Genomic DNA, 288358 nt, shown 5'->3' with positions numbered 1-288358 from the left:
TATTCCTCTCAGACTGCAAGTGAACTGTTAACCGTATTTCAATTTTAGTTTTGGTTTTTTACGTTAATAAGAGTCAAATATGTTGCAGATACCATTTTAATACGCGTAATTTGATATTCAGAGCACATAGACCAACATGTTGTGTTTTTGTACTGATCCTATGAAAAGGTGGGTGGTGCTTGATTAATGTTTGTGTACACTCATGTGTATTTAACACCACGTGCTATACATGTTGAACGCATGCTTGCCGTAAGAGGTGACCTACAGTATCCGGTACCAGAACACCCAATCCCCTCTTAGGACAAGCATGGGTTGCTTAAGACCAAATTTCTTCAAGGAGTGAGTGAGTGAGTGAGTGAGTGCGGGAGCGAGCGAGTGAGTGGGTAAGTCCGTGAGGGAGGGAGGGAGCGAGTGAGTGGGTAAGTCCGTGAGTGAGTGAGTGAGTGGGAGGGAGGGAGGGAGCGAGTGAGTGGGCAAGTCCGTGAGTGAGTGAGGGGGCGGGTGAGTGGGTAAGTCTGTGAGGGAGGGAGGGAGAGAGCAAGCGGGTAAGTCCGCGAGTGTGTGTGTGTAGCTGAAAAATAATCAGTAAAGCCACAATTGCATCGCGACAATCATGCAAGACGTTCAGTTCTTAAATATATTTCTATGATTGCAATTCCAGTTATTTTTAAAATGAAAATACTGTTAAATGAGTCTCCCCCACTTTGTAACCCTCCACGTGTCAGTGCGATGGTGACAAATCCTGTTTCACCAGTACACACAGCGCTTTCTCACGGAGCGAGCTGGAAAAGTCAGGGTCTTAATGACCCAAGACTAAACACGAGCGAGCACGAACAGACATTATCCTTACTACATGCCATTATGTATTCATAACCTGTTTTTATAATGGACAGTTAGATGGCAAGATAAATATGAGTAATTTATCTGTGTAATTATTTTGATGTAGAGCGGGCCATGTCTCTGAGTAGACCTTTTGTAATCCTTTCGTTGACAATACGACATTTAGCAGCTGTGTCCCAGCGTGCCTGCCTGCATAGATTCATTTAGTTTATGCATCACGCTCTAATTCGCGTGCTTCTATAGTCAGCGGCTTTAATGCTGTGCGCACGCTAGAGGATTTTATTTAAATATTGTAAACATAAAGCATTGAAAGAGTTGATTTTTAAAGTCGCTCAACCATGTTTTAATTTCAACAGTTTATGGAACGGGCGAGGGACTGTCGTGATCGTAGGCAACAAATATAAGCCTTGTACCCTGAACTTTATATGGGCCTCGCTCTATATACAATCACAGGTACAGTTGTGAATACCTGGCTAACGCTAGTCTCTGTATATATATAATGTTGATAGAAACAATGTATTCTACATTGAAAGTATCCCTCATGAGATGCGAGATATTAGAACCTGAACCCGGGGAAATCTAGACTTGCTTCATTAAGGGCTTTAGCATCGTAGCAGGGAAAATAATGTTGTTCAGGCACCGTGAGACAGATTACTGTGAATACAACTGGATACTAAACCAGTTGACTAAACTGTTGATCGAATGGTCACAATGAATGACTGTTCTTATTGACGTCCTGTTTTCGTGACGTGGGACATTGCGAATTATTAGTCACTGGTTTGCCAGGCCTCCAGAGGTGATTATTTTCAGCGCCGTGTTAAACAAACAAACAAACAAACATAACCAGTCACCCGAAGCCTCGTGTATCTTATCCTTGTTACCCAAAGAGGATTGGGCAGCCTTTTAACACCAGCCTGCCATCCCACAGTAGAGCAATAGGTGTACCCTGATCAAACAACAGTCATATGCGGTCAGGATGGAAATAACCCATTGCCCGACGCCCGAGTCCAGTGTTTTTTCTGTCGGGCAAACAAATTTGTATATCACACTGTACCGGTGTCCAGTTGACTTTCCAATGTTAATTATGTTCTTTATGTAAAAAATTAGCAATAAAACAGCTGGTATAGTGGAAAGATGATCAGGGCAAGTGACTTTACATGTGCCACTGTACCGGAGTACACTATCAATTTTAAAGTTATCTTCACCCCCGACGGTATACGCATAGCTGATCAAACGTAATCTAATATACTAGATATGATGCTAAGATACACTGCAACAACGCTGACCCTGGATATCTTGCGACCTGCATCCAATCCCTGTTACTCAAAGCGACTTAAATTCTGAACCTCATGTCCAAAGTGCAGTGTTCGTTCGATGCATGAATGAAGTCACTGACATCAGGGCTTTAGAAGAGTAAGCTTGAAATACGAGCTTCTCTGAGTCATGAACTTCAGGTTTTAGAGGTGAAACCTCAACACTTAACTCAAGGTTACCGGTCTCTTGATAAGAAGGGAGACAACTGCTGTGAGATGTTCATCATCAATCATGCAAGGCCTTTCCGCTCCGCCAGGCTGATCATGAATAGTTTCCCCGTGCTATTAAAAAACCCTCCTGTTGTGTGACATCGTTTCAATGACACCTACACACCGAACCCTGTGACCCCCTACGTCTGTTACTAAATCTGAAAGTCTAAGGGTGCAGCCTGTCTGGCAGCAAGCCTGTACCCGCTGTTGGTTTGGATGTATAGCGCTGTTCACAGACAGACGTTAAGCTGTTTTCTACAGGGTGCCTTATCTACGATGACAGCGTTATTAGCTCAATGTCATCTTGTCGTGTGAATAAAATGGCAGGGTTCTGTGATTCACATTGTTAATGTTAACTCTTTACTCGACGTTGTGGAGAAGTCAGAAGTCCCCACGATATAAATCTGAAATAGACACCTAGACGCTTGTAAGACTCTTCTGGAGATTAGCGTCGGGTGATATTCGTTGACACTGTTTGTGTGAGTTACTGTGTGTGAGTTTAGTTGTACGCCGCACTCAGCAATATCACAGCTATATGGCGGCGGTCTGTAAATAATCGACTCTGGACCAGACAATATAGTGATCAACATCATGAGTATCGATCTGCGCAATTGGGAACCGATGACATGTGTCAACCAAGTCAGCAAGCCTGACCACCCGATCCCGTTAGTCTCCTCTTACGACAAGCATGGGTTGCTGAAGATCTAACCCGGATCTTCACGGGTCGACACTGTTTGATACTGGGTGGACACTTTTGTAATCTACCCGTCAATATAAGAGTCCCGTTGAATTCACGTGTAACGTTCAAGCCTATCACGCGTGATGTTGAGGGAAAAGTACATCCAGCTAAGCCAGTTGTCAAACATACAATTATTTAGTCCAATTGTCAACATAGCGGCAAAGCGCTATTGGATTTCCGCAACAGCATTTAACTGTTTCATTTCGGCTGGCTGATAAGATCAGTGTATATCGGGTGTTTCGTCATAGTGAAGGGGTACGGTGACATGATGGTATAGGCTGGTGACAGGTGTGTCTCGGTCTACAGGTACACAGTGCAGTTTATACGCAGGATAGCTCTTGTAGCATGACCCAATATGTTATTTCCGAAATCCTCACAGGGCCACTGTTTGGTTGTAGCCATAACACCCCTACTGTATTTACCATCCGTACTATCCTAGCACACCTAGCATACTGTGTGTAGTAATCTAACTGTGCGTTACTCCCGTACCGTCCGTATCATACGTGTATGTATCTCCCACGTTGTATTTAGTGACAATACCACGGGTAAGATCCTCACTATAGGGGCCACGCCTACTATCAAAGCCATAGGTAGCGCCATACCATCGGTGTCGTACGTGGTGTCCCACGTGTTATCACACATACAATTCACAGTACCATACCATAGTTATTATCATATATGTCATACCGTCCTTAAGTTACCATACCCTCATTATTATTATTTATGTCATACCGTTGTTAAGTTACCATACCATCATTATTAGCAAATATGTCATACCATCGTTAAGTTACCATACCATCATTATTATCAAATATGTCATACCGTTGTTAAGTTACCATACCATCGTTATAATCAAACATGTCATGGTGTCCTTAAGTTACCATGTCATCATTATTATCATATATGTCATACCATCGTGAAGTTACCATACCATCATTATTAGCAAATATGTCATACCATCGTTGAGTTACCATACCATCATTATTATCAAATATGTCATACCGTCGTAAAGTTACCATACCATCATTATTAGCAAATATGTCATACCATCGTTAAGTTACCATACCATCGTTATTAACAAATATGTCATACTGTCCTTAAGTTACCATGTCATCATTATTATCATATATTTCATACCGTCGTTAAAGTACCATACACTCATTATTATCAAATATGTCATACCGTCGTAAAGTTACCATACCATCGTTATTATCAAATATGTCATACCATCATTAAGTTACCATGCCATAGTTATTATCAAATATATCATACCGTCGTTAAGTTACCATACCCTCATTATTATGAAATATGTCATACCGTCGTAAAGTTACCATACCATCATTATTAGCAAATATGTCATACCATCGTTAAGTTACCATACCATCATTATTATGAAATATGTCATACTGTCCTTAAGATACCATACCATCATTATTATCATATATGTCATACCGTCGTTACGTTACCATACCCTCATTATTATTATTTATGTCATACCATCATTAAGTTACCGTACTATCGGTATTATCAAATATGCCATACCTTCGTTAAGTTACCATGCCATCGTTATTATCCAATGTCATACTGTCCTTAAGTTACCATGCCATCATTATTATCATATATATCACACCGTCGTTAAGTTACCATACCCTCATTATTATAAAATATGTCATACCGTCGTTAAGTCACCATACCATCATTATTATCAAATATGAGATACCATCATTAAGTAACCATACCATCATTATTATCAAATATGTCATACCGTCATTAATTTACCATACTATCGTTATTATCATATATGTCATACCATTGTTAAGTTACCATATTACCCTCATTATTATCAAATATGTCATACCATCATTAAGTTACCAAACCATCGTCATTATCAAATATGAGATACCGTCCTTAAGTTACCACACCATCGTTGTCATGATAACGACAGTATGATTGGTTGGTTGGTTTAACGCCGCACTCAGCAATGTTCCAGCTATATGACAGCTGTGTGTAAATAATCGAGTGACAAGCATGGGTTACTGAAGACCAATCATAATAACCAACAAACAAACCAACCAATCATACAGTCGTGATCATAGATCGCATGATGTTAATCACTGGACCGTCTGGTCCAGACTCGATTACTGACACACCATGAACCAATATAAACATATCAAAACCATATGTCATTTCAAACAGGTTTATTTCTAACGTGTTTGCATAGGAATGTAAATAGCATATGAAAGTACTTTCAATTTGAAAATAGATGGGAAATACTCTTTCTGTAAATAAACTGTTGGCATGATGAGATTAGTTAAATAACAAGCAACAACACATCTATATGTACAATATGCCCAAACAACACCAGTTGTCCCTAGGTGTAATCTATACTATCTGTTGTAACGCATATCATATCAGGAATGACAAACGAGCAACATGACCTGTGCGTGATGGATTGTAGTCCTAACAAAGCCAACTGTTTTACATTCATTTCTGTTCTCGGACATACAAATGTTATTTCACCATAACAAAAAGAATGTTTCTTTAGCTAATATGAAAATAATATATACTGAAAAGCAGAATAAACAATACCATATTTACACTTTACACAATACTAGTGATTTTCACAATACCAAGTATTCGCGACCACTTGTGTCATGTCGGAATCAAAACAACATGTCTCCGTCACCACTTGACGGTTCCGGGACATGCTCATGATACAGTCGTAATCATATAATGGACTCGCTATACAGCGGAGATGTCTTCTTACTATAGAACCAGTTTTACCGCTTTTTCAAATTGAAAACAAACTGTTGCTAAAAGTGTTATGTCATGAACATTTCAAAGAAACGGACGAGGACAGGGTAAAGCGACAGGGGCGTGTATCGCAAAAGCATGGCATCAAGCTATGTATATGTAGTTGTCACTGACGGGATCCTAGCACTTGTTGATGGACAAGGGCTTTTCTACAGTGCCAAGAGCCCCGTCAGTGGCAATCAAATACCTTGATGTGAGTGTTTGTGTTACAAATTCCTGTGTGTAAAACATCATGTTACATGTATTTGATTGAAATATAGGAGTTGGTTCCACTCAGGAAACCAAATTCAAACTACAAAGACGTTTCATGAAAATATACTGTCGAGCAAAGGGAAGTATATCCTGAATGATTAAATATGACCACAAATACAACCATATTACATACGTTAGTAGGCTCTGACACAGAAAATATTCTGCCAATAATGCAACTATAATACCCGTATCAAATATACACAAAGAACTTAGTTGAGCACCCCTTGACATATCTCACGATGGTATGAGCCAAGATCGTATATTTGGAGCATATCTGGGACATGATTGGTCGTCGTGTGCAACAAAGGGATTCTCCTGTACAGAACCTGGCCCAGTTGGAAGCTGCTTTACACGAGGCATGGCGTAGATTGCCCCTTCAGAGGATCAGGAGGCTGACAGGGGGTATGAGGAGGAGAGTGCTGGCTGTCATACAGTCACGTGGTGGTTACACTTGCTATTGACATTGAATCGTGTGAGAGACGCAAAAATGACATTTTCAATGTTCACATTCGCCAATAAATTCAACATTAAACATTCCAGGACCACCCATGTACAAATATCGTTTTGTATGAAAATCATTTTTGTCTTTTAAAATGAGCAATTGTCATCATAAAATCAACATTGATTCCAATCATTCTGTCGTGTTTTATGAGTCAAGGGATCATGCGGGTCAGAAAAACTCATGTTTTTCCATCGTGGTGACCACGAGTAGTTTTATGTACGTGTTGAAAACCTATCATTGCAAAAATACAGGGGTTGCTTAATTAAGTTCTTTGTGTACACATTACCTCAGAAGAATCAGTTTTGTTTTGCTTCAGTCATGAAACATGGGTGGAAACTTTCCTTTGCTCTTCAGTGTACAATATGTTTATATCATGTTACTAACACATACAACAATATGAGCATCGTAGTTTGGCGAATATTATAAAATGTTTAAAATATAGTAAGTATATAAACAATCATGCTGTCCACACATATTCAGTTCTGTCAAACACGCTGTTCATCCTCAACAACGATATGAAAATACTGATCGACTCCCGCGTGCTGCCAGTCCATACATGCAATACTAAACATCAATTGATAATGCTTAAAGGACATTTGATTTGGCCAGTTCATAGCACCATATGCCTGCTTTCATGAATAGTTATGCATTTACATGAACACGCAGTATAAAAGTCGAAACCTGGTGGAGGCCACACCAAGACGAAGATGTCAATAGGGCAGTTGATTTTACCCCAGTCTGTAACTTAGGTGCATTGTATAGCATTGGGTGCTTTGTACCCATTGGATTTCACGAATATGCGTAGCCTATTTCATAAGGTAAAGAACATGCAATATATTTACATTACACAAGCAAATATGTGAATATTAAAATAATAATGGTAGATGTATAGACGCGAGTTTCAATTAACATGTCAGCGTATTTGAAGGTCTCATGTGTTGTGTCATTCGGTGCGTCAATTTTTCAGAAGGTAGAGTTGGAGATGACAGAAATGCTCATCTGACAATCACTGTGATCACACGTAATGTTATTCACGTGGCGTCTCTCAGTCTCCAGCATATAAGTAGATTATACAAGCTGAAGGACAGACATAATGTTTTCGAGACATGCACATGTTTTATCAAGCATGACTGGACAGAATGAGACAGTTGTGGAAGATATATTAAGGTCACACCTTGGCCAAAATACATGGACAAAGTCTGACAATTTTGAAACATATATTAAAAGTCTCAACTTGGCCAATATACATTGACAAAATCTGACAAGTGTGAAAAATATATTAGGACACACAAGGGCCAGAATACATTGACAGAATCGGACAATTCTGAAAAATTTATTAAAGGTCTCACCTTGGCCAAAATACATGGACAAAGTCTGACAATTGTGGAAAATATATTTAAGATCTTACCAGGTCCAGAATACATTGACAAAGTCTGACTGTTGTGAAAAATATATTAAAAGTCACCTTGGCCAAAATACATGGACAATGTCTGACAATTGTGAAAAAATATATTAAATAATAATTATTTAAAATAATTTCTGGTATCACGGCAGGGATACCAGAAATTGGCTCCACACATTGTGTCCATGCGGGGAATCGAACCCGGGTCTTCGGAGTGACGAGCGAACCCTCTAACCACTAGGTCACCCCCGTAAATTTGAACCAAGGCAACAAAGGACTATTTTTACACGAAGACTTACTTTAACGGCAGAACATATACATGTACCTTCTGCCTCACGGTGATTCATCAATATTCATTTATGATGTCACTTCCATGGTTATGATAAGTGTCATTACATGATACAACGTGATTATTTCCAAGGTTATACACCAGCTGGTTATGTAATATACAACAATTTCACACTGAACAGTCCACATACTGATGGACAAGTGTGATACTGAGTATAGTATATCAGTGAAGGCCATATCGGACATGACACTCAATATAGTACTTCAGCTAGACAACGTCTACTCGCAAATACCAAACTGCTCTTGACATATATAGCTTTGATGTGAATATTTATGGATCGCAGTTCATGCCAATATTTCATTACAAATGCGTTTACCTGAGTTAACGTTCGAGCTATTGTGTGCAGTATGAATGATTGCCAATATGGTTTTATTGATCTGAAGAGACACATGCGCTGTATGCTTTACATAGTAATATAGCATGTTATATATGCAGTGACAGATACTATGGTATCGTGGTATTACAGCTGTTATTCTCCTGTATAGTAAAATCGAGTCAAATGTTCTATTTTTTATGATCAATCCAGAATTCAAAGTTGACTATGAACGACTTCATAACTAACATCTTGCTGCCACAGGTGGTTTACTTAATAAAAATGCCACACATTTCCGTGTTAGAATAATTCCAGATTTGAAAGTTGTTTATGGTCAGTTTCATAATTCCACCTGCTCAGAGCTGTTTTTCATTCTATATTGCAATTTCAAGCACACGTGAATTCAATGCATTTCTAAGTGGTTTGCACGCGCTAATAGTAACTAAACCTATACATGCGAATTCAATACCACCACGTGAACCTATCAGCACATATTATATACAATCAGTGTAAAAATAATGTAAGAATAAAGACGAATTTGATAAGTAGGGAATGTGCGTGTTAACGCACTATAGGCAGTGCTCAGATATAATAAAAGCCTGTACTAGTAAGATCTATATCTTCGCAGATCATGTTACAAGATACAAAAAGACCTATCGTGTTACTTGAGTTCTTGGTCATGTCAATGCAGTTAAACCTACATACTACATAAGAGCATTTGTTATTTACGTCGACAATGTTTTACATGCCATTCCTGACGCACTGGTGGAATTATATAAGGAAACGGATCTGAAGTCATACATGTGTTCGCTAGAAATTATTTGGCTATGTTATGAACATACTATAGTAATAACGTAATATTTTTCACATTAAAAACATATAACACAGGGACGTAGTTTTAGATCTGAATCAGTCTTAATGAGTATAACAACAACCACTTTTTTTTCAGTGGTATTGGTGTACATTTCCTTATTTAAGTCATCAGTACATAACAGATCATTAAATACAGAACGTCATTGAGTGAGTTTATAGTCACAGCGACAGTATTGCAGCCATATCGTGACTAAACTTGTGCAATTCATGATAAATCCTGTCGACGAAGGAAGTAAAGCCGGGTCCTGAAAATCAGTGTTGACACTAGGTGTTTAGAAGATTCTTTTAAATGGAAGACTACACAACAAGTGCATTTGTCTGTCGTGGAGATCTGTATATCGAAGCATTACCATCTGCCAACATTGACAAGGAGCCTACATTCACCAGTGACCCTTCCATGCCAATACGACGGTTTAATTTGTCAAACCTGGCTATATCAATGATTAAATCTACCTTAGTTTCATCCATCTCCGAGTCATCAGATTCAATCTCAAGTCTAATGTCATTTGCCTCATTGGTCACATTGGTCTCAACGAGGGGGATGGTGTCTTTATTTTCAGCGTTGTTGTTATCTGCATTCACTATTTCGCTCTCATCACCTCTTCCTTCCTTTTCCTCTGGCTTGACTTCATCTGCAGATTCAAGTGGCACTCCAGCTTCCGTGATGGATGCTGGTATGATGTCAGATACAAACCACTTCTGAGTAAAAGCGGCAATGGTTCTTTCAAATTCGGTCACGAATTGAATACTTCCGGTGTCAACTGTAAAGGAAGCACCTCCTTTCATGAAGAAATTCCTGAAAACAAAAGGCACAAATCCTCCGGCCAAAGTTGCCAACATTTGGTTGGTTGTGGAGAATTGGTTTCCAAAAGCAAGCACAACAATTACCACAAAGAACAGAAACACCATGATCTTCATGAAGTTGTAGAAAGCATTAACAGTGTTCTGCCATAACTTTCCAGGGCATCCACAATAGTTCATGTTTATGGTCTCAAAGAAGAACTTTTCTGGTGTAAAAGGCTGATCCATGCTGCTTAGGAACACCAACAGACCTTCAGTCTTCCATCTTAGGCTTCCATCTTTCACTTCGATTCCTATCCCTGAAGTATTGTCAGCAGCATTATATGAACTCTGGACACGGAAGACACTGTTTTCCTGGACGTCAGCTTCCTGTCTGGCTGTTTTCTTCATTTCATCTTGTTTCCTGCCGAGCAACTGGCCTCTGATGATCTTGTGGTAGGCCAGATACTTTGCATGAACTCCACCGAAGGCGTTTTTAGCATACATCCCTATTAGGAAGATGACGGTGACATACTGGAGGGTAGCTCCAGCATTGACAATGATGCCCATTAGAGTGTACACTCCAACTTCCACAAAGAAAGACAGGCACTCCATCAACAGGAATGTAAGGGACCAGAAGGATGTGAGACACATGATAATGATACAAAGTTGAATACAGACTTCTTTCTTGGACATATTTTCCTTTCCCTGGAACTCCTCTTCATCACCAATGTCCTTCAGGTTGAGATTATTTTTAACATTAGCCATGTTCTCTGACATCTTGTTGAAGCGATCCAAGACTTTGTTAGGACACATGAAGAGAAAGAGATGAATGATGAGCCTGATGCTGAGATTAAGAGCTGGAAAAGTGTAGAAGGCCAGGATGGGGATCATTATAGGCAGGAGAATGATCCAATAAAGGGGCACTAGGAAAAAACCAACCAATCCAAATCTCTTAAAAGGGAGGAGAGCAAGAGCAACTGCCCATCCATAAGCAGATAAACGAGATCTTTCCCGCATGTCCCGCAGACATTTTCTCAGAATAAACTTGAATCGATTTTTCATTGTTTTTCCAAGGAGTCCATACGCAAAAGAATCAATGGAAACTATGATGTAAATAGCAACAAACAGCCCATGGAGTGGGGTTAGGTACAGTGTGAAACTGCCATGGAAGTGCATACCCGTTTGAAAACGGTCCGCTGCTGCGTTTTTCTCCTCCACTATAACAGCTTCGTATGTGAAATACATAACAAGGCGAATAATCCAGGGGACGGCCAGGAGGCCAATGAGGATCATTTTGGCAAATATTCTCAAACATCTGAACCAGGTTAACACCTTGCAGCCCACGTCAATGACACCACAAATTCCAGTATCACAACAAGGTTTGAGGGATGGTAGGTTCCTCATCTTGCAGCGGAATATATTCTCATATATCATTTTCGTAACAGACACAGGGACGTAGGTTTCTGATAACAGTTTCCTTGCCTTCACTAAGAGTTGAATACGATGGAGCTTTAGGTCGTATATTTTGTCAACCTGTAGACTGTTGAGTGAAAGCTTCATGTATTCAAGCCCCTCGAGTTCCTCCAGCCTGATCGGTGGGTTTTCACTGGTGTACGAGCCTGGGTACATCGTCTTCACAATTTTAATTTTCTTTTTCTTCTTATCTTGAGGAATATTGTAAACATATTCTGTGGCTGTGAACTTTTTCCTGTAGAAGGTGTCTGGGACAAACAGCGGACTGTACAGAACGACCAAGACCTTGATCAGGATGATGCATATCAGAAGGACGTTAATCCATACATCGCGGTGAACATCTTCACATATTTCCTGACCGTCTGGATCTATATGGCAACAGTGGTACACAAAATTAGCCGTGTCGTCGATTGGGACTATTCTCATGTTGCATATTCGCTCCCCTTTGCTTAGACTTTCACTCTTCTCACCTGGGCCAGGTAACTTGAAGTCATTAAATACCATGTACCTCGTCATGTTCTCTCGTTCCACTGATGTCAGTTGATTCATACATCCAGATGGCTTCTCATCAAGCTCAACGTTCATCAACACAACTCCTATTCCGAGCAACGACAATGACAACATCTCAAAGTTGTCGTCCAACATCAACAAGCTTTGTCCTTGTCTTGAAGTAGATCGTATCCATAGGTTCGGTCGAAATAGATCACCTCCTTTAGCAAGTAAAATGTCAGCAGGATATCTTTTGAATCTCACGTTATACTTTATCATTCTGATTCCACTTTTCAAAGCCTCGCTCAGCTCATCGCGAGTTTTAGAATTCGTGAGGAAAAACTCACATGTTCCAGCATCAGCTGTCGTCGCTGTAGTCACAGTCGTGGAGTTTAAGGCTGTAGTCACAGTGGTCACATTGGTTGTGGTGTTCGACGATGCTGTTGTTGCCGCAATAACACTTCTAAACATCAACAAGGCACAAACAACATGTATGCAACGGCAGACCGCCATGTTGGTTTCCCGCTTGCACGACACGAATGTTTGTACTGCCACAAAAGCCGGTGGTCTATTTCATACGAGAAGCGATTGGGAGGCACACACTCACTATAAGCCTGTAATGAAGTGTTACTGCAAAGCTGTGTTAAAGAGCGTCTCCATCGCTAAGTCACCTGTGACGATCGACCTCAGGTAAACCCATGGATACACTTCTTCTTGCCTTACAATTCAAGCAGTCGTTCATACACCAGCACAGCGTTGAACAGAACGTAACTTTTATCTCAGTTCGGAGCCTTCACGTCAGCATCGATTGAGGTATACCTGGCCAGCGGTCGCGCTTCGCCGCAGAAGCAGATAGAGTACATTCGCACAATATAGGCAGCCCGAGGTGGTTGTGATCAAACAGGTGTTGTACGTTTCAGCCACAGGTTGTAATCTCTGGTCAATAGCCTCGTGAAACCGTTGACGGCTTGAACTATCTCGCCTAGATGCAGGAGATATAGTTGGGTTTTATAAGTCCTGGTTTCAGATCAATGTCAAGTTGACATGATTGTGTTTGCATTGAGTCAGTGGGTTGGATGACATTCTTCCGTATCATGTATATTATGTTTTTCTTAGCATATCTTCCTCCGAGTCAACAATAAAATATGTCCAAATCGTTTTAGATTGATCGGACTAAATCAAGATGAAAAAAACTCAATTGGATAAACATAATTGTCGAAATGATCTATTTGAACATGGATTTAAAGAAACTTGGGATTCAAAACTGCGCGTTACTTATGTGGTTGCCTGGACAACTGACACCAGTGTTTTGGGTATCCTTTAGGACCTGTCTCCTCAGGCGTGGTCTCTTTGGAAACACAAACTAAGATTTTTCACATGAATACGTGCAAAGGCGCATATATTTTATGAAAGGACAAGGCTTGATTGTTTACAAACAACAATGACATGTGTTGCTGAATGCGGCTTTACCCCGTGGCTGCCACATAGAAATAACCCGTGTTTTGTCGCTATGCCGAGTATATTTGAGCGAGACGTTGTGAAAACGTCATACATTCGTCTAAAATGTACGTGAAATAGAAACGCTCCAAAATGTAAAAGTTCAGTCATTTCGTTCACGGACTATGTAAATATTGTATATCATTACCTTGATTATGCATAAGAAATAGCTCGGCAAAAGTGTAGTATATGCGATTTTTACAAAAGGTCCCCGGCTGCTATTTTTTGTGCATTCTGCGTCGGGTCATTTGTGCGCTTCGTTAGATTGCACGTTTTCAGTAATAAACAAAACGAAAACATCATACGAAAGCTCGTTTGATTCACAATTGCTATTCGAAAATGAAATATCTAGTGGAAGTTAAGCCAGCGAAATAGTCGATTACAAATTCGTTAAAATTTGTGTGACGCCATTTTGCCCGTAAACTGGTTAAACTGTGACGTTGTCCTTTGAATGTCATGTCGGAAAATGCAAAAACCTGTTTGTGACATATAAATAAAATCTTATACGTGCAATCTGTAGTTTATTGTAGTTTATGTTCTCATATGCATGTTGACGGGAAACATTAACTGTAAGATCAGCATTGACGTGTTTTCAAGAAAGAGGAAAGCGAATCAACAACTCAAAATAAAAGCTAAAGACTTTGCTAAAAAACATTTTCGGAGTATTAAATCTATATTATTAGCGGTCATTATTCACTTTAATGTTAAAAAAGCTATTTAAAACAATGTGAAAACAATCATGCACCCATGAATAGTATTTCCTTTACTTCCCTGGCAACAAGGGCCTTTATTACGGCTCTTGTCAAGTAGTTCGCTCATAATACCCGCAATGGCGGACACATCGAAAGAGTTAGTTTCGTATCTATATGTAGACTGAATGACGTGTTTAGATTTTCATTTAAAATCATTGTGGTAAATAGTAATTTCAGAACAAAAAATACTTGGAGCAGAAATACTTGGAAAGAGCTGTTGTGTTGTCGAGAGGTTTGCATGTTTAAAAATGTCGCCTACAATGTTCAGTGGTGTGTCTGATTTCGGATTTACTTAATTTGGTCCATACATTCACTCATTCACACGCTACGAAACAAAGTGCTTAGTCTAGGGGAAGATTTGATATAATCAACTAACAAGTATTTTGATAATTCCTTTCACGAAACCATGAATGCGTCAAATCCGGTTAGTTGTGTTGAATGAATTACCTCTTGGAGATCCACGTAAACTTGGCTAAAACTTTAATCTACATTAAGGAACTTTGGTCCCATGAGATTCAAACAACAGCAATTTTGTATACATAAGCCGAAGTCAGTCAATGAGAAGCTGATTGGTGTAGCAAACTGATCCAATTAACAAACCAGCGCGGCTCACACCTTTCCGCCATTGACGGGTGAGTTCAAAAGGCAGATTAGTGATTTTACGGAAATCACTGTCTGTGCTAATCAGACTGGAACTGATAAGGTGCCCTATTATTGATATGGAAATCATTAGATAAACAAATGCTTAGGCGGAGGAATTAGGACTGGATCATCTTTTTTTCTACCCTCATAGACATACCTATGTCTCGAATACATCGATAAGTCGAATTTATTACTTGGTCCCCAGCGATTCGACTTATCGGAATTTGACTGTACTTACACAAGTGCGGAATGCTTTCTCTGGCTGTGTGAAATACGTGTGAACCCTTTAATGGCAGCTTGAGGCCAATTCCAGTTCCTTAGCTGGGGCGGTGGGGTAGCCTGGTGGTTAAAGCGTTCGCTCGTCACGCCCAAGACCCGTGTGCAATTCCCCGCATGAGTACAATGTGTGAAGCCCATTTCTGGTGTCAACCGCCGTGATATTGCTCGAATATTGCTTAAAACGGCGTAAAAAGTAACTCACTCACTCTCACACTCACACTCCTAATTGAGCTCATGTCTATAGGTGATATTTGTGCCTTCCGTGTGTGCACTTACTTTGTACATATATTTTAGGGGGGTCATTCACATTCTTCCCAGCCATAAATTATGAACGGTCCCTAAGTACGACTTCAATAACACGAGGATGAAAGTAGAACCGGCCAAACTCCCTTTTATATGGAGTTAATGAACCAGTCAAACGTGATAGTCCCCTAAAACAACAGGTGTTGGGTCAAAGTAGATACCCATAAACTAGAGACAAGACCAAATAGTTTGATACATGGAGTTTTAATGTATACAATTAATACAATTCACGTCGTTCGATAAAGTTAGGATATTTATCTTAAAATGATATACATAATGTACATATATAATTTCACATAATTACACATACACTACACGCCAAAAGAAACGTTACCCCCCTCTTTTATGAATTACTGAAAAACTATCAAAGATATGTTAGAAGGCATTAGTTTACAAGAAAGCTGAACAACACAGCTTTATGCTAATCACGAAAAACTTTTCTCAAATGCATTCATATTTAGGTGAAATGCATCTTTTTTAGAAGAATTAAATTGTCCTATATTCTTCCATGCCGAAATTGACCAACAACAGTGATTTAGATGTCCAAAAGAAAGGTTGAAATATAATTCTGCTTTGAGACAAAGATAAACCATTTAAAGTCACCCTTTTTCAACTATTAAAACAAGAAATAACTGTTGTAGAGTGTGTAAAATTGTAAAAGAATCATTCTTATGATTTCAGTCTTTTATAACATTTTCTGCTGATTTGCATAAGTGAAAACAAGTAAAACGTGTCTTTGATATTGTGGTAAAGTGTTTAGGAACATCTAAGATTATCTGTGTTAACCTTTTTGCTTGCAAAGTAACATTTTTCCATTTTCTGTTTACACAGAGCAATATCAATCGCAAAAACGTAGCAATACTCAAGCAGTATTTGCATCCATTTCACGTGTAGAATGATTCTATAGGGTATAAAGAGAAACTAGAATGCATGATATGATACACAAGTACGAGAAATATGCCACGATTAACAGCTGAAGAGAGAGAGAGAAAGAGCCATTGTGATGGCGCAGATGGGGTCGACGTACAATGCTGTTGCCAACGCCCTCGGATGCCACCGTATCACGGTTATCAGACTTATTCAGGGCTACAGACAGACTACGGTCACCGACAGACCATGAAGTGGACGTCCACGCATCACAACGCCAGCTAAAGATAGGTACCTCCGTCATTAAGGAAGGAGGGTAACGTTTCTTTTGGCGTTTAGTGTATGACATCAGAGACATTTTAATGGTATTTGTAAGTTGATTTTTAGTGTACTTCATTGTGTATGCAAGATGAAGACCTTGTGTTCACTTTTCAACATCCTCAAAGTAGGGGTTAAAATTTGATGTATATAAGTTCACAGGTAACTTACTACCCCTACACCGTGGCTGGCCAAGCTAATTCTAATCCTTAATAGATAGGATTAATTAACATAGGGCTGGGTGAGCCGGAATAACCCCCTTTCCATATCCATAAGAAATCTCAGAGTCGATTGTACAATTGTGACTATATCATGAGTATATATTTGTTTCAGCAGCATTACAGCTGTACGATGTTGTTTGTAAAAAGTCAAGTCTGGACGGTAAGACAATCCAGTGATTGTCACCATGCGATACGATGACAGAGCATGTGTTTATGAATCACTATGAAATAGTGATGATACCAGGTGTTTGAGATAAGGTGAGAGTATCCTGCTCCACCGGCGACAAAACCTTCCAGCCAAACCCCACTTGTGAGTAAAAGACCTTTTGTGCTGCTAGTGACACCAGAATTAGAGACAATGATGTCACTTCCGGAAGCTCTTATATTACTCCATACCTCAAGGCAGTCAGACGTTTGCCTGATAGTTCGCCATTACGGATATTGGCATCAGTTTGCTTCTTTTGCCAGCTGATGTAAATACTAGAATAGTGAGTGAGTGAGTTTGGTTTTATGCCGCACCCAGCAATATTCCAGCTATATTGCGGCTGTCTGTAAATAATCGAGTCTGAAACAGACAATGCAATTATCAACAGCATGAGCATCGAGTGAGTGAGTGAGTGAGTTAAAATGTAAGGTCACCCCGGCGATATTTCAGCTATATAGTGACGACAAATGTTGTACATACACAATATATACATGTAATTGAATAACCAGTCATCGACGGACTGTAAAATAACTAGAGTATCACAAAAAGAGTTAAAACTAGCTAGTATTATTTTTAAAAGTAGAAAACTATTTTAGACAATACAATGTAAAAATGGGGTAGTGATCGCCAACAACTGAAGGTGGATCACCATACTAGGGACCATGGCGTGAGCATCGATCTACGACATTGGGATACAATGGCATGTGTCAACAAAGTCAGCGAGCCTGACCACCCGATCCTGTTAGTCGACTCGTACGACAAGCATGGATTTCTGAAGACGAATTCTAACCCGCATCTTCGCGGGTCTAATAGAATAGGGTCAGTTGGCAAAATTATTTGAAAGTTGCCTATTTGACAGGTAGGTAATGCATAATCCGGATTTTGGAGATGATTTCCTCTTAAAATCATTAAAATACGCTCTTAGCCGTGGCTTATAGATTTGAGACATTTGAGGCGATTTGACATACCTGTGGAATGTTTTTCTCCACAACCATCAAAATTAATGAAATCATCAAAGCGCACGTAAAATATAATTTACATGATCTTCTAAAAATATTTCACCCATTAAATTTCTTCTGTTGGCAGTCGGTAAAGTTTCTCGCTGATGTTTGCCAACATCGTTAATGATGTTCAGTTACTGGCAACGAAGCAAAGGACTCGCGTATCTTAAACCACATAATATAATTATATTATATAAATACTGTTTTTCTTCCTCGTTTGAATTTGCTAGGGACTCGAGTTGACCTGGAAGCAGAGGCGTCACTTCACGCAATGCAGAGTTATGTCCCCTGATCGAGTTAGGTTTAGAATGTCCAGGATGAGCGGCTACCAGACAAGGAAACCTTCGAAAGACATTTTGAAAGTCATAGACAGGATAACCCCATCGCCCTGGACGAAGAAGCCAAGTATAATCTGGACACACATTTGCTCTGGAACAATTCAAATTCTAAGTTGAGAATAAACACACCCTTTCCCAGATATATAATGGCACGGACATTCGGAGCAACTACAAAACACAATTAAAAAATAAAATTAAACAAAATGAGATTAAACAGCAAACATGCACTCAATATGGTGCATGACATTCATCAATTTAATGAGGGGCGGTGGGGTAGCCTAGTGGTTGAAGCGTTCGCTCGTCACGCCGAATTCCGGCTCGATTCCCCACATGGGTGCAATGTGTGAAGCCCATTTCTGGTGTCCCCAATGATACTGCTAAAACGGCATAAAATTTCACTCACTCACTCACTCACTCACTCACTCTGTTTAAAGCAATAATAACACGTTTCTATTCTAAAGAATGTTTTATTTGCGCTATGGTCTCCAACTGTAATGGTGAGTACACAAGGACATCTGTCCTATGAAGAACATGAGTGTTCAGTCATGTGTATTATTAGACGTGAGGACATTTTTAAGTATAGGTTCTCCAGATCAAAAGTCAAAACGAAACTGTATGCAACATACTATAGCAGTAAGTCAGTTGAGTAAATACGGTATTCAATATACAAACTATAATTGCCTATTTAAAATCCAGATATATATGATTGCAACAAAGGCATGATACCTACATCACATCGTTATACATGTTCTACAGTTCTATAGAAAGGCATAATAAACGTATTGGTATTGAATTTTGAAAATAGCCCATACAGTTCTATAGAAACAATACAATAAGCTACTTAAAAAACTGCCCTAACATGTTCGGTCATGAGCGAAATGCTCACAGCGTAATTTGACTCTACACACTGCATTTTTAAGAGGCAAAACCAAAGCCATTGACATCTCCATAGCACAGCGTCGACGAAGAATATTTTAGTCAGTAGCATGTCTTGATAACGCTATTCAATAACAATAAATTATGTAAAAATATTACACCAATCTAACTTTAGATGGTTGTTTTACACTGTGAATATAACCTTGCATAACATTTTACTGAGCTGGTATATATAGCAAACAATATTTTACTGTCAGTGACTTGACATTGACTAAAATATCCTCCTTCAACATACTCTATAGTTAACGCTCTTTGACGCTTGAAAAGCTTTTGAGAGAAAATTATGCCAGGGTTGATCTGTTAATCTTGTGAAAATGATAATTTAAGACTACACAACTGTGGTATCTCCCGGACTTGCTGGCCTGAACATTAGAGTCCTGCCATCATCTAACATCGACATGGAGCCTTCATTCAGTGACGAAACCACGGCACTACGATGGGGGTCACTGTCTATGATTAAATCTACCTCAGTGTCCTCAAGGTTCGATTCTTCTGTATCTACTTCATTGTGAAAATCACTAGACTCAAGTGAACTGTTGGGTGTTGAAGTTGCATTGAAATCTGTATTGTTATCCTGCAGGACTATGGGGCTTTCATTTGATTCAACCCCTCTTCCTGTTACTTCAAGGAGATTGGCATTACCAGCATCGTTTGGTGGAATTAAGTCAGCTACAATCCATGTCTGAGTATATTCTGCAATTTTACTGTCAAATTCGGTCACGAATTGAATACTTCCAGTGTCAACTGTAAAGGAAGCACCTCCTTTCATGAAGAAATTCCTGAAAACAAAAGGCACAAATCCTCCGGCCAAAGTTGCCAACATTTGGTTGGTTGTGGAGAACTGGTTTCCAAAGGCAAGTACAACAATTACCACAAAGAACAGAAATACCATGATCTTCATGAAGTTGTAGAAGGCATATAGGGTATTCTGCCATAACTTTCCAGGGCATCCACAGTAGTTCATGTCAATTGTCTGAAAGAAGAACTTGGCTGGTGTAAAGGGCTGATCCATGCTGTTGAGGAACACCAACAGGCCTTCAGTCTTCCATCGTAAGTACCCGTCCCTTACATCAAGTCCCAACCCTGGTGTGTCATCAGCAGCATTATATGAACTCTGGACACGGAACACGGTGTTCTTCTGGACGTCAGCTTCCTGACTGGCTGTTTTCTTCATTTCCTCCTGTTTCCTGCCGAGCAACTGGCCTCTGATGATCTTGTGGTAGGCCAAATACTTTGCATGAACTCCACCGAAGGCGCTTTTAGCATACATCCCTATTAGGAAGATGACGGTGACATACTGGAGAGTAGCTCCAGCATTGACAATGATGCCCATTAGAGTGTACACTCCAACTTCCACAAAGAAAGACAGGCACTCCATCAACAGGAATGTAAGGGACCAGAAGGATGTGAGACACATGATAATGATACAAAGTTGAATACAGACTTCTTTCTTGGACATATTTTCCTTTCCCTGGAACTCCTCTTCATCACCAATGTCCTTCAGGTTGAGATTATTTTTAACATTAGCCATGTTCTCTGACATCTTGTTGAAGCGATCCAAGACTCTGTCAGGGCACATGAAGAGAAAGAGATGAATGATGAGCCTGATGCTGAGATTAAGAGCTGGAAAAGTGTAGAAGGCCAGGACGGGAACCACGATAGGCAGGAGAAGGATCCAGTAAAACGGGACCAGGAGAAAACCAACCAATCCACATTTCTTGAGAGGAAGGAGAGCAAGAGCAATTGCCCATCCATAAGCAGATAAACGAGATCTTTCCCGCATGTCACGCAGACATTTTCTCAGAATAAACTTAAATCGATTTTTCATTTCTGATCCAAGGAGTCCATACGCAAAAGAATCAACGGAAACTATGATGTAAATAGCAATAAACATAGCATGGAGTGGGGTAAGGAAGTGGGTAAAACTGCCATTAAAATGCATCTCAGTTTGCAAACGTTCAGCAGCTTGACGTTTTTCTTTTAATATGTCCGCTTCGTATTTGAAATATGCAACCAGTCGAACAATCCATGGAATGGCCAGGAGACCAATGAGGATTAGTTTGGTAATTATTCTTAAACATCTGTACCAAGTTAACACCCTGCAGCCTTTACCCACAGTACCACAGATACCAGCGTCACAACAAGGTTTCAGGGAAGGAATGCTTCTGATTTTGCAACGACATACATTGTCATAAATAAGCTTCATAACGGACACGGGAACATAATTCTCTGACAAAAGCTTCCTCGCCTTCACGGATATGTGAATGCGATCCAGTTCGTATATTTTGTCATTCTGCAGTTTCTTGAGAGACTTCATGAGTTTGTCATTTCCTGTAAGATCTCGAAATCTTATTTTAGGGATTTTGCTTTTGTAGAGATATGTATCCTTCGTCTTTACAACCTTAATCCTCCTTTTACCCTTTGGTATATGGTACACATACTCTGTGTCTGTGAACTGTTGCCTGTAAAAACTGTCTGGGATAAACATTGGGCTATACAGAACAAGCATCACTTTGATGATGATGATGCAGCCTAGGAGAACCTTGAACCATAAGCCTCGATAAACATCTTCACATATTTCCCGACCATCTGGATCAATATGACAACAGTGGTACACAAAATTAGCTCTTCCACTGACAGGAACCACTTTCATGTTGCATACCCGTTCATTCTTTCTCAGACGTCCATTCTTCTCACCTTGGCCAGGAAACTTGAAGTCATTGAATACCATGTACCTCGTCATGTTCTCTCGTTCCACTGATGTCAGATGATTCATACATCCATATGGCTTCTCATCAAGCTCAACCTCCATCAACACAACTCCTATTCCGAGCAACGACAACGACAACATCTCAAAGTTGTCGTCCAACATCAACAAACTTTGTCCTTGTCTCGAAGTAGATCGTATCCATAGGTTTGGACGAAATAGATCACCTCCTTTGTCAAGTAAAATGTCAGCAGGATATCCTTTGAATTTCACGTTAAATTTGATCATGTTTATATTGCTGTCCAATGCCTCACTTAGTCTGTCGTGAAGTTTAGAATCTCTTGGTGAGAATTCACACGTTTCATCTTTGACTGCCGTCGTTGTTTTCCAGGTTGAAGATACTCCTGCGCTGAAGCTTTCTTCAACAGTGCTTGTCTGGTTTGTCTCAACAAGCAGAACTTTCAGCAGCAGCACAGAACAAGTAACTTGCATGAACCTGTACATCGCCATGTTGACTGCGCGGCTTCTAGGGTCATCATGACACAAAATCTTATACGACTGGATCCGTAACGTTGTGAAAAAAGCATGTCAATCGCAAGCTTTTGAAAAGTAGCACTGACTGGCCCCATTTATCGCTTTAACACCAAACTCACCCACAATGGACTTTTCAAATTTTAACACACGCACAATCAACAGTCAACGCAGTTATGGTTGGCGTGTATTGGTAACACTCTACATAATGATATCATGTCACAGTAAAGGGAACCAATAGTGGTCTTCATACTGTGTATCGCTGTAGATCGTCATACCCTCACGTATTCTTCAAGATAATTACTGGCTACCCGTGATGGTCATGGGTCAGTAGAACGCCAGCGATTGACAATCGATCTGTTAATTCCCAAGCCAGTAGAATCACATATGTTAGAGTATTGCTGGATAAGGAAAGAGGAAAACGTTATTCTTGAAATAGATAAAAACGTTTTGTAACAAGTTCATGTGACACACAGAAGCACGGAAGGTGTGCAGTGTGTATCAGTGACCACAAAAGCTTTAAACGGATTAAGTATTTCGATGCTGAATATTTATATGCTGATCAAAATACTTACTTCTTACAGCAGAATCATTTATGCAGTCAAACAGTAAGGGGAATTCATCTTCAATTATACTGAAGTGGTATTATTTTACATATTTCAGAAACATAGTTTTGGCAGGAACTGATAAGAAACTTTTTGGAAAACTTTCCATTCCGACATATAAGTATAACGTCGTGGTGTTTGGGATTAGGCAAAATATGCTTCCCCTTTTCGCGAACATCGTGTGTCATCACTTAGTTTGAATGTGATCCTTTTCACCCGTGAAGATCTGAGTCACAATTGATCTTCAGCAACCCATGCCTGTCTAAAAAGGCGACTAACGGGATCGGGTTGTTGATGACGTGGTTGACCCACATGTCATCGTACCCCAATTACGTAGATCGATGCTCAGGATATTGATCATCGGATTGTCTGGTCCAGACTCTATTATTTACAGACCTCCGCCATGTAGCTGGGATATTGCTGAGTGCGTGTTATACAGCAAACAAAACAGTGATCAATGTATGCAATTTTCGTCGCTGTTTTGCTTTGATTCTCCATGGAATCAGTTTCGGTAGATAATTCCCAGCGTTCCCAGGTTTTAATATGTATACGTGATGTATCTTACTGAACGTTGGCAGACTGTACTGATTCAGTTGGGACCACAGTTTACTTAAACCATTGGCTTATGAATGAGTGAGTGAGTATGGCTTTACACCGCTTTTAGCAATATTCCAGCAATATGGCGGTGGGGGACAACGGAACGAAGCTTCACCCATTGTACCCATGTGAGGAATCGTACCCGGGTCTTCACTGTGACGGAATAAGTTATGATACAGTAAACTCTGTCTCGTTTATAGTGTGTGGGTGATTTGAGTTCTATTCCGCTATTAACGGCATCGTAGCTATACCAAGGAGTGTTAGGTTAATCTGGAAGGAAAGCCCGAAGTTATGTAGGTATTTGGCGTTTACAACTTAAATAAATATAGTTGCAAGCAACGATATAAGGCTCCTTGGCCAACAATCCAGCCAACTGTATCTGTCACATATATGTTGAAAGTAGTTATGGCTATAGTTAATATGGACCATTTCACTGCCAGTAATGGGAAATGCTTCATTCGTTAACTTTGAATTCTTATGGTCTAGGCTTATATACAAAGGATTGTGTGGTATTGTTTGGATAATGACACTTTTGGCTTTGGAAACAGATGCAACTGTGCACAGCGAATCGACTGGGCGCACCCGCGAAACATCTAGCTTACTTTAACATTGCACAGATTTTCTCTGTGCATTTCTCATCCATACAATATTCAACGTTTCAACTCACGCACAGACCAGGAAAATGTACTGTACCATATCCACCGTCGGCCTTATCACACCTTTCCATAGTCACACCATACATTATCATGTACAGCGGTGAGGTGAGGTGAAATTGGGTTTAACGTCGTGCTTGAGAATATTTCGCTCATATGACGACGTGCATGCGTGTGTATGTGTATGTGCGGCTACTTGTACTAGCCCAGACTAAAGCTGGTTTTATAGTGCTAGCCCACTGAGATACCACGCCGCAGTGAAGCATGACTACCCCACTCGGACACATTATACTGACTCCGAGCCGACCAGTCCTTGTTGTACCCATTAATGCCGAACGCCAGGCAGGGACCAACAAGTACCATATTTTAACGTCTTTTGGTATGACGCGGTCGGGGATCGAACCCGCGACCTTCCGCTCTCCGGGCGGACGCTCTAACCACTACACCACGGAGGCGGTCTCATGTACAGCGAGGAAATAATGCATGCAATACAATGTTTATGTGAACCTTTCCTTATTCGATTCATTATATAGAGGATACTACACGACCTTCCGTGTAATACCATATTTATTAAAGAAGTTAATGATTTGGAGTGTGAAACTAAATCTTTCACGAATTTAATAAAAAATGGTATTTCACGGAAGCGAGTTTAGTATTCTGTTTATTACTCTCCAACATAAATTGACAGAAGCTGCGGCGAAACTGCCTACAGTGTGACGACTCTCAGCTTTCCGCGAGTCAAGCAAGGTCTAGTACCATTGTGACAGAGGTGTTAGCATCGTGACGTCAAAACTGTAAGCCTTTATGATTTATTAAACAGTGATACCTTCAACGGGTGAGTAATAGACATCTGTTGCTTTCATTCAGCGTGCCGCATCTTCTGAAAAGGCACTCAGTGGCAAAACGTGCCATTAATACAGACAACTCTCGATTCTCCACAGTGGTACAAAGGTGAGTATTAAAGGTGGATAGTCCAGTCGTTTAAGTATTATCTCACACGAGAATGTTCAGTTCCCGACAAAGCGTACAATACAATAAGTCAGTTCTTGGTTTACCCCGCCATGACATAGGTGGAACACTGCGGCAACACTCACTCACTCAGAAATAACAATATCCACATCAATTAACTTTTAGATTTATTAAGATCGAAAGTGAAAAGTACGTTTTAGACATGTAAATACTTTTCTTAAAGATTATATAATGTGATAAAATACAATAAATGAACATTGAGTAAGTGTTTATCAAACATCACTGGGCCAATCACAGCACAGAAGTAAAGTCTGGTATTTACTGGACCTAAGAAAATAGGGCCGCTTCAGGAAATTGATCACTGGTCCACAATAAACGTAAAAGTGAGTGAGTTTAGTTTTAGTCAACACTGAACTCGGCTATATTCCAGCTATATGGCGGCGGTCTGTAAATAATCGAGTCTGGACCAGACAATCCAGTGATCAACAGCATGAGCATCGAACTTCACAATTGGGATACGATGACATGCGTCAACCCAGTCAGTGAGCCTGACCACCCGATCTCTTTGTGGCCTCTTACGACAAGCATGGGTTACTGAAGATCAATTCTAACCAAAATTCCAGAGTAATTAATGTAAAACAGTTCAAACCATCATATATACAAAAACATTAAAGCAATGAAGAATCAATGAAAACCTGAGTGACAGTAAGTAATTAAATAATTGCACCATTTCACGTTTAGTAGATGATATGAGGAATATACAATATACGAACATATTCATATCACAAATCACCGGGTCAAGTGTGACCCTAAAGACACAACATGTAATCAATAATACATATTACAGTTACATCATTATATTACATCATGTCATGACATATTTACACAATAATCGTAACACTGTACAATACGGCAATATATATACATTTAATGTACATTTGATTGTATCAGCAACCAGACAAAGCATGGCTATGGATCTGGTGCACGTCGTCACAAATGTGTGAATAACTAATGACTCATGACGTTATGACAAGCATGCACATGGTCACATGGTCAAAGTGTGTATGAATAGGATGGCGTTCCGCACAACTGGCAAACTGTTGTGTACTTCTATACTCGACAAGGAAATACAAACCAAGTGTGAGCATACAGCTCGATTGAGAGGAGTTGCATATCAACTTCCTTGTGTCGTTTAGCTTCAAATCATTGTTCAAATCATTTCAAGAGAACAAAATAGCTACTGGGGTGGGTAGGCTATGATATTATGATCTTTCACACGAATATCAAAGAGCATCGAACACATGGGGGAAATATACAGCATATTGGTTATTCACAACGAAACTACTTTTACACCCACAATATCATTCTGTCCACATTCCCTGTTGAAAACATAAAGGCCAGTTTCAGTTAACATCATATCTGCTGCTAACAAAATAATCATACAAGAGACACGATGGTTGCTTGCGCTAAAGGTGTAGACAGTGTGAACAATACAGTTCGTTACTCTGCGGAGAATTAAAAACGGAATTCATCACTTTTGGAATGAATATATCGTTGTTGTTTTTCTGCAAGTAACATTTAGTTCCCTATGGGCCCTAAACTATCCTGCACTGAATTCAATTATAATTCACCACAAACAGATCCTAATGTAAGAAATGTGTGTAAATCTAAGAAATATCCTTTGATGCAATAGATACAAACATCAGAATGCAAGTCCTGTTCATTCTTGAGACAGTACTAATCATCTGTGACGGATAGTTTAGTCAGTTCGATACTATACGAGATGGCCATTATGTATTTCTAGTCGTGATTGGATTGGGAAGAACATTTAACCTGATTCCTTGTCAAACTTTGACTCTCTCATCTCTATATCGACTTTAAAGTGTTCCAACTTCACGTCGTTGGAATCAATTATTACTATTATGTCGATGTGTCTGTCAGTTTGTGTTGAAGTGCCCTCAGTCTCCTCACTGTGTTCTATGTTCACGTTATCGCCACCTTCCTTGTATGGGGGATCCATATGATCAGTTGAAACCGTGAGGCTTCTATCAGCAACAGACCATTCCTGTGTATAGTTCGCGATGGTTTTGTTGAATTCTGCTAGAAACTGAATGCTCCCTGTATCAACGGTGGATGCGCCAGATCCACTCATAAAGAATTTCCTAAACACAAAAGGAATAAATCCTCCCGCCAAAGTAGCCAACATCTGGTTTGTCGTGGAGATCTGGGTTCCAAAGGCGAGTACCACAAGCACCACGAAAAATAGGAACACCATGATCTTCATGAAGCTGTGAAAGGCAGCTAAAGTATTTTTCCACAAATTCCCAGGGCAACCATCGTGGTTCATTTTTATTGTCTCGAAGAAGAACTTTTCCGGTGTGAAGGAGCGGTCCATGTTGTTTAGGAACACAAGAAGACCTTTTGTCTTCCATTTTAGATTTCCATCCTTTATGTCCAGTCCAATTCCTGAAGAGCTACCATCAGCACCATCGGAGCTCTGGACTCGGAACGCTGTTCTTTCTTGCACATCAGGGTCATATCTACCTATAGTTTTCATTTCATCGTGTTTCATGGTGAGCAACTGACCTCTGATGATCTTATGGTATGCCAGATACTTCTCGTATACTTCATTAAAGGACGTTTTAGCATACAACCCGATGAGGAACAGTACAGTAACATATTTCATAGTAGCTCGGGAATTGACAATGATGCCCATTAGAGTGTACACTCCAACTTCCACAAAGAATGACAGGCACTCCATCAACAGGAACGTAAGGGACCAGAAGGATGTGAGGCATATGATTATGATAAAGAGATGAATGAAAAGTTTGGTTGTTGACATTTCTGCTTTCCCCCGAAATTCCTCGTCATCTATATTTTTTAAATTTAATATTTGTTTCATGAAATTAAACAACTTCTTGAAGGAGTGGACAACGCTGTCGGGGCACACAAATATGAAGAGTCGGATGCTGAAATTAAGAGCTGGGAATGTGTAGAAAGCCAGAAGGGGAAGCACAATAGGCAGGGGGAGGATCCAGTATAGTGGAACCAGAAGAAATCCAAGTAATCCAAATCTCTTGAAGGGGAGAAGTGCAAGGCCAATCGTCCACCCATAAGCACTAAAGTTAGACCTTCCATGCATACCCTGCAAAGAGTTTCTCAGAATGAACTTAAATCTATTTTTCATAGATTGTTTGAGGACTCCATATACAAAGAAATCAATCAAGACAATGGTATATACTACAAGGAATATCCAATGGAGTGGGGTAAGATACAGTATAAAACTGCTGTTTAACGGTATTCCAGTTTTCAAGCGTTCGGCAGCTTGACGTTTCTCTTCTATTATATCAGACTCGTATGTGTAATACACAACCAGTCGGATAATCCATGGGACAGCTAGGAGGCACAGCAAGATCAGTTGAGCAAATACTCTCATACATCGGAACCAGGTGAAGACTTTACAAACATTTATAAACCCACATAGTCCGGCGTCACAGCAGGATTTGAGGAAAGGGATCCTTCTGATTTGGCAGCGAAACACATTGTCATATATCATTTTCACGACAGAAACAGGCACATAATTATCGGACAAAAGTTTCCCAGCTGCCACAGAGAGGTGAATCTTGGTGAGTTCATATATTTTGTCAACCTGAAGCTCGGTGAGAGACTTCTTTAGCGTATTTAATCCTTCAAGCTTACGAAGTCTGATTCGAGGGATTTCAGTTGGATAGACATCGTCTCGAGAGGTCGTCACGATCCTAATTCTCTCATTATGTCCAGGAATTGGATAAGCATAATCTGTAGCAGTGTACTTATCTCTGTATAGAGATTCGGGGATAAATGAAGGACTATATAGAACAACCAGTACCTTGATGATTAATATGCACGTCAGAAGAACATGGATCCATATATCTGGATGAATATCTTCACAGAAGGTGTCACCCTCTGAATCAATGTGACAACAATGATGGAGAAAGTTAGCCCTTCCACTCTCAGGAACTATTCGCATGTTACATATGAGTTCATCCTTGTTCAGACTCAGACTCTTCTCACCTGGCCCAGGTAACCTGAAATCATTAACTACCAAATACCTTGTCAAATTAACTCGTTGCTCGGTTGTCAAAAGAGTCACACATCCATGTGGCTTCTCGTTAAGTTCCACGTCTATGGTCGCAACTCCTATTCCAAGCAACGACAAAGACAGAGCTTCGAAGTTGTCATCCAGCATCAGTAAACTTCGTCCTTGAGTACTGGTAGTCTTTATCCACATATTCGGACGAAACAAATCACTGTCATTCGTGAACATATCTCCATGAGAACCTGTTATTTTCAGATTAAACTTGATCAGTTTCGTGCCGCTTTCCTTAGCTTCGCTAAGCTCGTCAGAAAGTTTGGAATCTGAAGGAATGAGTTGACATTGTCCGCCATTGTATATCCTTGTCAGTTTGGTCGTTGTAGAAAGGGACGCTGTTTTGCTTTCTCCAACGTTGCTAGTAATGTTTGGCGCTACTGTCGTTGCCTCAAGAACAGTTTCAAATAACAACACGGACCAGAGGACATGCATACACAAGAACGCTGCCATGTTTCCCCTCTGTGGATATTCACCAGTGACTCGGGGTATTATAAGGTAACACATGGAGCACATTAACAACAACACACCTTCGTCACTTATCTATTGAAAGTGTTGTTGAAGGCGAACATTTACGTATGGGCTAAATGCAAACCTGTTTACATCGAGGAAGTGTTATCGCTGTTGCAAACAATCAAGCATTGAATTGTATTACACAAGCAGAGAAACGATGAGGAAAACTGTAACCTGAATATATTATTCGTGAACAACTCGTATTATTACCGGAATAGCCGATGCACTAGCATAGTGTTTTACTGTTTAATCATGCCTCTTTGATACAACTAAAAGAAGGAGAAAAGATTTGTTATAAAAATAAATAACGTAATTATCACCAGCTGTTCACATAATATATATATTTATATTTCTAAAGAGGGTTTAAGAATCACAAATGGGATTTGTTTAATTGAAATGCACATAAAAATATATTTAAAAAATCAGCTACCTTGGATACCAAAGTAGATACTACAAAATGACCTTAAAGGTCACATGCAACCAAAAAATCAAACATAATTAAAACACAATTATCACTTATTCATGACACATTATATACATTGCTGATTATGAAAATTATGTGCACTCAAGTGTAACGGCTGGTTCATTTGCAGATTCCCTCACGGCTCATTGTGTGCGTATATATAGAGATGTTGGGTTTTGTAAATACATGCTCATTTTTGTGTATAACATTTTGCAATCAACAGACATCATAACATGTCATGTGTACAAGTATCACACCTGCCTGTCTGTGTAATTACTTAATGGGACCGAACTCGGGTCATAAATCAATGCATTTTGTTTATGGTGTATAACCTGATAGGTGTTAAGTTCAAATTGCATGTGGTCAGTGATCGACACATAGGTGTCAATAAAACAGACATTGAGTTTTGTCTGTGACAACGACATATCTATATCACAGTTAGAAATTCTGTCAACGCTAAATAATGACATTGCTTTTAAGTATCGAACTGAGAAAGTGACTTGGTAAGAAGAACGTGTGGTGAAATAGACAAATGAAATTATATAAACAGTTAAATCGGTAATCTACTATCATAACATATAAAAAGCTTGTGGGAAATTTCAACAAAACATTAGAAAAATAGCCCACACCAAAGCCTTCACCGAGTATTCACCGGACAACCCGCTTCCAAGCTGCGCGAACCCATTTCACTGTGCATGTGCTATGAGCGCAGCCCAGCTGTTGAAACCACTTTTCCCCCAAGCGCTAGGGGAAAATTAGTGAATCGTTTGAACTCCGATTTCGCGCGGTTTTTTTCATCGCGTTATTTTTCAACTTTATAAGTTGAATTTGCATTTTTTGATGATTTGTTTCGGTAAGTCCATACCGAAAGGTATCAGAATCTGCAAAGTTGTGTTTTACGTTGCATGTGACCTTTAAGAAATTCCTCAACTGAACATTTGTGTAACCTTGCTGCCATACCCCCTGGTGGAATTTCAAAATGAATACGCTAAAAAATATAGAAATGACCTCAGAAAAATCAGACTAAAATATACCCAGGGGTGTGAAATGTAAGCCCAATGTTAAAGATTAAAGTTGATTTGTTAGATATAGATATAATATTATTGTTTTGAAACTCGTAGCGATTTATAACTATATTTCCTAAAGATATTGGAAAGCGCACGTACAATCTCCAAAGAAGCCCGCAAGATCGTCAGAAATACACTCAAGACTTTTTAGTGGACCCGTGAGAGCCGTTATGTAAACAAACGCACATGCGTCTATTTGAATCTCTCACCGTCAACCGCATTTTCCTATTAAAAATGACATAATGATATAACCGATTTAAGTAGTCATGATATTTTTAATCAGAGCACCGCAATCATCACGCAAGTTCTGATTGGTTTGTCGTATTTTCGCACATAACAAGCATAGAGACGGGGACGAGTCTTCTTGGAGGTAACGTAAAGGGGCGATTGTTGAATATATACGCTGAGAGCGGCAAGGCTCTGGTGCAATGTATGTGTTTTTTATCAAACTATTGATGTTCAACACTGCACTCAGCTATATTTCAGCTATATGGCGGCGGCCTGTAAATAACCGAATCTGGACCAGACAACCCAGTGATCAACAACATGAACATCGGTCTACGCAATGGGGATACAATGACATTTATCTTACCTCACACATAAATGTCGCTTTCTGATTGGCTGAGCGCTCTTCTATTATTTTCAATGTACCCCGCTTACAAGCGAGTAACATTTCAATGTACCCCTGTCAATGGCAACTCATTTGGTACTTCGTGGTAGTAATTCTTTATCTCGAATTACATTGAATCGCGTATTATGTACGGAAATTACCGATGTTTTGCGAATGCAAATCGATGTAAGGGAGATAACTCTAAATCTGTTTTTCTTGTCAGCAAAATCTAGCGATGGCTACAAAAAGATTTTAACCCGTGCTTCAAAATTAAAAATTAAAATTAAGGTGTACGGTAAGAGAAATACGTTGTTCACTGGTCCCTCTGGGCCCATGGGTTGATGTACCCTCGATGTTTGTTTATGTTCCCTGAGCCCGAAATGCTCCCCTCGTGACCAGTGAACAACTTACAGTGTCAACCAAGTCAGCGTACCTGGCCACCCGATCACCTCTTCGACAAGCATGGGTTGCTGAAGATCAGATCCAAGCCAGACCTTCAGGTAGCAATGTGTAGTGTAATGTATATCCTGTGATCTATAGAACGCTGCTTAGAACATGATTTTTAGGGCGTATCATCTAGGAGTGGAAGGGAAACATGACGTCATGCAGGTCTGTGACGTGTCCTACTTTTATGAAGCCCATGAACATATGTATGGTCCTCGAAACATAATGAAGTCGCACCGGGATTCGAACCCAGGTTTCTGTCCACCTAAGAGATACGCATTGAAGACCTTTAAACGCACGGACCAGTCATAGGCTCTAAGGCAGAGGGAGTACATTATTCGGATGTAAAGGGAAAGCTACAGAAACAATAACGAGAAGCGAAGTCGGTTTCTTAGAAATGGAATAAAGTCTATCTATTACGTCACTACATCTGATCATGTAGTCTGGTGATTGAAAGGGGAGCGTATCCTACTCCATTTATGGCGCCCGTCAATTATGTCTGAAAAGTTGTGAAGTTTGAACCGAGTGTTGCAACGCTGGAGTCATCCCGCTTGTCTACGTCTTGTGCTACAAAAGATGGCGAAAATTCATCAGAACCAAAGACCCTTTCTCCGTTCGTCAGAAGTACAAATTTTGATTACTCATATCTTACAGCAAAATAGTTTGACAAATATATTCTTGTAATGTTTTTCTCATTTTCAAATCATAAAAACTAGATGTAGCGGACACGTATGCTGTTTTACTCCCTTCAACGTCACCCAATCATATGTTAGTAAATTCACGTGGTACTTGTAGGATATAGATATATGTATATTATGTATATTAAGCATTTCATGCATGAACTTCTAACATATGTTGGGGCGATGGGATAGCCTAGTGGTTAAGGCGTTCGCTCGTCACGCCGAAGAACTGGGTTCGATTCCCCACATAGGTACAATGTGAGAAGACCATTTCTGGTGTCCCCTTCCGTCACATTGCTGGAATACTGCTAAAGGTGGCGTAAAACTAAACTCTAACATCCGTTGTTGATTTAGAAAAAAACAGTTGCACGATTGTAACATACATGTTTATTATATTTGGGATTAGACTTTCTCAGTAAGGTACAGATTCTGGTACTTATGTTAGGTTTAGTTCCCATAGGTGGTACATTTGACCACTAAATGGCGTTGTGTATTCAGTGCCACGTCAGCGGTGGCAGTCAACGTTGATCAAATGCAATAACGCAGCCTCCACGGAGTGGTGCCCATTTCCTCTGATTCACATGCTGTAAAACTTTTTCATTGTCTCCAGGTAGATAGTGCCACAGGGGATCGAATCACTGTTTGTATAATAATTCTAAAACATATGAATCTAGACTTTTGCAATCGTATAATGTTTCTATATATTATGATTAACATATATTCCAAATTTGAACGAAATCGGTGAAGAAATGAATATTTTAGAAAATTCTACCGCTACACTCGTTATATAACATTCCAAGTGATTCGAACCCCTGTGGTTAGAGCTATCATTTATTGTTATATAAAAGAACTAAACTGAAGTCTTGTGTGCTGTAATTGGGTCTTCACTATCTGAGTACTTTGAGTGTACAAGTGGAACAAGCCAAGGGTGTATGATAAGTCCACTATTGTTCACTTTGTTGGTAGATAATCACAAGTCAAATAACTGCAAGGATATTTCTGTGAATGAGTATGCTGAACATATTACCTTGTGAATATTTGCAGGTGTTGGGGATTCTGTGAGAAGATTACAACATCAGACAGATTGTTTAGCACGATTTTGCAGTCAATATTGGATGAAGATTATTTAGACAAAACTAAAGTCATGGTAAAGTGGCATTATAATGGTATTCCACTTGAGGCAGTGTCAGCTTATAAGTATCTAGGTGTGTTCTTCACTCCTAAGCTCCCGGGGATCGGAAAGAAAGTCACAGGAAAAAAAGTCACGGATAAAAAGTCACAATTTAGGCTAGGAAAAAAAGTCACAGGAAAAAAAAGTCACAATAACTGTTTATTATATGTGTAATATGTTTAATTATGATCATAAATCACAGGATCAATCACAGTTACTCACACAGAATTAATCAAAATTCTTTGTTAAATCACAAAATCAATCATAAATCACATTAGTTGGAGAAGGATAATTATATACACTTCATCTTAATACTCCACCAGTAAAAACAGGTTAATCTTAACAGTAAGTACCCAACCTCAATGTTTTCACAGTAGACAACTCTCCTTACTCAATTAACAAAATGACCCCCGTCCACTGATCAGTGGCCTCTCCCACTCTTGGCTTCGGTCTGCTCCCATTTGTGAGACCCCCCAGTTGTGAGACTCCCAGTTGTGAGACAGTGGAGTAGGTAATTAGCAAAGAAAAACACACCTTACTCTCCTATCTGATAGAATGGATTAACCCTAGCTAATTATGGATTAGCTATTTAACTGAATCTTGTGGAGGTAACTTAATGAAACTCTAAAAGATTAAGTAATTAACCTACTCAGATAAATGACTTTAAAAAATAAACACTTTGTGTAGGTAACTTCGTGATCATTTGAAAGAGAAATTAATTTACCTACTCAGATTTACGTGTTTGAAAAATCTAGCAATAACTGTTGTAACTATAATTAATCCAAATGTATTTATTAACCTTTGACTACTCTTTTCGATGACCATTATGGCAGGCCTTCAACAAGTAGTATATATCACCAGTTCACGATAATCTTTTTCAGTATTTCAGTATCTAATGAAAACAATAAATGCTCTTCAGCGAACAATGTCTTCTGTGTTAATTAACTCATTAATGAACTATGCCTCCTGCGGGTACTCTTCAGCAACAGAGCTGTTCCCACTTTCATCGTATGGATGGGGAAGCACCACCTGTGTGCACTGAACCATTAATTAATGTGTCTCACAACTGGGACTTCTCACAAATGGGAGGACACCCTTGGTTTCACTTCCCAATTACATCGTTAATTATGTTATCATGTCAGAAACAGAAGCTGTTATAACAAGTGAGACATTTTACAACCCACTAGTATATATTATATTACTCGTATAATTTTTTTGTATTGTGACTTTTTTCCAGGGTCTTTTTATCCGTGACTATTTTCCTGTGATTTTCTTCCTACATTCAAGCTCCCATGGAGTGTGGCCATAAATACTATGGCACAACAAGGAGAAGAATTCCTGTACATTTTATTTGTTTTTTAAAAAAGTCTGTGCTTAACATCAAGGAGTCTGTGTTTCTATTTCACAGGGTGGTTCCTCCCATCTTATGTTATGCATCAGGAGTTTGGGGATTTCAAAGTGTTCAGGCTCTAGAAAATGTTCATTAAATTTCTCAGAAAGGTTCTTCGTGTAAATCCAAACACTCAGCAGCAGCTTTATATGACTGACTGACTGAGTTTGGTTTTTACGCCGCTTTTAGCAATATTCCAGCAATATCACGACGGGGGACACCAGAAATGGGCTTCACACATTGTGCCCATGTGGGGATTCGAACCCGGGTCTTCGGCGTGACGAGCCAACGCTTTAACCATTAGGCTACTCCCCTGCCCCTAGTTTTATATGGAGAAGGTATCCACTACATATAACACCCATGGTCAACTCAATAAAATACTAGTTGAAAGTTTTAGTCATGCCCACAACTAGATATCCAAAGGCTTGTTATCTGATGTTGTATCAGCTTGATGGAGTTGGTAGGTCCACATGGGTAACTAGAATCTGATGTTGTATCAGCTTGATGGAGTTGGTAGGTCCACATGGGTAACTAGAATCTGATGTTGTATCAGCTTGATGGAGTTGGTAGGTCCACATGGGTAACTAGAATCTGATGTTGTATCAGCTTGATGGAGTTGGTAGATCCACATGTTCAACTAGAATCAAATAAGAGCTGAATATCCACGGATTTGGTATAGGTTGGCTGGAACATGGTGTTGGTGATGTCTCCCATTTTCTTAGAGTTTGTACGGAACGATTGCAAGATTGCTGGAAACAAAACATGGGTATATATCATAGGCGAAACCTGTAAGCATAATATTATTTCACAGCTAAATCTCTGTTAGAACCTGAAAGGAAAGGTATATGTACAACTTGAAAAGTAAAACTTTATAGAATTCTTCTCAGCAGATTTAGATGTGGCTTCATAAGTTGGCTGTGGCTAGGGAGGACAGAATATGTAAATATTGTTTTGATAATTTGAATGTATCTGCAGTTGAGGACGAAGTGCACTTTATCACTTCCTGTCATTTGTATAACAAGTTGAGTAACAAGTTTTACCAAGCGTTTATACACGCATTTTATGTAATGTTGACAAATTTATGAAAGTTATGACAAATAAAACACTATGTCAGAATCTTTAGCACTGTATATTCTAAAGTGCACACAAATCAGACAGCTACATGTTAACAGCTATGAGCGAAAACTGACAATTTTACAATCGCTTCATTTATCTTTCGTGATGGGGAAACTTAATTGTTAATGATATGCATTGTGACTCGAATTTGAATGCATCTACAGTGGAAGAATTACAAGTTGAGAAACATGTTTTTACCAAATATTTGCATAAGTTATGTCAGATACACTATGTCAGAATCTTTAACACTGTATTCTAAAGTGCACACTACTTTTGTAAATCAGACAGCTGTATGTGGACAGCTAAGGGAGACAACTCACATTTTTTACCAACGCTTCATTTAATTCTGCATTCGTGACCAACTCGTGTTAATCCGGGACAAGCCAAATAGCGACTCGTGCCCCTCTGGAAGGATTTCATATTGGTGCCTGAACATCAGAACTACTTTAAACAAAAACGATAACTATCTCTGTTTGATTCCAATGTTTCTTAATATCACCAAAGCACTCGTACATTGCATTGCTGTTTTTGATTTCACCTATTCGTTTTAAAGAATCAAACCTCCTTGATACAACTAAAAGAAGGAGAAAAACATATCTAATACATATCTAATGTAATTATTACCAGCTGTTCACCTTATATTTCCAATTTAATCATCACAAATGTCAATTGTTTTATTGAATATGCAAAATATATTTAAAAATTCAGCTACATTAAATCCTAAAGCAGATACTCAAAAATGACTTTAAAATATTTCTCAAACTGAACATTCGTGTAACCTTGCTGTCATACCCCTGGTGGAATTTTAAGTGAATTGGCTGAAAAAATATGAATGACCAACAAAAGGTCAGACGAAAATATTCTCAGAGATATGAAATATATGCCCAATGTTAAAGATTATAGTTGATTAGTTACATACAGATATAATATTATTGTTTTGAAACTCGTAGCGATCTATAATTACATTTCTAAAAACTGTTGTTAGCGCACGTACAATCACCGCAATAAGCCCGCCAGATCGCCAGAAATACACTCAGTTGGACCAGTGAGAGCCGTTATGTCAAAAAACTCACGTGCGTGTATTTGAATCTCTCACCGTCAATCGCATGATTCTTATAAAGAAATATTCACATTACACAGCACAATTCTGTTAGGTACGTTCCTAGTACTTTCAATAAGACGATACATATTTTTCATGATTTTTTAAACAATAACATAATGCTATGAAAGTCCCAGACAAGTGGACACGCAGGAGAAAAACAGTTCTCGCGAGCCGAACACTCCCTTAATCAACAACGAAACAAGTATAAGTGCTTCAGCTGTGCGGTACACAGCCTTTTTATTGTCTCCATTCCCAACATGATACAATACTAAATTATCTACAAGCTTACTAGCTGTTTCCACTCACATAAAGAATACTTGTTGCTAAAAACCGTCGGCATTATACCTGTTACCACAAAATGTACGTCTGTATATTACCCGTACATATGAAAACGGAGGAAGGTAGCTGAAGCCCGACACGTAAAACCAGAGATAAAAACATGCTTGTAAAAAGCTCTGGAACCGTGTTCCCTCAACGTATGCAGCACTACCTCCTCTACTGGAGGGTTTACAGTAGCAGACATGGACAATGGACACATTGCCACAACATATATAAACATTTAAGCTCTCACATTTTCAATTGAAGCATACCAATTCCGGTATTGTACATAACGGATCTACAGTCAATGCAGTAAACATATGAATATTATATCGGCTATGCAGCCAATTAAAATACACATTATAAGTTGTTCACTGGCCTCGAGGTAGTTCAGCAAGCTAAACGTCGTGCCTTGGCAGGAACACGACGTTTAGCTTGCTGAACTAGCCTCGAGGGAGACATGGGTTGATGTACCCTCGATGTTTGTTTATGGAACATAAAGAAACATCGAGGGTACATCAACCCATGGGCCCTGAGGGACCAGTGAACAACGTATTTCTCTTACGGAACATCTCAATGGTAATTCTGAACTGTTTGAAGCACGGGTATCAGATCATAGGTCCAGAATACCAGACGACAAGAAAAACAATTTAGAGTTATCTCCCTTCCATCGATTTGCATTCGCAAAACATCGGTAATTTCCGTACATCATACGGGGTTCAATGTTATTCGAGATAAAGAATTACTACTACAAAGTATCAAATGAGTTCGGCATTCCCAGCGGGGTACATAGAAAATGTTACTCGCTTGTAAGCGGGATACATTGAAATTAATAGAAGAGCGCTCAGCCAATCAGAAAACGACATTTATGTGTGAGGCAAAATAAATGAATATGAATGAAGCCCATTAAAACCATAATAAAATACACATATGAATATTATAACGGTTCTGCAGCCCATTAAAACACTAACCCTAACTCATTAAAAATACACATATGAATATTATATCGGCTATATATGCAGCCCATAAAAATACACATATGGATATTATATCGGCTTTGCAGCCAATGAAAATACAGATATGAATATTACATCGGCTCTGCAGCCCACTAAAACCCTAACCCTAACACAATACACATATGAACGTTATATCGGGTCTGCAGTCTACTAAAATCTTAACCCGAACATAATACACATATGAATGTTATATCGGGTCTGCAGTCTACTAAAACCCTAACCCGAACATAATACACACATGAATGTTATATCGGATCTGCTACCATTAAAACCCTAACTATAGTTTTCCGATAAGAATGGATCACTTTTTTATATAACTAAGAAATGTGGTTGGGAACGAGACTTACTTGATCATATTACAGTATTATATCTGATCTGCAACCAATGTAAATATACACATGAATATTTTATCGGCTCTGAAGCCAATGAAAATACACATATGAATATTATACCGGCTCTGCAGCCTATTAAAACCCTAACCCTAACCCAATATCAATATTATATCGGGACTATTGTCCATTAAAAACCCCTTACTATAGTTTTGAGATAACGATGGATTCCGAATTTTCTCTATCCTATCCCCTAAAATCTACCAATCATATTGGTGCTGACTTTGGATGTGAAACTTTCAGCGACCCAAAACAACGTCAACTTCGTCAACCACATTGTCTTTCTCAACTTTTGTGGCTGCTCCACCGTCCTTATGCGACCATTGATTGCTAAGGACAGTGGCATTGTTCCAACCGGACTATCCGGGATGTGTACATTTTGTCAATTTGTGCAGAGGGTAGGTGCCAAAAACGGTCGATATCAGGGCATCTCGCAATCAGTTTGTTGGTTCCTGCATGTACTCGCCGGTCTGTTTGCTGAAGACCAACTCTAGCCCGTATCTTCACGGCTTAATGCGTGACGACTATTTCGGCGTTGCATCCCCCATCTACACTGACACACTGACGTCACCCAGTACACCGCCCCCAAGGTGATAAGGACAGGATTCGCTGTCTCGGAACTACCTACTGAGGGAACTAATTATGGTGGGTTAGCCCTAAGTTATGCCATGGGGAGTCCCCATCTATCCTATCCTACCAGTAATACCTCCGGCGGACGCTGAGCACGACTGTGGCAACCCTAACTAGCTCGGCTGTTTCTGCAACAGCCCACCCCGACAGGCTGGCCAGGTCCCTAGCACGTAAATCCCTAGTACAGTCGGCGGCTACCTAACTGGGAGCCGACTGTGGAACCACCATGGGACAAGAACGAATCCCTTCGATCACTCCGAAAAACTGTAAAATGAATGACGTCAGTGTCAGTGTGTCAGTGAAGATGGGGGACTAACGCCAACACAGTCGTCACACATTAAGCCGTGAAGATCCGGGCTAGAGTTGATCTCCAGCAACAGACCGACGAGTACATACAGGAAGCAACAAACTTACTGGGAGATGCCCTATTATAAACTGTCCTTGACACCCACCCTCAGCTCAAGACAAAATGTACACCCCCCGGATATTCCGGTAGGAAATATACCATAGTCCTCATCGGGCAGATAAGGACGGTGGAGAAGCCGCAGAAGATGAGAAAGACGATGAGGTTGACAAAGTTGACGTTGAAAGTCGTTGAAAGTGTCACACCCGATGTCAGCACCAAGGTTAACGTAGTAGGCGAAAGAACATGACTTGTAAATTGGCTTCACACATTGTACCCATGTGGGGAACCGAACCCGGGCTGTCGACATGACAAGCAAACACAAACCTCTAGACTTACCTCACAGTGGGAGAAATGTTCAGCACAAGTACAGTGAGTGAAGTATTATTTGGTATATTCGGTTTATCGATCACCCCGAAAAGCAGTGTACCGAATGACGTCAGTATGTTATAGGCTTCCTTTTATGTACTTCGCGACTTAGGGAGCAACCATTTGCTGTTCAGAGGGTAGGGTGGTTACGAAGTATGATCAAACCCATGATTCACTGCATATTCAGTATTTGCTTGCCTCGCATTGTCGGAAAGGCGATATGGGACATTTTTAGAAATGTCTGTTTTGAAACATGAAGTGAAATGTGAAATTTTAACAGCGTTTATTGAACTTTCGCCTGACGTAGTTTCACCTGATTTTCAGAAGACTGTTGCATTGAAATTACTCAAAATACGGATAGTTAGATGTATAACAATTGGGTTAATGTTAGACGAAAATAAGTTGAGTTTATAAATATGTTTTTATAAATGCTCAACTCAAACTTCACATCACCAACCCCGTCATCCCGTTTGAAAATGGTTGCTCCCAAATGTAAAACCTGGTTGAGAAAGGACGTACGTAAAGTTTGTAGGACTTGTGCACATACCCCAAGCCACAGGGGCGTGTCACGCTTAGAAACAGCGTTAGAAAGACATATAGGTATATAGACCCTACCCTAGTTATAAAAGGAAAGGGATGTAACGACGGAACCACCCCCTCCTCAATCTAAGTTAGATTTCACCACGTAAACTATTTTTAAGGCCCCGTCGAGGTCTTCGGATCAAAAGCGAGATGATTTCCCTACAAAATGAGCTATAAATGGTCACAATCGGATCATTATTTCAAAAGTTATACGCCACGACTCACCGAAAACAGCAACCTCCGCAATTCCAGGCCAAAATCATGGATCATCCAAGACAGCGAAAACTCACCGTTTAAATTCGTTTATTAATTCCAGCCTATGTAGGGCTAGATTCCATCGGCAGCGCCATTCCACGGGTCTAAAAACTTATTGCAACATTTACAAATCATTTCCTCGACAGTAAGCAGACATTTTCTCCAAAACCATCTGAACTTCTAAAAATGCCACTCAAAGAAATATTTCCTCATCGTTATAAATTAGTGCTGAAATATTGCTAAAAGCGGCGTGAAACTAAACTCGCAGTGTTGAAATAGCTCCGCAGAACATATTACATAATCAATCAAGCTTGCCCCAGTATGTCCAGTGAATGTAAAATCACCCACACCCTGATCACCCTCGCATCTTCCATTCATTATGTAAATGTATAAAACTGCCCAAACACCTCAATAGATTTTTATAAGTACAAGAATGCCTCCGGACAGTCTACCGGCTGCAGATATTTTCTCAGCATCCTTCGTATAAATGATATAGTCAGATCAAAACCGTTCATCGTTGTTCCAGTCAAGTCGATGATTTCATGTGATTTAATAAACCGACAACAGTCATAATCATCAAGCTTTGATAAATGTCCGGACACATTCCAGAATACAACGTGCATTTTCGAGCAAGTATTTACACAAATATTTACACAATGTGTTGAAGGAAGTGCCGTAGAATCACATAGACCCTGCCGTTAAAGGGTAGAGTGGGATTTTGATACATAGATCAACTGACACAATGTGTTGAAGGAAATGCCGTAGAATTACATAGGCCCTGACGTTAAAGGGTAGAGTGGGATTTTGATACATGAATCAACTAACACAATGTTTTGAAGGAAGTGCCGTAGAATTACATAGGCCCTGACGTTAAAGGGTAGAGTGGGATTTTGATACATGGATCAAATAAACCAGCCATTCATCTAGGTGTTTTGTTGTAAAGTTCATAAGTAATGCAGAAGATTTCCTTAAAGACTTAAACTGAGAATTCAATTTTACATGTTGTAAACTATAGCTAAAACGACAAGGGGGCGCTAATTATAATTCATTGTAACCGACGTCCATTTTCCGCATTTCGACTAAAATATTAATATACACTAAACGCCAAAAGAAACGTTACCCTCCTACCTTATGAATTACTGAAAACTATCAAAGATATGTTAGAAGGGATCAGTTTACAAGAAAGCTGAACAACACAGCTTTATGCAAATTACGAAAAGAAATTCTCAAATGCATTCAGATTTGCGTGAAATGCATCTTTTTTCAGAAGAGGTAAATTGTCCTATTTCCGTCCATGCCGAAATACACCAGTAACAGTGATTTAGATGTCCAAAGAAAGGTTGAAACAAAATTCTGCTTGAAGACAAAGATAAAACATTTAAAGTCACCATTTTTCAACTATTAAAACAAGAAACAACTGTTGTAGAGTGTGTAAAATTGTAAAATAATCATTCCTATGATTTCAGTCTTTTATAACATTTTCTGCTGATTTGCATTAGTGAAAACAAGTAAAACGTGTCTTTGATATTGTGAAAAAATGTTTAGGAACATCTAAGATTATCTGTGTTAACCTGTTTGCTTCCAAAGTAACATTTTTCCGTTTTCTGTTTGCACATAGCAAAATCAATCGCCAAAACGCAGTAATATTCAAGCAGTATTTGCATCAATTCCACATGTAGAATGATTCTATAGGGTATAAAGAGCCTAGAATACATGATATGATACACAAGTACGACAAAAATGCCACGATTAACAGCTGAAGAGAGGGACAGAGCCATTGGGATGGCGCAGATGGGGTCGACGCACAATACTGTTGCCAACGCCCTCGGATGCCACCGCATCATGGTTGTAAGACTTATTCAGGGCTACAGACAGTGGGGTCACCGTAGACAGACCAAGAAGTGGACGTCCACGCATCACAACTCCAGCTGAAGATAGGTACCTCCGTCATTAAGGAAGGAGGGTAACGTTCTTTTGGCGTTTAGTGTATATGTCCTTTCAAAAATGGACCAACTCGAGGAAGACGCAGTGATCAAGTACTTGCAGCTAAGCGGTTAACACCTCCATGGATAAAGCCGGTCGGGCTTTAATGCTAAACACGCACTGCAGAATGTTAAACCACACGTGTGTGTCAAATGTACATATCCAGCGTTCACAAATGCATTCCTATTTGAATCTCACTGCATGCATACACCCGAGAATTAAAAAAAAAACTAACAAGACTGCCACAAGAGAAGTGAGTGAGTGAGTGGGTTTAGTTTTACGCCGCACTCAGCAATATTCCTGCTATATGGCGGCGGTCTGTAAATAATCGAGTCTGGACCAGACAATCCAGAGATCAACATCATGAACATCGATCAGCGAAATTGGGAACCGATGACATGTGTCAACCAAGTCAGCGAGCCTGACCACCCGATCCCGTTAGTCGCCTCTTACCACAATCATAGTCGCCTTTTGTGGCAAGCATGGGTTGCTTGAAGACATATTCTGCCCCGGATCTTCACGGGTCTTGACTTTATAACAGTGAGCTGTTCCATGTGTGTCTGACATTTCAGCAAGTCGTCTAATGTCTACATGTCATTACTTTGGAGGTACAATTTTTCTGTGCACTATCTAAGGAGGTAATGCTACTCGTTGTCGAAAAGTGAGCGAGTTTAGTTTTACGCCGCACTCAGCAATATTCCAGCTATATGGCGACTGTCTCGTGTCCAAAAAGGTTTCATGTGTTAGTGAAGTACATTTCAAACATGACACTTCGGGAACAAACAAACATAGCCGATGTAATTTTAACTTGTACAATATATACCCGTGTTTGTATCCAGGGGACCAATTGCCATGCCTTTGCATGTGTGATTGGTGCAACCGGTGTGTCAGGATAACCTAAACGTTTCGCCACCACTGGTATCACTGTTTGATGGTGGTGTTGATGCTTTCGTTGCATATTTTGAAAATGCGTTCAAAAGGCCCCGAAGAAGGGAAAGTTATTTTCACTGAAAGAATTTGCTTTAAATAACACGATTTGTGACACTATGAAGTAGTATTTCTCATTCTTAACATGCAGATAGATTTCATGACATTAAACTTTACACATTGTAAAGGACGGCTGTTAGGATTTCACCACCGGCGCATGCATTCGTGACCAACTCGTGTTATTCCGGGACAAGCTGAATAGCGACACGTGCCCCTCTGGAAGGATTTCATATTGGCGTATAAACATCAGAACAACTTCAAACAAGAACGGTAACTCAATTCCAAAAGTGATAAACATTACAGAAGCACTCGAAAACTGCTGCTTTTTATAAAATGAAATAATTTAACCTGTTCAAAAAATATATTTAATAATAATGATGTTGATCTGTTGAATACACGTTCTCATGTAATTATTACCAGCTGATCACTTTGTATTCCCAAATACGGTTTACAAATCACACATGAGGTTTTTTTAACATTTTATTTCAGCTGAAATAAGAGAAAATACACACACAAAAATTACTTTAATATGTATCTCGAGGTGGAGAATTTGTGGCGAGTCCTATCATGCATTAGTGTACGCGGTGACTACCGGTTGTCTGAACTTGCATGTAACTTTGCTGCCATACCCCAGGTGGAATGTATGATGAATACGCTGACAAAATATGAAGGACCCAAGAAACGTCAGACTAAAGCATGTAAAGTGAAGTGAAATGTAAGCACAGTGAGTAAGTTTAAGGTTGTTTAGTTGCATAAAAAATATATAATGTTTTGCAACTCATGGCTATCAAACATTACACCCGTGAAGGTTCGGGTTAGAATGAACGTTCAGTAACCCATGCCATTCGTCACCACTCCCCCCTTTCTGTAACCTCGCTATTCGGCTTGTCCCGGAATAACACGAGTGGGTCACAAATGTAATCCATGCGTGTCGTAATAGGCGACTAACGGGATCGGGTGGTCAGGCTCGCTGACTTGGTTGACACATGTCATCGGTTCCCAATTGCGCAGATCGATGCTTATGCTGTTGATCACTGGATTGTTTGGTCCTGACTCGATTATTTACAGACCGCCGCCATATAGCTGGAATATTGATGAGTGCGGCTTAAAACTAAACTCACTCACTCACTATTAAAAATTACATTAACTAAAAATGTCGGAAGCGCACGTAGAATCTCCAGAACATGCCCGCAAATGGCCCGAGAAAATAGTAAATAGGAGAGCCGTTATGTAAACAAAAGCATGTGCGTGTATTTGAATGTCTCAGCGTCCATGGCATTATCTTTGTTAAAACATCACATGAGGCAACACAATTCTGTAAGCTAGGTTCTTTATTCTTTCAATATGACGATAGGTATTTTTGATGATTTTTCGAAACAATGGCATGATGTCATAAACGATTTAAGTACTTGGGATTATTTTTATCAATGCACCGTAATCATGACACACGTTCTGATTGGTTTGTCGTATTTTCGCACAAAACAAGCATCCAGAAGGGCACGGGCCTTCACGGGTGTAAGACCTCAGAAAAATATGCATCGGTCCTAGTTTTGATAGTAAATTGTTTAATACAAATACTGCAATTTGAAGGAGTGTATAATAATGCTTTATGTTTTGATAAAGAGAGTCTATGTATGCCTAACATTCCCTGTCAAACCAAACGAAAAAGAAACACTGCTTAAACAAACTGAGAATGTGGAGACTGAAAAGTCCTGAGTCAAATAAAGGAAAATCTAACGACATTCCAATAATGTATTATTGAAGCTTTTCTCCCTTTCATACTGATACATTTTTGACAGTTATGTTTTATTTAAGTGACGTAGAAGTCTCTTCAGATACGAAGAAGTAATCGTTCAAGTTAAAAGCCACACGTAGATTGTATTCATGGCCATTATTCAGTTTGTGATGTCCCAGCTTCCAACGTAGTCTTATTTGTATGCTGTATTCCTCGAAGGTGCTGGGGAAAAGCCTCCCAGAACATGGAGGGCGAACCTTTTCCATGATGAAACTTTGGTCTTTGATGGTGATGATGATGGTGGTGGTGGTGATGACAAATGCTTCCACAATATAGAACAAACGTTATGAATAACAGCTTCTTTATTTCGTGAGTGCGACGTTTCGATACAGATTCTTGTACCGTTGTCAAGCAGGAGCGTGACATCGGTACATGAATCTGTATCGAAACGTCGCACTCATGAAATATAGAAGTTGCTATCCATAAAACTCCTTCTATATTGTACGTCTCAATTTCTAAAATTGCGCTAAAACAAGAAATACTTCCACAGTTTTGATTGTTGCTGGAAGTGGTGACCCAAGAATTTTCAAAAACCTTTCTAGTTCAGCTTCAAACAGCTTGTGCCCTGGTCCGATTATGAACAGATGTCGAAAGCTTTGAACCCAAAGAGATGATACGTTCTTCATTACGAAGTTCATAATTTATGGCTAGGGTGTTCATTTTTATGGAGGAGCATGTACAATGTGAGTGACTGAGTGACAACCCCCACCCCCCAACCCCTGAAAAATTGCTGAGTGCGACGTTAAACAACAAACTGGCTAAACCAACCAGGCTCCTGAAATCGTCATTTTGAATGTGAAATTTGTTTTAAAAAAATTAAACAAAACCATGATTTATTGAAACTTAGAATCCATGCGCCATGAATGTGTCTAGCCTGTAGTACAATTCTTCCTAGTCGCCCCTCTACTTCAAGTAATTGTCAAACTCTTATTGCTAGTCAAGCTTAGTCTTCGCTCTTGTAACGAATCATTCTAACTAAAGAGTTCACTTAAAACACTCGACTTTCGCATCACAACATGGTCGGGACAGCTCTTTCTTATGAGAGGGGCGGTGGGGTAGCGTAGTGGTTAAAGCGTTCGCAAACCGAAACATGAGTTAGGCATTCAGGTAATGACCTACTTTTCAGTAGATCCGAATTTTCTCGTGTGAAAGTGAAAATAGACATCATAAACAACTATGGTTACACTGAATTCCAGTTTCTTGTTGCATAAGAAAATGGTATTTACCTATGAATTTTAATTTTAAACCTTAATAACATCGTATTTCTATATTTTATGGCGAGGTGTAGGCAGCATAACCTTATCTAAAAGGTCACAGACTGCCCCTATTTGATGAGGTCGTAAAATGATTCACAATGCATCTGATACGCTGGTTACACCTGTTATGTGTTTTTTGTGCTTATTCAGTGTAGTTCTGTAACGCACAATGTGATTGATATTATATGAAGTCCGTACCAGACCGCCAAACTTTTCTAGCGTTTCTGTGTATCCTCCAGCAACATGAGGCCAAGTGTCCATCCAGCTACCAAGTGTGTATCCTCTAGCAACAGGAGGCAATGTGTCCATCCACCTACCAAGTGTGTATCCTCTAGCAACAGGAGGCAATGTGTCCATCCACCTACCAAATGTGGCCCTATCAGCAACCAAGTGTGTATCCGCCAGCAACATGAGGCAAAGTGTCCATCCACCAACCAAGTGTGTATCCTCTAGCAACAGGAGGCAATGTGTCCATCCACCTACCAAGTGTGTATCCTCTAGCAACAGGAAGCAATGTGTCCATCCACCTACCAAGTGTGCCCCTATCAGCAACCAAGTGTGTATCCGCCAGCAACATGAGGCAAAGTGTCCATCCACCAACCAAGTGTGTATCCTCTAGCAACAGGAGGCAATGTGTCCATCCACCTACCAAGTGTGCCCCTATCAGCAACCAAGTGTGTATCCGCCAGCAACATGTGTCAAAGTGTCCATCCACCAACCAAGTGTGTATCCTCTAGCAACAGGAGGCAATGTGTCCATCCACCTACCAAGTGTGCCCCTATCAGCAACCAAGTGTGTATCCGCCAGCAACATGAGGCAAAGTGTCCATCCACCAACCAAGTGTGTATCCTCTAGCAACAGGAGGCAATGTGTCCATCCACCTACCAAGTGTGGCCCTATCAGCAACCAAGTGTGTATCCACCAGCAACATGAGGCAAAGTGTCCATCCACCAACCAAGTGTGTATCCTCTAGCAACAGGAGGCAATGTGTCCATCCACCTACCAAGTGTGTCCCTATCAGCAACCAAGTGTGTAACCGTCAGCAACATGAGGCAAAGTGTCCATCCACCTACCAAGTTTGTATCCTCTAGCAACAGGAGGCAATGTGTCCATCCACCTACCAAGTGTGGCCCTATCAGCAACCATGTGTGTATCCTCCAGCAACATGAGGCCAAGTGTCCATCCACCAACCAAGTGTGTATCCTCTAGGAACAGGAGGCAATGTGTCCATCCACCTACCAAGTGTGTATCCTCTAGCAACAGGAGGCAATGTGTCCATCCACCTACCAAGTGTGCCCCTATCAGCAACCAAGTGTGTATCCGCCAGCAACATGAGGCAAAGTGTCCATCCACCAACCAAGTTTGTATCCTCTAGCAACAGGAGGCAATGTGTCCATCCACCTACCAAGTGTGCCCCTATCAGCAACCAAGTGTGTATCCACCAGCAACATGAGGCAAAGTGTCCATCCACCAACCAAGTGTGTATCCTCTAGCAACAGGAGGCAATGTGTCCATCCACCAACCAAGTGTGGCCCTATCAGCAACCATGTGTGTATCCTCTAGCAACAGGAGGCAATGTGTCCATCCACTAACCAAGTGTGCCCCTATCAGCAACCAAGTGTGTATCCGCCAGCAACATGAGGCAAAGTGCCAATCCACCAACCAAGTGTGGCCCTATCAGCAACCATGTGTGTATCCTCTAGCAACATCAGGCCAAGTGTCCATCCACTAACCAAGTGTGCCCCTATCACCAAACAAGTGTGTATCCTCCAGCAACATGAGGCAAAGTGTCCATCCACCAACCAAGTGTGCCCCTATCAGCAACCAAGTGTGTATCCTCCAGCAACATCAGGCAGTGTCAATCCACCAACCAAGTGTGCCCATATCAGCAACCATGTTTGTATCCTCCAGCAACATGAGGCAAAGTGTGCCCCTATCAGCAACCATGTGTGCCCCTATCAGCAACCAAGTATGCTCCTATCAGCAACCATGTGTGTATCATCCACCAACCAAGTGTGCCCCTATCAGCAACCAAGTGTGCCCCTATCAGCAACCTTGTCTGTATCCTCCAGCAACATGAGGCAAAGTGTCCATCCACCAACGAAAAGAGTGTTTTTCAGTTACATGAAAGCGTGTGTTCTTCAGTAAATCTGAGAATATGGGTTTGACTATCCCACATTGTAACGGTACTTTTTACAATAGTCTTAGGAATTAAAGAAAACGATTAGATAGATGGCCAACAAAAGTGTCTGTAAGTTAATATGACAAACTGCAAAAATGACATGCTAATGTTTGTTGATAGTCAGACATATTGACTTCCCAGGTTTTCTCTATGTCAGGTCAATGTTGCTATGTAAGAAACAACTTGAAGAGTAAAGCTTCCAGACTTCATCATCGTGAGACAATTCATTTCAACAACACTTTTATTGCTATGAATACGAAGAATGGAAGTGTTGGAATGAAGAAAGTCAAACTTTGATGTGTTGTCTCGATGTGTTTCGTACTTAATATTCCTTACTATGTCAACATTTTGTGGTTGTGCAACTTGAAATCATATTGGTTTTGCCTTCCTTGTTGTGAACTTGACCCGTGAAGATCTGGGGGTAAACTTGGTCTTCAGCAACCCACGCTTATCGTAAGAGGCAACTAATGGGATGGGTTGATCAGGTTCGCCGACTTAGTTGGCACGTCATCGTATCCCAATTGTGTAGATTGATGCTGATGCTGTTGATCACTTGATTGTCTGGTCCTGATTCAAATATTTTTGTAGACCACCGCCATACAGCTGGAATATTGCTGAGTGTAGAGTTAAACAACAATCAATCAATGTTGTGAACTTGAAAGTAAAAAATACTGTATGAAATTCGGGTTAGAAGTGATCTTCAGCAACCCATGCTTGTTCTAAGAGATGAAATGGACTTGGGTGGTCAGGCTCGCTGATGTGTTAATGCATGGCTTTGTAACCCGATGTATGTCAATGTTTATGATAAAAATTATTATGAAACTATTATCATGACAACTATTAGTAATGTCATCACAATGTACATCAACCTCATTAATTTATAAAGTCTAATATCCTTCATGTATATATTCCCCTTGTCCACAAAGTTTTGTATCACTTGCTTGATAACAGTGTTAGCATCTACACTGAAACGTCCATCTATTCCATAAAAACTGTTCCTCTTCATCATACCGGCATCTAAGAAGTGAATGGAAAAGTGAGTAAAACAAATAAAACATCTTTAAGGAAAAACATGCTAATGAGCCTCTCTAAAAGAAACAAGTTGCAATGTAGACAGCTTCCATGGACGATTCTTCAAGTTACACATTTTCAACTAGGGTGTCTGTTTTTCTTTTGTTTGTTGTTTAATCCTGCAGTCAGCAATATTTCAGCTATATGGTGGCGGCCTCTTATGACAAGCGGGACAGTGGGGTAGCCTAATAGTTAAAACTTCTGCTCATCATGCTGAAGATCTGGGTTCGATTACAGACATGATGGGAGCAATGTGTGAAGCCCCCTGTACCGAAAGTTTATTAAACGACTATTGAAACACTTGTGGAAATGAACTCTCCGCACGCATACACACACACACCATCACACACACACGCAAGCACACACAAACACACCTTTCTCAAAAAGCTGCATCCGCCCCTGCATTGCATATCAAAATAATAAACGAGAAACCTGGGGCTTAAACTTGTCCACAATCATTAGATTCAAGCATTCAAGGGACACAACTCTGCACACCAACATGTGGCATGATAAACAATCAGAACATGCATGTTCAAGTAAAATACTCAAAGAAAACAAACATCTTCTGAAGACTATGATTTTCAGGTTTATTCATCATATTTCCTTATCCACTATACCCCGTGCAATAAGAATAGTTCTGATCAGCCCAAAGTATACTGAAATCATGATTTTTTAAATTCAAAATGCATATTCTTGACATGACAGTTCAAGGATGCTTGCTGAACACACCTGAATTCACAATGTGGACACTTTAACGGTTTCTCCCCTGTATGTAAACAGAAATGACACTTCAGATTGTAGTTATCTCGGAATGACTTTCCACATCCTTTCCAACTACATGCAAATAGAGTCCTCTTCTTGCAGCTACCATCTGTTTTGGATGCTGATACTTGTTCTTCTGATACATTGCTCAGATCACTTCCTTTACCTTTCTTGTGAACTTTAGAAATGTGAGACTTCAATATGTCCTTATATTTAAACGCCTGACAACAGTTTTCAAAGGGACAGTTATGCTGTCTTTCGGTTCCATGGATCAAAGCGTGTCGTTTCAGTGTTGTCATGGAAGAAAAAGACTTTTTGACAGAAATCACATATAAATGGCTTTTCTCCTCTATGCATTCTTTCATGGATGATAAATGTTCGCTTCTGTTTACATGAGAAGTCACAGACATCACAGTTAAAAATCTCTCGTGATCGGTCGTGAATATTTGCAAAGTGCATCTTCAAATGTTTTTGTGAAATACCCTTGTACGGACATTCAGGACACATGAAAACAGATCGATGCTCCTTCCTGTCCTCATCATCAGACGTTAACTTTGATACACTCAAACCAGTTCTTCTTTTCGGTTCGTTTAAAAGTCGTAAATTTGTATCACATGCAGACTTTTCATCAACTTCCGAACTCTCCGGTTGACATATTATATTTCCTGTGGGGTTGTCAGTTGAAACAGGAACATGCATTTTATCACTGCTTAACTGCTCCTGGGGTTTGAAGAATCTTGATTCAGGAAACTTCTCCCTATTTTTTTGCTTCATGCATCCTGACCAAATGGCGTCTCAATAATCTTGTGGACGTTGTTGCAAATGAACAAACTGTACACTGAAAATTCTTAACAATCTCATGGACTTGAAGTAAATGCTCAGCTAGCTTACTGTGTTTGCTGAAAATTTGGTCACATTGTGAACAACTGAAAACTAATGATGTTTTTTCTGTTTGTTTCGGCACTGGAAATGTCACACTGAGATTTACATTCTGACCAATGACTGAATGCGACGGGACATTGCTGCTATCGGCAACGGCCGGAAGACAGAAGTTGCCATCATCGTCACATTCAAGATGGAGGTCAATGTCGTGTATCATGGTTGACGGCAGGTCTGGTGAACCAAGCCCTGGAACAAAGGACTCCAGAAACTTGGGAGATGGAGACTCCTCCATGTTGGGACACACTGTTGTGATGTAGCTCACGCTCATGCTCTCACTTCCATCGTGTCACAAACACATGTTACCTGTGAAAAGAGAGAATCCAAAATAAACATCTAAAAAATGCAGTCTAAGTAAACTTAGGCTCAGTATTATTCGTTACACTGCTATGGTAAACTTAGGCTCAGTATTATTCGGTACACTGCTATGGTAAACTTATGGTCAGTATTATTCGTTAGCAGTGTAACGAATCCTACTGAGCCTAAGTTTACTTGGACTGCTGAAAAATGTTACTGAAAATTTTACAAAAATAATCACATATCTCCCCACCCTCACCCAACTTCCACCCTGGAAAGGAAACCAAAGTTTTGAGCCTCTAGTAACTCCTTGCCCGAACACGCCACTGACCGGCCTATTGTATTAGGCAGTCACAGAACTCCTTGCAAAACTTGGACAATTGTCCTGAGTGGCAATCGTCTTGGGCGGCAATGGTCTGGATGCCAATTGTCCTAGGTGGCAATTGTCCAGGTAGAAATTGTCCTAGACCCATTCCAGCTACATGATGGATGTGAAACATTGATCAACTCTGACAAGGCAATCCAGTGAATGACATCATCTACCTAATTTGGATATGACAACATGCATCAGCCGAGTCAGCGATTGGTGTTGGTGTATACAAAGATCACGGTATATAAGTTTTTACGTGACACAGAAATATGCCTCCAGTATACACAAATGTATTGTTGCAGAAAAAATATGTATTGCAGCCAAAAGGATGCACAATAATATTCATTGTATAAACTTACTGATACCAAACATAAAGTTCCTGTTATAAGAATCATTATTCAAACTTACAACAGAGGTACAGATAAGCTGCGTATCTGTGTAAACTACGCAAATATTTATGTGAAAACTCAATTCCTATAATGTCTATTGCGTACAATTTTTGTAAATACTCAATACATTTGATCTTACATGCGTACACACAAACATAGATAAAATACATGAGGTACATTGAGAGGTACATTAACTTGGCAACTTGCAGTCTTTCTTATCGTTTCTCATATTATAGATCAAATATAAATAGCAAACACATCAACCAACATTTAAACTTTATTATATTTTTACAATTAATGGAAAATGGCAAAATACCCAATTGAGTTTGAGTGAGGTGGGTACAATTTATTTGGTTACTTAAAGGAAAATTAGGATACCCAATTGAGATGAACACAAGCGAGGACATAACTCAGTGACCCAGTTATCTGTAGCTCTGTTACAATGCTGTACATTACTCAATATCACCCACGGCTGCAGATAATTTTTCACATCAGGAGTACGTACTCCTTATTTTTTCAATTTAGGAGTACTGGGTAACCTTAAGAGTACATTTAGAGTACTGAATGGAATTTAATGGAGTATTAGTAATCTTGCGTTTCGTTTCATATATGCACCACAACATTGCTATTTTTGTGTAAACATGTCAATAAACAATAAATCAATATTTTTTCAGATAAATGCGTCTGTAAATGATTCTAAGACCGTATACCATTGCTGTGGTGCATATCTGCTAGGTTTTCTAAATTATTTCCTACCGTTTCATGCATATTATTTATCCGTACATACGCCGATACAGCCCTTATCTGCAGCTCTGTCACCTCATATTCCCTGCAAGAACCCATTAAGTCAGTAAGTGCGAGTCTCTTTGACTTGTAGTTCTGTAGGTCAAGACAAAACAGTGTCAAACCACTGACAACCAAGTCAAGGTCAAGGTCAAAGGTACCTTGTTTTAATTCATAAATAGTGAAACTGTATCGTCATTATTTACAATATATTTTCTCCTACTAGCTACACTGAGCTCTTTCCGAGACACTTTGTAAATCAACACACAAAAACGTGATGCAAGTCTTAGACATTTACCGACCCATGAAGATCCGGGTTAGAATTGGTCTTCCGCAACCCATACTTGTCATGAGACACGACTAACGAGATCGGGTGGTCAGGCTTGCTGATTTGGTTGACACATGTCATCGTATCCCAGATTGATGAGATTGATGCTCATGCTGTTGATCACTGGATCTGGTCCAGACACGATTTACAGACTGCCAACATTTACCAATTTGGTGAAACTCAGAGCTCAGCTATGGTGCTGACAAACATACAGTCATTATTAGGGTGTACTTTGAACAGTCCCAAGACTCAGGCATGTCGATGGAGTGAAACCCTACACAGATTCTGTATCACCTTAGATGTATCAGCATCCCTCATATATGTTACAGACATTTTACAGGAATACAAAATTTCTTTTTACAAAAATACACGCCCGTGAAGATCTGGGTAAGAATTGGTCTTCAGGTGAGGTGAGGTGAAATTGGGTTTAACGTCGTACTTGAGAATATTTCACTCATATGACGACGTGCCTGCGTATGTATGTGTATGTACGGCTGCTTGTACTAGCCCAGACTGAAGCTGGTTTTATAGTGCTAGCCCACTGAGATACCATGCCGAAGTGAAGCATGAATACCCCACTCAGACACAGTATACTGACTCCGAGCTCTGTTAGAATGACACCATTGCCGGATATACATACAGTATGTACTCGTGTAAATTAACTCTGAACTTGAGGCTCGTACCCACACAAACATTATATACCAGGGCTGATACTTCGTGGGAATATTTCGAGTATCAGTAAAATATTTATCACCACTACAAAGGCATCGCTTTGGCTATTGATGAAATCTTAAACAGCATGAATTTGAAAATTTTAATTCCAGTTTCAAATTTCTACTGAGACTTGCTGTAGACATGAAACTTCAAATCGGTCTCAGAGCTAGTCAAGATACATTTATGCAGACATAAATTAGAAGTCACCTAAAACAGCGTGTGAAGCACAAGATCGGTCAACTCACCGGTTTAAAATAAAATTGGCCAAATGGATTAAAAATATATTGCCTCCCAAGACAACTACTAATACACAATTGGAATGAACAAATCCTCAGTGATTACAAATGACTGGCATTTATTGGAACAACTGTATTTCACACTTGGCGCTAACACATATATACAAGCTGTGTTAAATATGGAAATGTTTCTTTGGCAACGCCAAACTGTAAAAACTCTGTCACACTGAAACATGCATATAATTCATATCTCTACAGTGGATGCCATAGGATTTGCTTCTAGGAAGAGCTCCAGTTTGGAATTTTCCAAGATATTATTTGTTCCCAAGAATCACGTTATTTTGATTTTTTGAGTAAGGAAATGATTCTGAGCTTCTTGTCTCCATTATACAATTTTCATCTGGATACACCTGAACTAAACCATCACCATTTACAGGTAAACATGCTTATTGTCTTAAATAATGCTAGATTTTGTTTGTTTATTGTTTAACCCTGCACTCAGCAATATTCCATTGATATGGCAGATAACTGATTTATGTTGACTAGGTTTAAAAGAAGAGACACAAAATCAACTACAGCCTGCTTGATTTCATTTGAGACCTATGAATTGCTCGCTAACAGAAAATCTAATAAATGCAACAAAACCAAATTTTGCAGAGTCACATGAAATTGATAAACCAACTCTGATGATTTGTCTCATAATTTTGGACACCCGAATAACAAAGTTTATAAACAAACGATCATTATTTTGTTGTCACTTTTCACTATTTCTTACGAGGGGCGACCATTTGCTAGTAGAACAGCCAGGTGTGCGAGTTGCACGTGTGAAATTGAAATTTCACTACACATGCTTGTTGATTACCTGGCTGTTCTACCAGCAAGTGGTCACCCCTTGTAAAAAATTCCATGTGGGGAATTGAACCTGGGTCTTCGGCATGACGAGCGAATGCTTTAACAAGTAGGCTACCCCACTGGCCCTAAATACTAAAGACTTCCCCTCTGCCCACCTTAACTTCAAACAATACTAGCATACAAACAACTGTCTATTAATTGTTATTCATTGACACTAATAGCATGCATGGAAAATGTGGCATGCAAGATCAGATGGAACTGAATAGAAAATGTCAAATAGGGAGCACTTACGAAGGTTCCAGGTAGGCATGGTGTCTTGTGACTGTAGCCTATGCTCACTTATGGCGATCTTGATGCTATTAGGCACAATCGTCCATTCAATAATTTACAAATTAGAGGTGACTAAGGAGCTAATGTGGTGTGAAGTGCTCCAGGTGTCAGATGTTGAATTAATTAGTACCAGTATGCATGAATAACAGGGCTTTTTCCTTCATTGTTTTTGTCAAAGACTGACTGACTGAGTTTAGTTTTACGCCGCTTTTAGCAATATTCCAGCAATATCACGGCGGGGGACACCAGAAATGGGCTTAACACATTGTGCCCATGTGGGGAATCGAACCCGGGTCTTCGGCGTGACGAGACAACGCTTTAACCATTAGGCTACCCCACCGCCCCTTTTTGTCAAAGAAGATTGTAAGATGGAACACTGTGATGATCATAATGAGGAGCACACACACATAGGTATAACGCCAGTCCTTAGGCCCGAAGCCGACTGAAAACCACTCGGACTCACAGCTTTTGTTTTCTGTAGATCCTTATGGCCAATAGCTTTTTCATCCACAGTAACTAAGAGTATTATTTTTCAGAAAATATCATTCAGTAATTTCTAGTTTTTATCTCAATCAGCTTCTGTTGTCTGTAGGAAAACGACTATCATTTTCTAGGAACAAATTTAGCAATTTTTTGGTTTGCTGGGACTTACTTATCTTGTAGCTAAAATACAGGGCCTACACATGGCTGTAGGTGAATTTGTAGACCAGACTGGATCGTAGATGTGGAAATCTGGTGGATTCGTAGGCGGATTGAGCAGTGGATTCGTAGACGTTAGTAAAAACTTCAACTTCAACATCATTGATGATGAAAATCGATATTATGACTTTAGTGTAAACTAAAAGTGTTTGAGTTTTGTGAAATAAAAAAAATATACTAGGTAAGTATGATCAGTGATGAAAAAACCATCAATTATCAACATTCAACTACACAATACTATTATTCAATTATTTATACACGTCTACGAAATCACCATCTGGGCTATGAATCCACTGCGTCTACGAACTGGTTCAGCCTACGAAAACACCGTCTCCCCTACACATTCTGATCAGGACCCACAACGTTTTATGGTTCCGGGTCCTTAGGGCCTGCATTTTCAGGGTTAAGGGCAAACACTGATAGGTATTGATGCAGGTGTTTTGGCTTTCAAATTATTACTGAAGGAAGTGGCTTAGGTTGAAATTCCATGACAATCTCCTGCAGTCAAAACATTTGACATGAAACAACTTAACCATGCTCGTTTCTTTTAGACGAATACATGCCCTAGACAAACACTTAGTCTCTGCAAATATGTAATAAACAGTGCCATTTAAATATATTAGCCTTGGTGAGATGGGAGATTCAGAACCAGAGGAAATCTAGACTAGCTTCATTTAGAACAGATAACAACACGGCTAGAGTTCCGCCCGTAACCCCCGCTTGATATGCATTCTATTTATTAGGATTATTTCGAGGGTTTAGGGTTAGGTTTGGGGGTAGATTTTAGGGTTAGGTTTAGGGTTAGGGTTTATTGTTAGGTATAGGTTGTTTATAAAAAAAACATAGATATACCTATGTACCTAAGTACAATTTCAGATTTTTTTTAGCAATGGCGGACAGATTTCCGCCAGTAACCCCCGTATTTTTTTAATCATTATATGCCTAAAAATATACGCCTATGTTTTTTTTTATGAACAGCCTATACCTAAATATAAACCTAAACCTAAACCTAAACCCTAACCCTAACCCTAACCCCAAACCTAACCCTAAACCCTCGAAAAAATCCTAATAAATAGAATACATTTCAAGCGGGGCTTACGGGCGGAACTCTTACCGAGTAAACCAACTTCTCAGTCATTTAGGTTATTTCAAATGCATTGATCTACAAACTTACTGCGGTTCTGACAAATGTGCGAAAACTGAAACGATAGTTGATGATGTCATTTTTGGCGAGAAAAACCCTGGGTTGAAAATGAAATTGTAGAAGAAAATCTGTTACACTTACAACTAATCGAGTAAATATTGGTCCCAAAATATCGTTAACCAGGTGACATAATGCGACTCTTGCCAAGTCGTCCCTCTTAGGCCACTTATATCATTCTCAACAAAATTATTCATTTTGAGTTGATGTAAGCGACCTCCGCGAAATTTTCATCCGGGCAACTAACTACAAAACATGGCTGCCGTCTGACTGCAGGTTCGTAATAGAAACTACCAGATGTTCATCGGCCTCAAACCTTTTAACGCTAACGAATTCGCGATAACAGTTAGATCATTTGTTATCATATAATATATTTGCAACAATTTACACTGATTTGAGTCATTTTGTGTTTGACAAAAATGTCGCATTCGATGGCATTTTTCCGCCATAATTTTACGCTCAGTCACCGTTGATTTGGTTTTTCCTATCCATTATGACAACGAATTTATCGTGTCAAGTAGAATCTATGTGGGTCATTTTGATTTGTGCTTTTGTAGTTTATTACCTCTTTTACTTCCTACAACTTCCACGTGTGGCTATTTTTAGAAGATTTGCTTTGCGGATAGGCACTAGCCTAACGCTGAACTGACCACGTGCACCAATTTGCTATCTCATCTTTCACCCGCATTCATAGTTACTTGACACATATGAACATTTTTTTTGTTATTTATAAAAAAAAGTGTTCTGGATTAAATCGCATATCGCTAGCAAAAACGGAAGGTGGTAACTGTGATTGAAATTGGGCATTGCCATGATTCCATTGAAGTACAGCAACAGGAAACGTGTGTGACGATAAGATAAAAATGGCAACACAATATAAAAGATACTGTATTGTGCTTTGACAAGTAAAACTCTTCCTCTTAAAATCTTCATGTTAAAATTGCAGACCGAATGATACTTACAATGTCATATTCAATCTATTAAAACCAAAAGGTCCAAATTTCTAACACTACATGGTGTATGTCTTTTTCCAAGTTTTGAATGTTGTTGTCAGGTGTTGATTGTGGGCCTGTAATTTGTATATCATGAACAATGATCGGTTTGATATGTTGAGATGAATCATATTGAAAGAATCAGGGAGTAACCCTCGCTTAACCAGTATTCATGGAAACTGAACCAAAGTTTGTGGTTTAGATTCATATCATTTTGTTTACACACTGATCATTTACAAAGAAAGTGCTAAATATTCCACATAGTATACCCAGTTTGGTCACCTTGATTTATGGATTACATGGTAGGTTAATGTATTGCTATCTACAACAGCCCAGTACTGTTAGTGGGGCTGAAGGGGTCGTTGTTGGCACAGGTACTACAGATACGTACCCCAGGTACGTTTCTGTATACAGATATGTACCCTAAACAAAGTCAAAATTCAGAAACATACTCGGTACCCTAAAAGGCGGACGAGTCCATATTCCGCAATCCAAGCCTGAAACCGTATGTAGTTGTTCCTGTTCAACTGATTGCGAGTGGTATTCATATGCATCGCAAAATATCCGTTACTGTGTATTCTCATTACTTCCATAACACAATCAAATGTACCTGCGGTAGATATATCTGTAGTACCCGTGCCGACAACGACCCCTTCAGCATTAGTGGGCAATAGTTTCTTCGTGTATTAGAATCTGCACTTTCCAACAGACATTTCAGTGGTGGTAGATAACAGTTGTAAAGAATAGTTACTCATCACACTGTCTCTATAACTCTTGATTTCTAAACGTGACTTGTTAGTAAAGTCTGTACAGCTATAACTACTGGTAATTAAGAAAGCGATTGGACTGATTTGGTTGGTTGGTGTTTAATGCCACACTCAGCAATATTCCAGTGATATGGCAGTGGTCAATAAATAATCGAGTCGGGACCAGACAATCCAGTGATCAACAGCATAAGCATCGATCCATGCAATTGGGATACAGTGGCATGTGTCAACCAAGCCAGCATGCCTGACCACTTGATCCAGTTAGTCGCTTCATATGACAAGCATGGGTTGCTGAAAACCAATTCGAACCCGGATCTTCGTGGGTATGATTGGACTGAAAGTGATTACAAACGCAGCACTTCTTGTCATTACATATTGGCAAATCTTCGTCACTGTCACTACTGTATAACAGGTTGAAATCTCAAAATTAATAATTGTTTCTTTACCAACTAGCAATCATTAAGAAAAAAATTGGTTAGCATCCTTTTTCAGATTTTCCTGTTCAGATTGTTATTGCAGATAAGTATAACATGGATCTCTGTTGTATTTTGTTTTATTTAGAAACTGCACAAATTGCATTTGCAAATTTCACGTTCAATGTAAAATGATGCAAGTTGCTAAGTGATGACTAATATGACTAAAATGTCATGCACATAAACTTCCTGGAGTCTTCAAGAAATGAGTCATGACATTTCAGTAAGTGAAGTGAGTTTTCTATGAATTAGACACATTGTCAGGACCTGACAACTTCTGAGATATGTTCCATTGTCAAGTTTTTCAAACACTAAATCAGTATCGTTTGTGTTTGATTATGAGAAAATGTGATCGATTGCTTTGTTGATTGGTCACTACAACCAATCTTCGATTATTTCAGTTAATCGGAACACCACTACTGGCAAGGTGGTATGTTTAGCTATATTTTGAGAAGGTATAGCTAATGTATGACACTTTGGTCATCCTTTCTTGGTTGGTACTCATTTTGTTTTAGAAGTGTAACTGTTATCATGGCATTTAACTTGATCATCTGTTCAGTTATGGACTTCGTAGATTGATGTTCATTCAGTTGATCACTGGATTGTCTGGTCCAGATAATTATTAACAGACCGCCGGCACACATGCTGGAATATTGCAGAGTGCGGCGTTAAACGACACCAAAACTGGTTCAGTTATGGCTTTGCCATTCCCAATTTTGTTCATCAACTTGCATGGTTTTCTTCTATCATTTGGACGATGGGAAACTTGTCAGCAAAGAAACAGGGTTTCGTCAGTAGCATGGGCATGTCGTCAGTAGCTAGTATTTGTGACTTGTCTTTTTTGTATGATCTGTGGATGAAAGCAGCTGGTAGGAATGCATTTTTATCAATCATCTGGGGAAACGGGAGAGATTCCATATTTTCTGAATACCAACTTAAGGTGACCAGGCTTTAATACAGCAGAATATTCTCTGCAGCTATGGAGGCAATGAAATATAAGTTGACAGTGGTCTTTGACAGAAATGTGAATTTTGGGCAATTTGTGGCAATCGTTCAGAAGAGGCAGAGGATGGTCTGGTGTTGGTTGGTTGGTTGGTTTTACACTGCTCTCAGCAACATTCCAGCTATATGGCGGTGGCCTGTAAATGATCGTATCTGGACCAGACAGTCCAGTGATCAACAACATGAGCATATATCTAGGCAGTTGGGATAAGATGACATGTGTCAACCAAGTTGGCGAATCTGACCCACCAATTTTCGTTAGTCGCCTTTCACGACAAGAGTTGCATATCGAAGGAAATGACTATCCAAGTCATCTTTGAATATAACACCACTTACCACCCTGATTGAGAAACAATCCCTTCACTTCTTGCTGTACAGCCATCATGCAGTTCACTGAACATTCCAGCAGCAAAATAAGGTGGAATAAATGGGCATTTCCACAATGTTTGAACACTAATGAATGTTTCAATGAAATCTTGTAAACCACAGTTCTTTGAACAAATATTTTTTGGGTCAACATTTGTGGCTGGTTCCTTTTTCATCAATGTTATATATAGCTTCAGGTATTGATTTGAAATCATATTTGTCCTTAATCATGCAACTTTATCAAAATACTTGTTGATATATTCCTCTGAACTGGCTTTGGCATGAAGTGCAATGAGAGATATTGCACTACTAACTTCTACCCCATATAACCATTTCACAGGTAAAAGATGGGCTAGGTCCAGTTTTCTCAGTTTACAAGCAAAATCCAATTTTAATTGGATGATGTCTTTATCTGTCCATATCGGATGGATGCCTTGTGTATTCTATGATCTATGAACTATGAGTGTTGTTTCTTGCTTCATACCTTGAGTCACACCTGACATTCTTGCCTTTAATCCAGTTTCTAAGTGTTTGGTTAGTTACAATGAAATTCAGTGCTTCTTTATGAATTGAAGCTTGATTGTTTTTATGCTTCTAAGTAACCATTAGTCAAAGCTGTAAGCGAATATGTGTTGTATCTCTGTGCACACCCTGTGAAAATGAAAAATGTTTAAATAAATATTTGTTTTGGCGGAGGGCAACACCTTATATAACATGACTTATGTTTATTGACATCACACTGATAACTGTGATCCATGAATCAAGGCCATCCACAAATTTAGCCATCAGTTTTGTAATTGTACAGTTTGCACCATATCGGCTCATTACTCTGAATCTTGTAGATTACGGAATGGAACGAGTGTGCCAAATGGCAACATAACATTTATAACGTGTTTATAAATCAACAAGAACCTTATTTGCCGGTAACCGTTGTAATAGACCTATTTGACTCTTTATGTTCATTTCTATAATGTCTCAGGCATAACCAGAACAATTTACAGAACGTAACAGTGTGGATGTAGCTCAGTCTGTTAGCTGTTGGGCTGACAATTCTGAGGTAGCAGGTTTGTGCCTGACAGGTTTTCACAAAACTTGCTGCTTGTCTTTGTGACGTATGGCAGAGATCATCCTCATGAGAAGTTGTGGTGTATTCTGAAAGTGTTCCCTTGGTTGATTTGATTCTGTGAGGGCTTATTTCTGTTCAAAAGGTTGTTTTTAGGGGCTGATTGATCATGTAAAAATTAAAAATATTTCGTTCGTTTTTATGACAGTTTGATAACAGTGCACATGATCATAACAGTGGTGGTGGTAGTAGTAGTAGTAGTACAGCATTATGGTTGAAGTCGTTTTGTTTTGCACCAAGAGTCTGCCTTCGATTGCTGTCATACAGTCATAGACACTGTTTATGAAGCCCATTCTTGCTCCCTGACTTGAGTTGGAATGAGTGGTTTCAACCCAGCGGATTCACTCTTAGAAAGAATCTGACAGCATGTTTTTCACCGAAAATCAATTCCCAAATTTATTGAATATATACTAGGCACATAAAGAAACTGTGCATACAAAAATTTAAAATCTAAATTTATCAAACCTGTGTAGACACATAAGGATTTAAACTCAGAGATTAGTGATATGTATCCAACATGCATGCACGGGCCACGTCCCGTGACGTCAGTGGGTTCGTCCTTGAGACGTGCAATACGGTGTTGCACGTGCATTCCGGGAAAGAGAAACAGAGTAAATGAATGCCACACAATACTGTCACTTTGGAAAGCTCAACCCCTGCCCTTGCGATCGTTCAAAAAGTTAAACGGCTATTGAAACGCATAGCATGCCAAGGCTCACGTCTGCACAATGTCATGAGGCCATTGGGATGGTCCGTGGGGGAATGTCTCAACGACAAGTGGCTGCACATTTCCACTGCCACTGGAACACCATTTCTGCACTGGAGAGACGCTACCAGAACACAAATGACGTCATCGATCGGCCACGTTCTGGACGTCCAAGTGTAACAACGCCAAGACAGGACAGATGGATAAGGGTGACCCATCTTCGCCACAGGTTTCAGACTGCAGTGATGACTGCCCGAACCATCCCAGGACTTCGCCGTATCCACCCCAACACAGTTCGACAACGTTTAAGTCATCACGGGATCGGACCACGACATCCCGCCATATGGCCTATCCTATCGACAAGCTCACCGAATGTGGTGCCGAAATCATGTCCGCAGACCCTTGTTTTGGTGGAGAAATGTTGTTTTTACAGATGCATCTAGGTGTAACATTTCCCATAGTGATGAACGTCAACGTGCCTATAGACGCGTGGGAGAACGTTATGCACAGGCCTGTCTTGGAGAGGAATCGCTTTGGTGGTGGTTCCGTGCTGATTTGGGGTGGAATAACAGCACGCTAAAGAACTCCTTTGGTGATTGTTCAGGGTATCTTAACCGGTGTGGGCTACAGGGATCAGATTCTTCGACCTGTGGCAATTCCTTTTCTGCAACGTCCTGGCCCTGGGGTAACATTCCAACAGGACAATGCCCGCCCTCATACGGCAAGGGTTGCTATGGATTTCTTGCAACATCACAACATTGACTTACTGTCTTGGCCTGCAAATTCACCAGATCTCTCCCCGATAGAGCATGTTTGGGACGAGATGGATCGTCGTCTACGTCGTCTTCCTCATCCGCCAGATAACGTCCTTGACCTTGCAACAGAACTTGAGAGAATCTGGCGTGACATCCCACAAGCCTTCCTTGCACGTTTGATAGGCTCTATGCGCCGTCGATGCACTGCTGTTCTCAATGCCGATGGTGGACATACCCGTTATTGAGCTTGTGACATGGTCGTTTGACCCGTCCCGTTTGTGGACTCGTGACGTCATTGTGATTGACTTTTCAATTGAAATTCTTATGACTTGTTATGGTCTCATGATCCCTCCATTAAAGTTTATATGTACCTTTGACATTGTTATCGTACTTATCAACTGGGATAATATTTTGACAATGCACAGTTTCTTTATGTGGCTAGTATATGTTCATCCGATCAATAGGTAAGGTAAAGAATTTCTGATGATGGGTCATTTCCATTTTCATTCTAGATCAACCAGTAAGCCTGTATTGATGTAATGATTCAGCTCAGTATTGTTATAATCTGTTGTGAAGAAATGTTTTAATGAAACTGTTCAATCATTCTTTTGATCTGTAAAGAATTTCACTGAAAAGTCTATTCATTATCACTGATTATCATGCCACCAATGATGTATATTCATTAATGGAATGGAAGCAAAGGAAACTAAATGGTACCATTGTGGCAGTTGTTAAAAGAAAGTACATTATGTCCATATTAGTTCTGTTCCAATTCACTTGAATATTCGGTGAATCGAAATGTGCCCCTTCATGAATTCAATTCATCGTTCATGGTTACTAAGATCAATTATTTATGAATATTTTTAAGACAGTGTTTTTTCTTTGGACTAGTTTGTTTATCTACATGACATATGCATAATGGAATATTGGCAAAATATTGCCAAGACCCTTTACAACACTGTTGTTAGGCTTTGCTTGCCTCTTTTAGCTTTTAGAAATATCATTTAAATGGTTCAACTTAAACAATTAAATGGCATGTTTGTTAATTTTTTTTATATTTAACATGAATTATTCATCAATAAATATTTGTAATTGTTACCATACATTCTGAAAACACGTCAGATCTGCCTCATAGTGTATTCGTTGCAGTCCTAGTTCATATACTTGTCTGGGTACATAACAATTTTCAGATTTCAGTATCTTGTCAAAAACACAAGTAATTTTGCATGATTGGTTCTTTTATTTCCAAACCCAAGAGGAAAATTGTACACATGGTCAGACTGACTTGTGAATGAAACTGTATCGCAGTTGATTATAAATGTTTGTTTCTGAGCCAGGCAAACCTGTGACTTGTAATCATATGGTTAAAATATGGATGATGTTCTTGATCTCTGTGAATACAGTGACCATTGTTGATTGTGTGCCCTTAGAATCAAATTGAATTATTACTCATGTTATCAACCATTTGTTTGCCTGACTCTCAAAAACATTTAACCCAGAACTTTTTTAGTAGTCTCAGCTCTTTATAATTTCAAGAATTTGACTATGACGACAATGCTTTGCTGAGTTTCACATCGTCTCACTGTGGCCCAAATTCCATTTCGTAGCCGATTTACAAAGTATTAGTGTCATTAGTAACCAATTTGGCCTCATATTCATTCAACTCACTGTGGTCTTGTGTATAGATTAGAACATCTTCCCAGAGAGTGGAATGTTGCTGGTTTGAACCCATGGCAGTGTACAAAAAAATTTGAACTTTAACCCCAACTGACATTTAGCATTAATGTGATTAAGGCATTGAAACAGGGACTGGTCAGCTTAGATTTGGTATACTAGATAGAGAATACTACACGAGGTCTCATAACATATGAATTATACGAAACTCGTGACCTTCCTATGGTTTCTGACCTCGCGAATAACATACAAATTATACGAAACTCGTGTCCTTCCTATGGTATCTGACCGAAAAGCGAAAGCGCAGGTCAGAAACCATAGGAAGGTCAGTTTCGTGATAATTTGTATGTTATGAGACCTCGTGTAGTATTTTATTTATTACCCACGTCTTACATGCTTTAATTGACAAAATAGCGTATTTATGTTATTTTTATGGTTTCAAACCGAAACCGGTTTCATAAAGAGGTTGCAGAAGAATGTTGTTCTGTAGTACACTTTTTGCATGACGTCACACTGTAATGACTTCACTACGCCTTGCTCGTCTGCCCCCTTGGTAACCGACGTCACGATGCATGTCAGTTGTCATCGCCTCATACAGCCTCCTGCATTAAACTACTCCGTGGCACCCCGTTTCATAGTTTGCAGTTGCTTCACTTGGCTAATATCACTGGTGGAAACTCTGCGTTTATGTTTTTTGACGCATATAATGTCTCAGTTCGACTCCCAATTAAACAGCGATACGGTAACGTTCGCAATGTTTACATTCCCACAATGCATTTAAGTTGTAGTAGAATGAATGAACTCACGTGTTTGTTATGAATGAAAAAGTAGTTCCGTCACAACATGACCTAATTGAGAGGTCATCGGTTATCCAATCAAATCGTTAGAATCTCAGGTCAAGTCGTTACGACTCAGGTCAACGCGATACGACACTCGTGTGACGTACAAGATTAGTGTGCAACTACCCATACGTTGACCACGTGGGTAATAAAGTTGTGTATCCATGTTAAATTGCGTTATTGTATAGAAACAATGATAAACATGGAAACATAAAATTAGCTTTAGTCAAGACAGACAACTGTATGAGTGCAATAAATTTGAATGGTTTTAAATCATTTCATAGTCCTCTTGGAAAAACATGCTGGTATTGTATGATTCTTTTCTGCTAGATTGGTTCATTTTCTAGGTTAAGGCATTGACTGTCAGAATTATATCCAAAATGTCCTAAAGAAACTTCTCTAATTTTTAAACGTCAAAAAGGATGTGTTATCTAAAGGTTTTTAATATTATTTTAAAATGTCCTTTGACTTTTATCCTTAGCAAATTCCATGACCCATAGAGGTTCTGGGTCCATATAGAGGACTGAAATCACATGCTTGTCAAAAGAGGTTGAATAACATGAAGATGAAGTGGTCACATTGTGAGATGCTGATGGCATCTTGTCTTGCCCCAGCTACATAGGTCATTACCGATCAACCAATGGTGACCTAGAATTCTGCTATTTACAAGGCACTGATATTTCTCATATATCAGTGGATTATCATGGTATGGCTGAAATATTGCCAATGTGCCGTTATTAAATCACTCACTATTGCAGTAGAAGACAACTGATCCAGTTCGAACAACAATATCCACCATGGACAGGTGGTGGATAGCATAAGCAAATATTCTTACTTTTGCTGTGCAATAGGTAAAGTCACACTCACTGTAATACCTTATCCTCTTTAGACAGCCTTCAGGACATCCAGATTATCGTACAGAGACAACAGCAGTGATCAGACTTACATTGTACAGTATGATGAATATTGTTCCTCTCTTTGCAGTTATCCATGTTATTGATGTCAAGATGAAGATTGACAGGTCAAAGTTGAAGAAGTCTTCAACTGAAGTGGTAAGATACAATTTCATTTAATGAAATAAATGTTTGGAAATATTTTTGTATTAATGATTACATGAATTCCAGTGACATAAACTCAGTACGGACAATGTCCCATTGTGTTATGTGAACTACAGTTTGATTGTCATCTTAGAGGTAATTGTTGGGAAATTCATCTTTAATTACCATTTTGTAATGAAATATGTCACATTCAATTTCTCTATTAGCTCTAATAAGGATTCTTAACATGCTAAAGTTTGATCTTTTTATGTAACACTGAAGTAAGTAGGTGAACAAGGTTCATGGCATATGTTGCAAAACAGTAGGAAATTAAAAAAATATATGATGTCAGGCATTTTAGATATTTTGTGTAAATAACCATGATCAGGTACTGTTCAAAATAAATGGTGAGAGCTGTGTGGAGTGGGTGTTGGGTCAGTTGAATCAATCAACAACTCATTATATTACCTTTAATAATAGGCTTATGGCAAGGACCCCCTCCTGGCTTAAATTTTAACAGGTCCCCTGCCGTGATATTGCTGGAATATTGCTAAAATCTAATTTTTAACAGGTTTAGTCACCAAGGGACCATTCGTCTGATAGAAAAAAACGATTGTAATTTTTGAAAGTGATTTGCATCCCTGTAATAAATTCTCAGTATGTCATCCATTGATGTAAGCATGGTTGGAACCTACCTGTAACTTTGTATCTGTATACTGAGCTGCTTTACATAGCTCTCCACTGGAAATAACAACCTCAGGGTATACATCAAATACTGTTGTGGAAGTATTTATTCAACCTTTATACTTAAACCACATACATCAAGTACTGTAAATCAACAAACTAATGCGTGTATTAAATAATGCGAGTGCAAACCTCAAAACGAAAATGCTTGCATTTATTAATGCGAGGAGGCAAATCAGGAAATGGTTGACCAGAATGACTATACTCACTAATGACTACACTCACAACTTTGGGAAAAACTATACTAGTATTTAATCCGACTCTAGTGTAAACATCTTAATTTCCCGAACACATGGGCGTTTGGATCAAAGACGGCTTTCCTTTCAACTGTTAGTACTAGTAATTGACAGTAGACAGGATGATCTCAGTTTGTAATCTCAACACAAAAGACGATGACAAACCTGTTGATTTGAGGATTAGCGTCACGAAACCTGTTCATGCTCGCTGGATGCAATTAAAAAGGTAGGTAGAAATCGTGAGGTAATATTACGTGGATGGCAGTTGGCATGTCTGCTGGACGTGGTCCAGTGAGTTCAAACCATGTAAACTAGACTGTTTATTCAAAGACTGTAATACAACTTAAATGATTAGTGCTCAATTTTTCTACTCCAGAATGTCTTTTACTTGTTGATATAATATAATGTCTATGTTATTGTGTCAATAAAGGAATTTTTGTGAATCAATCATTCGTCTTTGTTCACTGGGTTATCGTGACCCAAATACTAGTAATAACGATATCGAGTGCAAAAGACAATATAATAATGCAAGATTTATTAATGCGCTTCAGATATAGTCGCATTTTTTTGCATTCATAAGTAGCTCGCATTATTTTATTGATTTACAGTACTCTAAATATTATTGAAAATATTATTTGTCAACAGTTGTGTACCAGAACTCACAAATGAGTTCGACAGGATGTTTTCTGGATACAACATTACACTTTTAGCAGGATTGTATTTTGGGGCGGGAGGAAGCTGAAATGATTATATGACATAGTTCTGTAAACAGTGAAATGCTTTGATTCCCTCATGTTCCCGTTACAGTGAATTTAGGCAGTAATATAAGAACTTAGAACTTGTATCGGCTAAGCTTACATGACCTGGGGTTCCTTCACACTGGTGATTACTAGTTGCACAATAGGTTATTATTTATGCAACTGCAAGAAATCAATTTGTAATCTAATCCAACTACATGTGACTGATTATGTTGACATGGAAGCACCCTTGTATGAATGTATTTGATATATGACTGACTTTTTAGATACCAAACAGATTTTCAAGTGTTGTGGACTCTGAAATATTGAAAAGTTGAGGAAAATAGAATCTGTAGAGTATGCTGTCCTAACGTCCATTATTAATGTCCATTAAGAACTCAGTTTAGCACAGAATACTGTGCACTCAAAATGTACTCTGTAAGACCAATGAATCCACATACACTAACACACTGGTCATATTTTAACATATTCAAGTTACTGTTTGAAGAACAAGCAGAAAATCAGATTTGTTTTGGTGGTTTTTTTCTTTTTTTGGTTTACTAATTTTCCTACTGATCAGGGTTCTTTTTCAGAAATAACTGTTGACCAAGAAATACAGGGATCCTGACTAATGATTTACGAGTTGTGTTTGGTATCCCCTGTTGTGAGTTTGTATTATACCCCATCTCATCAATTTCATCTAAAGGTTAAGCTCAACTTTCAATTTTGATTAACTGAAAATGAACTCCTTTATGAATTGTTAAACAGAAACAGCATGTTCATGACAAGAAAAACTGAAGTCTGTCCTTATTTAGAATATATTGCTTTTGATGTGTGTTGAGGTTATTTCCCTGCCTCCTGAATGAAATATGGCAGGGGAATGATGTGTTCGGTCAACTTGTTCTTGATAGTGATTGAACATTCAGACTGAAACAAGGTGACCCATGCTCTTTTCCTTGTATGACTGTTTATGTAAAATTAGATGATTTCCATGTAGGGAAGCCTGATTGTCACCCTTGAACAGACTTGGTTGACACATGTCATCGTATCCCAGTTGCGTAGATCGATGCTTGTGCTGATGATCACAGGATTGTCTGGTCCAGACTCAATTATGTACAGACTGCCTCCATATAGCTGGAATATTGCTGAGTGCAGCGTAAAACTTTACTCAATCGCTCACTCACTCACCTACTCACTCACTATTATCTCAATTTGTTTTCCTTTTTATCCCCCCAGCATGTAATGGGGGGGATATAGTCGACGCCTCGTCCGTCCGTCCGTAATCATTTTGTTTCCAGAGCATAACTCAAAAACTGTTCAATATTTTTCAACAAAAATTGGTAGATATGTCAAACAGAACCTAAGGTGGTGCCTTTTGCTATTTACAGATTTTTGTAATTTTTATTTTTCTCGGTTTCCATGGAAACGTTTTGGACTTAGTCTTAAAGGGGGGTGGGCTTCGTTTCCGGAGCATAACTCAAAAACCGTTAAATATTTGTCAACAAAACTTGGTATATATATCAAACAGATCCTTAGGTGGTGCCTTTTGCTATTTACAGATTTTTTGCATTTGAAACGATTCGGACTTAGTCCCAAAAGGGAGGGGTGGGTTTCGTTTCTGGAGCACATCTGGAAAACTTCTTAATATCTTTCTGCAAAACTTGGCAGATATGTGAGGCAGATCCCAAAATAGTGCCTTTTGCTATTTGCAGTTTTTTGTGATTTATTATTTTCTCGGTTTCCATGGAAACGATTCGGACTGAGTCTCAAAAGGGAGGGGTGGATTTCGTTCCGGAGCACAACTGGAAAACGTCTTAATATCTTTCAGCAAAACTTGGCATATATGTGAGGCAAATTTTGAAATGGTGAAGTGGTGCCTCTTGCTATTTGGCAGATGTTTGGCATATTTATTATTCCCGGTTTTCATGGAAACGATTCGGACTTAGTCCCAAAAGGAAGGGGTGGGCTTCATTTCCAGTGCACAACTCGAAAAGCATTCAGCATCTTTCAACAGAACTTGGCAGATATATTAGGCAAATTTTGAAATGGTGCCTTTTGCTATTTACAGATTTTTGGCATTTATATTTCTCATGATTTCCATGGAGACGATTTGCACTTAGTTTAAAAAAAAGTCAAGCTGGACTTAAGTAACTGTCAGATGATTTGTTCTTTCAAATATGTGTGTGTGTGTGGGGGGGGGAATATGTCATCTTCTGATGACTCTTGTTATCCCCAGCAACGCGTTTTGCGGGGGGTATTAAAATGGACTCTGTCTGTGCACATTTGTCTTTTCCGGAGCAGAACTCTAAAACCGTTCAATATTTCTTCACCAAACTTATCACATACATGGATCTGGTGGTGTACTGGTGCCTTTTGGTAGTTTTGGAATTCTGAATTAAATATTTTTGGCGTTTCCATGGCAACAAGTTTGACTTAGACTGAAATTGGTGGTAGTGCTCTTTTCCGGAGCTGAACTCTAAAACCGTTCAATATGTCTTCACCAAACTTGGCACATAGATAGATCTGGTGGTGTACTGGTGCCTTTTGGTAGTTTTGGAATTCTGAATAAAATATTTTTGGCATTTCCATGGCAACAAGTTTGACTTAGACTGAAATTGGTGATAGTGCTCCTTTCTGGAGCAGAACTTTTAAACCCTTTCAATACTCTCCTTCCACTTTTCTATGTACACACCTAAATATTTGACATAATCATAACTCGTAGACATAATCATGAAGAGTATTTTGCCATTGCGGGGGATATTGATGACTTTGTCTTCTTGTTTGAATATGTCTGTGGTTGTATATTTGCAGTGCAAATCAGACTGTTGTACATGATTAAATGTTGAACATAATATCTCTATCTAATGTAATATTGTTATCAGTCAGTCTATGGCCAATTTGAAGATATGCAACCAAAAATCACACACAATAGGTCACATCTTAGAAGACACAAAATTATGAATATATATCCCCAGAGAATTGGGGCGTGGGTTAGCCTAATGGTCAAAAGTTAAAGCGTTCGCTCGTCACGTCGAAGACCGGGTTCAATTCCCCGCAAGGGTACAATGTGTGCAGCCCATTTCTGGTGTCCCCTGCCGTGATATTGCTGGAATATTGCTAAAAGCGGTGTAAAACCCAACTCACTCACCCCAGAGAATTTGTTCCCAGTAGCCTCATCTGGTTGTGTTAATCTTTATAGCCCTATCAACAGAGCATTTGTCCCAGACCACCTTAAACTTACAGGTGAACAGTTCAGAAGCCAAAGTTTGCTGTCTTTTGATTGATTGATGCCAATTGTTTTGTGTGATTTGTTGTGAGTAAAATATGAAAATGGTCCCCAACAGCCAAGAAACAGACCTAGGTGCTGAACATGTTAGTATTTGCAGCACATGTACTTATAGCAGAACAGTATCTTTACATTGCTGTTTTACCACTTTTATCATAGCTTTCTATTAAAATCATTGTTTATATTTGAGTAGGATATAAACGAACCTTACTTCATGAAACCAGAAACTACTACTATTCACCGTATCTTAGTTTTTCTGTTTGAACTAGAATATTTTTGTTATCTTTGGGTGATGTTGGCAGATATTTGGCTTTCTTTAAGTTTTCACTTTGTTTATGTGTATCATGATAGACATCATGGTGAACAACCAATGAAAGAGTTACGTTCCCCTTCTATTTTGGACTCATTATTGAAACTTGATTAATACATCCTCACTAATTCTAGAAAGTACTGAACTCGAGCTGGGATACAAATGCTGTTTATTTCAAGTCATACCGTTGGGCAGTTGGGCAAGACACAGATAACTTAAGCGTGGCATTGTGAAAATAAGGGATGCCAGTACCTTTTGATGATCCATTTAAACTTATAACATCACAAAAACTATGTCATTTCAATTTATCGTTTAACAAATCTGTAAACGCCATGTAAACCTGTAAGATTGAGAGCTGGATTTCCTGAACACTATTATGACTTCAAGAATAGTGCAGCTTTATTTGCCCTGGACCCATAAACTAACCCACAAACTATGTTATCCAAAATGGGATTTCTGTTATGCACACTGGCATTGAAAATGGCCACACCCATGTTAACCCATTCAACACAATAGGCCGGAAAACCGGCCAAGACTTCACGAGTCCCCAGACACTGTAGGCCGGTAAACTGGCCAGGCAGTAGTCGCATCAAAATTATATATAATTTTAGGAACCTAACTAACATATGATTCTTTTATCAGATCTATCACTTTTCACAATGTCTGAAAACACTTATTAAATTTCTTTTTTATTATTGACAGGATTAGAATAATAAACTATTTTTTGCAATGTTATTGAAAAAAACAATTCTCGGACACATGCCTCGGCAGCAGGTCCACAATAACATTGTCAAAGAGCAAAGTAACGATGTTTCGAGGAAATCATTAAATAAATTGAATAAACTAATGAATAAAATCAACAACAGCATTCATAAAAGATGTCAAACGTACATATAAAATTACTATTTCCATCCTTTTGTGCGATCATGTAATGTAAGTCAAGGCACTGACAAGGGACATCTCAGCTCTCGCCGCCTCAATCTTCACACTCGGACACAATGTTAATACGAAAATATATGCATGAAGCATTTTTGTCACAGATCATAACCTAGCACGATACGTCCAATAAGTTCCATAATTTACGTATAGGTAGGGATTTCTTGCTTAATATGTTCAAAATAGCATTATTTTACCCAAAACTTTCGTCTAAATCTAAAAGTTTTCGTACGAGGACGGTATCCATTGCCGTAATATGATTGGCTGCCTTAGGTCACGTGTCTGATTTTGACCAATCACGACCCTTATAGCGGACTCTGGCGAAAAAGCGTCATTAGAAACCAATCTTTATCCAATAAAATCGCTTCTTACAACTGTGAAAATACTCTCGGCAAGGGTACAGTGATGTTGTTGATGTTCAGAGCTTTCAAACGATTCCCGACATCAAACGATTCGCCTCCCATGTTATTCATACGAAGCTTCGAAAAAGGAGGTATTTTCCGTTGTTGTGTCATGTTACCGAGCGGAAAGCCACAGATATCGGGAAATAAGCAACCATACATATTATTTAAGAAATCTTTTTATAATAATTTTCTGATTACGTAAAAAATGAAAATATAAACGAAAAAGGCACGGACATGTTATGACATGTCACAAATGGAAAAAAATCGCCATAGTTTTTGCTTCTTTCGTGGTTTATCTGGACATAATAAATGTAAGCTTGCATTTTCATTAAAAATAAATTTATTTAAGTTGTAGTTGTATTATTTGAATAACATTATAAAAATAAACTTCATATTTATCAACAGTGGGATTAGATCTTTTAAATGGTGTATGAGATGTAGTAGAAATAACATTTTACAAGCTTATAATTTCCTTCATAAACATAGGCTTCATCTGTGACCTTAGAGTCTCTGGGAACTCGGTGTCATGGCAGTAAATGCCTCTGGTTGACTGGTGTTGAAAGAGTTAAGCTGTGAGATTGAGACTGTCACTGACAAGCAGTTTAGTTGTGCTGCTAGGGCACATTGAAAATATTTCACCTTTTACATTTCTATATTTAACGTGCCATGGCAAGTACACTAAGTACTATTTCGATCCCTGTCAAGGAAAAAGGATATAACCTAGTATAATGTTCCTGGGTTGCTGTATGTACAGATTTCAAATACAATCTTTCTGTAGAGTGTATTGTTGCAAGTCTGAATCACCATTTAAGCTCATTCACAATGTATCCTTCACATTTTCTGTTAAACAAACAACTTTCCATACATCAGCTGCAATAATTCCATCATAGGAAGTTGTAGCATTTATAGACTTTGGGAATGACTATACAACAGAGCAGAGGATTTAGTTAATCCTCCCAATGCTGGTGTCGAACCCATTTGACAGGAGAGCAGCATAATGGCATCCTGAATATATATAACTTGCAATAACTATTTATCAAGTGGTATTTACATATCATTAGAATTATGTATGGTATTCATCGATTATTTACAGACCGTCGCCATATAGCTGGAATATTGCTGTGTGCGGCGTAAAGCTAAACTCACTCACTCGCAAAACTTTTGAAAGGAAGTATATTAACCAACTAGTACTAGAAATACAGATGCCTATGGTGAGGCAAAAACATTTTAGATGCACTTCATATATCATAGATGACTATGGTGTGGCATTTTAGAAGTTGTAGGTGATAGAAATGACAAAATCTTTATGGATGATCACCTTTATTGTACAATATCAGAATCGGAAATTAAATTCATACTATCAGAATGATCCAATGGCTAAATAATGCAGATCATGAACAATGATTACAATACTTGTAATTGTATCCTTCGCCCAAATCCAGGCAAAATGTGCAAGACCTGGCTGACTATCAGCGATAAATTTCCTGAATAGATTCAAATTCCTGCAGAATGCAAAATTAGTTCCTTGATTAACATTTTGATCACCTTCCCTGTTTAATACTAACTGACCTTGATATTGACTGCAGTAGCCTTCCTCCTTTATTTATTTTATTTTGCAATATTGCCGCTGGTGCAGATGGAGATGTATTTTTCATTAGTCTGAAGTTGTAACAGATTCCATCATTGATGTATTTCAAATAATTTTCTGTCAACAAGGAATTAAATAACAAATCAATATGTTATAACATTAAAATTATGTTTTTCTTTGACTACCATTACAAAAAGGACATGGAAACATTTTCTGTAAGATGGGCCTGTCACTGGTCAAGTGACCCAATTAAGCATTAAGAACATGCACTGGTGCCACCTGAAACTGCAAAATACAACCTCATATATATACCAACTTGTACCCAGTGCATGTGAATATTTTACTGTTCAAAGGACACAATCTGAATAATGAGGAACTGGCTTGTGACTCAGAGCAGTGACTCTGATAACTCCACAGACAAGGAATGAAATATTTTTTCTGGTGTAACAAGGTATTATCTAGTTGTACCAAGTGTAAATAATTTTCATTATCTAACTCAAACACTGAAATACATTAGCACGAAAGGTTTTTTCCTCTCTGTTTTGGGATAGAAAAACAAAGTAAATACTTGTAATCAGCTATAATTTTTATTGATATACTCGCACTAAACAATTCTGTCAAATGGTTTTCCACAAAACTGTTTTTCAAATGAAGGATATTTATTGAAGACTGGTCATTTACACTCTGCTAATGCATTATAGATTTTTAGGCTTTACCCATTACCGCTGGAGAAAAATGACTAATAGATCTATATACATTAATAATAATTAACATACAAAATACCTGTCAATGTTGAAAGCTGTAAACAGATTGAAAACATTAAGCATAAATTTATGTACTTTAAAATTTGATATGTGAATAATAATCTCATTATAATAGCTATGTTAACCCTTTATTTTCTCTCACCTTAAACTTCAGATCATTGTTTTCATTGAACTTTCTAATTACATGTAAATCGATCGAGCTACAAAAATAAATGACAGCTTTTTTCTATAAACTTCATATAAAAACCTCTGGAAGGAAACTCCAAGCATAGTGATTCCTCATTAGTAATAGTAGGCTTTGCTATTGGGAGCCGTAACTTTTTAACATTGCCTGCAATGTTTAACCAATTCAACACCACAGGCCAGTGTACCAACCAGGTCAAAATGAGAAATAATTTTAGGAACCTACCTATCATATGATTTGTTTATTAAATCTGTCACTTTTCATAATATTTGAAGTTATGTATTTCATTACATGTCAGTCCACCATTTTTTATCAACAACTATACAATTATTGACCGCATTGTTAATGGAAAAAAAATTCTTGGACATGTTTTGGCAACCAAACCACATCTAAAAGTATTGAGCAAATCTTTATATAAATCATTTAAAATAATGAATAAATTCAACAGCAGTTCTTAGATCATTTGTCAAACTTACATATATGTTACTATTTCTATCTGACTTTAATTAGAGATGCCACGATACATCGATACTTTTTCTAAGACGATGCAATTATCGATACATTCAAAACTGTATTGATATTTAGTTTTGAAAGTATCGGTTTAAATATGTTTATTATGTATTGTTTACATTTTGCAATTGTATCATGTTATTTTTATGTTATGAGAGTTATAAATGATTATATTTCATGCACAAAGATGGGAAATTAGAACTTAAAATTAAAAATGTTGAACCTTTCATGGACAATTATAAAATATGAAATATTAATGTTCAAAATGTAACTAAATTTACGCAATAATGCTGCGAAAATAGGTATCATGATACATATCGAATCGTGACATGGGTATTGTGATACGTATTGATTCCTGAAACTGGTGTATCGTGACATCCCTAACTTTAATGTTAATGGCATCTTGGCTTTCGTCGCTTTGATCAGTTTGCTTGGACACAATGTTTAATATGAAAATATATGGATGAGAACTTTTTGTCTCAAGTTGCAGCCAAATACAATATGTCCATGGCAGGACTGGACGGTATTGCTGGTATACTGGTATATCGCCAGTGTTCACGAAAAGCGTCGGACCCTCGGACAAATCCGGCAAATCATAAGAAATGTCAAGCCTGAAATGTGTGTTCGATTTTATGCCCTCGCCATATATGGCTGGGGGCATATAGGCTTACCCTCCGTGTCCGTCCGTCCGTCCATACGAAACAGGGAATGTGCTCTATCCACTTCTCCACAAAAAACGCTCTGTGGAATTCAATGAACTTATACATGGGGTTTCTTGGGACTCTAATGGTGTGCATCTCATATTTTGTTTTTGTATTTTATTGGGATTTTTTTAAGTTTAGAGACATTTGAACTTAGGTACATTTTGCTGAATTTCTCTATGATGATAGTGTAATAGGGGATGAAGTCTATCCACTTCTCCACAAAAACTGCTAAACAGAATTAAATGAACTTCTACATGTCTGTCGTAGGGACTCTAAAGGTGTGCATTTCATAATTTTTTATGCAATTTCTTAATTTTGTCACTTTTACACATGTTTGAACTTAGTTGAATTTTGTTGTATTCAGCCTGTTCGTTCCATCCAACTGGGTGTAACGTTATCCACTTCTCCTCAAAAACTACTTTGTGGAATTCATTTAGATTACACATGTGCTTTATAGGGACTCTAAAGGCATGCATCTCATATTTTGATTTTGTATTATTTATTTTTCCAATTTTAATGCCGTTTGAACTTAGATAAATTTTGTTGAATTTTTCTCTGAATATAGTGTTATAGGGGATGAAGTCTATCTACTTCTCCACAAAAGCTGCTCATCAGAATTGATTGAGCTTCTACGTGTGTTTCATTGGAACTCTAAAAGTGTGAATCTCATCCTGTTACTTTGAAACGTCATTCGTGAACACGCCTTTCAAACGATACGTATTGTAATATCTTTTCTGAGAAGCTGTTTGTTGGGCAAAGAACATATATGAAGTTTTTGTGATTATACTAATGGTTTAAATTAAAATCTACACAGACTTTCATTCACAACAGATGTTTTCCTTTGTTATTCAATGACAAATTGGCATACTGTCATAGATCTACTGAAAGTTGTATAAACAAAGAAAATAGAATCCCTGACTATGCAACCTAATTTTGAGATTGCTGTAATCAGAACCATAACATATATTTTTAGGGACTTATAATGTAGAAATTAAGACCAACATGTTCCCAATACAGCGCAATACGGGTTGATGAATCCCAATATATTGCAATACAACTTATTTGCCAATACATAGGCCTAGTCCACGATGGTCCATATTTTGTGTACATGTATCGATTTCCTGCTTTTGGCAAACACGATTAACCAATAATCACTGTCTAAATCTGAAACTTAGATACACGAGAACAGTATCCATTGCTGAAATGTGATTAGTAGCCTTAGGTCATGTGCTTGATTACGATCATTATAGCTGATTACAAGAAATTAATAACAAACAGCGTCATTAGAGACCAATTTCTATCCATTTTTCTATCTGTAAAGTCTCTTGTAAATGTAATATTATAGATGTTTGGAGCTATTGAACGATGCCAAACAAGTTATTCATTCATTCATTCAAAAACAGGTATTTCCGTATGTTGTCTCATGTTAATGAGTGGAAAGCCACTGTTATCAGACAATAGGTGACCATACTTATTATTTTAAAAAACCCATGGTTCTATTAATTTTTCGTTGAATATGAAAATGTAAAAGAAATATGTAAGAGGATATTATGTTATCTTACAACTGGCAAAAATCTCAGCAATTTTCATTTCTTGTATGCTTAATCTAGATGTAATGATTTTGTAGGCTTACATTTTTATTTAAACAAACTAACTTAGGTTTCAATTGTATTATTTGAATAATGTGATAATAAAAATCTTATTTATCAACAGTAGGATTAGACATTTGAAATGGTGTATGACATGTAGCAGCAATGATGTTTCACATGATATTTTCCTTGAAAATATAGCTGAGTGTGGCGTAAAACTGAACTCGCTCACTCACATGGTACATGTTGAGTTCATAATGTTGTATCGAGACCTGCTGTTGATCTGACAGCTTAATCCTTAATACATATTAGTCTGATGTTTAACATATATTTTTGCCTTACTGTCAGTCTTAATTATGTCAGTTACCTAAACTTTTTGCAAATGTATTCAAATTTGTGCATGGTGTCTTTTTGCTGTCAGAAAATACATTTTGTTTGCAAAGGACAAAAGTTTGTATTTGAAATGCCTCCTCCTCTGTGCGTGCGTGAGTGCGTATTGTTGGAATAAGAATATTTCCGTTATATATCCCAACACGAGCTGAATTCGACGTTCTGGTGATTTCGACGATTGCATTGCATACGCTATATCAGGGGAGTACGTGTACGATCGGAGTGCACAAACAGTTTCACTGGTAGGGCGGGTGCCCAGTCGCTGTTGTGAGAAGTTTTATTGACAATGGAAATCGGGAAGTAAAGTTATCTAAAAAGCAAACAAACATCAATATTATTTACCCGAGATCATTAATATCACCTCAGATGCAAAATCAGTTGCCTTTATAACAAAAAATAGAAAGCGAAAATTCAGTTAGATCAGTCGTCTGCTGGTGACAGGCAATATATAAATAGGAAGCCACGTGACCACAACACTCCCTTGCAGTGCGGAGCAAAAAGTATGGCTTATCGTTTTTAAATAATCAAGTCTTTATCTGCAATCTTATGTCACAGGTTGTCAGCAACAATCATGACAATCCTGTTAAGATGTCACACGATCAACCAGATCACTGAGCTTGACCACTAATGTACTAAGTCACTTCTTACGACTAGCGTAGGTTTCTGGACACTCCTAATATCACCAGGAAATTCAGCAGGGCTGTACGTAATGATACCACTCTGGAGTTGTCTGATAGAAGTCATTCATTGTGAACTAGGTATTAAAAAGCATGTGTACTTATGACTTAAGGGTTTATGTCTAGAATAACTGATTGCTAAGAACTTCTATATTACGAATATTGTTTTGTTAATGTTGCCAAATTTCAAAACTGTTAACATTGTGATATTACAAAGCAGTAATGTTTTTTACCAGACCATACCTAAATTAACTTATCAATTTAGGATTACTAACTAGTGGCTGTTATAGCATTTCTCAACAGTCATAAAATGATCAAATTTGTTAAAGGTAATTTTGTGACAACTTTGGCAGGATAACAAAGATGAAACGTGAATATAAAACTAAACATTGTTGAATTTGATGTGAATCTCTTTAAAAAGGTTGTACTGAGTTAAATTAAAAGTGAATCCTTTAAAAGTGAATTTGATCCTTTGAAAAAAAAATATTGAATTGGCAACATATGTAGAAATTCAGGACCTAAAGTCAGGATCCATTACCTCATAGTTGGTGGTGAATCATTCTTGTATGAAACCACCTGCATACTATTGAATATTCTACAGGGATTGGGAAAGGCAGGGGCCATAGGCCATTTTGCACTTTAGAATAAAAAAATGGCCCATTAAAATTTTGAAGTTTACTATTGATACAAGGGCAGTGGCCCATTCTAAATTCAGAAAATGGCTAATAATCCAGAAAATGGCCCATTGTCAAAGTTCTCTATCCCAATCCCTGATTCTAGAATAATTACTACTTATATATGTCGATCCTTCTCTGTAAATGTATACAATTAGTATTTTGTAATATATTCTATCTTCTACTGTCAACCATGTCAAGTGGCCTTATTAATTACTTTGAATAAATGAAGGTTGGTTGCTCTAAGCACTATATCCAACTTTGTCTTGGTAGAGCTATAGGCACATTAAGCACAATATCAATGACATAAGAAAATACTGATCAAAGACAACACAGAATCTTTTATATTAAATTGTTTTACTAACATGATAATTTTCAACAGGAATCACTTTTTGTTCTGTCCTGTTTCACATTGATATTCTCCTAAATCGCATATAATCTGGTGGACAATTATATCAAAATGTTTCTAGCTATCAGAACATCACCATTGCACTAGCTATATGCTAAATAAGTGTAAATAGCAAGAAATAGCAACATTTATAGTTTTCAGTCAATGTAAGATTATCCAGTGGGAATGTTGTGTATGCTGTTGTGGGGAAGGGCTGTCCTAATACACCACTACCTCATGACCATATGTTCAACATGTTTGATGATGGGAAAGTTGTGATATTACTAAAGATATTAGTGCATAACTACTTGACATTTCAACATACATCATTTATGGAATCTGTCCCTTTGAATTATTATGTGACATAGCTTTGTATGCAGTGTGTGAAATAAGACCAGATTTCTGACGGACGGTCTAAATTTACAGCTAGCCAGTCCAATAGTCTGGTAATTTTTTTAGATGTTCCATACATCTGAGTAAATATATTATATCTTGGTGTCTGGTCTGGTTAAATCCATTTCGGGCTGGTAACATTTTGAAGTTACCAGCCCTGATGTCTGGTTCTGTTTTTGGCTTATTTCATACACTGTTGTATGTGATTGTGTTAGGAATGTCTTCAAAAATACTTACTCCGAGGGAAACTAACAATGACATTAGTTTTTTTTAAAGGTCTTCTGTATGTTTCTATTTCTTATAGTTTATTTGGTAGATTTATATTATGACCAAATAGTGCAAACCTCAAAGTATCTTGTCCATAAGCAATTCTGATGAATTCCTTCACTTTATGGATCTAGTAACAGGTAGTAAGACAGACAGACAGACAGACAGGCTTATTCGGTAGTTAGGCCAAAGGCCCATAATACATAAATTTGGCAAAAGTTACTACTAACAGGTAGTGTATTAACTGTGTACTCAACTTGCTGAAAACACCATTAGTAGATAGTCAAAAGAAGGTCTGCTCAATTAACCCTTGATTCTACCTGAACAAAACGATAAGTTATCTTTGAATACATTTTTTTCCACAGCCTGCCGATTGCAGAACTTTGATAGAAAAGTTGAAATCCTCAGAGGATGATCTTCTTGCTGAACTCCGTACCGTGAAAACATGGACCTTTGGAAAGGTATGTGTCACTTGTTACGTCATATTGTGTCTGTCAGCTAATGTGCTGAGTTTAACTATTCTGACATTATTCGGTACTGACATAAGACATGGAGTAGTGATAGTTATGTGTGTTCACATTCCATGAATAATACATTATGTATTTGGTGACCTCAAAGTTTTTTATCATATTTGATAATGTTCAGAGTGTATGGGCAGAAGTGTTTGTTGTGTGATTTGAATTTTTGTGTTTGTAATAGAAAGATTTGAGTTATCCCCTGCCATGAATGATTTTGAAACGGAGTCAGTTCGTCTATCCTTTCATCCATCCTCTTCACAATGGGGAAAATCTTTCTCAAATACTTTACAAGTTGGAAAACTTAAATTTTACACACTGATGTAATTGGTCATGTTCCAGAATGCGTTAAAAAAATTGGGTCATAAATTTCTTTCTTTACCGGACCACCTCCGTGGTGTAGTGGTTAGAGCATCCGCCCAGAGAGCGGATGGTCGCGAGGTTCGATCCCGACCGAGTCATACCAAAAGACGTTAAATTATGGTACTTGTTGGTCCCAGCCTGGCGCTCGGCATTAATGGGTACAACAAGGACTGGTTGGCTCGGAGTCAGTAAAATGTGTCTGAGTGGAGTATTCATGCTTCACTGCGGCATGGTATCTCAGTGGGCTAGCACTATAAAGCCAGCTTAGTTCTGGGCTAGTACAAGCAGCCACACATACACATACACATACACATACACATACACATACACATACACATACACATACACATGCATGCACGTCGTCATATGAGCGAAATATTCTCAAGTACGACGTTAAACCGAATTTCACCTCACCTCACCTTTCTTTACCGAGTTATGTCCCTTTGCCCTATGCTTTTCAACTTCTTGCATACTGTGTCTCGACATTTTTCACAAAAACTTAAGTTAGAGAAAACAAATCTCCCCCACTGATGTTTTTGTGCAGAATTGAATATTAGTTTGAAAATTGTGGTCTCCATGCATTTTATCTTTGTAATGCATAATTGTGAAATGAGGTCAAGTTTTCCAGGGAGAGTGATTACGCTGTTTTCTTATATTATGAATAGATAACTAAAATAATGTTCTGTATGAGGCTTCATCTTTTTTTCAGTGTGAATTGTATCACTGGTCTGATATACTTGACCTGTTTGATGATGTATTGGAAAAGGCCTGTAAGAAGGAGACTGAGAAGAAATGGACTCTTGCTTGTGATGTCTCTGGAAATGAAAAGGTTTGTAGATGTTTACTTTCAATCTTTCTTAACAGTGTTACATGAGATTAAAAGGATTATGGTTTGTTTGTGGTGTCACTGACAGATGCAGTGTGTTAGGTGTTGATAGTGTCATATTATTCGAAGATGAGGCATTCAGAACAGTCCATCTGTATCTCTTCATGGTCAAATGATGCTCACTCATAAGAGGCGACTAATGGCATCGGGCAGTCAGGCCCGCTGACTTGGTTGACCAGGGATTTATCTTGAGTCCTATATCTGAGCGTCCCTGGGATTCATACTCTTAATTTTCAGGCGTCCTGGACTACAAAATCGGGGTCCCAGACACTTAAATATTATTATGAATACTGTTATTGTATTGTGTATCATGATCCTCACATTAATTGTTAAAGTAATTAAATTGCAAATGATACCATAACCCAGCTAGTAGCAAACTCAGTGATAACTTATTGTTACAGTCCGTTTGAGTCAGAAACGGACGGATGAATTGCAAATTTTATCATTGTACAAAATTGCCACATAAATATAAATAGTACACATGTTTATCATTTACTAATACCCAACAGCTTTCTTATATTTGCAAATTTTCCGGACTCCACCAAAAAAGTTCTTGAAGAAACTATCATTAAAATTTTGACACAGTTCACTATTTGTTACGAGGGAGGAGTGCAGAGAAAGGGACAGCCAGGTGTTAGAGAAGCACGTGCACAAGTGCCCACCAAGTTATTGATTCATTAGCCTGTGCTGTGCCGTCTCCATCCTTTCTCGCACACCTGCACTAATATATTTCGTTCCGTCCATTGTCAATTTTTATGCGCATAGGACGGCGGAATTCGTGTCCTGTAAATACCTGGTTGACACATGTCATTGTATCCCAGTTGTGTAGTTTGTGATGTTGATCACTGGATTGTCTGGTCCAGACACGATTATTTACAGACCGCCGCCATACAGCTGGAATATTGCTGAGTGCATCATAAAGCAACAAACAAATACACACTCATGACTGATGTTTAAACACAATATTGCCAAGTAAAGCAATCATGATCCTCAAGCCCCTCACTAGTTGACTCTTTTTACACCTGACGAGGAAAATTTACACCTCATTAACCTCGTGTAAAGAGTGAATCATATGTTTATTGATGGCTAAGGACTATTAGGCTTAACATGTTTTAAGTCTTTGATCTTTGTTTAAACTGAGTCAATGCTTTTCTTCTTCAGCTCAAAACCCTCCTGTTGGAGGTGTTGCGGTTCACAGCCCTACTCATTGAGCACAGCTTCTCCCGTCACTTGTACAACTCCATGGAGCATCTCACCACATTGTTGGCCTCCTGTGACATGACAGTTGTGCTTGGTGTTCTAAATCTACTCTATGTATTCAGGTAAATATCAAGTACTTAATGACCATTCAGTCTAGTAAGGAGTATAGCCTATATTGGGTCCTTATTACAAATGCATGTTGTATGCTTAACATCCAAACTAGGTTTTGTGTATATAGGAAATCTGTACTAAAGCCTGTTGCAGCCAATTATTGACCCAGTCAACCATCTGAATGCTTGAAGGAGAAGAAAATTGAATTTTGTTGTAACATGACACAGGGCTCGATTAAGTACTTTGTTACTTGCACTGGTGCAACCCAATATTACAACATGCAACCTAGTTATTAGTCAAACTTGCACCAGGTGCAAGTCAATTTTTGAGAAAATAAATCAATAAATCTAACATAAGCATAAGTATGTCAGCTCATTTTTCTTCTAAACTTTGAAAGCTGTGGCACTGAAACATTGCTATTTATAGACACGTTTCAGCTATGACAGCTCTTGTAAACAGGGATCAGATGCGTCTCTGTGTTGCTGTGGTTTCATGGGTACTAAATCACGGAAATATGTTATGTGCACCAAAACCTATGACGTTTTAACACACTACATTGCAACTGGAATTTGGCTGGTGCAACCAGGTTTTTATCTTAGGTTGCACCTGGTGCAAGTAGGTTAACATCTCTTAAATCGAGCCTGCATGACAAACATGATCGTACATCCATGGTACAGTTCCTGGTACCAATTAATTCCTGATGAAACATATGCTTTGCCTTTTTCTATCTCAATATATCTGTTAGTTTGTTAGAATAAATTATTATTTTCTACCATTGGTCAAATTATTTTCTGTGATTTATATAATATGTTTTTATTTATGTTTACAGCAAAAGGTCCAACTTCATTACACGTTTGAATCCAGATAAGAAACAAGCATTGGTTGTGAGACTGACACATCTAGCCGAGGTAATTATAGATTAATGTCATTTGTAGGATGGGTTGCAGATCCTTTTCTATGTTTTGATAGTTGATACAGGCTGTTTGTTGAATTACAATAACTACTTTAACATGCAATGGAGAGTATTTGATTTCTTCTTTCCCTTTACTCTCACTTGAACAAAACACATTCACTGTTAATACAGTACATGGTGTTTCTTCATTATTTTTCAAAGTAGTTTTATAGGATCAACAAAGCTAAATATATCCAGTGAAGTGCTCAGATGATAATAGAACTTAAAGCTGTTCATGTGTAAAGTAGTCAAGCTGCAAAACGGCGAAGTTGCTACCAATCAAGTTTGAAACTCTGAAATATTTAGAGCGAGTGAAAACGTTCTGTCATAACTAGTAAGACAAATGAATAGTTGATAATCATAATTTATGTGTCTTTATTTCAGAGTTGGGGAGGAAAGGAAAATGGATTTGGACTTGCAGAATGTTGCAAGAATTTGGCTTTGAGTGTAAGTATGACCTGTGACAAGTGTGCAAGATATTACTTTAAAGAATTCTTTGTCCATACACCCATCAGGTGGATTAATGTGTTGGTACTTGTCCTTAAATATGTGATCTGATGTACAACGTAATTAATGTGTGTGCAGTACTTTATGTAAGCACAAGCATTTCCATTTGAATCATATTCAGTTACTTGTCATAATTCTGGTTAGACGCTTCTTCTGGTTAGTGCATTTTTCTCAATGATTGGTTTATTTGCTTTATATGTACTTTGAACTTTTTCAGAACTTTCCTCCAAGTGCAACCACTTTACATTTTGAATTCTACACAGAAAATAAAGATGAAAAGTCTGGAAAAAAGGTAAATTTCGCTGCTTTTCAACTAAGTTTCATCAAAGCTGGATAGTTAAAGGAGAAGTAAATGTTGAATACAGCCCATTTGAGGAGAACAGCTGTCTGCTGTAATTTTGCTGTGATTCATTGTCCTGCCTGGAATGGTATGGATTAATAATATTCTGAACTGTTTTATCTGCTGCACATCCGATTAACCTGCATGCATGCTGCTTTCACGTAACAATGCATTGTGTATCTCCAGTCCAAGCCTCATGGTTTGGATCGGTCGTTCACCGATGCTAAAGGATTATGGCTATTGCGTAGTTGGAAGTAGCATTGACTGTACTTCTGATTTGTGTTAGCCATGACATTTGTTTTCTTGTAATCATTTTGTTTGTCCACACTCCCAGAAAAGGTGAATCTGGTGTTAGCTTTCAGCTCCCAGTGTGCCACAGACATGTCTGTAATTAACCCGTACTTTTGTGGCTTCATTTCTTATCTATGAAGCTGGAACATAAGGGACATTATCATAAATAGTATGACAAAATTAATGCTGATTGTTTTAACCAAATCTTTTTGTAGACATGTCATCAAATGTAGATGACATAATGCTCTATGATTAAGGTGAAAGGTAAAATTAAATTTAGGGAGCGTCAACAACAGGTTCCTGTTTGAATGGCTTGAAGTAAGTTTCAAGTTTTCTTGATTGCAGGGTTCCTCAAATTCAATTCAGAGTATTCACATGGACAATGTTGACAAGGCTGCTTCTCTCCCATCAACCATCATGGAACAACTGGAGAACTACAGTATACCTGCAGATAAACAGGTCAGTCATGGTGGAGAAATATATTTGACCACCCAGTCTAACAGGAAGCACACACGCCCTCCTAGATGCCACAGTTTGACATTCACTGTAGTGTCCCTGGTGGGGACAATATCCTTTGATAGTGGTTTGATTATGATCCTTGGTTTGTCTGCAACACTCCATTGCTCAGTGATAGGTTGATTTACTATCACATTAAAGTGACACCTTATAGATAATTAAGATATTCTCTCTCTTTTTCAACATAAGATATTATGTATTGGTTTTACCCTTCCAAGAACATTCCAACACGAGAGAGGTTGTGCAATTGTACATGCTGAGTTGCATCCCTTAGTCACACCAGTATCCCATCTTCACACAAATTATGATTCTTGAGAATTTCCCACATCCATTCTTACTGGTGCTCTGCTAATCATAACCATACATCTGTAATACATCTAAAAGATCCAAACCACATGTTCTGATGCAAATACACTACTCAGGTTAATATGCACTAAAGCAAAATCAATATCTCTGATTTTCCAGATACGTTTTCTTTACCCTATTCACATTTTAGGGATTAGTCTGATTAGTTCTGTAAATACATGATTGTGTTTGTTTTAGGTTCTGCTGTACACTCACATAACGCCTGGCCCATCTGTTCTCCAACTATGAGGCCCGAGTGCAGTGTGTTCAGGCCAGACTTCAAGCTATTGCTATACTGGGTGAGTATATGAATGAACCCTATCAAGATTCTGGGTTAGAGTGTTTGTTGTTTAATGCCACTCGGCAGTTTTCAGCTATGTGACGACGGTTCTTGGTTAGAGTAGATCTACAGCATTATTCAAGAGTCATCCAAAGAAATGAATTTTTGCTTGATTGCTTGTGTTAATGCCATAACGGCTTGGAATGATTCTCACAATATTGACCACTGGATTACTTGTTAAAGTTTTGTAATTTGCAAGTTGCCATCTTTTTGTTACATTGTTAAGTGTAGCCTTAAACTAACATGTATACATAGCATGTAAATTACATCTTGCTTTGCTCTTGGTAATAGTTTTCTTTCCTGATAAGTTTTCAATTTTATCCCAAAATAATTGGATATACGGGACATTTTCATTTAGCAGTTTGTAAGGTCCTTTGTTTAATGATCGTTTGAATCTCTTCTAAGATTCATTTAAACTGGTTGCTGTTGGCTTAATGGTTCTGATTTTTCATTTACAGTGTACTCAAATGCTATTCAAGAAAACATGAATGTGATCCTATATCCAGGCCTCATAGAGGAGCTTGTTGATATTGTGGAACTCAAAGAAACCAACCTGGTGGTAAGTTTAATTGACATTACTTTTTCGTATTATCTGCTTAGAAAGTGCCAATGAACATCAGATTCTGAAATACCTGGTTATGTAACCATTAACTATCTTGTGCTTCATGAGGCTGTTCACGTGGTTGTTCACTTCCCAAGGAGCTGAATATTAATGGGATAATAGTGTTGTACTTTATGGTTTCTTTAGTGTGTAACAGCACATGATATGGGCTAAGTATGTGTATAAGAGGGTGTCATCAAAGTGAGAAATGTATATGACCTGCTACGCAGTGTTCAAGGTTTGGATATAGTTGAAAATCTGTTGAACATAGTAAAATTTCTCTTCATGTATTGTAACATCCCAGCACCGCTAGGGTGGTGGGGTAACTTAAGGTAAAGCATTTGGTCCCAATGCCTCCTCAATCTCTCTTTCTCCTCCTTTCTTTCTTGGGGCAGTGGGGTAGCTTAGTGGATAAAGCGTTTGTTAGCAACTCCTTCGTTCAAATCCCCACATTGGCGCAATGTGTTAAGTCCATTTCTTGGGTCCCCTGCCTTGACATTGCTGGAATATTGCTAAAAGCGACATTAAACCATACTCACGCAGTCTGTCCTTTCTTTCTTTCTTTCTCATTCTTTCCTGCATTGCTGAATACTATTAAGTCCCTCTTCTTTTCAGGACATCAAAGCTGCTGCTTTGAGGACATTGACATCTATCATACACCTTGAGAGAAATCCAAAGTAAGAACCTTACCATTAACCTCAGATAATATTTCATAGGTTGTTTTATCATAGTTTTTTGTGCTGAAAAATATGTACAAAGATTTAGAAAGAACATAAATAAGTGAAGGTTGCATTGTACCTCTGGAACATCCCCGGAGACACGACATTGAAACAATTGGGCCATGGCCAAGGTGAAGGTCTGTTCTGACTGGAAAGGGAGCGGTGGGATAGCCTAGTGTTTAAAGCATTGGCTCATCACGCCCAAGACCCAGGTTTGATTCCCCACATAGGTACAATATCAGAAGCCCATTTCTTGTGTCCCCCAAACATGATATTGCTGGAATATTGCTAAAAGCGGTGTAAGACCGTACTCTACAGCCCATTTGAGGAGAACAGCTGTCTGCTGTAATTTTGCTGTGATTCATTGTCCTGCCTGGAATGGTATGGATTAATAATATTCTGAACTGTTTTATCTGCTGCACATCCGATTAACCTGCATGCATGCTGCTTTCACGTAACAATGCATTGTGTATCTCCAGTCCAAGCCTCATGGTTTGGATCGATTATTCACCGATGCTAAAGTTGTAAGCTGTGCGTAGTTGGAAGTAGTGACTGTACTGATTTGTGTTAGCCATGACATTTGTTTTCTTGTAATCATTTTGTTTGTCCACACTCCCAGAAAAGGTGAATCTGGTGTTAGCTTTCAGCTCCCAGTGTGCCACAGACATGTCTGTAATTAACCCGTACTTTTGTGGCTTCATTTCTTATCTATGAAGCTGGAACATAAGGGACATTATCATAAATAGTATGACAAAATTAATGCTGATTGTTTTAACCAAATCTTTTTGTAGACATGTCATCAAATGTAGATGACATAATGCTCTGATTAAAATTGAAAATGAAATTAAATTAGGGGCGTCAACAGGTTCCTGTTTGAATGGCTTGAAGTAAGTTTCAAGTTTTCTTGATTGCAGGGTTCCTCAAATTCAATTCAGAGTATTCACATGGACAATGTTGACAAGGCTGCTTCTCTCCCATCAACCATCATGGAACAACTGGAGAACTACAGTATACCTGCAGATAAACAGGTCAGTCATGGTGGAGAAATATATTTGACCACCCGTCTCAATTGCGGAAATAATAATTTCCCAGATGCCACAGTTTGACATTCACTGTGTCCCTAGGGACAATATCCTTTTCAGATAGTGGTTTGATTAGCGATCCTTGGTTTGTCTGCAACACTCCATTGCTCAGTGATAGGTTGATTTACTATCACATTAAAGTGACACCTTATAGATAATTAAGATATTCTCTCTCTTTTTCAACATAAGATATTATGTATTGGTTTTACTCCTTCCAAGAACATTCCTAACGACGAGAGATTGTGCACTAGGTTATGCTGAGTTGCATCCCTTTAAATACACCAGTATCCCATCTTCACACAAATTAATGATTCTTGAGAATTTCCCTCTAACATCCATTCTTTACGGGTGCTCTGCTAATCATAACCATACATCTGTAATACATCTAAAAGATCCAAACCACATGTTCTGATGCAAATACACTACTCAGGTTAATATGCACTAAAGCAAAATCAATATCTCCGATTTTTCCAGATAATGCTTTTACACCCTATTCACATTTTAGGGATTAGTCTGATTAGTTCTGTAAATACATGATTGTGTTTGTTTTAGGTTCTGCTGTACACTCACAACACTCTGGCTCCATCTGTTCTCCAACTATGAGGCCCGAAAAAGCAGTGTGTTCAGGCCAGACTTCAAGCCATTGCTATATTGGGTGAGTATATGAATGAACCCTATCAAGATTCTCCGTTAGAGTGTTTGTTGTTTTAATGCCACCGGCAGTTTTCAGCTATGTGACGACGTTCTTGTTAGAGTAGAGATCTACAGCATTGTTCAAGAGTCATCCAAGAATGAATTTTGCTTGATTGCTTGTGCGCACGCCATAACGCTTGAATGACTCGCCACAACACACCACCGATTACATTAGCAAAGTTTTGTAATCGTGTTGCCATCTTTTTGTTACAAGTTGTGTCATAGAAAATCTTTATGGTCATCAATCATATGCATATTTTACTACAACTAGTAAGTAGTTTTGATTCTTTAACTTCCGCGGAAGCTTATCTGAACACAAGTAAGATATCGCTTCAGGCTTCCACAACGCCGCCTCGCGACTCACAAACATAATCCATTTAGCAATTCTAACCGCGGGTCCTGTGGAAATCTGTGCATGGGGACACCATCATCCCCAATCTCCATGAGCAATTGACGCACAAAGCAACGACTCGCATGTCGCCGCTGATGTCGGTAAAATCATCAAAATGATGAGCGTTACTACATTTTTTAAGTTTTTGATTTAATACTTTTCAGACAATACAAATATACTTAATAAAAATACATTCAAGAATATCAAATTCACTGTTAAAAGTTAGTGTTTATATTGTGAAACCATGTTTTTAGCCATACATCAAGTTAACAAAGATCACTGTATTCAAAAACTAAATAATCCTCAGAAGATAGTTTGTTGAGAATTCATTGTATTATTCTTGATTCTGTGATATTTCTATTTTATGTGGACCACAAGCATTCAAGCTATACCTTAAGTTACTGTTAGACATGACTTTGAAGTAGGAGTGAAATGTAAATAAGGCAATCAGTATTTCAAGGACGTTTAACTTTTTTTACCATACACATACATATTACAGAATGATATCGTTTTCTCTACATATATCCTGCTTACCACTCCTTCAGAACCAAGTGTTCGAAAAGCTATTACTTTGTACTTTATAACATCTATGAGTTTGTATCTTTGTTAAACCATTCAAGCCAGTCGCAAGAAGGGAAAGTCAATAAACACTGTGAAAAACTATGAAAACCTAAACAATCCAACTTTTTATTCTTTTGTCAAAATAGGACTTTTTTCCAGGGGATTTATTTTCCGAGGCAACTTTAGGATTTATTTCCGGTACTTTTTTTCCCCAAGGACTTTTTTCCGCACACCCTTAGAACACTTGTCCATGTACATCCAGTATGCCTTTTTACACACAAAAAATTTACTTTTTCAAATGCCGACTGCATAAACTATATGTTTAATTGTATGATATGCCTGTGGCCTTGTCATTGCAGAAATAGAGACTGAATGTTATCAAGGTGTTTCTTTGTTTTCAGACCCTGAAATGGATGCTTTTCCCCAGCAGTATGCCACGGCCCTGTTTTCCTTCCTCTACCATCTAGCCAGCTACGAGAATGGTCAGTAGAACAATATTTCATGCAAATTTCCAGCTAGTTTATACAGTCCATAATATCTTCACTGTAAAAAAAATGTCCAATACTTGCCCTGAGTGTCTACTATCGTCTCCCTATACATGCATTGAGTGTCTGCGATCTGACATGTCTGTTGGTCAGATTGATCGTTTGCCAATGCTACAGAACTGAGGTCTTTACAGTCATAGAAGAGTACTGTGGTGTACATTTCTTTGTTAAGCCTCAACATTATCCTTACTTATGTACAAGAGGTTGAAAAAAAGTAGAAAGAAGCTGATGGGTTAGCACATTTTTCGCAATCCAGGGACAATTTTTGCTCTGGACTTGACAGAAAATTTAAGTTTGTTCTTTTTAAACATCGCTGTGGTGGGGATCAAGTAATGAGTTCCGTTGTGCACGATTGTAGTATTTGTCAGTAATTTCAGAATATATTCCTTCTATCAGGGACAACAGGTTGAAGAAGCTTGTTTTGAAAATGGTCAAAACCCAAGTCAGAGCTTAATGTTGATTTAATATATTGAAATTCAGGAAACAGTAACAGTGTGATATTAGATTATAGAAAGCACATAAAATTTGGGCTCTACTATTTTCCTAAATTTGAACCAAGATCTTGAAACAATATAAATCCTTTGCATTGTGTATCTCCAGTTCATGTCCCAGTGGCCTGGATCGGTCGTTTTAACAGTGCTAGAATAATATATGGTGATTGTCACTGACAAGGATTGGCCTGGTGACAGTTCTTGCTCACAATAACCATGACAAAAGATATTCACATTTGTGGTATGAAACATACTCTCAAATGTGAAATTTTTTCTTTCATTTCAAGCAACTTATTTAAAGCTCAATGTTTCAATTATTCACAGACAGAAAATACATATGGACTGTTTGTTGAAATTTTGAGGCACTGAAGAGTTCAACTATTGTTATTCATGAATAATATGGTTAACCAGATTACTCATGTTAATGATAATTCAAATGAAAAAAATAATTTACCTTATTTCAATTAACAAGAATAATTCTAAATGTTAGTCTATTTCTTGGGGAGGTGCAGAACCTCATTTCATTCTTGGTATGCGTTTCGGGGTTTCTGGATGTAGGTGAGTGTCTGTGTGTGTGTCTAGATGTATGTCTTGGTTTTAAACAGAAGGAAGCAGATCTTTATGTTATTGATTCTGTGTTACAGGTGTTGAAGCATTGGTGTCTTGTGGGATGATGGAAGCATTACTGAAAGTCATCAACTGGTATGGAGAGGGACAAGAGCACATAACAGTAAGTGTGGGTATTGTTTTCTGGCTTCCTTTTTCTTGCACTTTCTCTTACTTCTATCAGAATCAATTAATGATTATGATAATGATTCTATAATTCAGTAATTCAAGCAGTCTTTCACCCTTAACACTAGCACATGTTTTCATATTTAAAGTTAAGGTGGGGTAGCCCTATGACCCGGATGGGTACAATGTGTGAAGCCCATTTTGCGTGTCCCCCGCCATCATATTGCTGGAATATTGCTAAAAGCAGCAACAAATGATATTCACTCAGGCACTTTGATATCTGAAGGTAAAAGATTCACTATTTCCATGGAAAAGATTCTGCCATTATTATCCCAAGAGAGAGGTGCTGCACTTAATACGATTTGGGATTATTCTAAACATATATTGACATACTTTGCAGTCATGTTGGGAATGCAGGTTTGAATAAGTCCCTTGCAATCTATGGTGGTCATTAGAGGTGACCAAATAGGTCACGTGGCCAGGCTTGGTGACTTTGTTGATTGCATGTTGTCGTGGTACCGTTGTCGTACCCAGTGTAGTGTAGCATTGCCCACAATGTCCATCACTGTATCGTCTGGACCAACACGATTATTATACTGGTTGCCATTATACTGCTGAAATATTGCTAGATAAACAACAAACATACATGCATTTCAAGTGGATCTCCTGTCCTGTCAGATTGAACCACTTGTTTGCCTTGTGCTTTTGAAATCATGTGACCTGTTTTTGTGATGTTTGTGTAAATTGTCATGCATGGAGCAGGATCAGAATTTTTTCCCCATGACCCCATGTTTGCCATAAACAATTTAATGGAGACTGATTGAGTGGTCAGACTCTGTGACATGGCTGAATATGTGTCATCACCTTGAATGAAAGGGAGGTGGGGTAGCCTAGTGGTTAAAGCGTCCGCTCGTCACACCAAAGACCAGGGTTCGATTCCCCACATGGGTTCAATGTGTGAAGCCAATTTCTGGTGTCCCCCACTGTGATTTTGCTGGAATATTGCTGAAAGAGGCGTAGAACCATACTCACTCACCTTGAATGAAACGATGTTCATGTTGTCAACCTGTTGTTTGCCTGGCCCAAACTTGTTATGTACAGGCTGTCTTTATAATGCTAATGTCTCCAAATATTTCTAACAAAAATCTTCATTGTACAGATATGAGTACATCTTTTGAGCCGTCATATCACTTTGTGGACATTCTTCGAAAAAGTCATCTGTCCTGTGATTGTGTAAAAAAGAATGTTCAATCGGTACATTTGCTTTACAATCATGATTTGTCTTTGCAGTTTGTGACACGAGCTGTACGAGTGATTGATCTCATCACAAACCTGGACATGGCTGCTTTTCAGGCTCATGGAGGACTTCTTGCATTTATCAACAGACTAGAGGTATGGAAGCATATCATGTCATTTTGTTTGACAGTTAGGGTCAGGGTTGAATATTGAAACAATGTTGCTGTATTGTATGCTGAGCACAGGGATGGACATTTCTGAGTGTATGCCTGTCTCTAAGACTTGTGAACTTTTAAAAGAAACTTGTAGTTTTCTACCCTTGTAATATGTCAAACAACAAGTCCAAAAATTAATGATAGACTATCTACATTGAGTTAATTGTATGTCAAATTAGAAGTTCTACATTGTCCACATGTGTATGTAACTGAATTATTCTCCTTAACAGAATGAAGTAAGCATCTGCAGAAAGGAACAGCCATTTGTAATCCGACCAACCCGTCGTGAAGCCAGCATTGACTCTCAACCCGAATCCCCCCCTGCCCCGATGGAGACCGACATGACCCAGAGCAGTGACAGTATTAACGCTGGAGCGTCAACGTCACTCCCAGCACCTGTAGCCCAGCCAGCAGAACCAGCTGAGCCAGAAGTGCCAGAAGTGCCAAAGTCAGGTAAGTTTTGGTTGGCTTGGTGTCTGATGTGTACTGTCTTATCAGTATATTGCGTTGATCGATGTTCATGCTGTTGATCACTGGATTGTCTGGTCCAGACTCGATTACTTACAGACTGCGGCCATATAGCTGGAATATTGCTGGGTGCGTCATTGAACAATCAACCAACCAACCCATCCTCCCATATTCACTGACATGTTGTAATCTAACTGAAAAACTGTTTGAAGCAGCATTAAGCAGAACTCACACAATGTATCACTTTTACTGTTGTGTGTGACAACATGTAATTGTCGTTCATGCAGATAAGTTAATAGAATTAGGTATGTACATAGTCAGTGTTCAGTGGGGTTATCTGGTCTTTCAACATTTCAGATATTAAACATGTCAGATGTTTCTCTGTTCAGTACATGAATTGTATTCAGTACATAAACATATCCTCATACTTAGTCCTAATGTATGGACATGCATTGAGTGTCTGCGATCTGACATGTCTGTGGGTCAGATTGATCGTTTGCCAATGCTACAGAACTGAGGTCTTTACAGTCATAGAAGAGTACTGTGGTGTACATTTCTTTGTTAAGCCTCAACATTATCCTTGTAGTTCATGTAGCCTTACTTGAGGTTGAGTAGAAGTAGAAAGAAGCTGATGGGTTAGCACATTTTTCTTGTGTTACCCACCATGATATTGCAGGAATATTGCTAGAGGCAGCATAAACCCATTCTCTTCCCACAGAGGTTACTTGTCATATCTTCCAACGAACCTCTGTTTTAATATGGCCATATTTCTCGGTTCTCGTAAAATCCCCTAGCGGCAAAAAATCGCAACACGAATTGTCTCCCTTCTTTCTATCCAATCAGAACCCGTGTTACATAGACTTAGATCCAAATTGGCTAATACAAGCAAATGTGGGGCCTCAAATATCCCTCTTCTGCCGGGGACTTCGGTTGATGTGACACACAAGACATTTAATGGCTTGCTTGTTCGTTGTCAACGAGGGCGATGGGGACGCCATTGCTCTGCCATTACTTGACTGAGTTCTGTCTAGAAGAAATGTTTGCGCATCGCGCAGGGGAAGAGGTTCTAGTTTTTCCAAAACATTTGAAAATTACCAAGGCCTTGCGAATGATCACTTTTGAAACATTGTTGCTGATTGCACAACTAAATCTGATTGCAACCAATCACGAATCCTGAACACACGCACCATGAAAGGGCCATATTAGCACAGAGGTTCGCAGGAAGATATGACAAGTAACCTCTGTGGGAAGAGAATGGCATAAACCATGCTCTCTTCACTCAGGAATGGTTGAAATGATACAAGACAGAATTGTTCATCTTTCTTTTAGATAGCCCTGAGATACTGTAGCAGAAGGCCCTAAGGACCTTGGACTCTTTTTTTCATGATACAAAGTTGATTGCTGTAGATGAGATGTTTTTTTTCATTCAATGTGTTCTTGCTTCTCTGTGGAAAGCAGATTTTTAATAATGAATAAGAATACACATCAACACAGATTTTGTATGGAGGATCTTAACTTCAGCTTTCTGTATGCTTTATTGCAGGTGTGCAGTGTTTCCCACAGCGAGCTGCTCTACTCAAGTCCATGTTGAACTTCCTGAAGAAGGCCATTCCAGACACAGCTTTTGCAGAAAGCATTAGACATTGTAAGTATATAGACATAGTGTTTGTTGAAAGTGTTTTATTCTTATATTTATCCTTCATTCATGACTCGTGAAGATCTGGGTTAGAATTGGTCTTCGGTAACCCATGCTTGTAGTAAGAGGAGGCTGATGGGATTGGATAGTCAGGCTTGCTGACTTGGTTGACACATTGCAGTTGCGTAGATTGATGCTCATGCTGTTAATCACTGGATTGTGTGGTCCAGACTCGATTATTTATAGGTGCCGCCATATACCGTATATTACCATCTATAAGCAAACCCCCAAACTTGACCCTTAAAATCAGTGTCAAAATGGTATGTTTCGTACATAAGCTGATCCCCGCGATGGGGTCCTAATCCTGGCAAACAGACCACAGACAACTGGCAGTTACCAATAATTATAACTTTAGTCCACATTATTCAAAGAATTCACAATCATATTGCGTCTACTCACGCATCGATATGAAGTGTAGATGACAGAAAATGGATCATATATTTTGTTTCGCTAAATATCATACTTATTGTAGCTGGACGATCACATGTCAACAAACTGGTTTGCTTAGTTTACCCCATTCAACAATCACGAGCTGATTACCACCTCGTTTTCCATGGACTTCTAGTTTACAGTTACATCGGTAAAAATGTGTGAATTTAAATGGCTTGCGTATTTTACCCCATTCCATGTGCTTACAACTTCCGCTTACCACGTTCATGAGGGTCCGTATAACCTTAGCGTTGATTATATATATTTAACATTTATAGAACAAAAACTGTAATCAAAATACACAATGCTAGGTTATATTTCTTTGGGTTAAATAATAGTACTCAGTATTATATTTTACTGATGACTGCGTCAGAATTCATCCCGTTATATTATTGACAAATATTGTGCATTTTTGAACTTGATCGCCGGGAAACGTGTGCACAGCTGTTTGCTTTTTCCGGCTCAAATACACACAGTAATCTTAATCTTAATTAATTTATAGATCAAAAACTGTTATTAAAATTACACAATGCTAGGATATATTTCTTTGGGTTAAATAATAGTACTCTGTATTATATCTTACTGATGACTTCGTCAGAATTAATCCCGTCATATTATTGTGCATGTTTGAACTTGATCGCCGGGAAGTGTCTGCACAGCTGATTGCTATTTTCAGCTCAAATGCACACGGTAATCTTAATCCCTGCAAATAATACAATGCACAGCAAAAACAACTTGGAACTTAAAGGTAAATAATCTTGTCTAGTGATGTTTAATTGCAAATTTGACGTCTTTAAAGACAAAGTTGTCTTCTGTTGTATATTCATGCGAAGTGATACGATGTTTTGTTACCCCTGGAAAAAAGTTTGACGAAAGCATAACTCGTAGATAAGCCGCCCCCCTTCCATACACTGCTTTTTTTAATCCCCAACTTCGGCTTATAGACGGTAATATACGGTAGTTGAAATATTGCTTGGTGCGCCATAAAACAACAAACCAATCCTTCATTCATGACATGTGAAGGGGAAGTCTGGTGGTTAAAGTGTTCACTCGACCCAGGTACAATTCCCCACATGGTTTCAAAGTGCAGGGGTGGAAATAACTTTAAAATTGCTAATGTACTCATGTACAGTGACACAAGTAAAATCACTTGCCCTGATAATTTTTCCACTATACTGGCTGATTTTCTTGTTGATTTTTTAAATGAACAACATAATTAACATTGGAAAGTCAACTGGACACTGGTACAGCATGACATACAAATTTGCTAGCCCGACAGAAACCACCCCCACTGGACTGGGGCGTCGGGCAATGGGTTATTTCTACCCCTGAAGTGTGAAACCCATTTCTGGTGTCCCCACTGCAATATTGCTGGAATATTGCTAAAAGCGGCGTAAAACTAAACACTCACTCACTCCTCTGTGATGAACAATTTGACAAGCATATGTCTGATAATTGTGAAGGACATCTATATCTTCTGAGAGGTGGTTTGAATATCACTTAATACATTGTGGTCCATCACCATGCATATAAGTATAAGACCTTTCACTCACTCACTCACATGTGAAAGAAAATCTCTTCTTGATATCATGGAATATAACCCAAGGAATTTTCATTGCATTTAGTTGAAACTGTTGATGTTGTTTTTCAGTAATGGATGGATCTCTGCCTAAATCCTTGAAGCATATTATCAGCAATGCTGAATACTATGGACCCTCACTCTTTCTGCTGGGTAAGTTTACTTCCAACATGCTATTGTTCATAGTGTCATTTATGTTAGTATTTATTTAACAGATAAACTTTTATAACTTTGCATAACCTAGTTTGTCTTGGAAGAACCTTTTAGAAGGAATTGTAAACTGCTGTATTAGAATCAATGTGTCAGTGCATGCAAGTCTCAAAATGTTGTTGTTTGGATGACCTAGTAAGCACTAAAAGTTAGTCACCAGTTCATGTTTCACTGGCTTGAATATGTAACACTATATTTGTTATCCACTAGCTTAAATACATGACATTTTTTAACAAGATTTTGCTGGCAGGTAGCCATTAGAAGCAATTGATGTTTCATCAGTTTTTAGAATTGAAAACAGAATTTGCATCAACATTTTTACTGGCTTGAATATGTGACACTATATTTGTTATCCACTAGCTTAAATACATGACATTTTTTAACAAGATTTTGCTGGCAGGTAGCCATTAGAAGCAATTGATGTTTCATCAGTTTTTAGAATTGAAAACAGAATTTGCATCAACATTTTTTTCAAGTACTGAAAAATCCAGACATGGGTACAATGAGTGAAGCCCATTTCTGGTGTGTTCCCGCCCGTGATATTGCTGGAATATTGCTGGAAAGCGGCGTAAAACCAAACTCAGTCAGTCAGTTCAAATACTGAAAGCACTTCCATAACTGATGGACCATCCTGCATGTCTACCTCAGACTGATATCATTTATATATGTAGATACTAAAAGTATTAGAGTCTGTGGGATGAGTAGTGGTTAAAGTGTCTGCTTGTCAGGCCAAAAACCCAGGTTAGATTTCCCCACATGGGTGATATGCATGAAGCCCATTTTTGGAGTCCCAAGCTTTAATATTGATGGAGCATTGCGAAAGAGCAGCTTAAAATTAAATTCCATCTCTCACTAAAAGTATTAACATGTCTGACTGGTTTTCAGCAACTGATGTTGTGACAGTTTACGTCTTTCAAGAACCCTCTCTTCTATCATCACTACAAGACAATGGCCTCACTGATGTGGTGCTCAATGCCCTGCTTATCAAAGATGTAGTAGATTCTTGAAGACTCCCCAACTCTCAATTTCAATATTTTCTTTGTAGATTTTAGTCGTAGTTTTATCATGAATGCATTTAGAAAATATTAGCAGAATAAACACTTTCAAATCAGTTCCTATTTTATATGTTCTGATGGGTTTTTTTTAAAGTTTACATTTCTGTGGAAGCTATTTGAAGTATTTAAAATCTTTTTTGTTCTAGGTTCCAGCAACTCGGGAGGTATTAGCATCCTTGCCAAATGTATTCAGTGCTCTGTGTCTGAACACTCGAGGTCTGGAAGCTTTTGTGGAGTGTCGTCCATTTGACAGACTTTTCAAGGTGCTTTTATCCCCAGACTATCTACCAGCCATGAGACGGAGACGAAGCTCAGACCCTTTTGGTATGCTCTTTTTTACACTAAAATCTCGCTTTCTGAAGATGTTATTACCTTTGTTTATGGGGGTGCTGGCTAAGTCATCAAAGGCACATCAGTTTGTTGTGCTGAGTTGTGTCTCATAAGTGTGTCAGGAACCCATACACATCGACTGTTTGAGGCCTATTGACCCACAGTCACATCCTATAATTGATGATTCTCATCTGTTTACTCTCTCTCACTTTCCATCTTCCCCTTCCTCAGACCTTCATCACTTGGAGATTTCTTCTCTCTTCAGGCAGACACACTTTAGCATAACTGAAATACTGTTTGCTTATCTCCCTGTCCTATGCGAATGGTAGTGGAACACTTGAATCCTTTGAAGTTCCCAAAGTGGACGTAAAAGTACACTCACCCAAGAGTTACCTCCCTTTTGCCCTTTCCCGCACAAACAGTCATGTGACCAGCCTTACTTGTCACTCTCTCCCGTATATGGCATTATAACCTTTTTATTTACATTATTATCATTGCATTTTATAACATAAAAATCTGATGTTGGTCTTTGAATTTTAAGAAAATCAGGAATATTGTCTGCATTCTGCCAAGAAAATGGCCAAGGGAAAAGTAACTGACATTTTATGCTATATATTTTCTTGATTTTAGGGGATACTGCCAGTAATTTGGGCAATGCTATGGATGAGTTGATGAGGCATCAGCCATCTCTCAGGACAGATGCTACCAAAGCAATTATCAAGGTAAAAATGTGCACAATGTGGTTACTTTTTATTAAACTGAAAATTGCTCTCTGTTGGCTCTTTTTAGGTGAATATTTATCAATATATGTTCCTGAAAACCCAGAGTCATGAAAAATCACAGATTAGGCTGTGATAAATGATTGGTTCTCAGACAGTAATATTGGTGCCGTTGTTTTTAATACCTTATGATAGGCATCGCTTGTGTTTTTCCTCTGTTTTGTATCATGGGTTCAGGATCATGGAGTTTTTGTCTTCATAGTGTTCATTTGTTTAGTCTGAACTGTAAACTTGCAGTGCAGAAATACACCAGTTGTGGTGATAAATAGTATTTGCTGACCTGTCTGTGTAACACTACTACGAAAATGCTTCTTTTTACCCCTTCAAACAATGATAATCTATTCAAACTCAAATGTCAGCTGACTGATTGTAGTGACATTTGATATGATTTCATACTGAGTGTTATACTTTCAAATCTGAAGTTACTATGCTGTTTTCTAAAGCTTCGAATAACTCACTAATTTTGACATATGCCACTATCATGATTTTTAGTAATGTTATTTTATGACTATTTCTTCCACAGCTTTTGGAAGAAGTCTGTGCCATGGGAAGAGACACAAAGTACATCTGTCAAAAGCAGCAGCCCAAGGCAGAACAGAACATGGCGTTGTCAATCCGTTCTCCTCAGCCAGCAGACACAGGGTCATCTGACGAGGATGAAGAGGAGGAGGAACTGCCCAGCACAGCCAGTCAGAGTACATCAGCCAAACCAGCTCTCTCACCCACACAGGACTCTATGCAGTAAGTCCTATTTCACTGTCAGTACATTGCCTGAGAAATGATTTTGTTAATGATTTGTCATTGTTAAAGGGAACAGAATCTGGTTGCTTTTTTCAGGTCTTTTGTGTACATTGTGGTTGACTTTGAGAAATTTGTGTTTTCTTGTTTAACCTGTTTAGTCATTAGAAGAGCAGAGATGCATCTAGGCCCTAGGTTTGTGGGATATAGGTAGTTATGTCATTACTTCCTTATGTTGATAAGTCAAAGAGCTTTCTAACACTTACCTCCGTGGTGTAGTGGCTTTCTAATCCGCCTGGAGAAGCGGAAGGTCATGAGGTTCGATCCCCGACCGCGTCATACTAAAAGACATTAAAATATGGTACTTGTTGGTCCCTGCCTGGCGCTCGGTATTAATGGGTACAACAAGGACTGGTCGGCTCGGAGTCAGTATAATATGTCTGAGTGGGGTATTCATGCTTCACTGCGGCATGGTATCTCAGTGGGCTAGCACTATAAAGCCAGCTTAAGTCTTGGCTAGTAAAAGCAGCCGCACATACACATACACACGCATGCACACGTCGTCATATGAGCGAAATATTCTCAAGCACGACGATAAACCCAATTTCACCTCACCTCAAAGCGCTTTCTAATGCGAGAATGAATTAAACGAAAACAGCAAATTGAATAGCATTTCAGTAATTAGTAATTACCAGTTAATCATATACTGTGAGGGTTTGATTCTCCACTTGGGTACAATACGTGAAGCCCATTTCTGGTGTCCCCTCATATACTGCGACATATCTTAAACAATAATCAGCGCTAATCGTCATGTCCCAAGATATCTATGGTGAAAGTCAAATGTTCCAATTGGAATTCGTGAGTGAGCATGATCACATGACAACCTTTACCTGGTGAGCTCAAATTTGAGGTCATAAAATTGTTAAAATTTATAAACACATGTTGGCCCTTGTTCAGAAAGGCGTTGGCCCACTTTCTGACATCAGTGGGCTACTTGGTCTTGTGAAAACTTGGATGCATCTCAGGAAGAGTGTTTCTGGTAGAGATGAATAAAATTAGGCTGTACTTTTTTCAATTGTTGGCTAATTCAATAGGATCATTTGCTATTTCTGAAAAACCTTTGTTTTTGTTGCAGAAGCTTGTCTGCTTCACCTGACAGGCAGGCCATTCCTCTTATGGATTATGTTCTTAATGTGGTAAGTGTTCGTCTTCTGTCACTAATATAAAAATACATTCATTTGTAATTGAAATTATGCAGAAAATGACGTGTCATTTGAAACTTTTCATTCACTTCTTATTAGTGCTAACATTTCCATTTTGCAGATGAAATTTGTTGAGGCCATTTTAAGTAACAACTCGACAGATGACCACTGTCGTGAGTTTGTCTCACAGAAGGGTCTCCTCCCACTCATGGGCATCTTGGGACTGCCAAATCTTCCCATTGACTTCCCTGCTTCACCTGCATGCCAGGCTGTTGCAAGTGTCTGCAAGGCTATTCTTGTAAGTGATTGACTTAGACTGCTTGCATGGCCAGATCATTGGTGTGCCAGGTTATTGAGATAATGAATTATGATATGCTTAATGCTTTTACTGCCCAGTCAGAATTTGTGGGAAACATATCTTTGTATTATTATTGATAATAATATTCTGTTATTAGTAGTGTTCATATTATTTTAGTGTTTGTATTATTTGTGATATTCTTATACCATAGTTAAACACTGTAACAGTGATTTTTTTTTATATAGGACTGACTTCTACTTTGCGACTGTTCATTGGTTTGTTCACACTATCAGTGACTGGTTTCTCTGCTCAAGACTGTATTATGTAGCCAAACTGTAGTCTTTGACTTCATTTTTGTTCTCTGCAATGCTGAATCTAGCTTGTCTTTTTCTCTGAATTTATGTTGAACAATGTAAACCAACACTACCATATCTTCACTTTTCTTTTACAACTTTCAGAGCTTGTCAAGAGAACCCCAAGTGTTGAAGCAAGGATTGCTTCATCTAAATGAAGTGCTACAAAAATTGGAGCCTCTACACAAGCCCTTGGACCCTCCAGGAGGCTCTGTGTTGCTACGGGAACTGGCCAGCGTTGCTAACATCCCTGATGCCACCCTGTCCCCCCAGGCCACGCCCCTCCTCCATGCCCTGTCGGCAGCGCATGCTTACATCATGATGTTTGTACATGTGTGCAGGATGGGGCAGGTCAGAAGAAATGTGGTATCTACTAGCTTGCAGTGCTCTCATGTTCTCCGTTCTGTTCCATGTTGTGGTTGTGGGTGTATTGATGCAGCTTTTAGTGTTGTTGCTGGGGTGGGATTGGTTTAAACACACTTGATTATATCATCTAAAAAAACTAGTATCAGTGCATGTTTCTCACCTTCACACTGCTTGCACCTGCTTAAGAATACAATGTTAAGGACTCTGCTCTGAGCTGCATGAATACATCAATGTCTGAACTTCAGAAACTATTTGGCCGTGTTCTATAACGTCAACAGAATCATCATTGTGTAAATCAAATGGATTACGACTATAACCATTAACATGCATTTATCGTATTTAACAGCCTAATGTTGATAACTGAAGTTTAGACCCTTATATTTTTGTTGTATTTGTTCCAAGGAGCATGAACAGGCTAAATGCTGGCTACTCTTATGTGTATCTTTTCCTCATGTTATGTTTGCAGGGGGTGGCAATTTTCTGCCGATTTTATTTCAAAATCATCGCCGCCACCCCCTGCCCTAAAGCCCCCATTCGATGACACAATATTTAGTTTTCCGCTGAAAATAGATTTTCCTGTTGCCATCCGTGTCAGGATTTGATGACATTATTTAGAACTTTACCCGTACATACCTTTAGTTCGTAGTATCAATTTAAGGCCAATAGTACCTATTAGAGTTATACACTTCCTTGTCTCTGATTTCGGGCGGTGGGGTAGCCTACTGATAATAGCGTTCACTCTTCATACCGAAGACCCCGGGTTCAATTCCTCACATGGCTACAATGTGTGAAGCCCATTTCTGGTGTCCCCTCGTGATATTGCAGGAATATTGCTAAAAGCGACATTAACCTAAACTCTCACACGCATGTCACTGATTTCAAAGATACCTGATTTCAGTTGGAAAAATGTCCTTAAACTTACAAGTAGATTTGGACTGTGTATTTCTCTATATGACAAATGAACATTGTTTTCGACTTCCTAACCCCATCTTTTTTTACATAGTCAAATCAAAAAGTCAGATTACCATTAAAGCTCTGATGCAAAGAAATCAAATGCGTGTTAGTTGGGTTGTTATCCTCAATTATTCCTACATGTATTCTCAAATATGCCCTTTTCCAATTTGCGCGTTGTTGTAGATCTGCTCCTTGGAACATGTGTCTTTGTTGAAACTGTTACTACTAATATTGCTTTGGCTCATTTTTAAAAGTATTAAATCCTTTGCTCTGAACTGGTGTATGACAAGGCTTTGCATAGACTAGTACCTCAGCCACCATCATATTAATATGTGTGGGTTTATGCTTCTTGCCTTTTAATTTAATGTCTTTTACCTTTGCTTGTGCTTGGCTAAAGCAGTGTATCACTTACACACATTCTTATTTGAAGAAGTTACTTATTAAAATCCAAATTCCATCAACTTAAATTGTAAGTGTTGACTATCGTAGCACCTGTTTGTTTGCATGTTGTTTGCAGACCAGGACTCGGAGAGGCAAGTATTACTGTATATTTTCATTGCTTCAGATTGACATCAGAACCATATCCGTGAACCACTGGGGATCAGAGCTGGGACAGCAGGTCTTGAAGGGTCTGAGTCGGCTACACCTCGCTGGTGTGGGAGAGCACTGTGCTTCTGGCTCTCTGCAGTGAGGACATTTTGCCTCCAGGATGTGAGTTCGGTAAGGAGGATATGGACAAGATTCTTCCAAAGGATCAGAAAGGTGATAAGGATGGTAAAGAAGGAGAGGAGGGTTTGACGAGGAGTGTTGGAGAAATGGGCAGTAATGGGGTCAGTGCTGCTATGGAATCTCTTACCACATCGGAAACCCCTGAAACTCCCATGGAAGTTGTGTCTGATTCTGCTTCTTCATCAGACAAGGACCAGAAAAAGTCCAAACTGTCACCTACACTTCAGGCTCAGATCAAACAGCTGAAGCCATTGTTATCTGTGTCCTCCAGACTTGGACGAGCTCTTGCTGAGCTGTTTGGACTCCTGGTCAAGTTGTGCGTTGGAACACCAGTACGACAGAGACGGAGTCATCAGACTCCACCTACTCCAACCACTCCCACACCAGCTGCTCAGGTTGTTGCAAAGGCGCTAACCAAACTTTTGGCAAATGGCCTGTCATGGAATCCGCCCCCACATGCACCAGTACCAAAGCTAAGGTATGGCAATGTTGTGATAATCTGATTCAACTCATCCAGTTATGATGCAAGGGTTCTGTAGCTGTGCGTGAAATATGTACCGTATATTAAAGTAGATAACCCAAAGTTTGAGGACAAAAAATGCAATCAGACTGTCTGTCGAAGGGGGCCGGCTTTTTTTCAGGGGGTTAGAAAACGACATCGTATCCCTTCGCATGAACGTAGAAGAGAGATTGACTTTGTCAGTAAAGATATAAAATTTGCAATTAAACATCACTTGACAAGATTATTTGCCTTTTCAGTTCTAATTTGGTTTTGCTAGGCATTATCTTATATTCAGGAATTAAGATTACCATGTGTATTTGTCTCATATACAGAACCGGAAATAGAAGAAATCAGCTGTGCACATGTATCCTCGATCTACTGGTGATTTAGTTAAAACTTACGCAGCAATATAACAAGATGAATTCTGATACAGGGATCGGAAAAATATAGTATCTGAAACTATTACTTTACCAAGAGAAACATGTTCTAGCATTGTGTCATTTTAATTGCAGGTTTTGCTTTATAAATGTAAAATATTTATAATCATAACTAAGGTTATATGCGACAGCACTATGTTGTATTGTCGGATATTTTTTATGCATGGAACAATTTTACCTGTCATCGATGAGGTTTTGCGTGATGTCACTATTTCCACATCGAAAACAGTGGTGGCATGTGAGCACCAGCACCAACAAATATGACTTTTTGCGAAACTTCATTACTTAGGCGTGAGTAGACGCAATATGATATTGATTGCTGTGAATAATGTGGACCTAAGTTATAAATATCGGAAGATAAACTTGCATAATTCAGTATGGATTTTTTGACACTATTCCCAATAACTGATCACGACGAAAAGATGAGCAAAGATTGGGCTTCATTGCGCTGACAGATCATCAAGACATGAAATTCATCTTCTACACGAAATAAATTTTTACTATGACAATATAAGCAAAATCTTTCACTAGCAGTTAAGTGCAGTGCCTTCCTGTTTCAAAAATAATCCTTAAATTATTACACCTGAATTTACAGATAACAGTTCTTAAATGTTGTGGAATGTCAATTGAAAGATAAGCCTCAACATGTAACATTGTTTTAAATTGACAATAAGTTTGATACTTGCTCAACTATGAAGTAATACAGTGCCTGATTTGAAAGGTCAAGGTTAGGGGTCAGCTTATCTATGAGATCGGCTTACCTATGTAATATACGATGCTGTAACATTTGTATAATGAACACACTTAAACCAAAAAATGACAGATTTAACAAACTGTATTTTGAGTCACTTGCCGTATATTTTCGTCCAAATCTAGGAATAAACTATGGTTATAATGAACTAAAGTTTATGCTGTAATGGTCCAGTATAGCCCAGTTTGTACATCATATCCATGATACCAAATAGCTGAGTTAGAAATCAACTGGCTTCATGATAAGTGCAAGTCACTAATTGAGGATTACATACATTTCCTTTCCTAAGTTTTCATATCACAAAAAGCATATCTGTTGTTTTCTGTTGCAGGCTAACATTCCTTGTATGTTCTGTTGGATTTACGTCACCAATGTTGTTTGATGAGAAGAAACAACCATACCATCTTATGCTACAGAAGTTTGTCTCTTCAGGGGGACAAGATGCTCTATTTCAGTAAGAAATTATGAACTCTTGTCATCTTATATACTTCATGTAAACCTTCCGTTTGGACAGGTTGATCACATTTCCATTTTCTCTCTGTTTTTTTTTTCATGGTTCTTTTAAATTATATGTTTATGGGTTCACAAGGAGATGTTACATATGACAGTCTGCCCCAAACCTTAGAAACTGCTTGCCAGAGCCTGTCACATGCCATTATTAGCAATAGATCTTTGATTTTCTCATTAGCGAAGCTTAAAAGACATGAAGAAACCTAACGTTACTCTAATTTTGGACTCATGGTTAAATTTACAAACTTTCTTTGAAAGTATATTTCCTGCTTTTGGGATACAGCATTTCTAGGGTATATCAAATAGGTATGCTTCATGTTGCTGAATAAGTAGTTCATGTTTTGATTTTTACAGGGCCTTCTCATGGGCATTGTCTATGAATGGAAAAGTTCCATTGGTGGATGGTTTAGAACATCCTGATCTCCCAGGTAAGGATATGTTAAATGTAGACATACATGTTTGAGGAATCCAGGTTCAGTAATGCTTACACACATTGTCTGTCAAACACATGAACTCACCAGGCAGAACTGCAGACTAGGGATGATACTGGTTAATTGATCACATGGTGACCTTTGCATGATTTTTTACTTCTCTGTGATGAACAATTTGACAAGCATATGTCTGATTATTGTGGAAGACATCTACATGTTCTGAGAGGTGGTTTGAATATTAACTTGTATTTTATGGTTCATCACCATGTATATATGACAGATAACTGAAGCCCGTAAGTACTCTCACTGGCTATAGTGGATGGGGGGGTAGCCTAATTGTTAAAGCATCCGCTCGTCACTCTGAAGACCTGGGTTCGATTCCCCACATGGGTACAGTGTGTGAAGCCCATTTCTGGTGTCCCCTGCAGTGATATTGTTGGAATATTGCTAAAAGCAGCGTTAAACCAAACTCACTCACTGGCTGTTAGGGATGTTATGATCCACAATGCATCAATGCATTAATAATATTCACTGGTAAACTGTAATACACACTTGTGTTGGTTGACACATGTCATCAAATCCCAGTTGCTCATGATGTTGATCATTGGGTTGTGCGGTCCAGACTCAAATAATTTACAGACCGCTGCCATACAGCTGGAATATTGTTGAGTGCAGAGATAAAACAACAAATAAAACCATCTTCAGTACTGTCATTTGTTTCCAATATGTATTTGTTGATGTTACAGATGGATCTGGAGAGTTCATAGATGCATGGCTGATGCTGGTGGAGAAGATGGTCAACCCAAAGACAGTGCTAGAATCTCCACACACTCTTCCAACAAAGTCAACACAACCAGGGTTCGCTCCCTTTAGTCCTGTACAGTATCTCATCAGCACACAGAAGGTATGTTTCTTAACTCATACCGAATCAACCGCTAATCTATACGCATCTATACGCAAGTCAATTTATTGAATCTTGACAAACTGTTCTATAACATGAGTCGATTTGGTCAATCTCAACATTGCTGTTTAGACAATATTCAGAAGTTTAGTTAATGATAAGGAAAGAAGAGTGATTGAATCATGTAATTGTGCTTTATGCTGAGGGCATCACTTTAGGGGTACAGTGTATTGCTCATTGTCATGTTAATAATGTCTTTGCAAATGTATCAATGAAGAGGGTTTGAGTTGTGTTTGTGTGAAATCTTGTAGGCTGCTTTCAATGCTGTGATGAACCTTTGGAACAAGAAGCCAATTAAAGTATATGGCAGTCGGATGTCGGAATCCATTCTGGCAATTCTGTGTCACATCATCAAGGGAGAAGGAATCATCAAGGTATTTGTGGGAACGTTGCATGCTCTTACTGTGGTGGAATTTGTTTGGGGCATTCCTCAGACATATCCATACATTGTTATGCTATTGCAGTGTTTAAATAAATATTTGAACTGGCAGTGTCAATAATTGTGTCATTTATTCTTGTCTGCATCTTAATGGATTTTGTGGTGAGGTTCAGTGACATGGTGATTGTACCAGACAACATGATCTCAGGATTGTCCAGTCCATTACATGGTGGCAGGTGTCATATAGCTTGAATACCGCTGAGTGACATCAAACATCCTTCATTGCATCGTCATAGCATATAGATTAATGTTCATGTCATGATGTACAATGATTTTCTCTCAGGAGTACCTTGCTAAGGAAAAGGATGAGAGTGCAGCTGCCACCCCAGGTGCACAGACACCCTCCCCTGCTAGTTCTATAGCTAACAACATGGCTGCTGCCGGGCCATCTGTCCCAGTCCCAGTCAGGCAGGAACCAGAAGTCAACCAGGCACATCTCCAGCAGGTAGGTCATGTTCATCAAGGATTATACTCATTAACAAGTGTAATGAAACTTCTACAAACTTTGTAAATACCTGTGGACTTTTGTTAGCGCTATGTGTGAATGAGTATGGTTTTATGCCGCTTTTAGCAATATTCCAGCAATATCACGGCAGGGGACACCAGAAATGGGCTTCACACATTGTACCCATGTGGGGAATCGAACCCGGGTCTTCAGCTTAATGAGCCAACTCTTTAACCACTAGGCTACCCCACTGCCCCAGTTAGCGCTATGAGCATTCACCTAGTGAATGGAGTTTAGTGCATTGTAAATGCACTTATTATCATTATTATTAATTTTTGAAACAGCACAATCTGCTACTTTCATTCTCCTTGATTCCTATCCATGTGATTATGGATTGTTTTCTTTATGTGTTGGTTAACCAGTAATGTTAACAGTTTTTGTCTAAGATCTGGTGGATCTTGGGTGGGGGTTGGTTTGGGGTGTCCAGGGTGTTTGAATAGACACATCTTTTCACATTGTGACTCCTCTTGAGAATCCTTGATCCATGTCATGTGGTAGCATTAACTGGGTGATGCTGATGTTACCTAGATAAGTAACAGATTAGTCAAGAAGTTAGTGCCATTTTGAGAAGGATGCTTTATTTAGTAAATGAGTATCTGCAAAATCTGCTTTTCCCTGTCAGTTGATGGACATGGGCTTCACACGAGAGCACTGTATGGATGCACTGCTACACACGACCAGCCTGGAACAAGCTACCGACTACCTCCTGAATCACCCTCCTCCTGCACTGCAGGTTCCGGTAAGGACACTTGTTAAAGACATGCTGGACCGAAGGACAGTATGTTGTAATATCTGACCATTGTTTAAGTGGAAAAGGTGTCACCTGACTGAAGAAACACTGACCACACATGAAAAGAATAAAATGTGCTTGGTAGAAGGACATTATGTTTTATAAACCTTGACTTCTTGTTTAAAATTAGAATTCTTCTTTTATTCCAAGTTGGTTTTCCAGGTAGACTTGTAGACGTTAGTGAGGCTGAAATAATATATGGGTGTTTTTAGCGTTACAATCTAACTTGATGAGACTGCTGAGACAAAAGAAAATTAGGCCTGGATTCTTTCTCAGCATTCCCTCTCTGGAATGTGGACACAATTCAATTAATAATCTTGAGTTAGAAAACACTTTCACAAGAATTTAGCTGGAGACAAATGGCAGAAGGGCATTCCTCTATATCTCTAGTAAATTTGATACACATCAACAGTGAGTTTGCATGACAGTCATTGTTCAAGAAAACATAACATACCCAGCATGTAATGTTGTAGGGTTTGCCACAATTATTCGGTCAGATCATCAAGTGTTAATGTATATCTGCCATATAGCTGGAATATTGCTGAGTGTGGCGTTAAGTAACAAAATCAAGTGTATGTTCCATTGGTATGAGTGTACAAGTGAAGCTGCTGACACAACTGTAATGTTTCTAAATGGCAGGGTCTTGGTATGGACATGGACATGTCTGAAGAGGACCAGATGATGCGTGCAATAGCAATGTCTCTAGGGGAAAATGTAGTCATGTCCACTGACCAGGTTAGTGTCTTCCAGTAACTGAAACATTCAAACAAATCTACAAACCGTGCTCTGTGCAGAAAGTGTTTCCATAGTTTACTTGTATTCCATAATCAACAAACTGGCTGCTCAGTTATAAATTGCATGTTTGGGATTTCTAACAACATTGATTTTGAAGCAATGGTATATTTTAAGGGAATTCATTGCATCATAAAATCTTTTTTCAGGAAGAGCCAAAGAAAGAGGAAAAGAAAGAGGAAGAAGATGAAGAGCAAGAAAAACAGGAGTTGGAGGAACCTTTGGATAAATCTGTATTAGACAGTTTCACACAAAGTGTTGTAACAGGTACTTGTCATTGTCATTCTAAGAAGGGACATTTTTAATACTGTGGATGCTGGTGTAACTGACCATGCACCCTCGGGACTTCAGCTGTCTGTGGTAGTATCTCCTACCCACTCTTTGAATGTTTCTAGGTTGGCCCAGTGTATCTAAACCAGATCCATTTCTGGTGTTCCCTGCCGTGATATTGCTGGAATATTGCTGAAAGTGGCGTAAAACAAACTAAACTCACTCACTCTAAACCAGATCTGTTTGCTGTCCCAAGATTTGATGGATTCAGTTTGGCAGTTTGCCGTGGTACAATGGCTCTGATTGTCCTAGAATTAAGATTCCAGGTCTGTACTACCTGCATATTTTCGGCTCACCTGACTGAATATCATCTGAAAGCTTGAACTTCATATACTTGTTTCCACCAATGGTTACACCTCAATTTGATCAAGAGTTCAAATCAGATTTTCAAATGGCCATCATAGCAGCCATATTGAAATTTATGGTTAGGGGGGTGTCTCCCATTTTGTTCTGGGGAGGTAGGGGAGGTCATCAATTTTGTACACATGTACTAGGGAGGGTCAGCAATTTTGTACATTTAAATACTAAAAGGTTATGCTTAGAAGTTAGTGTGTGTGTTTCGTAGTGTGTGTGTTTCGGTGGTGGTGGGGTGTCCGTTTGATTTGGTACATAACATGTGGGGTAGTGGTCATTTACTTTGTGCATAAATTTGGGGGTGGGTTGTCATTCCCATTGTACATGCATCTCCATAAAAATCACACACACACACACACACACACACACACACACACACACACACACACACACACACACACACATAAATTATGAATGGTGGATTACCACTATTCCTTAAGAGGCAAGGCTGATGAGAACGTCATTTGCAGAAACTAAATAGATAGACTACAGTGCTGGGACACCATGATGATTGTTTCTGATCCACATCACTATTATGTGTTTGAAAAGAATTGTTAACTATGTTCCTGCACATAGTTTGGTAACATTTTGATTTAATAGTAAATAGAAACGTTCATCTGTGATGACAAGTCATAGACAAGCATATTTCTGAACACACTATGTTGTCTCATCAACGTCTGAGATGGAGTAAGAAATGTGCTTGCTTACTGTTACTTATGTTGAATATTCAAACGGATTAAGTTCAAAATGTAGTGATTTTGATGAGGCTTTTGTCAGTGTGTGAAGATTTTATGAAGTATACTTCTTTTGCAGGGTGTTTGCAGTTACTAGACACATTACCAGAAACAGTGTACCGTGTGTGTGATCTGATGATTGTGATAACACAGAGAAATGGCCATGCATGGCGGGATGAATCGCTAGCTACGCTTGTACAACAGGTGTGATTTCTATACTTTTTTTGTGTCTTCCCTAGAGATATATCTATTTAAGGGATTCCAGACTGTGCTACTGTACTGATTTTAATACAATTTTTTATGACCCAAGTCACTTTACAATATTTGAAACATGTTTTGTTAATAGGAGCTGACCCGTGACGATCCGGGTCAGAATTGACCTTAACAGGGTATGAAACTCCCAAAAATTTCAGCCAGACCACAGGGCTGGTTAGATGTAAAACTTGCCAGCCCTGACCAAAAGTTACCTGCCCACAGAATGTCTTATATACATGTCTAAATTTTAACCCGACCGTCGTGCAGGTGAATATGAGAATCTGGCAGTCCGTGTTGAAAATATCCTGTCCAAGGCGGTCAGGCAGGCAGGTATTTCGTATGCTGATCTTCAGTAACTAATGCTTGTCGTAAGAGGCGACTAACGGGATCGGGTGGTCAGGCTCACTGACTTGGTCAACACGTGTCATTGTATCCCAGTTGCGTAGATCAGTCCTCATGATGTTGATCACTGGATTATCTGGTCCAGACTCAATTATTTACAGACCGCCTCCATGTAGCTGGAATATTGCTGAGTGAGGCGTAAAACTGAACTCACTCACTGTATTAGGAGCGTCCCAGTTATGGATGAGGTTTCATCAGTTGTAAAGTCTCATTTCTTGTTTTCAGGTGTTCTGTCTGGCCCATCAACTCCTGGCTCAACTCTCTGAGGGAATCTGTGTGAAGGACTCAGTGGATAAAGTCTCTAGTGAATCCAGTGCATCCCAGCTGGCAAACAGACTTCATCTTCTCAGTTTGTTGTTTGAGGTAGGGTGGTGACAAATCTGTATCATATAAATTCATAAAAAAGAATGCCATTCAGTTTTGAATTTGTATTTTTACATCAAGTTTCCTACATGCTTTTCTTAGTGTATTACTTTGATGTCATTTGCAGGAGATGATGATGCCTTGTGCGGAAGCTGTTGAAAATGGCAAATTCCTTGACTTGCTGATCCAAGTGTTGAATGAAGGACAGGAGTACCTCAGTAATCTTAAAGATCCTTCAACTCCAAAGTAAGTTTAGATGGAAAACGGTGACTATGTAAGCTTGGTTAACGTTTTTACAGTATAAACTCAATTTCTCTTTTTCTGTGGAATTTATTTCAACCTACCAGGAAGTTCTGTGAATATGTATGCAGTGTATGAAATAAGCCAAAAAACCCAGCCAGATATCAGGGCTGGTAACTTCAAAATGTTACCAGCCCCAAATGGATTTAACCAGACCAGACAATCCAAAGAAAATAACTCAACTTTTAGTTTAAAAGAATTATTTAATGAATCTGAGACATGTATTTACTGTATAACAGTCTCTTCACAACAATGATTTTCAGAGAATAGAATTTAAACTATGGTGAATTCACTCAGATGTATGGAACATGTTATCTAAATGTTTTACCAGACCCATCAGTCTGGCAAATTGTAAATTTACACCGTCTGTCAGAAATCTAGCCTAGGCGGTCGGAGAGGCCTTATTTCATACACTGGTATATGTGAATATTTGGTTTCAGATTGTTATAAAAAAGTCTCTCTATGATGACTTCAAATTTGACAAGCATATATCTTACTGTTTGTGATGTCAAATAATCGTCTGAGAGAAGTTAGTCATTGACAATTGCATGTTCAGTTCCTGCAGTCTCTCACTCATCACGTTCTTACTTCAAGTCTATAATAGACAGGGTATGAAACTGTCGAATACTTATTTTCCACCTGTTCTGAAGGGGTTGCTTGGGGTACCCTCGTGGATAAAGCAGAACTCCACAATGAATACTTCCATGTGAATCTACCAATGGAGAACCATGTTAGACTGGTTTAGAACGATTAAACTCATGAATATTTGGTGTTTGAAACTTGCTGTACAGATCAGTCTAGTGGTGAGCTGATGGACTTTTGATGGCTCGACATTTAAAAACAATACTTTACACCATCATGTTTTTTCTTCTGTGAACTGAAAGTATCCAATGGCAATGAGCCAAACATGGGGAAAAGCAACCAAACCCAGTTACCAAACTGCACCAGTTCAGGGGATATGTCATCGCCCGATGACTCTGTTCAGCCATCATTGTTACACATTATACAATCAACACCAACATTGGCAGGTGTCTTAGTTAATGATAAAGGTTAGAGAAATCCATCAGCAGGTGTTATTTTGTCAGCCAAGTCACAATGTTTGGGAGTTCAGTAAGCGTGAACAAGGTATACTATGTCCATCCAACTTACAGTGCTTTTTTGTATTCCAGGTGGATGGCTCCGCTGCTGCTTCTTCTTGACCTGTTTGAAAAAGTGTCTGTGATATCTAAGAGGAAGTCAGAAGCTATGAGCCTCATTGTGAGTTGGTGCTTAACAGTCACTGTGTAATCATTTGTAACATTTCTGTTCTGCCCGACCCGTGAAGATCCGGGTTAGAGTTAGTCTTCAGCCCATGTTTGTCGTAAGAGGCGATGAAAGGGACTTGGTTGATATGTGTCATCGTATCCCAATTACATAGATCGATGCTTCTCTGTTGATCATTGGATTGTCTGGTCCAGACTCGATTATTTCAATATAGCTGGAATATGGCTGAGTGCAGCGTTAAACAACAGACAAACTGATCTGCCCCTTTCACTTATTACTGAAAATCCCAGTATACTTTTCATGTGAGAAATTGAGCAGCAGCCTTTACAGGTTGTCTCTTGCAGCAATATTGCTAGTTTTCTGTGATATTCCATTGCACACCAAAAGCCATTAACAGAAGTGTCGCAATGTTAGGCACAAAAACTTTCTACAAGGTTTAAGTATGAAAATATATTTTCTTTTTCTTCTGCAGGCTAATAGTCACACCTGGAAATGGTTTGACGACAGCAGTGGGAGATGGTGTAAATATAGTGTAGGCAACAACAAAACTATTGATGATGCATACAGAAATGGAGACAGCAATGTCAGGTAAATAGCATTCTGTCTCAGCTTGACAATATGGAGTTGAACCTGGAGAAGCCTTTGTGTTAGTGGCTATGAAAGAGATCCCTCAGTTACAAACGATTTATTGACAGTACTCCTATATGCAGTTTGTGACTAACTTTTGATTGAACCAGACCAGCTTGTCCTTAGGAATTGTATTTCTGTAGAGTTTACTCAGGATATATCTGTGCTGACACAAGTGTGACTAAAAGGGGCAAAAGAAACTTTTGAAGACTGTCTGTTCTTTTAACAGGCTAATGTCACTGTAGTCATCTAGAAGAACATTTTGTGTATAGTTTTGCTGGTTTCCTGGAAATAGCGATGATTTAGCTGATTATTTGGAGTAAAACTCCTGTTTAAACTTCAACTCTTGTTTGAAGTTGATCTTTTCTAAATTATGATACTCAGAGCATGATCACCTGTTTCAGCCACATCAGCATCACTATGATATTAATGGTTTTCTTACTGTTGATTTATGTGGCCTACTTCTTTGAATAGATTCCAAGCTGGGAGGCGGAGATACACTGTACAGTTCAGCTCTCTTGTCCAGGTAAGTAATCATTCAGGGACTTGATGCATGACAACATAAACTTGCCTCAGTGATGACAAATACAGACAAGCATATAACTGAATTGCTGTGTGGTCAAATTCTGTCTGAGAGCACTTTTCCCGAAGTGGAAGAAGACAAGAAGTTTTGTATCATTTTCTCCTTTGCTTTCATTTACAAATGATGTCAGTGAATACCTGATATAGTTCCTGTAACCATGTCAACTTTGCTGTAGGTAAATGAAGAGACTGGCAACAGGAGACCGATAATGCTGTCCTTCCCAACAGCAGAAGAAAAACCTTCCACAAAAGATGAACCAAAAGACAACAAAAACAATGCAGAAACATCTGGAGAGACAACAAAGGGTAAAGAATCTTCCTTACATGTTCCTTTTTGGTTTGCCCTTTTGAGACATCAATGAGCATTTGCTTGAATAACATCGTGTAGACATAAAACAATACTGTAAATTATGTCAACTAGTCTGGATTTAAAGAGACAGGAAACAAATCTTGGCAATTATTGACTGGTTTTAAATTTGTGTGTCAGTATCTGGTTGACTAATGTCATGTTCAATACATATTTATCTGTCTTGCTGAATAGCTAGATCATTTGTATATGAATCACTCAGTGATCACTTGGATTTGAAGAATATGTGTCGTAATGTTTGTGATGCCAAAACCCAGCTCATAGTTCTACTTGTGTGCTTGTCATAGTGTTGGGAATTGGTTGAAATCTCACAATTGATGATTGGTTCATTACAACTGATCAATCATCAAAAATAAATTGGTTAGCGTCATCAAATTCTCTTGGCTATGTTTGTTAATGCACAAAAAATATAGAAAAAAATATGTAGTTCTTTCAGGTTTTTGGTGTTTTATTGCAAATTGCACAAAATGCATTTACAAATTTCACATTTTTAAAGGATGACTAGTATGTTAGGAACATCCTGGAGTCTTTAAGATAAATTCAATCATGACAAGGAACGAACTTATGGTGCTTATGAAATGTAACTGACAAAACCAACCTTGTGAATCGGACCACCACTAGCTTGTCAGTGATAAATCAGGAAGTGATTCGGTGGGTGTATTTCAGCTCCTGAGGATACAAAGATGGAGACAGAAACTGTAGATGAAAAGGAGAAGCAACAGAAGATAGTAGTCCAAGGTTTTACAGATGAACAAATCACCAGCATAATAAAGTAAGTGTATTGGGTGAAATATGAATATAGTCTACAGTGGCTGCAGATAGCTGTTTGATTAAAACATCTTTGCTTGAGAACCAGCCCTTTTCTTTATTGTCACAATGTAAGTCATGTGATGTTTTTCATTGCTTGAATATTAAAATCATAAATCTTTTGATTGATCAGTGGATTGGTGTAGGAACTGCTTCACTGTGTCTTCACTCATAACCAGACAGCTACCAGTGAAGATGAGGGTTATAATTGGTCTTCAGCAACCCATGCTTGTCATAAGAGGCAACTAATAGAATCAGATTGTCAGGCTCACTGACTTGGTTGACATATGCCATTGTATCCCCATATCCCCATTGCATAGATTGATGCTCATGCTGTTGATCACTTGATTATGTGGTCCAGACTTAATTACTTGAACCGCCACCATATAGTGGGAATATTGCTGAGTGCAGAGTTGAACAACTTTGGCAACTTGTACAAACTTAACCATTCAGCTGATATTGGTGATTTTTTTGGTTTTTAGCTCTACATTTAGCAATATTCCACTTATATGATAGCAGTCTGTAAATAATCAAATCTGGACCAGTAGGGCTGTAATGATGTATTGAACTATGGATGGATTGCAATTGTTGAGTCTCCGATAGCAATTAATCGATAGTAGAAACGAAAAACTATTGATGCATCGATAGTATGTGTGACTATCGATAGTATAGTAATTGACTTCCGTTGATAAATATGCAGCGCAAAATAGAGGAAGTACCAGATTTGTTCACTTTGATATAGAGTTATCCGCCCCTTTTACCTATTAAAGGTCACATAAACCCTAAGGGGTAAAAATACATAAATCACTATCTCGCATCGTTATAAATGAAACCCCGTCATTAAAACTACTCATTTCAACCTTTAATTGACTTAAATCGACCTTTTTGACAACAGTGCACAATTCTCACCCGCGAACGAAATTTCAACCAATCAGAGCGGCGCGACTCTGTGACGTCATATGAGGAATAGCTTGGAGGGCCTGTGCAGAATTCATCTACATTTTAGGGGTTAAATTATCTTGTTTACAGGCTTGTATAAACCTGAAATCGTGACAATTGTTGTGGAAAATGAAAGCTATATGTTCTCACAATCTACTGTCATTTAATTTTGTCTCATGCTTTGCCTAGTTCCGAAGTTACAACTTGTTTTCATAGACGATTCTGTCAAAATCGATTGGTGTCGTTAGGCCCTATTTGTATAATGACTGATCCAAATTGATCCCATTTCTGTGCTTTTTTACCTCGATATTTAATCATGTCATGTAAAAATCTGTTTGTATTCTCAAAACAGTGTCGGCCCATAAGTTTTCACATGCAATACAGCAATTAATACTCCCTTGTTGTAACCCGTGTTAGGTGGTATAAACCTACACATGTTATTTGTCATCATTCACTTGATGGTCAGTTAATGAATTTATAACAGGTATAATTAGTGGTAACACACTTAAATTACCCGACAAAGGTTCCCATTTGGCATTTCTTGTGTCTGGAGTAAATATTCAACATTATAAACATCGATCAAAGGATTAACCGATAACATGCTGATTGATTAATTACTTTTATCTTACACAGCCGGAATTGTCAAAAGGTAGTGTTTATGTATGTAGATTTACTAATCTATACTGAATACACTCTGTCGTGGTCGGTGTTCGTGTAAAACAACGCCCTTCTTTCAAAGGATTAACCGGCAATACATTGATTGATTGCCCATTATTGGCTAACTAAATTACTGTTTTAAAGAAAGGCGGACATTATGCAATTAGTTGCCAGGTGTGCTATCTTGGGTGACCAATGAGATTATACACCAATACCTGAAAAGATTTATCACTTTTTCAGATATTAAACTGTTAAAAGACACATCATCTGGAACAGTTTTGTGGATATTGATGGATACATTCCTCGAACAAGGTAATGGCCTGATATTGTTCCTATAACTTTAATCTGTTTTAATTTTAATATTTGCATTTTGTTTTTATTCATTTGTCGTAGCATTCAACAGAATCATTGTTTTCACCGTGAAGTGTAATGAGACAGACAACATGCACTAGGGTGTGTGTGCTAATTATGATTCACATTGGCAAACTATAAAATGTCTAGATATTACAGTTCTGTTATAAATTCACTATAAGTATCAGCAGATCGCCTGCTTTTTATTTAGTTTCAAAATGCATACAAGTATGATAATAAACTAATTAGGATTATAAGACCAAATATAAAGACGACATTGACTAGTATCTACATACTGGTGAGTGGACATTAACCATGGGAATGTAGCAAGAAATTTATCGCGAGTATTGTGACTTCCCCCCCACCTCGGCTCGTGGAAGAAATCGCTATGTTATAAGTTGTGTCATGCAAAATCCGTTTGGTTAAGATTCAATACATATTTAACTACTTAGTAGAAAGTAGTCTTGATTTTCTAACTTGATGAAAACAAACTATAATCTCCTTAATTCTAACAGATTTTTTATTTTTAAAAATGGCAGCTTCTGTCGGGAACATCCGCCAGTCTGAGGATAAATGGTATTTAGGTTTGTTTCCACCGAAAGTTAGCAAAATCAAAACTACTTTCTACTGGTAGTAAAATATGTATTTTAATGATGGCCAATAGATTTTGCATGACAAAGCCGTATAACATAAAAATTTCTCTCGTGGCAGCGTAGGTGGGTGTCAATATAGTACTACTTTACAATATTATTGTTACTGACCACAACCTCACTTCCGAGGAAGAAATCGCTATGTTACAAGTTGTGTCATAGAAAATCTTTATGGTCATCAATCATATGCATATTTTACTACAACTAGTAAGTAGTTTTGATTCTTTAACTTCGTGAAGCCATCTGAACACAAGTAAGATATCGTTTCAGGCTTCCACAACGCCGCCAAGACTCACAAACATAACCCATTTAGCACCTAACTGCGGGTCCTGTGGAAATCTGTGCATGGGGACACCATCGCCCGACCCCCTAGGAGCAATTGATCACAAAGCAACGATTCGGCATGTCGCCGTTGATGTCGAGAAATCATCAAAATGATGAGCGTGCTACACATTTTCTATACAACTAACTGAAAATCGCTCCTCATATGACGCCACTGCAGTGCTCTGGCGACAGAGTTACTGTTAACCTGTCTGTGGTTTCGCGTTGGCTTAGAGGAAGCAGGCTTAACTTTTGGCAACTTTTAATCGCTCGGTATTAAATAACCTCAAGTTTTTAAAGAATAAATTTGGTGTTCCGCATAAGACTAACCACAAATCTTTCATATGTAATGGTTAAAAGAGTGACAAAAAACAAAGTTTAGTGGTTCTTTAAACATTGTTTGGGTGCAGACTTGCAGCTTCATTGAGTTTGTTTTAACTGTTTACTTGATCTAGGTTTCAAGTTTCTGGTCAGTTATTAAAAGAGACTGAACCTACTTTAGCTTGTTTTTATTTCATATAAACTATACATTCATTTGGGAAATGACTTCATGTGAGACAATTCAAGGAGAAAAAAAGCCCTATTGCAATAGTTGCTCACAATAGTATGTTGCAATAGACTATTGCTATCACAATAATTGTTTCCCCCTAAATAGTCACCCATATGGACCAGTCAATCGAGTGATGAGCACTAATCATCTACACTAAAGGGATACAATGATGTGCATTCAGAAAGTCACAGTGGCTGACTGCCATTAGGTGACATTATCCCTGATTTGATAGGATTCTGTGATATGTGTGAGATATTATTGTTCACTTGTAACAGAATCTAATTTTAAATTTGTTTTGTCCTTCAGATCAGTTGTCTCTTTACTAAGTGTCCCTGTTGATCCAGACACTCTACATGCGTCGTTGAGACTCATGCTTCGATTGACCAGAGAACACAAGCATGCTGTGCATTTTGCTGAACTTGGTGGACCTAAAATCCTTCTGAATTTGACACAGGCCTCAGCTTTTCAAGGATTTGTCTCTCTGGCAACTCTTCTCTTCAGGCATATATTGGAGGAACCGTCCTCTCTCAAGTACTGTATGGAAAAGGTATGGTTTCATTATGAAATGATCTTTTGTTTTGATAACACTTTTGATTCTTTCTGATGCTTCTTGATGACAAGTTCTAACAACCATAAAACTGAAACAGTATGAGGGTTTAAAGGCTCATTCTATTAGGGCAGTGGCGACATCAAAAGCATACGCCGCGGCACTGCCCATTGAAGAGATCTGCTCAGCGGCTATCTGGAGCCGACCGAGTACGTTCATCCGCCACTATCAGCTTGACAAACACTCACGGGAGCGTGCTCGGTTTGGCCAGACAGTTCTCACCAGTGGGCAGTGTCGTGATTCTCTAGCCGAATGAGCCTTAGAAATCACGTTTGCTTTTCTCATGGTGTAGGTGTTAATAAATTCCTCAATTTTTATCGGTGGTGGTATCACATTGGTGGTGGTTTTTACTGTATGTAGCGATTATCACCGCTACAGTCACTGTGTTCATCCCTGCACCACGCTGGTTTGGGTTGCTGAGGGATATATATTGGACTCGCCCATACTTTCCCCTCCCATTTTGATGGTTGGGGGTGGGACTTGCGTCCGCCTTTATCAATTCCACCAATAGCCTATCGGCTAGGCTCCTTTTCCCCGCCTTGCCACCCGCCTGATTGACATCAGCGGTCAGGTGACTAGGTGAGTGTACTTTTCTCTCTGTCGCTGCTTCGCTGTGCCTTCGACTGAACTAGGGGTATGTTAGGCAGACAGAATACCACTCCCACTCAACATCGCTGGGAGTCTGTCTTATGTTTATATGTACCCCAAGGAGGACTTCTTCTGAAAAGAATTTTACAAACCTGGAGAGGTTATGAATTCTTTGAAGAAAAGTCCTCCTTGGGGTACGGCCGACCACCTCCCCTCATTCTGTCTGACACGTTCAGCATGAAAAGTGAGGTACGAGGTACACAGCCAGAGTTACCTGCTCTTGGCTGTAGGGGGCCCTCTACGGGGCCCTGTAGGGGTGGTCTCACCACACATAACGAGTTTTTTGTTTGGTAAAATATTTTATTGAAATATTGTTACAACTGTCGTAGGCTTTTAAAATGGACATGTCCAGGTTAGAACTGATCTTCTGTGACCCATGCTTGCCATAAGAGGTGACTAACAGGAAGGAGAGGTCAGGCTTGCTGACTTGGTTGACAAATTATCATATCCTAATTGTATGGATCGATGCTCATTCTGTTGATCACTGGATTGTCTGGTCCAGACCTTATCATTTACAGACCACTTCCACATACTTGGAATATTGCTGAGTGCGGAGTTAAACAACAAAACAAAAAGAATTAAAAGTTCAAAATGATTAAAGTAAGACGCCAATTATACCAATGCTGAATGAGTCATTTTCCTAATGTTTCTGACTTATACTTACTTCCAGGTGATGCGAAATGCTTGCAGTGGAATAGGATCAAGTGCTTGTGGAGTTGCCAATGGAAGTATCGGGTCCAAGGAGATGCATTATGTGATGAGAGTGTTGGGCCCCGCTGGATGTAGGAACCCAAGTCTGTTTGCGAAGTAGCAAGGAATACACTACAGATAGCATTGCCTCCACCTGGCAAGATTATCAGAGGTAGGTAAAAGGCAGTAAGTTGCCATTTGTCTGTTGTTGTTCGAAGCTATTGATTTGACTTGATTGTTCCCTGAAGTATATTGGTTTGATTTACCTGTGGTTCACTCGGAATGTATGCCTTGAACCACAATGTCATGGCTATATTTCTGAATGACAAGATATCTGGTCAGTTTCAATTCATGAGCATACTCTTAAAGTTGATAAGGCCAAACAATATTTTGTGCATGCCCATTTCTGGTGTCCTCAGCCGTAATATTTGCTGGAATATTGCTAAGAGCGGTGTAAAAAAACCAACTCACTCACTCATGTTGTACGAGTATTATAGAAAGAACCTGGGCAACAAATGAATTTGTCAGACAATATAGAAACGTTCCAGGCACTGAATTAAAGACGTTGCTCTTTTAATTGTTCCAGATGAGGATGAGAATCGGTACACAGCCCCAAATGCACCACAGATCCTGAAATGCTCCCCTACCAAACAGCTTTCGTTTGCCATCAACCAGACAGTTAAGGAGGTGGTACATGATCTCTTGAATGCCCTTATCGTGAAGTACACATGGAAAGTAGATGAAAGTAAGTACTTTTTTATTCATGGTATTTTCCTGGTATATACACAAAATGTTCGAAAAGTGTGTGGGGGGAGGTCTACAGCATCCTGAACAAGGAAATAATAAAAGATTGCAAGGATGTTAAGTGAAGGACCTATCTTTAAGGATAGAAAATGTGTTTTCTGTGTACAAATACAATCCGTTCAACACTACTTTTAAATGATCTTTTGTCTTAATCTGCTTTAGATACGTCCAGTTCTGAAGTTCGACCAGCTCAGACCTTAGCAGAAGCTATCCAGGAGGTTGTGAATGAAGTTGCCAGGGAGTTGAATGAAAGGCAGCAGCAGGCCATGGTCCGACAAAACAGCTCCGCAGAAGTGCCTCAAAGCACTGATGAAGGAGAATCGGTAAGTATTGTCATCATTGTATGCCTATCATGGTCAGGACACATGAGAATAAAATATGGGACATTGTTATAGTATAATATAATATTAGGCTCTGTCTGTCAGTCTGTATGTACTCGTACGTACGAATTGAAAATATCTTAAGAGCCGTTGACTGGATTCTTTTCATATTTGGTACGTAGGTTCGCCACAGTAAAAGAAAGGTCCTAGTCAGGTTTGGTGACCTTGACCTTCATTTCAAGGTCACAAGGGGACTTGAACATTTTACTCTTGTCTGCAAGATATCTCAAGAACCGTTCGTATTCAACACCAAGCTTTATCTAGGGAAGGTGCAGGGCCCAGTCATTCTTCTTCATAGAGATCGTCCTTGGGGTACATATAATGCATTTTCCACGCTGAAAATGTCCTGTGACAGTTGTATCAATGTTTTTTGAATAAAAAGATTGTACAATAAATAAACTTTTTTATTTATTATACGGCCCCCACCTACGGAGTTACCTCCCGTTGCGCATGCGCACCAACTGGGTAAGCTCCTAGGCCCGTATCATCATTCCTTCTGCTGTCACTGCTGTGAACAGACACGAATGTGCCGTGCAGAGCTGACTTTATCCGAGATAAAGAACATGTCTGAGACACCACCTGTATGTATGGTCTTTATTTGCCTAATGAAAGGAACTGTAAAGCTTTGCAGTTGGTTGTTTCATAATTGTGACTTTGTATTAATTATATTACGCTTAACTTTCCCCGTGGTTTACGCGACACGCTGCTCTGCCATGGCGGAAGTTTAGCGTGCCATGTGGTCGCAATATTGGCGCATTGTACCAACTATTACTTCCCCGCGGGTAGCCTTCACGATTTTCAATGTTTCTACGCGGTATATATGTTGCTGGTACCGCTAGCTACATGCTTTGTTTGCTTTCAGGCTTTTACCTCCTGTTCGGTCTGTGGACAAAGCATTCCACGGCCGACAGGCATGACCAATGTGTGGCCTGCCTGGAGAAAACCGCCATGACGCCAAAGTGTGTACTATCTGTCTTGGGTTTTCCCCGCGCTCCAAAAGAGGAGGGGCAGCTGACACTCTTTATAGAGAGATGCGAGAGGCGGTGGGGAACTCACCCAGGTCCCCCGCCTAAGACCCAAAAGCGGTCTCGTAAGGGAAAAATCCCACAGCCAATCCCTCTCCCGCTACTACTGGTGGGTTTGACATGTCATTAATGACTCAATTATTTCAGCAACATATGGACTCCGTGGAAGTCCCTCGCCCATGAGTCTGTTGGAGGGCTCCGCAGGAGTTCCTCGCCACTCTGGACGGGGCGGAGAGTCAGGGTGGGATCGCCGGCTCGCTCGATCCCTCAGCCTTGAGGCGCCTGTAGACCCGCTGCCTCTGGCTTCGGGTCCCGAGGCTGCCCCGGGAGGGGAGGTGCTCCCAGTCCCCTCCTCGGAGCTGGCGCAGGGACCGCTGAGCATTCCTGGGGTTCCGGATCCCGCGCCTCCCGCCTCCCATGAGAGCGGGAGGCACCAGTTCTGCCTGGTATGCCTCCAGCGCCTCGGGACCGGGGTCCGTGCACGCTTGCAGGCGCTGACGCTGGGCACTCTGTCTGCTCCTCCCTCTCTGTGGTTCCTAGTGCTAGGCAGCCCACCGGTCGGGTTAGGGTCCCTTCAGCGAGGAGACTCGCCTCTGACTCGCCTCGGGCCGAGTCGATGGATACTCGGGGAGGTAGAGGAGCCTGACGGTGCCTTCCGCTTCGCTCGCTCTGCGGGAGGTCCGCAAAGGATTGCCGAAAGTACCTACCCCAGGCCGCTGTGCCTGTTAGCAGCTCGACTCGGCTGAGTTCCGCTTTGCCAGGCGAGGGCGTTTGCCCCTAGGCAGCCTACGCAGACGCAGCTCCGCGATTCTGCCCTCGCTAGTACAGGACGCGGGTGGATCCCTCTTGTCTGGTTCTCGCCTCCGATTTGACTTGCCGGAGCTTGTCAGGAGATACCAGCTTGGGGAGGATTCCTGTTCGTGGTACCTATCGTGGACGAAAGTGTGTTTTTACTTCCGCCGCCTCTTGGGGAGGCTCGGCTTCCTCCGAGCAGCTCGGGCTGCTCGGCAAGGGCGTGTTACTCCACCGCTTGCCCTCGCTGGTGCCTTCGCGCATGCATCGCACTCTACGCAGGAGGTTTACCGGAACGCCATGCAGCAGGTCAGGGTGCAGGTCCATGAGGCCTACCTCTCCTCGATACAGAGGTCGGCCCTGGAGGCGGAGGGCATGCTGGTGATGTTTCGCCGCATGTCGCGGCTGTCTGGCCAGCTATCGGAAGTACAGGCTCACCTCGCCGCGACTCTTTGCGGTCTGCTGCGCCGACGGTGATGTGCGCAGTCATGGGGATGCGCCAAGCTGTGGCTGTCGACGCCTCGGTACTCGGCAGCGGCGACACAGCAGACCTTGCTGGCCCTCCCATTCCGCCTGGGAGCCGCCCTCTTCCAGGGTCACAGCAGGTCATTCGGGAGGCTGCCGCTGCAGCTACCTCCTTCAAGGACTCTAAGGCCTTGCTGGTGTCTTCGCCTCGGTGCCCCGCTCCACCTTCCTCCACCGGGTGCAGCCTACATCCGAAGTCCGCCGGGCTGGCTTCGCCGCTAGTAGGGTAGGCGGAGGAACAGGTCCGCCAAGGGTAGGGGCAAGGAGGAGTCCTCGCCGACTAGCTCCCAGCCTTTTCGCGGGCGCTGAGGTCTGCCCCACCTCCCGCGGAACCCATCAGGCTGTTGCTCAAACCGTGTCACGCCCAGTCAGTTCCGCTTACTAGGGGACAACGACGCGTTCCTACCCATATCCCAGTGGGAGGCTGCTCTCTATTCCTGCCGGAATGGGAGAAGGCTACCAACAATGCTGGGTGCTGTCCACCGTCAGCATAGGCCATTTACCACTGTGGAAGCGTAGGTCCGCCCGACTTCACCGGGCATACGCCCGCACGTGCCGCCATGTCAGGCAAGGGCGACATATTGCGCGACGACGGTTCAGGCTCTGCTGGACAAGTCCGCAATCGAAACGCATTCCACCGAGAGGAACAGGCGGGATTTTACTCCACGCATTTCCTCGTCTCCGAAGAAAGACGGCGGGTTCCGGCCCCATTCTCAACCTCAAGGGGTTGAACCGCATGCTAGAAGTACCATCCTTCAAGATGGAGACACTGGCGCTTTGGTGATCTCATCTGTGCCCAGCCCCGGCGACATTGGCTCACGCCAATCGACCTAAAGGATGCGTGATTCAGATGCGCCCATACATCCATCGCTCAAGCAGTACCTTCGGGCTCTCTCTTGACAGGATGTGTTACCAATTCAGGGTGCTCCCCTTCGCATATCGACTGCCCCAAGGGTGTTCACCAAGCTCATGTTAGTCCCGCTACCCTCGCCGCCGCAAGGAAGGCGTTGTTACCCTTACCTCGACGACTGGTTGCTCGAGCACTAACACAGCCAGCGAAGTCTAAGATGCTACTCACACAGTGATAGACATTCTAATTCGACTGGGGTGGATCATCAACCTCAAGAACCGACCTGGTACCCACCCAGGACTTGGTTTTTCTTGGGCGCGATTCCAAACAAACAAGGATCTCGCTTCCTTGTCGCCCGACCGGATCGCCAGAGTTCGAGATGGTATCTTCGCTCCTCTCCCAGCCCCAGGCACCAGCACGGACTTGGCTCCGCCTACTGGGCCATATGGCGCTGACGACGATCTCTGTAGTGTGGCGGGCGCTGTTGAGGATGCTTCCTGTACAGCAAGCTTTGGCAAGGCTGTGGGCTCACACGGAGGACCTGGAGCTCAGTCTCACAGTCCCCCGGTGGTTGACACCTCACCTTCAGTGGTGGACCAATGTCGGAATCTCACCAGGGGATCCCTTTGGAAATCCCGACGCCAGCTCTCACAGTTCAGACCGGCGCGCCCTCACGGGCTGGGGGTGTTCTGGGCAGTCTGTCGGGTGTCGGACTCTGGTCCGGTCGAAGCCCACCTTCACATCAACGTGTTGGAACTGAGAGCTGTGCGGTTGGTTTCGAAGCTTCAGAGAGCATGTCCCGGCCAGGTAGTCCGCCTTTAGTTGGACAACCAGATCGCCATGTCGCATATCCTGAAGCAGGGTGGCACGGTGTCCCCAGCTCCCGGAGGCGTGGGACTTTCTCCTCTGAAGCTTACTCCAGTGCGATTGTCAGGTACTCCTGTTTATCTCCCGGGCTGGAGAACGTAAGCGCAGCAGACGCCAGCTCTCGCCGGATCCTGGCCGCCGCGAGTGGATGCTTTCGACAGGCAGATTTTCAGAGTAATCTCCCAGTTGTAACGGGTCGCTCCAGGTGGATCTGTTTGCGTCCGGGCGGGACGATCAGACACCCGCGGTTCTGCCTCTCGAATACCGGACCCAGGGGCATTGGCTGCCGACGCAAAGTGTTCCTACTGGATTGGGATCACGGCTGTCCACCCAGCCAGTTCTCGGGGCAAAGTGCTCTTTCGGTAATTCTCGGGTTTCTGGCTCAGCCTCCTGCTCCTCGCCGCTACCACTCATCCGCAGTTTCCCGTGCGGCTTGGCCTTCTGTCGGTCCTTTCACAGCTGTCCACCCAGCCAGCTCGGCTGCTTGTGCTACTGGACAGCTCGTTTTGGAAGAAGGCCTTTCCGCTGGCTATTTCCACGAACGGGTTCGACCTGCTCTCAGGCTGAACCAGTCCACCTTGGGATTTGTCAATTGTGCTAGATTGGCTGTCTGGTCCAACTTTCTCACACCTATCGGCTATTTCCATTCAGTTGTTAACTTGGAAGGCTGTTTTTCTGGTGGCGGTAACATCTGGACGAAGGGTCGGCGATTTACATGCTATGTCGTCCGACCCGGCGCTGACTGTGTTTCACACTGATCGTGGTCAGCATTCGCCTCCGAAACTTACCGCCCGAAGGTCGATCACGCTTCCATGTGACAGCTCCTATCAACTTCCCACTCTTACCCAGCCTTCCACATCGGGACCTCTCCTACGAAAGCACTCACCCGTTGGATGTCCGTGAAGACAGCTCAAAGTCTATATCAAACTTAACGCAGGGAATCCCCACGGGTACCCAGCTGTTCTGTTGTTACGGTGGTATGGAAGGCTGGTGCCAGCCAGCAAGCAGACTTTGTCTCGCTGGCTCGCTTCGTATTTGTGCCGCTTATCAGGCTAAGGGCAAGCCTCCCCTGAGGGGTTGAAGGCTCACTCGGTCAGGGGCAGTAGCCGCATCAAAAGCTTTTGCATCGGCACTCCCATTGAAGAGATCTGCTCTGCCGCTATTTGGAGCCGGCCAAGCACGCGCTTATACGGCACTATCAGCTCGATACACATTCCCGTAATCGTATGCAAGCTTTGGCCGCTCTGTTCTCTCCAGTGGACAGTGTCCTGCCACCCTGACCAAGTGAGTCTTGGTTTATTGGTTTGTTTATTGACGCTGCTGTACAATAATGTGTATTATTGATCTATCCGCTACTAGAGCTCACTCAGAGAACTACCCCTTCGATTCTCTCAGGAGTTATTCAGTCGATTGTGAGCGTATTTTGACATTCCCCCACGGTGCTCACTCAATCGACACTGGTGGGTGGGGTTTTGTTGACATTCGGTACCATGTCGCATTGCCTATGCTAAACGTATGGAGGTCGTCTTTGTGCACAATTCCTCCTGTCAGTTCCCTCCCATAATGCCTCTCGGAAGCGAAAACTGGGACAAGTGACAGGTGAGTGTTATGGCGCCTGTTCAATTTTTGTCCATGATACGATCGCTATTTGTGTGTGCTGGGACAGAATTCCCTCCTCCCTGGCCTCCGGTCTTTGGGAGTCTGTGTTTATGCATTATATGTACCCCAAGGACGATCTCTATGAAGAAGAATTAACCAAACCTGAAGAGGTTTTCAATTCTTTGAAGAGAGTCGATCCTTGGGGTAGGGCCTCCCGCCTCCCCGCAATTCTGTTCACTGATATATTCAGCAGAAGGAATGATGATACGGGCCTAGGAGCTTACCCAGTTGGTGCGCATGCGTAACGGGAGGTAACTCCGTAGGTGGGGGCCGTATAATAAATAAAAAAGTTTATTTATTGTACAATCTTTTTATTCAAAAAACATTGATACAACTGTCACAGGACATTTTCAGCGTGGAAAATGCATTATATGTACCCCAAGGACGACTCTCTTCGAAGAATTGAAAACCTCTTCAGGTTTGGTTAAATTTTGGTGACCTTCACATAATTTTCAAGGTCATGGCGGCACTTTGAAGACTTCAGCATGTTAACCTGCATGTAAAGATTGTCAGCAAGATATCTCAAGAACCATTCAATGGACTTTCTTCATATTTGACACCAAGCTTCATCCACGGAAGGTGCAAGTTCCAGTCGATTTTGGTGACCTTCACATAATTTTCAAGGTCACTGCGACACTTTGAAGATTTCAGCATGTTAAGGTTGTCAGCGAGATATCTCAAGAACAGTTCACTGGATTTTCTTCATAGACTTTCAAGACTTCCCTTGAATGTTTTTCAATAAGCAATTTCTTTATTACTATTTTTGCATACACGAAGACATTCATGTCAAGGTCAAAGTGAGTCTTGAAAATATTTGTGTGTTTGAACAACTACAGAGCAAGATATAAAGAGAGGTTGACTGGTCATGTTTTTGCTGACATTTAACTTTATCTTAAATCAGACCTTCACTTTCATTACTTTTTAAGTTTGATTTGATAATTTGCGTGGGAGGATTATGTCACCTTAGTGACAATGCTTGTTTCTAACACAATTACATTCCAAATTTCATTTTGTTTTTTGACAGAGTCAGGCTGATGCAAATGCAGAAAGTTCCACATCCAAAGAACAGAAAGATACAAAAACAGCAGAAGATATACGAAAACAACGTCCTCTGCTGCCAAAGTCGGCGATCTTGCGTCTTTTGTCAGAGATCATTAAGTCTTATGGCAACTGCACACAGCTGATCACCCAGTATACATATCATTCAGGGCAGACAGAAATGGTGTCAGAGGTACGTATTACTCTAAAGTGGCCCTCACACGGCAAACTAAAGTTTGACAACACATGTTGTTAAAATTTTAAAAGTTGTCAAACTCGTGTTTTCACTTGTTGAACACATGTTGTCAAACTTTCGTGTCATGTGAGCGCCATGTCTCTATCGGTGCGGTCACGTGACAATTTTTTGACGTGTTGTCAAACTTTAGTTTGCCGTGTGAAGGCCGCTTAATTGTGTTATCAAGGCTGTTGTGTAGGACACAGCTTTGTCTAGCCTCAGTTATTTACAGGCTTCTATGATATAAATGGAACACTGCTGTAGCATCTTGAAACAAAAAAAAAAGTTAAAGTGGTATATTCTATGCTGATGGATTTTCTTTTTGAAGTTCCTATAGAAAGTTGATAAAGAGATGCCTCAATCTGGTATTATTCCCTGCTATATATATAATTTATGGATGACTTAGTGGGTTGTTTCTGTATAAAACAAATAATTATATTTTCATCTGAACATTAAAGATTTTCACTTACCCCTCTTTTTCAGGAATGCAGTGTGTTAGCTTTTGTTCTGGACAACTTGTTACCCCAATGCCAAGCATCTGGTGATAGAGACTGTCCAAGTTTGTCGCGAGTGTTTATTGCCAGCATCGCTTCCTGCAATCACAGCCCAGAAGCTCAGAACTCCCTCGTGGTAGAAATCAAGGGAGCTCTACAGAGAGCTCTTGCAATACCAGAGAGTTTCGGAAAAACATTCCCGCCTTCAGGCCCTCACTGGAATAATAAGTACTATCATAGAGGCTTGTCCGAGCCCTGGGCAAGTACCTAATCAAGTGTTCAAGGGCCAGCAAACTGTGATGAACAATATGGTGAAAATACTTATTAAAAAGGGGACTAGTAACAGATTTGGCTCGGATACCCCATAATTTGGATCTGTCTAGTCCGTACATGGCCCAGACTATTAATTCTGCACTGAAGCCACTTGAGACCCTATCAAGAAGTGTCAATCAGCCCTTGCAGAGCGTCACAGCCAAGCCCAAAACACCTGATGATGGCTCAGGACCACCTAATATGGGCGGGACAACCATTGCGGCTAATAACAATCAGCCAGGTAAGGTGTTAATATTTCTCGAAAAATGTGTTGAAACTATAAATCTTTGCTCATTATGATACGATATTGATGTGATAAGTATTAGTGTTTCATTTCAACCTGAGTGGTTTGTGGCCTGTTTTGGACAAGAAATCTTGAGATACCATTGGTGTGTTTTTTATTGTAGATGCCCAAAGTGTAGAAGATAATCTTGCGGGTGAAGCTGAGAACAATGTGACAATAGAAGATGTGACTGACCATCCTCTTGACCTGGATGATCTGGAAGAAACATGCACCCATGATGCTGTGGAGCCAGATCTTGATAGTCAAAGTCGGGTAAGACATTGCCAGCAAGATTTAGGTACCAGCACAGCACTAATTGAATGAGGCAGTGTGTGGGAGCATTAGAACAAATACTATGGTGTGAAGTTGGAATTTGGAGTTTTTAAGGAGTGAACACACTTTCTTTGAAGTCATAGTTTTGAAATCTGTTCAAAGAGAAGTGAGAAATCAGATGAATTTCAGGATGTGTTTGATTTTATACTAGTTTATAGATGGCAACTTCTATATTATTTATTATTGACATCCGTAAATTCTCACCTTTTATCTGTATCAATTATAAATGCTGTTCAATGACAACATACAACTTGTTTCATATTTGTGGTTTATCAGCGACAGAATTTTCGGAACCAGGCATGATAATGATTTGAAAAGTTTGATGAATGCGTTCTAGCTTCCCGGACACAGATGTCTTCAATGACTGTTATTTTATGTTTGCAGGGTGGCAACCTTCTGGATCAAGTGTTGGACCAGTTCCTAAACAGAGGCCCAGGACAACCTGAGAATGAAATTCTAGGAGATATCACAATGGGCACAGGTAAGGAGTATTCCCACAAGCTATTCAAATATGGACTGATATTGCTGTGCAAACGAATGAGAAATTATCTGAAACTTCTAGATTGAATCAGAACATACAGGAAACTATGGTTGTGGCAAACTTTAAGGGAACACTAGGTTCTTCATAACTGCAGTTTGTTATGCTCATGTTGATTCAAATATAGGGCAAGTGGCCAGGACAAAGTAAACAAGTTTATTGTATCCTATAGTTTCTAAGATGTGTTTGATAACAAAATTAGGTATGTGTACTTAGAATGTATTATGAGGCTTGATTCAAAAGGTTTGCTTTTTGCTAATTTGGATATTTATTCATTTCTTCAGGTTTTTAGTGAAATGTTTAATTTAGACATTATTGTTTGCCATGTATGTGTTCATGAGTAATCAGTTTGTTTTCTATGAGAACACCTGATCAAACATGCTGTTTTAACAATCACTGAGTACTTGTTCTGAGACCTATCTGATGAAGTACCATTGATGATGGACGTCCCTGAAGATTGAATGAAAAGATGGGATAGCAGATGTGTGAAACTTAGGAAAACACTTTTTGTACTTCTGGCAATTAAATATATTTCTGAGTGTTCATTTTGTGTGGAATTTTATAGAGATGTTTGATTTAATGAATGAATGAATTAATTAATCAATTAATAATTCTTGTGGCTGCAGTGGAGGAGCCAAGTCAGGCATCACACAATGAGGATGAATCTCCACGAGTGATAATCAATGTAGAGGTTGAGACCGACGACATTGATCAGCATGATTCTCAGATGGTCACCCAGGAGATATCTGATGTTGAGGATGATGCAGATGACCATGTTCAAGGTGAGCGAGGTCTAGTATTGTTGAAAGCATAGAAAACATTAATCTCATCTAAAGCTTCGAGTTGACTGTGCTTCCTGCCTGTCTTCAATGAGTTTGTTTGTTGTTTAATGACACACTCAGAAATGTTGCAGCTGTATGGCAGCGGTCTGTTAATAGTCGAGCCTGGACCAGACAATCCAGTGATTGACATCATGAGCATTGATCTATGCAATGATGTGTCAACCAAGTCAACCATTTGATCCTGTTAATTTGACTCTTACGACATGGGTTGCTGAAAACCAATTCTATCCGGGATATTTTGGGTTGTCTTTAGTGAGTGAATGGAGATTGATTGTACCCTGTTCTTTCAGATGACGGTCCAGAGGAAGGATCTCCTGACAGTGCTTCGGAAGGTGATGATGATGACAACGATGATGCTGATAATGATGATCATGACGATGAAGATGATGACGAGGATGATGAAGATGATGATGAGGTTTGTTTCTTATGGTTATTTTGATGAAATTGAAGTCATTATGACGTATCCTCATGGATTTTGACTGGGTTTTTTGGTGGTAGTATGTGTCAAGTTTATTGTGTCATTGTACCCAAATGTATTGGTATTTGTCGGCCAGCATCCGTAACCTTAATGTCACAAGTACTTCCGGGCCATATGTGATCATTTCAGGTATTCTTCCTGGAATTGTATAACTCACAATTAACCTTTACAACATTATGATAAGTAATAGGTAAACATACTTTACCTTGTGAGGCTTGATTCATTTTCTATAGGGGTGTTCACTTTCTGTTGGATAATGAAAGACATTTACGCAAGTAAAGTATAATTATGGGAAGAAGAGAGAGGGAAATGGTGTAGATATCCAATTTGGTGTCTTCATTGAATTCCTTTCATTGAAATATTTGAATAATGTAACTTATTATTAAAGTATCTGATCTATGAAGAGGTGTTTGCTAATCACTATGATAAACCATTATCATCACATGTTTCGGTCTGGCGATGCATTTCATTGCTTACATGGAAACTATTCAGTATTATCATCCAAGATTTCCCTTTAAAATCAGAACTTCTTGTAATTACTAAATCTGTGGCATTTGGGTTCATGTCCGAACTACCGTTCATCTGACCTATCAGAGCATTGATTACCAGATTAGGAAAGTGAGTTTGAATGTGTTTTTCTTTTCATGTATTCTCAAAAATGTTACCAACTCGGTATACTGAACGTTAGTTACAGGCTGTATGATAGAGACCGCCTCCGTGGTGTAGTGGTTAGAGCGTCCGCCCGGAGAGCGGAAGGTCACGGGTTCGATCCCCGACCGCGTCATACCAAAAGACGTTAAAATATGGTACTTGTTGGTCCCTGCCTGGCGCTCGGCATTACTGGGTACAACAAGGACTGGTCGGCTCCGAGTCAGTATAATGTGTCTGAGTGGGGTATTCATGCTTCACTGCCTCATGGTATCTCAGTGGGCTAGCACTATAGTATAAAACCAGCTTCAGTCTAGGCTAGTACCATTCGTGACCAACTCGTGTTATTCCGGGACAAGCCGAATAGCGACTCGTGCCCCTCTGGAAGGATTTCATATTGGCGTAGGATCATCAGAACTACTTCAAACAGGAACGATAATTCTATTCCTGTTTGATTCCAATGGTACTTAATATCACTGAAGTACTCATACATTGTATTGCTGTTTTTGTTTTTGCTATTTATTCTAAAGAATTAAACCTCCTTGGTACAACTAAAAGAAAGAAAAAAACATATTTGTTAAAGACATATTCTGCCGTAATTATTACCAGATATTCACTTTATATTTCCAATTATATTTCTGAAAAGGGTTTAATAATCACAAATGGGATTTGTTTTATTGAATACTCAAATAAAATTTGTAAAAAAACCCCGTAACAATAAATCCCAAAGCAGAAACGCAAAAAATGACTTTTATAATATTTCTCAAACTGAACATACATGTAACCTTGCTGTCATACCACAAGTGGACTTTTAACTGAATTCGCTGAAAAATATATGAATGACCACAAGGTCAGACTAAAATATTCCCAGAAAAATTTAAATATATGCCCAATGTTAAAGATTAAAGTTGATTAGTTACATACAGATATAATATTATTGTTTTGAAACTCGTAGCGATTTATAATTACATTTCCTAAAATTGTTGGAAGCGCACGTACAATCTCCATAGCAAGACCGCAAGATCGTCAGAAACACCCTCAGTTGGACCCACGAGAGCCGTCATGTCAACAAACGCACCATAATAGGCAGCAAAATCATCCTGTTAGCTAAGTTCTTTGTACTTGCAATATGACGATATATATTTTTCCGGATTTTTTAAACAATGACATAATGCCATAAACGATTTAAGTACTCGGGATTATTTTTACCAAAGCACCGCAGTCATTTACGCGCGTTCTGATTGGTTTGTCGTATTTTCGCACATAACGAGCGTCGAGAGGGGGACGAGTCTTCTTGCAGGTTACGGAAAGGGGCGAGTGGTGACGAATGGGCTAGTACAAGCAGCCGCACACACATACACACGCATGCACGTCGTCATATGAGCGAAATATTCTCAAGCACGACGTTAAACCCAATTTCACCTCACCTCACCTGTATGATGGATTTCATAAAAATCATCGTCCATCTCTTGCTTCAATCGGACAAACCTTTGAAACAGAATAGACTTTTCATAGCCCATCGCTAGAACTGCCTTACAATCTCAGCCATTTGTTCAGTTTTCAAATGTTCAAGGGGAGGTGGGGTATCCTGATTGTTAAAGGGTTCACTCATCACGCCGAAGACCCGGGTTCGATTCCCCACGTGGTTTCAGTGTGTGAAGCCCATTTGTGGTGTCCCCGTGCCATGATATTGCTGGCATATTGCTAAAAGCGGTGTAAAACTAAACTCACTCACTCACTCACACACTCGCTCGAATATTGAATCAAGGACTTTGTCAAAGTATTTTGAAAGCATTGTCAGGAATAGTCACCAGCTGGTGTCAGCTATTGTTGGCCACTTCATTAGTCACTTCATCAGTCAGTCCACCCGTGAAGGTCCATGTTAGAATATTGGCCTTCAGTAACCCATGCTTGTCGTAATGTGACTATCGAGATCCGGTGGTCAGGCTCGCTGACTTGGTTGTCACATGTCATCGGTTCCCATTTGCGCAGATCAATGCTCATGCTGTTGATCACTGGATTGTCTGGTCCAGACTCGATTATTTTCAGACTGCCGCCATTTAGCTGGAATATTACTGAGTGTGTCGTATAACTAAACTCACTCACTCACTCACTCATCAGTCAGTCCAAGTTGGCTATGGCCATTCTGATGCAACCATCAATGAAATATCCTCAGATCTTTGTATAGTGGTAACAAGCATGAAGATCCGATTTCAGGGAGCTTTTCCAAGGATCAATGCTTATGATACAGAACAGGGACATTCTTACTAAGGCATTCATACACATGGACTACATGTATGTGTAAACAGGTAAGAAGCCAGTGACTGCAGGCTCTGTGTGACAAAGAATGTGTGTTTCAGGGTTCTGACATGGATGCTGATGAAGATGACTATCATGACATGGACACCACCATCACTCCTGGCTACGAGGATGACTTCCTCTTCCACATGGATGATATGTTTCCAGCCGGAAACTCGACATACCCCATGGGTGAGAGTAAGATCAGTTCCAATCTTGGCTAGAGTGTGTGTGTGTCTTTGTGTTGCATGCTCATTCAAACAAACTTTATTGTTAGATGTTTGATTGTCATGTTAGAAGATGCTATTTGATGAACATAAAGAATTGTTCTGGGATTCATCTTCTTTTTATTGTTTTGTACGTTTCAGGGCTTGTTCTGGACCTATCATCAGGGTCAGAACAAGCCCTGTTCCAAACGAATTCCCATGTACCAAAACACCAGGAAATTGGCCAACACATGATGTTTTAACATTGTAAAAAGAAGATGAAACCCAATGTCAAAATTCTTTATGTTCAACTTTATTTAGACGAGATAAACATCATGTGTTGGCCAATGTAATAATACGGTGTTATTGAGTATTTGAAGCTTTTTGGAATTCATTTAAGGGAACTGATTTTTCATGTTGGAAGATTGAAGGATTCCAGATCTGTGAAGATCTGGGTTAGAACTGGCAACCCATGCTTGTCATAAGAAGTGACGTGCAGGATTGGGTAGTCATGCTCACTGATTTGGTTGACACATGTCATTGTATCCCACTTGCGTTCATTGATGCTCATGCTATTGATCACTGGATTGTCTGTTCCAGGCTTGATTACTTCCAGACCGCCGCCATATAGCTGGAATATCGCTGGGTTCGGCTTTAAAAAACAAACAAACCTCCATAGAGTTGTTCATAGAATTTAATTACCAATCGGAAGCTTTAGAAACATTTTTGATTTTTGTGAACTGCTGCTTCTAGAAACTCCATAAAAGCATTTTGATCTACTTTGAGACAGGTTTCAGTAAAATATTGACAGCTGGGTATTACACTTCTGTTTTGACAACAACAAAAAAAGGCCCTTTCCTTGGGACCTATTTCTTAAAGAAACCTTTTTTAGGGGTCAGTCTGAAAATGCTACTTGAAATTGGTAATAGAGCCATTGTCTTTCACTCAATTAGGTGGCGTCCAGCACATCTTTTTCAATGATAACTCCCAGATACGAACCTACCAACTGCCTATTTCTGTTCATGATAACGATAATGGAAATGAAGCAAGTAAGTGGAAACATTTCTGTTGAAAGTTAAAATTTGTATTTTACCAGATCGCTCTTTCAAATCTTTCAAAAATCGTACATGCATTCTGCATGAATGTAATGACTATCACCAACTCTGCCCAGATTCTCGTGAACAACGTAAAAGACAATTTGCAAGTAAGATCTCGTAAAAGCAGATTTATTAACTTTCCGAACCAGAATGTTACTTCTTACTTGATCTGTATAAAACAGGAGATCACTTTTCAACTTCTATTTTAGTGCCGTCCCTTCCCCCTGCTCCTAGCAACGTGACAACAGCTCATCCTTTGTTGATGCGACAGTCTGACCCCCACACAGTGATGGGCGTGGCTCGAGTTCATCGAGGGAACCGGCAACGAGGCTCCTACAGGTTCAATCCCAACACTCAGACTCTCCATGTCAACTTGCAGGGCAGTGGTCGACAGCCAAATCCTCCAGTTATCTTACAAAGGTTAAAAACATTTATAAGACAAACTGGAACTAGGACAGGTGTTAACTAAACTGTTAGTGTATACAGGGATGGGAATTAGCCAATAAACTACTAACTAGCTATAAAGTAGCGATGTAGAACAACATTTAGTATAGTATGGGAGACATTAGAAGTAAGGTTATGTGAATAAATTATTCTTGTTCATTGTATCAGATCTTTCCTATTTTATCTGAAGTTGTCTGTAAGAATTCTCTGATATTTTTATTGAATTGGGATTACTTATAATAGATGGAAGTTGTCCTAATAAATACCTAATAACTTGGCAAAAATAAATGTAACGTTCATTGACACTTAATGGTGAGTATGAGAGAGGATGTAAAAGGGTATGCATTGTAAAAATGACATTAGGTTGAAAAATTAAAGATCAATGTAAAAACATTTCTGTAGTTATTACACAGAAATGTAACACAAAAATAAATGTCAAATGTCTGCAATTGATGTTAAAGGCATATGGTATTGAATGCTGAAGTGCAATTATGATGCTGAAATTAGTTTTAGAATAATAACAGATGTTTTTGAATGCTGATGTACTAAGTATGGTTCCATGGAACTTGCATTAAATTGTAATGAAAATAATGCAATTAAAAATTGGTGTATTAATTACAAAACAACTTTTAATTATCATTGAATATGGACCTTTATGAATGACATTCAGTGCACTTTTTCAGAAGTAATCTACCATTGAGGTAACTTGATATGTTGAGATGTTGTTGTTCCTACTTGGTTACTTTAATAGTCTTTTGTTTAGCAATATCCTCTTATTAATGAGTTGACACAAGTTAACATTAGTTCTTATTTAAAAACTAAACACCAAATTGAAACAAAAACTGGCATCACCTCTGACCACTGACTGCATGCACATTGTGTTTCTATCCTATCAGATATTTGTAACAGTAAATCTTTGTCTAAGCAATAATCCATTTTGAAAAGTAAATGTAATGTTAACGATGGTTTCTTATATTTCTTATGACATATATATGTGATCATGTGGGTTTCTGTTACTTTGGAAACCAGTGACATTTACTATTGTAATAAGTAAAGAAAATCAGTACAACAGTTCACATGTGGACAATCCTGGAGTATATAAAGCGATTCCAGAGCAAGTGGGTCTGAAGGTTTTGAATGTTGAGAACGTTTGTTGCAGACTCCTTGGCCCAACTACAGCAGCGGACATCCTACAGCTAACCAACACCCTCACAACACAAGCTGGGGGACCTACACACACCAGGGTTGTCCTGGCCAATGATGACTTGAGGATTATCTCCAGGCCTGAGGAAGATCTCTTTGAAGAGCTATTCCAGGTAAGAGTTATCGACCTGATGAAATGGTAATTCCTTAAGAGTCTGTAGCAGATGATTGATAGCACATTCAACAGGTGTCAACCTAGAAACTTCAGTTTCATGTGTTGTAAGAAAATGCAGTTGGTTGTTTTTATATATTGTTATCCCCCACAACGCGTTTTGCAGGGGGGTATTAAAATGGACTCCGTCCGTGCGTCCGTCCGTGCACATTTGTCTTTTCCGGAGCAGAACTCTAAAACCGTTCAATATTTCTTCACCAAACTTGGCACATACATTGATCTGGTGGTGTACTGGTGCCTTTTGGCAGTTTTGGAATTCTGAATAAAATATTTTTTGCATTTCCTTGGCAACAAGTTCGACTTGGAATGAAATTGGTGGTAGTGCTCTTTTCCGGAGCAGAACTCTAAAACCATTCAATATTTCTTCACCAAACTTGGCACACAGATTGGTCTGGTGGTGTACTGGTGCCTTTTGGTAGTTTTGGAATTCTGAATAAAATATTTTTGGCGTTTCCATGGCAACAAGTTCGACTTTGACTGAAATTGGTGATAGTGCTCCTTTCAATGCTCTCCTTCCACTTTTCTATATACACACCTAAATATTTGACATAGTCATAACTCGTAGACATAATCATGAAGAGTATTTTGCCATTGCTGGGGATATTGATGACTTTGTCTTCTTGTTTTCTTTGCTTTATCATATGTACAGTAAAAGTAATTTCTATATCTCTTGGTCATAGGGTGGTGGGGGTAGCCTAGTGGTTAAAGCGTCCACTCATTGTGCTGAAGATTTGTGTTTGATTCCACACATAGGCACAATGTGTGAAGCCCATTTGTGGTGTTCCCCACTGTGATATTGCAGGAATATTGCTAAAAGCTGCATAAAACCATACTCACTCACTCACTCTCTTGTTCATATAAACCATTTCACATTGATTCATTAGATTGGGGTACTCGGAAAAGTGGATGCCTCATAAACCATACTTGCGCAAGCAAGCACGCACTCACTCTCTTGTTCCTATAAACCTTTCCATGGTGATTCATTAGATTGGGGTGCTTGGAAAAGTGGATGCCTCATAAGTCTAATTGCACTGTATCTGGTGAAAATGGAAGGACCAAAATTTCTTTAGTGTCTTGTTTGACAGTAGTTTTGCAATGCATTTGACTGAATGTTTCAAAGGAGAATGATGTGTTATAGGACCCGTTTCCCGAGAGTGGCTCTGCAGGCTCCGGTGTCCTGTCTTGTGTGCCGTCTACACTGACTCGCTGGACAGAAGAGACCAAGGTCTTGGATGGAGACAGTGTCCACAACTGTCTCATGAGTAAGTGGATCTTCACACTAACAGATGAACCCGTGAAGATCCGGGTTGAATTGATCTTCAGTAACCCATGCTTGTCGGAAGAGGCAACTAACAGTATCAAGTGGTCAGACTCGCTGACTTGATTGATACATGTCATAGTATCCCAGTTGTGTAGATCGATGCTCATGCTGTTGGTCACTGGATTGTCTGGTCCAGAATCAGTTATTTACAAACCACTGAAATATTGCCCAGTGCAGCATTAAACAACAAAGAAACAAACCCAAACAGATGATGATAGGGAAACTGCTTTCAAGATTAAACTGGTCCATCGTTACCCCAGGGGGCAATCCTCATCAGCTTGCCTGTCCTATCTGCCCATCTGTAGTCAGTTTTTGCCCTGATCATATCTCTGGGACCAGTGGGTATTTTTTAAATAACTTTTCACACACAAAGACCAGGTTGTCAATTGGTGCCTTCACCATTAAGCTTAATGACTACTCTGTAAAGGGAGAGAATGATTACACAGGATTATTCTAATCAAATAAGACAGATCCCTGTTGTAGGACTTACTGTGGAAAAATCATGTGTTGTGAAACATTTCAAATATTATATGTGGTATGTACATTTACAGCGGTGAAACCTAGCATCATTGAGAGTTTGATTAAGGCCAGAGATGATGAGTTGACTGAGAGGAGAGAGAAGAGGAAGAAAGCAGCAGAGGAAGATGCAGCCAAGAAGGAGAAGGAAAAACAGAACAAGCCCGACGAGGCTGGCCAGATTGACAGTTCGGTGAGGATTTCTCAGAGTTGCTGTAACTATGGGGATAGGAGGGATGACCTAGCTGTGAGATCATTTACTCAATTCTTAAACTCTGTTACCTTCTGCCGAGTTTATGCCGAGATAGTATCAATAAATGTGTCCTTTCTTTCAGTCTGGGACATCCTCCAGTGTGACAACATCGGGAGCAGTTAGTGCCGCCAACACTCTGTGCATCACCCCAGTTGTCCCCAGCCACACGTCCACTCCAAACCCACCACCGCCACCACCAGTCACTACAACTACTGAGAATCTCTCACGGCAAATTAGTAAGTTCAATGGTGTTTTTTGTACCCCACTGATTACATACAAGCTTTGATTGACCAAGATAAGGAAGAAGAATTTGTGCATATTTCCTACCTTAGCTGACATCCCTGTCATGAAGTTGTGCCCATCCACATTTTGATGCTAACATATTTAAGAGAGTTTTTACTTGGAATTTTGTTGTTGATCTAAGTTAGATACTCAAAATGGAATATATCCAAGCCATACAGTAGCATAACTCATGTTATTTTAAGGTGGGGACCCCTCACAGCACTGCCATTAGGCTATAAGTGGCATTGTTCGCAATGTATTGCATTTTTACTTTAATAGGAAGTATCATTTAAATGTTTCAACGTGACGTTTGTTCTTTTAATTCCCAGATAGTAACCATAAATTATTCATGAATACATATTCGTATTTGGAAAACATATTGTATTCGCCTCATACTGTATTCGCTGCAGCCTTAATATTGACATGACTTGACAAATTGAGACATATTTGTATTGCTTTATAAACTTTTGAGATGGTAATGTATTTATTTTAGTGTTTCTTAGATTAAACGGGTCGGTTAAAGCTTTCCACAGGCCCAGGTTTGATTTCCCACATGGGTACAATGTGTGAAGCCCATTAGTGGTGTCTCCCACCGTGATATTGCTGGAATATTGCTAAAAGCGGCGGCGTAAAACCCAAGTCACTCACTCACTCACTCACTCTTTCACAGATTAAACAGTTTGTACTTTAAAGGTATGTAGTTTGCAATCACGGGTCCTGTATAATCCAGGTGTCAGTGAGGCAGTGGCAGCAGCAGAGAGACTTGCTTCAGCAATGGTGGAGGAGGTTCTTGCCCCAGCCATCACCACCACCGCGGCATCTTTACCAAGTGGACAGACCGCAGTTACTCCCAGTGTCACCCAGGCTGCAGTGTCCACCACAGCTCATGCTGAGCTCACTGACCACCTTCTAGCTGGACAGGGCTTAGCTGCAGATACCATCATGCCGGCCAGTCAGCCTGTCCCCCCTCACAACACCCTCAGCACCACGCAGGTAGGCCTGGGCACTTTGTTCATTCAATGTAATTTTCTCATTTATCTCTACAATTTATGTAGTTGATATGTGCAAATGTGAAATATCTGTTACACTAAGTTCGGCCTAACTACAGTCTCAGTGGTAGGGACATAGGAAACGTAGAAAAAGGACTTTACTGAGGAGAGATTAGTGCAGAAATGAGCAATGCAGTTTTTTCTAAGTCCAAAACGATTTATTTGGAACAGACCATGGCTTTATGCGAATTAGTGTCCGACGATATTGTATTACAAAGGACACTTTTTAAATGCCCAATTTGAAATTAGACGTAGCTTCATTATAAACGATAACTGGCGTAAAAAATAATAACTTTCATGCTGAAACTATTAAGGATGTAGCTTCCATGGAGTCTCACTGTCACTATAACAGGAGGGTTTGTCTCAAAAGCAAAACCTGGACGGGTGTCGCAGACGATCGTTGGGGTCGGGTTCGGGGATAGAGATATCAGCTAAGATAAGATAATCCTTTAGGGCAATTATACTGGGGAAGTACACGGCATGTCGTAACAATTTACAAATAATATCCAGTCCTGTCAATCTTTGCAATCGGGTGATCATGCCACCTATATATTTTGAGACATTTAATACGATGCGTTTCCATGGTTATCAGGTATCATACTCTTTTACATATCTCAACATAAACCTCATGAAAGAAAGACAAGTAAGATGTTAATCAACAGATGAGGCATAATCAACACACATGAAAAAGCACAAAATATCTTTGAGATGACCCCTTGTGCCTTTAGGCATCACATGCATTTCATGCTAGGTGAGTCGACGGTCTGTTGTCATACCTGGCTGAGCGACCTAATTGCCATCTATAGTCTGATCTATTGTTTTCAGCAGCTATTCGTATTTATTTTCTAAGTTTTGCCCGATTTTACGAGTAACATGCTTTTCTGGATATCCTATTACGCATCCCACTGAATACCAAGTTAGGCCGAAGTGGGTTGTTTTGACATATGTTATTTGCAGTTGTGTAAATTTTAGGGATACAGAGTAACAGCCTAAAAACGTTGTTTTTGTATTGCCGACAGTACTTTAGTATCAACATAGTACATGTCGTGTTGCTGTACCCAGACATCACAAATTGATTCTCATATGCATCACTGGTTCATTACCCAGACAAATAGTTTTCCGACTAATGTGCCATAGTTTGGCTATCGCTGACTGTAAGGTTATGTAGAATTCGCTGTCACAAGCTGTTGATCATGCACACATTCATCACAGATTACTAATGTTGAACTAAGAGCACATGCCTGATATAGTTGTGGCCAAATATTGCTATATCCAACCCTTCACATGTAATCTCTTCATTCCAGGGCTGGAGATCTGCCAACTTCTAATCTGGCTTCCCTGTTGCTATTTGACGATTCTGTCATGGAGGCTACCAGCTCTTCCGCCCTGCCCTTGTTTGGGTTGGGCACCACCCAGGGAGATGAGGTGGGTCCTACTGCCACCCCCACATCCAGCTCCGACTCCACAACAGGGGCCCAACCCCAGAGTGACACAGCTGTTACCCCCGAGGAAGTCTCTAACATTACAAGCTCAGATGCTGTTACAGTGCATTCTTCTGCATCAGGCAAGTTTCATTACATTATTGATCTGTTTTCATCATCAGACATCAACATGTCATGTGAAAGTTCATTGGGTTTCAGCTCTGTAGAATATGTATTTGTACATTAGTATTATAACTTGTTCACCGGTCATGAGGGAGACAAGGGTTGATGTACCTCCATGTTTGTTTATGTTCCCTGAGCCTGAGGGTCCAGTAAACAATGTATTTATCTTACCAAACACCTCAATGTTATTTTTGAACTGTTTGAAGCACAGGTATTGGATCATAATAAGGAGTACCAGATTTAGGCAATTAGCCAATACTGACGATAGACGACAAGAAAAACAAATTTAAAGTTATCTCCCTTCCATCGATTTGCATTCATAAAACATTGGTAATTTCCGTACATCATATTTGACTCAGTTATTCAAGATAAAGAATTACTAACACGAAGTACCAAATGAATTCTCGTAAGTTCGGCATTCCCAGTGGGTAACATAGAAAATGTTACTCGCTTTTAAGCGGGGTACATTGAAAATAATAGAAGAGCACTCAGCCACTCAGAGAACGACATTTATGTGTGAGGTAAGATAAGATATGTTATATACAATAGGAAAGCATAGTTATAGTTTCAAATATCAGGACCTTGCCAGAAATTAGAAATTGACATATGCTTCGTGGAACAGTTTTTATTCCCAACAATATACAGTTTTTTTGGCTTATTCTTCTGCCTAATGGGGTTCGAATCCCCACATGGGTACAATGTGTGAAGCCCGTGATGTTGCTGGAATGTTGCTAAAAGCGGCGTAAAACCAAACTCAGTCAGTCTTCTGCCTAATGTCAATGATGTAGCTGCCACACTTTACCTATCTGGGTGCTGTTGTACAAAGCAATCTCAATGCTTCCATACCTTAACATAGACTTACGACTTAGTACTGAGGTTGCTTTGTACAACACAGATTTCGAACCCTGCAACAGTACCCTGGGCCTTTACTTATTGGTAAGGCCATACCCTGACAGTAGTCTTAGGACCACTTTGTGTAACAGAGACCAGTTTGAAAGTGATCTCACTCACTCACTCACTCACTCTGGTTTTCGTTTTCTTAAACAGGCAGGGCATGTCAATTGGTATTCCCCACAATATTTCTGTCGGTGGTGGATGTGTTCTCTACTCACTCCTCTCTCTGTCCTTTCAGGTAGCACAGAAGAACTTGCAACAGCATCTGGTATCAACCCTCCGACCACATCAGGTAGCACTACTTCGCAGACTAGCGTCTCTAGTTCCATCTTATCATCCTTGGCAGAAGCTGCTAACCTAACTAGTACTTCTAGTGCCACTCCAACGACCATTGCAGCTGCAGCAGACTCTGGTGCGCAGAATATGTTCGGGGGTATGTTGAGTGTCAGAGCTCAATATGATCAGTAAATTCCAGTATGTAAATTAATTTCTGTAAGACAAGTAATGACTTGAAATTTTTGTCTAAAATAAGAGGGAATTACAAAGCATATTCGTGGGTTATTGTGTCAGGTTAAAATAAGTACCATGGTGACGTGTAGTATTTTCTTCTTCAGAGGGTGTAGACCCTTCATTCTTGGCTGCATTGCCAGACAACATCAGACAAGAGGTGATAGCAGAACAGCTACGTCTTCAACGGATACAACAGCGAGCACAACAGCAGGCGCAGAACACAGACAGTATGGGAGCTATGGAGGTTAACCCAGAGTTCCTGGCAGCTTTGCCGCCTGCCATCCAGGAAGAGGTAAGTTATCATATAAAGTGTTAAGCTGGATTGATATGATGTTAAAGTACCTTTTTTGTGTAGAAGCTAACAATATTTCTTTTCAATATTGACAAACTTTATGGATAACAACTTCTTTTATTTCTTGAGTGAGACATTTTGATATAGATTCTTGTATCATTGCCAAGCAGGGACATGAATCTGTATCGAAAAGTTGCACACACGAAATAACAAAAGTTGTTATCCATAAAGTTTGTCAATATTCTACTTCCCAATTTCTAAAATGCCACACAAAGAAAATATTTTTGTTATTGGACCCATGGTCTGAGAGCTCTTTAGTTTTCTGTGATGACAAGTGAGTATGAAATTGTGACAGTTTTGTATGTTTTTCATATCATCTTCCTGTAAGTGACATGGAATTATGCTATCAACTTCTGATCCCCCTTATTATCCCCCGTCGCGCGTTTAGCATTAGTATTAGGCTCCGTCCGTCCGTCCGGAATTGGAATATCTTAAGAACCGTTGACAGGATTCTTTTCATATTTGGTACCTAGGTTCATCACAGTAAAAGGAAGGTGCCAGTTGGTTTCCTTGACCTTCATTTCAAGGTCACAAGGGGACTTTAACGTTTTACCTGCACGTTAAGCTATCTCAAGAACCATTCACTGGATTTTCTTCATATTCAGTACCAAGCTTTATCTAGGGAAGGCGCAGGGCCCAGTCGATTTTGGTGACCTTCACTTAATTTTCAAGGTCACAGAGACACTTTGAAGATTTCAGCATGTTAAATCGCATGTAAGGTAGTCATCAAGATATCGCAAAAAGTATTCAGTGGATTTTCTTTTTATTCAGTACCAAGCTTCATCTAGGGAAGGCCCAGGGCCCAGTCAATTTTGGTGACCTTCACATAATTTTTAGGGTCACGACGACACTTTGAAGATTTCAGCATGTTAACCTGAATTGTCAGCAAGATATTTTAAGAACGGTTCACTGGACTTTCTTCATAGACTTTCAAGACCTCCCTTGAATGTTTTTCAATAAGCAATTTCTTTAGTACTAGTTTTACATATTGCATACACTATGACATTCATGTCAAGGTCAAAGTCAGGGTTGAAAATATGTGTGTGTTTGAAGAACTAAACAGCAAGATATCAAGAGAGGTTGACTGGTCATGTTTTTGTTGACATTTAACTTCATCTTAAACTTTCATTACTTTATAAGTTTGATTTGATAATTTGCGGCGGGGGATTATGTCACTTTAGTGACAATGCTTGTTTTAATTATTTATGGGACACTGTAACATAACTAGCATTTTTTCAAAATAGAATGATCGTTTCCACCTCCCACCCTGGGCCCAGATTTTCGAAGCTCTCTTAGCGCTAAGATTGTCGTAAGTGCCATATAGTAACATTATCTTATGACTATCTTAGCGCTAAGAGAGCTTCGAAAATCTAGGTCCCGGTTATTATAGATCCACAGTAACCTATGCTGACTATCTGCATTGATCGTTGCTTTTAGTATCAGTCACTGGATTGTCTGGTCCACACTAGACTATTTTCAGTGCTATGTATTACAGATGGACTGGTTAGAGTGAACGACATTCAGGCATTCACAGTCATTGAACCTTTAGTATATGATCATGTTGATTGAATGTTGAACTTGTTTGATATATTTCCAAATGGCCTATCATCCAATTACTTCAGGAACTCTTGTTTTTCAATTGAAGGTGTTGGCTCAGCAGAGGGCAGAACAGGCCCGTCTTGCAGCTCAACAGCAGACGCAAACCAACCCGGAGACACCGGTTGACCCTGCAAGCTTCTTTGCCACTCTGCCCACGTCACTACGACAGCAGGTGTTGGCCGACATGGACGACAGCATGTTGGCTGTCCTGCCACCTGACCTGGCAGCTGAGGCTCAGGAGCTGAGGAGGGAGTTCGAGGAGAGGCACCGCAGAATTGTCCAAGAGAGAATCTTTGCACAAGCTGGTGCTGCTTCTCTATCCGCTATTTTACGACATTCAGGTGCTCAAGATAGAGCAGGGTTGAGCAGAGGGAGAACCTTGGTGGACGAGTACAGGGGTGGGCAATTAAGTCTTGATACAGCTACGGCATTGTCATGTCTTGTCATATGTTGTCTTGAAAGTAGTATCACTGATGTTGTAGTCCTCAACAAGTTTTTTCTGCACAGAAAAGTTGAAGCTTGAAGTTCTATTTAGTTAACTGTTCCAAACATTCCATGCCTTAGATGTTAAGGTCATCACTTGTTGACAGAAGATAACATTTACATCAAGGTTTGCTATGAGATTTCCTTATGTGCAGTATCGTTTGATCGTAGCATTCAGTAATGCTGCCGAACTCCAGAATGTCAATAAGTATGGTCCAGGATGCTTTAAGGTGTTTTCTTTGCTTACTGTAGCACAAGCTCCCACTTACACAATCTCTCTACTCAGCTCTGCTCCATTTTAGTTTTCTTTCATTTGCTTATTTTCTGTTTATACCAGCTAGTGTGACTTTTGATAAGAAAGACAGCTGTACATGTCTTTAACAACTGTTAGTGTTATACAAGCTCTAGATAACAGTGATGTTTGTATTGTTTGGATACTGGACAACTTAATTTACTATCAAGTACTGCATGTTTCGATCTTGTTCTGTGGAAGGAATAAGGAAGTGTGATGATTCTAAAGTTCTTAGGATATGTTTGGAGTGGGAAGCAAAAGTTATTGATTCAAGTCTTAGATGTGTCGGTCAGTGTAAGGCTTTAATTTAACAAGGGTCTTATTTCTTGAGGACTGAAAATGGAAGGCTGCAGTGAAATGATAATACCAGGGCAGTTATTTATTGTTGATCAAATTCCTAGGCTTTATTGTATCTGCAGTACCTGAATATTGTTAGGAATAAAAAATCTGTGATTGGTTAAAAAGATTCCTTCAGCATTCTCACTTTGTGCTACCTCTGTGTAACTCGATACCCGGAATAAAAAAACCATGAACTCATTACTCTGCATGAATAAACTGCTCCAAACCTATCAGAAGTTTCACCTGGAAGATGCATTTGAAGATGATTGTGGAGTCAATTGTGTGCTCCCTTATTCTTGTAGCAACATGGCTGATATAAAACTGATGTGGAGTGTACACTTTACTTACTCCCTTGTTTTTGTTTTGGAGACCAGTATTTGGGTCAATTTTAGCAGTAAAATGAAGAGAGTAAACTTATTATTGAGGGCACACACTTTTTTTAAATCTTGATTTTAGGATTATTTTTAAAGGAAATATTTATGTCTGTCAGTAGGTTGGGAAAATGTGAAAAGAAAAGCAATTCAAATTTTCTTTAAAGTCCTCTACTTGACTGTAGGTGAACATGTTGATAGTTTGTCGTTTGACAGGTAGATGTCAGGTGTTAGTGAAACCGAGGATTATTGTATATTGGATAGCTAGTTTCAATAATCATTGCAGTCACTCAGATTTTTTTCCTTTTCAACTGAAGTCTTGTTTGTTTTGATGCAAAATTGTCATCATTAGGTCCTTGTTTAGGAATTATTTTATTGCATGTAATATGCTGACAACTTCTCGTCAAATGAAAAACAAAAAAGGAGCTAATTCAGATTATTTTTGTTCTATTTCAACAAATTTTACCGCCAGCTCTGTAAAGCTTGTAAAAATGTATTTCTGACCTACGTTTGACTTGTTTATTGTTTAGTTCTTTCTTTGTTCTAACAAAAATAACCTTTCTGTTCAGGCCTAGCTGGACGTCTTGGATCACGCTATGCAATCAGGGCAGCCCCTCGAGGAAGCAGATGGGCTTGGGGGAACAGATACGGAGGCAGGTATGCTGCTAGGTATGGAGCACAGCCTCCTGCCAACAGTGCTGCCATCAAGCTAAGGGGTCGCCATCTACTGGACAATGAAGCACTGACCTGTTTACTTGTCTTACTGTTCTTGGATGAACCAAAGCTCAACACATCAAGACTTCATAGAGTGTTAAGGAATTTGTGTTATGATGGACCAACAAGGACTTGGGTGATTAGAGCATTGTTGTCTATCATGCAGAAAACGGGTGAGTGCAAGGTCCATGAAATTGAGGACAAGAGTGGGCCATCCAAGACCCCAGAAAAGGGCAAGGCCAAAAAGGTTCAACCAATGCAAACAGATTCCCCGGTGGCTTTGAAAAGTGATGTGCGCAGTCAAGCATCCTGGTTGTCAATGAGTCTCGAGGCTGCCTTAGGTTGTCGAGCCAATGTCTTTCAAATTCAGCGGAGTGCAGGTAAGAAACACACCAGTCCTCCCAGCTGTAGTGTCAGTATTCATAATCAGGCGGCACCTGTGGTGTGTAGACATGTGTTAGACACTCTCATTTCCCTAGCCAAAGTATTTCCAAGCCATTTTCTGCCTGCGCCAAAGGCAAAAGAGGTCCAAAAATGTGAAGATGATGGCAAGGAAACGGACAATAACAAACAGAAACAAATTGCAAGTGGTGCCTCAAGTCCCAGAGTTGCGAACAAGACTGAGAAGGGGGAGAAATCTGACGCTAAGCAAGAGAGTAGATGTGACACCAACTTCTGGGATTTACTGGTGAGATTGGACAATACAAGCGGTAGCAGGAAAGGCAAGGGAATGCAGAAAGCCCATAATTCAAGTGCATTTGACAGTGAGGACAGTACAGTGTATAACAGCTCTCCAATAGGACATCTCATGAACATGCTGTCTCACCCTGTTATACGGAGGAGTCAGCTGCTCACGGACAGACTCCTCAGACTTCTAGGTCTTGTGTCGATAGGATTGCCGGATTTGTCCCGTGCTAGGGATGTCCGGACAAGTGCTGTCACCACTACAACAACCAATTCAATTGCAACTACAGCTGCAGCATCTAGTCTGTTGACAGCAACCACGATAACTACAGCCTCAAGCTCTGCACCTACACCAACATCAGTAGTTCAACCTTCAGCCCCACCTGCAACAAGTGCAGAAGGTGAGTGTCTGACTTGGGTAAGGTCTGTGTCTCGCATTTTTTGATTGGTGGCACAGAATCCATATGGTAGGTTTAGAGACTGTGTGGAACTTAAAAGCACGGTGTTCACATTTCGAAAAGCTCAGATATCTGGGGCAGAATGTGTGCCCGGTGTCTTATGCTTGTCATAAGAGCCCACAAATAAGTTCTGGGTGGTTACAGGATATGCTTTCTTTGCAAGACTCACTATGTTACAGACTTTTGTGAGGAAGCAAGTAAATTGATGATTGAAAGGCTGTCCTCACTTATTATAAGTAGGTGTGTTATGGTATGTTGTCTGATTTATCTAGCTCCTGGCAAGACTTGTCATCCTGCATGAAAGTTTTTGACTTCATATTATGAAGTATATAAAGACCATGGTGCAAAGCAACCTTAGCACTATGACAGGCGTATGTCTTAATGTTAAGTTCTTGGAGTTAGGATCACCTTAGTGCTTATATTGCTTTGTACAACAGTACCCATATCATAGTCACTGGCAGTTTAAGTTTTATAAAGCTGTTCCAGTCTGATCTCATATCATGAAGTACTTAACTCTTGTAAAAGGTCAATTACATGTTAAGGATCATGTAGAGTAGAAATCATCACTTGTTTGTCCGACTTAGGGATATATTATGTCATGAGTAAACTGTAAATGTGGCTAATGGTTTGTCCTGTACAGCTAAGTCAATAAAGAGCCCTGAAGAAGTGGAAGAAGAATCTGAGGATGAGTCACCTATACTGAAGAATGAACTGAATCTAGCTGTACAGGTGAGAGATGGGGTTATGTTTGTAGCATTGAAACCTTTTAAAATACTGGTGATAGGGTGGATAAACATTTGTACCCTCACACTAGATTTTCTCTCTCTATACTGAACAAACTTGATTTTTTCAAAGGCAAAGGGGGTACAGAGAGACAATCATGCAGTAAAAGTGTTTTTCTTAATCCTTTCACTGAACAATGATCATGCAATTATTGGCATGGTATTGTATACTAATTTGAACTAATCTCTGTGTTATGTCCCCTTATTTTGATGACATGAGCATTTAGCAGAAACAGGTGAATCTTGGGTTTTCTCTTACAGGTGCTGACAACCAAGTCATGTTCTGAGGAAGGTTTAGAAGATGCTACAAACCTGTTACTACAGTTGTCTTGGGCAAACAATGCCACACGCAATGCAGTACTTGAACTCTTGCTGGTTGGTGCAAGGAAACTGGGTCTCACAGTCTGTGCCAATATAAGGTAAAACATTCTAACAGGAACAATGTGATTGTGCATTCAGTTTAGACAGTTTGTGACAGTGAGGTGAGGTGAAATTGGGTTTAACGTCGTGCTTGAGAATATTTCGCTCATATGACGACATGCATGTGTGTGTATGTGTATGTGTGGCTGCTTGTACTAGCCCAGACTTAGGCTGGTTTTATAGTGCTAGCCCACTGAGATACCATGCCGCAGTGAAGCATGAATACCCCACTCAGACACATTATACTGACTCCGAGCTGACCAGTCCTTGTTGTACCCATTAATGCCGAGTGCCAGGCAGGAACCAACAAGTACCATATTTTAACGTCTTTTGGTATGACGCGGTCGGGGATCGAACCCGCGACCTTCCACTCTCCGGGCGGACGCTCTAACCACTACACCATGGAGGCGGTCTTGTGACAGTGAAGTTAAATTGAAAGTTATATACAATGACGCTTCAAAGAAGCATTTCCTCGTCTTTGTACAGAATATGGTTATGGAAATACATCTTGTTGCATAGAAACAGAGTGCATGTTATTTGTTTTACTGTTTTTCAGAGGGTTGCTGGTAGAACTTCAGAACCTAAACTCTCACATAACTGATGAAGTGTTTGACTCTGATGACAGTAGAGATGTTGACGCAAATGTTGAGAATAGAGGCAAAGGAATGCTTCCTGACAGGTATGTAACACACAAGCTGCTGTTATCTTGTCTTGATAGTTGATCTGTGTTTGTGAGGAGATTGAAACCACAGATTCTTCTTCATAGAGATCGTCCTTGGGGTACATATTATGCATTTTCCAAGCTGAAAATGTCCTGTGACAGTTGTATCAATGTTTTTTGAATAAAAAGATTGTACAATAAATAAACTTTTTTATTCATTATACGGCCCCCACCTCGTGGAGTTACCTCCCGTTGCGCATGCGCACCAACTGGGTAAGCACCTAGGCCCGTATTATCATTCCTTCTGCTGTCACTGCCTCTAACAGACGTATGTGTCGAGCGGAGCTGACCTTTTCTGAGAGAAAGAGTATAATGTCTGAGACACCACCTGTATGTATGGTCTTTATTTTGTCCTTGTAAGGAACAGTAAAGCTTTGTGGTCGGTTGTTTCATAATTGTGACTTTGCATTAATTATTTTACGCTAACTTTCCCGTGGATTTACGCACATATTGCTCTGCCATGGCGGGAAGTTTAGCGTGCCACGTGGTTGTAACATTGCGTATTGAACCAACTATTTCTTCCCGTGGTAGCCTTCACGTATTTTTCAATGTTTTCTACGTGTATCTTAGCTGCTGGTCCGCCGTTAGCTACATGCTTGCATGTTTGCTTTCAGGCGTTTTCCTCCTGTTCGGTCTGTGGGCAGAGTATTCCACGGGCCGACAGACACGACAAGTGTATCGTGTGCTTGGAAAAGACCGGCCATGAGGCCAAAACTTGTGAAATTTGTCTGGGGTTTTCCCCCCGGGCCCAGAAGAGGAGGGCGGCCGACTTCCTCTTTTACAGAGAAATGCGTGAGGCGGGAGGGGAACTTACCCAGGTCCCCCCGTCTAAGGCTAAAAAGCCGCGCTCTAAGGAAAAAAAATCCCGTAGCCAGTCCCCTTCTCCCGCTCCTGGTAGCGGTTTTGATATGACTATAATCACACAGATGTTTCAGCAGCACGCAGACTTGATGAGGTCCCTCGTTCATGAGACAGTTGGAGGACTCCGGCAGGAGTTCCTCGCCCACTCTGAGCGTCGGGCGGAGAGTCTGGGGAATCGCCGAGCCCGGCTCGATCCCTAGGCCTTGAGGCGTCTGTCGACCCGTTGCCTCTGGCTTCGGGTCCGGACGCCTCGGCTGCCCCGGAGGGGGAGGTGCTCCCAGTCCCCCTCTCGGAGTTGGCGCAGGGACCGTTGATGATTCCTGGGGTTCCGATCCCTGCGCCCTCCAGCCCCATGAGAGCGGAGGCACCAGTTCTGCCTGGTATGCCTCCAGCGTCTCGGGACCGGGGTCCGTGCATGCCTGCAGGCACTGACGCAGGGCGCTCTGTCTGCTCCTCCCTCTCTGTTGTTCCTAGTGCTAGGCAGCCCACCGGGTCGGGGTTCGGGTCCTCTTCGCGAGGAGACCCAGCCTCAGACTCGGGCTCGGGCGCCGAGTCGATGGATACTGGGGAGGTCGAGGAGCAGGAGGGTGCCTTCAGTTTCTCTTCGGCTCTGCGGGAGGTCCGGCAACGGATTGCCGAGTACCTACCCCAGGCCGCGGTGCCTGTTGGCAGCTCGGACTCGGCTGAGTTCCGCTTGCCAGGCGAGGCGTTTGCCCCTAGGCAGCCTACGCAGACGCTGCTCCGCATTCTTCCATCGTTAGTCCAGGACGGGTCGATCCCTCTTGTCTGGTTCTCGCCCGCTTTTGACTTGCCGGAGCTTGTCGGAGATACCAGCTTGGGAGGATTCCCTGTTCAAGCGTACCTATCGTGGATGAGTGTGTATTCACTTCAGTCGCCTTTGGGGAGGCTCGCTTCCTCCGGAGCAGCTCCAGCTGCTCGGCAAGGGCGTGTGACTCCACCGTTTGCCCTCGCGGGCGCCCCCCTGCAGCATGCGTACCGTACCTACGAGGAGGTTTACAGGAACGCTTATGCAGCAGGTCAGGGTGGTGGTCCATGAGGCCTACCTCTCCTCGATTCAGAGGTCGGCCCTGAGGCGGAGGGGCATGCTGGTGATGTTTCACCGCGATGTCGCGGTTACTCCGCAGTTGTCTGAAGTGCAGGCCCACCTCGCGCTGACCCTTTGCGGTCCGCTCGCGCCGACGGTGATGTGCGAAGTTATGGGGATGCGCAAGCTGTGGCTGTCGACGCCTCGCTACTCGGCAGCGACTACACAGCAGACCTTGCTGGCCCTCCCTTCCCGCCTGGGGAGCGACCCTCTTCCAGGGGCACAGCAGGTCATACGGGAGGCTGCCGCTGCAGCTACCTCCTTCAAGGACTCTAAGGCCTTGTTGGAGCACACCTGGGTGGTGTCTCAGCCCAGCCCTCGCTCCACCTTCCTCCGCCAGGGTGCAGCCTACACCCGAAGCCCGCTGGCTGGCTTCGCCGCTTGGCAGGGGTAGGCGGAGGAACAGGTCCGCCAAGGGTAAGGGCAAAGAGCAGTCCTCTTCGACTAGCTCCCAGCCTTTTCGCGGGCGCAGGAGGTCTGCCCCGACCCCGCTAACCCATCAGGCTGTCGATCAAGCCGTGTGTCACGCCCAGTCAGCTCGCTTACGGGACAACGACGCAGCTCTTACCCGGACGTCCCAGTGGGAGGCCGCCTCTCTCTATTCCTGCCGGAGTGGGAGAAGGCTACACAAAACACTTGGGTGCTGTCCACCATCAGTGTCGGCCATTTACCACTGTGGAAGCGAGGTCCACCCGACTTCACCGGCATACGCCGCACTCCGGTGCCGTCATGTCAGGCAAGGGCGACATATTGCGCGACGAAGTTCAGGCTCTGCTGGACAAGTCCGCTAATCGAAAGCGCATTCCACGGGAGAGGAACAGGCGGATTTTACTCCACGCACTTCCTCTCCCGAAGAAAGACGGGCGGTTCCGCCCCATTCTCAACCTCAAGGGGTTGAACCGCGATGCTAGAAGTACCATCCTTCAAGATAGAGACACTGCGCCGGTGATCTCATCTGTTCAGCCCGGGCGATTAGCTCACGCCAATCGACCTCAAGGATGCGTGATTCATGTGCCCATACATCCATCGCTCAAGCAGTACCTTCGGTTCTCTTTACGACGGATGTGTTACCAATTCAGGGTGCTCCCCTTCGCATATCGACTGCCCCAAGGGTGTTCACCAAGCTCATGTTAGTCCCGCTACCCTCGCCGCTTCGCAAGGAAGGCGTTGTTACCCTTACCTCGACGACTGGTTGCTCGGAGCACTAACACAGCCAGTGAGCCTAGATGCTACTCACACAGTGATAGACCTTCTAGTTCGACTGGGGTGGATCATCAACCTCAAGAAATCCGACCTGGTACCCACCCAGGACTTGGTTTTTCTCGGGGCGAGGTTCCAAACACACAAGGATCTAGTTTCCTTTGTCGCCCGACCGGATCACCAGAGTACGGAGATGGTGTCTTCGCTCCTCTCCCAGCCCCAGGCACCAGCACGGACTTGATCCGCCTACTGGGCCATATGGCGGCGACGATCTCTGTAGTGTGGCGGGCGCGGTTGAGGATGCTCTATACAGCAAGCTTTGGCGAAGTCTGTGGGCTCACTCGAGGACCTGGAGCGCAGTCTCTCAGTCCCCCGGGTGGTTGACACCTCACCTTCAGTGGTGGACCAATGTCGGAATCTCACCAGGGGGTCCCCTTGAAATCCCGACGCCAGCTCTCACAGTTCAGACCGATGCGCCCCTCACGGGCTGGGGTGTTCTGGGCAGTCTGTCGGTGTCCGGACTCTGGTCCGAAGTCGGAAGCCCACCTTCACATCAACGTGTTGGAACTGAGAGCTGTGCGGTTGGTTTTCGAGCGCTTCAGAGAGCATGTCCAGGGCCAGGTAGTCCGTCTTCAGTTGGACAACCAGACGGCCATGTCGTACATCCTGAAGCAAGGCGGCACGGTGTCCCGAGCGCTCCTCCAGGAGACGTGGGACTTTCTCCTCTGGTGCGACCAGTGCGATTGTCAGGTACTCCCTGTTTATCTCTCGGGGCTGGAGAACGTGCGAGCAGACGCGCTCTCTCGCCGGATCCTGGCCCCGCACGAGTGGATGCTCGACAGGCAGATTTTCAGAGTTATCTCCCAGTTGTACTGGCCGTTCCAGGTGGACCTGTTTGCGTCAGACACCCGATGAATCAGACACCCGATGAATCAGACACCCGTGTTCTGCTCTCGAATACCGGACCCAGGGGCGTTGGCTGCCGACGCCTTCCTGCTGGATTGGACGGGCAGAGTGCTCTGGGCGTTCCCGCCGTTACCACTCATTCCCCGTGTCCTTTCTCAGCTGTCCACCCAGCCAGCTCGGCTGCTTGTGCTACTGGCACCGCTTTGGCCGTCACAGAGCTGGTTTCCGGTAATTCTCAGGTTTCTGGCTCAGCCTCCTGTTCTATTACCTTTACGACCGGACATTCTCACTCAGAACGGAGCACCCCACCCCAATCCAAGGATTCAGTGGGTGGCTTGGCCTCTGTCAGGTCTAGCCTCGAGGCACCCGGAATTCCTGCAGCAGTTGCAGACACAATTCTGGCTTCGAGGCGGGATTCGACAAACGTTCAGTATGAGGATAGGTGGTCCCTCTATGCGCGCTGGTGTTCAGATAGGGGGATTGCAGATCCCTTTTCTGCGGATTTAGTCCAGTAGTTGGAGTTTTGCAAGCCCGCTTGGAAGAAGGCCTGGCGGCTTCGACCATTCGCTGGCTACTCCACCGCTATTTCCACTTTTCACACCCCTGTCGATGGTGCTCTTCTGGGGCAGCACCCTCTCGCATAGCGCCGCTGGCGCTGAACGGGTTCGACCTGCTGTCAGGCTTAACCAGCCCACCTTGGGATTTGTCAATTGTGCTGGATTGGCTGTCCGGTCCAACTTTCTCACACCTATCGGCTATTTCCATTCAGTTGTTAACTTGGAAGGCTGTTTTCTGGTGGCGGTAACGTCTGGGCGTAGGGTCGGCGATTTACATGCTATGTCGTCCGACCCGGCGCTGACTGTGTTTCACACTGATCGTGTCAGTATTCGCCTCCCGGATACGTACCGCCCGAAGGTCGATCACGCTTTCCATGTGACAGCTCCTATCGAACTTCCCACTCTTACCCAGCCTTCCACATCGGGACCTCTGCAACAAGCACTCACCCGCTGGATGTCCGTGAAGACCCTCAAAGTCTATATCAAACTTAACGCAGGGAATCTGCACGGGTACCCAGCTGTTCTGTTGTTACGGTATGGAAGGCTGGTGTGCCAGCCGCAGCAAGCAGACTTTGTCTCGCTGGCTAGTTTCGTGTATTTGTGCCGCTTATCAGGCTAAGGGCAAACCTCCCCCTGAGGGGTTGAAGGCTCACTCGGTCAGGGCAGTAGCCGCATCGAAAGCTTTTGCATCGGCACTCCCCATTGAAGAGATCTGCTCTGCCGCTATTTGGAGCTGGCCTAGCACGTTTATACGGCATTATCAGCTCGATACGCATTCCCGTAATTGTGCGAGCTTTGGCCGTTCTGTTCTCTCCAGTGGACAGTGTCCTGCGACCCTGACCAAGTGAGTCTTGGTTCATTGGTTTTGTTTGACGCTGCTGTTCAATACTGAGTTTTATTGACATATCCGCTACTGGGAGCTAACTACCCACATTTCGATTCTCTACGGAGTATTAAAGTCGATTCTGAGTGTTTGACATTCCCCCCTACGGTGCTCACTAATCGACACGTGGTGGGTGGGGATTTGTTTACATTTCGCACCATGTGCGATTTACTATGCTAACATTTGGAGGTCGTCTTTGAGCACAAATCCTCCCTGTCGGTTCCCCTCCCATAATGCCTCTCGCGGACGCTAAAACTGGGACATACGACAGGTGAGTGTCGTGGCGTCTGTTACATTTTTTTCCATTAACGATAGCTATTTGTGTGTGCTTGGACAGAATTCCCTCCTCCCTGGCCTCCAGTCTTTGGGAGTCTGTGTTTATGCATAATATGTACCCCAAGGACGATCTCTATGAAGAAGAATTAACCAAACCTGAAGAGGTTTAAAATTCTTCGAAGAGAGTCGTCCTTGGGGTAGGGCCTCCCGCCTCCCCGCAATTCTGTTCACTGATATATTCAGCAGAAGGAATGATGATACGGGCCTAGGTGCTTACCCAGTTGGTGCGCATGCGCAACGGGAGGTAACTCCACGAGGTGGGGGCCGTATAATGAATAAAAAAGTTTATTTATTGTACAATCTTTTTATTAAAAAAACATTGATACAACTGTCACAGGACATTTTCAGCTTGGAAAATGCATAATATGTACCCCAAGGACGACTCTCTTCGAAGAATTTAAAACCTCTTCAGGTTTGGTTAATCTTGTAATGCAAAAAACTTGCGTCAAGGAATACTGTCACTGACAGGGTCGTAACACTATAGAAAAGGAGTGATTTGAGTTTTACGCCACACTCAGCATTATTCCAGCTATATGGCGGTGGTCTGTAAATAATCGAGTATGGACCAGACAATCCAGTGAACAACAGCATGAGCATTGATCTGCGCAAGTGGGAACTGATGACATGTGTCAACCAAATCAAGTCAGCAAGCCTGACCACCCTATCCCATTGGTCGCCTCTTACGACAAGCTTGGGTTACTGAAGATCAATATTCTAACCTGGACCTTCACGGCTATTATAGGAAAGGAAAGGGGTGTAATGAATTCAACACAAGTTCATTTCAGGGCAAATTTAAAAATGCTCACTGTATATACCGGGATTATACCCCATTAAACTTATGCATGCATTTCAAGCCAATAGATTTACCTACAAAATGAGAGCTGGAATCCTGCTTGGAGTGGCGTTAAACAACACCCAACCTCAAAAATGAGATGTACTGCTCAAAAATTGAAGCAGTACTTAGGGAACTGGCTACTTCAGAAGCTCTAAAACTCGTGATTTCTCAATTCCAATATTGCTGAGTGCGGCGTAAAACTAAACTCACTCACTCACTCGCTCACCATGCTAATCACCATTCCTTCAGAGAAACTTGCACCTAACTGTCATAATGAGTTTATGTACATTTATTCAACTCAAAGATGCCTGTGTCGTGCCCGTTTGCCATTGACATCCTTGGATTTGACCTGGCCCGCACTGAGAAGCGTCAGAGATCTGATTGGACATGTCTTATTTATAGCCTATCAGATTGCTTGCTCATGTCAGTGCAGGGCAGGTTTTTTGCAATACAAGCCCCAATATTTTAAAGATTCAAAAAAGACTTAACAAGCTCTGGACTTTTGAACTTGCTTTGTGTCACTATGCTATTAACAGTGGGGAATTTTCTCACGAGGTACCAGTTTAAGTGCCATCTCTCATACAGGCGTCAAAGGATTGGTTTTCTCTATTACAGGTTTATGCCAGGAGTGCATGTAGTGGTATCTGCACCCACGAAGATGAAGAGTGGGAGAGAGCTACAGCTACCCTCAATGTCTCAGCTCACTTGCAAAACATCCAGTCAGCAGTTCTTCCTCAGGATCCTCAAGGTCATCATCCAGCTGAGGGAGGCAGCAAGGGTTGCAGCCAAGAAGCAGAAGCGTACAGGTACAGTGAACACTGCTGCCTCACTGCTTTGAAGCAAAATTGCACTTACACAAGAAACAAAATGGTGATTTCCAAAAATTTCCAATTTGGAAATATCATGTTTCCAAAAATTTCCAAAATTGGAACATCATATTTCCAAGGCTTGGAAATTTTTTGAAATTTATGAAGGATTTTACTACCACTTCTTTCATTTTCTCTTCAACCCAAGGATCCCCATGAGTGTATAGACTATTTCACGCATCTTTTGTTCTGTTCGAGTTCTTATTGTTGATATACATAAAGCATCTTGCATGTGACATATTTATTCATGAGAACTGCAAGATATCTTTGTGTGTCCTGTCAAAAGGTCACCCTTTTCCCTCTTGTTATCTTATGACTTAGACTAATTAAGCAGAATTCTGAAATGCAAAGAGGACCCTTTTCACTCCTACTGTGTTTTGACATCAACTGATTGGTAATCAAAATTCTGAAATGTGAAGACATGTCATTTTGATGGGTAATTTAACCATGCTACATTATGCTGTCTTGTAATACAGGATTATTATTTTTACCCCCAATTTTGAACACAATTTGTCTGCCAAAGGCACGAAGTTTGGAAAACCTGTAATTGCAACTGGCTGCAAAGATAGTAACACACAATCTTTCATCTGACAATCACACTGGCATCATTTTATTCTAAATTATGGTTTATTTCTATGTTTGGTCTTCTCAAGATTACAACATTCAGGCTGGTGAGAAAACTGATAAATGTATGACAGTTATACAAACTTTATTGTTGTTTCCCCAAGCAGGCAGGGAACTGGGTAACATCGCTGAGGCAATGGCAGCACTAGAAGCAGAGGCTGAGGCTTTCATGGAAGTAGTCAGTCACAGGAGTAGCACCCCTCTCACGCAGCAGGCTCAGCCACAACAGGCTGCCCCCTCTCAAGTAGACATGTTGCAAGGGGCAGCCCAGACTGGGGCCAGCGATGCCCAGCCACCGACCCCCGGGGCAGAGACTCCCATGGAGGTGGATCAGCCAGGTAGAAATCTTGCATTCATTACATTAATGTCAATATTACCCAAGGTAGAACAATCAACTGTAATAATGGTCTGATATATGCACGAGGTTGATCGGCCAGGTAGTGTTGTATTCATTACAATGTCAGTATTACACTTGGTAGAACAATCAGCCGTAAGTATGTTCTAATATTTTCATGTACATTTTGGCAACTCTCAAAGCAGTTCTTTTGAAGTGATATGACACCACATTGTCATTGTTGAAAAGAATGCCAGATCATCCATTGTGCTTGATGTCACAAAAGGGTTTCATTACACTGAAGAACAATAAGCTGACTTTGTGAAAAATTCCTATTTTTCCTTATCCTGACTCATGCTCTTTTTGCTTGTCTTCTTCTTCTTGCGAACATAGTGGAACACTTGTATCTCCCTAATTGAAGCTCCCTTCAATTTAAAATCACTAATTAGTATTCACCACGAGTTACCTCCTTTTCACAACTCTCCTTCTTCGCGCGGGAACGAGGGCGCCACCTCTACCCATGTGCCTCACTCTCTCCTTCTTCGCCCAGTGAGCTGGACGTGAGAGCGCCTGTGTCTCCCGACACACTATATCCTTTGAAATATATTTAGTTAGTTACCTCGTATAGACATCTATAGAGGTTTAGCTAGTATCCTTCAACGATTATATATTGATATTTAGTCGTTTTTCTACAGTTTATTCACGGGACGCTGTGTTTGTTTCAGTGGATTACGTTGATGAAAATTCTGTACTGTTGCAGATTACGTTTTTATCCCACCGGCATATAATGCGGTGGGATATAGTCATCGCCTCGTCCGTCTGTCCGTCCGGTCCGTCCGTCCGTCCGTCCGTCCGTCCGTCCGTCATTCGTCCGTCCGTCCAGAATCATTTTGTTTCCGACCATAACTCAAAGACCGCTTTGATATTTTTAACCAAAATTGGTAGATATGTCAAACATAACCTAAGGTGGTGCCTTTTGCTATTTACAGATAATTGTCATTTTTATTTTTCTCGGTTTCCATGGAAACGCTTTTGGACTTAGTCTTAAAGAAGGGTGGGCTTCGCTTCCCGAGCATAACTCAAGAACCATTCAATATTTTTCAACAAAACTTGGTAGATATATCAAACAGATCCTAAAGTGGTGCCTTTTGCTATTTACAGATTTTGGCATTTTTATTTTTCCGGTTTCCATGGAAACAATTCGGACTTAGTCCCAAAAGTGAGGGGTGGGCTTCGCTTTCCGAGCATAACTCAAGAACCGCTCAATATTTTTCAACAAAAGTTGGTAGATATATCAAACAGAACCATGAGGGGTGCCTTTTGGTATTTGCAGATTTTTGTCATTTTTATTTTTCCCGGTTTCCATGGAAACATTTTGGACTTAGTCTCAAAAAGTAAGGATTGCTTTCGTTTCCGGAGCATAACTCAAGAACCATTCAATATTTTTCAACAAAACTGGATAGATATATCAAACAGATCCTAAAGTTGTGCCTTTTGCTATTTGCAGATTTTTGGCATTTTTATTTTTCTTGGTTTCCATGGAAACATTTTGGACTTAGTCTCAAAAAGTAAGGATTGCTTTCGTTTCCGGAGCACAACTCAAAAACCGTATAATATTTTTCAACAAAACTTGGTAGATATATCAAACAGATCCTAAAGTTGTGCCTTTTGCTATTTACAGATTTTGGCATTTTTATTTTTCCCGGTTTCCATGGAAATGATTCGACTTAATCCCAAAAGTGAGGGGTGGGCTTCGCTTCTCGAGCATAACTCAAGAACCGTTCAATATTTTTCAACAAGACTTGGTAGATATATCAAACAGAACCTTAAGTGGTGCCTTTTGCTATTTGCAGATTTTTGGTATTTTTATTTTTCCCGGTTTCCATGGAAACGATTCGACTTAATCCCAAAAGTGAGGGGTGGGCTTCGCTTCCGAGCATAACTCAAGAACCGCTCAATATTTTTCAACAAAACTTGGTAGATGTATGAAACAGAACCTTAAGTGGTGCCTTTTGCTATTTGCAGATTTTGGCATTTTATTTTTCTTGGTTTCCATGGAAACATTTTGGACTTAGTCTCAAAAGTAAGGATTGCTTTCGCTTCGAGCACAACTCAAAACCGTGATAATATTTTTCAACAAAACTTGGTAGATATATCAAACAGATCCTAAAGTTGTGCCTTTTGCTATTTACAGATTTTGGCATTTTTATTTTTCCCGGTTTCCATGGAAATGATTCGACTTAATCCCAAAAGTGAGGGGTGGGCTTCGCTTCCGAGCATAACTCAAGAACCGCTCAATATTTTTCAACAAGACTTGGTAGATATATCAAACAGAACCTTAAGTGGTGCCTTTTGCTATTTGCAGATTTTGGTATTTTTATTTTTCCGGTTTCCATGGAAACGATTCGACTTAATCCCAAAAGTGAGGGGTGGGCTTCGCTTTCCGAGCATAACTCAAGAACCGCTCAATATTTTTCAACAAAACTTGGTAGATGTATGAAACAGAACCTTAAGTGGTGCCTTTTGCTATTTGCAGATTTTGTCATTTTATTTTTCCCGGTTTCCATGGAAACATTTTGGACTTAGTCTCAAAAAGTAAGGATTGCTTTCGCTTCCGAGCACAACTCAAAACCGTGATAATATTTTTCAACAAAACTTGGTAGATATATCAAACAGATCCTAAAGTTGTGCCTTTTGCTATTTACAGATTTTGGCATTTTAATTTTTCCGGTTTCCATGGAAACGATTCGACTTAATCCCAAAAGTGAGGGGTGGGCTTCGCTTTCTCGAGCACAACTCAAAACCTCTCTATATCTTTCAGCAAAACTTGGCAGATATGTGAGGCAGATCTTGAAGTGGTGCCTTTGCTATTTGCAGATATTTGTGATTTATTACTTTCTCGGTTTCCATGGAAATGATTCGACTTAGTCTCAAAAAGGAAGGGATGGGTTTCGCTTCCGAACACAACTGAAAACTTCTTAATATCTTTCAGCAAAACTTGGCAGATATGTCAGGCAGATGCCAAAGTGGTGCCTTTGCTATTTGCAGATATTTGTGATTTATTATTTTCTCAGTTTCCATGAAAACAATTTGGACTTAGTCTCAAAAGGGAGGGTAGGTTTTGTTTCGAGCACAACCCGAAAACTTCTTAATATCTTTCAGCAAAACTTGGCAGATATGTGAGGCAGATCCCAAAGTGGTGCCTTTGCTATTTGCAGATTTTTGTCATTTATTTTTTTCATGATTTCCATGGAAACGATTTGCACTTAGTCTAAAATCAAGCTGGACTTTAAGTAACTGTCAGATGATTTGTTCTTTCAAAGATATGGGGCCGGGGATATGTCATCTTCTGATGACTCTTGTTGAAGATGCAGACTCTAGTATGACTGATACACCGGAACCCCTCGCCAGTCTACTGCTGTTGGTCGACTCCTCTCCGTGGTGGTGTTCCGCTAGAGTGGTGGAGAGGTGTGGGACGTGAGTCCGCCATCTCCAAGAAGCATCCTGCTTCCCAGACATCCCATCGCCGCAGCAGAAGACTAGAGGGTTTTTCTACCACATCTCAACAGCCGGAGACCGTTCCTATCGCAGTTTGGGCCTGTTTGATGATCAGCCGGTCATCATACCAGATGTACATCAAAGATTGACCGATGTCGGCTCAGATCAGCATGCAGCCTGATGTACCAACGCAGATATGCGATGATCGTCCTGAGGGTCCCATCATTACCAACACTCAACGCAGACGTCGCGACACCCAGGGCAGCGCCGACCTCTGAGGGAAAATCAACGAAGTCTACTAGGACTTTCTCAACCGATATTGTTCCAGCCGATGACCTGGACCTCTACGATGATCAGCTGATCATCATCCCCGACGTACGCCACAAGAAACGACCGGTGACAGCTACAACGACATCAGCAGAGATCACCATGCAGCCTGATGCCTCTACACTGATGTCGGACGATTTTTCCGTGGACCCTCCATTAACACCGCAGATAAAGCACCGACGACTTCGCCGCAGACCATCCCAGAAGACATGATGCGACAAATTATGAACATCATGGAGGACCACTATATCTGCGGTAGCAGGGTCCGAAAGCCGCGAAGGCTCCAACGTGAACAGCACCCCAGAGGCACCCCCGTCCAACGAGCAGCCAGGACGATGTCACCTTCGCGAAGGAAGTCACGGACCACCTTTGACGAAGGACCTAGATGTACAGCTTCGCTGGAAGGCCTTCGGCTAAGGCGGAAAGGACCTAGATGTACAGCCTTCGCGAAGGCGCGAAAGAACCTAGATGTACAGCCTTCGCGAAGGACTTCGCGAAGGCAGGATAGATCATCACCTTATGCGGTTTCATCCCTAGATGTGGACTCGACCATCAGACATCACGGAAGCCTTCGAAGGTCATATCGCCGTTCCTCGGACGGACGCAGAGGAAGCTTCGCGAAGGCATGCGCCAAGGACACCTGAATCCAGATCATCATCATCTAGAAGGACATCGAGGGACTATACAAGAGCTTCAGCGAAACTATCAACGTTCCCCTCACAAGTCTCCGAAGATCAACCCATAGACAAGTTGATCATCGATATCAAGTATAAGAACTACAATCGTATATTGGTTCTGTTGAATCCATGACCGAGGCGTATGTTCGCTGGCCTAAATAGATCTAGAACGATCAATTAGACACTTATCACCAGACTTCGTGAATACCGACTTCTGAATATGATAAGATGATCCATGCGCCCTACTTTAGGCAAGCCGCCGATCCCACATCCTGTTAAACACAGAGGCTGTTCACGGAAGCAAGCTCATATATATATTATATATATATATATACTAATCGGGCTTTGATTCGACACCTTCTCGCGATGGTCGCGAAGGCTAAGTGGCTCCAAGTCTACTTCACCCAGAAGATCTAGAAGGATACTTCGAGAACTTCGCGAAGTCTCCGGCGCTCACCGAGGAAGTCTCCTCCAAGGTTTCCATATACTAGCAGCTTTCGTCATATATAGCTACTGTCGTCAGTCCGTTCAAGACGCCGTGCATAAGTTGATTATCAACTGTATGCCAGATGCCGTCTATAAGCCTCCACGCGAAGATAAATGCTCAGGCTATTTACAACACAGAACGCCGCTGTATTATTAGTCAACGACATTTCATAGATCTTCACAGAAATCAACTATTCCGTATAAATTGCTAATATACAATCCCGGACGACGATACGATTATCTACATGCGCGACCATTACGCATATCTGCAGACAATTCAATATCGAAATTGAACAGCAGCCTTGTTACAGCGAAGTATAACTCTTAATCGCCAAAGTTTCTGAGAAGAAATATGTACAACAAGTTCAACGTTAATTCTACAATTATGACGATACATTCATGTATACAGTCTACAAGCTCACAACTTGCAAGTTGTTTATACCCTTATATATAAGGAAGTCGGAATTATATTCAAAACTGAAATTACTTTTCACGACAACCAGGAAAATAACCTACCCAGCATAAAATTACAGAGCGAGATATTTCGGCGCGGAGGTTTTCGCGATTACCATTAACCCTCGAAACACGTGGTCACTCGGATAACTTCGAAGCTACGGTGAAGACCGACGTTTATGCTAATATCAACGAATTTACAAGAATTTATTCAAGGTGGGTTTTTCCGCTACACCGTGACATCACAGCGCGGGTATTATACAGAATCAAAATGCCTTGTTCTGATTGGACCATGAGGGACAACGACCTACACAGAGGTTCGATCTCAATTCACAGTTCAAGACTTACGCCACAAGTGACAACTATATATCAGTGAACGAAAGCAAGCCTCATTACAGTCCAGTTAACCTGAACATTCATGATTAGACTGCCTTTCTTCAAGTTAGAGACCTCCCTGTCAAGTTAAGACGAGGGATCGGCAGTCAGGCGATTTTACATAAAGTTCAACGAGGACAGACACACCTGGTTGTTGCACCTACATCGTCAAGGACTTCGCAGTTTAATTACCTAGACGAAGATACAAGTGGATCTAAATCCACAGCGTTTCAGACTACAGCTGAATTTCATCAAGCGACTAACACAACTAGATGGTTAGTAAACCTACTAAACTTCTGTTTGGAGAATAAAACGGAAATTTCACGCCCAACCTGGGGATATGAATATAGTGCTCCAACACCTCACAAGTGAGGTTTATGAACACGCCTGGATGACATACTTGGACCCCATGATACGATGATTCTATCAAGTTGGCCAGCAAGAGCACTGTAAATTTATCTCCACCAAACCAAACAGGAGGAAAAAATGCAACAGATTATTTCCTCTATCATCAACTTACGCAGAGTGAAGTCTCATGTACTATATCTCCATTTGGATCAGAACTGTCATACTACGTGCATATCGCGGATGGACCTATTCCGACCCTCCATGAGCTTAATACTCATGATATTATAGCTTAACTTCTACAATTGTTCTACACAAATGTGATTGAAATAATGGAGGGTTATTTCTGAAACTGATATGGTGGTTGCAAACCATTATCTGAGAGATATCACCACCGAGGACGCCTCAGGTATACACCAATTGATCCCATGGTCCTCGCAGACAACAGCTGACAGTTCTCGGAGAAGATAAGTCAATCTAACAGATTTTTACTTATCTTATAACAATACTAAATAGCTTCATGCTATGTATAATTTACTTAAGTTCCTTTTATCATCACAGTACTATGATTATTACATCATACAATATATAAGTTAACAACTCTACAGAGTTTGTTATTATATATATTTACCTTAAGTTATTCATATCTTAAGAGTAATACTATGGTTACATGATAAATGCATTAGCTAACAAACTCTACAGAGTTTTTATTATTTTATACATAGCTTAAGTTAATTAAGCTAACAAACTCTAACGGAGTTTTACTATTATATAGGTAACTTAAGCTAATTATACCTTAAGCATAGTACTATACTCATATTATTAAAATATATTGGCTAACAAACTCTAAGGAGTTTTGCTATTATATAGGTAGCTTAAGCTTATTCATATCTTAAGCTTAGTACTATGTTTATATCATATAAGTAGATTAGCTAACAAACTCTAAAGAGTTTTTGCTATAAGTATCATCATATTTCTAAGCAATATGGTTATATTATAACATGTATTAGCTAACAAACTCTACAGAGTTTTAGCTATTATATATGTAACTTAAGCTTATTCATATCTTAAGCAGTACTATGTTTATATCATATAGGTATATTAGCTATCAAAACTCTAAAAGAGGGTTTTGCTATTATATATTTCAGCTTAAGTTTCATCATATTTTAAGCTTTATGGTTACATTATAACATGTATTAGCTAACAAACTCTCACGGAGTTCTTGCTATTATATATGTAGCTTAAGTTTTCCTTCATAAGCTCAATACTAGGTTTATATCATAGCTAACAAACTCTAAAGGGTTGTTTTTCGCATTATTATACAATTAGCTTAAGTTTCATCATATCTTAAGCAGTATGTTTACATTATAAAGCAGATAGCTAACAAAAACTCGATTTGAGTTTTGTTATTATATATATATAGCTTAAGTTTCATCATAACTTAAGCTCAGTACTATGTTTTTAACATAAAAGTATATTAGTTAATAAACTCTAAGGAGTTTATTTTGCTATATACTTTTAGCTTAAGTCTAATCTTATCTTAAGCTTAGTACTATGGTTACACTATAAACATATTAGCTAATAAACTCTACAGAGTTTTTGGCTATTATATATGTAGCTTAAGTTAATAATATCTTAAGCACAATACTATACTCATATTGTAAAATATATTAGCTAACAAACTCTACGGAGTTTTGCTATTATATATGTAGCTTAAGTTCATTATATCTTAAGCACACTACTATACTCATATTGTAAAATATATTAGCTAACAAACTCTACGGAGTTTTGCTATTATATATGTAGCTTAAGTTAATTATATCTTAAGCACACTACTATACTCATATTGTAAAATATATTAGCTAACAAAACCCTACAGAGTTTTGTTATATATATGTAGCTTAAGTTAATTATATCTTAAGCTCAGTACTATACTAATATTATAAATATATATTAGCTAACAAACTCTACAGAGTTTGGCTATTATATATGTAGCTTAAGTTAATTATAGCTTAAGCACAGTACTATACTCATATTATAAAAATATATTAGCTAACAAACTCTACAGAGTTTGGCTATTATATATGTAGCTTAAGTTAATTATAGCTTAAGCACAGTACTATACTCATATTATAAAAATATATTAGCTAACAAACTCTACAGAGTTTTTGCTATTATATATGTAGCTAAAGCTTATTCATATCTTAAGCTCAGCATTATATCTATATCATATAAGTATATTAACTAACAAACTCTAAAGAGTTTGCTATTATATAATTAGCTTAAGTTTAATCATATCTTAAGCTTAGTACTATGTTATATCTTAAAGTATTTTAGCTAACAAACTCTAAGGAGTTTATACTAGCATATTAACAAGCTTAAGTCTATTAGTCTTAAGCATTGTATTAATGTTATATATACTTTATCATAATAAGTACATGATAATAACCTTTTATATGGCAGCTGATAAGTTAGCAGCAGGAATTCATCAGTTCAGTGCCTTTATGAAGTTCCCATAGGGTTATTACAATCATCACAGTTCAAATCACTAATTATTAAAAATCCAAAGTATTAGATATTCCCACCTCCGCTCCTGTGAGGATGCTACAAGCAAAAAGAGCATGAGTCAGGATAAGGAAAAATATGTAATTTTTGGAGTAAAATTGATATTTTATACTTATCCTGACTCATGAGGTCAGCCCTCCCATCCTCCCCAAATAACACTTTGGATTTCCCTGTAAATTCAAATGTTGGGCTCAGTATATGAGGAGAGAGTGAGGCACATGGGTAGAGGTGGCGCCCTCGTTCCCGCGCTTGTGAAAAGGAGGTAACTCGTGGTGAATACTAATTAGTGATTTTAAATTGAAGGGAGCTTCAATTAGGGAGATACAAGTGTTCCACTATGTTCGCAAGAAGAAGAAGACAAGCAAAAAGAGCATGAGTCAGGATAAGTATAAAATATCAATTTTACTCCAAAAATTACATTTTAGTCTTAAAACTATATGTTCTTTTCTTCTATTTGTGTCAAAAAGTGTCAAGTATCATATAAAATAACCTATTGGGCTGACAGATTGTTTGTTCATTTTGAAAAAAATGCTGTATAAGTAAGCTTTTGACTTCCACCATTTATAAGAGCTAAAATATTAAATCACTCTTTCTTGGGCGAAAGATTCTGTGTTAGAATGTTCATCAAAGAAATTTTTTCTATAACTTTTGTGAACAAAATTTGACTGAGTTATTCCATAACATGGCTGGGTAGCATTGAGGTCATGTGATGGTAATCGTCATCCATCCTTGATTGCTGCAGGTTCCTCAAAGGAGGAGAAGGACAAGAAGAATGAGGAGACAGCAGCTCCACTACCTCGCTTGAGTGAACAACTGTCACTGGAAGAGTTGTGGCAGACTCTTGGGGATTGCTTGTCTGAGCTGGCTAAAACACCAGACCAGCATGCTGTGCTTATACTGCAGCCAGCTGTGGAGGCCTTCTTCATTGTACATGCAGGTCAGTTCTACTGAAAATGTATGCACAGTCTATAGCCATATTCATTGTAATTTGCAATCCAGGGCCATATAGAAGGAAAATTCAATTTCTTAAGATTGTCTTAGCACTAAGCGAATAAGTGGGTTAAGGTTTACTCTTTTATAAATACTCCAGCAGTGTGATGATGAGGGACACAGAAATGGGCTTTGCACACTGTAGACATGTGGGGAATCAAACAGAGGTATTCAGAGTGACAAGCAAACACTTGAACCGTTAGGCTACCCCACCGCCCCCTCAGCACTAAGAATACCAGGGGCTGAGTGTTAATTCATCCTGTCTGAGCTGTGGTTCTATTAAAAAACTATATGCATGAGTAAACATGTTTTTAGTTCCAATTAATTTCCTACCTCTATTACATCACTGCCATTAATCCTCTAGTTTGGCTTTCATTTAGCTTTAAAATCTTCAGGATTTCAAGAAAAGTCCTCTTCACTGGCTATTGCCCATAAACAGTTGTACATGTGTGAGAAAACAAACTTGTTTCATTTGAAAATTCTTTGAAAAACCTGTTTCATGTTCTAATGTACTTCTGGGAACTGTTTGAACGTAGGTGAGAAGGAAGTGAAACCTGTGGAGACGCATCCTCGTCGTGAGGATCAGCTGGCACATCTGAATGCAGAGATGGCACCTCCTTCCCCATCGGCCAGCAATAACCCAGCAGCCAGTGCTGAGGCAAGCATGCCTCTCACCAGGGAGAACTCCGTCGCATCTGTCTCTTCCCTGGCACATCTACCACCTGATGCTCAGAAGTTCCTCAGGTTTGCTGGTGAGTACAACTCATTAAAATCAACTTGCTTGGAGACCAGGGTAGTATTTATACCCGTCCTTGGAGCCCTGGTGGGTAGTATTGATGCCAGTGCTTGGAGACCAGGGTAGTATTGATTCCAGTGCTTGGAGACCAGGGTAGTATTGATTCCAGTGCTTGGAGATCAGGGTAGTATTGATCCCAGTGCTTGGAGACCAGGGTAGTATTGATTCCAGTGCTTGGAGACCAGGGTAGTATTGATTCCAGTGCTTGGAGACCAGGGCAGTATTGATCCCAGTGCTTGGAGATCGGGGTAGTATTGATTCCAGTGCTTGGAGACCAGGACAGTATTGATTCCAGTGCTTGGAGATCAGGGTAGTATTGATCCCAGTGCTTGGAGACCAGGGTAGTATTGATTCCAGTGCTTGGAGATCGGGGTAGTATTGATTCAAGTGCTTGGAGATAGGGGTAGTATTGATTCCAGTGCTTGGAGACCAGAGTAGTATTGATGCCAGTGCTTGGAGACCAGGGTAGTATTGATCCCAGTGCTTGGAGACCAGGGCCCCGTTCCTCAAAGCGATCGTAGTGCTACGACAGTTGTAAGTCTATGTTAAAGTATGGGAGTTACGATCATCTTAGCGCTACGATCGTTTTGTGGAACGGGGCCCAGGGTTGTATTGATGCCAGTACTTGGAGCCCAGGGCTGTATTGATCTTCAGTGCTTGGAGACCAGGGTTCTATTGATGCCAGTGCTTGGAGACCAGGGTAGTATTGATCCCAGTGCTTGGAGCCCAGGGTTGTATTGATCTTCAGTGCTTGGAATCCAGGCTAGTATTGATGGCAGTGCTTGGAGTCTTGGACGGTAGTATTGATCCTTTATGCTGATGGTAAAGGGTGTCTGAAGTGTGAAGATGACAGTGGATTTGAGAAGAGACCCATTTTCAGTTGTTTATTATAATTTGGTATCTGTCTTTGACATACGTTTGACCTGCTGCATGTTTGATATGTATGTAAAGTGCTTCTGGTATAAGTAATGGGTTCACAAATACTGAATTTTCTTTTTTCATTTTGTTTTGTTGAACATGATCTTTGATTTGATTGAGAATATGTTATTTGCTTTTGCTGGCATTTTCTCATGGTCCGGATTGAGGACAAAGGATCAGACAACAACTGTTTTAAGTAATTTCTGTTTTTGTGTCACTTGCAGAAACTCACAGAACTGTTCTGAATCAAATCTTGCGACAGTCAACGACCCCATTGGCTGATGGTCCATTCAGTGTCCTTGTGGACCACACACGAATCTTAGACTTTGATGTGAAGAGAAGATACTTCCGCCAGGAGCTTGAGAGGTTGGATGAGGGCTTGAGGCGTGAAGATCTTCCAGTTCATGTCCGCAGGGAAAATGTCTTCGAGGACTCTTTCAGAGAGCTTTTCCGCAGGTCACCAGAAGAGTGGAAACAGAGATTCTACATTGTGTTTGAAGGTAAGAATAACAGATCTGCAAGATGTTTAAAGACTGCAATTGTCATTCTAAATCTAAAGCATCTATTTCACAGTTACAGGCTGATGTCTGGATTAGTGATGACTTTGGCACTATGTAGCATTCATTCACAAACTCCCACAACCATTGACGTTATATAACCTGTGAAGATCCAGGTTAGAATTGGTCTTCAACAACCCATGCTTGTCATTGGAGGCGATGGGATCGGGTGGTCAGGTTCACTGACATGGTTGACACATGTCATCGTATCCCAATTGCATAGATGGATGCTAATGCTGGTGATCACTGGATTGCCTTGTCGAGACTCAATTACTTGCAGACAGCTGCCGTATAGCTAGAATATTGCTGAGTGCGGTGTTAAACAACAAACCAACCAACATTGAAGTTAAAGTAAACTATGTTCTAATTCCAGGGGAGGAAGGCCAGGATGCTGGAGGCCTGTTGAGAGAATGGTACCTGATCATCTCCAGAGAAATCTTCAATCCTAACTATGCATTATTCAAGACCTCTCCAGGGGACAGAGTCACCTACACTATCAATCCGTCTTCTCACTGCAATTCTAACCATCTCAGCTACTTCAAATTTGTTGGCCGCATCATTGCGAAGGCTGTGTATGACAACAAGCTTCTAGAGTGCTACTTCACTAGGTCCTTCTACAAACATCTACTTGGACAGCCAGTCAAGTAAGTGAATCTTTGTTATTCGTGTTCAAGGGTTAAATTACATTATTGGCATACCAGGTTAAGACTATCTAGTTATACAGTTGTACGTAGTAGTGTGTACTTGTAAACCCTCAATGGAGACGACGTATGTTGAGTGTGCCTTTGGTATGGTTTCAGATACACAGACATGGAGAGTGAAGATTATGCCTTTTACCAGGGTCTGGTCTTCTTGTTAGAGCATGGTGTTGCCGATCTTGGCTATGATCTCACATTTGCCACAGAGGTAAGACTTCTCAACTGTCAAAATGAATAGATAGAGAAAGTTCTTTATTTGTTTGATTTGGATCTTGGGACTGCTTCTTTTATTGAGTTGGTCCACTGATACACAAATATAATTTCGTTGTGAATAACATCTTGCAGCCTGCTGTCCACCTTGTAAACATTTTTGAATTAATCTTCTTGAGTGCTGTTTGTGAAGTCTGTGGTTTTGTTACTTCAGATAATGGAGTTTGGTGTGATGGAGACAAGGGATATTATCCCAAATGGACGAAATGTGCCTGTGTCTGAGGAAAACAAACGAGAGTATGTGAAGCTTGTGTGTCAGATGAAGATGACGGGAGCCATTCGGAAACAGCTCAACGCCTTCCTGGAAGGCTTCTATGACATCATTCCCAAGAAATTGGTTTCAATCTTCAACGAGCAGGAACTGGAGCTGCTCATCTCAGGGCTGCCAACTGTTGACATAGATGACCTTAAGGCCAATTCAGAATACCATAAATATCAACCGAACTCCCTACAGGTATGCAAACTTTGTCTTATGTTTCACTTTTGTGAAGGGCAGGATAACACTTTGAAGTGACATTGTTGATTTGGATCAATTATGACAAGGGAGTTTTGTCATAGTGCAATTTAACCACGTAAGCGTCTGTAATAGATAGATAGCCCTCAGTGTCACAGAATGGAACAGGTATGGAGGGCCTATGGGAATCCAGTTTTATGAATGAGTGACCTGGCTGATATTGTGTCATCATATCCAGATTATGTGGATTTTTTTTACCCCTCAGGCATGTAATGCGGGGGGATATAGTTGACACCTTGTCCGTCCATAATCATTTTGCTTCCTGAGCATAACTCAAAAACCGTTCAATATTTTTTAACAAATATTTGTAGATATATTAAACAGAAACTAAGGTGGTGCCTTTTCCTATTTACAGATTTTTGTCATTTTTATTTTTCTCGGTTTCCATGGAAACGATTTGGACTTAGTCTCAAAAGGGAGGGGTTGGCTTCGTTTCCAGAGCACAATTTGAAACCCTTTCAATATCTTTCTACAAGGCCTGGCAGACATATCAAACAGATCTTGAAGTGGTGCCTATTGTTATTTACAGAATTTTGGCATTTATACTTTTCATGATTTGCATGGAAACGACTTAGTCTAAAAAAAATTCAAGTTGGACTTTAAGTAACTGTCAGATGATTTGTTCTTTCAAATATGTGGGGGCCGGGGGGATTTGTCATCTTCTGATGACTCTTGTTTTATACTGTCGAGTTACTGGTTTGGGTAACATTTGCTTATATACCAATTGGGGTGGATATTGCTATTCTGCTACTAAATATGAAATGATTTTAGAACCAGATCGACAACTCTTGATAAGTTAGAAAATTATAAAAACATGTAAAATTATTTTCAGATTCAGTGGTTCTGGCGAGCTCTGCGTTCATTTGATCAAGCAGAAAGGGCCAACTTCCTGCAGTTTGTGACTGGCACTTCTAAGGTCCCACTTCAAGGTTTTGCCTTCCTGGAGGGAATGAACGGCATACAGAAATTTCAGATCCACCGAGATGACCGATCCACAGACAGACTTCCAACTGCACACACTTGGTAAGATGTGGCACCTTGCTGTTAGGAAGGCTTCAACATATTTTGAATTAAGTCAGTATAAAGAACACTGAGTTGTATGGTACAGTTGTTGTTTATGATGTCAACACATGTCCTTCATTTATCCAGAACTTGTTAAGCAGGTTAAGTAAAGCTCAAACAGTACAATTCAGGTTAACAGGTCAGAAAACATTCACTGAAGGATATTGTCTGTTATCTTATCTGTAATCTAATCCCTGATAGTGTAGTATCACTAGAGGTATGTCATATTCTGTCTTCGGGCGGTGGGGTAGCCTAGTGGTTCAAGCGTTCACTCGTCACGATATAGATCTGGGTTTGATTCTCCACATGGTACAATGTGTAATATTGGAATATTGCTAAAAGCAGTGTAAAACTAAAGGCACTCACTCACTCAAATTCTGTCTTAATTTCAGCTTCAACCAGTTGGATCTTCCAGCCTATGAGACATACGACAAACTGAGACATATGTTGCTGTTGGCTGTTAGCGAGTGTTCAGAAGGATTCGGCCTTGCTTGATTGAGTACCTAGGTTAAGTTGTACTGGTTCAGCATCTGAAGGGTCAACATGGATGAAAGCAGTAAGACTGTCAATTGTTACCCCTTCAGAATGGAACGCTGAGACAAGATACCTTCTACTTAATCCCACATTTGCTATTTATTATGATCGTGGTTCATATTGTTGAAAGACAAATTGACATAGTTTATTGTATTTAAATATTTTGCAACAGCAAAGAAATGATTGTATAAAATATGGTACAAAAGTACATAGAGCCTTTGAAAAAGTGTATTGCCTTTTGTGATTTTATACTGTGTATATAGAGAGAATGGACATGGATGTGATATGAAAATAGTAGAATTTATGCACAGTTTATTTGGGAGATATTATTTTGTTCTGCCCACTTGAGAAAACACAAAGTCCTTCCTTTGTTTTGATGTGATTTCCATCCACAGGTTCTTGGCATTGTTTGTATTTATGAGTTTAATTTTCTTTTGCTTGTACACGCCGACGTGAATTGTGTGAAATATGTTGTTTAAAGTTCTGAACAGAGGTTACTGCTCAAACTGTCAGTATCAGTTAGATGTGAATTACCTTTCCCTGAAATGACATATTTTAGACATATCTATCAAAGCATTATTTACTTTGTAACATGTACAGTACATGTAAGTCCCACTAATGTCATATTCAAAACATTTTGCACCTTCAAGATTTCAAAGACATTACATTATTTACTGTTGTGGCACACACTTATCACCAATATAATTCACTGCCAGAGGGAATTACAGATATTGCTTAAGTTACTATATCGGTTTCTGTAAAATGTACCAATAGACAAGGTGGTTTCAACATAATGTAAGGGGGGTGGTTCCTCATGTAATTCTTTAATACCACCTTAAGACTATGAAAAACAGTGTAATCTTTGGAAGATCATGTATAATGTTATTCACCCAATACTGACTGCAAAGCATCAAAGTGCGTTCTGCAGTTCTGCAGCGCTCTGCACCCATCTGAGAATTCCACTTTCTAGTACTGTTCAGAGACAACTTATGATGGTGTCATTTTGGACACACTATGAAGGAAGATAATATGTTACTTTGTTGACATGTTAAGTTGTTTGCGCACCTCTTATGGAGACGCGTAGAGTACGGTGAGAGTGACTTGATGGCACAGACTTGAATGTGACTTTATTCAATGGATGTAAATGGCATCACTATTTATGGCTGAAGAGGAGCCGTGAGGAGAAAGATTTTTATTGTATGCTTGAACAAATGATGTCGAGAGTTCCATATGGTGTATAATTTATTGATGTTTTAATCTGAAAAATCCCCGCAATTGTTTGAAAACAGGAATGTGAAATACTTCCGAAGGGGGCTGCGCTACAAACTGTAATTTGTAGACAGAATGTTTCAGATTTCTTCAGTTTCAATGTACTAATTGTCCACATGTATGTAAGTCAATAATGATTAGAATATTATGACTTCATGTTACTGGTTGTAATCTTTACCAGCTGTGTACAGCCTTGATAATGAACCTGTTATGTATATTTCTCAGTCATGTCCGTAGCACAAAATGACAAATGCAAGCATTTGAAATAAATAATTAATTTGCATTCTGAAATTGTAAAGTCAAATAACAAGGCATAAACTGAGAAATAAAACTACAGTTCCAAATATTTTGTGTCAGTACTATGTTCTTGAGAAGTCAGAAGAAAAATTATCTTCTGTGCAGAGGAAATTATATGAATGTTAGTGAGGTGAGGTGAAATTGGGTTTTATGTCGTGCTTGAGAATATTTAGCTCATATGAAGACATGTATGTGCGGCTGCTTGTACTAGCCCTGACTTCAGCTGGTTTTATAGTGCTAGCCCACAGAGATACCATGTCGCAGTGAAGCATGAATACCCCACTCAGACACATTATACTGACTCCGAGCCGACCAGTCCTTGTACCCATTAATGCCGAGCGCCAAGCAGGGACCAACAAGTACCATATTTGAACGTCTTTTGGTATGACGCGGTCGGGGATTGAACCCGCGACCTTCTGCTCTCCGGGGTGGATATGAATGTTAGTATTAAGCCCCGGTCAACAATGAGGCAGACCACTGGGCCACAATAACTACCTATATGGCTGACTGGATGCAGCATCTGCCTTCAGGGTTGGTGAATGGTTTGATCCCGTGATGCATCATAACTAAATTCCTTTCCTGTTTGAGTTCATTATAAGCATAGTTTATTGAATTTATAATGCACCCAAACCAAACGCTAATAGAATGCTCCAAGCTCTGCATTTTTACAGGGTCAATAGAATTGTGTAATCTCAACATTCATTTTCAGCTGCTTGGGGAGTATACATTCTTAGCTGCCTGAAAACTACCATAAGGTTAAGTCATATTTCTACCAATGTCACTTGTCAGAGGGCACTCCACATACACCATGTGCTTCAGTGAAGGGTGGTAAGCCCCAGAAGCTACACACTGACATTAGAAGTGAACACACTGACATTACCTTACTTCACTTTATGTGTGATCAATGTGGTACACTCAGGAAAACATGCCACCAGATAGGATCTGACCTAATATTGTACAAACACCTACTCCACGAATGTAAGATGACATGCTAGGTAATGAAATCGTGGAAAGTAGGGCTCGTCTCAAAAGTAAGGTAAGATATGAACGTGAAACTAAATGCAGGCAGTTTGGACATACGTAAAAAATATGTGGACAGCCATCGCCCCGTTACGGAAAGGCATCACGGATCGTTACCAGCCAAAAGTAAACCATGGTTTACGGTCTTTGTTCCTTACTTCAAGAACTGGGTGCTGTTGCACAAAACGATCATAGCGCTAAGGTGACCGTAACTTAACACAGATTTTCGCTAAGATTCTTTTGTACAACGGCACCAATGAGCATAATCCAATAATATGAGGAGACACAGTAGTCTTTGGTGAGACAGTTCGCTCCACAGTTATCTACCAAAGGGTTAACTTGACGCCTTCCTATTTACGTGAGACCCCAGAAATGACCTTACATAATACCCATGTGTGGAATCGAACCCGGTTTTCAGCGTGACGAGCAGACGCTTTTGCCTATAGGCGGGGCACACTAGAAACCAGAATCTTCGTGGGTTTAAATCCCGGTACACCACGATTGTGTTTCCGGGTTTGTCGGCACCATACCCGTGTCCGTGGGTTTTACCAACGCGGTAAACATCTAAGACATTGCCTAACTTCCTACATGTGTTTCAGCAACTCATGCTTGTCATAAGAGGCGGCTAACGGGATGAGACTCGCTGACTTGGTTGACATATGTAACCGTATCACAGTTGCATAGATTGATGATCATGCTGTTGATCACTGGATTGTCTGGTCCAGACTGACTTATCTACAGGTGAGGTGAGGTGATATGGGGTTTAACGTCGTGCTTGAGAATATTTCGCTCATATGACGACGTGCATGCGTGTGTATGTGTATGTGCGGCTGATTGTACTTGCCCAGACTGAAGCTGGTTTTATAGTGCTAGCCCACTGAGATACCATGCCGCAGTAAGCATGAATACCCCACTCAGACACATTATACTGACTCCGAGCCGACCAGTCCTTGTACCCATTAATGCCGAGCGCCAGGCAGGGACCAACAAGTACCATATTTTAACGTCTTTTGGTATGACGCGGTCGGGGATCGAACCCGCGACCTTCCGCTCTCCGGGCGGATGCTCTAACCACTACACCACGGAGGCGGTCGACTTATCTACAGACCGCCGTCATATAGGTGGAATATTGCCGAGTGCGGCGTTAAACAACCATCAATCAACCAATCATTCCTACGTTTGTCCCACACCAAGCTGTCATGCTGTCATAACTGAAATTTCTTTCAAAGTGGTTTTAAACCCAATTACCTCGCTCATAAAATATATGTATCACTTACATCAAACCGCAAGCAAAGCATTGATGTAAGCGATGCATGTTTTTATGAGCGAAGAAGTTGGGTTTAAAACCATTTTAAAAGGAATTTCATTTGTAGTAGGTCCTTTCATCCAGTCAGATAAGACCACGCTTTTCATATCTATCGATGTATTCTGAAACAATGGATTGATGATCGAAGGAAAGCTCTCTTAACCTTCGTTATTATGCACTCAGGAAATCCCTTGATTATTGAGCTTGTTTGGGATGTTTATCTGTCGCATAGACCTGAGCAAGCATGCACTGTCACGTGACATTTCAACGCACTTTGTATTGTCTCGTGACTTTGATATCGGGTTCGTCGATTATAGTGTAAACACTCGAACTGATCTAAGCATCTAGATACTGATGCAGTCACCACCGAGCGGACATGACCTCCTTGAAGTATATTCATGGTGTTGTTTACCTGGTAACTGCATTTTGTACAGCACCCAGCCATGAAACTACAACCCCCTTCATTAACAGTGTTCAAGTGGACATTGAACGTCTCAACACGGAGATGCCTCTCCTGGAAGAAAGAATCATGTCTAAAATAGAATTGGTGAAAACGTCGATGAGGTCTGAACTTCGCGGAACAATTCAGCTTCTTGTCACCCAAGCGGTGGACGAAATTCTCAAAGGAACGTCTCCCAATCCTACAGATCAGGTCAAAGCTACGGATGCGACTAATGATTTCAACTCACCCAGTGATTCCGTGTCTATCCACCCGACGAAGCAAGAGGAGAGTCCACTTCCAGCCCAACGTGAGAAAGTGGAAACAGAACCGTTCCTGGAACAAGGGGAGTCTTCTTCGGAAACAGACAACGCTACCTGTTTCAGATTTCAAGAAGAAGACGCACAGAAGGTCGTGAAGGAGTTGCAGGAGTGTAGAATGAGATCTTGTCGTGTTGAGGAGAAACTGAGACGAATGTTGTCTGAGATGAATGAAACGTGTTTGCAGAGTGAAAGGTTGGTGGAACATAATTCTGAAAATAGGCCAGCAACAGAAACTGACGCCACTTCGGGATTTTCTTCAAGTACGCCATCTTCAGGACTTCTGACAACGACTGGTAGGATGCCTCCTAAAGTTAATACCAGTGTTTTCATCGCTAAAACTCCTCGCTCAGGGAGACAGTTTGGTCAGCTCATAATTGAGAACAATTCTTATGTGTCCTACCCTTACATCAGTTGGCAAATCGTCACAGCTGTCGCCTACGTGAAAAAGTTGAAAAGACTTTTGATCGGTACATACAACCCCAACAGTATAATAACATCTAAACTACATACACATAAGGTAAGAACTTTAAGAGAAGTTGAATCTTACGGCATTGCGGTGGATGAAGAACGAGACGCCATCTTCATGACAACCAGGAGTCCTTTAGCCGCAATCAGCCGTATGACCACCCGAGGTAGACGGTACAAGGTCATCGTTGACCTGTCAACCTACGACCGACATCCACTTCGTATTGCCGTACATCCGAGGGATAAACGAATATTTGCAAATACGAAAGACAAGATTTTCACTGTGGGGTATGACGGTCGGAATTTTGAGACACTAATAAGGGGAAGGTCTATGCACAGCTTGACCCTGGACTCCACGGGGAACATATTGTTCTTTAACGACGACACCAGAGTTATGAAGATGTCGGTGTCCCGAAAGTTGACAAAGGAGGTAACAACATTTGGATCTTCACCGTGGGATTTGATATATTATAAAAACACCTTGTATTACTCTGTAGCACAATACAGTGACAGTGGAACTATTGGCTTGGTGAGCTTAATGGGTTATGGCAAAACACTCGAACTGCACAATGTAACCTACAACAATTTTGGATATGGTTTGAACATCTGTTTGATTCCATAACGTTGTTTTCTAATGGGAAGAACCATTACAATTGTTAGCTTCGATACCTTATAAGAATGGAGTGGCCTAGTGGGTAAAGCGTTCGTTCGTCACGCCGAAGACCCGGGTTCAATTCCCACATGGATACAATGTGTGAAGCCCATTTCTGGTGTCCCCCGACGTGATATTGCTGGATAATTGCTAAAAGCGGCGTAAAACTAAACTCTCTCACTATATCTTTTTGGACACAGCACCTAATGTCTTTCCTGATGGTGGACCATATAGATTCCTGTAGGTTCTTATGTGCACTGAGTGGTCACCGACAGTGACTTTCACGTGACATATGGCTAAATATCACATTTATCACATACTTTGTGTAACCTTTGTAACTGATGGCTGACACCTTGCATGTTCGACGACTTTCGTAAATGCTTTGTGTATTCACCGCTACTGGCTATGGGAGCCGTACCATTGTACACTTATAAGAGGGGTGAGTGCACGTGAAGCATATTGTGCTGACAGAAGTTGGACATCGTAAGGACGTAAAATCTCATGTCAACACACTACACTGTCAAATTACCCAATAGCTTCAATGTTGTGGTTCTGGTATATTTTTGTTTTGTTTTTTCTATACAGGCAATAGTAAAGGCACTACAAGTAAAGAACTTATTGAAAGGGTCAAAAACGGCTTTTACCCTTCCCACAAAATTGCATTGAGAATTCCTTTGTATGGATCACTGCAGTGATGTAAAATGTCACCCCGATTTCATGACAAATGCATCATTTCACACACTTAGCCAAATCTATGCCTATCATAGCTTTAAGCTATGGTGTACATATTCGGAGTTGATCAAACAATGCAGCATACACTGGAAAGATAGATATACGACGTCAGTAATAAAATGTGCAATACACCTTAAAACCAAGAATAAAGAGACTAAGTTACAACGTCACGCCCACTCTCTCCCCTCTCCCTGACCAAGTCTCACAGCTGAAGATTCCTCCCTGAAGGCCAGTTTCACTGCCTTGGTGGCGTGACGTCATATCTGGCGGTGTTGACGTCATGGGCTCTGTCCCTCGAACTTCTGTGTACTTGCACCCTGTTGTTGTTGACACAAGGAAAGTGACTTCAGCTGGGAAAAGCTTGAGGGGCTAAAAGACGATGTCAGTCCAATTTGACAGTTTCCACATGCAAATGCAGTCTCTAGATAGCTCTGTAATTGTGATAATCATGTTTCTGTGTTTATATTTCCACAAAAAATATTTTACGCTTAGAACTACAGCTGAACGTTTACCAAAGCATTTTGCCATCATGGGATAAAGTGAAGACTTGCCATAACATGACACCTAATATACCTTGCATTGTTAATTATTGCTGTTCTACATACATGGAGATGTATAAAGAACTGCAATGTAATAACTGACCTCTTACTCATAATCATCTAACTCCTTAAGTAACAACTTGCCCGACTGGCAAAAGAGGATACCACCAGCACATGGTTACATTAGGCACACATAATGATAAGTATAGGACCTATGATGTCACGTGACCTTCGCCATGTCGCTCTGTGGCAGGCTGGGATTCATTAAAGCAACAACAAAGCAATTATTCGTCAGTTGTATCTGTATTTCAAAGTTATGGCTTGTTAGTGTGTTTAATTTGTTGTTGACTCCATACACAGCAATGTTTTAAATATGTAGGAAGTCCATCACTATAAACACGTGAAGGTCCGCCGTTAGAATGAACCTATTCCAGCTATATGGCGGCGGTCTGTAAATAATGAAGTCTGGACCAGACAATCCAGTGATCATCAGCACGAGCACCGATCTGCGCAGTTGGGAACCGATGACATGTGTCAACCAAGTCAGCGAGCCTGACCACCCGACCCCGTTAGTCGCCTCTTACGAGAAGCATGGGTTACTGAAGGTTCATTCTAACCCGGATCTTTACAGGTAAGCGTAAAGTTTAGATTCAAAAGTCATGAACAATGTAGATTATACTGGAAAGTAAATAGCTCTCCTTTAAAAGATAAAGTTTATTTGTCGACATTTAAAGATCCTGTTATAGATGTAAAAGGGTAAAAATGCTCTTGTAAACACCATGGATCATATACTGTATATTAGTGAAATGCCTCGGTCAGAAATAATGTTTCGAATAAATGATAAATGATCTTGAAACATTACTGATGGAAATATGCTTCATTTGTTAAGAAAGCAAATTGTAAAAATGAAACAGATATATCAGAAAAAATTGAACATTTAGAGAAAAAGCTTCGTATTGATTATGAATATCTTGATTCAAAGAAAACAGAACTGCAATATAAGCATAAAAATGCAACAATGATTCTTAATTACGCAGACGCAGTCATACAGGAACAAGTTAATTACAAATTCTTGACCTGGCATGAAAATGGTCACAATATCTATGTTAAAGTACACCCCGAGTTCGCCTATTTACACAAACAAACGTCAAATCAGTTTTGACGCGTTGTATATTTCACAAAGGTATTCGACAGCACTGGCACGTGATGTCATGGTTACGAATTCAACCAATCAGAGCTCACTTCCGTTGCACGAGTTCTTCATGCGCGTTAACTCAAGACAACTTGGAAGCAGAAGTGACGTTTTTCTCGGTCCTTGTCACGTAAATTTCGACAAGCAGGTAAGAATATTCTTTTAAACCGGCGGTGAAAATATGCTAAGGCAATTGCCGATATTGATAATTCCACAATTTAGACGCTTAATGAATTCTTTAGGGAATATTTGGTGTGATAGGTGTATTGTAATTTCTGAAGACCATCTTTCTTTTTCAAGGCAATGACTCGTCTTGTTTTGACTTTTGCGGAAGGTTGAAAATGAGCATGTGCATGTAAGAAGCTCAGGTAGGCGTCTATATATAGCTCGGGGTGGAAGAGTGAAGGGGTTGTCACGAGTGGACGGTTGCGTTCTCCATATTGTTCATAAACAATAAACATAGCCAACCTTTAAATCACTCCCTGCTTTGGATAATGTTGGCAGGCGCGTAGCAAGCCATTTGTTTCGTGAAAGCCCGATAGGTTGCAAAGCTTTATTTAGATAGCATTGAGGGCTTGCCCAACCTTTTAAGCAACAATAATGTGTAAGCCCGGGCTTTTTTCATAATGGTAGCTACGCCCCTGGCTTGAACTCGTTTCACATGTGTATGTGTGAAGAGCATGACTGCAACGTGTCCCGCCATGTACAAGAGTGGGGCATTGCTATTTCAGCAGTCGTCTGATGACGAAGTACGACATCTACGCGTGTTCAGCACATGCATACATGTATCGTAGGTTTTCACCTGTTTCATGGCATGATCAATAACTTTAGACTATAGTAACATGAAAGAATAGTGGTGGTAGGGTGGTCCTGAACGCATTGTTTGCTGTCGTTTGAATCGTTGTTCCGTCAAGGGTATTTACTGGATGGAAACATGAAGCCTTCTGAAGTAATGAAAAGACCTACATTGTATGTAGCGTACTGGTTTTGTTTGAACATATTTTATTCAGTGTTGAAATGGATTGGGCACAAGTTATGTAACTTATTACCGCCCGCTCCCATCAGAAACATGAACAATAATGAACGGACGTAATGGATGGACATAATAATATTGAGACAAATTATTGATTAATTGAAGCGCTTACTTCGTACAATGTATTTATGCACATGTCTAAAGATATTTTCATTGATAGTATTTGGCAGAGCAGGGTTGCCGTAAAGAATGGTATCAATGTCTAACTGAACTTTTGATAGTTCAAAGTCTTTCTTCTGGTCTGTAGGCGTTTTTGGAGTTAATAATGACTTTGAGTACAAGACATTTATTTTTGTTGTCAAGAATTTGGCATAGTGAATATAATCCCGCGAAACAGACCTGTATTTCTATTAGTGTTGGGAATTGGTTAAAATCTCATAATTGATGATTGGTTCATTACAACCGATGAATCATCGAAAATAATTGGTTAGCGTCATTTATCAAATTTTCCTGGTTATGTTTCTTAATGCACAAAAAATAAAGAAAAAACATGTAGTTCTTTCGGAATTTTGTTTTCAAATTGCACACAATACTTTTGCAAATTTCACATCTTTACAGGATGACTAGTATGTTAGGAAGATAACTTCAACCATGACTTGGAACGAGCTAGTAGTGCGTATGAAATGTAACAGACAAAACCAACCTTGTGAAAAAACATGTGTTCCAAAATTGTTTGTGTTCGATTATGAGAAAACATGATCGATTGCTTGGTCGTTTAGTCATTGCGACCAATCTTTGATTATTTCAATTAATCAGAACACCACTAATTTCTATTGTATATATATTTGCGCGTGCTGGAGTGACATTTCTGCTTCGCGTAAACCGCGTCTTCAACAGACACTTACGTAGTTTGTTGTATGTTGTTAAATAAGTAATTATTCATTTGAAGAAAGTGGAACAGCTTTTGTTCTTTTTCCGAAATGTAATTATGGCTATAGTAAATAAGAGTGCTGGTTATCGCTCTTAATATGCATATCGATAATCGAAGCTTAGTAATCGAACAACGATATTTCCTGTTGGGACAGGCTGGCGAGTATGTTGTGTACTTTTCAGAACGTTTCAGAGTCAGGAAACTGTATCTGTTGGTTGTCTTGATTTAACAAATATAACAAGAAACATACTTTGTTACGTTTAATTTGATATTTCATTATTTATGAATATCCAGTAGTCTCCCAAACTCATCGATAATCGCTGACGCTTAGTAAATGTACGTTTGTAAACTTTGTATACGTATGCCAAACAAAATAATATCAAGACTAGCAGGTTAATGTTACAATTTGTAAAGTGCCTTCAGCTGGATACAGCTAGTTTTTTTACATCAATGAAATGTTGGGAAAAGTATAATTTTCATTACTATAAGTATCAATATCTACCGCTGGCATATACCAGTTCCCCATGTCAATGTGAGTGTATATTTACCATAATTATAAAACGTTTGAGCAATCCATCCACTGAGGTGTGTATCCCTCTCTCACTGCAGCACACATATGGTGAGAAACATCACCGGCGATGTTCAAGGAACACACGATGTATTTAAACAGTTAAAAGTATACGATATTTTAAACAGTAAAGGTAATCAGCAGACCCCGTTAGTAGCCTTATCATTGCTTTTCGGGTATAGTGTATGTTGATTTGGTAAATTCGTCAGCCAAAACATGGAATAACCACAATGGTCCCAAGGGAAGCGGCTGTAAAATCACAAAGCTAGCCCACCACCTTTTGCTCACACATTCTTTATCAAGTCAACGACGGGAATCGATGCTTATTACATGCTTTGTTCACAGATGCTACATACCTTGTCAGATTCTAAACATAAGTCCAAAATGAAACTTGTGTGATAATTTTGGTATGCAATATATAATAATCTATTCATATTGCTCATTCACAATAAAGTGATATACCAATCAGTAAATACAGGTCGCTGGCCATAAATAACTTTGATGAAAAAGGGTCCCCGATCAAATAGAGGAAACAAGCATACCAGTCTTAATTGTAGGGTGCAAACGTATGTGATAACACGTGTACTATACCGCGTAAACACAAATAAAGAATAAATAAATGAATTAAAACAAACATTCTTTTATTTTTTATCTTCCAAACATGAATTCCATTTATTCTCACTGATTTTTTTCCTTTTGTTTTTAGTTAGTGACAGTACATGCCTTGATGGCAGTTTTTAGCGTTACAAGCCCCTGTGGTGTAACAATGAGTTGCAGCTGCTGTCCACACCCATTGATACCCAAGTTGCCGTAGAAAGACAGCTGTAGTGTCAGCTGAGGTCGTCTGAAAGCTTTTTTGTTTTGTACAATTCACGATGTGTAGAACCTTATTTTTTAACATAACATTTCGGTTAGTAAGGACAGCGGAACTTCGGTATCCCCATCCCTGTTAACTCGATGTATCGTTCAGAACGTAATTATTCCTGTTGTCCGGACATAGTCCCTTTGACACACACATATTATATGCTTAGCAGCTTTATACACCGAATATGTGGTGTCCACACCCAAAATACCGAGCTGCGTTTACCAGGTTAAAGGGTTAAATGATTTGAAAATATCGGCGTTAATGTAACCTAATTGAGCACGATTTCATTTCTTTCACAGACAGGTAGGTGCCGTCTTGAAGAATCATGGTTATCCAACACGTACTTTCTTTGAGGTCTTCGGCCTTCAAAGTCTGGGACCCGTGAAGGTCCCGGTTAGAATGAGTCTTCAGTAACCCATGCTTGTCGTAAGAGGCGACTAACGGGATCGGGTGGTCAGACTCGCTGGCTTGGTTGACACATGTCATTTGACACATTCATTGATTTTGTACACGACATGCAGGGCGGGGTCACTTACTTTGTACATAAATTTGAGGAGGGGGGAGGTCATTCACATTGTACATGCTTCTCCATAAATATCATCACACACAGAGAGAGAGAGAGAGAGAGAGAGAGAGAGAGAGAGAGAGAGAGAGAGAGAGAGAGAGAGAGAGAGAGAGAGAGAGAGAGAGAGAGAGAGAGAGAGAGAGAGAGAGAGAGAGAGAGAGAGAGAGAGAGAGATTATGAATGGTCCCTAAAGTCTAGTAACGGAATGGTTGGTATAGAAACAACTGAATCCTGCAACTTTGCAAAGACGGCTGATGGTTTGTGTAAGAGTATGCACGCCAATCGGGACGTCAGCACACCAGACATCTGTTGTAGGGTACTGGTGTGGTCGGTGGTAAAACGCCAAAAGTTTGATATATCAAATTATGAGTGAGTTATTCAAAGCTTTTAGCAATATTTCGGCAATATCACGACTGGGGACACCATAAATGGGCTTCACACATTGTGCATATTGTACACAAGGCTACCCCACCGCCCCATATCAAATTATGACCCAGTCACAGTGGTGAATAGTCAAGGTCGAGACTGATTCTGTTGCACATGAGGCAGTGCAAATATGAAAGCTGCATGCATGGATAACTCAGAAAGTCATATCTTAGTATCTATAAACAACGTTCAATGTTAAATATCCAGTCTCCCACTTCCATTAAGATTCAGCAATAAGTCTTTTTCAAAGTTTATTTGCAATAGACATGGATATTTAACATTAAACACTTAAGTCAACCCTGTTTGTCTTGGACAAACAGGTTTCAGATAACCCTTTCTACCTTGTGGATATCAGGCAGGGCTCCAGATAACTTTTGAGGATGTGGGTGTACTTTTTTGTGTGAGCGAACCGGTGATGTGGTTTGTTATTTCTAATATTAAACAACTTTTCAGCTATCAAACTATATATATGTTAGATGTACAAAGGTATTTATGTGTGTACATGATACGCTTAAAATCTTATATTATGTCGTACGTCATTGATGTTTAGGCGTACATTACGCATAAAATAGTGGATCAGGTGGTCGGGTTCGTTGCCTAGATTGCCTGGGAGCCGATCAACAAAGCGTTCGCAGCATTACGTCATTCGCAAGCTAATGATGTAGTATAGAGCTTGTGGAGATACTAATTTGAAAATAGCATGACGAGGCATTCTATATCGAGACAGCAGTTCATCATCGTCCAACTTGTCTAACTTACTCGAACGGTCATGGAAAATCCGGGTTTTTTTTGTTGACTTCATTAAAATTGTCTTCACAATCAAACTCGAGACCAATGTAGCTGCCATCTTGAAAAAGGTGTATGTGCGCGCAACCTTAGTTACGACAGGAACATACCTATCTTAGATTATGATCTTAGTTCACCACTCGCCCCTTTCCGTTACCTCCAAGAAGGTAACGCGCGTAATGTTTGCGGTGCTTTGATAAAAAAATCCCGAGTACTTAAATCCTTTATGGCATTATGGCATTGTTTAAAAAAATCATGAAAAATATATATATCGTTATGTTGAAAGGTCAAAGAACCCAGCTAACCTAATTGTGCTGCCTAATGGGTTTTTTAAATAAGAATGGTGCGGTTGACGGCGAGAGATTCAAATACACGCACGTGCGTTTGTTTACATAACGTCTCTCATGAAATACACTTGAGTGTATTTGGGAAATAGAGTTATAGGAAATACAGTTATAAATCGCTACGCGTTTCAACACAATAATATCATATCTATACTCAGCAGCCAAAAAAACGTCAGTACAAATTCAAAATTAGATAGGCACTGTAAACAAATCATTACAGAAATGGACATAATATAATAAGCGGATCAAAAACATTTTTTGTGTACAATATCTTGACACATAAATAACTCAGCAGAATTTCAAGACATTACGTAAACGCTGCAGTCCATTCAGACTCTTGACTTCAGTATCTAGTGTGAGCACCACGAGCGGCAATAACTGCAGCACAGCGTCTATGCATGGAGTGCACCAATCGAATGATGAAGGCCAGTGACACCTGGAACCACACTCTGAGAAAGGCCTGGCGCAATCAATCGGCTGTGTTCGGCCTTGGTATGGCATTATTCAGTCTCCTCTGAATTTCATCCCAAAGATGTTCAATTGGGTTTAAATCAGGACTAAGGGCTGGCCACTGCATAATGTTGACACCGTTCTGCTGTAGGAAGTCCCGTGTAGCTTTGGAAGTATGGGTCCGGACGTTATCATGCTGGAAAATGTTGTTCCGGTGACGTGCGAAATGTGGTATGATGTGGGGTCTGAGAGCTTGGTCGATGTAGCGCACCGCCGTGATGCCGCCGCCTCTCCCTGGACCAAGGTTCTGGACCACCACAGGACCCACTCTCCAGTTCAGGCATATTCCACCCCATACAATGATGCTTGCACCTCCCCATGAGTCTGAGTAACGCTGGCCACGTAGTCGCCATATTCTTGTTCTGCCATCTGCAGTTGATACGCAGTACCGACTCTCATCTGTGAACAGAACAGTTTTCCATTGCCTGTATCGCCAGTTTTGGTGTAGGGCAAACTGTAGACGTTCACGCCGATGACGAGGATAGGTCCGCGGTAAGGTCTACGGCAATGGAGGTTCCTGCTAGCTGTTAAGACCTCGGCGTACTGTATCAGTACTGATTGGTTTTCCGTGTGTTCCCACTGTCTGGCGTGCTTTTTCGGATGCCTGCATGAAGGGATTCTGTACATGCTGTCGCACAACACGGTCTTGTCGTCTTGAGATCAACCTTGGTCTGCCAGTACGGGGCGATCATTTGTGGTGTTGGTGACCCGGAAACGTTGCTGCAGCCTGTAGATGGTCCGAACGTTGACCTGGAAGTGATTGGCAACGGCTTGTGCAGTGTGGCCAGCTTCAAGTCTTCCTAGCGCTTGGTGGAGTTGTCGTGAGTCGCGGCATCCTGCTGACGTTGTAATGTGAATGTATCAACCAGGTTTGGGGGTGCATTTTATACAATATACAAGTGCATCGGGGATATTAAGTACCATTGAAATCACACAGGAATAGAGTTATCGTTCTTGTTTAAAGTAGTTCAGATGTTCATGCGCCAATATGAAATCCTTCCAGAGGGGCACGAGTCGCTATTCGGCTTGTCCCGGAATAACACGAGTTGGACACGAATGCATACCAATAGGGCATGTAAGGCACTACCTCCGGTACTAAGCTGGTTCCCGGCGACAAGCATATATTTAAGAACCGGTTCTGGTTCCAAATTGCGCGACCGCCAAATATGACTTAAATGGACCGGACCAAGTACTAACCATGGTTGGCTGTTGACAGTCGTAATAGTTGGCTAACCTGGGGATGGTTAGATCGAAAATTTGTTATTATCGGTTCCTTGCTGTCAACTGACAACGATGAGACCATTCGAAAAGGTATGAAACGTTGCTCGTCACCGGAAGTACTAAGGCCTCGCGAAGCGCCGTGACCTACTTACGGGCCCTATGCTCTTTGGGATAGGGCCAGTTGCATAACGCCTTTTTATAACACTAAGACGATTGTGTGTACAAGTCTGCGGGCTACGATCGCTTTGTGCAAGTGGACCACTGAACCGGTAGTCGATCCGTGGCCTAGAATAGCTGCCGACAGTTGAAAAGAAGCAATTAGGTATGCATATTCTCCTCGGATAGGTTGCTAGGTTGCTAGGTTGCTAGGTTGCACTGTCTGATTCGTTCCAACTGTTAAACCTGACTTTGAAATAATAATTCTTTTCTCCCTCGTTATTAACACAAATTATAAGACCACGATTGGTACATATCAATCTACAGATATGCCACGTGGTCAGGGATCCACGGTGGTTTTCACACACTGCTTCATTCAACATAACCAATAGATATACACTGACTACAAGGTTATCGATTATTTACTGTAAGATAGATTTAAAAGTGGATAACATTATGATTTTATGTTGACAAGAACTACGGTTGATATAGAAAATATTCAATATCACCCCAACCTACGCACGCACTCACGGGTGCAACACGGTACTTCAGCTTATCTATGGCACTTTTTTACCGGCGTCGGACCACACTAGTCCAGGCAGCGCCACACGGGTCTTTGTAAGCGGAATAACCTTGAACGTGCATTAAATTTCACTTCATTTCACGTCACAGTTTTAAGTCCCGAAGTGACTGCCTGTCCCTGTGCTTGATGTGATATGTCGCCCTCGCCAGGCTAGTAATACAAGTAAAAGTAAATAATCTTATCAGCGTTTTATGGGTTCTGTTGTCAAGTGGCTGTAATGCACTTCAACCTGTCTGAGCTGAATAAATACAGTTTGCTGCAGCCTTGTGTACGGAATCCAAGAAGGGACATTGTGGCTATATCAAGTTGTCGCCCTTACAAAAACAAGCAAAAAGTATCAAAATTAACAATACTGCGACTACTGTACACTTAAGCCATTTGTCGCATTGTCACACATTTAAGATGTGTGAAGAAAGGGTTAAAATGCGCGATATGATGAGTATGCATTCGTCACCACTCGCCCCTTTCCGTAACCTCGGAATAACACGCGTTGGTCACTAATGGATGAGTATGGTGAAAAGTCGCGTTTGTAGTAAATGCGTCATAATATATAATATAAACAATATTTTAACAAAGCGTGTCACCAACGCAACATTTTGGTGAAATGTCGCGATTTTATTAGGCTAGTTAATGCTGAATTTTAAAATGTCAAAAAACATGATAAATTATTTTGACTTTTGCCCATGACAGAGATACCAGGTATCGAACTCAGAACTATAATCAATGCGCTTACATATATGGCCAAGGAGCTAAGTTATTGGGTTACGGGTCGTTGGTTATTTGAAGTTTGATATATTCAGCAGAGGTGTCGTATTACGGCTCCCATACCATACCTATACTGTGACTTAATTACTTGCAGTGTTGATGAAAATTAATCTGAATGATTAGGTCTGTGTTTGAAACGAGACGGGACTAAAATATCAGTCGATACAAGTAAATGTATAGCGTATCGTATCGTTTGAGAAAATAATCTATGTATTGTGAATCATGACGTATCAAATATTAATTGTATAGGATACACGTCAAAAACAGACTTCACGGTACACTATTGTGAAATACCTTGCTGATTTACCAAGCTCCCTAAGCCACCTTTCATTGAAAAGGATATCAAGAAATTGAGTGAGTTACTGGCATTTCCATCATATATATAGGAAGCTTTGCACAGCGAATTTATCATAGTGATAACAGTCCATTTGTATGTTTTTCCCAGGCAGAATATCACGTTCAAGCCCTAAATTTAACTCAGCCCATCTGGGAGTGAACGACCCAAGCGGTCTTTGAGGAGTGAGTGAGTGTGATTTTACGCCGCTTTTAGCAATATTCCAGCAATATCACGGCGGGGGACAACAGAATTGGGCTTCACACATTGTACCCATGTGGGGAATCGAACCCGGGTCTTCGGCGTGAGGACCGAACGCTTTAACCATTAGGCTACCCCACCGCCCGCAGTCTTTGAGGAGCTGGAAGGTTAAGTCATATTACCATCTTATTCTATCTGGTATCCATTGACTGCTGGTTGAAGAGAGGCAAATTTCGACCTAATTCACCTGCCCAGAGAGACATCACATGTATTGTGGGACAGTACCACAGTGTGGGACAGGACTAAGCTGGGCCTCGTCTCACATATCGCAATGTACGCAAGGTTACGTGCGCAAAGGGAGCCTGGAACAAGCTTAGGGACAGGACCGCCCCTAGAAACTATCCTAGGAGCCGAACTGCCAAGGACTCTCTGTGACTAACGTTGCCTAACTTCACCTGATGTGTATGCTGAAGTGGCCTCACTTTTAACGCCGCCTTGAACAATATTGCCGTTTTTCACAGACTTTCAGCTTGATATTGGAGCAATGCCCTAAGTGATGAATGTGTATTGTGCTGGGATTCGAGCGAATTGCCCCGCCTAACATGCCACTATGTGTGCCGTCATCGATAGCTTCCTCAAAACCCAGTTTGATGAAAAAATTGACAATTTTGTATTCCATAAATCTGTAATATAGCTCACAAATCTGCCCATCTATTACAGAAGACCATTCAGTGCCACAATTATCACCTTTAACCTTAATCTTCAGCTCTACCATGCATATTACTTACCTTTTACATTAACAGAAAAACACTTGGAGGATATTTCAACACCAAATGACAAATATGTATAATCAATTCACAAAGTTGGAAAAAGGCTTTGTTTTTTTTTAACCACGCTGGCGACTTTCTCTGGCTTGTCAATGTTGTGTATTTACAAACAAAACTCTCTCCGTAAGCATGTGACAGGTGTAGTGGCTTGTCACCTATGGCTACTGGTTTGCCGCCGGTGGCCCTCCGGTGGGGCACCAGTACAGCTTATGGTGGGCCATGTCGGAGGCCGGAACTGAAAAGAAAGGCAAAGAATTTGTCTTGAAAGATTTGTGTTAAGTTCTAGAAAGCAGCAATGTGTGAGGCCCATTCCTGGTGTACCCCCGCCTTGATATTTAGCTGGAATATTGCTAACTGCGGCATAAAACCAAACTCACTTACTCACAATTCAGTGATTGACATCATGAGCATCGATCAACTCAGTTGGCTTAAGATGAAATGTTTCAACCAAGCCTGGCCTCCAGATCCCGTTAGCCGTCATGGTTTGCTGAAGACCAGGGTGCCGTTGTACAAAGCAATCTTAGCGCTAAGGTGACCGTAACTCCGAGACCTTAACATAGACTTAAGGTAGTCTTAGCACTAAGGTGACCGTAACTCTCATACCTTAACATAGACATAAGGTAGTCTTAGCGCTAAGGTGACCGTAACTCCCATACCTTAAGATAGACTTAAGGTAGTCTTAGCGCTAAGGTGACCGTAACTCCCATACCTTAACATAGACTTAAGGTAGTCTTAGCTCTAAAGTGACCGTAACTCCCAGACCTTAACATAGACTTAAGGTAGTCTTAGCTCTAAAGTGACCGTAACTCCCAGACCTTAACATAGACTTAAGGTAGTCTTAGCTCTAAAGTGACCGTAACTCCCAGACCTTAACATAGACTTAAGGTAGTCTTAGCACTAAGGTGACCGTAACTCCCAGACCTTAACATAGACTTAAGGTAGTCTTAGCACTAAGGTGACCGTAACTCCCATACCTTAACATAGACTTAAGGTAGTCTTAGCACTAAGGTGGCCGTAACTCCCATACCTTAACATAGACTTAAGGTAGTCTTAGCACTAAGGTGACCGTAACTCCCATACCTTAACATAGACTTAAGGTAGTCTTAGCGCTAAGGTGACCGTAACTCCCATACCTTAACATAGACTTAAGGTAGTCTTAGCGCTAAGGTTGTTTTGTACAACAGCAACCTGGGCCTAGATTTTAGTGTCTTAACACTAAGAGAGCTTCGGAAATATAGGTCCTGTTCGTAGCGCTAAGGTGATCGTAACTCTAATACTTTAACAAAGACTTGCGACAGTCGTGGCGCTACGATATTTTGTGACACGGGACCCAGATCTTCAGGAATGACAGATCCTCTAAAAGGGGCCATTGGTATAAACTGACAGCGAGCCTGATATCGCTATGTCGGACATCTCCTTTCGTCTTGGGTTAGCATAGTTGTTAAAGTGTTCGCTCGTAACGCCGAAGACCAGGGTTTTTGCCCAATATTAGTACAGTGTGTGACCCGCGTTTATGGTTCTTTCCTACCGTGATATTGCTGGAATGTCGCTGATAGGGTTGTAGAACCGAACTCAATCACTGAAATTACATTCTATTTCGATTTACACACACTCACTTAATATCCTGGGCCTAGATTTTCGAAGCTCTCTTAACGCTAAGATAGTCGTAAGTGCCATACATTAACATTAACTTACGACTGTCCTAGCGCTAAGAGAGCTTCGAAAATCTAGACCCTGTTTTTGCAAATATCTCATGACGCACCCTTCTTCCTGCCATTTACTCAATTGTTTGTTAGCATATACAAGCCGCCATGGTATGACCTGAATATTGAATATTGCGGCGTTCAACAACGAAACAAACAACAAAACAATCGTTTCACTGTTCTAGTGATTTGTATCGTTGACAGTCGTGACGGGTGACATATTCATGGATTGTGGTTGCCGAGGGGGTTATACGACATGGGCTCCATTTGGAAAATAAAATGTCCCTACTTCAAAGTTCTTTAACTTGACAGGTATACTCGGTGTGGCTGATAGCCTTCTCGCTGTTCACGTGTCAGAGGGCAGGGGAAACGGGTGGATCATCGGAAACTACGAGAGGGTCATAAAAAAGTATACACATTTCAGGAGGGATCATGAATGAGTGCAGTTTATACACAATATATAGAGCTTTTGAATATTGTCTTTTCAGGGAGGGTCACCTAAAATGTTACAAGCATTAAGGGAGGGTATTATTTTTTGTGCATTGGTACATAGAATAAACCTCTAGAATCCCAAACCCCCGGCCTAACCCCAACCCAAGGATAGCCTCACTCCACGCCACTTAAATACATGGCAGATCTATGATTTGTTATTTCTAGTAATTTTGCATTCTAATCCTCAACACGACCTCAACGGAAAATGCAGTTTTTCTGTTATTGATTGATGTGTTTGTGTATCAGCTATAATCTGATTTCATTTCAACTTGTATCATGGTGATTAGCCATCGCACATCCGTAGTCCGTTTTACACGCGTTGCACATTTTTCTAACCATTACTGAATATACATAATAATTTGGGATCCAAACATTATTTCATTTCATCCCTAAGATTACATTACTACATGCCTCGTCATATTGCCGATGTAACGCTAAATGTTAACTCACTCACTCACTATATGCTTCTGCGCGCGTTTTGTGTCAGTATAAACATTTTAAGGATTCTCAGGAATCGTGTGACTTTATTTATATAATGTCCTTTCAATCTGTTATTCAAAGTACAATATGTCCTACTATATCTTTACATTAAACTATAATAACTTCAATGTGTGAAGCCCATTTCCGATGACAGCTGTAATTATATTACAGAAACAGTACAAAAAGCGGAATAAATTTGAATTCGCTCTGAAACGAAAATTTCATTTTATTTCGAATTACCCACGCCACATTCATGAATAGGTGAGGAAACCAACGTTTATGCGAACCGTGGATTCAGATTACAGTAAAGTTCGTTAAAACGAACTGACGGATATTACGAACTTGCTTTGCGTTTTTATTCCTGCCACTTGCTGTATACTTATGTCGAAATACGTATAACGAACTAAGGTTATAACAACTAAAAGTAGTGGTCCCTTTGAGTTCGTTGCCGTAGCCTACCGTACTTCTTTGTGTGTGGTGAAAGGCGACTAATGGGATCGGGTGGTCAGACTGGCTGACTTGGTTGACGCATGTCAATGTATCCCACTTGCGTAGATTGATGCTCATGATGTTGATCACTTGATTGTCTGGTCCAGACTCGATGATTTACAGACCGCCTCTACATAGCCGAGTGCGGCGTTAAACAACCAACCAATCATTGTGTGCGAGTGTCCCAGTTCCATGTATACCTATATACATTTACTGTTCCAAGCAACTTTTTCTGCCACGAGGGCGGTGGGGTAGCCTAGTGGTTAAAGCGTTGGCTCGTAACGCCGATGACCCGGGTTCGATCGACTCACTCACTGTGCTGACTAACAAGGCTGCCCTGAGTTCAGTTTCGATGTTCTTGTCATTCTTTGCCAGGCGACAGTAGCAAAACAACACCAGCTATGACACCAGGCCTGACATGACCTCCACCACAGTCCCCAAAAATATTATTAGCTGATGGAAAGTGAGAATTCTTCTAAAACAATTCCAACACCGCTGACAAGATTGTTGAAAAGACGAGAAATAGGTGTCAAAATAATGTGGTCTAATATAAACTTTAAACATTATCGGATGATGTTCTTACAGCTAAAGGGGTGATTTATTCCGCCCAAATCAATGAACAACGAAGGCCAGCGTGTTGGACGACAATTTTAAAGTGCAGTAGTTGTCGTTGCTTCTGATAAGAGTTGAGACCCTGAACGTTGAGCTGGGGGGAGAAACCATACATGAATCACCTACCAATCCAGCAACAGGTGAGTAGGATAAAATACATGGCTTCAAGTTACCTGGTCCAGGTGAGAAGAGAAAGAGTATGCGAGCATACGAGAACAACTTTGGCAAACTTTGAATGGTCTGTGGCGATAATGATTTATGGATTAAGGAGAGATTGGGTTAAAATGTAACTCCAGCTACATAACGATGATACCAAGTTCACACATATACACAGGTCCATTATAAACACAACGTCAAAACTATGACCCCCACACACCTCAGAAGGCTAAAGGCGGGAAGCCCAAAAATCAACAAGAATTCAGTTGTGAATGAGGCGAGGCGCCCAATAAATATCGAAAAAAAAGAACACAACATGTACCACCTAACCAGAAACAAATAAGCCATCTCAGACCACATCATCAACTGCCGTAACCACATCATCTGGTGGGACAATGTAGAAATATTGTCAAACGACCTCCATGACTTCACCAAAAAAAAAAAGTCACAGAAGTAGTTATCCGCAGTTATCCGCAGACACAAGTCCTCAACCAACAGAGACCCATGAAGGTCTGGGTTAGAATATTGATCTTCAGTAACCCATGCTTGTCGCAAGAGGCGACTAAGGGGATCGGGTGGTCAGGTCATCGGTTCCCAACTGCGCAGATCGATGATCATGCTGTTGATCACTGTATTGTCTGGTCCAGACTCGATTATTTACTTACCGCCGCCATATAGCTGGAATATTGCTGAGTGCGGCGTAAAACTGAACTCACTCAACCAACAGAGACCAAGGATACCTCATCCCATCTTCCTACAATTGATAAAAACAACGCAGCACTCCAGCCATCATCTCTGGTAACCTTATCAACACTGTATATATTGTACCACCTCCCGTACAGTTCGCGTCCTCCAGTTGTGACTGTATTATTTATCAATACCCCTTTTCTTGCGATCCGTGAAGATCCGGATTAGAATTGATCTTCAGTAACCCATGCTTGTCGCAAGAGGCGACTAACGGCATCGGGTGGTCAGACTCGCAGACTTGGTTGACACGTGTCATCGTATCTCAACTGCGTAGATTGATGCTCATGCTGCTGGTCACTGGATTGTGTGGTCTAGACTCGATTATTTCCAGACCACCGCCGCCATATAGCTAGAATATTGCTGAGTGCTGCGTAAAACTAAACTCACTCACTTTTCATGCATACCATCGTAGTGTTTTGTTAACACCAATTTTAGTCTGCACTGTGCTGTACTACTTCGCTCTTACTTGACAACGGTATAAGAATCTGCACCGATATCGTTGCATTATAATATAAGGAAATTTATCATCCATCCTGACTTCAATGTTATGAAGGAACAGGGTCACTTTGAAATAAACCTTTTTGCCAGCTTATCACTTTTAACGCAGTATTCAAAATTCGTACTGATATCGAAAATCTACTACAAAAGTATATATCTGAAAGCATACTTAACTAAAAAAAAGGCGACTGGAAGTCAACTTAGCTCATGTTATACACAGACCTGACAGCTGACCTTGGATGTTGACAGATTAAACTCAATAAAAGTAGGAGTAGTAGGGGAAAATGGGGAGGCTGTTTACACAACCTGCAAACAGCCTTGCCATATCACCTTCACATTCATGCCGTAGTTTTCCTCTACCAGAAAGTAGACATCCACATAGAAAAGAATTTGTCCGTTCGAAAAATTCAGTTTTATGTATTATTCACGCCATTTACCGCATAAGATTGTAAATATGGTTGTTCCATGCTGGAATTGAGTGTCACTCAATTACTGCAACACTTTTCTAGGCAGATGATCATGACATTTCACATTGCATCGGTATTATATCGGAAGATACATCGTTATTACATTGGTAGTTACATAGTATTACATCGGTAGTTACATAGTATTACATTAATAGTTACATCAGTAACCCACTACGTAGAACGACTGCCACACAGCCATTGCTCCACAGCAATCCAAGCTTCGTTATTTACCCACATAAATCTCTGATCTAATATACTCATGCCAATAATGGTTGTCAACCCCTTCAATTTTTTTAATTGGAGAGGGGGTTGGGGTGGGGAGGGGGGTGACAACCATTATTGGCATGAGTATATGATACATAACCAGTCATCTAACATATACAACAAAAATACAATCACTGTGTATTTTTGTTTTTGTTTGTGAGGTGTTGAGGGTATGGGAAAGGGGGTTGGAAACCCTTAAAGTCAAGATGGTTGATATTCACATTATTGCGATTTGTAAAATGATGCATGAGCATTTAAGTCTCGTGAATTAAACTTGTATCAGAAATATATTCTTCACCAAACTTTTCAAAATTGGTAATTGTATTTATAGAAATCGAAGATATACGTGATCCTCATTTACTAAGAATGCTGACCAGTTTTGAGGAGGTATCTTTAAGGAAAGCAGCTCTCAACAACATGCTGTCTTGTTTGAATTGTGATATGAACTGACTAAGGGCAAAGTTGATTAGGTAAGTGTTTACCCAAGTCAATATCTCAAACACCAAATCATTAACTACACATTTAAACAGCGAGGCTATTTTTTACCGAGCCGAATGTACACGTGACCTCGAGTGTACGGGGAGATTGCTGTTTCATATTGCATTGCCAACACTCTTATCTGTACGAGATGACTCATAGCGATTGAGCAATATGGCGGGGTTTTGTTGCAGTGAGATTGTCTTGCCTGTGCTGCTGCTGACAACTGCTTTTGCTGACCCGACTACTATGGGGAGTCGTAATGTAGTCCCAACACCGAACCCCAGTTTCCACCACAGAAGATGTGAATTTTTCCTTACGGATTCCAATATTCCGGATGATCTTATCGAGGTATTTGAAAACGGTGTCAAAGTGATCAAGTTTAATGTGAAATTCAAAGATTACCACGATGACATTTTAGCTGCGAAAGGAGGCGATATTTTTCGCCCTAATCTGTGGATACGATCCCCCAACAGTCAAGGACTACGGTTGTTGATGTTGGACGACAACTTTGAAATACTGTCGTTGACGTTGCTGGGAATAGGCGTTGTGGAGATTGACGTGCAACTCGACGAGAAGCCATATGGATGCATGAATCATCTGACTTCAGAGGAACGAGTGAACAAGACAAGGACTATACTACTTAATGACTTTCAGTTACCTGGTCCAGGTGAGAAGAAGGGGAGTTCCAGTAAAAATGAATACATATGCAACATGAAAATAGTCCCCGTCGGCCATGTTGCTAACTTCGTGTATCACTGTTGCCATGTTGATCCAGATGGTAATGAACTTTGTGAAGATATCCATTATGATGTTTGGGTCAATGTTCTTTTGACTTGCATCCTGGTCATAAAGATATTGGTGGTTCTGTACAGCCCGTCATTTATTCCTGAAACTCTTTACAGAAGAAGGTTCATAGCCGCAGATTATACTTACTCTATCCCCAGCGGTAACCAGAGGATTAGGATTGTGAAGAGTACTGGTGGCAATTATCCTCAAGAAATACCTCGAATTCGAATCGAGAAACTTAAACGACTAGAAAAACTGAAGAAGTCCATTGACCAGATGCAAGTTGACAGAATATATGAACTGAACCGTATTCACCTGTCTGTGGAATCAAGAAAACTTTTGGCAGAGAACTGTGTCCCAGTATCTATTACGAAAATGGTATATGACAATCTCTTTCGCTGCAAAATAAGATCCCTCGATTCTTTGAAACCTTGCTGCAATGCTGGAGTGTGTAACATCACTGCGAGCTGTTCTAAAGTTTTTACCTGGTACAAATGTCTGAAATATTTTGCGAAAATGATATTTCTGTGCCTCTTGATCATCCCATGGATTATTCGATTGGTAGTGTATTACTCATACGAGGCAGATGTCATAGAAGAGAAGCACCAAGCAGCTGGACGTCTCCAAGCTGGACTACAGTTTGAAGGGAGTTTCACCCACTACCTAACACCTCTGCACGGAATGTTTGTAGTGATGTACATCATAGCTTCCATAGACTACCTAACATACGGATGCCTTGCAAAAACAATGAAAAATAGATTCAAATTGATCCTCAGAAAATGTCTTCAGGGCATGCGTGAACAGTCTTCTTCTAATGTTTATGGAATGGCAGTTGCCCTTGCACTCGTCCCTTTTGAAAAATTTGGAATACTTGGGTTTCTCCTGGTTCCACTATACTGGCTCATTCTCCTGCCAGTGATGGTCCCCATCTTGGCAGTCTACACATTTCCAGCTCTTAACCTGTCCATTCGTCTGTTTGTGTTTGTATGTCCCGATGTGGTGAAAAACTGCTTAAAGAAGGTTTTTGACTTTATGAAGACTAAACTTGACTGGAAGGACACAGTGATGTTTAAGGGAAAGGAACGCTGGTCAAAAAGGGTAATCTGTATTCATATTTGCATCATTATTTTGTGTCTGTCTTCCTTCTGGTCCCTTACCTTTCTGCTGATGGAGTGCATATCGTTCTTCGTAGAAGTAGCAGCTTACACTCTGATTGGTATCATTGTCAATTCTGATGCTGCTCTTCAGTACATCACTGTCGTATTCCTCATTGGCGTCTACGCCAAAACATCCTTCGGACGAGTTCATTCAAAGTATTTGGAATACCACAACATCATCAGAGATCAGCTGCTTAGTAGGAAAGAGGATGAAATGAAGAAGACAGCCAGGCAAGATTCTGACGTCCAAGAAAACACAGTATTCCGCATCCACAATGTGAACAATGTTATAGAGTCCACCCCAGGGATCAAGGTTGAAGTGAAGGAGGGGCGTATATACTGGAAAACAAGAGGCATGCTGGTGTTCCTCAACAGCTTAGATCAACCGTTTACACCACATAAGTTCTTTTTTGAAACAATTGATATGAACTATTTTGGCTGCCCTGGAAAGTTATGGCAGAACACCCTCACTGCCTTTTATGACTTCATGAAGATCATGGTCTTCATATTTTTTGTGCTGGTTGTTGTGCTTGCTTTTGGAACACAGTTTTCCACGACTAATCAGATGCTGGCAACTCTCGCTGGTGGTTTTGTGCCCTTTGTTTTCCAGAACTTTTTCATGAAAGGATCAGGTTCATTTACCATTGATACAGAAAGCATCCAGTTTGTCGCGGAGTTTAACAACACTATTGAAAGATACAGACAAAAATGGCCCGTTGCTGATAAAAGTCTCTTTGAATCACTTTCTGAATCAGATGATGTGGTCAATACCAGAGAGGGAGGACTTGTTTGTGAAGAACAGGCGAATCGGGATAGCAATGGGGAAAACAAGGACACTTCCTCACTCACCCATAGATCTGTTGATATCATAATTCAAATGGAACATCCTAAACACGTTGAAGTTCTGATTGGTGGTGTAAACAAGCACAGTGCATCTTCTGAACTGGCAGAAACCGTCAACAATCAAACGCCACTGGCTGTACAATTTGGCATGGTGTAGTCTTCAATGGCTATAAGTGAAAATGGATGAGTGAGTTTAATTTTACGCCGCAATATCCACGACGGGGGACACCAGAAATGGCCTTAACACATTGTACCCATGTGGGGAATCAACCCGGGGTCACCCATTGATTTTTACCTGACTCGCATGCTCTCCATAAAATCATCATCACCCCTTCAAGCCATAAATCATGAACGGTTCCTATGTGATAGGGTTATCACAGTTGTGCTTTAGACCTTTAGTTTGCAGTGTCTCAGCAGTTTTGACCCCAGTCTCGTTTGTATTTTTAAAAACACCTCAATTACACTTTTTAATGTGTATACTTTCTTTTGCCTGTGAGTATTATTGTGTGTCATAATAGGTTGACATGTTGTGTTAGCCTAAGCTTCTATAGACATACGCTGCCTTCAGTTTGTTGAATATGGTGAGATGTATAGTTGTAGTGTAGTGTAGGTTGTACGATTATTCTTTGTGGTTAATAGTGACAGCAATTGGCTGAAACACCCATAAAATCTAGAGTTCAACTGGAAGTGCGATGAAGAATTACAAGGACCTGTTATGCTCTGATATGCGTCTTATCTCCTTGACGTGTGTTGTACCCTTAAACCTACAATGGTCTTAAGTGCACAAAAATTTATCAACAGACGTGTCCTCCATCTGAATATTCTTATATATCATGGATTCAAGACATGCAACAGAGACAAATCCTGGACATTCGTGAGTTTGGAGGCAACATATTTCGTAGATTTCTTGTATTTACATGTTACGTATAATCCATGTACATAATGAATTGTCTTTTTCATTACTGTCTTATTCATCGTATTTTATTACTTTACGATATTTTACATTGCTCATTATCTGTGACAGCTTTTTATACTAAGAGTGCTCACTTCATGGCTTATTCGCACAATTCACACTTGTCGAACATATACTAGACAAAATAAATTAGGGATATTGGTGTTTTTATGATTGATATTTTATCAGTGTGTCAATTAATAAATAGATCATTATTCATAATTTCAAAATTTACATATATCCCTAACTATATTTGCCCAGTATACATGACAACCCACTCCTTTCCCCACTAAAGCCGTGTGCTAAACACGAATCACGTCGGAAAGCAATCGTAAAATCTCCAAATCACCATTAGCATTACCGCTGTATCCCTTTGGCAAGCTTGTATTTAGCTTGCCTTTATACATTATGAGCATACCCCTGAAGGTCCGGGTTAGAATATTGATCTTCAGTAATCCATGCTTGTCGTAAGAGGCCACTAACGGGATCGGTTGGTCAGGCTCGCTGACTTGGTTGACACATGTCATCGGTTCCCAATTGTGCAGATCGATGCTCATGCTGTTGATCACTGGGTTGTCTGGTCCAGACTCGATTATTTACAGACTGCCGCCATATAGCTGGAATATTGCTGAGTGCGGCGTAAAACTAAAGTCACCTTTGTCATTCCGAACAAATGAATCACCACAGAAGACAATAACACTGAGTTTCACCGGAGTGGTGGCGTAGCCGAGTAGTTAAAGTGTTCACCCGTCACACCGAAAATGCGAGTTTGATTCCCCACATGGGTTCAATGTGTGAAACCCATTTCTGGGCCCATTTGCACAAAGCGATCTTAGCGCTACGACTATCATAAGCCTATGTTGGAGAATGGGAGTTACAATAATTGTAGCGATCGCTTTGTGTACGTGGGCCCTGGTGTCCCCGCCGTGATATTGCTGGGATATTGCTAAAAGCGGCGTAAAAGTAAACTCACTCACTCACTGAGTTTCACCATGTTAGAATCTTGCACATAGGATTGTACAACAGATATGTTGCTTATTGGAGATCTCTTCAACATAAAAGATATACTTACACAGATCATGTTATCAACACACATCACATATATGTACACTACAAAGAAGATTAAATTCGTTATACAGGCAATAACACAGTAACAGCTTTAGGAACGGGAATGTACAAAACGTTTAGTTAACATGAAATGGACAGAGTTAAATATTTTTATATATTCTTTTCTTTTAAGCATATTTTATTGTCCAAAAGACAAAGGGATTGGTCAAAAGAACATTTATAGACGCCTTCTCCCCAAATACAGTTAAATATGATATTACATAATGGGAATGTACACTGGAAGCTTGACATTGTGGAAACATATACAATGTATATATGATACAGTGTATATTAATCTCAATCAACAAATCTGAATTACGAATAATACGCTTTTGCTTGAAAGAATTTTTTTTGATATTATAAGATTATAATTTGAACATTGAAATAGAAAATGTAGACTGCTTTTGTAGTGGAATCTGTGACTGCATGAGTCGTTATAGGAGATATCAAACTTGTGACCGTTACGGTCACTGCATTCCGAGAGAGATGGAGAAAGTCTCCCTGACGTTGAGACTGGACGTACGTACATGTGCACCTTATCTATAGAACTGATAGATTATTTACCACAAATTTGGTTATCTATAGAACTGCTAGATTATTTACTACAAGTTTGGTTAACTATAGAACTGATGGATTATTTACTACAGGTTTGGTTAACTATAGAGCTGATGGATTATTTACTACAGGTTTGGTTAACTATAGAGCTGATCGATTATTTACTACACGTTTGGTTAACTATAGAACTGATAGATTATTTACTACAGGTTTGGTTAACTATAGAGCTGATCGATTATTTACTACAGGTTTGGTTAACTATAGAGCTGATCGGTTATTTACTACAAGTTTGGTTATTTATAGAACTGATAGATTATTTACTACAAGTTTGGTTAACTATAGAGCTGATCGATTATTTACAACAGGTTTGGTTAACTATAGAACTGATAGATTATTTACTACAGGTTTGGTTAACTATAGAGCTGATCGATTATTTACTACAAGTTTGGTTATTTATAGAACTGATAGATTATTTACTACAAGTTTGGTTAACTATAGAGCTGATCGATTATTTACTACAGGTTTGGTTAACTAAAGAACTGATAGATTATTTACTACAAGTTTGGTTATTTATAGAACTGATAGATTATTTACTACAAGTTTGGTTAACTATAGAGCTGATCGATTATTTACTACAAGTTTGGTTAACTGTAGAACTGATAGATTATTTACTACAAGTTTGGTTAACTATAGAGCTGATCGATTATTTACTACAGGTTTGGTTAACTATAGAACTGATAGATTATTTACTACAAGTTTGGTTAACTATAGAGCTGATCGATTATTTACAACAGGTTTGGTTAACTATAGAACTGATGGATTATTTACTACAAGTTTGGTTGATACACATAACATTCTACCATGACTACAATAAATACTGGATTGTGATTGGTTAATAAAGGCATTCAGATGTATATATTCACGTTATATACCTCTGATTTTCCAACACAGTATGTATTTTTTTTTTAAATCTTGATAAAGCGGTTATGGTAGACTGGAGATAAACGTACTGTGCTGGAACATCCGAGGTATATAACGAAATTATAATAGCTCTAATTATTTTATTTAAAAGCTTACGCTACGCGTTCGGTTTTAAATCAAATTTTCGTTATGTACCTCTGATTTTCCAACACAGTATGTTTATCTCCTAAATAGATAACAGTATACGAGGACCATACAGGCATTGAACTACAAACACTGTTAAATAATATCTTGATACAAGACCAGTCATCGTTCCGATTTTATGACAGATTTCTTGTTTTTCAACAATTAGATTCCAAGCTTCACACTTACAAGTTACACAGTTTTTATGTTTGTGTGCAAAGACCAATACAATGAGTCGACCGCCACGTGTCACGTGATCACTAGAAACAAAACAAAACAATGTGATCACTCAAGGCGCCGTCGCTTTTTTCAAAGGATCGGCTAGTTGTTTGATCTGTCCACATTCCCAATATCGTACGTGTTGGAATGTAAGTTCGATATGACAATTCCCTATCTTCGTTAAAAGACGTCATTTGCCTACTGGTTTCCGTACATGTGGATATTGTCCTATTTTCATTGCTCATTGTTTTGTTTTGTGTTTGCTTATTGTTCAACGCTGAACTCCAATATTCCAGCTATATGGCGGCAGTCTGTACATAATCGAGTCTGGATCAGACAATCCAGTGATCAACGTCGTGAGTCTCGATCTACGCATCTGTGATACGATGACATGTGGGTCAACCAAGTCAGCGAGCCTGACCACCCGATCCCGTTAGTCGCTTCTTACTGCTCTCTGGTATTTGGTGGGGATTCGACACCAGAGAATAGCTACATACACCCATCTACAAGCTGATCCGTACCCCAACATATATAACATTTGGATGAAAGGAAGTACAGTACAACCAGAAATTATTGAGAATTTAAAGATTGTAATTTTAAAAAAATAATTCACTCATTACTCACGTTTTAAATGTGAATATTAGCAGAACATAACTCCAGATTCAAAGACAGGTGAACAGTTAGTATTTTGTCAATAAAATTTTGTCCTTGTTATAATACTCTAAAATCAACTTCCTCTTCTCTAAATCATCCATACTGAGGATCACTGAAAATGTCATCTGCTAGCAAGTAAACAAAGGGGGATAACTCTTCACAAACTAATGAAAAAGGATTAACGGAGTTGTCTCTCTTGAATGAAACCAAGCACTTGCTAGCTGGTCAAGGTTGTTTATACTAGAAATCCAATTAAACATATTCCTAAAATTCTAAATAATTTCTGGTCATACTATAAGTATCGACTAGAAATCTCTTTGCATCTCTTTCCCAACCTGAAAGTAAGTGATGTTTGAATTGATTTTTTTTAAATACGCATTATATGCATTTTTATATTTCGTGTAATTTCATGATCAATGATAATTAAATACCATTCGTTGCTAAAATAAGGTAATATATCATTATATGGGTATTTATAGCGCTATGGTCCACCCCAACTACATGCATGCCCAAAGCGCTTTATATACTGAAAAAAACAAGAACAAAGTAAGTTAATAATTGTTCAACAAGGTTGTGTCATTACATTGTAAGTTAGATGTTATTAGTATGTTGATACCGCTCGAAATACAGGAAATCTGTCATAAAACCGGAACAGAACAATGACCGGTCTTGTATCAAGATTAAGCAGAGGTTATAGTTCAACACCTGTAAGACCCTCGTATACTGTGTTATTCATTGTTATATGTATTAACCATACACGTAGACTTTGCACGAATTGTACATAAGCTATGCATGAGGTGTATGTACGTTCGGCCTTAGCGTCAGCGGGACTCTCACTCCCCCAACCCCTCTCCATATCTCTCTCTCTCTCTCTCTCAGGCACCCACGTGACGTGTGAATACACGGACGAAGGTCAGTACTGTCAAAAATGTGCCTAGCCTCTGACGTCATAAGAAACGTAATATCGACCAAAGGTATGTACGTAATATGAAAACGTTTAGAGACTGTCACGTCATAGAGAACGTGAGGTGAACACAGTACATTTACCCTGGACAGACTGCGGGATACTTATTAATTTCTTTCTACTTTTAAGCATCTCTTATGTGAGTCCCGATTTGATTTCATTTTGTTTCGAGGTTAATCAGCACAATGCAGATGCTCATAGGTTTTTAAAGAGTAGGACACGTCTCAGACATACACCACCTCATGCTTTCCTTCCACTCCAATAGGGGAGGTGGGGTAGCCTAGTGGTTAAGCGTTCGTCGTCACGCCGAAGATCAGGGTTTCGATTCCACATATGGGTACTATGTGTGAAGCCCATTTCTGGTGTCCCCTGCAGTGATATTGCTGAACCATGACGTAGCTTAAACACACTCCACTCCACTCCACTCCGCTGCACTCCACTCCACTTTACTCCACTCCAAGATGACATGCCCAGAAATCACGTCCTAAGGGGTGTTCTACTTAAAAACAAGATATAATTGTATTAAACAACCCAACCCAAAGATCTTGGTTAGTTCTGATCTCCAGCAACCATGCATGTCAAGAGGCGATAACCAGAAATAGGTGGTCAGGTACGGGACTTGGTTGAAGCATGTCCATGTATCCCTACTGCGTAGACCGATGTTCTTGATGTCAGTCACCGGATCGTCAGGTCCAAATTCAGTTACTTACAGACAGCCGTCATACAGCCACATAGAACACCTTGTTAAACAATAATCAAAACAAACAATACACATCAGTCGTATGAAAAACACGAGCCCCAGCTGTTCTCTACCTATACGTCACATGAGTAATACAAAGTGTGAGGGTCAATGCAAATGCGTGAGAGTTGGCAGTTGTGCGTATATACAACAACACTTTCAATAGATAAGTGACGCAGGTTTTTGTGGGTGTCAATGTGCTAAATGTGTTACCTTATATAACCCCGAGTCACTGACAGATTTTCTGTACGATGTATGTAAATAGATCCCTGTCATACTGTCGCTTGCTATCTACATAAGAGAAATAGATTTATTTTCTTTCTTCCTGTGCAATGAATTCCCTAGAAGTGGCGTGAGAGTTCTAACACTTCAAATATGAAGAGGAATTTCACTTCTCGACCTAAGGGATGCATCGTACTGATCACACGCTTCGGGTAGGCGGTCCGTCTACCTCTCGCAAAACAGGTAACCTGTCATGATCTCGGAAGATAACACTTCCTCAGTGTGAATAGTGTATATAACTCACACGTAAATGTTCGCCTACAGCAACACTTTCAATAGCTAAGTGACGAAGGTTTGTTGCTGTTAATGTGCTCCGTGTGTTACCTTATGATACCCCGAGTCACTGGTGAATATCAACAGAGGGGCAATATGGCGGCGTTTTTGTGTATGCATGTCCTCGGGTCCGTGTTGTTATTTGAAACTGTTCTTGCGGCAACGACAGTAGCGCCAAACATTACTAGCAACGTTGGAGGAAGCGAAACAGCGTCCCTTTCTACAACCCCCAAACCAACAAGGATATACAATGGTGTACAATGTGAGCTCATTCCTTCAGATTCCAAACTTTCCGACGCGCTTAGCGAAGCTAAGGAAAGCGGCACGAAACTGATTAAGTTTAATCTGAAAATAACAGGTTCTCATGGAGATATATTCACGAATGACAGTGATTTGTTTCGTCCGAATATGTGGATAAAGACTACCAGTACTCAAGGACGAAGTTTACTGATGCTGGATGACAACTTCGAAGTTCTGTCTTTGTCGTTGCTTGGAATAGGAGTTGCGACCATAGACGTGGAACTTGACGAGAAGCCACTTGGATGTGTGACTCTTTTGACAACCGAGCAACGAGTTAATTTGACAAGGTATTTGGTAGTTAATGATTTCAGGTTACCTGGGCCAGGTGAGAAGAGTCTGAGTCTTAACAAGGATGAACTCATATGTAACATGCGAATAGTTCCTGAGAGTGGAAGAGCTAACTTTCTCCATCATTGTTGTCACATTGATTCACAGGGTGACACCTTCTGTGAAGATGTTCATCCAGATATATGGATCAATGTGCTTCTGACGTGCATATTAATCATCAAGGTATTGGTTGTTCTATATAGTCCTTCATTTATCCCTGAAACTCTTTACAGAGATAAGTACACTGCTACAGATTATGCTTATCCATTTCCTGGACATAATGAGAGAATTAGGATCGTGACGACCTCTCGAGACGATGTCTATCCAACTGAAATCCCTCGAATCAGACTTAGTAAGTTTGAAGGATTAAATACGCTAAAGAAGTCTCTCACCGAGCTTCAGGTTGACAAAATATATGAACTCACCAAGATTCACCTCTCCGTGGAAGCTGGGAAACTTTTGTCCGATAATTATGTGCCTGTTTCTGTCGTGAAAATGATATATGACAATGTGTTTCGCTGCCAAATCAGAAGGATCCCTTTCCTCAAATCCTGCTGTGACGCTGCACTATGTGGGTTTATAAATGTTTGTAAAGTCTTCACCTGGTTCCGATGTATGAGAGTATTTGCTCAACTGATCTTGCTGTGCCTCCTAGCTGTGCCATGGATTATCCGACTGGTTGTGTATTACGCATACGAGTCTGATATAATAGAAGAGAAACGTCAAGCTGCCGAACGCTTGAAAACTGGAATACCGTTAAACAGCAGTTTTATACTGTATCTTACCCCACTCCATTGGATATTCTTTGTAGTATATACCATTGTCTTGATTGATTTCTTTGTATATGGAGTCCTCAAAAAATCTATGAAAAAAAAGTTAAAGTTCATTCTGAGAACCTCTTTGCAGGGTATGAATGGAAGGTCTAATTTTAGTGCTTATGGGTGGACGATTGGCCTTGCACTTCTCCCCTTCAAGAGATTTGGATTACTTGGTTTTCTTCTGGTTCCACTATACTGGATCCTCCCCCTGCCTATTGTGCTTCCCCTTCTGGCTTTCTACACATTCCCAGCTCTTAATTTCAGCATCCGACTCTTCATATTTGTGTGCCCCGACAGCGTTGTCCACTCCTTCAAGAAGTTGTTTAATTTCATGAAACAAATATTAAATTTAAATAATATAGATGATGAGGAGTTTCGGGGGAAAGCAGAAATGACAACAACCAAACTTTTCATTCATCTCTTTATCATCATCATATGCCTCACATCATTCTGGTCCCTTACGTTCCTGTTGATGGAGTGCCTGTCATTCTTTGTGGAAGTTGGAGTGTACACTCTAATGGGCATCATTGTGAATTCTCTAGCTACTATGAAATATGTTACTGTACTGTTCCTCATCGGGTGGTATGCTAAAACATCCCTTAATGAAGTATACGAGAAGTATCTGGCATACCATAAGATCATCAGAGGTCAGTTGCTCACCATGAAACACGATGAGATGAAAACTATAGGTAGATATGACCCTGATGTGCAAGAAAGCACAACGTTCCGTGTCCAGAGCTCCAATGGTGCTGATGGCAGCTCTTCGGGAATTGGACTGGGCATGGTGGATGGAAGTCTAAAATGGAAGACAAAGGGTCTTCTTGTGTTCCTCAACAACATGGACCGTTCCTTCACACCAGAAAAGTTCTTCTTTGAGACAATAAAAATGAATCACGATGGCTGCCCTGGTAAATTGTGGAAAAATACCTTAGCTGCCTTTTACAGCTTCGTGAAGATCATGGTGTTCCTATTTTTCGTGGTGCTTGTGGTGCTCGCCTTTGGAACCCAGATCTCCACAACAAACCAGATGCTTGCTACATTGGCGGGAGGATTTATTCCTTTTGTGTTTAGGAAATTCTTTATGAGTGGATCTGGGTCATTGACCGTTCATACAGAGAGCATTCAGTTTCTAGCAGAATTCAACAAAACTATCGCGAACTATACACAGAAATGGTCTGTTGCTGATAGAAGCCTCACGGTTTCAACTGATCAGATGAATCCCCCCAAACAAGGGTGGAAGCGAAGACGATGACGTGAGTAACGATAACTTGGACATAGAACACACGAAGGAGACCGATGGCACTTCCACTCAAACTGACAGACACATCGACACAATAGTCATATTGGATTCCAACGACGACGTTCAGATGGAGCATGTTAATGTCAATATAGAGATGCAAGAGTTAAATTTGAACATGGACTCTGGTTAAGTTATTCTTCCTAATCCAAATGTATTGTTATCTGTTATAACTCAAGATATTTCTAAGATTTTCATAAACTTACAACATTAAGATTTTATTGTACTGAATTTTAATTGAACTCATTGTAGGATATTTTATGACCCACAATGGAATAAATGTTACTTGCAGAAAAAAGGAATGAATAATACATTCTGTTCAAAAGCGACGTATTCGGTTTGAATTTAGCTATCCAGAGTTACACACAGTATTGTTGATGCAGAATATTTGTATGTATTGAAACTCAATATATTCCTTTGATTTACCTCAAATTCAAACATTAGGATCTGATTGGGGTGAATTCAAATTGAATGTTTTGACCAATTGTAGACTAAATGCTACTTGCAGAAAAAAAACGCGGTAAAACATACGTTCATTTCAAAAGCGACGAATTCCGTTTTTAGTTCTCCGCGGTGTAGGGCGGTGGGGTTGCCTAATGGTTAAGCGTTCGCTGGGCACGCCAAAGAGCCGGGTTCGATTCCCTATGTATGTACAATGTGTGAAGCCCTGTTCTGGTGTCCCCCGCCGTGATATTGCTGGAACATTACTAAAAGCGGTGTAAAACTAAACTCACTCACTCACATGTCTCATTAGTTATTCACACATTTGTGACGACGTGCATCGAATCCACAGCCATGCTCTGTCTGTTTACTGATTAAATCAAATGTACATTAAATGTATATGTATTACCGTACTGTATGAACTTCATAATGGGTTTTGTCATTGACAGTGACAATATTTTATTAGTTTGACGCAAAACACATTTGGGTTTTGTTTTTCAAATACATGGTGGTAAGCAGATTTTGAATTTTATTTGGCAATATCTGTATTTCCAAACTGACTGCCCGATCTTATCTATTCACTTCCTACAGCCTGCAGCGAAATGTAGGTCACTTATTCTAAACATTCTGAGGTAGCAGTATCAATATGACAAAACTTTGATTTTTAAATAATCATAGTTTCATACAAATCTCTAGCAAAATGCAATATCTGAACGAAAGAAGGAAGTAAGCCGGGTTCACATCAGTTGTCCTGATAGGATTCTTCCTCTTCAGGGGGCGGAGGGGTAGCCTACTGGATAAAGTGTTGGCTCATCTCCCCGAAGTACCGAGTTCGATTCTCAACATGAGTACAATGTGTGAAGCCCATTTCTGGTGTCCCTCGTCGTGATATTGCTGTAATATTGCTAAAAGCGGCGTAACACCATACTCACTCACTTGAAATGATTTGAAACTGATCAACACAAGGAAGTTGATATGCAACTCCTCTAAATCGAGCTGTATGCTCACAGTTGGTTTGTATTTCCTTGTCGAGTATAGAAGTACACAACAGTTTGCCAGTTGTGCGAAACTTTATTTTATTCATGCACACTTTGATCATGTGCATTCTTGTCATGACGTCATGAGTCATTCACACATGTGTGACGACGTGCACCGAATCCACAGCCATGCTCTGTCTGTTTACTAATCAAATCAAATGTACATTAAATGTATATGTATTACCGTACTGTACAGTGTTAGGATTAATCTGTAAATATGTCATGAAATGATGTATCACATTATCATGTATGATGTTTCTTTTCATGTTCCAATTGTAACGCTGTGACGTATGTTTTACTTTCATTTTCAATAAATCTTCACTGACCGTTAACTGATGTTTATATCTTTATTTCTGAATGTGTGCGAGCTTGCGTGTGTGAGTAAGTGCATGGGTTAACGGCACTATTAGGTGCAATGCTCCATCTACAAATGTCGGGGAAAATAAAAGATTAACGTGTTGTATTTACTTTATGTTGGGAATCGAACACTCGCGTGTGAGCAAGCTCCAAGTTAGAAAAACTGGACTATCCACTTCTATTTTACACCTGAGTACAACTATGGAGAATGGACTTACTAACGAACGCATTCAGTAACCATTAGGCTACCCCACCAAAGCGCATTCACAGCTTGAACAAAACGGAAAGACTTCCGCCCGTATCCCCCTTAAATCTCATTCTTGTAAAATCATATCACCTGAATATATATTCCTCATCTGATAAGGATGGGTTTTAACATGTTTCTTTAATTGTATCTGAACATACTGAAAAACATATCCGAATTCTAAAAATGTCACTGAAAGAAATATTTCCTCGTCGTTATAATTTAGGGGGGGGAGGTGCGGGCGGAAGTCTTACCCTTCAGTTATCCATTCGCATAACACATACCAAATTTATACATTAAACCAGGCATTGTACCGTATTTCCTCAAATAATCGGCGTGTCTCTAATAAGCGCCAGGACTCTAATAAGCGCCGGGTCTCTAATAAGCGCCAGGACTCTAATAAGCGCCAGGAATCTAATAAGCGCCGGGTCTCTAATAAGCGCCAGGGTGCCGTTCCACTAACCGATCTTAGCCCTACGCCAATCGTAAACCCCTAAAATCCCAATCTTAGCGTGACGTTACGATCGGCATACCGTTCCACTAACCAATCTTACCTAAGTCAATCGTAAAGTTAAGATTCAAAGTCTAAGTTGCTCATGACCAACTTAGGATAGCTAAAATCAATCGTAGAGAAACCAAAATGGTGGCTTTCCTATTCTATGTGAAAAATAAGAGCGAGCATTTCACCGTGAGCGTCCCCTAAAATCCCCCATGAAATGAATTTGTATATTTCTGTGATGTAAACAAACACTGCACTGAAGCCTTACAAATGTCAGGCCAGTCTGACCACTGTCGTCATGGGAACACAACCGAGCGAGTCGGTGTGACACATTTGTACAACAATATTGCAACGTCATGGTTAAGAATAACGACAGCCGTGAAGTGAACAATGTTCTGAAGCAAAAAGATACAAATATGTTTGATTTCACTGCGCATATTTGGTGGGGGATTCTAAAGGCAAGCCGCGTGTGATTCAAGATTAAATTACATTTGTGACGTCATTCCATTGTCCGCTCGCTCCATTACTTTTCAGGAATGGAGCGATGTGTACCAGCTTCAAATTAAAGACTTCATTTTGTCATTTTGACATATAACTTTGATAACAGAAATATTCCCAATACTTTGAATGTAATTTAAGTAGGGTAATATCCTCGTAACTCTCCATTCCTTAAAAACAATGTGCCTCTCGCACGAAAGAGTCTCGATCTAAGCTTGGATCGGATCGTAAGATCGGGACCGGCTACGATCGGCCTAAGATCGGTTAGTGGAACGGGTGTAACTTTTAGCTAAGACAATTGTAAAATTGGCGTAACTTGCTAAGATTGATCTTAGATAAGATCGGTTAGTGGAACGGCACCCAGGACTCTTATAAGCGCCAGGACTCTAATAAGCGCCAGGAATCTAATAAGCGCCAGGACTCTAATAAGCGCCAGGACTCTAATAAGCGCCGGGTCTCTAATAAGCGCCAGGACTCTAATAAGCGCCAGGAATCTAATAAGCGCCGGGTCTCTAATAAGCGCCAGGACTCTAATAAGCGCCAGGAATCTAATAAGCGCCGGGTCTCTAATAAGCGCCAGGACTCTAATAAGCGCCAGGAATCTAATAAGCGCCAGGACTCTAATAAGCGCCAGGAATCTAATAAGCGCCGGGTCTCTAATAAGCGCCAGGACTCTAATAAGCGCCAGGAATCTAATAAGCGCCGGGTCTCTAATAAGCGCCAGGACTCTAATAAGCGCCAGGAATCTAATAAGCGCCGGGTCTCTAATAAGCGCCAGGACTCTTATAAGCGCCAGGACTCTAATAAGCGCCAGGAATCTAATAAGCGCCAGGACTCTAATAAGCGCCAGGAATCTAATAAGCGCCGGGTCTCTAATCTCTAATAAGCGCCAGGTCTCTAATAAGCGCCAGGAATCTAATAAGCGCCGGGTCTCTAATAAGCGCCAGGACTCTAATAAGCGCCAGGAATCTAATAAGCGCCGGGTCTCTAATAAGCGCCAGGACTCTAATAAGCGCCAGGACTCTAATAAGCGCCAGGAATCTAATAAGCGCCAGGACTCTAATAAGCGCCAGGACTCTAATAAGCGCCAGGACTCTAATAAGCGCCAGGACTCTAATAAGCGCCGGGTCTCTAATAAGCGCCAGGACTCTAATAAGTGCCAGGACTCTAATAAGTGCCAGGACTCTAATAAGCGCCAGGACTCTAATAAGTGCCAGGACTCTAATAAGCGCCGGGTCTCTAATAAGTGCCAGGACTCTAATAAGTGCCAGGACTCTAATAAGCGCCGGGTCTCTAATAAGCGCCGGGTCTCTAATAAGTGCCAGGACTCTAATAAGCGCCGGGTCTCTAATAAGCTGGGGGAAGCAGCGTTTTAAGAAATAAGCGCCCGGCCTCTAATAAGCGCCGGGAACGTGTTTTATAAATGCATTCCCCTTGATCCAAAAATAGATGTATTAAGGAATGGCCCCTTTAGTCATAGCTTCCTGTCCTCCACATGGCACGGGTTGATGGATATTATGGATATTATGTAGTCGTCGAAGCTGCAGTCAGGGTGTTTCATGTATATAATTATGTATGGGGTCCGGTGCTAGATGAATAAGCGCCGGGTCTGCAAGTCCGTTGAAAAGAATAAGCGCCTGGGCGCTTCTTAGAAGAAATACGGTACATTCTGAGGATGATTCTCGTGTCAGAAGAACTTTAAAGACACAACCTTTTTCAATGAAAAAATAATTGTATGTACCGTATTACCTGTCATAAGCGCCGGTACTCCAATAAACGTCGGGACTCTAATAAACGTCGGGCGTAAAGCAGCTCACTAACAATTACGGTAATTAGACCCAGTAAGCGCAAAGGACGGGCGCTTTTTTGAGAAAATACGGTATTAATACCACTGAATGCCTTTTCAGGAGACATGTAACGCTGAATGGAAGTAACTAACTCATCATAAATGGAATAAGGAATTACAATTACATATAAACTTTGTATTACAAACATTACTTCCTCGTTCATTGTAATGCATGGTGTGATCTGGATATGGTACAGTACATTTTCCTGCTCAGATACCTGTAAACTAGAGGGACGATGGGGTAGCCTAGTGGTTTAAGCGTTCGCTCGTCACGCCGAAGACCCGGGTTCGATTCCCCACATGGATACATAGTGTGAAGCTCATTTCTGGTGTCCCCCGCCGTCATATTGTTGGAAAGGAGTCACCATATTGCTCAACATCAGATCATTCTTTCAAAGTGGATAAGGAATTGCAGGCCTAGGCCACCGTGTGTCACACGGAGTCAAGTAATCTTCTATTGGCATCCCATTGCTTCTCTGGCTCCTTCATTGGATTCCAGTCCTTTAGAAAAAGCTGAAGCGCGTTTTGGTGAATATGCAAAGTTAAAGACTATTCCTATATATTGAACAGTTGACAAATTCAGTGCGACTGAGTTGATAGAGCTTTGAACAAGGGCCAAATTCAAGCAATGGAACTTACAATGAACACTGTCGTCTAATGATGGCCATTCTGATACCATATTCAAGTGACCGCTCATATTTGAGGCAACATAACGCTGACCCCTCATGTAGTCTTTGTTTATTCTGTATCTGTCTCCCTGGATAGAATCGACTCAGGTAGATTACACTCTGCTTCAGTGAAACCTGAAAATGATACCTCCGTTGCTGTTTACCCTTTCTCACTGGTTGTCTTGTGTCTAACATGTTGAAGACAAATTTGCTCTTTAGTTGACGAGTCAGTAGCTTCGTCTGCAATAGGGACGGTGGGGTAGCCTAGTGGTTAAAGTGTCCGCTCGTCACGCCGAAGACCCGGGTTCGATTCTCCACACGGGTACATTGTGTGAAGCCCATTTTGGTGTCCCCGCCGTGATATTACTGGAACATGGCTAAAATCGGCGTAAAAAACATTCTCACTCATTCACACGTCTGCAATAATCGAAACACATTTCTGTGAGCTACGCTCTACAGCCAACTTCTTTCTGATTTGAGATGAACAGACATCGAGTATTAACCTCATTTGGAATCTTTTGTGATGAATATACTTTTCGAGCAGTGTTGTTTTATAAAATGCTTTCTCTGTAACTGAGTAATGCAAGAGTGAAACAAAATTGCTTTTTTTTCCGCAGGACATGACCTCAGTACTTTGCTTCCCATACAGCACAAATGTCTCAACTAATGTTTTGATAATTGAATATTTATGGGAACTAGATAGCAAAAAAACTTTCTATAATGACATGTCTTTTCTAACATATGTTATATTTGGGATTACGCTTTCTTAGTAAAGTACAGATTCTAGTACTTTTGAAGGTTGAGTCCCATCCGGGGTTCGAACCCACACCCTCATGCAGCGTCGCGCCAGCTTCAAAAGTCAGACGCCTAACCCGCTTAGCCACCGCGGCTTCCGTCTGACTCTAAGGGTGTAGGTTCGAATCCCGGATGAGACTCAACGTTCAAAAGTACTAGAATCTGTACTTTGCTAATAAAGTGTAATCTCAAATATAACATATGTTTGTTTCAACTGACACTTTCTAAATGGCATTGTGTATTCATGTCTTTTCTACACACAAGTGACGTGATTCAAGCGTGACATGCCTCTTGATAAATGTTCCAATATTTGCCCAATCATGAGATATTATAAACTAACCCTTCTGGTTGCTCACTGACTTGGTTGACACTTCATCCTATCCCCATTGCGTAGATCGATGCTCATGATGTTGATCACTGGATTGTCTGGTCCAGACTTGATTATTCACAGGCCCCCGCATTGAGCTGGAATATTCTGAATGCGGCGTTAAACCAAAAACAATCACATATGTTGTATATTTTCATTGATATTATTTTACATCTAGCATGGTCATTTTTTACCACTATTACATTTTCATTTTTTTGTGCGTGGTAAACGTTTTTATTACTGGGCCGATTAACTAGACCGGTTCTCTCTTTTGCGAGTGTTCCTGATCATATATATTATTCATCATTTCACATTCGCTGGCTCCCGCCCTCACTAGCGGGCTAAAGGAAGAAACATAATTGGGAGTTACCGTTCTTGAATATTCTTCAACAGAAAGATATGTTTTTCTTTGATATTCTGGAATGAGTTTTGTCATGTTTCAGTATTGGATTCTAAAACCGGTTTCTCGTCCATTGCACGTGGTATTGCAACATGGCTGTCGAACCTCAGAAGTCACATAGGCCTGGGCCTTTAAAACAACAAAACAAAGCACACAAACATGGAAAACATAAAAGCAAAGGGCAACTGGAGAGAGAGACTAAAGGTTTTGTTCTACGTTATAGTTAATAACATTTTAAAACAAAGATTCATAGAAAGAACACTATTCTTGAGACCCCGAGATGTCACAATATTGTATTTCTTTTAACAGGTTTATCGTTACATAAATAAATCCTTTTGTTATTTAAACAGTATTGATGGTTTTGAAACAAGTAATGATAGTAGAAATTACTCCTGATAATATTGACACATATTCCTCGTTTCAGGTCGAGTAAATGTAAAAGTCCTTTCTAAAAAGAACCGCCAGTCTATGAAGAAAGCAGAAAGAAGAAATCAGGTAAATGATTTGTCAGTTTCGGGTTTACTTTCTGACAACATCGTTTGCAAGAGTGCAGTGTATTGAGCGCAGCTTACTGTTGTACTAATCATATTAACTGACTCTTGTGTGCTCTTTGATCACTAGGGTTTGGACATGCTATCCCATCTTTATCCTTAGGTAAAATAGATAGCGTTCACTAACATGAACGCTATGCAGCACCTCCATTAGGTAAAATACATAGCGTTCACTAACATGTTAGTGAATACTATGTATCTTTGCTACTTTATCCTTCACGTCTTTTCATGGCATTTAGAAGTGGTACAGATAGGGAGAAAATCTATGAATGTCATAATAAAGATGTTGACATCTCCACAAGGGCTTGTAATGCTAAAAACTGCCATCAAGGTAAGTACTGTCACTAACGGGGTCTTATCACTATATAAAAGCAAAGGGATGTAACGAGGTCAACACACCAAGTTCGATTCAGGGCGAATTCAACAATGCTCACTGTATTTATCCCATTTAAAGTTGCACACATTTCAAGCCAATAGATTTACCTACAAAATAAGACATACAGCATGAAAATCGAAGCAGTACTTTGGGAGATAGGGTCTTCGGAAGCTCGAAAAATCGTGATTTCTCGATTCCGAGGCAAAATCCCAGCTCAGAATTTGTAGCGGTAACTCACCCATTTTCTTGTTTATTTCACAGTATACACAAACGACATGCACCAAAACATGTTGAACTGATGGCACCTGACAGCGCGCTAGTCGCCATTCTTTCGGAGACACTTACACCTCACTATCATAATGAGTTTAAGTACATTTATTCATCGCAAACAGAATTGTGTCGTGCCCGTTCGCCATTGACGACCTTGGCCTTAACCTGCCCACGTATGTTTGTTTGAAGGCACTGCAAATGAGAAAACAGAAGAGGGATGAAGTTCTGGAAAAGAAGAGAAACAGAGGTGGAACAAATACACCGCCACACTTCGTGGTAAGTCTAAACTGATGATCAGTTCAGCATTGAGAGTATGTGTGGATGTAACGTCAGGATGTTTTGCCTGTAATGTGTTTCATCAGTTGTTTCTTTCTGGACCTGAGGACCTTCTGATGGCCACACAACAGGGGAAAAAGAAATGGAAAGGGTATGAGGTTGTAAAGAGATTTTCTTCCTGAGCTGGTAGCTCGTCCGTTGAAGACCCACGTGGGAACAAAGTGTGAATCCATTTCTGGTGTCCCCCCGCTGTGGTATTGCTTGAATATATCTAAAAGTGGCGTAAAATTCAACTCTCTCACTCTACCTGAGCTGTGGCATGACAAACTTACCAGTATTATGTCAAATGTTCCCAAGGATATGGATCAAAGTTGACTTCGTGAACACTGTTTTACATACCAAAGAGCAATAGCAAGATGGGCTGTTCATGCAACAGTGAAGTGAAATGATTCACCCTGGCTAACCCCTACAACCCCTTATGCTGCATTCAGCAATATTCTAGCTATGTGGCTGCGATCTGTAAGTAATCATGTCTAAACCAGACAATCCCCCAGTAATTAAAAGCATGAGCATCAATGGAGATATGATGACATGTGTCATCAAAATGAGCAAGCCCGACCACCCGATCCCTTTAGTCGCCTCTTACGACAAGCATAGATGCTACACCTGTGACACAACAGCATCTGAAAAGTTATGACTGGTACTTATCGAAAAACAAGGACAGTAGGGTAGCAAACTTTATAAAGCATTTGCTCATCATGCTAAAGTTCTGTGTTTGATTCCACACATGGATACATGTCAAGCCCATTCTTGGTGTGTTTTTTATGTTTGTAAAACCACACTGGGCTGACTTGATCAGAAGTTTGATAAAAAAATAATTGCCACAGAAAAATCTTATGACTTAGCTTGATTCTTTAAACATGATTAAAATCTGTTGACATTGCATCCCCATACTGTAAGTAGCCATGGTATGTGTGTGGATGGTCAACCTGTAGCAGGTAATTAACAGGTTTGTGAGGTCTTGGTTGGCTTGCTGGCTTGGTTGATGCCATCATATTCCAGTTCAGTGTGGGAAGTAGTTTCCAAATTTTGCTAGCCAATCTGGCTAGCTATGCCTGACAGTTATTAGTTCACACTGATAAGTCACTAGTCCGAAATTTGAATGTACAGGCTTCATTATTAAGCTGCTAATATGATGAATATTTTTATCAGGCTATAATCAAGCATGATTTAAAAGTGTGTTATAACTAAACAAGTCGGAGGGAGTGATTTATTTCCAGTATGACCCCATTATAGTTCACTAGCCAGTCAGGCCAGTGAATGTAGAGATTTACTAGCCCGACCTGATTTTAACTGGACACGGGCCAGCGGGCCAGTGGCTATTTCACGCACTGTTCCAATTTTGTAGATCAATGCTCGCGATGTTAATCACGGTATTTTATGGCCCAGACTTGATTATTTACAGACTTGTCATTTTGCTGGAATATTGCTGAGTTTGGTTTTAAAATACAAACAAGCACACAACAATCCTATTGATTTTACTCAACATACAGTAATAGTATCCATTTTCCACATTAGGTAGTGGTGTCTCTGGATCGGAATATAGACACCAAGGTACTCCTGGATCTACTGAAGGTCGCTGATGATTCTGCTGTCGTCAAGCAGAATGAACAAGGCATATTGCATCTGAGGTAAGTGCCCTTTTGGTGATTCCGGAGGTAAACAAACACTTATAGTGGCAGATTACACTGACTTGAAATGACTTATTCAGCCATCGTTAATGATGAAACTGTACATCATATCAATATTTGTGCATTCATTCAGCTACTTTAGATTCAACACCTGTAACAAAGACGTATAATCCAAATGTATGAGATGTTGACTTTCTTTAGGCTACTCTCTTAGGTTTCACCTCAAGCAAAGTCTATTTCTTCACTATTGTGACCAAATTTTCTGTTTGGCACCCTGAAATATTTTGTAGTTGTAACAACATGTCAAATACCTTCGATGGCTGCAATAATTTCAGCTCAAAGTTTCTACAGTTTTGTGATGATGATATTACTTCACTCGTATGTATATGAAAGACACAGCAATCAGAAACTTGATTTTGACTCCTTGATAATTTATTTTGGCTCTGAAGCTATTGCTCTACAAGGAAAATATCTCACCTGGATAAAAGACTTTCGGGTCGATACAACTTCTTACAAACCGAAATTGTATATGAAGTCATGTAAGGTGTTACAATTTGCTGTACAGAGTTGTCTGTTTGGCCTGCCAGAAAGCTTTGACTGTGGTCTAAAACTCCAGATTCCCCTTGAACATGTACAGTCCTCAGCAAACCCGTGCCCATATGTGTTATTGTGATGGTAAACACTAACGACCTGCATCCCTTTGGTCTTTGCTTCCTTGTCAAGCTGACATTGCAGTTCAACGTAGCGTTGAACCCAAATAACTGAAACGAGATAGTCAGCTGTGTTGTTTAGTGTGGAGTATTTCTGTTCAAGTATCCCTCGCTTCAAGCAGAGAGTGTCAATCTTCACACCCGAGTATGGAAACTTGTATGCTCTGTTGGATGCAGCCAAGGTGGCTGATACATTATTATGTGCAGTGTCCACTGATAACGTCATCGACAAATATGGAGAACACTGCCTCAGCTGTCTGTATGGTCAGGGCATGCCAGCAGCTGTCTTCGTCTGTAATGTGAGTATACAATACAGAGCTCTAGTGTGCATCAGTCCTCAGTTATGCCCAGGATTATAAATACCATGGATCCATCTGTAGCTTGATATTGAATCTAATTCCAAAGGAGTGGTGGGGTAGCCCAGTGGTTAAAGCTTTCGCTCATCAAGCCCAAAGCCTGGGTTTGATTGCCAACATGGTTACAATGTGTGAAGCCCATTGTGGTGTCATGATATTGCTTGAATATTGCTAAATGCTGTGTAAAACCCAACTTACTGACTCACTCCATGGTCAAAATACCTGTTCAATCCCAGGCAAGATTCTGTGTAATTGTACTGACGCGATGAAGTTTATAACTGATATGAGGTGAGGTGAAATTGGGTTTAACGTCGTGCTTGAGAATATTTCGCTCATATGACGACGTTTATATGCGTGTTTATGTGTATGTGCGGCTGCATGTACTAGCCCAGACTTAAGCTGGTCTTATAGTGCTACTGAGATACCATGCCGCAGTGAAGCATGAATACCCCACTCAGACACATTATACTGACTCCCGAGCCGACCAGTCCTTGGTGTACCCATTATTGCCGAGCGCCAGGCAGGGACCAACAAATACCATATTTTAACGTCTTTTGGCATGATGCGGTCGGGGATCGAACCCGCTACCTTCCACTCTCCGGGCAGACGCTATAACCACTACACCATGGGGGCGGTCATAACTGATATGATGGTATTATTATCTTACTATTACCAAGTTATATAATACATGTACTTAACATTTGGTGATGGATTGTTTTGAAAATGCAGCATATATTTGTATTTAAATGCAGAATATCGTTGGATTAAAAGTGGACTTGGCTCAGCTAATTGGCAGCCCTAGGAAAAAAATGCTTCAGTCCCTCAGATAAGGGTCTCTTGGACTACTTGACCAAATTTTGTAATGTCTCCCATGAGAATAGTAATCCCAATTGCACAGATACAATGTCTAATTTTCAGGCCTATCTATATGATATAGGGTGGTCAGGCTCAGTGATTTGGTTGATGCATGTCATATTACACCAAACTGCTTAGATTTATGCTTATGATGTCAATCACTGGATAATTTTGTTGAGACTCGGTTATTTACAGACGGCCATCATATAACTAGAATACTTCTGACTGTAACTAGTGCTGGTATTGGCATACAAACTGTGATACGATACATCACGATACTAAAGTTTTAGTCACGACGATATATTGCCAAGCTATTGTGCACTGAAGCTGGGATACGATACGAATCCCGATACAAAACGTATCACGATAATAAAATCTTTAATTCTAACACCAACTATAAAACACCTTAAGATCAAAACAAAACCATTTTAAAGTATTTCGTCAAATTCCACCAGAATTTTTCAATGTTCATTCAGAAATGAGATAATTAAGTTTATACACGGACTTTGTGAATGTTAATAAAATGCAAGCGCTATGTTTGAGCCCGTTCCTGACACAAGAATTTCCAAGAAACTTATGAAGGCAAAATAAGTATGAATATATTTTAATCATCAAACAAAAGTAAGTCTTTCTTGACAGATATCGCGATTCGGCAATATTCAAAGTAAACCATTGATGTATCGTGGCCCATTTGAAGTATCGTATCGGGATATATGACAATGTAAAACTTTGTATCGATTCACCGTATCGGCGGCCCATGGATCGATGCATCGAGGCGTATCGATGAATCGTCACACCACTAACTGTAACATCATGAACAAACAGGCCAGTTGGACTATCATTATCTTTCACTGTTGTTTTGTGTGACAGGGTTTTAAAAGTCTGCCCATGAAGAAACAAGCTGAAACAAGAAAACTAATGCAAAGGAAAATTGAGAAAAGGTGAGTTAAAATAGACATGTGCAAAATAATGGCATGATATACAACATTGTGTGACTATTTGCTTATGGCTAGCAAAGATTAATAAACAATTTTACTGTTTATTGTGAACAGAGTGTTTTTGTGTTAAAAGATGTCATATTAAATTTGTCATGTAACAACTTGTTTCATCCCTTCAGAATATTGTAACCTATGTCTGTGAAATATTTTATAAAATTAAGGTGTCCTAGTGATTAAAGCGATTGCTTATAGTGCCAAAGATTTAAATTCAAGTCCCCACATTGGCATGACATTTGAAGTCCATTTCTGTTGATCCCTGCTTTATTGCTGACATATTGAAACAATACAGAATTAGAGTATGAATGTACAAAATAATTTTGTTTTGGCCTGATTTTTGTTAGGGACCGTTAATATAGAATGAAAAGTGTACATGCTTTTGAACTGCAGCTTATTGCAATAATGGTGAATGTATTGCAATGTGTACCACGAAGTTATGTTTGTCTACTCTCATCTGTAATTTGTTATGAACCCAAATAAAAATAAACCAAATGACTTTTAATTTTTTGAAGTTTGAAAAAGACCTGCCATCAACATTTTTTAGATTTGTGTGGAGCTTTTCTTCTTGGATGATACTGAACACATGGACATGTTAATGCAGGGAGCTGGCCACAAATTGGTTTATGGGATTACATTATGCATCGTTTTGAAAAACAATATGCAAGACAGTATTTTCACAACATATGAAGTATTCATTACTGTTTTGAATTATGATTTTACTGATAATCCTCTATTTTAGATTCAGAACTCCCAAAACATGATCACATTATCTGCCTAGTGATCTAGCAACATGAAAAAATTATTACACTGTCTTCATTACTTGCAAGTCTCAAACCTGTGAAGATCAAGGTTAGAATTGGTCTTCAGCAACCCATGCTTGTCGTAAGAGGCTACTAACGGGATCAGGTGGTCGTATCCCAATTATGTAGATCGATGCTCATGATGTTGATCACTGGACTGTCTGGTCCAGACTCGATTATTTACAGACTGCTGCCATACAGCTGGAATATTGCTGAGTGAGGCATTAAACAACAAACCAACCAACTATAAGTCTCAGTGATAGACAGGGTTTATGTGCGAGTGCATTTCTTGCAAATTGAGAGTTATCTCCCCTAGATAAAAATCACAACATGTGGGATGTCAATGCTCCTTCATGGCCTAAAAATATGGATGATTTCACTCTATAGATTTCCTGCAGAGAAGTTTCATTCTTTGGACACAAGTCAAGATGCTCTGCTGGTGGTCAGGCAATTAACCAATCAGAAGTTGCGTAACATCCAGTATAGGGATCTGAGGCCACATGTCATTGGAGAAGAGATCAGTTTTGAACTGGATAATACTGAGGTGAGAAAGACACGTATCTGTGTGTTGTGTTAATTTGATTTTTCTTTTCCTGAGATGGTTGTAAGTTCATTACAACATGTAATTTTTCAGAAACATTTTTAGGAAGAGTTTAGGATGCATCTATTGGCAAGGTTCAAATCAGTAGTAGGTGAAAGTTTGGCATGGTCAAACTTTGAAATGTGCAGGAATCACCCCACTAGAAAGTATTACAGAAGTGTAGCAAATTATTCCAATCATAAAATGCCTTTCATCCAATTCATTGCTATTCATGTAGATTTACATGCCTAGGTCTGAGTTTTTAAATTTCATGAATCTGTGCTACTGTAAAACATTTACATATGAATAGCTGGATGCATTGTACAAAAGGTCGCGGGTTCGATCCCCGGCCGCGTCATACCAAAAGACGTTAAAATATGGTACTTGTTGGTCCCTGCCTGGCGCTCGGCATTAATGGGTACAACAAGGACTGGTCGGCTCGGAGTCAGTATAATGTGTCTGAGTGGGGTATTCATGCTTCACTGCGGCATGGTATCTCAGTGGGCTAGCACTATAAAACCAGCTTAAGTCTGGGCTAGTACAAGCAGCCGCACATACACATACACACGCATGCACGTCGTCATATGAGCGAAATATTCTCAAGCACGACGTTAAACCCAATTTCACCACCACAATAGTTCAGAAGAGCTGTTGAATTTAGATTTTGAAACTGTAAATGTTCGCCAGTGTGAGGACAGGTAAGGCCACATGAATTCTGGTTACCAAGGTAACCTGTTGTAGTTGATGTTGTCAGAGTGACACTGGGACACTGAAGGTGACGGGTTACCTGCGAGGAAAGACACTCTCCGTGAACAGACTGGTGCACATCCCGGGGTGGGGGGACTTCCAGATGCTGCAGATAGACGCACCCGATGACCCCTACCCCCTCAACCTGCACCCTGGGAAACAGCACAGGAAGAATCAGGTGCGTGTGTTTTCATTTTCGTCTGAACACCACGTGTTTTCACTGCTTATGGTGGAACAAACACATGAAGCAGGAACAGTCTGACATTTTGTCAGACATGCTTGTTTTGGATGAGTTCGAAGGGCAAAGTGAGTGAGTTATTGAAGTGAGTGAGTTTATATTTTTAAATTTAGTTTTACACCACACTCAGTGGTATTCCAGCTATATGACGGCGGTCTGTAAAAAATCAGGTCTGGACTAGACAATCCAGTGATCAACATCATGAGCATTGATATACGCAATTTGGATATGATGACATGTGTCAACCAAGTCAGCAAGCCTGACCACCCGTTCCCGTTAGTCGCCTCTTAGGACAAGCATGGTTTACTGAAGATCAATTCTAACCCGGATCTTCACTGGCAGCATTTTTAAAGCTGCAGTCAACATCGGACTAGTTGCTACAGCTTTCGCCTGTCATGCCTGGGTTTGATTCGTCACATGAGTACATTGTATGAAGCCCCAAATAGCTGCAAAATTGCTGATGCGGCGTAAAGCTACTTTCACTCACTCACTCACCCACCCACTTCTTGTGTTCTCAGTTGTTATGTATAGTTTGGATATTGCTAAAAGTGGGGTAAAAGATAATTCACTCACTCACCATCCATTATGATTGTTTAACATTAAACAAACCCAGTTGGGTGTGCATGCAGTTATGGCTAGTCACTGTTACCTGTATGCACTATGGCTACGATGATGCAAGGGAACCCTGTGCATGACAGCTGTGATGTTGTGTTGCTGTAGGATGTGGAGATGGAGTCTGAAGACCCCCACAGCGATGTGAGGGTGCTGGAACGGTGTGACCCAGGCCAGCAGGAGAGTCTGGACAGTGAGGTGCTGCCCGACCCCATGATGGGCGAACAAACATGGCCGACGGAGGAGGAGCTGGCAGAAGGTATGGGAGTGTGTGAATGTTGATTATTGCAATAGTCAGCACTACTTCAGCTATACCCTGAACACTTGTATATAATCCTCTTTGTTAGTGAGTTTGTTGAGTCAGCAAGTATTCAAGCTTTAGAGAGGGGTGGCTTATACATAATCATGGTGGTGGTGGGGTAGCCTAGTAGTTAAAGCGTCCGCTCGTCATGCCGAAGACTCGGGTTTGATTCCCCACATGGGTACAATATGTGAAGCCCATTTCTGGTGTGCCCTGCTGTGATATTGCTGGAATATTGATAAAAGCGGCGTAAAACTAAACACACCCACTCGCTATAAATAATCATGCCTTTACCTTACAATCTAGTGTCAAATATTTATCCTCGTATAGGATCTGGGCAGTGGGGTAGCCTAGTGGGTAAAGCGTTCACTCGTCACGCCGAAGACCCGGGTTCGAAGCTCATTTCTGGTGTCCCGAGCCTGATATTGCTGGAATATTGCTAAAAGCGGCGTAAAACCAAACTCACTCACTCACTCACTCGTATAGGATCTGATGACATGCTTCAACCAGGTCAATGACTGCCTGATCTGTTAGTCACCTCCTCGAACAGTCAGGGATTGCTGAAGACAAAATCTAACCTGTATTTACTTATTCACTCTTTGTCAGGGAAACATGGGAAGATAGTGCAGCTGAGTAGCAGTCGGTTTACAGATTATTTATTATTTATTTCTTTATTTATCATAGGATATTTGTATAGCACACATATCCATGCAACTTGTACATGCTCAAGGTGCTGGTATGAGATGAGATGTTAACTGTTTGGTTTCAGCAGCCTTCAAATACCAATTGTAATATGTTTTGTCAGGTTTTGAATGTACACTGTCTGTAGTGTTTTATGTCTTGAGTATATAATGACTAGTATAGATCAGCTTTGTCTGTAGTGTTTTATGTCTTGAGTATATAATGACCAGTATAGATCAGCTTTGTCTGTAGTGTTTTATGTCTTGAGTATAAAATGACCAGTATAGATCAGCTGTGTAGAAGTATTTGACTTTGATTTTCACACCTAGTTTATGCGATTCAGTTATCCTACTGATTAAAGTTAGTCATGGTGATTATTGAGGTATTTCAATATTTTATGTTATTAATGGATGCCAAAATAATACAAAGTTTGCATGGAATAAATGGTTTTTGAATTCCAGTTTAGATGTGTCTGTAGTTGCAGTTATCAGTTTTTCAATGTGTGAGCCCTTCTAAGTGTTTCCTGCAGTGGTTTTCCAAAAGCTGAACAAACTCTAATTTGTACTTTGTCTACATGAGTTTTCGTTACTATAGAGATGTCTCATTGACCATTTTGATGGTTCTATGTTGATTGAAATGCTGGTGTGGTCAATTTTAAATCTTTTATGTTGATACAGCTGAATCCGAGTCAAGGAAAAAGATAGTGAAGAGAGTACCAAAGGGAACATCGGACTACCAAGCTGCCTGGATCATAGACAGTGATGAAGAGGTGGGTTATCTCCCCTTTGTATGTAGGAAGGTACCGGTGGCCCAGGCAACTTGACTGGAGCACTTGTTTCCCTCGGGCCTGTCACGATGTGTTCGTCCTATATTGAATCTTTCAGGTTATGATTCATTGTCTGTCAGCCATTTACGCTTGATTGTTGGGTTCACCAAAGAGATCATTATCTTTTACTTGCATCACTGCATGGTCTTGATTGACATGCTGTGATATTTATGAAAATATTGTTAAGCTGAGCTGAAGCAGACTGATTTTAGAATTCTGAGACATACTCATTACAGAGTTAAGAGAGTGAAATGTGTTTCAACTTTTTATCAGAACTTTTTATCAGGCATATTATGGCCTTCTTATAATAGATGCAGTAAACAAATTCCGTAATCTTTGTATCACCGTCCATAAAAATAGCAATGAGATCAGCACGAAGACATTCAGGATCCATACAGTGATGCAATGTCTTCTTGCTCAGTAAACTACTGGTAAGCATTCCTAGAGGGGCAGTGGGGTAGCCTAGTGGTTAAGGCGTTCGCTTATCACGCTAAAGACCCTGGTTTGATTGGTACAGTGTGTGAAGCCCCTTTCTGGTGTCTCCCACCGTGATGTTAATGGAATATTGTTAAAAGCAGTGTGCGAAATAGCCACTGGCCCGCTAGCCGGTGGCTAGTAAAAATCTAGTCAGGCCAGTAAATCTCCACAGTCACTGGCCATACTGGCTAGTGAATTTTCATGGGGTCATTTTGTAAATATATCACTCAATTCGACTTGTTAAGTTATAACACACTTTTAAATGATGCAAGATTATGGCCTGATAAAAAGGTTCATCATATCAGTAGCTTAATTAATGAAACCCGAGTCTACGTTCACATTTCAGACTAGTGAATTATTTTGTGGACTAGTAACTTCCAGGCATAGCTAGCCCAACTGGCTAGCAAAATATGGAAATTATTTTGCACACTGGTTAGTAGCTTAATTAATGAAACCCGAGTCTACGTTCACATTTCAGACTAGTGAATTATTTTGTGGACTAGTAACTTCCAGGCATAGCTAGCCCAACTGGCTAGCAAAATATGGAAATTATTTTGCACACTGGTTAAAAGCGGTGTAAAACCACACTCACTCACTCACTCATTCACTATAACTCTAGATTAGGGTTTCCACATCTTAGTGATTGAATAGACAAAATGTTACTGTGTTCACATACTTATCGTATGTTAAGGTATGAGAGTTGGGATCTACATAGAACTAAGATTGCATTGTAAAACAGGGGACTGTTTCATATATCAGATTTGGTGTTTTATATTGTCCTGACATGTTTTGAATGTAATCATACTTTCAGGAAGGGGGCGACAGCGAGGAAGAATCGGATGAGGAAATGGATGCTGACATGGAGGCTCAGGAGGAAGATGATTCTAGTGAGGAAGATCTGAACGATGATGACGACAAAACTGAATACGAGACCGTAAGTTTTAGAAACTGTTTACCCCAGGCAGGGTAAATAGGTAACCTTTGCTTGCTCCCATTAAATGGCTTGGGTGGTCTGTCTTGGGGTTTGTTGTTTAACACTACAATCAGCAATATTTAAATTCTTTTTCTTGGACATAGGGAATCAAGGGTATGACCTGACACACCCCAGCTCCCTCCCAACCCCGATATATACTTAACTACATGCTTCTTTTCTTGCCAGGTGACAATAGCTGAAGACGACGCCTCGAAGTATGATGCTGCTATGGACCTGGATGAAGATATGCAAATGTAAGAGTCATTCCATTCCTTCATGATCATAATTAGGGGCGGTAGGGTAGCCTAATGGTTAAAGCGTTGGCTCGTCATGCCGAAGACCCGGGTTCGAATCCCCACATGGGTACAATGTTTGAAGCCCATTTCTGGTGTCCCCCGCCGTGATGTTGCTGGAATATTGCTAAAAGCGGCGTAAAACCAAACTCAGTCAGTCAGTCATGATCATAATTAATGTTTTTATTATGAATTGTGTTTGAACCTCTACAGTAGCTTTTGAGAGATAACTGTAATCATATACAACCTTTTCAAGGATTTTGTGTAGTATTAGAGTTATCTCCCTTGTTCTCTCAAGTAGTGTTTTGCGTACCTACATTTAAAATACATAAAAAATACATTTCTTCTCAACTGAACAATGTCACATTAGTTAAGTCAAATCGACATCCTGAAAATTAGAATAAGAACATGTATCTATTTAAAGCTGCTTGTAGGATTTATTTGACAATTCAAAATATTTTTTCAGGCTCGCGAAGCTGAAGGAAGAGAAACAGCATGTGCAGTTTCCTGATGAAGTCGACACACCAGCTAATGTGACAGCCAGATCAAGATTTGCCAGGTACCATACACCGTAGCACTTTAAAAAAAGTTAGGGTGGTGGTGCAGCCTGGTGGATAATGTGTTCGTTCACTCGTGTCGATGAGCTGGGTTTGTTTCCCAAATTGGGCACAATGTGTGATCTGACATCCCCGTCAGGATATTGCTGGAATATTGCTAAGTTGATCATTAGTGTTGGTTAATAAGTGGAACAAAATGTCTGAGTGACTGGGTTGGGTTGGCGCTGAGAGAGTTTCTGTTGTGCCATGGTGTGTCAGTTAAATGTGGGAGGAAAGGGTGAAGTGATGCTGGTCTCAGATGTTTAAGGCTGCCTCTGTGGTGTAGTGGTTAGAGTGTCCACCCGGAGAGACCGGACGGTCGCGGGTTTGATCCCCGGCCGTGTCATACCAAAAGACGTTAAAATATGGTACCTGTTGGTCCCTGCCTGGCGTTCGGCATTAATGGGTACAACAAGGACTGGTCGGCTCTGAGTCAATATAGTGTGTCTGAGTGGGGTATTCATGCTTCACTGCGGCATGGTATCTCAGTGGGCTAGCACTATAAAACCAGCTTAAGTCTGGGCTAGTACAAGCAGCCACACATACACACGTATGCATGTAGTCATATGAGCAAAATATTCTTAAGCACGAGGTTAAACCCTATTTCACCTCACCTCTGATGTTTACCTCTTGGTGATTATCATAAGCAGGGTGAGTGAGTGAGTGAGTAAGTTTAGTTTTACACCGCACTCAGCAATATTCCAGCTATATGGCGGCGGTCTGGAAATAATCGAGTCTGGACCAGACAATCCAGTGATTAACAGCATGAGCATCGATCTGTGTAATTGGGGACCGATGACATGTGTCAACCAAGCCAGCGAGCCTGACCACCTGATCCCGCCTCTTACCACAAGCATGGGTTACTGAAGATCAATTCTAACCTGGATCTTCACGGGTGGATAAGCAGGGTTATGTTGCTTACAAACAGATCAGTTTGAAAAAACCCAGATCAGTGTATTGTAAGATACTAATTTGCCTGATAGCACTGAATGTAGTTCTGATTTTGACTTTCAGATTTGCAGTCGCTCAATCATGTAACAATGCATTGCGTATCTCCAGTCCAAGCCTCATGGTTTGGATTGGTCGTTCACCGATGCTAGAAGATTATGGCTATTGCGTAGTTGGAAGTAGCATTGACTGTATTTCTGATTTGTGTTAGCCATGACATTTGTTTTCTTCTAATCATTTTGTTCTGCAATCTCATTAAAATCAGATTTTAGTTCTTGCTACTGAAACATATATGATGGTGTCTTATTGTGGGTCTCCTCAGAATGACCTTTTATTGGACCAATCAAAATGCTGCTTAGGAGATGGGAAAAATGTCAGTTGGGATGTGTTTTCCAGTTGTTCAACCTCAAACTGGTTCACACAGGGTATTCTGAATGACAGATGTGGGCTGAAGGACTGACTCTGTCGAAGTCACTGCCTGTTCTCTGATCTATGTGAAGTGGTACTGACCACTAAGGTCTGACATTAACGAGATTATTGTGTAATGTTGTGATGTGGGTGTAGTTCACTGTGTGGAGGCTGATGAATCATTGTAATCCTACCGCTGTAATGATCAATATCTGGCTCAGGTTCCGGGGGATTGAAGAGCTTCAGAACGTCTCCATGGGATCCTAAAGAAAACTTGCCCTCGGACTATGCACGAATATTCCAGTTTGAGAACTTCAAACGGACAAAGAAGCGGTGTGTCGAGGAAGACATGGATGAAGGAGCCATGGTAAGATAAAGGGTTGGTGTATTGAGTTTGTTGATGCAAACTGGTCTTGTAACAAAATGTTTTTGTCTTGTTGGCAAACTGTATGTCATTCGCTTTGCGAGTTTAGGGGTGAAAACATTTATTGAATTTTGGTTAAAACTCTGATAACATGAAACAGTTGTAAAAGGTTTGCAAGGTTGATATCAGCTCTCTTTGATTGTAAAACAAATCAAATGTGTTGAGATGAATCATGTATGCCTGATTATTTTGAGTATGATTTTCGACCTACAACAATATTTGTTTCAGCCTGGATGGTATGTCACAGTTCATGTTGCGAATGTACCAAAGGCTTTCATAGGTGAGTCTACGTCGGTACATGAACACTGAAGTCTGTTAAACATCATTTGAGTTTAAACAGCAATCATTTCACTGAGTATGAATGATTTTCTTCTTGAGTGTCTGTTTATTTTCAATCCAAAATTTGAAACCATAGCCCTGCTTTGGTTGGTTTCTTGTTTAGTGCTGTACATAGCAATATCTGAGCGGTCTGTAAATAATCGAGTCTGGACCAGACAATCCAGTGATAAGCATCATGAGCATTGATCTACGCAATTGGGATACAATGACATGTGTCAACCAAGTCAGCGAGTCTGACCACTCGATCCCGTTAGTTGCCTCTTATGACAAGCATGGGTTACTGAAGACCAATTCTAACCAGGATCTTCACGCATTTGGGTTGGTTAAATTGATATTTGGGAAAATGCATGTGTTCGGATATGCGTGGTCTATGGATGTCTGCATTCAAATGTTACATGAGAGCATAGAGTGTAGTGTTTGACTGCATAATAATCCTTGAATTATGGGAGTCTGTAGCATTTTATAGGGAAGATAACTGATGGGATAGAGATATCTGGAAGTTTGTTTATCTGTATTTTATTTAAGAAAAAGCATGTGTCCACATATGTGAGGTCTGTGGATTAAAAAAATAGATAACAAGATACGATTTTGTGTTTGACTGCGCATATTACTGATATAATCATGTGCAATGTAGAGTAGAGGGTTATTTTGCCTTTATAGAATTAAGGTAGGGTAAGGATAAGGGATCTGAATTGTTTATCTGGACTGCATTGAGGAAATACAAGTGCTTGGGTAAGTGAGATGCACCTGTCGCAGCAAACCGCAGTGACTGCAGGACTCCCTTTCAGTTCGAAACCTGCATGTGCATGTTGTTGACGTCCAATTGTGGTTGTGTTTTTTCAGAGGGATATCAGCCTGGCTCGCCTGTTGTGTTGTTTGGCCTTCTGCCACATGAACATAAAGTATCCATCGTCCATTTTGTTGTGAAGAAATGTGCTGATGTGGAGCAGCCAATCAGGTCGAAGGACAGACTCATCTTTCACGTAGGATACCGACGGTTCTCGGCCAATCCCATCTTCTCTCAACACACACTTGGCTCAAAACATAAGGTAACGTGCCACTCAACTTTCTATTGGGATTTAGATGTTAGATGTACTGTTGTCAGAGGTAACAACTTATGGAAGTATGAAGGTTTGATATGTGTTAGTGAAAAGAGACTCTCACTATACTGATGGTTGGATTATCTGGTCCAGACTGGATTATTTACTGGCCTCACATAGCTTTACTACTGCCGAGTGTGGTGTTAATCCTTTCAATGCTGGTGTCGAACCCTTTTGACAGGAGAGCAGCATAATGACATCCCCAAATAAAACTTGCAATAATTATTCAATAAGTCGGATTTACGTATCATTAGAATTATGTATGGTATGCATTAATTCTCAGCTTTCTAAATATTTAATCTTCAATCAGTTTATGTACCTTAAAACGAAATGCCCACAAATTAAAAATTTACAAATTATGATTTGAGCAATATTTTTGTTCTGTTTTGAAGAGAAAATTCTGAAGTGTCCCATTTTCTAAACTTTGTAACTTTCGGTTTAATTAGTTATAAACAATAAAATATCCCAGTGTTACAACACACAAAACCAACCTAATGTCCAACATTGTCAGTCCGTCACACGTATTGAACATACATCATGGGCATACATCCACACACTTGGGATACGATGACATGTGTTAATCAAATCAGCAAGTCTGACCTCCCAATCATCTCCTTTGTTGGCAAACATGAAGTGGGGAAGGCAAATTCAATACTGACTCTCTGTATGGCAGTATATATTCGGGCAGCTGTCAGTGTTGAGATGTTGATGTGATCAGTGTAAGTAACCATGGCTGGTTGTCGTTTGTGTTTCAGTTTGAGCGGTTCATGCCGACGGGCACAGCAGTAGTGGCAACAGTATATGCTCCCAATCCTATTCCCACCTTCTCCGGTTCTGGTGTTTCAGGAAACGGCCTATGGTGAGATGAATGTGGTGGTGGTGGTGAAATAGGGTTTAACGTCGTGCTTGAGAATATTTCGCTCATATGACGACGTGCATGCGTGTGTATGTGCGGCTGCTTGTACTAGCCCGGACTGAAGCTGGTTTATAGTGCTAGCCCACTGAGATACCATGCCGCAGTGAAGCATGAATACCCCACTCAGACACATTATACTGGCTCTGAGCCGACCAGTCCTTGTTGTACCCATCAATGCCGAGCACCAGGCAGGGACCAACAAGTACCATATTTTAACGTCTTTTGGTATGACGCGGTCGGGGATCGAACCCGCGACCTTCCACACTCCGGGCAGACGCTCTAACCACTACACCAACGGAGGCGGTCTGAGATGAATGTACTTAATAGTTGAAGCATTTAGTCACTTAGCAGCAACACAAGACATAAATCAGCGATAGCTTATAGTCTTTAAATCTGAAAGAGAAGAAAAAAGCTGTGTTTATTTTCTATTATGCTTCACAGAATGCTAACAAGTTGGCTATCCCTCCACCCTCTTGTAATTATGGGCGGTGGGGTAGCCTAGTGGTTAAAGCATTTGCTCGCCGCACTGAAGACTTGGGTTCGATTCCCCACATGGGTACAATGTGTGAAGCCCATTTCTAGTGTCCCCTGCCATGATATTGCTAAAAACGGCATAAAACCATACTCACTCAGTCTTGTAATGAACAGCGTATGGTGTTTGACACAGTGTATTTCCATGTCCTACAGGAGAACAGAGCCTGGTGGCCACAGGTACCCTGCTGTCGGTCAACCCTGACAGGATAGTAGCCAAGAGGGCCGTGCTTAGTGGCTACCCGTTCAAGATTAACAAGCGGTCTGCAGTCATCAGATACATGTTCTTCAACAGAGGTGAGTTCATACAATATCATTTGTAGATTTTGATTGGGGGTGTTTTAGTATTGAGTGATAGTGAATTTTCAGAGGAGGTACAGCTTTTTATCCTCCCGGCATGTGATGCGGGGGGATATAGTCGATGCCTCTTCCGTCTGTCATTTTGTTGCCGGAGCATAACTCAAAAACCTTTTAATATTTTTCAACAAAAATTGGTAGATATATCAAACAGATCTTGAAGTGCCTTTTGCTATTTACAGATTTTTGTCATTTTTATTTTTCCCGGTTTCCATGGAAGCGTTTTGGAGGGTTTGGCTTCGTTTCTGGGCACAACTCGAAAACCTTTCAATATCTTTCAACAAAACTTGGCAGATATATCAAACAGATCTTGAAGTGGTGCCTTTTGCTACTTACAGATTTTTGGCATTATATTTTTCATGATTTCCATGGAAACAATTTGTTCTTTCAAATATGTGGGGGCCGGGGGGATTTGTAATCTTCTGATGACTGGTTATATTAGGGACTGGGTTCATCATAGGAGATGGTGGGTCTAAGGTGTCTATGAATTGTGTCATATTTCCTACAATCCACCGCCACCAAATACATTTATCTCTCTCTCTCTCTCGCATACACGCACACACACACACAATGTTTATGTTATAAGGAAATGACATAAACTGCCTTTCAGGATAATCCACAATAAAGCTTTTGCACATAACACACTGCTTCGTACTGTCAGTCACCAGGAAGAGTGTGCCTTGTACTGTCAGCACAGGTGTTCCTACTTTCAAATATGATTTTCATCTTGTGCTGGATTTAAGATTCCTGTCTCTTCACTGGAATTACCAAGGTAACAGTTCGTTAATATATTTGAGGATAGGTCAGTTTTGAGGATCTCAGTGAAGACCATCAGTGATAGGATGATACGAGAATAACCAAACTTACATGAATAAGTAGCAGACTAAATTACATTGTAACTCACATGAGAATATGGTTTGCATTTCAGAGGACATTTCGTGGTTTAAACCTGTTGAGCTGAGAACCAAGTGGGGACGGAGGGGCCACATAAAGGAACCATTAGGTGAGTCTTCTTTGCAGAACAGGACATGTTTTTGTTTGTTTGTTGTTTAACGCTGCACTCTGCAATATTCTGGCTACACAGCGGCGGTCTGTAAATAATCAAGTCTGGACCATACAATCCAGTGATCAACAGTGTGAGAATTGATCTATGCAATTGGGAACCGATGACATGTGGCAACCAAGTCAGCGATCCTGACCACCCGATTCCATTAGTTGCTAAAGAGGAAATTCAGCCTGGATACGGGTAGACATGTTAAAATGGTGTTGAACTGTCAGTTGAACTAGTCATCATATATGTTCTTAAATCTGACTTTCATCAAATTGCATCGTAAGAAAGACTAAGTGGTTAAGGCACTGCAATTTGCTGTGCAGAGTAGTGCCCCTTTCCTGGTCCCATTGTTTGTAATTTCTTAACCCAGAATTTGCAAATGTGGGCAATGTCAATAATGCGTAACATTTCAGGCTTTCATGAAATATTCTGTCACCAAGAATATAACTGTAAGTATTGAAATTGGCCTTAGTCGAACTTGTTCACCTGATGAGGAGAATACTAATAGGACCCCCCCCCTGTTTGCAGGAACCCATGGCCATATGAAGTGTGTGTTTGATGGCAAGATGAAATCTCAGGACACTGTTCTCATGAACTTGTATAAGCGTATGTACCCCAAGTGGACCTACAACCCCCATGTGACGACGCCCACGGTGGTAAAGGAATATGGTACTGGCAACATGGACAGTGATGACAAGGCGGAGGAGGGGGCAGCTTTCCAGATGTTCCAGTGATATGTGATGTAGCTGTAATATTACTGCTGTCATCTGTCACTGTTTCTTAGTGACCAAAATACAGGCCCGTTTCTCAGAAAAATCCTACTGCAAAGGTGAATGGAACTCCCATTCTTAATATAACTGTACGAAAGTCCTAACTTTCTGTTGGCTTTGTAGACAAGAAAAGAATTATTGAGATTTTGTTACACTTTCCAGCAAGACAAGTAAATGTATTTTGTTATAGAAGGGCAAGCCATCTTCCTGAATTTGAGGACATTTTCTATTTCAAAACCACAAGCCTGCTACACATTGGACATATTGCGTCTAAAATTATTCCAACAATTGCTCTTTAAAAATATTTATGTCTGGGCTGGACGGATTGACCATCTCTTTAATTCATTATCGATATACCTGTCAAAGAATAATCCGAAGAGCAGATAAAGTCCATCAGTGATTTGGTTGCCAAAACAGAATGTTACAGAGATGATGTATGGGATTATCTTAAGTGTTAAAGCTGTCGTAAATCTCATTTGTACTGGGATTAGTTCTAGGTACGTTTTGCTGTAGGAATTAACTGATTTTCATCCCAGCAAATAGGAAATGTGTAATTATGTCAACAATTACGCAGAAGATGGGCAGGAGCCTGTTCCTTTCATTTCACTTCATTGAAATGCACACAATGTTGGGTGTATTATGAAGATTGTTTAAAGAATGACCCCGTACCATTGTGTATATGTATTTGTACATATCTGAACTTGTACAAAATGTGAATAAGTGCATAAAACATCTGAACTTCCTTACTTGTTTTGCTCATTGTTACCTGTTCGGGATGTGAGGTCTGAATGTTTTTTTTGCCAAAGGTATGCATGCAGCTTGCAATGTTTATGCAGGTCATGGGTTCAAATCCTGACGCCACTTCAGCAGAACCATACGACTGCCTCTCCAATTCAGTCCGACCTTGGTTCCTCGGACATGTTGATCCACAAAAGTAGATCTGATGGCAGTGTAAATGTGAGAAATGGAGATTGGATGGTCAAAATGGCTGCTGAGTAATGGCGGATCTTCCACAAGGCAGGATTCAACCTTGGATGGGACTTAATGTGTCCAACTAACCTTTGGCAATTTGGGATATTTTCGGTAGTTAAATAGGCACAGGGCATTATGACTTATTATAAGGGACACGGAAGAAGTAATCTCCATGCAATTACTCACATTCAGGTCTACACCACTGGACAGGGCTGTGGCTGACGCGTTTGCTCATTATGCCGACGACCCAGGTTAGACATCTCACCAGGGGTACAAGAGTGAAGCCCATTTGTGGTGTCCCCCGCTGTGATATTGAAACCATACTCAGTCACTCACTGCTAGAGATATTTCCCTGATTTTATCAATTTAAGAAAGGCTATTACTCCACTTCGTTACCAGGTTTGTACAAGGTCTTTTGGACACCGGTCATTCAATGTCCAAACACTAAACAAATCTAAAACCCTGCTGCAGGATGAAAAACTGTTACGAGGCATGTGCAATGAAATACACATACACGACCACGATTGAAAGATCAAAGATCCAGCTACTGAAACCAATCCTTGATATTCCGTGTTTTCAAACTTTTCAAAGATTGGCTTTACAGCAAAATCAACACGCCCAGTGCAACAAGTTTCGATAAGCAACTGAAAAAGTCAACACAGCTGCCCGGACAAGATGATGTGATGACGAGGTGTCATCCTCACTTTTTGTGAGAGTAAATAAATAAGGAAAACAAGCGTTTTTCTGAAGCAATATTTACAAACAGCATTCATAAACAAAACACATTTCAGAATTACACAGGACATTCTGAGGATGAAAGCAGTAACATCTTGAAACATCTTCATATTTTGAGAGGACATTTAAACCATTAGACTGTATCTCTCCACAAATAGTATGTAAAATCTGACTTAAGGAGCATTTGACAATATTCGAAGAGCAGAAAGTAAATGGTATGACTTCTGTTTTGAAGACTGAAAAAATGTAAATTAATATATTAATTGCATTTGCACAGCTTCATCCTTCTTTGCACTGCCTTTCAAACATGTCCTTGAGAATTGTTAAGCTGTCGTTGAAGCGCAATTCATTTTTGAACGCTTGTTCCTTCCACCTGAAAAAACAATGTAATAATTATTACAAATACAATCCTAACTTTACATGAATATTATCAGCCAATTTCCTATGATACAATAAAGCCGATGGACAGACCTCAATAAAGGTCCATTTTGGTTCTATCACAGTGTGAGCTTTGATACACAAAGATCTTAACCTTCAACTAGCGAATCCTTGTCTGACAAAGGTATGCAACTCTGAACAGCTAAAATCTTGTCTTATCTGGTCCAAGTCGCCCTAAAACTATATCACCACCACCATATCAACTAGCGAAACTCTGCGGCGCGATTGATTTGCCGAGTCAACAAGTGCAGTCACATTACACCATTGCTGATACGCTTACATTGGCTGCCCACGAAACAGAGAATAGAATATAAAATCCTCACTCTCGCTTTCAAGTGCCTCCATGACAAAGCTCCAATCTATCTGAAAGATCTCCTCAGTGAATATGTCCCACCACGGCTTTTAAGATCAAGTTCTAATTGTCAGTTGAATGTCCCCAAGGTCAGATTAAAGTCATATGGACATAGACAGTTCTCTTACACAGCTCCCCTTTTCTGGAACTCACTGCCTCTGCACATCCGACAAGCCGCGTCCGTGGAATCTTTCCAGTCCCAACTGAAAACTTTCCTTTTTAAACAAGCTTATGAACTTTAATCCTTTCTTCAGATCACTCTATCTTTTAGCGCCTAGAGAAATTGCCTTGCAGTTTGATTTGTGCGCTATACAAGAACACTTATTATTATTATTATCCTTGTCTGACAAAGGTATGCAACTCTGAATAGCTACATACCTTGTCTTATCTGGTCCAAGTCGCCCTAAAACTATATCACCACCACCATATTAACTAGCGAATCCTTGTCTGACAAAGGTATGCAACTCTAAAAAGCTACATATCTTGTCATATCTAGTCCAAGTCGCCCTAAAACTATATCACCACCACCATATCTTGCCCTAGACCACTGGACCATTGCCAAGGCGATACAAACATGGGACAAGGTCAGTCTGTGAATGGGTGAGTGAATATTGTTTAACGAGCATCAGCAATTTTGCAGTAACATGCGGCAAGACAACCTGTGAATGAGTCATATCAAACTGATGTAGGCATTTTCCACTTTTCATACCAACAAGCAATGGTATTTATGTTTTTATAGGATTTGAACCTTTAATTCATACATAAAAATGTAATTTTTAGAGTAAAATTGATATTTTATACTTATCCTGACTCATGCTCTTTTGCTTGTCTTCTTCTTCTTGCGAACATAGTGGAACACTTGTATCTCCTTATTTGAAGCTCCCTTCAAAATAAAATCACTAATTGGTACTCACCACGAGTTGCTCCCCTTTGTTTCCCCTGGCGGGAAAGGTGTCGCCACCCTCTGGCCATGTGCTCCACTCTCTCCTGATTTAGCGAGCCCAACACTTGAACTTACAGGGAAATCCAAAGTGTTATGTGGGGAGGATGGGAGGGCTAACCTCATGAGTCAGGATAAGTATAAAATATCAATTTTACTCTAAAAATTACATATTTTTCCTTATCCTGACTCATGCTCTTTTGCTTGTAGCATCCTCTGAGCGGAGGTGGGTAACAGAATACTTTGGATTTATAATTAGTGATTTTGTATAGATATACTGTAATATCCCCTACGGGAACTTCATGAAGGCTTAGATTTAGGATGTTTCCTGTATAAAGAAAACCATAGGTTATATAAAGCCATTAAAGGGGAATTACATTATGAATATATTGAACAATACATATAAATTATATATATATATATAGGTGACTCTGATAGAGGCACTGAAATTGACTATACCAAAGTATATGCTTAAGGTTGAATACTTAAGCTGAACATATATACATAGCCCTAAAACTCCGTAGAGTTATAAGCTAGATGAGTATGTATAAAATACATATTAATCTTGTGAGGATAATATTTTAACGCCTCACGAGGGACTGTCAGTTGCTGGCGAGGACCAGTGGTCGAAATGGTGAATGCCAGAGACATCTTCTGTAGTGATGTCTCTCAGGTAGTGATTAGCAAATACCATGTTAGATTTCCAATAGCATCCTTCCATAATCGTGTTCAAGGAACAGTTACCGTGTAGAGAGGGCGAGGGTAGAGGCCAGTGCCCTGATCTCATGTGGATTTGATGCTGTTGGTGGGTCCAAGCCTGCTGCCTTGTAGGCACGGAGAATGACAGTCCTTATCCAAATAGATATTGTGGTCCGTGACACTTCTGTTTGATTCGTGGCGATAAGGGGATGAATAAGCGTTTGAGAAATCTTCTCCTTGTTTTGGATCGTCGTAAATAAACTTTGAAGCTCTTACGGACACAGTGATAGGTCTTGTGTATCTTGTGATCCGAGAATAGAGGATAAGCGCCGGGATGTGGAATAATCTGTCTGGTTGACCTGGCAGTTGATTTTCGCGATGAAATCCCATCTTAATCCGAGGTGCTGTGTTATGATTGTCATCAAACTGTATCCTCTCGTAATCCAGAGCGTGAATTTCAGACATTCTTGCTGCTGTGGCTAGCGATAGCAGAAACAGTGTTTTCTGTGAGAAATTCAAAGTTTGTCGATTCCAAAGGTTCATAGACCTCACTCGTGAGGTGTTGTAACACTACATTCAGATCCCAAGCTGGGCGTGGAACTTCCGCTTTTGGTCCTCAATCGGAAAGCTTCGTAGTAAGGCCAGTAACTCTGGAGATCTTGTCAATTTGACACCCGTTCTCATGGTGATTACAGAACTAAAGCGGCAAGATATGTTGATATCGTTGAACCTTTTAAATGCTTGTTTTGGTAGGTAACACAAATAGTCTGCCACTTGAGGTTGTGAAGCCTCTCTTGCTGTAAACCCTTTCTTTGTAGCATAATTTTTGAAACTGTGCCACTTGTGGAGTCGTACAAGTTACGAGTTGAGTAGCGTAAAGGCAAAGCGTGACTGCTTTTGCCGCCCTGGCAGAATATCCTCTCTTGTTTAAACACATTTGTATACAGTCCATACGTGTAGTGGGAACATTGCTGGGTTTCCGTGCACTTGTTTGGTGTGAGGATGAATTAACAGGTTTCGCGGCGGCAGGTAGCTCCAGTGTTGGTTGACCGATTTCTTGAATTAGTATGGGAAACCACGTTCTCTGGCCCGACCAGTAGGGCGCGACCAAAGTGAGTTGTAGGCTCTGTGTTTGTCTGATTTTCTGTAATACTTGAGGTATTATTGCTGGCGAAGCGAAACAGCGTGCGCATTGAGGCCTTCCATGATAGACTTAGAGCGTCCGTTGCCCAAGCTTGTGGGTCTGGGACTGGTGACACGAATGTCGGTAGCTGATTGTTGAATCGGCGTGGCGAATAGGTCTATTAGCGGCCCTAATTGCTTGATTATCTGTGCAAAAATTTCTCTGTTGATCATCCACTCTGTCGGTGATGGTAGATGAGGCGAGAGAAGCGTCTGCTAGTATATTTCTGGCTCGGGAATGTGCACTGCTCTGACATGTAGATTTAGATCTTGTATTAAATCGAACAGTTGAAAGCTTAGGTTCAAAAGGTTCATCGATCTCGTTGAGCCTTGCTTGTTTATGTAGAAGCGCCACTGTCGAATTGTCTGTATGGATCATTAGGAGCGCATTTTGTAGAAATGTGCTCCAATGTAGAATGGCGTTGATTACAGCTTTCATTTCTAGACTGTTTATATGGAGTTTGCATTCTTGCTGATTCCATAATCCTGATATCGTGTGGTTGGTGAGATGAGCTCCCCAACCTTGGAGTAACAGCGTCTACATACAGATGGGTTTTGTATTCCTGCTCTGCTAAACAAATCCCTTGAGACATTCGATTTCTTGGTCCACCATAGTAGATGCGGTCTGAGATGTTTCGGTAGACTGAATGGTTGTACATCGTTGAGATGTGCGTTGATGAGGACCTGTAGGGGGCGTAACTGTAATCTGCCTGTGACAGTCATGTCTTGGGCTGATGTGAGAAGACCTAGTAGGCTCTTCCATTGTCGCGAGTGGTAGCGGAGAGAGTAGAGCTGGTGGAATGGTCTGCTGTATCTTGAGCCAAGCGGTCTTCTGGTACCATAATACGGGTTGCGATTTGTGATGAATCGAATACCTAGGAACTGCAGGTCTTTGCGATGGTACTAGGTCCGACTTGCGTAAGTTTACTAACCAACCTAGTTGTGTTAGTAGCTTTATGATGTAATTTAACTGTAGTTTGAGGCGCAGTGGATCTTGATCTACTTGTATCCGTCGTCGAGGTAAAAAAGCACTGCGTAGCCCTTGACGATGTAGAAATTTGATAATCGGTTTCGTTATCCTCGTGAATAGCCAGGGGCTGATGATATTCGAATGGGAGTACTTTCCACTGGTAATGTAGCCCTTCTAGAGTAAATCGTGGGGTATTTCCTGGAATCGGGATGAATGGGGATGTGCAGGTAGGCATCCTGTAGATCTATGCTGCCCATGTAGTCCATAGGACGAATCATCTGGCGTAACTGAGGTAAATGTATCATGCGAAACCGGTGGTTTGCGTAGATAGTTCTTGTTGAAAAAGCTCATGTTGTAGATGAGTCTGTATTTCTCCGTGGAGTTTTCTTGGGAACTAGGAAAACTGGGGAGTAGAAACCTGGTTCGGACGTTTGCTTGATCTATTACTTCTATGGCCTGTTTGGATAGGAGTGATGAAACAGCCTCTCTTATCTTTGGTAGTTGTTTAGCTTGTAAATCGAACTTGGGGGTTTGATTGTCAGCGGAGGCTTGGCCTGTAGAGGATCTGAAATCCGTGTTGAAGAATGTTGGAGGCGTAAGGGTCTTGCAATATTCCCCAGTTTTCCCAGTGTAGTTGGGGCGTCCACCCACTTGAGCTGGCTGTACTGGAACGGCTGGGGTGGAAGACTCCAGTCGTTCGAACCTGTGTTTCAGCGTCTATAATTGCGGGAACCTCTGGGTGTCCTGCCTCTTCCTGATCCTCCTCTATAGTTGCCATATGGGCTGACGAAAAGAATCTTTACCTCTAGAGCTGGCTATCTTCCTGTCTCTTGCTCTTTGTAGGCCCGTGAACTTAGATCTGCCTGAGTATCTTTGTGAAGTCTGACGAATGGCGCTGGCTAGTGTGTCCATCGATCTAATCATAAGGACTTCCCTGGAATCCTTAGAGACTTCCTTGGCGACTTTGTCGATTTCTCCGTCAAAGATGGATGTTGTCGACCACGGGGCTGTATAAAGTGGGGCTGTAAAGTTCTCCCCAATTACAGGAGGCGAGGAGGCCTTGGACGACGAGCTAAGGTCAGTGCTGCTGAAACAGATGTAAGATGATCCGTTAAAAACTGCTGATCTTTCTTTTGCATAAGTAAGGCAGAATAAATCATTCTATCATCTTCCGTCGTGGAATCCGAATCTAGTAATAAGAGTCTCATTGATCGTCCTAGATCTATTTAACCCAAAGAACATCGTCTCGTCATGGTTTCTATATGAGCCAACTTTGCGATCATCCATCTTGTAAATCTTGTTCTTTACATCGCTGATGATCTTATAGTTCTCATCGATGTCCTGGGCCTTGTAGAAGGAGTCCATGTTATCGTGGAGAACTTCTTGGCTTGAAAGTTGGGCAGATGTGGTGACTGAACTTCGTAGCTTTCTGGAAAGCTGCATCTAGATTCTGTGGCACTGCCGCAATCGAGGTCGTCGGGGTAGAGTGATTGCATCTGGATCATCTTCCTTCATCAAATCGTCTGCGCTGTATTGCCACTTTTAGATGGTGATGTGAGATCTAGGTTATTGACCATCCAATACCGTATCTCTGCATCAGAAAATATGATTCCTCCATCATCCTCAAAACCATCATCATTAACAAATTGTAGATGCTCTTAGGGACTGCGTGTAGCTGTCTGTATATCTGATGAGGTTTGTGGCGATCTAGTTGACTTAATGCGCCGCTCTATGTGGAGATCTGACGGGTGATCGACCTGGTGATGAGCGAAGTGGAGATTGTCTATGGGATGATCTTCGGAGACTTGCGAGGTGAATGTTGATACCCTTCGTGAAGCTCTTCGGCAGTCCCTCGATGTTCTTCTAGATGATGAGGATCTGGAATCATATGTCCTTCGCGAATGCCTTCGCGATGCTTCATTTGCGTCCGGTCCGGGGGATCGATGATATGACCTTCGCGAAGCCTCCCTGATGTCTGATGGTCTGAGTCCATATCTAGAGATGAAATCGAAGATGGTGATGATCTCTCCCGCCTTAGCGAAGGCTGTACATCTAGGTCCTTCGTCAAGGTGGTGCGGGACTTCCTTAGCGAAGGTGACATCGTCTTGGCTGCTACGTTGACGGGGGGTGCCTCTGGGGTGCTGTCTACGTTGGAGCCTTCGCGAAGGCTCGGACCCTGCTTGCGCAGTTTGTAGTGGTCCTCCATGATGTTCATAATCTGCGCATCATGTCTTCTGGGATGATCTGTGGCGAAGTTAGTCCGGCGTCTTTTCTGCGATGGGGTTCATATCAATGGCGTCTGGCGTCGGTGTAGAGGCATCAGGCTGCATGGTGATCTCTGCAGAAGTCACAGTCGCTGACACGGTCGCTTCTTCTGCCGTAAAGTCGGGGATGATTATCGGCTGATCATCGTAGAGGCCCAATTCTGCTGCTGGAGCGATCTCGGCTGAGAAAGTTCTTGCTGTCTTCGTGGAGATTTCCCTTTGGAAGTCTGCGCTGCCCTGGGTGTCCTCAATCTGCGTTGAGGCGGCGATGAGCCCTCTTAGACTTGGTCTGCAATGGCGGGATGTCTGGGGAGGCGGTCGTTTCTTCGAGGTAACGGACTGCGTCCCGTTCCTCTACGAAGGGTCTCTAGCAGAACACCAGGCGGAGAGAGGTCGATCGCTAGCAGCTGACTGGATGGAATATCTGGACTCTCTGCCATGTTTTGCCCTTGTTTGCGTGATCTATCTGCTTGCGTCTTAAAGGCGCAAAGATGATATTTATTAAATGCAGAATGAGATAAATTAATGCAGTAACTGCAGCGTGAATTAAACGCTGCAGTAGAACAACTAGGGCATATTACATGTGGATGGGAGGCAGAAAAGCGTAATCTACAAATCGTACAGATTTTCATCAGCGTAAAGCTAGCTGAACAATCCGCGAATACTGCGTGAATAAACAGTAGAAATCACGATAATTAATCAATACAAATAGTAAAGGATACTAGCTATACCTCTATAGTAACCTATGAGAGGTAAAAACTAAGAGATTATCAAAGGATATGGTGTGTAAGGAGACACGAGGCGCTCTCACATCCTGCTCACTGGGCGAAGAAGGAGAGAGTGGAGCACATGGCCAGAGGGTGGCGACACCTTTCCCGCCAGGGGAAACAAAGGGGAGCAACTCGTGGTGAGTACCAATTAGTGATTTTATTTTGAAGGGAGCTTCAAATAAGGAGATACAAGTGTTCCACTATGTTCGCAAGAAGAAGAAGTCAAGCAAAAGAGCATGAGTCAGGATAAGGAAAAATACATACTTCATTCTGATGCGCTTCCATCGGGCCATGTGATTCAGCAGCAGGTGCTCTGGGGGTGGAGCCTGGTCAGGATCCTGAAATAGTTGGTTGCATAATGAATGTAATTAATAATTACAATAATACAATGTTATTGGTGTGATTCCTCAACACATGCTGGTCTAGTACTAAAATCTGAAAAATTTGAACTGAAGCCAGTTAACTGGGAAAATAATATAGCAGGATTTCGAAATAAATAGAAGAGACAAATATTGTTGAGAAACAAGGTAAACGTCGAGAATTGAGTGTGATAAATTCAATGCCGCTATTATCAGTATTCATGTTTTATAACAGTGTGTTTACTAAATGTGGGAGACATTCACCATTTTGGTGAAACCCATGCCCACAGGTGTCGAGCAAACAAACCTAGAGACATAATCATTTGTACTTGAATTTAAACCTACAATCAAAGGTTCTGACCATGGATGTGATGTTTGAATGACTGGATACACTTACCGCATGGATGTCCAGGGGAGCCTCCTCCACCATCAGTTGACTGGGAATTCTGGGATCTTTAAACTCATCGGTTATTTCCTGTTTAACTGGCACTGGTAGTAGAAAGATGTCCGGGAATCTGTCGGGCTGGAAAACATAAATCAAGTCTCATTATGGTAACTATATATCATTCACACATGAATTGAAGGTACCGTAGCCTAGTGGTTAAATCGCTCGCTCGTCATGCTGAAGACCTGTGTTCGATTCTCCACATGGGTACTATGTGTGAAGCCCTTTTCGGGTGTCCCCTGCAGTGAATATTGCTAAAAGTGAAAAACGACACTCACTCACTAACACATGAATTGGTGCATCAGGTGACATAACAGATCACGTTTTCTTGGTTTACAATCATTACAAAACTTTTCATTATCTGCAAATTCAGATTGTCAGCCATAGAAAAGGACTTTACAGTTTATCTTCACATTATTAACCCTGATAATACAAAATCTGGAGGTGATAAATTTATTGTGAGAAGTATAATTATAATCTTGTGACCCAGTCAGTCTGCTAGAAAGCCAATCTTTGCTCACATCATCATCCTGAGACTGTAGCTCAGCATCTGGTTCCGGGGTGGGCGGGCGTCCGCGGCCGAGGGCCCAGGTTGCGATTGTTTGGCTGGTTCTTCATCCAGGCTCGACACACAGGATACAGCGGTGTTGCCTCCTCAAACTGGGCCAAGTCCACACTCCGGTCAAACAGCTTCATGATGTAGCTCTCTGTAACACCAGGAAATTGTCAGGTCTGAATGCGAGACATGTCCTTTTCATCTCAAGTGCTGGCATTTTGGTAAACAAACCCCTGGGTCCCTTTTCATGATACTTGTCAAATCAAATTACCCGTCTCTGATTTTCATCAGTCAGTTTGCTTTGCATGCAAACCAGTAACAGACCAGTTGGAATGCAAATTACACACCAGCATCAAATTGGCTCAGGTCTATCAACAACATGGTGGTCAGTCCCACTGCTTACAATGGACTTGGTGTGACATTCACCATTGAAAAACTGGGTGTCATGCAAAAGAAAGTCTTCTTGATGGAACAGATGTATTCATTAAAACTAGCTGTGGCTTCGGTTTCAGATATTATGAGTTCCCCCCCTTCCCTTTCCTACTTCCTTTTTTTAAATTAACTTGATGTTTGAGTGTTTGTAAAATGTTAATAAAGTATTAGCAGTCCCATATCTGCTCTTTTCCAAGAAATTGTACTATGTGCCTTGTGAGAATCTGAATCAGGGCAACTGTTTACTGCAAGAACCCAAGAAGGTACAGGATCGGGTGGTCAGGCTCGCTGACTTTCTTGACACATGTCATCTGTTCCCCATTGTGCAGATCGATGCTCATACTGTTGATCACTGGATTGTCTGGTCCAGACTCGATTATTTACAGACCGCCGCCATATAGCTGAAATATTGCTGAGTGTGGCGTTAAACAACAAACAAACCATACCAAAGCTGAAAAGAATCTGGCGGCGTAAAACTAACTCACTCACTCAAACTCATGTTTACTGCAAGAATATATTCATGATATCCTTGGACTATAGACTTGGGAAAACGTAGTGTACAGAGTAATTCAAATCTGCCTTGTTCCTATCCCCACATGTCAGGAGACAACATCAGACATATCAAACAGTATAACCAGTGATCATCTCAACCAGCACAACTCACGATGTGATGGATCCCCGTCTCCCCCGTCTTCATCATCTTTCCTCTTCCTCTTCCGTGCCCGGGCCCCAAGCTTCCTTGGGGATCCAACTGGAGAGATTGGGCTGAACAGAGACAAGGATACTTACAACTCAAGTATCATATAGGGATGAAACTATACAGCAAGGTTTCGCTACTATGTGTGTTATACATGGGATGTGATATGCAAATTTACATAAAATTGTGTAGCGATACATAGGATTCAATATGTATATATTGCATGGAGATTTCTTGAACATAACTATTTCAGAGCAGGTTCAAAAATAGTCTGTCATACAGACCCTGAAACAAATATACAATGTATCTAAGAAAGCCCATGCAAGTCTAGATTTCCAGAGTTTCAGGGCTCCTTTTCACCATATTTTACCTTTTTAACTAAGAACTGTTTTTTTCTGGAAAATATGTTCATTTCAGAGACTAGTTGTTATCTATTTCAAAGGAAAAGAAGCGTTGTATCTTATCGTGGCAGGAACACTCATGATGTTTTGTGCACTGAAGTACTGTTTCAACCATAGTATCATTCTCATCCAACAAAGACGTTTTACAAATAAGAACAAGAGCACTGATACTATATCCGCCTAATTCAAGTATTTACTCTAATTTCAGTTTTTATATCTTAAAGACCCACAAATTGATATATTGAATACAGCCTTTATGAGTTTATAATAATTGGCAAGTCTAACATAATGCGGTTTCTGAAAATTAAAACAAGAAGACAAAGTCATCAATATCCCCCGCAACGGCAAAATACTCTTTATGAATATGTCTACTAGTTATGATTATGTCAATGTTTTGAAGTGTATACAGCAAAGTGGAAGGAGAGTATTGAAAGGTTTTAAGATCTGCTCCAGAAAGGAGCACTACCACCAAATTCAGTTGAAGCCTAACTTGTTGCCATGGAAAATGCAACAAGATGACATCCTCATAGTCACAGCCTAAGTCATGTTTCCATGGAAACAGCAAAAAATAAAATTCATATCTGGATCTAAACCCCAAAAGGCACATCTAGGGATAATGGTTGATATATGTACCAAGTCTGGTTAACATATCACCAATAGTTTAGGAGATATGCTTCGGACAAAGTGTGACAGACGCACGGATGGACACACAGACGGAACTTCGTTGTTGCGGGGCATAAAAATGAAGAAAGTCTCTTGGTTTCTTTTCATAATATTTTATTACACAACTTAACATCAGCTTTTTCTTCATAAAATATGTTGATTTGAGAGTCTGGATGATGTTAGTCTGTCCTAGTGGTTATTAACTGTAATATTGATAGTAAATAGAAATATATTGTTTTATTAGTTGCCATAGTTACGTTTATATACATACCGGACCTGCACTTCAGGCTGACTGCTTGATCCTTCACCTTCACTCAGTGGGCTGAAAATACACACAGCAAGGTCAAGGAAATATCTTAACTTGACCTGATAATAACATAATAAATGCACATTTCTAATGTGCTACTTCCATGCATTGGGGCCAGACATGGGTTCAATTACTTTGAAATGTAATTAATTAAATTACAATTACTTTGATTTTCCTCAATTACAATTACAAATACAATTACACCTTAAATTAAAATGTAATTAATTAAATTACAATTACATTACCAATGTAATTAATTACATTACAAATTACTTTGTTACAAACAAAAAAACCCCAAAAAATATATTTCTGTATTCCTTTAATCAACAAGATATCGATGTTGGTAAAGAGTAGTCACTAAATCCGATTCATATTTTTGTCATCAAAAAGTTAAATGCAAAATTAGATTATATCTACAATGTACACTATTTGATCAAATTTGTATTTTGCATATTTCTTTGGGCTTATTATCAAATACACACCTCTATCATCTCTTGTTGCAAAAAACACTTTGTCCACCACTGTTACCTAAGGTATACTGTATCATGACAGGCCTACATTACAATATATAATCAGCCGGTCTCTCTATCTGACATAATCCACATTAACATACTAAAGGATTTGTCAACTTGGATTTATGGCTTATTACCTTTCATGATTATAAAAATAGGACTACAGTTCAGTAAGATTTTGAATATCATATCCTATGAGAAATAAACAAAGAGGCCATTTTGATAGGAACTTGACTAATAGTACTGTTAATCCCCATTTCCTCAAATACCAACCTACATTCAGTCATGCGTTACTGATTCCCTTTGTTTCACAAATGTGCAGATGGTGATAGTTACAAAGGCTTAGACATTCAAATCTCTTTCAGAACTTAACACCTGCTAGAGTATATACCAACAACAAGCATCTTATTGAAAAACAATGCTTTGTCCTCCTTATTGTACATAACTTAATTGAAAGGGTTGCCTGATGACCACCAAAATAAAAAGTGAGATGTAATTTGATGTAATTGAAAAAGTAATTGAAAAATTCAATTACATTGAGATATTAATTAATTAAATTACAATTACAAATTACATTTTAAACATTCAATTACAAATTACATGCAATTACAGTGAAGCCCCGTTAGTCCGGACTCTGATAATCCGGATGTCTCGCCTCCCGGGCGATTTCAGCTTGTTACCAATCTATGCCTATATAATTTGCCTCGATAATCCGGAAATTCGGTTTCCGGAACCGGACGGTAAGTAGCTGTAGCCAATCAGTAAAATAAACAGTATATTGCTTCACAGTCCGGACGCTGTAAGTCGTGTTCACGAACCGTAACAACACCTCCCGGCGATGTTTACTTAATTAACTGGCCAACTGGGTTGTTGTTTTAATTAGACATTAAAAGCTCCGACTGAAGATACTGTACATTTACACTTTGATTGACACCACAATACAAAGCGTGGATGACAAGTGAGCTGTTTTGTGATTGGTTAATGTACTTTGACAGACAGATCTTGGTCCGCGTGGACTTAAAGTGATTTTGCTTTACGACAATGCTGCAAGTCACAAGTGTGCCGCTAACTTTGAGAAATGTGACCAAATACCGTCTCATATTCAACCCGATGGATGCAGGAATAATTCGGACATTCAAGGCATACTACAATAGATTGCTTGTTAGACATTACCTCACCTGCGCTGAGGAAGGACGTGATCAGACACGTCGGATCAACATGCGGATGTCACTCGGTAAAATTATTGATGTGATGAATTAAGCTTTACATTAAATGCTTATTTGTTTTATCCAGATTCGTGTCGTTTTTGTAATAGTTAGGGAAGCAACTTGGGTCTTGATTCAGTAGTCCGGACTATTCGCAATCCGGACGAATTTACTGAGAAACGCAACCGTCCGGATTAACGAGGCTTCACTGTACATAGATTTTTGTAATTAATTACATTCAATTACAATTACAAATTACAATTACCCCATGTCTGATTTGGGCATGCTCATAACATAAGTATTTGTAATTGGAAATTGAACTGTTAGCCTCTGTACCATATATACAGACAATAAAAAGGTCAGTTTCAGGTGAAGATGATCAACATCTCTTTTTCAAACATACCAAAATTTCATTTTATAATCGACAGTGTTAAACAATTATATATCCTGGCGTGGTAGTAGCCATTGTCTCTTGCCTATGTTCATAAATTCTTCTGATTTTATACACATCAGAGAAAAAAGATAAAAATGAAATATAATTTAATCAAATTGATTAGTCAATGTTACCTCTCATCCTTCTTGTCCACCAGATACTGAAGGGTCGCTCCAAGTTTAGATCTGAATGAGGCCACCTCAGCTATAAAAGATGAACAAATTCACATCATTATTCCTGAAAACAATTCAGACTGACAATGTGACATTTCATGATAATTAATATTTACAAGGAGTAAGAATGCAAGCAGTGAGTTTTAGTTTCACGCCTTTTAGCAAAAAAAATATTCCAGTAATATCACGGCGGGGTATACCAGAAATGGGTTTCAAATATTGTACCCATGTTGGGAATCGAACCTGTGTCTTTTGTGTGACAAGTGAATGCTTAACCACTAGGCTACCCCACACCCCAAGAACGCAAGGAACATTTGGCAGTTCATGAACATCAAAGGAACCAGAGGAAGAATTCCTCTTGTGTCTTTGGAGAGCATTTGGAAGGGATACGCATAAGGGAGAGAATTTGTGGATGTAAACTTCAATATTATGAGGAACACAACATTTCAGAGTACATGTATATGCTTACTCCTTCATCACATGTTAATCATTCAACTGATGAAGCAACAACATCCTCTGCAGCACTAAGTTTCTCACAGAGAAGAAGGTGACATCCATCAATTCTTTCATTCATCATGCTTATGTGCATATTCTGAGTCTGATATAGAGTGAGTGAGTGAGTTTAGTTTTACGCCGCACTCAGCAATATTCCAGCTATATGGCGGCGGTCTGTAAATAATCGAGTCTGGGCCAGACAATCCAGTGATCAACAGCATGAGCATCGATCTGCGCAATTGGGAACCAATGACATGTGTCAACCAAGTCAGCGAGCCTGACCACCCGATCCCGTTAGTCGCCTTTTACGACAAGCATAGTCGCCTTTTATGACAAGAATGGGTTGCTGAAGACCTATTCTACCCCGGATCTTCACAGGTCGTCTGATATAGAACTGAGATACAACACATATGACTTTTACAGAGTCAAAGTATCATAGCATGGCATTTGGGACATATGTATCCCTCCCTGTTGACAAAAGTTACTTTCAAGGCATCAATAGAGTTGTAATTTCATAATGGTTGCTGTAAGTAATGATAAGTTTTGTTACCTGTCAATCACTACAATTTTGGTGAAATCTATGAAGATCTAAAATATACTGAATGAATTTTAAATTCAACTCATAAAATAAATTACAAACATATGTCGATAGATATGTACAATAATGTAATTTTTAGAGTAAAATTGATATTTTATACTTATCCTGACTCATGCTCTTTTGCTTGTCTTCTTCTTCTTGCGAACATAGTGGAACACTTGTATCTCCTTATTTGAAGCTCCCTTCAAAATAAAATCACTAATTGGTACTCACCACGAGTTGCTCCCCTTTGTCTCCCCTGGCGGGAAAAGGTGTCGCCACCCTCTGGCCATGTGCTCCACTCTCTCCTGATTTAGCGAGCCCAACACTTGAATTTACAGGGAAATCCAAAGTGTTATGTGGGGAGGATGGGAGGGCTAACCTCATGAGTCAGGATAAGTATAAAATATCAATTTTACTCTAAAAATTACATATTTTTCCTTATCCTGACTCATGCTCTTTACTTGTAGCATCCCACGGACGGAGGTGGGTAACAGAATACTTTGGATTTATAATTAGTGATTTTGTATAGATATACTGTAATATCCCCACGGGAACTTCATGAAGCCTTAGATTTAGGATGTTTCCTGTATAAAGAAAACCATAGGTTATATAAAGCCATTAAAGGGAATTACATTATGAATATATTGAACAATACATATAAATTATATATATATATATATAGGTGACTCTGATAGAGGCACTGAAATTGACTATATCCAAGTATATGCTTCAGGTAGAATACTTAAGCTGAACATATATACATAGCCCTAAAACTCCTTAGAGTTATAAGCTAGATGAGTATGTATAAAATACATATTAATCTTGTGAGGCTAATATTTTAAGCCTCTGAGGGACTGTCAGTTGCTGGCGAGGACCAGTGGTCGAAATGGTGAATGCCAGAGACATCTTCTGTAGTGATGTCTCTTAGGTAGTGATTAGCAAATACCATGTTAGATTTCCAATAGCATCCTTCCATAATCGTGTTCAAGGAACAGTTACCGTGTAGGGCGAGGGTAGAAGCCAGTGCCCTGATCTCATGTGGATTTGATGCTGTTGGTGGGTCCAAGCCTGCTGCCTTGTAGGCCTGAGGAGAATGACAGTCCTTATCCAAATAGATATTGTGGTCCGTGACACTTCTGTTTGATTCGTGGCGATAATGGGATGAATAAGCGTTTGAGAAATCTTCTCCTTGTTTTGGATAAATTAAGTAAATAAACTTTGAAGCTCTTACCGGACACAGTGATAGGTCTTGTGTATCTTGTGATCCGAGAATAGAGGATAGCGCCGGGATGTGGAATAATCTGTCTGGTTGACCTGGCAGTTGATTCTTTGCAATGAAATCCCATCTTAATCCGAGGTGTGCTGTGTTATGATTGTCATCAAACTGTATCCTCTCGTAATCCAGAGCGTGAATTTCAGACATTCTTGCTGCTGTGGCTAGCGATAGCAGAAACAATGTTTTCTGTGAGAGAAATTCAAAGTTTGTCGATTCCAAGGGTTCATAGACCTCACTTCGTGAGGTGTTGTAACACTACATTCAGATCCCAAGCTGGGGCGTGGAACTTCCGCTTTTGGTCCTCAATCGGAAAGCTCGTAGTAAGGCCAGTAACTCTGGAGATCTTGTCAATTTGACACCGTTCTCATGGTGATTACAGAGCTAAAAGCGGCAAGATATGTTGATATCGTTGAACCTTTTAAATGTTTGTTTTGGCGTAGGTAACACAAATAGTCTGCCACTTGAGGTTGTGAAGCCTCTCTTGCTGTAAACCCTTTCTTTGTAGCATAATTTTGAAACTGTGCCACTTGTCGCCGTACAAGTTCTGAGTTGAGTAACGTAAAGGCAAGCGTGACTGCTTTTGCCGCCCTGGCAGAATATCCTCTCTTGTTTAAACACATTTGTATACAGTCCATACGTGTAGTTGGAACATTGCTGGGTTTCCGTGCACTTGTTTGGTGTGAGGATGAATTAACAGGTTTCTTGGCGCTTGGGTAGCTCCAGTGTTGGTTGACCGATTTCTTGAATTAGTATGGGAAACCACGTTCTGGCCGACCAGTAGAGGCGACCAAAGTGAGTTGTAGGCTCTGTGTTTGTCTGATTTTCTGTAATACTTGAGGTATTATTGCTGCTGGCGGAAGCGCGATGCGCATTGAGGCCTTCCCATGATAGACTTAGGCGTCCGTTGCCCAAGCTTGGGGTCTGGGACTGGTGACACGAATGTCGGTAGCTGATTGTTGAATCGGCGTGGCGAATAGGTCTATTAGCGGCGCTCCTAATTGCTTGATTATCTGTGCAAAAATTTCCCGGTTGATCATCCACTCTGTCGGTGATGGTAGATGAGGCGAGAGAGAGCGTCTGCTAGTATATTTCTGGCTCCGGGAATGTGCACTGCTCTGACATGTAGATTTAGATCTTGTATTAAATCGAACAGTTGAAAGCTTAGGTTCAAAAGGTTCATCGATCTCGTTGAGCCTTGCTTGTTTATGTAGAACGCCACTGTCGAATTGTCTGTATGGATCATTAGGCGCGCATTTTGTAGAAATGTGCTCCAATGTAGAATGGCGTTGATTACAGCTTTCATTTCTAGACTGTTTATATGGAGTTTGCATTCTTGCTGATTCCATAACCCTGATATCGTGTGGTTGGTGAGATGAGCTCCCCAACCTTGGAGTGACGCATCTACATACAGATGGGTTTTGTATTCCTGCTCTGCTAAACAAATCCCTTCGCAGACATTCGATTTCTTGGTCCACCATAGTAGATGTGGTCTGAGATGTTTCGGTAGACTGAATGGTTGTACATCGTTGAGATGTGCGTTGATGAGGACCTGTAGGGGACGTAACTGTAATCTGCCTGTGACAGTCATGTCTTGGGCTGATGTGAGAAGACCTAGTAGGCTCTGCCATTGTCGCAGTGGTAACGGAGAGAGTAGAGCTGGTGGAATGGTCTGTTGTATCTTGAGCCAACGGTCTGAGCTGTATTGCCACTTTTAGATGGTGATGTGAGATCTAGGTTATTGACCATCCAATACCGTATCTCTGCATCAGAAAATATGATTCCTCCATCATCCTCAAAACCATCATCATTAATAAATTGTAGATGCTCTTCGGGACTGCGTGTAGCTGTCTGTATATCTGATGAGGTTTGTGGCGATCTAGTTGACTTGTGTGCCGCTCTATGTGGAGATCTGATGGGTGATCGACCTGGTGATGAACGGAGTGGAGATCGTCTATGGGATGATCTTCTCGGAGACTTGTGAGGTGAATGTTGATAGCTTCGCGAAGCTCTTCGGCAGTCCCTCGATGTTCTTCTAGACGATGAAGATCTGGAATCATATGTCCTTCGCGAATGCCTTCGCGAAGCTTCATTTGCGTCCGGTCCGGGGGATCGATGATATGACCTTCACGAAGGCTTCCGTGATGTCTGATGGTCTGAGTCCATATCTAGAGATGAAATCGAAGATGGTGATGATCTCTCCCGCCTTCGCGAAGGCCTTCGCGAAGGCTGTACATCTAGGTCCTTCGTCAAGGTGGTGCGGGACTTCCTTCGCGAAGGTGACATCGTCTTGGCTGCTACGTTGACGGGGGGTGCCTCTGGGGTGCTGTCTACGTTGGAGCCTTCGCGAAGGCTCGGACCCTGCTTGCGCAGTTTGTAGTGGTCCTCCATGATGTTCATAATCTGCCGCATCATGTCTTCTGGGATGATCTGTGACGAAGTCGTCGGCGTCTTTTCTGCGATGGGGTTCACATCAATGACGTCTGACGTCGGTGTAGAGGCATCAGGCTGCATGGAGATCTCTGCAGAAGTCACAGTCGCTGACACCGGTCGCTTCTTCTGCCGTAAGTCGGGGATGATTATCGGCTGATCATCGTAGAGGCCCAACTCTGCTGCTGGAACGATCTCGGCTGAGAAAGTTCTTGCTGTCTTCGTAGATTTCCCTTTGGAAGTCTGCGCTGCCCTGGGTGTCCTCAATCTGCGTTGAGACGACGATGAGGCCCTCTTAGACTTAGTCTGCAATGACGGGATGTCTGGGGAGGCCGGTCGTTTCTTCGAGGTAACGGACTGCGTCCCACGTTCCTCTGCCGCAGGGGTCTCTAGCAGAACACCAGACGGGAGAGGGTCGATCGCTAGCAGCTGACTGGAAGGAATATCTGGACTCTCTGCCATGTTTTGCCCTTGTTTGCGTGATCTATCTGCAGCACGTCTTAAGACGCAAAGATGATATTTATTAAATGCAGAATGAGATAAATTAATGCAGTAACTGCAACGTGAATTAAACGCACACGGCGTAGAACAACTAGGGCATATTACATGTGGATCGGAGGCAGAAAAACGTAATCTACAAATCGTACAGATTTTCATGAACGTAAAGCTAGCTGAACAATCACGAATATACGTGAATAAACAGTAGAAATACGATAATTAATCAATACAAATAGTAAAGGATACTAGCTATACCTCTATAGTAACCTATGAGAGGTAAAAACTAAGAGATTATCAAAGGATATGTGTGTAAGGAGACACAAGGCGCTCTCACATCCTGCTCACTGGGCGAAGAAGGAGAGAGTGGAGCACATGGCCAGAGGGTGGCGACACCTTTTCCCGCCAGGGGAGACAAAGGGGAGCAACTCGTGGTGAGTACCAATTAGTGATTTTATTTTGAAGGGAGCTTCAAATAAGGAGATACAAGTGTTCCACTATGTTCGCAAGAAGAAGAAGACAAGCAAAAGAGCATGAGTCAGGATAAGGAAAAATAACTCTTTTTATAACCGGATAGTGTAGTAACAGGATAAACTGTTTCAGAGGCATTATAGAATATATCCACCAACCGAACCTGACCCTACCTCAAGCTTAACCCTAAAGAAATACCACCATTTCAGGGATTGGGATAGAGAACTTTGACAATGGGCCATTTTCAGGATTATTAGCCATTTTCTGAATTTAGAATGGGCCCAAACCCTTGTATCAATAGTAAAGTTTAACATTTTAATGGGCCATTTTTTATTCTAATGTGCAAAATGGCCCATGGCTCCTGCCTTTCCCAATCCCTGCATTTCATTGTTGACAAGTACATCAGGTTGTGTGCCAAAGCTGATAGACTTCATGTCTGTATCATTAGCTCATGGTGAATGCGTAACAGTCCATTCACTATATAATTTTGTATGCAATTGGCAAATATAAGGAAATGACTGCCAAACACATTCTGTATGCTACTGAAATAAAGTTACTGTTTTCTAGAAATGTCATCTAGTTAAGAAATTAATCATAAACTATCTGCAATATTGTTTAAGTGTTACATTTAAGAATTTGCATGCCAAATTTTTCATTTTTCTAGGTGGACAAATATCATAGTCTTGGGAAAATGTGAAGTATACGCGCATCTGATTATTGGTTGACACATGTCATTGTATCCCAATTGTGTAGATCAGTCAGGGGTTCAAAAATCCCATCACCTGATGCCCGGGACAAGTCAGTTTTCATTTCGGGCAATCAAATAATGGTATCTTACTTGTCTGTAGGCTACTAGATAATTTCCACTTATGATTTCAAACTGCAAAAAAACTTGGATTTAATTTCATATCTGCTCAAAATGTAGCTATTAAATTTCGTAATGATAATAAAGTAGAGTTGTCTTTCTTTGCTATATATCAGTTTACAATAAATAGTCCAGTAAACATTAACATCAAATGCCATGTTGATTTATTCTTTCATAATTACATCATCATGATTATGTAATAAAATCAGGGCAAGTGGAAAATTAGTCAGGACACTGATTGTCTGGTTAGGTCTCGATTATTTACACTGTCAATTACAGACCACTGCCATATAGCAGGAATATGGCTGGATTGTCTGGTCAGGTCTCGATTATTTACAGACCACTGCCATATAGCAGTGCGGCTAAACAACAACCAAACCAAAACCTGAATATTAATTTATTACATGGGCTGATTAGAATGTTGTCTCTGCTGCGATACAGGGTCATGTCTTGACTGTATAGGACCGCTCAAGGCTGGTCACTGGGATGACTGTGAGCAGATACCATATATCATATATGGTCTCTGCTGTGAGTTTGTGAGGAACAATATTTATGGACAGACAACTTCTTTGATGCAAAATAGAGGCTAACATCGTAGATGTAGATCCTAACATCGTTATTACTTGCTTGATAACGGTGTAAGCATCTAGTATCTACACCGAATCGACGTATCTATAGTTGTCTATCCATAAATATTGTTCCCATTCAGAATTATGAAAGATCAAACAATCAATAAATCAGGTGATAATATAGTAGACTAAAGGATATTACTGAACAGTCAGAGTGTACTTTGTAAATTGCAGTGTGTCCACATTCTGACAGATGTGTCTACATAGTCCCACATCTCTAAAAACCTCTGGGGGTTTAGAGGATGTGGCAATCATCGTCATGCAGATCAGCTACAGAGGATATTTCATGCATTTCAGACCATTCTACTGCAAGTACGTCCAAAGAGTTACACACCATGTTTGTTTCTTGACATCTTGAATTCTTCTTGAAATAGCAACGATAGCTATGGTTATTTAATTCAAGGCACGACAGGGTCGTACTCAAAAATCTTCCTCTTGGCCTTATTTTGCAAAAGCCGCCATTGACACTGCCGTACGCATTAACGACGTTTCTGATTGGTTAGATAACGTAACAGGCTCCCGTTAGAGAGACAAATACTGATTGGATGAAAGCATGAAACGCCTTCATAATAATGCATATGATCACGATTTGCTTCTAATGGAACAACATGGAGGTGTCAAAAGAAACCACGGACAGGTAACATGTTACGTATATATATTAAATAAATATAAGAGAATGTTTCGTTTGTGGTTTCACAGATTGCCTTTGGGATATTTCTTGTTACGATCACATTCACGAATATAGGCCATAAACCACGTTGATTTCTGTCAAAATCGCAGTGAGTCTCCTGTGTGTCCATGTTTTGTCACGGTGAACCAATACGTTATCTTTGTACAACATTCACACATGTAGGTGTTTCAAATCATCATGTTATCATTTTTACTGAAAGAATGTGGCGTAATGTGAAAGAATATTCATGATGTAATAAGACATTTCTGATTAAAATCAATATTTGTACATAGATCTTTATCTGAAACCGAAACAAGGATGCTTTGTAAGAGTAAAGTTGTCACAATTAATGTGGTGATGTATCAACAGTGACAGATTGACATTTTAGACCTGCCAGTATCATCAACATGTTTCCTTTCAGTTGTCATGCTGTCATGTTTCTACTGACACTCTGGGCACTTAAAATTATCACATTTCTCTTGAGTATTACAGAGTAGCGTAATGAAGTTTGTTTCTCCAGTTTTGATGCTGCAGTAGCAATTACACACACACACACACGCACACGGACACTTTACTCCGTGGTTGTTGTTGTTATGCTGGAACCTGATTATGATGGTATCAGCCTAGCTCTCGCTAGTCAGCCAGCATACCATTATATTTCACTTGGCATCCAATTGTTGAGGCATTCAGCAGGGCTCAAGATAAGGGCCGTATCAGCGTATGTACGGATAAAAAATATGCACGATACGGTAGGAAATAATTTAGAAAACGTAGCAGATACGCACCACAACAATGGTGTACGGTCTTAGAATCATTTACAGACGTATTTATCTGAAAAACTATTGTTTTATTGTTTATTGACCTGTTTACACAAGAGTAGCAATGTTGTGGTGCATATATGAAACGAAACACAAGATTACTGATAAATTCCATTCAGTACTCTAAATGTACTCTTAAGTTTTTCCAGTACTCCTGTATTGAAAAAATAAGGAGTACATACTCCTGATGATGAAACATTATCGGGAGCCCTGATTCAGAGTACATGGCGTGATTTGTAAATATGACTGGGATTTACACTTAGGATACTAGAACATGCGAGCTAAATATTTTAATGATTTGTTAATTCAACAATTTACACCTGCACAGTGGCATCTGGAATATCAACTAATCTCTAGCTCATCATTAAATGCGGAAGCCTAGTAGGGAAAGCATCCACTAATCTCACCAAAGGCCCCGGTTTTATTTCCAGCATGGTTGCAATATGTGTTCACCGTCATGATGTTGCTGGAATATTGCTGTATGTGATGTAAAGCCTAGATCTTTAGTTTCAGGTGTTGTATGTACTAGGCATTTCTGCCTGGGTTAGAATTGATCTTCAGCAGTCCATGCCTGTCTTAAGCGGCGACTAATAATTATACTGATTGATGCTCATGATGTCAATCACTTGGATTATGTGGTCCATACTCAAATATTTACAGACAACTGTCCTAGAGGTTGAATATTGCTCGGTATGGTGCTAAATAGGGGTGGGTATTGCAAGGAATTTTCATATTGCGATAAATTGCGATGCGAAAGCATGTATTGTGATATGTAATGCATATATATTGCAAGAAGTTTTCTTTAACAAAAAATATGTATAATCGAGTTAATGCTTGATTTATAAAGTAAAAACACAACAAAATCACAATGCTTGATTAGGCGTTAATAAAAACATTTAATCATGACAAAATAAAAATGTAAATAATGTTTGGCACAAATGAAACAAGGAAAGGAACAATTTAAAAAACGGAAATATCCGAAGATTTCCGAGTGTTACGAAGTTTTCTGAATGCATGTCAAAATACCGGTTTTCGATCAGCGTATCACTATACATATCGTTTTCATGTCTGAACCGGTAAATACCGGTAAACCGGTTATATTGCGCAGCCCTAGTGCTAAACAACAAACAAACAAAGGTAATCATATCTTGTCTTGTTTCAAGGTATGGCTACAGTAAATATCTGGTTTTGCATACTGGCTGAATATCAGAGCCATTTTGATTCATGTCGTATTGTCTGATAAATAATTATGCAATTTATTGACATCTCATTACAAATCTAAACTGTAAAACCACTTTGTTTCTCAAGCTTGTACTTTACGTCAGGAGTGTTATCATCGAACTCCATTTTGTGTCTGAGGAAATAAGAATAACAGTCTATTCTTTATTTCAGGAGTGAAAAACTGAAAGAATATGAAGACAATGGAAAGGGTTCAGAGAACAGTTCTGATATTCAGATAAGCAACGACAGTCCATCAATTGAAAGTAAAACCAAAGTTAAGAAGCTGTCGCCTACAGAAGAAAAACAGAGAGCTAAAGTTGAGAAATCCCAGTTGTACATACAGGTTGCTCAGAAACAATGGCCGATAGTGTATGCAGCTGAATATAATATTAGTTTCCTTGGGCTGGAGAAATTACACCCTTTCGATGCTGGGAAATGGGGAAGAATCTTTGATTTCTTGAAAGGTAAGTTGGGCAATATTTTATGCAAGGAAATGACACAAATTGCTGATTAATGTTTGTTTTCTCAAAGGCACCACAATACAATGTGAAGAGTTGCATCCCTTAGTCATGCAAGGAGCCACTGATTGTGGCTTCAGATCCAAAATATTGTGAGCCTTGGTTTGTCAGCACAAACTCTGTATTTATTTGGTTGGCAGTTGTACAACTTAAATCGTCAGTGAGTCACTGGAATAAAAGTGGCTAATGTTGATGTTACAGGGTCCCACTTTTGTTGTTTGCCTACAGTTGGGCGGTGGTTAAAGTGTTTGCTCGTCACACCTAAGCCCTGTGTTCGATTTCCCACATGGGTGTACTTACATACCCTCAGAATGAGGCCCCTAATCACCAGCAAAGTCAGCCATCTGACCCACTCAGCCCCATCAGCTTCAACGAAAATGAATAGCTGACTCTTTCTTTGTGAACCCCTCTGACAAGTGTAAAACTTTGATAGTTTTGGAGGCAGCATAAAAATCAGGTAATATGATACACCTGGCCTTATCACCCTGCAGTGCTTGTCATGGTCCATTAGACCTTATGGTTGATACTCATGCAGTTGGTCTATGAACATGTGGAACATGTGAACAGTAGGGTAACCTTGTTTGTTTTTAGTAACCTGATACATTCTGTGGCTATTTCCATATCAACAGGAATTTCTGGAGGGTGGGAGGTGTCATACCAATTACTGGATAACGGTTTTACTGCTGCTGAAAGATCCTAAAAGATAAGGACTTTTCCAGCATTTGGCCCAGGACTGATAGCTTAACTTTTGATTTTTTTGTTCTGTTTTTTGTGATGTAAAATCATATAAAAATACCATTTCCTTCCATCACACCTTTAATTAACTCTGCAAGATAATGAGCATGATAAACACCAGATGACTCAACTGGAAGCGCCAGGGTAATTAATTGGGTTGTTTTATGTGTGAGCCAACACTAGCCTACATGGCATACAACAGCAGCTGACTGACTGGCTGAACATATGTTACCACATTCTACACTCAAACAATGGAGTGTGTTGACACAATGGGTCAGGTCAGGTTTCGGCTCAATCTTGATGTATTCAGAGATCATATTATCTATTATATGGTCTCTGGTGTATTGTATGCTGGTATTATTGTCATATTCTATTTATAATGTTCTTGTTTTGTAAACGTGTTAATGGAAGGAGAAATGACTTTTATGTGATTGTTAGACACAAATCAATGAAACAAATCAAAAGTGGAGTTATTTGCAGAAAGGCAAACAAAGTGTGAGATCTAACCCAGTCAGCCATATGAGCTGTGTCAACTGTCATTTCCCCACATGGGTACGATATGTGGAGCCCATTTCTGGTGTCCCCTGCGCATGATATTGCTGGAATATTGCTAAAAGTGGTGTAATACCAAACACACTCACTAACTCAACTGTCACTTGTCAGGGGGTTACACAAAGTATGTGATCTAGACTACCAGTTGTCAGACCAGTCTGACCTCCATTTTATGTAAAAGACAAGTATTGGATATGTTTATATATTTTTTTACATGTACTAAGTGTATGTGGACATACATTTTGTTGAATGTTTCAACAACGGGTTCATTAGCTAAATCAAGACATGTACACATAAGATTTCCACCACATTCATGGAACCGGATCAGCTGTGATAATTTACAGTTGAATTTAGACACATGTTACATTGTAAGGTTTAGTCTCTACCCAAGCAATCGTAAATGTTTAAATTACTTCGACAGAAAATATAACCTGTCCATCAGAAATTAAGTTCAAATTTTCTCTACTGTCACATAGCTTTGTGACATCTTGGGCATGCAGTAACTCCAAACGCTGCTATACATTTGAAAACTGACGTAAATATGTTTTGGCATCTATAGTAGATATTCGCAAAATGTCCGCTCTGGTTTAAATGTGTATATCTCCATAAACACAAAACATTTTGAAATTAATTCTTGTAAATACAAATGTCAACAAAATATTTTCAAGGGCCCAAGTGACAAAATATATTGTCATAACGTAACCGATTTAAGTTATAAGGATTGTTTTCAAAGTATCTCAATCCTTACCTGCAATCTGATTGGTTTTGTTGTATTTTGACACATAATATTCATCAGTGGGGTGCGAATCTTCTTCGAGGTTACGGATAGGGGCAAGTTGTGAAAGTTCTTGATTCTGATTTAGTGAGCCTGTTGTGATAATGATTGAATTCTTTGTTTTTCAGAATCAAAGATGGTAAGAGAAGAGACAATTGTAAAACCACTAGAGGCAACCGAAGATGACTTACTGGTTGTACATTCCCGAAATTACATTAATTCATTGAAGGTGAGATTTAGAAATATAACTGTACATTGTATTGAATATTCTCTGCCATTTCAATAGACTTTCATCCATATTATTCCGCACTTATGGTAATTTTGCATATGGAAAAGGCATCAGTAATTTTATATATTATATTTGCATGTGGGTGACAGTTTGGTGATATGGTGAAAGAGATCATGTGTGTGGGTCTGCCTTAAACTTTATGATTTGTAAGATTAAATAACATTAAGACATTTCTACTGCTTCTTGCTGAAGCTTTGTATGTATAATATACTAATAGTAGATATCATGCAATTAACTTCAAAATAAACTATTCCAAAATTGATTTTTTGATAAGAATAATCATATTCTTTTGACAATAAACAGGTTAACAGTTATAATTGGATTATTTAATTACTGAAATGTAAAAACTATCGCAATCACGATTATCATTTTAGACACAGATTACGCACCACCGAGTGCAAAAGTGAAACACATCATTCTGTTCTATATAAATGAAACCGTCAGTTTTGTGCAGTTTTATTTTAATTTACATTTCTAATTTTGATCAGTTATAACATGTAATTTTCTCTTTTTATATATTCTGAATGACATGATATGAATATTTCTGGTGTATCATTAAGAAATGTTCGGTTGTTTTCTTTTGTTATCCAACTTGAATCTTACTATCTAACTTGCGCTTCTTGCTCTGTAATCTGATTGGTTGGTTTCGGGATGTGTCCTTATACATGGCTTGCATAATTCTTCTGGCTCCAGTTGACAGACATTGTGGAAGGAATCAACGAGGTATATATACCACGATATCACTCATTCAATCTTGTCGATAACAATATCTTGTCAATATACACTTGACAGGCATTCATGTACTTGTTCTAATATGGGGCTGCATATCATCCTTCATGTCAATTTCTAAGATATTTGTTAAGTTTTAGTCGACATACCTGATATGTTTTACAATGTTACAGCTTTTTGTGTTGTGTTAGTTCAATGTTCAGTTGTCATTGTGTCACGTACTGAAGTATGCTTCGATTTATAGTTCATATTTATATAAACCATTCACATTTTTATGTCATTTTTTTCTCATTGATAATTCTGGAACTCATGGCGCCAGTTATGATTATAATTTACTTTCAAAGATCATATTTCATTGAGTGTAAAATCATAAATGTCATTGACACTAGTTTGATTCGGCTTCTCCTTCCTGCTTAAAGTGTGTACTTTTATCAGGGATGGCAATTTTCCGCTGATCCTCGGATTTCCGCCGATTTTATTTCAAATTGATCAATTCTGTGAATCGTCTGAACCCCCCCATTTGATAACACAAATTTTCAGCTGGAAATAGATTTTCCTGTTGCACTCCCTGTTTTATTGATATTTAGAATGCTTTAATATTTTTCTGTGTATATATTAGCATGATTTGACATTAATGTCTTAAATATCAATATAAGATATATTTGCATGTGATCAGCTTTTGTTTTACTGTAACATTTAATAAACTAACCCTCCTTGTCCTAACCTTGGATTTGTTATCGGTTTTCATATTTATTGTAAAAATGTAATATTGCAATGTAATGTCTTATTTATAATTTTTACGTAAATTGTAAAGCCCAGAGCAAGTACAGAATTGCCTTCTACTGTGAATATATGTTTACAGAATACTTCCATATTTGGTCATATTTAAATTTTATCATTGTGACAACCCTTTTAAAGTTTAATTCACGATGTGTTAATAATTTACTGATGCTGACAATTTTCCAGTTTCAGAAAAAAAGCTGCACTGAAACTATAATATATTTAAAGAGTTGCATATTTAATCATTTCTGGAAATATATATGTCAAATTTACAGTCATCATCACATGTTTGGTGGTTGGAATAATTGGTCTTGGAATCATGTTGATCCCCAACACTGAAATTGTTTCATAAGACTGAAGTATGGAAATATTCTGGAGATTGTGTTTGTGATGTTGATAGCCAGTGCATGTTATCGGTGTTAGTACATCAGCTTACTTCATCTTGTCCCCAACATGCTCAAATGTGCTTAGTCCTTGCACTAGAACAGGCCTTGTTAATTTTCAAGGGAGAAATCCGTATATGAGGACAAGTACAAGAAATTATATCTTCCTCAAACATTTTGTGACTTGTCAGCAGTAAAATGTTTATGGATAACAATTTGGTCAGTGATGAATGTATGCTGGACAAAATAATTTAGGGATATTGGTACTTTTATGATTGATATTTTATCAGTGTATCAATGAATAAATAGATCAGTATTAATAATTTCAAAATTTACATATATCCTTAACTATATTTGTCTGGTATATAAGCCTGCCTCGTAGGGGTGACTTTTGAGGAGGAAGTCATTTCCCAAATGAATGTATAGTTTATATGAAATAAAAACAAGCTGAAGTAGTTTCAGTTTCTTTTAATAACTGACAAGAAACTTGAAACCCAGATCAAGATTGTTTAAGAGGTAACGGGATGGATAACTCAAAATCAAAGTGAACGAATCTGGTACTTCCTGTATTTTGCATTGCCCATTTATCAACCTAAGTCAATTACTAAACTATCAATAGTCACTTAAACTATCCATGGATCGATAGTTTTTCATTTCTACCATTGATTAATTGCTATCGAAGATTCAACAATTGAAATCCATCAATAGTTTGATGCATCGTTACAGCCCTATTGCCTAGACCACAGTGTGAGTCATAAGTCAATTTGGTACTCAGAAGTGATATTTAGAATTATCGGTCTCAATAAAATTGAATGGGACGAATATTTAAAATTACAACGGCTTATCTGACTTTGATGAAATGACACTCACTGAGTTAATGGGGAATTAATTTAGAAGCAGTGGTCTAGTTGGCAAACTATAATTCCAAAACCTCTAAAGATCTGTGTTAGAGTTGCTCTACATCAACCCTTGCTTGTCTTAAGAGGCGACTGACAGAATTTGTGGTTGGGTTCAATGGTAGATGGATCTGGTTGAATCCCATTTGCATAGATCAATGATCATGACATTAATCACTGGATTGTATGATTCAGACTCAATAATTTACAGGCTGACATCATGAAGCTGCAATATTGCTCTGTGTGGCATTAAATAACAAACAAATCAAAAACTTTAATAATTACAAAGGGCATATTTGAACATCTTTTGGGGAACAAAACCCATTTCTCTCTGTCATATGATCTGGCGATTCGAGAAGGATTTGGGACATATCGCTGGGAAGGGAAAATCATTTCGTCCATCATTATGTATTTGTTATTTGTAAATTAACTTGGCCTGAAATTTTAGCATGTCTGTTTCCCTCAACACATTTTCCTCAAGTATTTTTGAATTCATATGTTTTGTTGTTGCAAGTAACATGTCTTAGTTTTCAAGAAATGCTATGAATGAAACTATGAGATTATGACATGTACCTGTGATCATCCATTGCTAGGAAAAGAAGCTTAGAAAGGTTTGACAGCTGTAAGTTATGCTCACAAAACAAGGAAAAGCTAAATGCATTGTCTATTATGTTCTAGCTCACCTGGCTGAGACGCCCCCGAGAGCTTATGTGGGCACAAGTCACCAGTAATCCACAATAGCGATGTTGTTACATAATATTTATGTCCATTTCTCAGCAATTGGTTTAAAATGCATCGAAATTTGGTTTATGTGTAGTTAGTAGTGCGGATTAACATATGTTCATCATTTTGCGATGTTATAAAATTTGGTTTTGCTTTGACCATACCATTAAATTCTCACAAGATGCATTTTCTGCTCTGTACACATCTTCCTATTTGGGAAGTGCCAGACAGGAAGCTGAAAATTCTTCATATTTTAATGTACAAAATTTGTACAAATCATTATATGACCTCAGTATTTATGCAGATAGAATTTTAATACCTGATAATGTCACATGGCCAAATCATTATGTGTCTTTAGTATTCATGCAGATAGTATTTGAATGTCAGTGCAGACATATGTTGACATGTGAAATGATTGACTACATATATAGGTGAGCAACAGTGCCAAGGCAATGTTTATGAGGCAAGAACTGAAATGCACAAATCTTGGAAATATTTTGTTGTAATACTTGTAATGCTGGTTTTAAGTAGTCTAAATGGGTCGGGTGATCAGGCCTAGTGACTTGTTGGACTGTGTCATAGCAACCTGACGATGTGGTTAGATTTTACAATATCCACCACTTTTGGTCTGGTCCACACTCCTTTATCTATAGTTCATACATCAGGGCTCCAGATAATTTTTCAACATCAAGAGTACGTACTCCTTATTTGTCCAATATTGAGTACTGGAAAATCTTAAGTGTACATTTAGAGTACTGAATGGAAGCTAATGGACTCACAGTAATCTTGTGTTTCGTTTCATATATGCACCACAACATTGTTACTCTTGTGTAAACAGGTCAATAAACAATAAAACAATACTTTTTTCAGATAAATACGTCTGTAAATGATTCTAAGACCATACACCATTGCTGTGGTGCGTATCTGCTACGTTTTCTAAATTATTTCCTACCGTTTCGTGCATATTCTTTATCCGTACATACGCCGATACGACCCTTGTCTGGAGCCCTGATACATCTTCATTGTTACAAAGTTTGGCATTTAGCAAGACAGAAAGAAAATATTTTATCATATATTATGGTGTGAAATATAATTCTTTAAATTGTAATTTTATTTAATGAAGTAGCTTTCGAAATGATGTAAGAATACAGATTGAACCACCCAAATTGATAAATAATACTGAGTAACGTTAAGCCTTGGTTTTCAGCAGCTCACACCAGTACATCTTAGCCTTTTGGAAATTTTAGTCTCAACTGTCATGAAATGATGCCATTCTTAGAATAGAATGTACGCAAACAGTAGAATGTATTTTCAGGATTAAATACATTGTAAGTATGGAATTATCTTTAGGAAATGGTCTGTAAGGGTATAATTCATTGTCACGACAGAATGTAGAATGACAATAGCTGATCCTGGTGTAGGTTGAGAGTGAGTGAATGAGTATGGTTTTACGCCGCTTTTAGCAATATTCCAGCAATGTCACGGTGGATGACACCAGAAATGGGCTTCACACATTGTACCCATGTGGGGAATTGAACCTGGGTCTTCGGTGTGATGAGCGAATGCTTTAACCACTAGGCTACCCCACCACCCCTGGTTAAGGTTGAGAGTTTTCACCTTAAGTAAAGGTGAGCTCCTGTACCTTTATTTCTTTTTCTTCTAAAATTTCTATAAATCAACCATAGCATAGGTTCCTTTTCAAATTTGAAGTAACCATTGCTAGTTTTTGCACTAACATTGACAAGTTACGGGAGTTGTCGTCTCCAGATTGAATGAGTGGTCTCCTACAAGATGGTGGTACCGTGTTCAATGTGCTCACTTGGAGTGTACATGTTTCAGTGGAGCATGAATGTGGCTGGAATTACTGAAGTGCCTCCTGTAGCCTTGTTGCCTAATTTCGTCGTCCAAAAACGGGTGCTCCGTCCATTTCGCCATCAGACTGGTGGATCCATATTGGTAAGAGAGTCTTTTATAATTGTTGTGGTGATCAAATCTTTCAGTGAAAAGAACCTCCAATCTCTGGTATTTTGTAACATGGAGAGATGCAGAGGTTAAAGGGTAGGCATAATTTTTTACTCCAAATTCCAGAACATACAAAAATTATTACAGTGTGTATCGTTGGTCTTCATTAACCCATGCTTGTCGTAAGAGGCGACTGTCTTAGTTGACACATGTCATCGTATCCCAGTTGCGTAGATCGATGCTCATGCTGTTGATCATTGGATTATCTGGTCCAGACTCGATTATTTCCAGATATAGCTGGAACATTGCTGAGTTAAACAACAAACAAACCATACCAATATAGAACAAACTTTATGGATAAAAACTTCTTTTATTCGTGAGTGCAACCTTCTAAAATGCCACTCAAAGAAGAAAACCATACCACACCAGAAACGAATCTTGCAGTATACTAGCATTGCCGTAATACTATGCAAGTGTTTGTGTGAGCTTATTGTGGGAGAGTAGTCCAAAGTGGCACAGACTGATGATTTTTAACAGTATTGTCAACATCGGTTTAATTTCAGGCTGGCAAGCTGGCCATGGATCGAGGCTGGGCCATCAACATTGGCGGAGGGTTCCACCATTGTTCTGCAGAACGTGGCGGCGGCTTCTGTGCATATGCTGACATCACCTTGTCCATCAAATTCTTGTTTGAGAAGGTGGAGGGCGTGTCAAAGGTCATGATAGTTGACCTTGATGCCCATCAGGTTTGTGAAAATATTTGTTCAGAAATAGATTAAAATGTTGTTTGAGGGTATTTAGTGTTAATATTTGTGGTTTCGCTGTACTCTATGATGTTACCAAAATTCATCTGTCAATACTGGATAAATATGAATTCCTCGTCTTTAGAGGAATGCTCTGTCTGGCCGTCTGCAGTTTCTGGTATGTTTGCAGGGAAATGGTCACGAGCGAGACTTCATGGACGACGATCGGGTGTACATAATGGATGTGTACAACCGAGGAATATACCCACATGATGGATATGCCAAGAGTATGTAGTCAGAGTTTGACATTCAACTTTTATTTTTCGTGGGATTCCTAAATCTGATCTCATTTGATACATGATGTCAGATTTTGATCTAACCTATTTTCAAAATGCCCCATGTAATGTAACTTTCTTATCTTAAATATTCGAGTTGCTGAAATGTTATCATTACATTCAGAACATACCAACCACACTTTTTTATCTTGAATTTATGATGTAGGACGCCATTCTGTGGATGTATATCGTATTTTCCAAATGAAATAGATCAACAGGGACCAACTCCCTCCCTTGATTAGCTCTGTGTTGTCTGCAAATGAATGTTGTTTATCATTCCTGACTTAGGGAAACAGGTCACTGAGTCTGACCACCCAATCGTGTTCGTGCCCATGTCATGTTTTGTATTTAAAATTATTTAATCTTTATTTATTTTCAGGGGCGATCAAGCGCAAGGTGGAGTTGAATCACTTCACAGATGATGTGGACTACCTGGATGCTGTTAAAAAGTAAGTGTTACCGTCAAGATGACTCTGGAGTGCCAGGCCACATTGTCAGGGTTTCGGTCAGAGGTAGAAATGTTTGGGTGTTCAAGATTCAGCACCAAAGTCCTTCACAACTTGTCAAACCTTACTAGGGTCATCATAGGGGCGGTGGGGTAGCCTAGTGGTTCAAGCGTTGGCTCATCATGTCGAAGGGCCAGGTTCGATTCCCCACATGGGTACAATGTGTGATGCCCATTTCTGGTGTCCGCCGCCGTGAGGTTGCTGGAATATTGGTAAAAGTAGCGTAACACACAACTTACTACTAGGGTCATCACATGTCATCATTTCACCAGCGCTGTGGGAATCCTGGGGATAATAGATCCCCACGTACATTGTTATGATATGGCGACATTCTATTCACTCGAGCCCCAGTCCTAATTGCTATCTCAGCACAACTGCTGTCGTCAGTGGATGTGAAAGTTTGTGAGTTACAGCAGTATGATCAATTTATGATGTATGATCTCATCAGTAGTGAACATTGTTTGATCAACCACTGGTTTGTCTGGTCCAGGTTCAAGTACAGACAAAGTGTTCATAAAGTCTTGAATTTCAAAGGCTGACCAGTGAAGGGCCTTAAATTTGAATCTGCTTTGAAAATTATGGGAAAATGCCTTGACAAGGACTCGAATTTGGCAAACATGATGAACCTCCCTGTTACACATATACTACTCAGAATAAGTTAAGGGCAAATTCTTTGTATTCCTGTAGTTCATCTGTCATGTTAAGACAAATAAGCTATGATGATATGAAATTATCAAGTGGCCTTTAAGTTATTTTGAGTAGTATATGTACAAATACAGTTTTTTTGGTAGGGCTGAAACGGTATACCTCGGTATTTTGTTTTCGGTTTGGTACGTCGAAACTCACTTTGAAAATATGGTACTTCGGTTTTTTCGAACCGAAAATATTATCTCACTCACTTAATGCAGATTGCTTTCGGAATGTTATCACAAAAATTCCATGTAATTTAATTCTGGATGACATCTTCATGCAGCTACCATTTCTGACATTTCTGTGCCATAGTGCTATTGACAACAACTGAGTTCGTGTAAAGGCACTCTCGTTTGGTTCCCAATTCCAAGAAGATTTCTTCTCGGAAATTTAATTCTTATTGTTAATGAACTGAACCGAGAGCTGTGTACCGCAATACGTACCGAACCGTGGCATGGGCGTACCATTGCACCCCTGTTGTTAGTCTCTCATTTTACAAGATGATGTCATGATGTAGAGGTTTAGAGACCCATATCACATAACATTTACTGAGGTCTTTATCATTTTGTTTAGTCTTTGGCACATTTCCTTCACAGCAATTTAAGGGCATCTCTTGAGGAATTCACGCCAGATATCATTGTATACAATGCTGGGACAGACATATTGGAAGGGGAACCCCTCGGAAACCTCTCTGTCACTGCTCAGGTTTGTGATGCAGTAACTGTTGTATTTTCTAAATTTTTTACAAATGGTCCACCTGTGCTTTCGGGTTCACCAAACTGGTAAATGTCTGAGACCAGCATCACCTTTTGCTTTCCTCAACTTGTCGTAAGATGCGACTAACGGAATCGGGTGGTCAGGTTTGCTGACTTGGTTGACACGTCATCATATCCTAATTACCTAGATTGATGCTCATGATGTTAATCACTGGATTGTCTGGTTCAGACTATTATTTACAGACTGCTGCCATATAGCTAGAGTGTGGCGTTAAACAAAGAACAAACACTCAGAAACTACGGTTGATACCTGAATGAAACTTTACATTCAAAGAGTTAAACAACTGGGCCCATTAGTTAATGGCCTGTTAAAAAGACCTTTCAGCAACCGAATTTTAACGTACCATAAACTAACTATTCGTTATCTATATAACGGGTCGTTAGTGTTTATCGGTATGTTAAAATAACAGCGTTTGGAACAACCGGGCCCTGATGCTGTGTCAACAAACTGGAGTACTGTTCAAAGCAGTGTTAAAGCCATGTTATTCACTCAGTATTACAACTTCGTTTCCATTGTTTGTTCAGGGCATCATCCTCAGAGATGAGATGGTGTTTGCCAAAGCCAGGGAACTGAATATCCCCATCTTCATGCTGACCAGCGGGGGATATACGAGAGGCACCGCCCGAATCATTGCAGACTCCATCCTTAATCTGCGACAACAGAAACTCATCTCGTGTGAAGAGGCAGATTCTTTCATGCACACTGAAACAGGTACAAGTAAGAACAAGAGATTTCATACAGGTCAAATACGTTACCAATGTTTTCCATCTGTGGTGATCTGTGAAGATCTGGGTTGGAATTGGTCTTCTGTAAGTCATGCTTGTTGTAAGAGGTGACTAACGGGATCGGACTTGGTTGACACATGTCATCATATCCCAATTACGTAGATCAAAGCTCATGCTGTTTATCACTGGATTGTCTGGTCCAGACTCGATTTTTTACAGATTGCTGCCATATAGCTGGAATATTGCTGAGTGCGGCGTTAAACATTAACCTGTCCTGTCTGGACAACAACCGACCGCCTCCATGGTGTAGTGGTTAGAGCGTCCGCCCGGAGAGCGGTAGGTCGCGGGTTCGATCCCCCGACCACGTCATACCAAAAGACGTTAAAATATGGTTCTTGTTGGTCCCTGTCTGGCGCTCGGCATTAATTTGCACAACAAGGACTGGTCGGCTCGTAGTCAGTATAATGTGTCGCAGTGGGGTATTCATGTTTCACTGCGGCATGGTATCTCAGGGGGCTAGCACTATAAAACCAGCTTAAGTCTGGGCTAGTACAAGCAGCCGCACATACACATACACACGCATGCACGTCGTCATATGAGTGAAATATTCTCAAGCACGATGTTAAACCCAATTTCACCTCACCTGGACAACAACTAATCAAATCTCACGTCAAGTGAACAACAATTTGAGTTTTGCCTCCCATACCTGAAGAAGACGAATCATAACATTGCATCAACTGGAACTGAAAAAAAATAGGATGAGATGTGTTAGTAAGAGGAAAGAGTAGACTGTCATGTCTGGGAAGATTACAGGAACATGTAGCTATACATATAATCTGAGGCTGATACACTAAAAGTTTGAAGCAGTTAGTGTTCTTTGAAATAAATTCAATGTCTTGATGACATTGTTGGGGTTGTTGTTCAAAATTATAAAGCCAGCCCAATTTTATTTCTTGTTTTATGGATTTTTGTCCTCAGAAAACCTAAAGGCAGGAGGGGAAAAAAATAAAAATAAAATCACCAGTCAAAGTAATATTTTTCTTCTAAATACTAGAAGTATTTTACTTTTGGCAATTTATGAAGTGTATATGGGGCAAACAATTTTTTTGTAAGTTTTCATTTTTTGCCAATAAAAACATTAGGATTTTATTTTTTGAGCGGGGAAAGTTAACTTTCATTTTTATTCTTATTGTTGAAAAAATGCGGCCGGCGGATCCACAAATCAAGAAATAAAATTGGTCTGGCCTAATTTGAAAAATGTGTTGTTTCAGTGATTTCTTAGTAATAATGTCTGGTGAGTAAATAAATAAAATATTTTTATTTGGTGTTTTTGTTTGGAAAGGTAAATTCTTTCTTGTGTGAGCTGGTTTGAATTTGTTTTCATTACTGAAATTTCTTAAACTTTAAAGACAGCCCCAAACAATTATTCCCATTGTAGTTAATACATTTTGGTAAAGTTTTGGTTGAATAATTCCTTAGACCAAAAATGAGGAAACATTATGGTTTACTATTATGTGTGGTAAGGTTTCTTTTATGTTGGTCAGGGTTTCCAACAAAACCATCTTCCCAGAATTCCAAGAATTCCCAGCTGTAGGCTTGAGCCAGCACATAAGGTGATGTTTGACATCTTATCTGCTACGCATGCTTACACCAATCTCCTTAAAATCAGATTTTTTTGTGCTGTGAGCTTACAAAAGATATTTGGACATGGACAGGTCAAAATGATTTTTGCAAACTTTGACTAACCAATGAAATTAAGAAGAAGTTATCCAATCAGAAGTTTGGTTTCTTGAGCTTTATGGCACTGGTTCCAAACTTGTGTCTTCCATTCCAGACTATTTTTTATCCCCCGAAACGCGTTTTGCAGGGGGTATTAAAATGGACTCTGTCCGTCCGTCCGTGTGTGCGTCCATGCACATTTGTCTTTTCCGGAGCATAACTCTAAAACCGTTCAATATTTCTTCACCAAACTTGGCTCATAGATAGATCTGGTGGTCTACTGGTGCCTTTTGGTAGTTTTGGATTTCTGAATAAAGTAATTTTTTTGTGTTTCCATGGCAACAATTTTGACTTCAACTGAATTTGATGGTAGTGCTCCTTTCTGGAGCAGAACTTTGAAACCTTTCAGTACTCTCCTTCCACTTAGCTATATACACGCCAACACATTTGTCATAGTCGACATATTCATTAAGAGTATTTTGCCATTGCGGGGGATATTGATGACTTTGTCTTCTTGTTTATAAATATTTTGGCAAAGTTCTTGATTCAAAATCTGAAACTAAACTATAGAAAATGCAGGAATATATTGATGAGATTGTATGGTAGTACTTCCCAGAAGTCAAGGGGTGGTGGGGTAGCCTAGTGGTTAAAACGTTCACTCGTGATGCTGAAGACCCAGGTTTGATTCCCCACATAGGTACAATGTGTGAAGACCATTTCTGGTGTCCCCCACCATGATATTGCTAGAATATTGCTAAAAGTGGCGTAAAACTAGACTTACTCGCAGGGGCCATTGTAAATCTCTTCTGTTCCAAATGTTTATTCTTTTGAAGCCAGAGGTAGTGATGATTGTGATAGAATCAGCTATACATAACTGTCATACATGACAACACATTCCGACTGTGACCTTCCTAATATGGTGTGTGATGCCCTGGTTGGATGAAAGGTGGTTCTGGCGTGACTCATTATGGGATGTCCTCAGATCTTTGTTCAGTGGTAGAGAGAACCAAGATCTGATTTTAATGAGATTGCTGCTGAAACATCTATAAAGCCTCCCAATTTACTTATGTTTTGGTGATGGGTTGGTGGAAAGGATAGTGTTTAGTTGGCCAGCTTACTAACAAGTTCAATCCCATGGATGATTTGAATGTAGACATTCTGTTTTGGTGATTGGTTGGTCGGAAGGATAGTGTTTGGTTGGTCAGCTTACTAACAGGTTCAATCCCATGGATGATTCAATTGTATTGTACATTTAGGATGAGGGTGCAAAGTGGTTAAAGGTATCATTTGACCTTTTTTTTCACATGTTGAATGTCTTGAGGAATTACGAATTATTTTTAATATTACCGTATATGACCGTAGCTAAGCTGAAGTTTTAAGGCCCAAAAAAGCAGTCTGTAGAAGGGGGTCAACATATCTACAGGTTACACTTTCGTCAGACTTTTTTTCTATTGGTAAGAAAACGATATTGTATTGTTTCGCGTGAACGAACAAGGGAAAAGGACTTTGTCAGTGAAGATGTCAAATTTGCAATTAAACATCACTTGACAAGATTATGTACCTTTTCAATTCTAATTTGTTTCTGTTAGGCATTGTATTATATGCAGGGATTAAAATTATCGTGTGTATTTGTCTGGTATATAGAGCCGGAAATAGCAATCAGCTGTGCACATGTTCCCCCGTGATCTGCCAGTGATTTAGTTAAAACATACCCAATGATATAACATAATGAGCTAGGATGCAGTGACTGGAAAGATATAGTATCTGAAACTGTTATTTTACCAAGAAAAATATATTCTTGAATGGTGTCATTTTAATTGCAGGTTTTGCTCTATAAATGTAAAATATTTTTGATCTTTAATTGCTAACTGAAATGACTGTTTGATGTAACTTCAGAAGAGGTGTATGGAGATGAGCCTGTAAATTGTCCAGCTGTTAACTGTAGTTATAGGAAAGAATCAGATTGTCCTTAACTCTTCTTCTGAGTAGTACAGGAGAGGTTCGGGGAGAGTGAGAAGACCAGCTATTACAGAGCAGTGTTGTATAATTTCATTATCATCCAAAACTGTGTTCCACAGAAGATATTGCTTGTGTCAGATAACCGATATATCCTAGGAGATGTCATTGTGACAGTAGATTTTGTACAATGCCCTGAGAATGCTATGACATCATGAACATGATGACGTCACAATGCTATGAAATTGCTGCACTGCAAATCTAATGGTAGTACTGTGTTCGGAGATGTACATCTTTCATTGAAAACTAAAGAAGAGTGATTTTTTATGATAGATAGAATCTCACCCTCGTGTCTACTGATATCAAATATATTAACATTCATTGATGATGTTTGTAACTTTATCAACTCGTGGTGATATATTTGATATCAAAAGACACTTGGGTGGGATTCTGTATGTAGAAAAATTCGTAAAATGTATTGTAAAAAGTGATTGTGCAAATTATCATATTTGTTCTTTTTTCATTTCTTTTCATGATACTGATGCAATAAACAAACAAAATGTCATGTTGTTTTTCTATCTTTTAGATCTGTCAGATGTGGGGATGTCACACAGTCAAAGCGAGGGCAGCCTGTTGTCTCGGTGTAAGAATGCTTGCGTTTCGTTCATAACTCGGTCATCAACGCAGGAGTTTGATCAAGTCGGGAGAGAAAATGGACAGAGTGACAAGGGATGAATACAGGCGCTGGCGGAATACGTCTCGGAATGAATGTGTGTAGACATGTGTACATAGCTTCATGGGATGAAAGGACCATTTTAACTCGGACATTTTTGTAAATAAAGCAGACATTTTGTGACATTATTTTGCCCTTTAGCAGAACGTCACAGTATTCAAGATTTGATGTGATAACATATTTGTGATGTTTTGGGTGAAATTGTTCTTATTCCATGTGGCCCAGCTAACACGAGGGTGTTGCTTTCAACTTGTTTATGAGTAACTTTCATGAATAGTAAATGTAGGCTTGTTTTAAGAGAATAATGCCATCAAAGTTAAACTAATTTTTTATGATCACTCACCTAAATAGATATCAAACTGGGTTATTGTAAATATTATAGGTTACTTTGTGGAGGCTAATATAGAACAAACTTTATGGATAACAACTTCTTTTTATTTGTGAGTGCGACGTTTCGATACAAATTCTTGTACCGTTGTCAAGCATAAAGAATCTGTATCGAAACGTCGCACTCACGAATAAAAAGAAGTTGTTATCCATAAAGT

At 40.2% G+C, this 288358-nt stretch overlaps 7 protein-coding genes and 1 long non-coding RNA gene across 12 annotated transcripts; 4 read left to right on the top strand and 4 right to left on the bottom strand.

The window, feature by feature from the left end:
- Positions 1 to 5285: 5285 nt before the first annotated feature.
- LOC124276534 lies at positions 5286 to 13307 on the bottom strand. The gene has a single exon (XM_046712164.1). The coding sequence runs from the start codon at positions 12863 to 12865 to the stop codon at positions 9905 to 9907; it is 2961 nt and encodes a 986-aa protein (XP_046568120.1). The 5' UTR covers positions 12866 to 13307; the 3' UTR covers positions 5286 to 9904.
- A 38960-nt stretch (positions 13308 to 52267) lies between these two features.
- On the bottom strand, positions 52268 to 59783 carry LOC124276532 (transcriptional repressor CTCF-like). Its single transcript, XM_046712163.1, is given in 3 exon segments — positions 52268 to 53215; positions 53217 to 53701; positions 59679 to 59783. Coding segments are annotated over 2 exon segments (927 nt in total). The 5' UTR covers positions 53631 to 53701; positions 59679 to 59783; the 3' UTR covers positions 52268 to 52702.
- A 44-nt stretch (positions 59784 to 59827) lies between these two features.
- On the top strand, positions 59828 to 183194 carry LOC124276491 (E3 ubiquitin-protein ligase HUWE1-like). The gene is given in 85 exon segments (XM_046712122.1): positions 59828 to 59870; positions 69276 to 69343; positions 84475 to 84570; positions 85697 to 85816; positions 87035 to 87195; positions 88014 to 88092; positions 88521 to 88583; positions 88861 to 88935; positions 89620 to 89733; positions 90334 to 90354; positions 90356 to 90434; positions 90934 to 91034; positions 91692 to 91753; positions 93430 to 93494; positions 94924 to 95004; positions 96203 to 96288; positions 97581 to 97682; positions 97972 to 98194; positions 99753 to 99854; positions 101986 to 102066; positions 103009 to 103115; positions 103325 to 103502; positions 104139 to 104230; positions 104811 to 105028; positions 106161 to 106221; positions 106349 to 106525; positions 106984 to 107229; positions 108764 to 108837; positions 108839 to 109405; positions 110949 to 111071; positions 111482 to 111555; positions 112305 to 112462; positions 112771 to 112893; positions 113242 to 113403; positions 114086 to 114202; positions 114893 to 114988; positions 115195 to 115312; positions 116543 to 116667; positions 117346 to 117483; positions 117611 to 117729; positions 118953 to 119040; positions 119519 to 119634; positions 120148 to 120199; positions 120432 to 120561; positions 121289 to 121394; positions 125204 to 125444; positions 126823 to 126952; positions 126955 to 127014; positions 127429 to 127587; positions 127809 to 127969; positions 134769 to 134975; positions 135501 to 135695; positions 135697 to 135843; positions 135845 to 136064; positions 136231 to 136379; positions 136824 to 136920; positions 137604 to 137759; positions 138110 to 138234; positions 141306 to 141441; positions 142403 to 142498; positions 142756 to 142966; positions 144150 to 144306; positions 145504 to 145627; positions 146238 to 146395; positions 146538 to 146691; positions 147468 to 147730; positions 148515 to 148537; positions 149091 to 149350; positions 150523 to 150717; positions 150899 to 151086; positions 152792 to 153086; positions 154800 to 156029; positions 156727 to 156815; positions 157130 to 157287; positions 157845 to 157967; positions 165308 to 165498; positions 166290 to 166520; positions 175985 to 176179; positions 176769 to 176984; positions 178171 to 178446; positions 178877 to 179147; positions 179304 to 179409; positions 179626 to 179925; positions 180818 to 181008; positions 181440 to 183194. Coding segments are annotated over 84 exon segments (13308 nt in total). The 5' UTR covers positions 59828 to 59870; positions 69276 to 69298; the 3' UTR covers positions 181543 to 183194.
- A 30722-nt stretch (positions 183195 to 213916) lies between these two features.
- LOC124276531 lies at positions 213917 to 219485 on the bottom strand. Its single transcript, XR_006898555.1, has 3 exons — positions 219378 to 219485; positions 215832 to 215836; positions 213917 to 213927 (listed from the first exon to the last, which is right to left on the bottom strand). It is a non-coding gene; the product is annotated as an uncharacterized LOC124276531 (long non-coding RNA).
- On the top strand, positions 214509 to 246577 carry LOC124276530 (pre-rRNA-processing protein TSR1 homolog). Its single transcript, XM_046712162.1, is given in 22 exon segments — positions 214509 to 214609; positions 225831 to 225991; positions 226212 to 226282; positions 227174 to 227260; positions 228839 to 228951; positions 229765 to 229960; positions 231743 to 231813; positions 233055 to 233211; positions 234002 to 234172; positions 234953 to 235103; positions 236504 to 236595; positions 237941 to 238063; positions 238289 to 238356; positions 238862 to 238959; positions 240575 to 240714; positions 241000 to 241051; positions 241954 to 242159; positions 242966 to 243016; positions 243018 to 243069; positions 243814 to 243954; positions 244943 to 245017; positions 245594 to 246577. Coding segments are annotated over 21 exon segments (2433 nt in total). The 5' UTR covers positions 214509 to 214609; positions 225831 to 225879; the 3' UTR covers positions 245800 to 246577.
- Positions 215564 to 218806, top strand: LOC124276529. Its single transcript, XM_046712161.1, has one exon. The coding sequence runs from the start codon at positions 215927 to 215929 to the stop codon at positions 218588 to 218590; it is 2664 nt and encodes an 887-aa protein (XP_046568117.1). The 5' UTR covers positions 215564 to 215926; the 3' UTR covers positions 218591 to 218806.
- Positions 246578 to 247546: 969 nt separating the features above from the next.
- Positions 247547 to 269050, bottom strand: LOC124276528 (protein lin-37 homolog). The gene is given in 9 exon segments (XM_046712160.1): positions 247547 to 247915; positions 255422 to 255495; positions 255914 to 256039; positions 256483 to 256545; positions 256547 to 256668; positions 257614 to 257714; positions 258982 to 259032; positions 261302 to 261371; positions 268913 to 269050. Coding segments are annotated over 9 exon segments (720 nt in total). The 5' UTR covers positions 268932 to 269050; the 3' UTR covers positions 247547 to 247821.
- Positions 269051 to 269135: 85 nt separating this feature from the next.
- On the top strand, positions 269136 to 288044 carry LOC124276525 (histone deacetylase 11-like). Of its 5 annotated transcripts, none has more exons than XM_046712157.1 (12): positions 269136 to 269215; positions 271459 to 271751; positions 273996 to 274096; positions 274850 to 274879; positions 279507 to 279623; positions 280193 to 280375; positions 280563 to 280659; positions 281087 to 281156; positions 282500 to 282608; positions 283205 to 283391; positions 284950 to 285018; positions 287667 to 287831. In XM_046712157.1, the coding sequence occupies exons 1-11, from the start codon at positions 269187 to 269189 to the stop codon at positions 284997 to 284999; spliced, it is 1266 nt and encodes a 421-aa protein (XP_046568113.1). In that variant the 5' UTR covers positions 269136 to 269186; the 3' UTR covers positions 285000 to 285018; positions 287667 to 287831. The 5 variants fall into 5 exon arrangements, with proteins under 5 accessions (XP_046568113.1, XP_046568112.1, XP_046568110.1 ...); XM_046712156.1 differs by having other exon boundaries at positions 283205 to 283397; XM_046712154.1 differs by lacking the exon at positions 284950 to 285018 and having other exon boundaries at positions 287667 to 288044.
- Positions 288045 to 288358: the final 314 nt, after the last annotated feature.

This window comes from Haliotis rubra, unplaced genomic scaffold (genome assembly GCF_003918875.1).
Source record: "Haliotis rubra isolate DU_JTF1 unplaced genomic scaffold, ASM391887v1 Scf21, whole genome shotgun sequence".
Taxonomy (NCBI): domain Eukaryota; kingdom Metazoa; phylum Mollusca; class Gastropoda; order Lepetellida; family Haliotidae; genus Haliotis; species Haliotis rubra.
Note: the sequence above shows the minus strand (reverse complement) of the source record. Positions and strands in the feature narration are given on the sequence as shown.

What these genes read in the sequence shown, in the direction of transcription:
- LOC124276534 (XM_046712164.1), bottom strand. Translation starts at nt 12,865, where the DNA reads ATGGCGGTCTGCCGTTGCATACATGTTGTTTGTGCCTTGTTGATGTTT.
- LOC124276529 (XM_046712161.1), top strand. Translation starts at nt 215,927, where the DNA reads ATGTGCTCCGTGTGTTACCTTATGATACCCCGAGTCACTGGTGAATAT.
- LOC124276525 (XM_046712153.1), top strand. Translation starts at nt 269,187, where the DNA reads ATGGAGGTGTCAAAAGAAACCACGGACAG. An exon ending in ATTACATTAATTCATTGAAG is followed by an intron (nt 274,097 to 274,849) that starts GTGAGATTTAGA and finishes TTCTGGCTCCAG; the next exon opens with TTGACAGACATTGTGGAAGG. An exon ending in TACCTGGATGCTGTTAAAAA is followed by an intron (nt 281,157 to 282,499) that starts GTAAGTGTTACC and finishes TTTCCTTCACAG; the next exon opens with CAATTTAAGGGCATCTCTTG.